The 247857-nt window shown below is 37.3% G+C and overlaps 29 protein-coding genes across 37 annotated transcripts; 12 read left to right on the top strand and 17 right to left on the bottom strand.

The window, feature by feature from the left end:
• Positions 1-11293: 11293 nt before the first annotated feature.
• On the bottom strand, positions 11294-31983 carry LOC102237625 (pleckstrin homology domain-containing family O member 1). Its single transcript, XM_014471202.2, has 10 exons — positions 31712-31983; positions 29823-29972; positions 21380-21520; positions 17554-17658; positions 17378-17479; positions 17003-17302; positions 15831-15928; positions 13480-13642; positions 13293-13405; positions 11294-12566 (listed from the first exon to the last, which is right to left on the bottom strand). Exons 1-10 carry the CDS (start codon positions 31736-31738, stop codon positions 11774-11776), a joined length of 1992 nt encoding a protein of 663 aa, XP_014326688.1. The 5' UTR covers positions 31739-31983; the 3' UTR covers positions 11294-11773.
• Positions 31984-33518: 1535 nt separating this feature from the next.
• On the bottom strand, positions 33519-37606 carry LOC102237881 (saxitoxin and tetrodotoxin-binding protein 1-like). Its single transcript, XM_023344559.1, has 6 exons — positions 37376-37606; positions 37151-37296; positions 35828-35913; positions 35067-35207; positions 33937-34056; positions 33519-33595 (listed from the first exon to the last, which is right to left on the bottom strand). The coding sequence occupies exons 1-6, from the start codon at positions 37493-37495 to the stop codon at positions 33558-33560; spliced, it is 651 nt and encodes a 216-aa protein (XP_023200327.1). The 5' UTR covers positions 37496-37606; the 3' UTR covers positions 33519-33557.
• Positions 37607-39673: 2067 nt separating this feature from the next.
• Positions 39674-52805, bottom strand: vps45 (vacuolar protein sorting 45 homolog). Of its 2 annotated transcripts, XM_023344771.1 has the most exons (16): positions 52540-52805; positions 51416-51550; positions 50590-50650; positions 50382-50461; positions 49549-49617; positions 48584-48625; positions 48129-48266; positions 46909-47019; positions 45884-46018; positions 45355-45468; positions 44295-44462; positions 43547-43705; positions 43337-43444; positions 43077-43198; positions 42751-42882; positions 39674-42038 (listed from the first exon to the last, which is right to left on the bottom strand). In XM_023344771.1, exons 1-16 carry the CDS (start codon positions 52630-52632, stop codon positions 41957-41959), a joined length of 1749 nt encoding a protein of 582 aa, XP_023200539.1. In that variant the 5' UTR covers positions 52633-52805; the 3' UTR covers positions 39674-41956. The 2 variants fall into 2 exon arrangements, with proteins under 2 accessions (XP_023200539.1, XP_005805541.1); XM_005805484.2 differs by lacking the exon at positions 48584-48625 and having other exon boundaries at positions 52540-52804.
• Positions 52806-54520: 1715 nt separating this feature from the next.
• Positions 54521-74086, top strand: pogz (pogo transposable element derived with ZNF domain). 4 transcript variants are annotated; one of them, XM_023344767.1, is made up of 26 exons: positions 54521-54877; positions 54956-55100; positions 56406-56537; positions 57465-57586; positions 57685-57745; positions 58807-59037; positions 59111-59275; positions 60551-60636; positions 60723-60878; positions 61204-61478; positions 61558-61715; positions 63012-63112; positions 63193-63339; positions 63416-63550; positions 64682-64756; positions 64834-64931; positions 66482-66622; positions 67698-67754; positions 67843-67958; positions 68277-68424; positions 68953-69118; positions 70213-70614; positions 71149-71451; positions 72209-72409; positions 72499-72629; positions 73376-74086. In XM_023344767.1, exons 3-26 carry the CDS (start codon positions 56420-56422, stop codon positions 73671-73673), a joined length of 3891 nt encoding a protein of 1296 aa, XP_023200535.1. In that variant the 5' UTR covers positions 54521-54877; positions 54956-55100; positions 56406-56419; the 3' UTR covers positions 73674-74086. The 4 variants fall into 4 exon arrangements, with proteins under 4 accessions (XP_023200535.1, XP_023200534.1, XP_023200537.1 ...); XM_023344766.1 differs by lacking the exon at positions 54956-55100; XM_023344769.1 differs by lacking the exon at positions 54521-54877 and having other exon boundaries at positions 55018-55100; positions 63419-63550.
• A 31003-nt stretch (positions 74087-105089) lies between these two features.
• Positions 105090-110439, top strand: LOC102233547 (cocaine- and amphetamine-regulated transcript protein-like). The gene is made up of 4 exons (XM_005813911.3): positions 105090-105184; positions 105263-105411; positions 108182-108265; positions 109805-110439. The coding sequence occupies exons 2-4, from the start codon at positions 105280-105282 to the stop codon at positions 109910-109912; spliced, it is 324 nt and encodes a 107-aa protein (XP_005813968.1). The 5' UTR covers positions 105090-105184; positions 105263-105279; the 3' UTR covers positions 109913-110439.
• Positions 110440-112546: 2107 nt separating this feature from the next.
• Positions 112547-115985, bottom strand: LOC102236113 (zinc finger protein 501-like). Its single transcript, XM_023344536.1, has 2 exons — positions 115636-115985; positions 112547-114941 (listed from the first exon to the last, which is right to left on the bottom strand). The coding sequence occupies exons 1-2, from the start codon at positions 115691-115693 to the stop codon at positions 113716-113718; spliced, it is 1284 nt and encodes a 427-aa protein (XP_023200304.1). The 5' UTR covers positions 115694-115985; the 3' UTR covers positions 112547-113715.
• Positions 115986-116278: 293 nt separating this feature from the next.
• Positions 116279-119393, top strand: LOC106700144 (zinc finger protein OZF-like). The gene is made up of 2 exons (XM_014474488.2): positions 116279-116654; positions 117957-119393. The coding sequence occupies exons 1-2, from the start codon at positions 116609-116611 to the stop codon at positions 119108-119110; spliced, it is 1200 nt and encodes a 399-aa protein (XP_014329974.1). The 5' UTR covers positions 116279-116608; the 3' UTR covers positions 119111-119393.
• Positions 119394-120463: 1070 nt separating this feature from the next.
• On the top strand, positions 120464-124257 carry LOC102235609 (gastrula zinc finger protein XlCGF52.1-like). Its single transcript, XM_023344729.1, has 2 exons — positions 120464-120840; positions 122699-124257. Exons 1-2 carry the CDS (start codon positions 120795-120797, stop codon positions 123865-123867), a joined length of 1215 nt encoding a protein of 404 aa, XP_023200497.1. The 5' UTR covers positions 120464-120794; the 3' UTR covers positions 123868-124257.
• Positions 124258-125444: 1187 nt separating this feature from the next.
• On the top strand, positions 125445-128675 carry LOC111610491 (zinc finger protein OZF-like). Its single transcript, XM_023344723.1, has 2 exons — positions 125445-125868; positions 126398-128675. The coding sequence occupies exons 1-2, from the start codon at positions 125823-125825 to the stop codon at positions 127627-127629; spliced, it is 1278 nt and encodes a 425-aa protein (XP_023200491.1). The 5' UTR covers positions 125445-125822; the 3' UTR covers positions 127630-128675.
• A 571-nt stretch (positions 128676-129246) lies between these two features.
• LOC102235099 (zinc finger protein 84-like) lies at positions 129247-133002 on the bottom strand. Its single transcript, XM_023344715.1, has 3 exons — positions 132685-133002; positions 131043-131954; positions 129247-130856 (listed from the first exon to the last, which is right to left on the bottom strand). The coding sequence occupies exons 1-3, from the start codon at positions 132707-132709 to the stop codon at positions 130174-130176; spliced, it is 1620 nt and encodes a 539-aa protein (XP_023200483.1). The 5' UTR covers positions 132710-133002; the 3' UTR covers positions 129247-130173.
• Positions 133003-133589: 587 nt separating this feature from the next.
• On the bottom strand, positions 133590-142202 carry LOC102234830 (zinc finger protein 225-like). Its single transcript, XM_014474487.2, has 4 exons — positions 141523-142202; positions 139065-140291; positions 136628-136711; positions 133590-135344 (listed from the first exon to the last, which is right to left on the bottom strand). The coding sequence occupies exons 2-4, from the start codon at positions 140275-140277 to the stop codon at positions 134059-134061; spliced, it is 2583 nt and encodes an 860-aa protein (XP_014329973.2). The 5' UTR covers positions 140278-140291; positions 141523-142202; the 3' UTR covers positions 133590-134058.
• Positions 142203-143161: 959 nt separating this feature from the next.
• LOC111610490 (zinc finger protein OZF-like) lies at positions 143162-146385 on the bottom strand. The gene is made up of 2 exons (XM_023344722.1): positions 145574-146385; positions 143162-144887 (listed from the first exon to the last, which is right to left on the bottom strand). The coding sequence occupies exons 1-2, from the start codon at positions 145590-145592 to the stop codon at positions 143626-143628; spliced, it is 1281 nt and encodes a 426-aa protein (XP_023200490.1). The 5' UTR covers positions 145593-146385; the 3' UTR covers positions 143162-143625.
• A 4-nt stretch (positions 146386-146389) lies between these two features.
• Positions 146390-157715, bottom strand: LOC102225421 (piggyBac transposable element-derived protein 2-like). 2 transcript variants are annotated; one of them, XM_023344713.1, is made up of 4 exons: positions 157319-157715; positions 155175-155506; positions 148320-153261; positions 146390-147565 (listed from the first exon to the last, which is right to left on the bottom strand). In XM_023344713.1, the coding sequence occupies exons 1-3, from the start codon at positions 157362-157364 to the stop codon at positions 151414-151416; spliced, it is 2226 nt and encodes a 741-aa protein (XP_023200481.1). In that variant the 5' UTR covers positions 157365-157715; the 3' UTR covers positions 146390-147565; positions 148320-151413. The 2 variants fall into 2 exon arrangements, with proteins under 2 accessions (XP_023200481.1, XP_023200482.1); XM_023344714.1 differs by having other exon boundaries at positions 157346-157715.
• A 374-nt stretch (positions 157716-158089) lies between these two features.
• LOC111610489 (zinc finger protein OZF-like) lies at positions 158090-162369 on the bottom strand. Its single transcript, XM_023344718.1, has 2 exons — positions 162093-162369; positions 158090-160469 (listed from the first exon to the last, which is right to left on the bottom strand). The coding sequence occupies exons 1-2, from the start codon at positions 162109-162111 to the stop codon at positions 159073-159075; spliced, it is 1416 nt and encodes a 471-aa protein (XP_023200486.1). The 5' UTR covers positions 162112-162369; the 3' UTR covers positions 158090-159072.
• Positions 162370-163351: 982 nt separating this feature from the next.
• Positions 163352-166589, bottom strand: LOC102234060 (gastrula zinc finger protein XlCGF8.2DB-like). Of its 2 annotated transcripts, none has more exons than XM_014474489.2 (3): positions 166497-166589; positions 166304-166406; positions 163352-164622 (listed from the first exon to the last, which is right to left on the bottom strand). In XM_014474489.2, exons 2-3 carry the CDS (start codon positions 166320-166322, stop codon positions 163475-163477), a joined length of 1167 nt encoding a protein of 388 aa, XP_014329975.1. In that variant the 5' UTR covers positions 166323-166406; positions 166497-166589; the 3' UTR covers positions 163352-163474. The 2 variants fall into 2 exon arrangements, with proteins under 2 accessions (XP_014329975.1, XP_023200492.1); XM_023344724.1 differs by having other exon boundaries at positions 166485-166574.
• A 459-nt stretch (positions 166590-167048) lies between these two features.
• LOC111610488 (zinc finger protein 845-like) lies at positions 167049-173530 on the bottom strand. Of its 2 annotated transcripts, XM_023344711.1 has the most exons (4): positions 173265-173530; positions 172121-172214; positions 171853-171944; positions 167049-171138 (listed from the first exon to the last, which is right to left on the bottom strand). In XM_023344711.1, the coding sequence occupies exons 1-4, from the start codon at positions 173455-173457 to the stop codon at positions 167759-167761; spliced, it is 3759 nt and encodes a 1252-aa protein (XP_023200479.1). In that variant the 5' UTR covers positions 173458-173530; the 3' UTR covers positions 167049-167758. The 2 variants fall into 2 exon arrangements, with proteins under 2 accessions (XP_023200479.1, XP_023200480.1); XM_023344712.1 differs by lacking the exon at positions 172121-172214 and having other exon boundaries at positions 173265-173342.
• A 3570-nt stretch (positions 173531-177100) lies between these two features.
• On the top strand, positions 177101-181920 carry LOC111610492. Its single transcript, XM_023344726.1, has 7 exons — positions 177101-177131; positions 177570-177606; positions 177789-178001; positions 178234-178300; positions 178702-178817; positions 179699-180058; positions 180216-181920. Exons 2-6 carry the CDS (start codon positions 177573-177575, stop codon positions 180052-180054), a joined length of 786 nt encoding a protein of 261 aa, XP_023200494.1. The 5' UTR covers positions 177101-177131; positions 177570-177572; the 3' UTR covers positions 180055-180058; positions 180216-181920.
• A 5873-nt stretch (positions 181921-187793) lies between these two features.
• LOC102216594 (gastrula zinc finger protein XlCGF8.2DB-like) lies at positions 187794-190692 on the bottom strand. The gene is made up of 2 exons (XM_023344725.1): positions 190307-190692; positions 187794-189144 (listed from the first exon to the last, which is right to left on the bottom strand). Exons 1-2 carry the CDS (start codon positions 190350-190352, stop codon positions 188174-188176), a joined length of 1017 nt encoding a protein of 338 aa, XP_023200493.1. The 5' UTR covers positions 190353-190692; the 3' UTR covers positions 187794-188173.
• A 500-nt stretch (positions 190693-191192) lies between these two features.
• On the bottom strand, positions 191193-193996 carry LOC102216852 (gastrula zinc finger protein XlCGF52.1-like). Of its 2 annotated transcripts, none has more exons than XM_023344720.1 (2): positions 193584-193996; positions 191193-192947 (listed from the first exon to the last, which is right to left on the bottom strand). In XM_023344720.1, the coding sequence occupies exons 1-2, from the start codon at positions 193681-193683 to the stop codon at positions 191725-191727; spliced, it is 1323 nt and encodes a 440-aa protein (XP_023200488.1). In that variant the 5' UTR covers positions 193684-193996; the 3' UTR covers positions 191193-191724. The 2 variants fall into 2 exon arrangements, with proteins under 2 accessions (XP_023200488.1, XP_023200489.1); XM_023344721.1 differs by having other exon boundaries at positions 193611-193996.
• A 1218-nt stretch (positions 193997-195214) lies between these two features.
• Positions 195215-198540, bottom strand: LOC102217105 (gastrula zinc finger protein XlCGF8.2DB-like). The gene is made up of 2 exons (XM_005805515.3): positions 198209-198540; positions 195215-196756 (listed from the first exon to the last, which is right to left on the bottom strand). Exons 1-2 carry the CDS (start codon positions 198288-198290, stop codon positions 195663-195665), a joined length of 1176 nt encoding a protein of 391 aa, XP_005805572.3. The 5' UTR covers positions 198291-198540; the 3' UTR covers positions 195215-195662.
• Positions 198541-199128: 588 nt separating this feature from the next.
• On the bottom strand, positions 199129-202913 carry LOC102217360 (gastrula zinc finger protein XlCGF57.1-like). The gene is made up of 3 exons (XM_023344717.1): positions 202880-202913; positions 202525-202753; positions 199129-201572 (listed from the first exon to the last, which is right to left on the bottom strand). The coding sequence occupies exons 2-3, from the start codon at positions 202631-202633 to the stop codon at positions 200086-200088; spliced, it is 1596 nt and encodes a 531-aa protein (XP_023200485.1). The 5' UTR covers positions 202634-202753; positions 202880-202913; the 3' UTR covers positions 199129-200085.
• A 449-nt stretch (positions 202914-203362) lies between these two features.
• LOC102217614 (zinc finger protein 184-like) lies at positions 203363-207844 on the top strand. Its single transcript, XM_005805517.2, has 2 exons — positions 203363-203469; positions 204847-207844. The coding sequence occupies exons 1-2, from the start codon at positions 203424-203426 to the stop codon at positions 206721-206723; spliced, it is 1923 nt and encodes a 640-aa protein (XP_005805574.2). The 5' UTR covers positions 203363-203423; the 3' UTR covers positions 206724-207844.
• Positions 207845-208354: 510 nt separating this feature from the next.
• Positions 208355-211685, bottom strand: LOC102217864 (gastrula zinc finger protein XlCGF57.1-like). Its single transcript, XM_005805518.3, has 2 exons — positions 211440-211685; positions 208355-210402 (listed from the first exon to the last, which is right to left on the bottom strand). The coding sequence occupies exons 1-2, from the start codon at positions 211612-211614 to the stop codon at positions 209147-209149; spliced, it is 1431 nt and encodes a 476-aa protein (XP_005805575.1). The 5' UTR covers positions 211615-211685; the 3' UTR covers positions 208355-209146.
• A 749-nt stretch (positions 211686-212434) lies between these two features.
• dnai2 (dynein axonemal intermediate chain 2) lies at positions 212435-219945 on the top strand. The gene is made up of 12 exons (XM_005805486.3): positions 212435-212788; positions 213848-214009; positions 214170-214288; positions 215085-215227; positions 215974-216087; positions 216156-216295; positions 216931-217053; positions 217836-218059; positions 218679-218814; positions 218894-219040; positions 219236-219463; positions 219544-219945. Exons 1-12 carry the CDS (start codon positions 212606-212608, stop codon positions 219814-219816), a joined length of 1992 nt encoding a protein of 663 aa, XP_005805543.1. The 5' UTR covers positions 212435-212605; the 3' UTR covers positions 219817-219945.
• A 633-nt stretch (positions 219946-220578) lies between these two features.
• LOC111610566 (zinc finger protein 536-like) lies at positions 220579-223735 on the top strand. The gene is made up of 2 exons (XM_023345142.1): positions 220579-221072; positions 222387-223735. Exons 1-2 carry the CDS (start codon positions 220880-220882, stop codon positions 223076-223078), a joined length of 885 nt encoding a protein of 294 aa, XP_023200910.1. The 5' UTR covers positions 220579-220879; the 3' UTR covers positions 223079-223735.
• Positions 223736-223798: 63 nt separating this feature from the next.
• LOC102218114 (RNA/RNP complex-1-interacting phosphatase-like) lies at positions 223799-226615 on the bottom strand. The gene is given in 3 exon segments (XM_023345141.1): positions 223799-224182; positions 224184-224940; positions 226536-226615. Coding segments are annotated over 3 exon segments (894 nt in total). The 5' UTR covers positions 226561-226615; the 3' UTR covers positions 223799-224070.
• On the top strand, positions 226583-231347 carry LOC111610565 (gastrula zinc finger protein XlCGF57.1-like). Its single transcript, XM_023345140.1, has 2 exons — positions 226583-226931; positions 227690-231347. The coding sequence occupies exons 1-2, from the start codon at positions 226595-226597 to the stop codon at positions 229264-229266; spliced, it is 1914 nt and encodes a 637-aa protein (XP_023200908.1). The 5' UTR covers positions 226583-226594; the 3' UTR covers positions 229267-231347.
• A 915-nt stretch (positions 231348-232262) lies between these two features.
• Positions 232263-237484, top strand: LOC111610398 (zinc finger protein 879-like). The gene is made up of 2 exons (XM_023344494.1): positions 232263-232746; positions 233864-237484. The coding sequence occupies exons 1-2, from the start codon at positions 232341-232343 to the stop codon at positions 235444-235446; spliced, it is 1989 nt and encodes a 662-aa protein (XP_023200262.1). The 5' UTR covers positions 232263-232340; the 3' UTR covers positions 235447-237484.
• Positions 237485-238781: 1297 nt separating this feature from the next.
• Positions 238782-243640, top strand: LOC102218376 (gastrula zinc finger protein XlCGF58.1-like). Its single transcript, XM_023344622.1, has 2 exons — positions 238782-239149; positions 241002-243640. The coding sequence occupies exons 1-2, from the start codon at positions 238837-238839 to the stop codon at positions 242942-242944; spliced, it is 2256 nt and encodes a 751-aa protein (XP_023200390.1). The 5' UTR covers positions 238782-238836; the 3' UTR covers positions 242945-243640.
• Positions 243641-247857: the final 4217 nt, after the last annotated feature.

Here is a 247857-nt window from a genome sequence, read left to right as displayed (position 1 = left end):
TGTTTGACTTTCTGTCTGTCTGTCATTTTGTTATTTTTATGATCTATGGCAGATCAGCATTAACAGTGTTCATTAAAATCTATTTATTTTGACTTCAGGGTTTGTTTGCCTCCTCTTTTATTATTATTCTATGTTTTAATTTCCTTAAATGAGGAATATTTCAGTCAGGAAGCAACAGAAAGGAGACGCCATCTGTTGGACCTGTTGAGGTAAAAACATTTTGATAAACATTTGTAGCCTATTTTCCACATGTAGTCTGAAATCTGGGTAAAATAAATATATTTTCCTGCCTTTGAGCCGTTAATCCACACGAACACTTCGTTTAATATCACTGAAAATGATTATTTTCTAAAAAGAAAACTTCGATCAGAGTGTAGATTTGAGAAAACTTCGTATTTGTGTTTACAGTCGGTGACAAATGCGCCGATTTATCCACATATTTGCTTTGACGTGATTCCTGATCAACATTGTGTTTTATTGACTTTATATTCTATTACGCAATTTAAAACTAGTTCAGCTATTTATCCACACAGACGAACCTACTGGCGCCATGTTTAATTTCTAACAGGAAGTCCCGGATGTTTTGAAGCAATCTGATTGGCTGCTTTGCGCTACACTGCCCCCTATGGGTTTGGCAGGTTTATGACAACAATCAGTGACGGATCAGATTTATTTAGATGAAAACTTCTGAAACTGATGTTGGTATTATATTTTTAAACGATGTGGCGGACATATTTGTGTTATAAAGACGTGTGAACAAGGCCTTAGATTGCTAAGTTAAAGATCTAATAAAAAAATATTCTAACATAAAATCAGCTGATTGTTGGTAGTAATATGATTACAACTATTGTTTAGAAAATCCTAATTGGAATAAAAATAAATACGTTTATCCAGACCTAAATTTGAAATTTTGCCCAAAAACCCTCTTTCATAATGTTTTGTTTTTGGTTCATCACTCCCAGATTAGCGTTAGCTGTGATCAGAAGAGAAAGGACTGAACCAGTGATCCAAAGTTCACTTTTCAGATGAAAGTAATTCATGCATAAGGAGCCCCAACCAATCATTCAGTGCATATACATGTAAAATACATCAACCTACTTGTCAGTAAGGGAACATTTCTGCTAAAAACACAAAATATTACTAATTATTTTTGTCTATTTTCTAATCTAAATACATCAGTACACTGGAAATAAAACAAAACTAACTTACAAGCAACTTTTTTAGCAAGATATATAAGACAGTTTTAAGTAAATATCTTCCTAATATTTGTTAAATCTAAAAAAGATATTTATATAAAAAGCTTCACCAGCAGATTATTTCACTTAAAACTGGACATTTTTCATATCTTACAAGTGAAATAGTCTCCAGTACTTTTTGAAATCAATATTAAGGGATTATTGACTCAAAATAAGGTCCTATATCTCACTTAAAAGTTACTTAGAACTTATTTTTGTCTTATTTAAAATGTACTAACAACAAAATTATGTTGTAAGATTTTGTGGGTTTTTGTGTAAGTTTGGATTTAGATATGATACATAGTCATTAACATTAAAGAAAGAAAATGAAAATACATAACTTTGGTTGTCATGAATTTATTAAATACAGTAGTTTCACCTTCTGAGTCAAATTGTTGAATTTAATGAACATTTGTTATTTCTGTAGATTTTGTTCATCATTTATCCAGCAGGGGGCGGTCTTCTCTTCCTTCCTGTGTCTTCCTGCTGAGCTTTAAATTATAAATGACTTCAGCATTTTAGAAATAATATTCCAGCTGAGTGTTGGAGCTAAATAAAAGGATAATTTCACAGCTTTGTTTCTGTTAGATCTTTTATTTCCACTCTGATTGATCCTGTTGCTGTTTTTCAGGACGTTTGCGTCTCTGTTTGATTTGAGAGACATTTGATCTGCAGAAGCTGCTTGAAATCAGCCACATTAAAGCAGGAGAAGGGAGCGAGGGAAGGAAACAAGGAGGTGGGATCAGGATGCTAATAGTTGTGACCTCCGATGCCCAGCCTCCATTTTTATTCTCCTCTTCCATTTGATCCACTTTGTGAAATTTAAACAGCTCAAACAGATAAACTGTCTATTGATGGAGGCAGCAGCTGTGAACACACACACACACACACACAAGCTAACACACACACTGACACACACACACACGTCTCCTCTGGGAGCTTCCTGTCTGAGAAAACACTTCAAATAAATCAATTAATAGCATGATAAATTAAAACAGACTCAATAATTTCCATGATTGTTTGGTGTTTTGGTCTCAATCTTCTCCTCTTTTTGAAGAACAATTTTGTTTACAGATTTCATAATTTATTTTATTTGTTGCTTTGTTTATTTATTCAAAATGTCTTCCAGTTACAGTGGTAAACATTTGTTATAAATTAAAGTTTATTGATCTTTGAGAGTTTTTATTCATGCCATAACTCATGTTTGTTGGTTGGTTAATTTTCTGGTTGGATTGCTGGTTGGTTGGTTCTTTGATTGACTGACTGACTGACTGACTAGTTAGTTAGCTGGTTGATTGGTTAGTTAGTTATGGACTGATTGGTTGGTTGGTTTTCTGGTTGAGTTGCTGCTTGATTGGTAAGTGATTGGTTGATTCTTTGGTTGATTAGTTAGTTGTGGATTGGTTGGTTGGTTGTTTTCTGAATTACATGCTGATTGTTCGATTGGTTGCTTAGTTAGTGAGTTAGTTGACTGCCTGAGTTAGTTGTGTTGGTTGGGTTTGGGCAGTATTATAGGGAATCAGATATTTACCTCATTGTTTCTGGATGACATGAAGTTTTTCACATTAAAATGATCATAAAATTAGAAGTGATTTATTTCTCTGTAAATGAGGAGAATATTTGCCTCTCTGGGCATCTATGCAGTACAAAGGGAACATTCAAACAACAGAATGCATGTTTACTTAGCGTTGTGTCATTGTGCCAAAGTACTTCCTTATTACTACACTGAGTTAAATATTAAATACCATAACCCAGAAAAAAATGGTTTGAAGATCACTGGTAGATATTCCAGAATAAATACAAAAAAACCCTCTTTCTACATCCCTATAATATAATCTAATGTGTTTGCAATAACCAGGCTGGAGAGATCATTACATTCTACATTTCTGTTTCTCGGAAAGCGTCCCACAGATCAATATGAAGCACATTTATCAGCTCCGGGTTGCGTTTCCTCAGAGGAGTCAGTCAGTCTGTAGCGCAGCTTTTCTGATGAAATATGAATCAGTCCCTGTTGGCAGGGTTCATGTTCAGATGCTAACGTGTTAGCAGAGACTCATGGGTCAGATTTAAGATAAAAAACGCCTTTCTCACTGACTCTGTGTGCTTTAGGCTTCACCTCCAAATGAGAAAAGTTATCACTTAAAAATTCAGAATATCTAAGTTCTGTCGAATTGTAGGTTGTGACATGATGATGCGTTTTAGCTCCTCTGAAATATTTAAACTCTTTGACCTAAAAGCTTCTGCTGGTCATGGTCTTTTAATGAGACATGGATACATGCAGATACGACACAAATTCACGTTTCCTCCACGTCAGCTGGTAATTTTGTGTGATTGGGTGAGTTATTAGCTTAGTGATGTTTCCACTGTCACGTTCTGAGAGCAAAAGTGATCATCACATCATGAAACAGCATATTAGGTAACAGTTACTGTCCAGGATGACATAGAAGTCAAAGTAATGCACTCCAGTGTGTGTCTGCGTGTGTGTGTGTGTGTATAATAAACAGGAAGTATTTTTAGTTCTGTTGCTACGTCGGCAGCCGGATGGCAAGCTGCAGCTGAACTTAATGATGTCAGCCTGGCAGTCGCAGCCCAGGGCCTCGAAGCTCCACAGCATCCAGGATCATGTTGAAGCTGCAGATCAAGTGTTGCACCAAATCCCGCCCCAAAGACACAACTTGATTTAAAATAAAGAAGATAACGAAAGCTCTGGCATCCTTAGGGCTTTATATCTGTTTTTTGCAGATGATGTGATTCTTTTGGCTGATGATTTTCTGCTTTAGTGTGGAAAATGGCAGATTGGGAAAAATTTTTAAAATGTTGTTTCGTATCCTGAGTTGGTTAGTAACTAGTAACATTTACTCAATTACTTTTACTTGAGTAACTTTTTTTGAAAAAAAACAAAAAACTTTTAGGAGTATTTTTACTATGCTATACCTTTTAGTCTTACTTAAGTAATTTTATTAAAAAACACCTCTGCTGTTTCTTGAGTAAAATTTCTGGATTTTCTTAATGAAAAATAAACGTTTTAACCAAAAGTTCACCAAACGCACATTTAGCTCACAGTGAGAGACTGTTATTAAGGAAAGAAGACAAGAGATGGATGGATGGATGGATGGATGGATGGATGGATGGATGGATGGATGGATGGATGGATGGATGGATGGATGGATGGATGGATGGATGGATGGATGGATGGATGGATGGATGGATGGATGGATGGAAAAGCATCAGATTATTGGTAACCAGTTCAATGTTACCAATTGAATGTAAGTACATGTAACATGTAGTTACATGTACTGGAGTAATGGAAGCCTGATGACGTCATGAATTGGAACCGGAAGTGTTTTAATGCGCAGTTCGGCTGAATAAAGGAGGTCGGAGTTTCCCATCCCCCTCCGTAATCCTCACTGCTTTAACAGAACAAGCTGTAACACTGACCTGGAACACCGACTGGCTGTGTGTGTGTGTGTGTGTGTGTGTGTGTGTGTGTGTGTGTGTGTGTGTGTGTGTGTGTGTGTGTGGGTGTGTGTGTGTGTGTGTGTGTGTGTGCGTGCGTGTGTCTGTGTGAGTGGGGATGTGTGTGTGGAGGTGTGTGTGTGTGTGTGGAGGTGTGTGTGTTAATAAAACATGTAAAACACCGCCGTGCATCCGTGCCGAGTCACACAGATTCGGTGTGAATTATTTACTCCGCTCTGATGCGAACATGAACGGTCCGCCATGTCTATCGGTAAATAAACCTGCCATTAAAGAACAAATATGGAAACCAATACATGCGCAAAGTATTGGCACCTGTACTGCCGTTTGAAGAGTTACACTGTAAAAAATTAACAGCCTGTCATAGAGAGAGAAAAAATACAGGAATTAATTTTTCAAATTAATATTTTCACCAGGTTATTCATACATTTACCAATGTCAGATTTCCAAGCTAAATATTTAATTCACAAGCTAAATATTGAGTTTGCAAAATAAATATTTAGTTTTCAAATTAAATAATTAATTACAGACAAAATTTTTAAGTTTGAAATTTAGTAAAATATTTTTGCTAGTTATTGCTAACTAAGTATTTAGGTTGCTAGCTTAACAATTAGCTTGTAACTAAATATTCAGGCTCAAGCAAAAAATATTTAGCTAATATGCAAATTACCTTTCTGGTAAGCAGAAGTGGAATATCAAAATAAAAGCTTGATTTTGTGGAGCTGCTGGCAGAACTGAAACAGTTAAACTTTCACTGTGTAACTTTACAAATAGCACCAAGCTAAACATTTCACTGTTTTCTGGTATTCAAATAATTTTGGTGCTATTTATCGATTAAAGAGCTAATCTAAATTTGATTGGTCTAATCGATCAACTAAAGATTAATGGATAAGCGGCAATTTTCTTAAAGAACTGAGTTATATTGCACAAAGAGAAAAACAGAACCACATGAAATGCATTTTTCATCCCACATCTGATTCTGTTTGGACTGTTTCTCTTTTTCTGGTATTACCTCCGCCATCTTTGTTTCTGTATCAACTGGATATGCTTAAGGATGACCAGCGACGCCCTCTGCTGGTTGGCAGCCAAACTACAACACTAAAAGAAGGACTAAATAATTGAAACTAATTTTAATCTAATAAACAATTAATCATAAGCTCATTAATTCTTTGTACATTTAATTCAAACACTGACTAAATTGAAGCTAAACATAATAAGAAAACAGATTTCCTCTGGTTTCTAGAGAAACGTACAGCGGTGTGGTCTGACAGTTTTAAGGTTGTAATCTCTACAGGCGACTTTATCGATTTTGTTCAGTAAAACCAAACATAACAACTTATATCTATTCTTTCTCATGCATTAAATTCCTTCATTTTGCAAAAACCAAATGCAGAAAATCCTAAACTGACACTCCAGTGGCGTTGACTATCCTTACTTTACACAGCAGTGTGTCCTCTGTGTTCGTTAATCTTGATTATTCGTTAGAATAATTACTAAATTAATCTTTAGTAGCAGCTCTCCTGTAATAATTTTCAACTCGCACATCTTCAGAGTTATTGAAAAAAAACATTAATTTTCTATAATGTTGTTTTAACATAGAAGTAATTTTCATGTTTTTTTCAGGAAGGATGAGATATTTATAGGGGTATTTAAAAATAATGAAGCCCCTCATTCTGCTGCAGATCTGGGTTAAATCCCCATGAAGTGCTGTGAATCTGTCCAAAACGCCCGCTAAGCGTTTTATCTACAGTTCATTGGTCCTGGGCGTTTTGTCCCAGTCACGCCGTCGATGCTTCCTGAGAGTCTGTTCCTTTAAGGTGGGCCTGGTTTTCTCGTTCTGCGTATTTCCTGCGGCGACACACGAATGCAGCGCCCATAATGGCAGCAGATTAGTCATCAGGAAATGCTCATGCATGCATACATGATCACCAACACACACACACACACACACACACACGTAGCGATGTTGGTGTGTGTTGTAGATGGAGGTGGAGCTGCGTAATGGAGCGATGCTCTTTGTCCTGCCCTACATCTGCTCATCCATCCACGCAGCTCAGTGACCCATTCTGGGTGTTTGTGTTGATGATGAGATGAGAAGTCACATAATGAGGATTCAACAACCTCATGGGCACAAAAAGATGACAATTTCATGCAACGTCTTAGAAATATAAAGGCACCGTCAGTGTTTTTTTTCTATGATCAAATTTTTTACAGTCTGTGATAGCTAAATGCTTTTTAATTATTAATAATTTCAGGCTGCACAGGAATAATTAATGTTGTGCACTTATGTTTGAATTAGCATCATGGTATTTTTGCTATAATTCAGATCCAGCAGTTTTCTAAAAGTTAAAACCAAAGCTGCAGTAACTTAACAGTTTGAGTAACTTTTATAAAATATCTTATTTGTTAAAACTGTCACCATGTCGTGACAGTTTGAGATAAATAACCTGTAGAAACTTCTCTCACCCTCCTCCTCCCTGAGCTGCTATTATGGGCGGCTCCTGCCCAAAAACAACCAATCAGAGCCCGGAGGAGGGTCTTAGTGCTGCCAATCTACTCATGTACTCTAATAAATGTGCAAATAGCTACAAAACAACTTACCATTACAGAAAAACTGTTTATCCATTGTCATCGGTGGCTATGCTAACTAGCTTTAGCATTCACAACATGGTATGCTAGCTGCACAGTAACAAAGAGTCTTATGAAAAAACTCAACAGTTAAACTCTTACATTTAGGTAAGAATATAATGTTGAAAACACATAACGACTCTGTCCTTAATATACAAGAACATCTTTGAACTATTTTGTAAAGAGATTAGAAATAAATATTTTTATGCAACTATTTTTAATGCAAGAAAAAAGTAGTTCATCTGAATTTTGGCATCATTTAATTAAATGTCAAAGTCTTTTTTATTTTATTTCACAACTTTGCAGTTGCATTGTGTATTTGGAGCTGCAAGTTCATACAAGTTAATGCAAAATGCATATACATACATCACCATCCACATAATAGTCCAACAACCTTGTTTTTTTATATTGTTATTTAAACAAGAAATAAAAATCATCAGCTGATAAGGTGAGATGAATCGACCTGCTTTGAGTCAGTTTGACTCAGAAGTTTTCTATAAACCCGTCATGGTGTTGAAACTAACCTAAAGCAAAACAAAGCAGGGAAGCTGCTCACCTTACCAGCAGTTTAGCTTATTATAGTTTGCATTAGCAGTAGTTGCACAGAAAATCAGCAGTGATTTTGTTTTGGTGCTCCCACAATGCATAAAAAACATGAACAGATATATCTGAAGTCAAGTAAAATCAGCAAACCACGCAGGAACTCATATTTCTATATAAACAGTGATTACAGCATTGGATTCTGCCTAGAAAATGCTTTTTTTTCAATGTGCATAAACATATAAATAAATTACAAATGAATGCAGTTGTTTCACGTCCCCTCAAAATCTCACAGTACAGATAACTCACAATGTGATTTAGCTCTGTCAGCATCAGTGCTTTTTTATCCATGCTCTCAGTATTTATGACAAATGTGCAAAAACTCACAAACTGGAGAAAAGTTTTTTCAAACATTGCAACACTGCAAACTTAAATAAGAAAGTTATATCTTACAAAATTTGACTTTTTACAGAGACAATATTCAACCTTAACAGAACGTTAGCAGCTCTTAACATCCTTCATGTTCCCAATGAAAACTGAACTTTTAAAGTTGTGGCATTTATTCTGCTGTAAATTTGTAAAATGTACGTTCAGATTTTAATTGACTTATCGATTGTATCATTAAATAATCAAGAAGTGATCAGGAATAGTAGTTATTTAGCCAAATTGTATATTAGCTGACATTTTTCAATTCGTCCTTTAAGATAAGTGTTCGATCAATGTTGTAACAGCTAAATAAAATTAATGTGAAGCGGCCCTCACGTGATTAATGGCCGTTAGCTAGCAAGCTAGCTAAAGTTTCAACCGAACGGATGATTTGAGCTAGCTAGCTAACCGTTGCTAATGTTGTCTGTTTTTGGTGCCGTCTACATGCATCAATAAAAAACATACATGTATTTTTTTGTTTCTGATTCGTGAACTGGCTTTAATGCAACATTTCATGTGCGAAAATGATATTTTAGTGCAGCTATAACCATGTTTTATGAGTTGTTTTTTGACGTTGTAGCCCAGTTTACTGACCGACACTTTCTTCTCTGCTTTGGTGTATTTCTGCGGTGGCGTCACAGCGCCACACACAGGCCTGGAGTAGTTACTACAGCATTTTGTGTTATATTCAGAGTCTTTGTGTGGATGAAGAAACATCTGGAAACAACAGCGTAGACAACAACCGTTTTTCGAAACATCAACAAATATAAAGATTGTTTTCATGTCGCCAAGGCCTCTACGTTTTTGAAAATTTCCGTGGGTGGTTTATAGACGGGTTAACTTCAACTGCATCATAAAAATTACAAATGAAGTATGAAAATACCTTATTATTCAGAAGGAAAAAATTGAGAACTAGTAGACAACCCAGTTTTCCATCCCTAAACAAGTGTTATTAAATATCAATAGTGTAACATTTAAAATTGCGACATAATAGTTCAAGCATCATAGTTAGTTTTCAGTAGTAATGAGTTGCATAATCATAAGATTTTTGAATTTTCTTGAAAGTATCTTTATGATACAAGATTTCGTGTCTACTCGGTTGATTTTTTCTTGATATCGAAATCTAATGGATGATCTTTTATATAACAGAAGCACATTTGTTAATGTTCTGATGGGAAATAATTTAAAGGAACAAATTAATTATTTTAAAAAATCTAACATTATGTGAGGATTTAATAAAAAGTCAACTATCAGCCTCAAATATTCAGCAAGTGTGCAAATAAAATCCTGATTTCAATCATACAGTAAAAGCTGGTTGCAGCAATATTGTTACAAAGAAGTTCAGTTCATAGTGCAGAGTTTATAATATCTGAGCTGGTCTGCGGCTTTTTTTCAGCCTGAAATTACAAACAAATAATAATACAAAAATCAATTATTGCTTCTTTTCTTCTTTTTTTTTTGCTCATCTTTTACAACTTCAAACTCCCTGATTTTGGATGTAGCTTGAAAAGACTGAGATTATGTGAAAATCAATAATAAGCTGGAAGGAAACTTCAGCAGATCTGCTGCTCATTAAAGGAGACCTATTATACATTTTTATACTTCCATTTGGCTTTCTGCTAAAAAACACCAAGCGCTTAAAAAAAACCACCAAGCCATTTTCTGGTAAGAAGTTAATGTCTTTTGGTATTTGGCAAAAGAGCCGTTTCAAAAATCTCTCTGTTGTTGAGCCACATTCCATGGGCACTGCGCCGTTACCTAGCAACCACAGCCGAGTTCCGTCCATCACCTAGCAACCCAAGTGGAGCTCCAGGACGATTGGTTAGCTGGTTTTAGCTATAAAACTATCCTAAACTGTTCAAGTAAGCATAATAGGTCACCTTTAAGCTACAACTAAATCGGGCGATCAAGTGATTTCAAAGACGTTTTTTGAAAGAAATGCTACAAAGAAGATTCAGTGATATATCAGCAAACAAGCAGGTTAAAGTTTTAAATCAGTGCAGAAATCGGAAGTTCATTTTGTTTCTTTAAAAAAAAGTCATTTTGTGCTCTTCATTGACTGTCATAAAAAGGTTTGACATCTTGGTTTTAAAATGAACGGAGAGGATTTTCTCTTCAGAGACAAAGGAAGCTGTGCAGCAGCGTGAGAGAAGGTGAAGAGGAGCTCCTCTCCATTAAAGCTGCATTAATTAAAATTAAATGTGGAGCTCTCGCCACAGATGGAGGTCTCCTGACAGCAGAGAGGGGGTTTCTGCTTGGTGACGACGGAGCGCCAGACAGGATTAAAGTCAATAAATCCCCTGGAACGAAACGTATCCCTGGTTTTTAAATAATCCATTTATCGTCACGTGCATCTTGTTGCCTTAATCAATGAAAATTTGGAAATGTTTTGGGAAATACGATCAACAATGTAAAAATTGTGTAAACGTTGTTAGTTTTTTGTGCATACAGTGCAAACACAGAAAATCTTACCAAGTATTTTTGGTGCAGTTTCTAGAGCAAATATCTTCTTACACTTGAAATAAGACAAAACTAAATTACAAGTAACTTTTCAGCAAGAAATAGTAGCTTTTTTATGTAAATAATTCCATAATATTGATAGAAAAGTTCTAGTTCAACTGACAGATTATTTTTACTGATAATGTAGGAAAATGTCTTGTTATAAGTTAAATAATCTGTGGAATTTGTACTTTTTTTGTTAATTTTAAGGGGGACATATTTTTTTTACTTAAATTTGGATATTTACTGTTTCTAAAAACAGCCAAAGTGCTTAAAAAATAGTGATTTCTGGTGACTGGAAAATTAGTAATTTCAAAAAACATCCAAATGTAACCTCACAAATCAGTGATCACTGCCCGTTGCTTAGCAACTCAATCTGAGGTCCAGGATGTTTAGTCTGCTGTTTTTATTGCTCTATGTGCTGTACAATGGCTGCTGGAATAGACAAGTGTTTTGTTCTTGACTTACCATCCAGAAACCACTTGCTGCGTTCTTGTTGGTTGTGCAGGAGGCTCTACTTCTGCTTTTCAAAGTTGTATGGTTGCGTATCTGTTTGCAGCCATTTTAAAGTGAGAATGTAAACACTGATTTGGGGGCGTGGCCAGCAGCAGCTTATTGGGATTTAAAGTGACAAAATTCCCTGAAACAACTGAAAGGAACTCTAAATAGGCTAAACTTACCAGTCTGAAATCTAATTATCTGATAATTATGTTATGCAAAACATGTAATGAACTTTTTGTATAACCCATAGATCTATCCTATTCTGTTCAAAGAAGCATAGTAGGTCAACTATAAGGAATTATTTACTTAAAACAAGCCTCTATTTCTAGCAGAATTGTTACATTTAAGTTAGTTTTGTCTTATTTCAAGAGCACTAAGGTTTTTGCAAAAAATAGACCAAACAATTTGGTGAGATTTAGTTTTTTTGCAGTGTAAGCATGCAGAGCAGCGCTGCTGGATGTTTGTGCTCGTCATGGCGTCTCGGACTCCTCCTCGTCCTCCGGTGACGTCGGGGAGGTCGGAGTGTCATCCTCCTCTCCGGCTGCGGTTGCTGCGGTCGCCGCGGGCTGTAAAGCCGCCGCCGCCGCCATCGTCATCTTCTCGTAGGTCCTCCTGCGCTGCCGCCTCAGCGTCTGGCTTTGCAGCTCCTTCACCTCCTGCAGGACCTCCTGCGCCTCTTTCCAGGACGACACTGCCTCCTCCAGCAGCCGCTCGGCCTCGGCGCGCCGCCTCTCCACCTCCTGATCCTCTCCGGGCTGATCCGAAGCCGGAGGGGAAAGGTGGAGTTTGTCGGGGGTTTTGGGCAGGGTGGAGTCGAAGGATCTGTGCAGACCTGGGGAGTTTTGGTTCTGCTGGTTCTCCTTAATGATGCCCAGATGAGGGGAGTCAGTTTCGCTGCCTTGCAACGAACCGGATCCCTCCGCCTGACAGGAGTTGGATCTATTCAAACATGGCGGTGTCTCGGGAGTCTTCTGTGGAGGAGAATGATCCTTTCTGTTGGAGCTGGAACCCAATGACCCCTTCAGTTTTGGAGCGTCGGAGCTCTTTGATCGAGGAGAGCCACTCGGCTCCTTCAGGCGAGGGGATTCGGCAACTTTAGCTGCAGGAGAGTGAGACCCTCTGGAGCGAGGCGAGTCGGCAGCTTTGGAGCGGTTCTTCTTGGCTTTGGATCGAGGAGACTCTCTTCCTCTGAGGCGAGGCGAGTCTTTGCCCCGGAGGCGAGGCGAGTCGCTGCTCCTGCTCCTCGGAGACCCCGACGATCTACTGATGGCGAGAGGAAACTGTCAGCTAGGACTGAAATGATTAATCAGATTCATCGATTTTTTTAAAATAATCGTCAACTAATTTAATCATCAATTAATCATTAACTACACTATGCAGACTCAAAAAAGTTAGATGTTGGAAAAAAAACAACCTATTCAGAGTAATAATTTAACCAAGCTGGACAAAATATATAAACAGTTTGCGTTAATTGGATTAATCATGATAAATTGATTATTGAAATAATTGTCAACTAACTTAGTAATCAATTGATTGTAAACTAGAGTATGCAGACTCAAAAAAGGACATTTGCTGGAAGAAACACCAACAAACTCAGAGCAGTCATTTAACCAAACTGTACAAAATATTTGCCAGTAAAATAAAAACACCTTTGTCTATAAATATGTTTTGCCCAAAACTCCCGAAGTGGCATTTTGTTATATTCACCTGGTTAAAATTCACTAAAGATTGAATTTTAGGCAATAAAACATTTATTTTCCTAATTTAAAAAGTAACTGAATTGTTTATTTGCATAATGTAATGTATTTCTAATATTGTATAGAAAAGGCACAAGTGTTTAAATGAAAAATTTGTAGAATATACCAATTTGTTTATTTGATTAATCATCAGAATAAATGATTAGTCGATTAATCATCAGAATAAATGATTAATCGATTAATCGTCAAAATAAAATAATCTTTAGTTGTAACAGAATGTGATGAGATCAACCTGGAGTGTGGAGAGTCTGAGCCCTTGAGGTGGTGAAGCCGAGGGGAGTTGATCCCCTTCAGGTACGTTGAGCTGCCGCCTCGTTCTCTCTCCGCTTTGGCCTTCTGCAGCTCCTATAAACGGCGACATTTACCATCATTTTCACAGCTTACAGTTGGAGGGACAGAGGTTCCTGAGGAAGTCCGACCTGCAGCCTCATTTCCTCCAGCAGCTCCTGGGCTCTCTGCATCCTCTGGGCGATGAGGCTCTGCAGCTGGCCGACAGGCTGGGCGGAAGAGCCGCTGCCCGCCTCCTCTTCGGTCGGACAGCGACGAAGAGCCGAACGAAACTCTGACCGAATCATTGCTGGTCTGGAAAAACAGATTGAGTATTAAATCATTTTCAAGTTCATTTTATTATCAGCCTCTGTGCGTTCAGAGCACCAGAATCCCATCAGTTCACATTCAATTTATGATAAGTCTACTTTTCTGGTCATTAGATTGAAATGTACACTTCAAAAACAAAATTTTACCAAGTATTTTTGGTGTAGTTTCTAGTGAAAATATCTGGAATAGACTGGAAATAAGACAAAACTAATTTACAAAAAACCTTTTCATCAAGATATAGGAGCTCGTTTTAAGGCTATAATTCCTTCATACCGCTAAAACAGCGCAATCAACTGGCACTGTACCGTTACCTAGCAACCCCAGCCAAGCCCAGCCGGTAACCTAGCAACAACGTTCTAGTTCCACAGGCAGTTCACTTATAACAAAACATTTTTCCCATGTTTTAAGTAAAATAATCTGTCTGTTCATTACAACTAGTACATTTTCATCAATATTAAGGAATTATTTACATAAAACAAGCTCCAATATGTTACTGAAAAGTTTATTTTAAGTAAATTTGATCTTTTTTCAAGGTATTTACACTAGAAATTACACTAAAAATACTCGGGAAGATTTTGTGCTTTTGCAATAAAAACAAACCTCAGTAAAGACTTTCTGCTGTAACTTCATTAAAAATGGTGATTCTGTTCTAACTTAGGAAAGGTGAAAAACTTTCTGTGGCAATCTGATAAATAACAATAAAATTAAGAGTAAGTACACAAGCCAATAAGATAAATCCCATCAATGCATCCAGTAGCTCTAACTACAGGAACATCCAGGTTAAGTCAACAGACCAACCATGAACAAGCAGGTCAGAGTCACTGACTCACTAACATGGTTCTGACAGTAAACCAGAATAACTGGTGAAAATCCCAATACAGTGAACCCTGTTTCTCACTGGGGTTGTTTTCTGAAAAGAAGCCTGATAGGCGAAATCCGTGAAGTAGTTACCTTTATTTTTTTACAATTATTATACAGAATAATTAAATACTCTACATTGAAACCAAAGAACAAAACCTGTTTTCAGGCCTAAGCGTTTCTTAACAAATATAACGCTTTCTTACAAATAACTACAGTAAAATAATCATTTTGATCATCAATACAAAGTACAGTAGGACACATTGTATTTCACTGTTCCTCTGACTGTGACGCTGCGGCCTGACTCCGCTCTCTACTGGCTTTTTCTCCTGAAGCCTGTGGTGCAGGTGAGTTTTTTCGAGAGAAGAACGTAGTTATCGATAGTTGTTGTTGTCGCTCTTTTTTCTTCTGGGCAAAAATATTTGCCAAAATTTGCCAAGCTGTATATTTAAATACCGTAATGTTATTGGCACACAGGTAGAGAAGAAGCGCGGAGACTGTTTAGCCAATCAGGACTCAGAACACAATGCACTGTGAAAAAAAACTGCACAAAAAAACCTGCGAGGGCGTGAAAGGTGAACCGCGTTACAGCGAGGGTTCACTGTACATGCAAAATGAGAATATGCAAAATCCAAACAGAGGCGCCTCAGTTGGGATTCAAATAGGAAAGAGGCAGAAATGCATCTCTCTCTTATTTACAACCAACACAAGTCCAGAGTTAAAAGCACAAGAATCAAATTTGTGCTCACAGTTTTTGATGCTTTGACAAGCCATGATTTTTTACTAGTGGACACATTTTCAGATTCAGTGCTCATATTTCACAGTTCCTGCACAAGTTAAATTGTCTGATTGTCCAAAAACACAGGATTTGTTAAAGTGCCCGTAAAATTTAATTGATAGTCTCTAATATCCTTCCTGATAGCATAACAATTAATATATTTAGATGTAAAAGAAAAAAAATCAGCGTGACTGTAATTTATTAAATCTGACATATTTGGAACAGAAGAGGATTAGGACGACTGAGATTAAAGCCAGACTTCAAAAATTGAAGTCAGAATTCTGAGATTAAAGTCAGAATTTCACCTTTAATCTTAGAATTTTTCAGAGGTTCAGCTTGTCCTCCAGATTACGGTGCAGATGAAGGATTGATTTTAAAACCTGCCATTTCTCTAGGTTACTGTAAAAGTGGATCAAATGAAATTACCAGAATATTTGTTCCAGAGCCTCTCCCCAGTCAAAAGAACCACTTCAAGATGATAATCTAGTAATTTCCAGCCAGATTAAGAGGTTAATCTGTGGTCTGTGGATGTTTCACCTGGAGGACAGGACTTCATCCATGGAGGCGCAGCGACTCCGCCCCTGCATGCTGAACCTCTTCCCTGGCTGCGGCGTTCGAGACTGGGCCTGAAGGACCTGAAGGGGCAAAGGTCAGATGAGCAGTTTGTGGCCTAACGGGTTCACAGATAATGATCCACTGACCATAAAATCGCACAAATAGGAATAAAAACAATAAATTAGCTCAATGGAAACATACCAATTAAAAAAAAAAATCTTGTTTTTCCAGGTGAGATGGTTCATGCTGGTTTGAAACGTCTATTTTCTGTTTTTTACATCCATGCGTAGCAAATCAACCTGCTAGCCTGGTTGATTTGCTCCAAACAACATGCATGAATATTGATAATTGTCTATGTTTTTTGTTTTAAATATCTGAAATCCTGCCAAGCTGGTGATTCATCCACAGATTTCACTCCACAGCGTTGTTTTTTATTTTTAACTAGTTATGAAACACAGTGGAGAAGAAACCTGAAACTGCTACTGTGTCAGTTACTCAGCAGGTCGTTGCTAGGTAACCAAAGAATGAGTGAGTTGCTAGGTAACCAAAGAGTGAGAGAGTTGATTCCACACTGCAAAAACACAAAATCTTACCAGGAAAAAGTTCCAGTTCCATTAGAAGATTATTTCACTTATAACCTGGAAAATGTCTTGTTATGCCAATAAGACTAGAACTTTTTCATCAATATTAAGGAATTATTTACTTAAAACAACCTCATGTATCTTGCTGACAAGTTACTTGTACGTTAGTTTTGTCTTATTTCAGGTGTATTAAGATATTTGCTCTAGAAACTTAACAAAAATTACTTTGTAAGATTTTGTGTTTTTGCAGTGCACCAACATTGCTTGGCTGGTCATGAGAGATTAAGTGGCTAATGTCTTCTCTGTGCCTACATCTCCCAGAATGCTGTGCAGTTCTGGATCAGAGCTCAGTGAATATTCTACATATAGAATATTGAGAATTCTATCTGATGTGTTATTTATTGATATTGATCACATATTTATTGCGATATATATTGCTATTTATTTATCATCCAGGCCTTCTAAAAACAAGTAGATGGAACCAAATCAAACTCACATTTTCTTTTTACCACATTTTCAGAGTTTGCTCAAAAACCTCATGACAGTTGGATGGAAACATAGTGAGTGTCTCACCTGGACTTGCTGGTTCTTTTGGACTTTCGAGGCGTCCAGGTGAGGCTGTTTGCCCCAGGAGCGCTCGCTGCCTCTCGGTAGGCTCCCTGTCTTCACTTTGGGCTCTTTAGTCGTCACCCGCAGCTTCGAGACGTCGGTTCCCGCCCGCTGACGACCCCCGACCCCGCCTCCAGAGTCATCTTTCTGCAGGTCAACCCGGAAGCTGTCCTCCCAGGATTCGTCGTCGTCATATTCGAGGCAGAAACCGTCCTCCTCGGCAACCAGGTCAAGGGTCAGCATGCCGTGGGAGGAGGTGGAGGCCTGAGGTTTCAGAGACGATCTCATGAAAAGTGGTAATCCAGAATAACAGGAAGGAGGAATGGGGGATGTTTGTACCACGGCCATGAGGTGTCCTCTGGTCGGCAGCCGGCGGCTGTGAGGGATCTTCGCCCGATCTCTGGTCAGATGATCCAGAGCACTGTCCTCCTCAATGGTCACCTGAAAGCCCATTGGAAAGACATCAACATTTCCACCTCAAGCCCTTATAAACCTGCAAAGAAACCAGGTCAGACCTCATCGAGAACTCTGTTCTTAGCCTTGATTACAGCCACGTTCAGCGTGTTGATCCAGGACTCCTTCTCCTCCGGACTCACAGCCAGAAACACCAGGTTAGGAACCTGAAAAAGACGACATTTAATCTTTTCTGACCAATATTTTAAAGGTGACCTGCACATAGTTCCCACCAGTCTGAACTGGAAGCATTCCACACCATCTTAGTAGGCGAGAACAATGCATAGTGGACCAACAGCTTTGAGACCAACAAACAGAAAACACTCTTCACCAATGTACAAGAGAAAGGTACATGAACAAAATGGCTGCTGTCAGGATCAACCCGTATGAGAAGAAGGAAAATATTTCAGACGATGTGGACAAGCTGCCTCCGATCTCAAACTATGATATAGTTAATAACTGCTTAGTGAACAGGAAGAGTTTGTACGACATGGAGGAGATTCACAACCTGAAATCTATGAACTCACAATCAATATTTAAACGGATTTATAAAGAACGTACGAACTCTTCATGTGAATATCAAGGTTCTGGTGACTGGCAGAGTAAATACATGTAGTAACAAACACGTAGGCTACATGTCCGTCTTAGCTAGTAGATTAAAGCTACATTAGCTAAGCTAATTTTGTTAGCTCAACTGTATGTACTACAGTAAATATCACTGACATTTATCTCAGTATTTACACACAGTTGGGTAGACTACTCAAGTAGTTATATTTTTAATAAGTTACACAGGAATGAGGCGAGATCTGGTTCTAAGTTTGTGGCTTATTTATTGTTGTCATAGCAACTCCATAGCAACAACCTGCCGCGACACCAGTCAGTTACAAAGTTTACACAAGTGGGACATCATGAAAACTATGTGTTATGTTAGCAGACAAAACATTTTCATTACATTTTTTCCACAAAATCATTCTTAGATAATGAGATTTTGAGTTCCTTTCAGAAAGTTTAAATCCACTTTAAACTTTCAAACAAGTGATAAATCTAGTGACTTTTCTCTGTGTTGTCAGCTGGGATATAAAAATACAATCATGTTTTCTGTGAGATCTTTAAAGCTTGGGAAATAGTTTTACAACCAAAACTCTGCTTTAAATTTCCCTACAGCTTTCCCCTTGGTTGAGTTTTATTTAAGTAAATGGGGATGATTGTGAACGCAGACTTCATTAAAAACAACAAAATAAAAACTAAGTATGCGTTTCCTCCCAGTCTATCTAAATGTATTCCTTCATATTGGTCTATCATTTAGGAAAATACCTGAAAATTTAAAAATTAGAAAATTTTAAGTGGTGTTAATACTGCTACATCCAGTTTTCCAGAAGGTTTTTTCCTGCAGTTCATCAAAAATGCTGCAAATATTTAGATAATAAAAATATCAAATGCTGAGTTAAAACTACACACATCCATGTTTACTTATGGTTAGCTGTTTTAATAATAAACAAGTTAAAACTTTGACATTTAGCGACTTTTTAGAAAACCTTCCAGAATCTTAATCTTTAACGAAAGCGGACATAATCTACCACACACGAGAAAGCCGTTTCAGTCACGATTTCTCTTCCTCAGAGTTTGCACGACTGTAAGAAAGAGTAAGCAGGAAGACTGGCATGTGAAAGTGTTTCAGGGATTATTCTGCTGTAACTCGCAGACTAATGGGATTCTGCAGATTAAGCTTTTTCAGGGGGTAAAGAAAAACCATCAGGGCTCGGCCAGTCAGAGCCTCTCAGGGCGTGTGGGAGAAAATAAACGTTTAGATCCACCAATCCTGACGGAGGAAATGCTCCAATGGGGCGTCTTCGTTGGACAGTTGGGACGGCATAATCTCCGGAAGCAGAGGACAGACGGAGACAAGCAGAGACACATGGAAAGGACTAACCGTAGGAAGTTCAGAGAGGATAAATGCAGTCTAACCGCCCATAAAATAGTTGATGTAACATTCTCACATATCTCTCTGTGGACAGGTCTTTCCGGTTCCTGACCAGATTGTGCAACTAAAACATTGTGAAACTGGACAGAAAGTGGAGGACAAGGGTGGAAGAAAAACAACACAGGCCTAGTGACCAGGAAACAATAAAAACAAATTAAGAGCAGAAACAGGAAGTAAATTATTCTGCAATTCAGCAGCCATTATGTGCAGGTTAATGGGAATCTGTTGGTCCTGAAATCAGGATTTCTGATCATGTTTGGTGCTTTTCATGCAAAGAAGAAAGAAATCAAAACATTCCAGGAAACTTAAAGTTACCTAAAATAAAATTAACATAAAAAACCAAAATAAAAACTTTCAAAGCTGCTTGGTAAATACTGGAGACATCAGGAAGTGACAGATGAACATATATCCGGTCATACATAAGGAACAAAAACCCATCTTCCAATCATTTCAGCTGGAGTTTAAAGTCAAAGTAAACCCTGTGGATTTCCCTCATAAGCCTTTTCAATAGATAATCTGAGCAGAAGAAACCGGTCGGCTAAAACCGGACGATTACAGCTGTGCAGCGTTGACATGGCGACATCATGAGATCTGCATGTAAGCCTCCTCTCTGCTCTGAATTATGGTCTGGTGGATTTGGGTCTGCATGACCTCATCAAAGCTACATCTGAAAAAAAACTTTTCTCACACGGAAAAACAAAAACTAATCGATTTGGTGTTCGGTTAAATATCCGTTCATTGTTAGAATGGAGTTAATGAAATTCCATAAGTTAATTTTTCAGCTATTTACTGAGATCCACCTGAATGAATATAACCGAAGCAGCACATTGAGTTCTGACTTTCATTATTAGAAATGTTATTAATGGGTTTTCTGCACTGTAAAAAAAAAGCATTTCTTATTTACGGTAAAATACCAGCAGCTGTGGTTTCCAGAATTTTACCGTATAAATACTAATTTTACCATATTTATGTGTAAATTAGAGAATTTGTTTTACAGTGTAGGTTTAAGTAAAATTTGAAGAGTGGATTTACACTATAAAAACACAATTTTTTACCAAATATTTTCAGTCTACAGTAGTTTCTGGTGCAAATGTCTTGAAATAAAATAAAACTAACTTACAAGTAAGCAAAATATAGGAGCCTACTTTCAGGCTCTATCAACCTTGATGAAAAAATACTAGTTCTTTTAATATAGAAATATTGATACTAGATATATGGAAAAATGTTTTATAACTAAAATAATCTGCCAGTGAACTGAATACTTCTTTAAAATAAATATTTAGGAATTAAAACAAGCTTCTATATCTTTCTTAAAAGTTGTTTTTGAAATAGTTTTAAATTACTTCAAGTGTACTACAATATTTGCACTTTATTCTAGAACAAAAATACTTGGTAATATTTTGTTTCTGCAGTGTGTTAAGCTGTGCTAATTAATGTCGGGGCCTCCGAAGCAGGTTGATCAGTGGCTCTCATTAAATCCAAGCCAAAACCCCCTTCATGTTTTTTGGAGACCACTTCAAAGTAGGAAGTGGACTATAACAGAGAGCATTCTGGGTAAATACAACCAAAACAATTGCAAGAGTTCAGCGCTAACGGACGAAATGACTCGTAGTTTTTTACCAAGAGACAAAAGAGAAATCCTGACGCCACTCCATTTTTGTTTACACTTTGTGAAGAAAGTTGTTACGCCCAGTGTCTTCTTTAGATGTTTTTGTCTCATTTCCTTCAGTGGTTCTTGGTGCAGCGCCCCCACAGGTGAGGAGGGGAACAGGTTTTTCAAACGTTATTGTTTGTTTAACACAGTGCAGTGTGAAAGTGAACCACAGCAGCTGAAAATGTAACAAATGTTGCAGATTTTGTCCCCAATGAGTCTTTCAGACTATCAGGTGGCTGCAGGCAGAACTCACTGTGTTTCCTCGCTGCTTGCAGCGCAGCAACGTGAAGCGACTGTGGTTCTTCTTGCTTCGACTCTTCGCCTTCCTCAGCTCCTCTGAACGCTCGTAATCAGCCAGGTCAAACACTTCCTGGGCTTTACGCTCGTCTTTAACCTGCAAACACCAACACAGAAAAAAATCACTCAGATTACATCACAACTGTTTATAATCCAGATGCTTGGCAGCAGCTTTCTGCTGGGGCAGCACAATCTGTGATTGAAGGAACCATGTAAAGTTTAAAATTCAGAGCGAGACACTGAGTGGTGATGAGACTTTCACTAAAAAATAAACACTCAAAAATTTAGCTAAACCTAAGGACTGGACGAAAAATCAACTATATTGATTAATCAAAGTTTTGGTTTTAGAAGATTACATTCATTTTTGTCACGTGCAGTCGTTGGGTTTCCATAGTTCAGAGTGACATCAGCGCCTCCAAGGCCACCATCTTGTTTGATGAGCGTTTTTTTCAGTTTCAATTCAGTTTTTATTTAGACTTTGAAACCAGGTCAACTCTATGACAAAATATAAGGGTGAGGGTAGGGTTCTTTTTTTTATTTAGAAAAATAAAACTTACAATGTTTCAAGAATACAGTCATAATATTAAAGCTGCAGTAAATAGCTTTTACAAAATGTGTTTTTTCCATATTTGTTCAAACTGTCGCCATGTTGTGACAGTTTGATATGAAACCAATAATCAGTGAAAAGATCAATTTCCTGATTGGTTGTCTTCTATTAAAAGCAACCAATCAGAGCCAGGAGGAGGGTCTTAGCGCTGTCAATCAAGCTCATGTACTGAATCTGCAAACCGTAGATCTTTGAAGAGCATAAGTGCAGCCTCATGCACAGCCAACAAGAATCCAGCAAGTGGTTACTCAGGGTAAGTCAACAACTATACACTGGTCTTTTCCAGTAGCCATTGTACAGCACATAGAACGGTAAAACCAGCTCACCAAACATGCTGGAGCCCAGTTTGGGTTGCTAGGTAACGGCGCAGCATCCGTTAAATGTGACTCAATAAATTGGACATTTATAAAACGGTTCATTCCAGACACCAAAAAACATTAACTTATTACCAAAAAATGTCTGGGTGTATTTTTTAAACACTTGGGTTGTTTTTTTTGAAACAGCAGAAATCCAAATGGAAGTACAAACATTTGAATTTTGTGAACGTCCCCTTAAAAAAAGGTAAAAAATCGCCAATATGTGGTGTTTTAAAGCATTTCTCCCTGATTTAGAAATGCTTAACAAACTCGTCCACATCTGTCTCTGCTGCTCGTTTAGCACAGAGTCAATGACACAGAAATAAGCTTGTGTTTGTACCACAGATTGTACCATCTGGTTCCACCCAGCTGCTCACCGATTTCATGAAGAAACCTGAAACCAAAGGACCGATCCAAACCTCCACCTTGTGGCTCCGCTATTGTTGGACCTTTTATACAGTTTGGGAGATTTTTTTTTTTTATTATTGTGTTTAATCTAATGATGTTCTTTAAAATATAGGTGGTTATTTGACCCATGACCCAATCTTCTATAATGTTTAATAATAATATATAATATTGAAAACAGCTTTTTAAAACTGAATTATTGATCATTTTACACAAATAAGAGCAGCTGTTTTCATTCCAGTTCGTATTTTTCACATTCAGGTCGAACATCTGGCTCATTAGCTTGAAGATTTTGACTCGTTTCGTTCAGATAAATAAATATGATACCATCTGTTCCAGGTGTAAAGAAGAAAATCTTTGCTGCATTAAGTCAATGGTGGGACACAGCGTTTATTAGAATAAATATGGATGTTTTACAGTGTTATTTTTGTTAAATTTATTTATTAAATTTATATGCGCAGACGATGAATCTGTTGATTTAACAAAAAATGAGTCAGGAAAAGGGAACTTTATCTAACCGAACCACTGTTTATTTTTACATTTCTTTGTTTTTTTAACTTTGTTTATTTTTATTTTTCCAATGCTATATTTAAAAAACATTAACTATTTTTACCTGTTATACCCTGAGCTAGTCACTGCACAATCCGTACCATCAGCTAATTCACATATGTGCTAGTAGAAGTACTTCCAGGGAGAGTATTTTTATCAATTTTTTTTTATTTTTATATTTCAGTGTAATCATAAAAATAGTATATGATTTAAAGAGAATAACAAGAAATGAAGATAAAAACGGTTTACCCGCATTTTGCTGAAAAAAAGTGAAGTAAACGTAAAGAGAGTAATAACCAATAAGGCTAAAGGTTGTGATTATTATAAAAGCAAATGTTATTTTGTCGCAAAAATATCTTACAGTCCTGCAAGTCCTGATAATATTTGAACTAAATTATGAGTGTTATTATTCATTAAGAGAATTATAAAACTGTGTAGAAAAATAGGTCCTCTCATAACATAAATAAATATGTTACACTTTGTCACGTTTTAAGAATAATCCATAATTATTTATTCAAATGAACCAGATAATGCTGTGACAGAGAGAATATAAATATTAAATAAGAAGAATCCCAGGATTTAGGTTACAAATTAGCAACCCCAGCCCGTTACCTAGCAACCCTGGCCCGTTACCTAGCAACCCCTAGCGGAACTCCTGTGTTTGGTCAGTTGCTGCTCACAATATCACATTCATGAAGCCAAAGGTCAAACTCCAACGGGATGCTTCCTCCAAGAACTTCTTAATGATGAGTCAAATATCAAGAAAGCTGCGCGTACGGAGACGATTCTGGAGATGTTCCAGATTCATGACCCATCTGCTTGACAACCTCTATGAGTAACTGGCCTTTTGTTTGATTTATTGCTGGCTAATAAACATGTTTTATATGTCTTACAATTTTCACAAAAAAAAAAACAATGGCTGAACAATGAAGCTTCATTGATTCATAAATGGGTTAGTTGGTGCCATTTACCCATTTTTTCTACATTTGTTACGTTTGGGCGATTACATAACAGCCCAATGATCGGGAGACAGAACAACGAGATTCAGTTGCATCACGTTTTTATCACACTGGTGACGCCACGTTAAGCATTTGGTTCCAGTTTGAGTCCAAATGGGAACTCTCCCCTAACCATAAAACCGCGAACCGCTCAGTGGAAATGAGGAAATACAGAACGTCTATAAAACTCAGTTCTTCTTTCTCTGTCCAGCAGGTCTCACAAGAATAAATAAGAAAGAATCAAATCAAACATCGTAGTTCCAGTCGTCGCGTGGATGCAGCATGATGCTCATAACATAGCAGCATGCTGCATGATGCTCATGCATCAGTCGCTGATTTGCACTTGCAGCTGAAACGAGTCGTGGAGAACATGGCTGCATCTTTAATCGATTAGAGACGGGGTTTTCTACCACAGCTGGTGTTAGAACCAAAGGCTGCAAAACAAAAGACGGCATAAAAAAATTCTGAAAATTAAATTAGAAAAAATAAAAATATATAATCAGAAAGACATAAAATGCAATAAATGAAGAAGAAAAGTTAAATTCAAGTAAAATAGACAAAGTAAATATATGAGAGCAGTTCTGTCACAATAAGCAATAAATCAGTTAATTGCATATAAATTAAATGAGCCTAATAATTTCTATTTGTGTGATTTACTGTTGTTTTCTCTTTTGTTCTCTTTCTACTAAAAACTGGATGGTAAAAGTCTCCAGTCTGGTGATTTTATCTCAACTAGCCACTTTTTTTAAAGGATAATTTTATTTACATAGACTTTATAATTAATTGTATTTGTTATTTCAGTTGCTTAGTTTATTTATTTGGAATATGTAAAATGCCTTCCAGTTCCAGTGTTAAATATTCATTAGAATTGAAAGTTTATTGATCTTTGAGAATCTCACATTATTGAATGATTATCATTATATTACACAACAATATTATTGTTTATTTCAGCATCGTCTGGGACTTTTAATCACCCAGAAACATAACTACTGTGACATATATGAGAAACACTTTGTTTCCCTTTTAACAAAAATAGAGAAAATCTTATTTAATCATTAATTTCAGGATATTTTTTTGCTCCAAACAAAACAATCTAAAAAAGCCTAAAGCAGCTTTTTTTAGTGGCTTAAAATAATAAATATATATCTCTATATGTTTGTGCTTTAGTATCATAATGTTAGAAGTATGTTTAGTTTGTCTGGGATGATGAATGTTAATGAAATATTGGCAATATTCCATTTAAATGTGATATGGATTAATTTAAAACGAGTTTGTTGAACTTGAGACGTTTTATGAGCTAATAGTAATACAAGACTGTAATACAAATGAATAAAAGTCGCTTCATAAACACTCAGAAACCTTTAAATGTATAAAATTGTTCCATATTTTGATCATAATAAGGATAATTTAACATTCCTCTGTCATATGGTGTGTTTAATGGCTGCAGGGTTTGTGGAAGTCACATGTTGAGCAGCCATCAATACCATGATCAATACTACAATCTATACTATTTACATGGAGCCTGAGCCTCAGCACCGCCGACATGGAGACGTTTCAGAAAATACGAGACAAAAAAAGGAGCTTTGGGTGGCCGGACGATCAATTATCTACATTTTTCATGAGAAATATCTGCATGAAGGAGGAATGTCTTCTCTGCTTTAGTTTCAGAGTAAAACTGCTACTTTTAAAAATAGAAATCCAACACACACACACACACACACACACACACACACACAGCGCCTCTGGCTGCAGTAGTTAGCGGACCCGGGTCATTCTGAGACACAGAAACAGGACGAATCCCCGAGACTCACAGTGAAATAAATATGTAATTACAGGAAACACACACAGGCTTTTTTCATCGCTTCACAGCAGATTGCAGTGATTTACAGATTCTCACTTAAGCCTCAGACTTGTTTTCTTCTCACCCTTGAGCGCGTCGTTACCCAGAAATCTAATGATTTATGATGTAAATAATAAGATCAAACTCCCCGCAGCATGAGCTAGCAGCACTAACTGGGTTAGGGTGAGTCATTATGACGCCGCTCGGTTCGTTCGGCCGACCTCGGCGGCAGCAACAATAACAGGAACACGAGTTTCTGCAGCTAAAATAGAGCCGAACAGAACGAACAGAACCTCTCTCAGCAGAAACACGCACTTCATTCCTGACTCTGCATCCGCATGGAGCTGGAAATGTCTATTTTTAAAGAAGCGTGAATGGGAAGCTGGCGAACGGATTCTGGTTTTATGAAAGATGTTTTCAGTACTTTAGTTATTTCTGCAGAGTTTGTGTTTGTAACCAGTTTGTGATTTTCTTCTTTCTGGTTTTATCTTACTCTCTGTAATCTTTCCACTTCTTTGTCCCCTTAAATCAGGTTTTAACAGTTTCTGCTTTTAGTTGAGGGTTGATCAGGCCTGTCGCAATTAACCAATAAATCAATAAGTCACATGATAAATCAAAACAAGCTCAATAATTTCCCTTTGCCTTATTTATCAATTTTCTCTATTTTCTCTATTTCTACCAAAACCTGGATGACTAAACTCTTCACTGTTGTGTTTTGGTCTCAGATAAACTTTTTTTCAAGAACAATTTGTTTGCAGAGACTTTATGATTAATTTAATTTGTTGTTTCTGTTGTTTTATTTATTTATTTTGGATTTTTAAAATGTCCTCCTGTTCCAGTGTTCAATCATTTAACTCTTAAAGTTGCTCTTAAAGGGCCGGTTGAGCCAGAATCTATTGATCTATAATCTATAAAACCCACTAAAATATCTGCTAAAATATCAATAAACATCTGTTTGTTTCAGCATTCGATAAGTGTTTCTTAAAATTAAATAACATTAAACATATTTTCACGCTGATCAGGCCATCCAGGATTTTGTCCTTTTCTTTTGCAATCAGAATCACAGATTTTGTGTTGCTGAATTAGAAATATTTCTAAGGAATTTTTTATTATATTTGCACTAAATGATGCCAAATGTGACTTTTTATTAATCGCCGTATCAATCACAGACTATAACTTGATATTAAGTAATGCTAAGTCACTTAAACTAAATGTTTTTGACCAATTTTGAGAAATAATTCAAGTACAATCAGACAAAAATGTGGGGATCTGCTGATTTTGTGAATTTTGCATATTTGTAAAGAACTGAAAGGACTTATTGATGTCGTTTGGAGTCTAGAGGGCCACATAAAAAGCTACAGCGGGCCATTTTTGGCCCCTGGGCCTGTAGTTTGACACGTGATATTAATCATTTAAAGTGAGTATAAACTAATGAATGGTCGGTACAAACAGCTCCTTCTTATGCAGGGAAAAAACAAAACAACAAAAACAAATTGACCAACTGTTGAAGCCATTTTTATTGTTCAAACTATTCGCCGACAGACGGCCTCCACCGTCTCAGACCCGCCTGCCTGCCTGCCTGCACTCTGTGGAGATAAAACCAGCTGAGATGCAAAACTCAGAAGAAAGTGTTTGAGAAAGTCTGACTCAGCGTCCTGTGTGTGGAGCTGCATAAAGGACAGTTACGTAATGCTGGAGCAAAAACAGAATCGGTGTGAACACTCAGCACTTAGGATCCAAACTGCCTCACTGACAGGAAGGCTCATCTGATTCCCGACACGAACAAACGGCCTGCAGTCAAACCACGCAGCATTAAAGGGGACCAGTTATGTTAAATTCCCATTGTTCAGGTTTTTGAATTTTCATTTGGGTCTCGACTGCTTCTAAAAACAACCCAAGAGCTTAAAAAAAGCCCGGCACAGCCAGTTTTTGGGAACAAGTTTAAGACTTTTGGTGTCTGGAAAAAGAGCCATTTCAAAAACCTCTGGAACGTAACATTACAAATGTTACGTTCCATTACCGTTACCTAGCAACCCCAGCCAAGCCCAGCCCGTTACCTAGCAACCCAGCTGGAGTTCCAGCATGTTTGGTCAGCTGGTTTTTCTGCTGTACAATGGCTGCTGGAAAAGACAAGTGATTTGTTGTTGATTTACCACTTGCTGCATTCTTGTTGGTTGTGAAGGAGGCTTTACTTCTGCTTTTCAAAGATGTGTCGTTGTAAAATTGTGCTTCTGTTTGCAGCCATTTTCATGTGAAAGTGTAAATGTTGAGTTGGAGGCGTGGCCACCAGCAACTTATTTAGATTTAAAGAGACAAGAAGCCCTAAAACAGCTCAAAATAGGCAGAACTGACCAAACTAAAATCTCACTAATTAGGAATGATTTTGTGAAAAAAATGTAATTAATGTTTTGTACAGTCTGTAGATTTATCCTAACCTGTTAAAGGAAGCATAATATGTCACCGTTAACATTAATAAATTTGTCTACCACAGAGCAACAAAAAGATTCAAACTGATGTGAAGCAGTTTCTCTAAAGAGGATGTTGGATTTTCATAGAACAGGAACTTGATGACGGCGGTTCATGTGAAACGTTTCAGAGCCGACCGGCCATCGTCTGAGCTGGAGGTAAACACAGATTACAGCACATTGTTCCTCCCTCGACTCAATAAAACATCCATTTTACATCAACTGACTTTATGAAACATCTAAACAAACAAAGTCACATCCTCACTTTACTGGAAACCTGGAGATTCTTAGATTTATCAAGATTTAAATCAACATCACAAATGTTTGACCCGTGTAATTTACCCAGGATGCAAATATTCATCAACTATATCCATATTTTATTGGACTGTTTAACTAGTAGCTGTTGCCATAAGTCAAGTTATTTAGCACAGTCCAAAAATTATAGTCCTTTCAAATCTCTTAACTGTTTTAATTACTTTCCTGGTTGTCTTTATTCTTGATTTTGGTGTATCAGTGTTGTTTTATGGATGTTTTTAATCTATTCTCAGCTGCTTCTAAAAACAAGCACTTACCGGGCTTTATGCTGTTACCTAGCAAACTCAGCCAAGCCCAGCCCGTTACCTAGCAACCCAAGTGGAACTCCAGCACATTTGGTGGTCATCTGGTTTAAGCGCAGTATGCGCTCTACGATGGCTGCTGGGAAAAATGCAGCCATTTTCACATAAGAATGTAAACGCTGAGTGGGGGGCGTGGCCAGCAGCAGCTCATTTGGATTTAAAGTGACAGCGCCCTAAAACAGCTCATTCTGAAAGGAGCTCAAAACAGAAGACTGAAATCTCTTAATCTAAAAATTATTTTGTGAAAAAACTGTAACGAACGTGTTTGGACCACTGACCATCCCAACCTGTTCAGGGATCGGTCGCCGTTAGAGGAACACAAACTCTGGGAGACAGAGTTTCTTTTTCACTCTCCAACATCTGATTCCTGAGTCAGTCGCTGCTGCTAATCTCCGCTGCCGCTCCAGGACACAAACCGTCTCCGTCTCTCTCTGACACTAACCCACAGTGATGTCGCTGACACCAAACAGCTGCTGAAGCTCCAGGCCCAGAACACATCAGGCAAAACGACTCCCAGTCCTCCCAGTGCCGTCCCATTGTTTCCGTTTCGCTTGTTCCTCACCTCCTTGTCTGAGATGTAGAGGTGGTCTCCTTTCAGCACCAGGTACCGGCTCCGCCACAGCTCCCTGAAAATCCCTCGACCGCAGAACTTCCTGATCCAACCCGCCTTCTCCGGCTGCTGGACGGCGAGCGGACCGGAGTCCTGGAAGCCCTGAAACAGAAGAAGAAGAAGATAAAAAGAAAACAGCAACAAAACAAGAGAAACCACGAGTTCACAGCCAACATGTCACCAACAAATTAAATAATTATAGAAAGAAGGAAGGCTGATCAGATTAATCGATTATCAAATTAAGAGTCAGGAATAAAGTGCGTGTTTCTGCTGAGAGAGGTTCTGTTAGTTCTGTTCGGCTCTAACAAAGTTAGCTTCACCCGGTTCAAATTCTGTAAAATTAAATCTATTAATCCAATTATTAGTCAGTTAATCCAAAATATAATCAACAGATCAATCCTAAATTGTATTGATACGTTAAGCAGAAAGGGTTGAAGTATTTTTATTTCACAAATGATCAGGTGTTCAACCAAGGAATGCTGTGTTATTGTATTTTAGGCAACAAAATTTAATTATTTGTTTATTTGTATCTTTTAATGTATTTCTAATATTGTATAGAAAGGTTTAAATTTAAAATCAGCAGAATGTGGCAATTTTGTATCCAGTTAATTGACGAATCATCATACTAATCGATAGATTATTTGATAACCAAAATAACTGAGTTGCAGCCCTAGAAATAACTAATTAGTGTTATTAATGTGATTATTGCATAAACGAGAAAAAGAAGGAGCATAAAAGGAAAAACAATATTTTAATTTCACAAACAAACGAAAAAAGGATTAACATTAACTCATAAGAAGATCAATTAATCTTATTTTTAGGTTTAAAAATGAGGAATGGCTGGAAAAACCAGATGAAAGCAGATAAAAAATTAGAGAAAAAAACAAAGTTAAAAGGTAAAGCTTTGATCTGAGAGTCTGAGAGTAGAAGAGGAGGAATAACGTGTGACTGATGGAGGAGTGCAAATCTTCACGATGATCGTGTTTGTCATGATCTCACTGCTCTCCGTCAGTCTGACCTACTTTAATTGCATAACAGCCCGACTCCGACAGAAGTAAGAGGAAAAAGAAAGCTGAGCGAAGAGCTGCAGAGAGAAAGAGACGAAATAAAACCAACCAGGAGGAGAGAAGCAACAGGACCTGACGGGGAAAAACTTTCAAAGGGGAAAATTCAAAGAAACAACAAAAACAGACATGAAAGTTGAGCTCAAAGTGGTTTGGGATGTTTTATCCTCTGATCTGACAATAACAGGTTTCAGGATTCCAGTTATTTATCTGGAGGGAAAGAAGAAGAAGAAGAACATTTTGAACATTTATCCCCCAATTTTTGACTCCATCTTTAAATTAGTTTAGTAAAAAGAAAAAATAAATTTCCTCCTCAGAATGTGTGTGAAGCGTTAATCTGAGGATCCCAAAACCTAAATGATGGTGAAATGTCATGAAATACGCACTCAAGATTTAAATGTTTAACAAAACCTGGGTGAAAACATAAAAACAAAAAAGGTTGAATAAAATATAATTAAACTTAATTTATTTACACAATAGATGAATAATAAAAATGTTACAAAATATGTTTATTCATTAATTCATCAATGAGATGTAGATTAAGTTAAAGTTATTGACGGAAACGTGGCAGTGATTAGAAATTTCAATGGAGCAGCGTGATGAATATTGATAAATAACGAACCTGATCAGAAATCTGAGGGATTTATTTTCACATTTATACTCTGCTTTCTGCCAAATTAAACATTTAAACAGCTTAATCCCGGATGAATGTTTAAAACTGACTCCAAAGCTAAAAAAAAATAAAATAAAATAAAGAATAAAACGTGTCTGACTGACCCGTCTGCTTTGGTTGCTTTTCTTCATCCTCCCTCCTCTTCACTCCCGGGGGGAACCGCTCGGTCGGAGCGCTGGGGAAGAAGGAGGAGGTTCGGTCCGGCCCGGAGGGAGCTGCAGCCCGGACTCTGGTCGCTCCGGTCCCCGGTGAGGTCCTGGTGTCGGTGCCGCCGCGTCCACTCGGGTCCACGCCGGCTGTGTCTCCTCCTCAGAGCCGCGGCTGTTGTCTGAACACAGGCTGCATCTTTTCCTCCTGCGCGTGCGCGGACCGCTTTGAAGCTGATGCTCTTTGGCTTCGAGCACGCGCGCTCTGCGCACGGCGGGTTTCTTTTCAGCGAATTAAAAAGGAGCGCGACAGCGACACCCAGCGGCACCAGAGGGGAACAACAGAAGAAACACGCCTGAAAATGTTTATTTGATCGAAAACTTAAGCAGCAAAAGAGCGAGAAATAAATAAATAAATAAAATAATAATATATTTCATTTTTAAAATATAAAAATATGAATTATAATTTCTGCCGATATTTTATGTCAGGTTATGGCACAAATTGATTTAATTAAAAGTTTTACAGTGCTTTGCAAAAGTTGTATTTCGTTGAGATCTTATTTTATAGACGAACACAAAGCAGATATTCATTGTTTGACGGCTTATCAGGGCCATTGTAGATAGAAAAAAAGAGTATATCTCTGAAAAAAAAAACCTCAGAAATGTTCATATTAATCTCTGAAATTTTTAAGAAAAAATTGGAAATTTCTGAATCTGAAAAGTTGAAAATCTGCTGGAAAAAATTTTATTTTTTAAAAATGTATTTTAGAATCTTTCTAGAAAAAAAACGTTGAAATTTCTGAGTTTGAAAAATCTAAATTTTGCATAATAATAATAGTAATAATAATAACTGGACATTTTGAGATTGAGCTCAGGAACTTTCTAGAAAAAACCTTTTCTGAGTTTGGAAAGTCAAAAATTTGCCAGAAAACAAGCAACAAAATTTGAGAGTAATCTTAAAAATATTCTAGGAAAAAAAATGTAAACATTTCGAGATTTTCCGGGCTCATTAGCCTCCCTGTCTGTCATCATGGCTGCAGGCTCCATCGAGCTTTGGCCCAAACTCACATTTTGCAAATTCTTATAGCAAAACTTCCGTCATATCAGATGTTGAGCGTCTGTGATCGTTGGTTTTAAAAGTCGATCCACAGATTCCCGTTTAAACGGCCGAGGCAGACGGAACCGGGATTCGGACCTGCGACCCACAAAAGTTACAAAACAAACTCCGACCACCATCGCCATTATGCCTCGTTATTTTCTGTCTTTTTTGATGACGTGTAAAACGATTTGGATTGCTAAATTGTTTGAATGTTGCTATAAATCGTCTAGCCTAGCCTAGCATAACGTAGCCTAGCATAGCGTGGCCTAGGCTAGCACAGCCTAGCTTGTTATAGCACTAAAGCACAGCGTTAACTATTTTATATAAAATACTATAAAACTATAAAATAAAAACTATATATACTATAAAATCACATCCAATAGGTGAAAGGAAAACATTTCTATGTCTGATGACTCATAACCTCAGGGATTTAATTTATCTTATTTTCTCTTAATTTTGACTAAACTACAAACATTTTAGCTGTTTGTTCTCAGTAAGGATGCATAGTGATTTTTTACATTTTAGCACATTTTCTTACTTCTTTACTTGTTTTGTTATAGTAACTTATGTTTACTACTTTTGCCAGAGTGAATTAGCATAGATTTCCGTCAGCACTCTGCAACTAATCGAGACACCTGAGAATGAATGAAACAACTTTAGTCATCATCATATTAAATATATCTTTATTAAACCCTACATGTTGTGTCAGGCTTCTGTTTCTTCCTTCTTTTCCAGGCAAAAATCTGCAGAGAAACAAAGCACATTTTCTTAAAAATAATCTGCTTTATGACCCAAATAATGGCTGAAATGGAGGTTAAATTTACAGAATATAGAGTTTCATGTCTGTGAATGAATATGCGTGTTGCTTGTTTTTGTAATTTAATATAAAAGAAAACAGAGTTTAATATGTTCTAGGATCCTGATAATTTGGGGTTTATTTGGAGAATATTCTGTCACCAGTTACATAAAACAACGTCACAAATGTTTGGCTGTTATTTGGTTTCTATAGCAACTAAAACATGAGATTTAAAGTCTGTTGCCCAGTTTTACAACGTCAGACAGTTTGTTTAGTCATTTTCCTGACCTGCCTTCCCGTCGTAGCGGAAACTCGTCCTGACGTTGAACTTCAGGCACTCGGCCATCCTCCTGTGTTCGCTCTCAGCAGCTTTCAGCTCCTCAGCATCCAGGTGTTTCCCCTCACTTCCTGTTTCACAAAAAATGACAGGAAGTCAGCATCCTCTCTGCAGACAGAGAATAAACACTTTGTATAGAAGATATTGCAATGTTCTGCTTTGTTTAGTTTTTTAATTAAAAATATTGTTTGTTTTGTTGTGGTTTTCTAACAGTGAGCTTTAAATCCTGGGTTTGACAATAAGGAGCCTGGAAGGAGCAATGCGGATCACGGCGTATTAGGACGGTGGTAGATAGAATAAAAAAAGAGAAATTTTACCATAAATTCTGAAATTTTTTTGGCACATTTTTTGGGGAAAAGTATTTCAGAATTTCTTTGCCAAAAAATCCCCCAATATTTTCTAAGATTATTTCTAGACAAAACAAGGACATTTCTGAGCTCCAAAAATTCCAAAAAATAAAAAATTTACGATTTAAAATGGTTGTAATTGACTTGCGTCTCTAACTTACGGTAAATACCAGCAGCTAAGGTTGCCAGAGTTTTACCATGTTGACATAATTTTACCATTAATACAGAGAAATTCTGGCAACCACAGATAAAATATGGATTTTACCGTATTTATAAACAATTCTGGCAACCTGCTGCTATGAAGTAGAAATTCTTTTTTTTTTTTTTTTTTTACAGTGTGGGGCATATCAGTATGATTGGATTGGACTCAATTTTTACTTGTTTATCAATTGCCTTATTACATTTGTCGTAATTTGTGCAATATAAGTGAACTAAATAAATTTTATTTATTTATTTTTTAGCATTTTTTTATTTACGTTTACACACTTCAAAAAACATTCCAGGCATAAGTAATTAAACGGACAAAAAAAAAAACAAGAGATTCCCATTTTATTGGTTTCCAAAACTTTCTATAAACTATATGCTGTAATCTGATTATATTAGTTCTAACAGAGCAAACACATCATGCCTTCAAACAACTGATAATTTTGTCTTGTTTCTATTCAGTATGGAGTTTTTGCAGATCAGATCAGTTTTAATCTCGTGTCAAAATGAATGTTCCGTGTTTTCCTGACTGTAAATGAGCAGCATCCTCCCCGGCGTTCCCTCAAACACTCCGTGGTGGACGACAAGCAGGCAGTTCGGACAGGCCTGGTGGACGTCCGCTCGACCTTTATCATCGTATGGCGTCACCACACCACCAAACTCCCGCTCGCCTTCAAGGAATCAACAACAATAAAATCCCATCAACCGTTCCCTCTCTGTGCCGATCAGATTTCTCCTGATTTCCTTTAAAGATTCAATATGTAACTCAGCGGTGTCCAAACATTTAGTCCTGGGGGCCAAAACTGGAAAATTTTAACTACTGGCAAACCACAAGATTCATTAAATTTAAAAGGCAAATTTCATTTATTGCAATTTTTTTGTTTGTTTCACCTGCTTAAAAATAAATTTAACATAACATAAAAATGGGTTTGGACTGTTGCCTTATTAGGAGAAAAACAGAACATTTCCAAATTTTGTGTTATAAATTGTTTTTACCATTTTTTACTTGTATTCTGGGGCCAAACACAATAATTTTAAGGGCTACAAATGGCCCCCGAGCCACACCTTTGACACCCTTGATGTAACTTTTATTAAAATTTTGCAAATTTTTGCATATTTATTGAAACTGGCACTATGTCGTGACAGTTTAATACGAGACTGATAATCTGTGAAAAGACTGAGTGTTTATAAAACTGTTTTCTATCAAATTACTGCAGTCATCATTGAGATACTAACTTAAAAGAGAAAACTGAGATAATAAGTATAAAATTAGATCTTGTCTAACACTCACCATCAGCATCCAGAAGGAGCGTATGGTTGGATGTCTCAGGATCTGGGACAGACAGGTTCCCACGGAAGATGAGACAGTTTCCAGCTCTGGAAAAACAGAACAAAATTACGTTTGAGCCAAATAACCGAACCTTAGAAAGTTACAGAAAGCAGATTGTAGAAACCCGGGATCTGGACGTTCGATAAGCTCTGGATGGTAAGAAAAGAATGTTTGAATTAATATGAGTTATAACATTTACTTTCCCTTTGGTATCAATAAAGTATTTTTGAATTTTAATTTGGATTTACTGGGCCTGGGTTCCTAGGTAACAGGCGGGGCTCTACTGGGGTTGCTAGGTAACGGTGCTGCGCCTTCTGATTTCTGACGTTACATTCAAAAGGTTTTTGAAACAGCTCAATTTCCAGACACCAGAAAACAATAACTTACTGCCAAAAACGTCTGGGTGTGTTTTGTAAGTGCTTGGGTTGTTTTTTAGAAGCTGTAAAAACCCAAATGGAAGAACAAAAAAAAATCGTTAAAAATGTCCCCGATAAGTTAATATGACATGCAACGTGGGCCCCACTAGCTGTGTTTCCATTAACCATATGCAAGCTGACATTTTGAAAATAAATTTGCTAAATGGAAAGAAACTAATTTAAAAGAACTCTGTTTTTTTTTCTAAAAGGTTTTGGAGCTGTGATGAAAATTGCTAAAAAAAAAAAAAAGTCAGACATTTTGAGATTAATCTCAGAAAATTTCCTGGTTTTTTCCTAGAAAATTCAAAAATTGTTCAACTGTTGAAACTCAGAAACTTCATTGTTTTTTCTAGAAAAGATTGATCCAAAAATTTCTGATTTTTTTTTTGTCTGAGCTTTTTCTTCTTTTTTCTATTCCTAAAGGCCGTCATATATAATCTCTACACTGCAAAAACACAAAATCTCACCAAGTATTTTTGGCCTAGTTTTTAGTACAAACATCTTAATACACTTGAAATAAGACAAAACCCTAAAAGTTACATTTTGGCAAAAATTATGAGCTTGTTTAAAGTAAATAAATCCTTAATATTGATGAAAAACACAAATAATCTATTGACAGATTATTTCACTTAACGAGACAAACTGTCTTAAGTGAAATAATCTGTCCATGGAATCAGTTTCTTTCTTAAGGCAACAAGCTCCTACATTGTGCTGAAAAGTTACTTGTAAGCTTGTTTTGTCTTATTTTGAGTGTACTAAGAAGTTTGCAGTAGAAACTCAACTGAAAATACTTGGTAGGGTTTTGTGTTTTTACAGTGTAAAAAAGACAAAAAGTTACCCGGTCCAGTTGAGCCCGGATTAAACTCACACGACGTTCCGCTCAACAAACAGGAAGCTCTCTTTGTTTTCTTTGGGCTTCAGCTCCATGATGGAGCTGTTGGCGTTCTTCATCAGCTCCTCGCCTGCTGGATAATCGGCTATCGCCTGAACCAGAACCCACCGGGCCTCTGACAACTGGGACCAGAACAAATAACCAATCAGGAACTCTGCTAAGACGTCTGATGGGTCAAGGCGTTCTGGTTTGTGATCTCACCTTGTGTAAGTCCTGTCGTTGCAGCTTTGGTGGCAGGTTGCATTCTTCAGCAGCGCTGCAGCTGAGCAGCATCAGAACCAGCATCAGAACCAGCAGAGGTCCAGTGGCGTGAAGCTTCATGGTTCAGGAAACCGGAAAGAACTGACTGCCTGAGAGCCGTCTGGTTATAAAGCTGGAACTACAGCAAGTTCAACACGAGTGTTTGCTCTTTGTTTAAGAGAAGCAGGCAAACACTCTGACCCGCTCACTCCCAGCGGTCACAGAACCGATCAATTAACCCGCTCACTCCCAGCAGTCACAGAACCGATCAATTAACCCGCTCACTCCCAGCGGTCACAGAACCGATCAATTGACCCGCTCACTCCCAGCGGTCACAGAACCGATCAATTGACCCGCTCACTCCCAGCGGTCACAGAACTGATCAATTGACCCGCTCACTCCCACCGGTCACAGAACCGGTCAATTGACCCGCTCACTTCTACCGATCACAGAACCGATCAATTGACCCGCTCACTTCTACCGATCACAGAACCGATCAATTGATCCGCTCACTCCCACCGGTGACAGAACCGATCAATACATTCTTTTACTGCCGATATAGGTGGATACTTCTATGTCACTGCTGCATCATTGAACTCCAGGAAAACATTTTGGTTCCAGTCCTTCAGATTTTTATTTTTATTATAGCTTTCCTCATTCTACACTGTAAAAAATAATTTACTGATTCAACTTGACTCTTGGTTCCTTGTTGCTGTGACTCAGATAAGTTGCATGAACTTTAATTGTTAAATTCAAAATACTTAATTTCTATTGTTACAACATTTCATTAACTGTTTTTACCAGTTACATTAAACTAAAAATGATTAGTTAAAATACACTTTTTAAAAAGTTGCCCCTACTTATTTTATTGAGTTTCTACATTGTAAAATCAAGGTTTTATTTTTATAACTGAACTAATTTCTGAGTCGGATTTGTAATGTTAATTTTTTTCACTTAATTTTTTAAAAAACCTTAAAATGTGAATTTTATGAATTATGTTTGGGATCTAAATGAAAAACACAAAGTTTTTATTGAATTTTATTCAAGTCAGGAAAATTGTCTAAATTATTGTAATAAATATAGTTAATAATTTCTTTTAACATTTTACCCATTTTTTAATCTTGTTAGCATTTCACTTAATTTTGTTATTTTTTGAACACTTTTATGTGTTCCTAAAGTTTTTTCTATCTTTTGTTTATTCTTATATACTGGATTAAATATACAGCTGTCTTGAACTTTCCTGTGATTTTATATAGTTTTTTTTTTTCATTTCTTTGGGTTATTTTGTTAATTATTTAAAGTATTTAAAACAGTTTCCAATATAACCAGTTGTAATACTTTTAATCTTGTAATTATTGCATCTAAACTGACAGGAAATCTCTTCATTCTTTATTTCACATTTCGTCCATTTAATTCAGTTGCTTAATTTTCACTCAGTCCCTTCACCTTTGACCTCCTTTCAGTCATTTTCCGGTGGATTCCTGAACTTTAGTGCTTCTTATCTAAACTCCAAGGTTCACATCGCATGGTAAATATGTGAATAGATCGATATTTTTTGTTTTTAAATCATTTAGGACGGTATTCTTACTACTCAAAGTAAACTTAAATGGCTTATTAACAGGAAGATGAGAAATGGACATACGGTTACTGAACATTATTTTCCCTGACGGATTTATAGCGACTAAACAAATTTAAACCAGGTCAGAACCTGTTGTTGAAACCGTAAATAAATTGTTTAGGATCCTTTAACAGCCACATGGGGTAAAATTAAAGCTTTACATCTTTATTTTTTGTAACACCCTCTATTTTCTAAATTAACACAATTATTTATGGGTTATACTAGATTTAAACATAAGGAAATATAGTACATATATTTTAAAATATATTGAAGAATGTATTCAGATATTTGGGACATATTCTTAAAGGGATCAAATATAATAATTACATTGTTCTTACAGTGTATATTTAAATATATAATCTAACATCTCTTACTATTGTTGAAAAAATTAATCAAGTTTGTAAATATAAATGTAAAAAAATTACTTAAAAAATATATTTTCTGATTTTAGAAAAACAAAATACTTTACAGCAGAGAAGGCAAATGAACTTTTTTTTGCATAATACCTCAATCACATAAATTAATACTAATAATTATTAATAATAATAAATATTTGATATGTGGTGGAAACAACAAAGAGTTTCCTGGTTGCAATACACCTCATCCAACTTTAAAACCAAATTAAACCAAAGTTAAACAAATATATTTTAAAATACATTTTAATATATTCACCAGTATTACACATATTTCAATTCATTTCTGTGTGATACAGATTCAGATCCCAAACACAGTTTCAACTCTGTTTTTTCTTTTTAATAGTAATCCTTTCAAATTCACATTCAGTCAGAAACATGTAAAGGGAAAAATTAAAGGATGTAACAAGAGAATCACTGCATGACAGAAGCAAAATAATGTTCCTTAAACCAAACAGATGAAAAACTGCACTTTAAATCGAGGACAGAAAGCACCAAGAACCCTAATTAAACAACCATTGCTTTGAAAATTTTGATAAGACTATATCAGTTGATTATATCCTAATTAAATTTGAAGATAATTTCAGTTTTCTGGTCTGTTACAGTACACAATGTCAAGTCCTGGCAGCTAAGATACAGCACAAACTGTAGAGCGAGTGCTTGAGTTACTTTAGAAACAAAAACCTCTGCTCTGGAAAAGAAAGAGGTTAGAGCAAACATTTTTATTTTTATTTTAACCTTGATGCTAAGAAAAATATTTCAGATGTAGGTAGAATATTGACACTATTACTTTTGATATGCTAGTTAGCATTAGCACAGCAGCACAGGTAGCAAAGAGTTTGAAAGCCCACAAGCATTTCCTCAGAGGTTGCAGCACTGTTTAGATACTAATAAAATATTATCAGCAGTAGACCATAGAAGATAGAAAAATAAACATGTTGTTTATGAATAAGCTTGGGTTAGCAGCATGGAAGCAAAGCTATCTGCTACACAAAGCTAAAAACAATAGCCGTTTAAAACTATAGCTAGCTATTGCCTCATGAGTTCTAGGATTCTTAATATGTTTACAAAATAAATCATAGCTTCATAGTTTTGACTCTGTTACAGAACAAATAAAGAAAAATGTTTTATTTTTTGTGTTTTATGTGAAAATGAAACTGAATCGTCACATGTTATGAAAGCAGAGCTAGTTGCTACAGGAAGTAAGTCTCATTTACACAGTTGAAATGTTTAAGCAGTTTGTCTTTAGGTTATTAAGATCCTTAAAGAAATATCTATAGCAAAAGTCCTGCTGTTAAAGAAATAAATAGTATATCTGAAATGAAATCTTAATGAGCTGGTATGTTTTACAAATAAGCTAGCATTAGGACTGCAGCACCGCTAGCTAACTACAAAGCTCTCAGAAGCCATTTCCTCAGACATTGTAGGATTGTTAAGATCCTAATAAAAATATTATAAATTGCAGAGCTACTACAAAAGACAAGTAATAATAATAAAAATACATGCAGTTAATATGTAATGTAGAGCTAGCACTGAGCTATCTGCTGCAGGAAGCTAAAAAAGTAGCAGTTACGAATGAGCAACCGCCTGGTATGTTGGAAATTTTTTTAGATATTTGTAGATTTGTAGCTTTCATCATGCAACAACAGGCCACAAAATAAAAAATAAACATAAAATTTAATTTTCAAAAGGTGTTACAGCAGTCAAGCTAGTGCCTACAAGAAATAAGAAAAAGAGCGTTTTTAAAGTTTTCAGTTGGAAATTGCTGAGATGCTCATAAAATGGTCCTAGAAATAAAGAGAAGAGTCAAAACAAAAAATAACCAATCTGAAACTGAATCTTTACATGCTGTTACTGCTACAAGCTAAGTGTTAGAATTGCAGCACAGCTTGTTGCAACAGGAAGTCAGAAAAGTAGCAGTTGAAGGCTCATGAAAAGTTGCCTTTCCTGTGGCAACACTTTAGAAAGACAATCAGTGTGTGTTCAGTAGTTAGCCTTTGAGAATGTTGCTGTAATACCAGGGGTTAACAAACGCAAATACAAAAGTTCTTGCTTTGTGTTTATTAGTTTTCCAACAGCATCATAAACTTTTAAAGGTTATTATTTTTAAAGCTTAGACTGCAGCAAGAATTAAGAGGCCTCTCTGCATCCTTTTCTTTTCCCGGGTCATATATTTTAACCTACATTTATTAAAGTCAATGTTATTATTCATGAATTTATTCACTTTCAATGAGCTGAATCAAGACTCTGACAATGAGATGGATATTCAACCATGACCAGAGTGTACAGTTACAGACCTGAAAACAAGACCGTTTCCAAATGCTACATTTTTCCTGATTGAGTAGCTGTTAATTTGCCTGTAATGGGTGTTTGTTAAACACAAACCCGTTGGTATTTGAAAAGGACATCCAGGCAATTCACAGATCTCTGGAAGCTCCTCTAACTACAGATGTAAACAAGCAGAGGGAGAGATGAAGTTTATTATACAAGAGTCAGAACGAGAGTTAGTGTTCATCGCCTGGTGGAGTGGCGTCCACTTCCCTGTGCTCTGTCGCCGCTGTGACCCGTCGCCAGGATCACCTCTTCAAGGAAACTGGAGAAAAAAAGAAAAATGTATTTTTTTAAAAGCTAAAATTAAACTGAATATGTATGAATGTGTAATTTATGTGCTCACTGTAACTCCAAATAAAAATAAAAATCTGTTTATATGTAGCAACGTTTTATTTGAACAATATTATAGGTCAAAATCGGTTGATTTATTTGCCAAGTTAAATTTCTTTTTCTCCTGCTGCTCTTGGCAGTTGGTGGTTACCATAGCAACCAGTAACTGACAGCTCCGCCCCCTTTTTTTTCTGTTGCCGTGTAACTGTGAGGCAGAATCTGTTGAATTAACATTAACTAACTTATTTATTTGAATAAACACAGTGAATCTGACTGTGTCTGTTGTAAAGTCAATCTGCTGGACCTGAGATGATCAAAGAACAGTTTCATATATATAATAACAGTAAAATGATCTAAGCTGAGATCCAGATTCAGACATTTTTAGCACTGAAAATATTTCACCTTTCTTCGGGCCAAAACAACTGAAACAAAATGTCCTCCAAAAATTTTCCTGTCCAATAAACTATATATCTAAAATGGCAAAATCAAAAGGTTGTCTGTTTATACTTCTTTATAACTACACTTAGATATGGAGTTCCACAAGGATGAGTCCTTGAGTCCTCTTTTGTTTGACTTTTTTTATATGTAGTGAAGTGAATCTAACTAATAATAAAAATAAAAATCAGAGTTTGAGAATTCGACACCTCTTAGTGTTGTGGATGGCGCTTCCTCCCAGCACAATCCGAACCCCCGGAGTGTTACGATTCAGGTTGTAAACAGTCAAAGCTTCTTCATACGTTGCTCCACCGATCAGGAACACCATAATGTCCTGAGGCCTGAAACATGTTTTCAAAACGTGACTTTCTGGAGAAAAATATCTGTGTATCTGTTGAATTTTATAAAGGTGTATTTTCATTCCCCTGCTCTAAACTCTTACAGATGTAAAAAAAAAAAAAAAAAAAGAAAAATTAAATAAGTGAATTTCTATCTTTGAGAGTAATTTCTGTAAGGATTCCCACAGGTGTGTTACCTGTCTCTCAGGCTGCTGGCTCCCAGGTACGGGAACTGACTGTCTTTGAGTCGACCTTTAATCAGCTGATCCAGAGTGTCGTGCAGCAGAGGCTGATGCTGTGTATACACGTTCTCTACGCCCTGAGAAATTCATCAAAATACACAATAAAATGCTGTTTTTTCTGTGAAACCTGCAGTAAGGTACATGCTTCCTCAGGCTTATCTGATTAAGTAAGTAATATTTAAACAAATATTAAGATCAGATGTGTTTTTTTTTACCTTTAGTCCTTTGAAGAACTGTTTGGTGATGGCGACAGCATCCGTCGGTGTGATGAGGTCACTCCCTCTGATTCTCTTCCCACCGTACTCCACAACCGACTGAACCATCTGTAGCAGGAAAGCACATCGTAAAGCTTCAATCTGCCATCCAGAGGCCAAAATCAGTAAATACATGCCTACGTAAAACTAAAACCAAAAGGCTGTGATTACCCTGCGGTAGCGTTCAGAAACTCCCTTCCTGCTCAGCTCCTCCATCAGCGACGGGAGGATGCTGCTGCTGTGGCGCTCATACCTCAAAGCGTAGAGCATGACGAGACGGACGGCGTCCAGCTCCGAGACCCGAGGATTCTGCAGCAGCCGCCGAACGCTCTGACAGAAAAGATGTCTTAAAGGTGACCTACACTTCTAAAAACATGTTCGTTGCATCTTCTGCACACAATCATTCTTAGATAATAAGACTTTAGTCTGATCAGTTCTGCCTATTTCAAGATCCCTTTGGAATGAGCTGTTTTAGAAAAGCATTAGTAAAGCCTCCTGCACAGCCAACGAGAAAACAGGAAGTGTTTTCTGAATGGCAAAACAGTTCAATACAAAAATACTTTATTGATCCCAAAGGGAAAGTAAATAAGGTTACGCATCATAACAAAAACAGCAAAGTGTAAAAAGAATTGGCAAAAATCAGTACAGATACAGTGAATCCAAAACAAGAAGGAACGGTTGTCCAAAAACAGAAAAAAAAACTCAATAAACAACAGAGCTACTACAACCAGGCTTATTGCCAGACACCAAAAAACATTAACTTATTGTCAAAAAATCTTAAAAAAAAACTTTAAAGAGCTTGAGTTGTTTTTAGAAACAGTTGAGATCAAAATGTTCCAAATGTGAATTATGCATTTAATCTTCTGCTGTTCTTTAGGTTTCTGATTAAAGACTGAGGTGAGATGATGAAGAGCGTTACCTGCTGAGCGTTAGAGTGGTCATTCTGACAGGCCAGCTCCTGCTCCACCTCCGACACCTCCATCAGCTGCCGCTCAGACACCAGCCGGGACAGCTCCCCCACCACCGTGACGTGCTTCGACACGGTTCCCGACATCTTCTTAAACTGAGGGTAGTTGTCCACAAACGCCTGGAGGGATGAAAAAAATCATTCGTAGATGATGAGATTTCAGTCAGGTTAGATTTGTCTAAATTTTATCTCCTCTCAGAATGAGCTGTTTTAAGGCCTCTTGTCACTTTAAATCCTAACAAGCTGCTGGCCACGCCCCCAACTCAGTGTTTACACTCACAACTGAAAATGGCTGCAAACAGATGGGCAATTATACAACTGTACAGCTTTGAAAAGCAGAAGTAGAGCCTCCTGCACATCCAACAAGAATGCAGCAAGTCAACAACAAAACACTTGTCTTTTCCAGCAGCCATTGTACAGCACATACAGCAGGAAAACCAGCTGGCCAAATGTAAACAGATTATAGAAGCCTGGGAACTTGAGGCTCTGGATGGTCAAGAATTTTTAATTAATATGAGTTACAACAACATTTAATTTCCCTTTGGCATCAATAAAGTATTTTTGAATTTTAAGTTACCGGAGCCCAGCTTGGGTTGCTAGGTAATGGGTTGGGCTCTACTGGGGTTGCTAGGTAACGGCGCAGCAAGTGCTGATTTGTGGTGTTACATTCTAAATGTTTTTGAAACGGCTCAATTTCCAGACACCAAAAAACATTAATTTGTTGCCAAAAACTGGCTGGGAGTTTTTAGAAAATTTGCTAGAAAAAAGTCTGAGATTTTGAGATTAATTTCAGAAATTTTCTAGAAAAAAAACAGAGAAATTTTTCAGTACGAAAAATTGAAAATGTTTAACTTTTGAAACTCGGTGGAAATTTAATCTTCCTTTCTGTTTGTTTGTTTTCTATCTACATTAGCCCCAAAAAAAAAATAAAAAAATTGGATTAAATTGTTTTATTTTAGTTTTTTCAACTCAATAAATCAACACCAATAAATTCAACTCAATAAATCCCAACCTTCATGTCAGAAATGGACTCCAGCTTCTGTTGGTCTTTGGGTTTCTTTTTCTGGAAATCTTCCATCAGGTTCTTTATGTTGGTGCCGATCTCCCCGAAATTCAGGTACAAGTTCTGAAAACAGAAACATGGAACAGAACAAAGTTATTTGAAAATTTTACATGATGTTTAATAATAAGGATCTCTAGTTAAACCATTAAAACCCGACAGAGACTCAGTAGGAATATCTTCCCAACTCAAAGAATTTAAAGGGAAGTGACAAATATTATTATTACTTTACTCTCTTTTTTTCTTAGCCTGGACCTAATACTCCATCGTATAAGAGAAACCTAAATGACAATACAGGTGTAGAAGTTGCCTTTAAACAACCGATAAACACAATAAACAACAGAAACTCTCAGATTTTTAGTCACACTGTGTTACTTTTGTTTTGTAAGCCAGATTTAAATTTAATCAGCTTGTTGGTGTGAGAACTCAGAAATAGTTGAGCGTAAACAGGAAGCCATCATGTTTTTGTTTCAGGACTCACGTTGGCATAAAACTCGTCGTTCTCGGCAGACAGCACCACTTCCCTCAGGTCTTTGCTGATCCCCGGGACTCTGGACAGGTCGATCCGGTTGTTGTTCAGACCCAGCAGCTCGTGGACCATCGCCTGGTACGTCCACTGTGACACACCGACCGCGTCTCGTCAGCAGGGGGAACATTTCACACAAAAACAAACATCCCAGCAGCACAGTTCATCGCCACTATTTCTATTTTCTCAAAGTAACGAGGGGATTCAACACATTTATACATACAAGAGTTAATAAAATCATGTAAATTTTAAAAAAGAACCTTAAAAAATTCAATAATAAATCATAAAATAATATTGAGTTGGTGGAATTTATACTTTAAGTGAAGATTGTTGGATTGTTTTTAATCTATCTTCGACACAGTTGAAATTTTGTGTTTTAAAGTTTCTCATTTTGTCCTTTTTTAATGTTTGTAAAATGTTAAAATTGTTGAGGTGGTGGATTTTAATTTTATGTTTTGATTTTGTTTGTCTTAAGGTATTTCTCTTTTGTAACATGTGTAAAAGTTTAATTTTATTATAATGTTTGTGGTGTGGATACCAGGAAGAAAACTCTCTACTATGATAAGAGACTAAAGAGGATCCTTAATTGAACAAATAAATAATTACTTTGTAATTGTTTACAAGTTCAAAGTAAACCCAAATGTAAATTATTTCAAAAAAATACTTAACTGCTATCTTGATCACTTTCCAAATCAAAAATATCCCATAATGAACAAAAACTTTCCAAAATGATGTCATAAAAAAATCCGCTTTTACAGACATTTTTATTTAGATTTCATATTTACAGTAATAATTAAGAGTTAAACTTGTTGTTAACTGGGTTTCATTTAATTTCAAAGATGGGATTCAGAAACAGAATAAAGTAAAAATCCTCTAAAATTAAAAACCCTTGTTTCTTGAGACAAGTTTAAAAAAAACCCTTAAATATAATTAAATAAAAGCTAATTATTATAAGGAACATATATCTGTGTTCTGGTCACCTGGTTGAGCAGCGGTGTGATGGCGTCGTCGCTGCGGTCGAGGATCAGCAGCAGAGGAGGAACTTCAGTCTTCCTGAAGTCAAACAGCTCGTATTCCTTCGTGATGATTTGCTGAAAGCAGACAAACAAAATTTAATGATCCAAAATACGTTAAGCTCACAATTTCAATAAAAAAGACAAAGAGCAGAGTGTACTTTCTATGTTCTTCAAAATCCATGAGAAAACAAAAAAAACTTGCTTATTTTAAGTCCTTAATATTGATTAAAAAGTACTAGATCCACTGGTAGATTACTTCACTTATTTCAGAATCAAGGGGGCTAAAGCCGTTACCCAGCAACCACAGCCACGCCCAGTCCGTCACCTAGCAACCAGTTCTAGTTCCACTGGCAGACTATTTCACTTATGATATTTTTCTCATGTTATAAGCCAAATAATCGCCCAGTATCAATATTAAAGAATTATTGACTTAAAACCAGCTACTATTTTACTGAAAAGTTACTTGTAAGTTAGTTTTGTTGTGTTTCAAGTACACTAAAATATTTTCACGAGAAACTGAACCAAAAATACTTTGGTCTAGATTTTGTGTTCATGCAGTGTGTCATATTTAATTGCTTGTAAATTTGTTAATAACCTGCACAAGATGATATAGAGTAAAAAAGAAAAAATGTAAAATGTTTCTTTGCTTTATTTTTCACTGAATAAACTTTTGGTTCTCTGTTATCAATACAAAATTAAAATCAAAAGGTAAAGTGCATATTTTTTTAACCAAATCAACATTAAAGGCCTTTATTTGGTTGTGAATTAGTTCTTTTAGATGAATGAAAAGGAAAGAAATCTGGAAACTAAAACATATGTATACCAGACTTTTTGTTTTCTGTACATTTACAAACTTTTAAGTTAAAAAAATCTAGTTCCACACTTTCAATGGGCAATTTGTTCAACTGTGGTTGTTTTAAAATGTGCTAAATAAAGTCAACATTTTGTAGAAATCAGTTTTCACTTTGACATTAAAGAGTTTTTTTGTCAGAAAATGCTAATTTTGTTTATCACGGCTGATTTATAAAAACAATAAACAGTAAAACAATCCAAGAGGGTGAATAAGTTTTATAGGCACTGTAATTATGACTAATTACAAGCAAAGTTAAATGTTGTACAGGTGGAATAGGAGAAAAAAAAGGGAAAATGTAACATGGAACGTAAAACGCTGTTGTGGTGGAAACCTTGACGCTTTCTGCGAGGCGTTTGGCCATGTCAGAGGACAGCTGGTAGCGGATCATTGGACATTTCTTCAGAGCGAGCAGGACAGAGGTCAAACCCTGCGTGCAGCGCGACAACATGGAGGGTTCCCAGGTCCGACCCTGAAACACAAACAGGTTCTCAGAGAAGCGCCGGACTGTAACGACACCAACCAACAGAGAGACGCCCATCAATCAGAACCGATCTGTTTCACCCAGTTTATTAAACAAATCCAATGTTAGAACCATTTTCACTGTCAAGAAGAATCAACCACCACCAGCAGGCACTTTGATGACCTTTCTCCTGAGGTTCATAAAAATCAGATGAAGGTTTGATTCAAACTGCTGCTGCTAGCATAGAGCTAGCAAAGAGCTAGCAGCAGCAGTTTGTTGGTTCTCATCAAAACGTTTTTAAATCAGAATCAGCAGCTCTCACCTACCGGGAAACGGTTTCGGCCAGATAAAACCTGATCGGTGCATCTCTGGTCGAGAAACAAAGATGGCGAATGTGAACATGACGAACAACTTTCAAATAAATGGATGGACTCACACTTTCCAATAATTTAATTAAAGTATAAAACTTCCAGGGAAGATTATTCTGAAGAGCTTTGGGATAAAAAGAAATGCCACATTTTGAAGATTTTTCTTATAACTGTCTATTCCTTTTTAGATTAAAAATACACTAAAAGATGCAAATATTTCAATTCCTATTTTAAATAGAAAAATAAAGATTTCATTGTCTCAAATGCAGTAATTGCATTCCTCTGATGAGCATTTGGTCATTTGTAGCAAAGGATGCATCTGCAGCTAAAGAAATACTTTTAACATCAACATGAAATTTTATTTTTACAGAATTAAAACCAGGTAAAGCTAAAACTGAATACTTCAATTAATGATTAATTGATTACTAAATTAGTTGACGATTATTTCAAATACCGATTAACCACAATCACAATATATCAGTCCTAAAAAATTCTAAAAACTCTTTGTACTCTCAGAAATCCATCTTTGTTCATCTTAACTGCCTCACACCGACCCAAAAAGACAACATGAATTTTAATTGCTAAATGATCCAGTTTTTATGTCATGGGCAACATGGACACAAACTGTGATCCAACAGGAGTTCTGACCGCCGTCTATCTGAACCAGAACTAACGTTTCAGGTAAAATAAAAACGTCTTTTCTATTTGATCGCTTGAACTTGTGGCACTAAATGCTCCACGGTTCAGGGATTTCAATCCCAACAAAAAATAAAAACATTTGCTCATGCTTTCAAAACAAAAAAAACAGATTAATAAATGACTAATATTGTTTAAGTTTTACCTAATAAATGCTACATTTTTTCTCTTTGTTTTGCTTTTACTTGTCTATTTACATAAAATATAAGAGCTTCCATCTTTCTTACCCTTGAAACTCCCTGCAGGTTGAGAGAAAACAGGTGAGGATTCACAGCGATGAAATCTCCATAAAACTCCTGCAGAAAAACACAAACACACACTCAGTAATTTGGCTTTTATTGCTCAAAAACAGCATTTTCAGATGTTTATTTCATTCTGTTTTGCACACAAAAATAAAATGATTCCACAAACCAAATTTCCACATGAGAACATGTTAAAAAATTTTTGTATGCACCAAGAAAAGAAAAACATACATGGAAGAGAGCTGCTGTGAAACAGATGGTAAGATTAGATATCACAAGAAAAGATTATCTTTTTCTTATAAACCGTCTTAGCAAAACCACTCAGGAGTTCATGTAGAAAAATTGTTTTAATGTCAAATAGTGCAAAAATAAAAATACATAATCTAATAAAGAAGTAAGAAATTTAAGCTGTCATGGCAGAAAATGGAACAAAAGAGAAACAAATGAAATACAACAAGATAAAAAAACAATACTGTGTAAAAGTATAAATACATCAATATATTTATACAAAAAAACCCAGATGCGTGTATATAAATATACATACACACACAATTATATAAATATTATGAGACCATGAGGAAAAGAAACCAAACACTAAATTATTACAATTTCTGAAGACAACTACAGTCCAGAGTTAATTTAGAAACTGTTTATTTCTGAAAAATATTTTCATTTTTAAATATTTTTAGCAAACTACAAACTCGATAGACCATTTATAAAATCTCATTTATAGTCTGCAGCTGCAGCATCTTTTATGTCTGTGGGTAAGATGTAAGTTTATAAACATTAGAGTAAAGCTAACATATTTCAGCTCTCACCTGGACTTCAGCCACCACTTCCTGTTCATCTGCCTCAGCCAGAGCTTTGATCTCACTCTTACTGATCACATTACTGAAGTCTGAAACGGACACAACCACAAACCTTAAAGGAACAGCAGCTTTGATTTACAGGAAACTAGTAAAACAAGCATCTTTGTCTCATCATAATCAGCCTAAACCGTCTCAGTAAAACCGTCGGCTGACGTACAGATGAAGTAAACGCTGTACTTTGGTCTTCTTAGCTCCTGGATTAGATGCTGCACGTTCTCCTGCAGCAAAAACAAAAACTAATGTTAATCTCCCTTTTTTCATTTAATGTTGCAGTATACAGCTGTTATGTTTTCTACATTTTTGTTGAAACTGCCACTTTGTCTTTACAGTATGGTATGAGATGATGAGCTCCTCTTCCAGTTCTAACTAGTAACAACCAATCAGAGCCAGAAGGCGGGTCTTATTGCTGTCAATCAAGCCCATGTGCGCGCCACAGATCATCTGTGTCATATTGCACTGTCACAATAACAAATTTTACTGGATGATAAATTGCTCCAGTAGTTATTGTGATAAATGATAATATTGCTGTTTTGAGACCATTTTCAAATAATATAATGCAAAAACAAATTCTCAAAAATCAATTAACTTTAATTCCTAATGAATATTTAACACTGGAACTGGAAGACACTTTAAATATTTATAATAAAAAACAAAACAACAAATAAAATGAATTATGAAGTCTCTGTAAACAAAATTATTCTTCAAAAAAAGGGGTAGAGGTGATGAAAACACCAGATTTAAGAATTTTATCATCCAGTTTTTGGTAGAAAGAGAAAAGAAAGATAAAAACAATAAATCATACAAATGGAAATTATTGAGTTTGTTTTAAATTATCAATTGATTAATTGATTTATTACTTATTATGACAGGTCTAACTGTCATGTAGTGAAAGTTTAATAAAAACATATTATTTATAAAAGTTAGATAATGCAGCTTTAAAGAGTGTTTGCTCAGATTGGTGGAAACGTCTCCGGTTTTCGTACCTTGGTTGGACGAAGGAAGCAGATGGCCTTCAGGTGCTTCATGCTGTCTCTGCTCTGAGAGTCGATCCGTTCGAACAGGTAAACCTCCTTCTGCAGGATTTCAGACTGGGTGTAAACCACACTCACTATGCTGGTCTGGAAACACACAAACATGTTTTACTCTGATGCAGCCAGAATAAACAAGGTGGACAAACAAGGGCTGAAATGATTAATCAGATTACTTGTCAGCTAATTTTATAATTGATTAATTCTTAATTTGGGTATACAGACTCATAAAAAAGGCCATTTCCTGAAATAATAGAAACATATTCAGAGAAGATATTAGGCCAAAACTGCGCAAAAAATAAATACATTTTGCATTTAAGATAAAAATGACCTTTGTCTGTAAATATGTTTGACCCAAAACTCCTCAAGTGGCATTTTTAACTTCACCTTGTTCAAATTCTGTATTAAGACAATCTCCTATTGAACACCTTTTGCTATCAAATTACTAATCAGTCAACAGATCAGCACTACACTGTACTGATGTTAAGTCAAGCAGAAAAGGATGAGGTTCTCACATGTTGATATTAGAGGTTTTTTAATCTAAATTTCCTATAAATGATCAAGCAATCACTAAAAGAAAAATATGTTTTTGCATTTTCTGTTCATTTGCATGAAACAAGATAAAATGAGGGAAAGTTCAATGGGATGTGAAAGCTTTCCAAAGCACTATAAACAAATCATTTGGGAAAAGCACTTTTTAAATTGATTTTTGAAAAAGATTAAACTATCAGAAATTAAATCTAGACAGATGATGGATGATAGATGAAGGAATCTCAGATAACACTATAAACATCCACAGCTGAGCTAAGTGCTAAATATTGTAAGATACTTTCTACACCTCAATGCACTCTTTGACATCCAAAATAAAAAAAAACATTCACACACAAACCTAAAAACACTAAAAAAGATCAACAGGATCACCACACAGAACCAGAACCGATGCTATATAATTGCTTCACTGCAACACTAGGACTCTAGATTTACACAGTAATCCTGCAGGTACACACAGTAACAACAGATACCGGACTGTTTTAGTCCCCAAAGCTCAGACGGTACCACATCAGCCAGCAGGTTCTCACCGTCTCCTTATCCATGAGCAGAACCTTCATCCCGGGCCCGCTGTTCTCGATCATTTTGGAGATGTACTGCTTCACCGCGAGCGTCACGTTCATGATGGCGACGCTGAGACACAACTGCGACAAAAACAAACAAACAAACAAACAAAGTCTAAACCGGCGGTAAAATGCCAGCAGCGCCCGCTATGGAAGCTCTGTATGCCTGTTTTTGTTGTTGTGAAGATCTATCAGCTGAGCTCTTGAGCTCCGAGGACCGATGCAATCTTCTTCCGGGTCTCTGACGTCATTACGTACTACGTATCTCATTGTTGACAGATACGGCAGTGATGGAAAACGCGGACGAAAGTTATTGAACGAAAGTAAAGCACGACTTTCTTTGGGAAAACTTGTGATAAAAACTCAACTGAATATAAAACTTATTTTAAATTATTATTTATTGATCATTTATTATTTTTTTATCATTATTTTTCTCAATTTTATTTTATATATATTTATTTAGTCAATCAGAATTTGATTTGCTAGTTTTACACCAGATATGTTAAAACTTACATATTCCAGAAAACGTTTTTGTCTCATCAGTCCACTGAGTATTTTTCTTGGGGACCAGATAAAGATGTTTTTTGGACATTTTGGTCTTGCCATTGGAACTCCCTCATGGTTGCCATTTTTGCCCAGTTTCTTCCTCAAACTTGAATCCCAAACACTTATTTAAGTGATGTTTATGTTCTGGGGTCTTTCATGACCTCCTAGACGAGTCGGTGATTAATCTACTGATGGAGTAACTTTGGCAGGTCACTCCTGGAAAAGCATATCACTGTTTTATGCTTGTTTTCATTTTTATTAATGACTTTCACTTGGTTTGCTAGAGTCTCAAAGCATCAGAAATGTCCTTGTAATCCTGTAAGCTTACATGTTGTTTCCATGTTATATGTAACATCCAACATTGTGCATAAAGACCATGATTACTCTTATAATTTCAAATGTTTTTTCCATTAATAAAAAGTCTCTGCTTTTAACAAGTGTGTAGCGATCTAACAGTGGATTCTTTGTCTCCATGTGTCAATCAAACAAGACTGCAAATGTTTTGTTTCAGAGAAATTATAAGTGTTGGAAGTGAGAGAACATTTGAATGCAGATGTTTCCATTTAATTTGACCAGTGTAAATGTTTTTAATGAATTAGCTTATTTTGCTAGCAGTTCCTGTGGGATGGGGAGGTAATTTTAACCATCTTATATACTGCTTGTGTGTTCAGCTGCTTTAATGGCTACTTAAATTAAATTATTTACACAACAAATGAACATAGAATTTGTAGGCCATTATCATATTGAACATAGCAGCTGTTTAAAACAGAAATTTAAAATATGTTTTATTAAACCCATAAGCAGTACTGTTTAATTTAAGTAATTATTGGTTAAACAGCTCAGCTGTATTCTGAAATTTATAAATAATCACTGCTATATTGGATTGTAAGGACTATGGGAGAAAATTGCATCTAATGCAACAAAGAAATCTCTGGATGTAGTATTTGTTACAAAACGTTAGCACATGCTAATTCCTGAAAGCATGCGTGTTATGGAGGATGCTTTCTATTTCTAGAAACATAAATACTTTAACTTTTGTATATTTATAAAGAAAACGATTTAACTGCGTTCTGAACATTCCAAAAAATGTAATATAATCGGAAAATGACAGGATCTTTCGGGTTATCGGTTACTCCCTTGCAAGAACCAGATGCCTGCTATCCAGTTAGCATGCATAGCATGCATGAAGCTCTCGCCAACTACTACCGTAAATTGTTGATCTGCAATGTGTTTGATTATTGTCTAATAAATGTTCTGCTTTCTGAAAAATTACATATAACGCAATCAGGGAATCGCTTAATGTAATACTGTAATTTTTACAATTTTATGAGAAGGTGCATGCTAATCCCTGCTAGCATGCATAGCATACATTAAACCTTCATACACACCATTGAAGGAATGAACTGAGCAAGAGTTTATTGAATACTGAATAGTTTTATATCGATGAGAACATAGTGAGGGGAAAAACTGAACTTTTCAAACTAATTTTCAGTCTTTCAGAATATTTGGGTTTCTGTATTCCTACAGATATATATCACTCCGCCTCGTCTGAACGTAGTAAAAGCACAGAGGGCGGAGGGATACGGCTGCGCTCTCACAACACACAACCAGCCTCAAACGTGTTCTTGGTGCTAAATGCTAACAGCAGAAATTCTCTGTAGTTCATATATTCAGTCTTCATTTTTTAAAATCTAGACGTTTAGTGGTTTCAATTTTAATGGAATAAACAAATAGTTATCATACTAAAAGCAAAGAGAAGGTAAGTGCACGCGAAATATTCTTGTTAAACGTATATCACACAGAGTTTATGAAGTGAAAGACTTAGCTGTTCGGCTAGCTTTTAGCTTCGTTAGCTCAACCCCGAACTGGCTCAGGAAGGTGGGGGCAAGATCCTGCATGCAGGGAGAGCCCTACGCGTCTGCTGCAAAACACAACATTGCCAGTGATTTTCAAAACCGCACGTCAGGATTATTAGACTGAAAGTAAGTGTAAAGTCATTAACTTTAGCAGTTAGCACGCTTTATGGTTGTTAATGTCGAGGTAGCGTCTTTTGTACTGTTTTTGAACGGTACATTAGTCGGTTAGCTCATCTAGCTAACTGAAAAGCTAAGTCTTAAAGAGGTAGTACATCAGTATAACATCTCAGTAATATTAATTTTAAACAGCATTAGATGCGATCATTTAATAGAGTATGCAAATTTAAATGAACGATAAAAAGTTACAAATGGACAACAGTGTTTGAAGTAGCATTAGTAGCATGGAGCTAACACTCCTCGTACCGTACGCACGGTAGGTGTGAAATTATTTTTTCTGGTTTACATTTGAGGTGAAAATTATTTAAGTTTGGCGATTCAGTAGTTGAATAGTACATATAGAATCTGTTTTGTTTCTGATCACTCACATATTCTTGTTTTCTCCTCACCGTGTTAACGTGTAATTCGGTTAAGATTTGATTTATACGGTATTTATTTTGTGTGTGTTGATTTCAAATAACAGATTTATATAGCTGACATAATATAATTTTTTTTCTTTTTTACTGCTGACTAATTATTTAGAATTTTAAAAAGTATCAAGAAATCCTAAATAAAACAAAGAGTTCAGATTTTGTCCCGTTGTTACTAAATATATTTATACTTTTTGACTCAGATTCTTTTAGATACTGGAGTTTTACGGCGCTGGGTTTGTACTCACTACAGAGTCATTGAAGATGCTGTTTGACATCTGATGACTTCTTTTAATGCTTTTAGATTATTCAGGGTGTTGTGCAAATGTCTCTCCAGTAAATAATTTTGTTTGCTTATAACTATTATAAATTAAAATTTATCAAGACGATAGATCAAATATTATCAATAAAACTTGATAATAATGGATGTTTGTATTTAGAGTTCGTTCACCTAAAAGAAAGCGGAATAAAGAATCTTAAAATTGCTAAGCTGACATTTTTGAACTACACTTCAAACCTCCAAATAATGGTGTGTTGCTAATTTAGATGAATTAAAAGGTTAAATTAGCTCTAAAGTTTGTCACAGAGTTCTGCAAATAATCCATTTATATTGGTTGTGTGAAATCAGGGAAACAAATAAAACTTGCAGGACTGGATTACTGCTTTGTTTAATCTATTTATACCTTTATATTGTCTTTTAATCTAAAAACTAAAAATCAGAACATTGAATAATTTAATTTGTATGTTTGGAGTTTCTGAGGTGCCTGATATTCCAGTATTTTACACAGTTGCTATTTATTTCGCCTGGAGCCTAAAATAAATGTGGGTGTTGTTTTGTTTGCAGGTGAGGAGTGGAAGATGATGGAGGTGGAGACTGCGGCAGGAAGTGATGACGATCATCTGATGGAGTCTGAAGATCAGCTGGAAAACTTCTCTCCAGTGAAGCTAAAAGAAAAGAAGGAGCAAATGGTTAAAGGTCAGAGTTCAGAGAGTCATCATAAAACAACATATTGTTCAAAGTTTCTAACAGTGACACCAATAATTGTAGGACTGGATGGAGATTTGTTGTCTCTTTTTTTCTGTGGAAAGTCAAATTTTTTTCTAAGAATTTAAAAATTTGTGGTGCAGGAAATGTAATATTACTACCTGTAATAAATCTGCAGTCTGTAGCTTTTATTAAAAAAATAGTTTTTTCATTTTATTTTTTAAAACTGTGACTATGTTGTGACAGTTTAATATGAGGCAGATAATCTGTGAAAAGATTAATCTCCTCCACCTCCTCCCTGAGTTACTACAGTCATCTGAAGAAACACATCGCTCCCGGACAGAAATAACCAATCAGAGTCAGAAGGAGGGTCTTAGTGCTGTCAATCAATCACATGTACTCTCTGCTGAATGTGCTAATGTTGGACAAACAACTTACAGTTACAGGAAAACCGTTTATCCGCTGTCAATGCTAAACAGCGTTAGCATCACGACAGGCTATGTTGTGGTGAAGCAGCAACAGAGCAAATAAGGTGGGAGGGTGAGCATGAGAGTGATTGACAGCGCTGAAACCCTCCTCCAGGCTCTAATTGGTTGTGTCTAACTGAGTAGTATATTCCTGCAGTTTGTACTGGGAGCACTGGGAGAAAGCAGAGATTTTTTCACAGATAATTTACCTTATATTAAACTGTCACACCATGGTGACAGTTTCAACAAATATGTAAAAAAAAAAAAAACCTTTTAATTTATTTTTTAAATAAAAACTACAAACTGTGCAGCTTTAGGAAGTTGTTTTTTCTAACGGTTGTGCCAATAATTGTAGGACTGGATGTAGATTTGGCTTTATTTCTAGGAATTGTAAAATTTGTGGTGCAGAAAATACGTTGTTAATCTTTAATAAGTCTGGTCTCGTTGGCAGCAGTGTGTGCTTCCTCCACTGCGGCGAATCATGAGTGGGAGAAAAGCCCTGAACCAGTGAGGATCATCCACATCCCAGCCCAACCAGTCACCACAACCTCCGCTCCCATCAAGACCGTGAAGGTAATGAGATATTTGCATAATTGCGTCACTGACACCGACTCGATGTTGAACTGTTGTTCAGTTGTAAGTTGCTGTAATGACCCAGTTCATGTCTTCAGCCTGCAAGATCGACTTTGGGCTTCACGGTCAATGGTCGGCCGATCCACCTGCCGCCTGGAGGTCAGTCTGACCGGGTCACACTGGTTCAGGGTTTTACATTATTCCATTACAGTTTAGTTTTATTTCGTTTTGACTTTTTGTTTGTCTAGTTCAGTTAGTTTTATTTAGTCTTTAAAAGTGTGTTTCCTAGTTTTTATTAGTTAAATATTGTTTACTTCCGTTTGTGTAAGTTTTAGTTGTAGTTGTTAACTTTTTATTTCTGTGGTTAATTTTTAAGTGCAGAATTAAAAAGTTATGATTATGTATGCAATGATTGGATAATAAATACTCAACAGAAAATACTATAACCAGCTTTAAATGTAGACAATGCTCCCTGACCTACTTTTCTTTGTTTTCCTACATCATTGACTTTTAAACATAGAAATATACAAATTAACAGTTCATTCACATCAGCCTTGTTTAGTCCACTTTAATTAAACTCTAATTTGTTTATCTAGAAAGTTTGAAACTCTGATGTGGACCAAAAAAGTCAACCTGGACCCATTGAATCAATTAATTATTTTCAGGAAATCAAATAAACATTTTATTTTCTGAAATGCAACAACAGAGCATCCCTTTAGTGAACACTTGATTATTTGTAGCAAAGTATGTATCTGCAGCTAACAAGATACATCTAACATCAACATATGTAAAGCTCTGTTCTCCAAAAACAGGAAGAGGACAAGTAATTCTGGGTAATTACAACCAAAACAAACACTCAAATCTAGTGTTACCAGGAGAAATGGCTCATGGTCTTTTACCAAAAAGAAAAGGGGAATCCTACAACCACTAAAATCTGATGCAACTCAATTGTTTTTGTTTACATTTTTTGAAGAAGGAAGTTGCACTCATGTCTTCTTCTGAGGTTTTCATGTAATTTCCTTCAGTGGTATGCACAGGTGAGGAGGGGGACAGGTTAATCAATTTGTTTGGTTTGTTTGACGCACTGCAGGAGCTGAAAATGTAACAAATGTTGAAATTTTGATTCCCAATCAAACCAAATCCACCAGACTAGCAGAAAACACAGTTAGTAGTGCAGCTCACCTCCTTTATTCACTAGAACTGTTCTGTCTGTCCTGCAGGTGGCGGTGCAGAGCTGAAGCTTCACTCTCACCCTGGAGGCTCAGCCAGCGGCTTCACTTCGATCCAGATCCCCGTCACTCTGACCCTCAGCAGTCCTCTGGGGACTCGCTGCATTTCCACCTCAGCCTCCCTGACGGCCTCCTCTTCCTCCACCTCCTCATCCTCCTCCGCTCCTCCTGCTGCTGCTGCTTCGTCTCTCTCAGCGCTTGAACCCATCCCCATCATCACAGGTTCTCACCTCAGCCACGTCTGGACTCACCTGGCTGTGTTTGACATTTGACCTGACTGTCTTCTCTGGTGCAGGTATTGTCTCGGGTGAGGCGGCCCAGAAGGTTCTGAATGACCACAGCGTGAGGCTCAACTCCAGCTCTAAGAAGACAAAAAAAGCTCCGCCGGCTACTGGAGCCCCGAGACCCAAGAAACCCCGACCCAGCAGGATCGCAGCGCCCGACAAGCTGCTGCGAAAAGGTTCGACTCCGCCTCATCCGGAGCTTGTTTCAGAACTTCTACTGTTTTCTACTTCTGCGTTGATCATCTGCTCCTGTCACTCAGATTTATCAGTGGCTTATTGAACTGTTAGCGAGAGAAATCAGCACTAACATCGGTATCGGCCTATGTCAGTCATTTTTTAACATATTTGCATCGGTTCAATATTTATTTTCACCGTTTGCTGTTTGTTTCTGCTGCTGCAGTGTTCATGTCAGGCTGCAGATAACGACGATTAATTTAGCTATCAGTTAGTATATTGATTATTCTGATGATTAATTAGATAGAAAAATTGGCACATTCTGCATATTTCTCATATAAACCTTTTTTATACAGTATTGAAAATACAAATAATTCAATTAATCTTTAAATCGGAATAGAAACATTTAATTATCTAAAATGTAACAACGTATAATTCCTTAAGTGAACTCTTGATTATTTGTTGCAGAGGATGCATCTGCAACAAAAAAATACTTCCAACATCAACATTTCTAAAGCTCTGCCCTTTCTGCTTCACTTATCAATACAGTGTAGCGATGATTTATTTGATTAACCAATCAATCAATAATTGGACAGCAAAAGGTGCTTAATAGGAGATTTTTTTTTACAGAATCTGAACCAGGTGAAGCTAAAAACACCACTTAAGGAAAACACATTGATGGACTAAGATGTTTTTTTATTATCTTAAATGAAAAATGTAAATATTTTTGTACAGTTTTTGTTTAATTACTGCTCTGAATATGTTTTTCTTTCAGCAAATGACCTTTCTTTGGAGTATTAGAGTTAACAACTAATTCATTACTAAATTAGTTTACCATTATTTCAATAATCAATTAATCACAAATAATCAATTATTATTTATTTATTTGCATCTTTTAACATATTTCTAATATTGTATATAAAAGGCTTAAGTAGCTAAGTGAAAAATTAGTAGAATGGGCCAAATTTTTTTTATCAGATTAATCGTCAGAATAATTGATTAATAAAATAATCATTAGTTCCGAAGCTCTGTCTCCTTTGAAGCTCTGTCTCTGTCTCCTCCTCTGTCACGTGTTTGACTCATTTTTATTATTATATCCTTTATTTTTCCAGCTACATTGTATTGTTGAAATGACTTGATATTAGATTTTTCCAATCCAATAAACATTACATGTGGCTGTAAAGGTCACTTTCAAGTTAGTTTTGTCTCATTTCAAGTGTTTGAACCAGAAACTAAACAATATTAAAAAAAATATTTTTGTTATTTTCTCTCCTCAGGTGAGATTGGTGCTGCCACTCCGCCCGACTGTCAGATCTGTAAATCTCAGTACAAACTCATCACCGAGCTGCGAGGCTTCATGTGTGTAAGTAACGACGTTATCACACTCTACACGTCATTCTACCTGCCCCGATCTAACCGACGGCATTCCTCCTCTTCCTGCTGCTGCAGATGTGCAACCGTGCAATCGCTGAAGCTCTGATCAATCTGAGAAGGCAGAGGATCAAACGCCGCAGGAGGGAGAGAGAACGAAGAAAAGCCTGGAAGCTCAGCAAAGCGCCTCCGGCTTTCCACAGAGACTCTCCGGTGCAACCAGTTCTGTCTCCTGTGAGTTTAAACTTCAATCCCAGTTTAAATCCCTTCTGACTTCTGAACCAACATGACTGGACATGACTAATTAGAATTTAAAGTTTATTGATCTTTGAGAATGTGTTCTTGCATTATTATACAATTACCAGAATAATACTTGAAAATTGTCTCAAAACAACAATATAATAATTTATTGAAATCACTTCTGGGACTATTCATTATCTAGCAAAATTTGTTATTGTTACAGGTGTGTGTTATTTTGGATAGAAAAAGAGAAAAACGATAAATCATGACCTCGTTTTAATTTATCCAGCGATAACTTTCTTCGTTTTGTCTCCTGAAGATTAAAGCCATCACTCCTCCGCGGAGGATTCCTAAATATTCTGGAGACGTCCAGTCGGAGGAGCTCAGCAGTCCCACATCTCCAACCCTCAGCCCCCCAACGCTGGAGAAGTTCCTACCAGCAGATTATCCTCCCAGTAAACTGGTGATAATGGTGGAGGACTTCTTCTATGGTCGCGCCCCTGGATGCAGCACGGATAAAGACAGCCTGGACGAGAAGTTTGGCGGGGTTTTCCACTGCATCCACTGCTCAGCCATTCTCAGCAACAACATCCAGTGAGACTTTTCACTTTGAGTCGATTCGGTTTCGCTGAATAAAACGCTAATTCTCGTTGCTTTGCTGTTTGTGTTGCAGGTTGATGGACCACATGCAGCAACACGTCTCCATGTTGTCTCAGGAAGATGGACATGTTGACAGTGTGTCCACCTGCCCCCACTGTTTCCGTCATTATCCGTCTCCGTTCAGCTTGGAGAGCCACATAAAAGACGTTCACACCCAGAGCGACTCAGCAGGTCTGCTATTATAACTACAGATATTTATATATATTTTTCTGCTCTATTGTTCTGACATGCATTTATATTTGACTCATATTTATTCATATTCTTCAAAGTTATTGTAGATAGTTTTGGAGTAGCTGTGTTGTCATCGAGTCTTTTCTTTTTCAGACTTGTTGAAGTTTTCTGATGTGTTTCTATTGTTAGCTCATGTTTGCTTCACGTGTTTGACTCATTTTTATTATTATATCCTTTATTTTTCCAGCTACATTGTATTGTTGAAATGACTTGATATTATATTATTCCAATCCAATAAACATTACATGTGGCTGTAAAGGTCACTTTCAAGTTAGTTTTGTCTCATTTCAAGTGTTTGAACCAGAAACTAAACAAAAATACTTAAAGATTTAAGCAGATTTTGTGTTTTTGCAGTGAACCAATCAAATCAGAACTCAGTCAATCGGAAAACTGGCAGCTCAGACTGTTGACCAACCAAAGTTGTTGTGTTTTTAAAAGATTTTTTATGAACACTTTTAGGTTAAAATGTGTCCAAAAGGAACTGATAAGTCTGGAAATTTGAACATGTTAAGTGTTATTTTTACCTTAAATGTGTTTGAACCTTGATAAAACATAGCTCAATTTGCCACAGCTTGTAGAGAAAAATGATTTCCAGAGTCGCTAAGAAAACATGGGTAAACAAAATCCACCTTCTCCAGGTACCTTGGTTGGTTTACACTGCAAAAACACAAAGTCTTAAAAAGTATTTCTGTCTAGTTTCTAGTGAAAATATCTTAATAGACTTGAAGTAAGACAAAAATAATTTACAAGCAACTTTTCAGCAAGATATAGGTGATCATTCTCAATATTAATGAAAAAGTATTAGTTCCACTGGCAGATTGCAACATTGGAAAAATGTCTTGTTATTAGTGAATTAATCTACTAGTGGAACTCTAACTGGGTTGCTAGGTAACGGGCTGGGGTTGCTAGGTAACGGCTTATTGGCAGTTGATCCAATGGAACTAGTTCTTTTCTTTTATTAATATTAATGGATTATTGTCTTTAAAAAAAACTCCTATTTCTTTCTGAAAAGTTAGTTCTAAGTTAGTTTTGTCTTATTTCAAGTGTACTAATATATTTTCTCTAGAAACTAGCCAAAAAAACTTTGTAAAATTTTGTTTCTTAATTGCAGTAATAAGGAGCAGATCTCGAAAATCCAAAATAAGCTGTCGGGTTGCAAGAACGGTTTCCTAACCTGCTGTTGTTCTTGAGAAGAACATCTATTGACTCTTTGTGATGATTTGTTTCCTGCTGCAGTGATATGTAAGATCTGTGAGCTGGCGTTCGACAACGAACCCACCCTCCTCTGTCACATGAAGAGCACCCACAAACCAGGAGAGATGCCCTACGCCTGCCAGGTGTTTTTCTGCTCAGACTCCTCTTCATCTGCCTCCTCTTCATCTGCCAGGTAAATCTGATCTCTGCTTTGTGTCTGCAGGTGTGTGAGTTTCGTTCGTCCTTCTACTCCGAGGCCTGGTCTCACTTCAGAGAGGTTCACTGTGACACCAGGGAGCTGCTGTGTCAGTACTGCCTCAGAGTTCTGCACAGCAACAGCTGCTACCAGCAGCACGTTGCCCGCCATCAGGTACACCGCTGCACTGCAGCTGATTAACGCTGTGCAACCTGGAGAACGGATTAAATAATCCTGCGTTTGTCTACAGAAGAAACAGACACTCAGCTGTGATAAGTGTCGCCTTCACTTCCTGTACGTTAGAGAGCGCGCCGAGCACAAAGCGCTGCATCATAAAACTCACGTCACTCCGCCCCAGCTGAGCGGACTCAAACCTGGAACCAAGGTAGGCCTCATGTCTGCACAGTCTGCTCTGAATCGGTCAAATCAACATTCAAAACGAGAGAACAAAATTCAATTAAAATTCAAAAATACCTTTTTAATCCCAAAGAGAAATAAAATAAATAAATGAATGGCTGTGAGTCTGGGTTTCCCTGTGTCATCAGTTGCCTCTGAAGCACCTTGACAGAAAACTGTCAGCTCTAGAGTAATTTTAACAAGATTTAATTTAAATAAAAACCTCATATTTACATTTTTCTCAACTAAAAACATTTAAGTTCTTTCCATAAATTGGTTTGCAAATGAATTTTTTGCACTAATGGTGACCTGTTATGCTTCCTTGAACATTTTAGCATATCTCTATGACCAATAGAAAACATTGCAGTTTTTGCACAAAATGATTCTTAGATAATGAGATTTCAGTCTGCTCAGTTCTGCCTATTTTGAGCTCCTTTCAGAATATTAGGGCCTCTGTCACTTTAAATTTTAATAAGCTGCTGCTGGCTGCGCCTCCCCCAGTCAATGTTTACACTCATACCTGAAAATTGCTGCAAACAGATACAAATTATGCATCTGACGCATCTTTGAAAAGCATTAGTGGAGCCTCCTGCACAACCAACAACAATTCAGCAAGTGGTTAACAGCGCATACAGCAGTAAAACCAGCTGACCAAACGTCAGTCCATTATCAGTTCAGGTGACATGTGAGCCCACTGATCCGTCCATCCGTTTGTCCTTTCGTACATTTATCAATACATATCGGTTCCTTCAACTGCAAAGTCATCAAAGTTTTAAGCTTCCAATTTAAATTCAGCTGTAGAAATATCTCAAATAAATTGGCAATAAAAGTTTTGTGTTGGTACTTTAAAAATAGGCCATAAAAATTGTAGAAATCTTGATGATAATCTGGAAAAGTTTGGAAAACATTTGGATCCCACTGGATGATTTGGCACAGCTGAACTAAAACATTTTACAGCCTAAATGTGTCACACTGAGAGTCTGACGGAGCAGCAAGTTTAATGTTTATGATTTTCGCTAAAAATTCTCTAAATTGAGTTTGCATTTTGTTAGTTTTAAGGTTGTTGAATATTTCTTCTTGAATTAAACTTTGTACCATGACCTTTCTGCTCTTCCTGTAGGTAACAGTCAGGATGTATTCTATAATTGGATCTGAGAGGAAGGAGGAACTGGACAAAGTTTATATTCCCTCAAAGGTTAGATATTTATTCAAAGGCCATCCATCACATGCAGCAGTTTTTCTGCCATCTTTACTTTAATTTTTGTTTTTCAGGTGGTCGATGTGGCTCCTCCCCTCCTCGCACTGGAAGGCACCAAACAGAGGCCGGTTGAGCCTTTGGGTTCGCTTCTGTCTGGTTTGAGCGCCGACAGGTAGGATTATGAACCTCCATCTCTTCTTTAAGACAAAGTAAAAACAAATCAAACAACAGAAAATCTGGATTCAACAATGTAAAATAAATTGAATTGTAATTTGTTTTACCAAAATAACAACTCAGAGTTGCATCTTGATTTATTTTCCTGAAGGAAACTTTTATTGATTTGTCCTCATTTGGTTTTAATCTGATTTAGTTTTTAGCCACTGTGACATTGTATTTCTCCTAACAACATAGAGACTAAAATGGGCCTGGAAATGATTTAGAAACATTAAAGTAATCAAAACATAACATTTCCTTTAATCCTGTAAAGAGTTCCTTGTAGTTATTAGCGTTTGTTTTTTGTAGCTTTAATTTTAAGGCCTTAAACTGCATTTTGTGAATAAAATAAGCCTTGAATTGATGCATCCATGCATCTTTTGATTATTATAAAACAGTCAAAAAGCGGGAAGTTGTTTAAAGGAGCCAATCGTCTTCCTTCTATCAGTATTTTTTTAAATCACACGACTCTTTTGACTCATTCCCGTGTGAAGTCCAACATCTTCCCGGGTCCACAGAGTGTTGTTGTCTTTAAAATCCCCCAGCAGCTGCAACGTTTACATTTCTCAACTTAATGATGAACTGCTCCCAACGTAAACAACACAAACCTGTGATTAATAACTGTGGAAGGTTCTTGTTGGGTTTATAAACACTGTTTTAATTTACATCCCTGCAGAACAAGATGAAATACACAAAGTTTGATTTGTGTTTTATTGTTTTTATTCCACACACTGAAGCGCAGATGTTGGAATTGTATATATAGTTTTCTATTTTAAGGTCTCCCAGCTCCTAAAGCTTATGTCAACAACTGAGAAATTAAGTTTGTTTTAATGTCCACATGGATCACTTGAATGGAATAAAAACTTAATGCAACAGAATAAACCTTTGTTTTTTTTCCTCCACTGGTTTCACAAACCCAGCCAGTGTTTTGAAGACTCAATTCTTACAACGGATTCGGTCTCCTCTGTTTACCTGCTTGTCTCTGTCAAACAAAAGAAGAAGGGATTTTTCTTGGGAGTGTTTTTGCAGAAAGAATAAATATCTTTTTTTTCTTTTCAGGTGATAAAATGATCAAATTAAGTCCAGAATCTTTAAAAATCAGTTTAGTGTTCCTTTCATGTAGCAGCAAACTGAAATCGGATACCTGCTTGGGCGGGCGGCCATGTTTTTTCCCCAACTGTTACACTGTAAGCACAGAGGAGGTGCCTTACCGTTTGCTTGGTGGAAAAGGACAATAAGCTATAAAAGCATGTTCAAAAAGCAACTGAAAAATAGTTTTGTTTTTTTAAGCAGTTTTGCCACCCCCCTGTCACAGTGGCGCCTTGGACAAACAGCCATATTAGTAATTAACTACTGAATTTGTCAATATTGATGCTGAAATCTGCTGTAATATAAAATTATTTAGTTTGAACGTTTGAAGTGAACATTTGAATACATTGAGCTGAAATAGATTAATTTAGAACCAGACTGAAGCGAAACTCAGAATCGTCTTTTTTGTCTCTGTTTCAGCGAATTTGACCCGTCTCAGCGCTGCGTCGAGTGCCTGAAGACGGTACTAGACCTGGAGATCCATTTCCCAACACGAGTTCACTGCTCCTTCTGCAAGTTCGCCACATGTTGCTCCAACTCCTACGCCAACCACATGATCAAGTATGTGTGCACTTCACCTCTGACCCCATCCAGCATTCATTCTTCAGAGGACAAACGCTCGAATCCTTTCACAAGTCGACACCTGAGGTGTTAGTGCAACGTTTGAGGCGTAATTTGGTCAAACGAGCAATAAAGGGACAAAACTCTTCTGCACTTATTTTGTCAGATTTTCTCTACACTGCAAAAAACACAAAAGCTTTTTTGCAGCTTTTGTGTAACTTTGCACAAAAGCTGGTTTCTTGTTTTGTGGTGAACGATTATTATAATAGTCACCAACTAATTTAGTAAGTGATTTACCATTAAAAAAGACAATTTGCTGAAAAAGTAACCCTCAAATATATAAACTTTGTATTTAAGATGAAAATATCTTTGTAAATAAGTGCTATTTACAAAGATAAAATGCTATGCTATTGCATTTTGGCAATTGAATTTATTTTCTTATTTAAAAAAGGAATTGTTTATTTGCATTGTTTAATGGATTTTTAATATTATTAGGTGGTTAAATGAAAAATCTGCAGAATGTGAAAGTTTTTGATCTGATTAATTGTCAAAATAATTGGTAGAACAATCAATTACTAAAATAATTTAGTTGAGTCCCTTGTGGGAATATTTTAGTACACTTAAAATAAGACAAAACTAACTTACCAGCAATTTTTCAGAAAGAAACAGAAGGTAGTTTTAAGTAAATAAATCCTTAATATGGATGAAAACATACTAGTTTCACTACAGATAATTTCCCTTACTTCACAACTAACTGGCATTGTGCTGTTACCTAGCAGCCCCAGCCAAGCCCAGACCGTCACCTAGCAACCAGTTCTAGTTCCGCTGGCAGATTATTTCACTTATAACAAAACATTTTTGCCAAGTTGTAAGTGAAATCATTTGCCAGTGGAACTTTTTCATCAATATGAAGGAATTGATAATGTAAAACAAGCTCCTGTATCTTGGTAAAAAGTTGTATGCAAGTTTATTTTCTCATTTAAACTAGCCAAAAATACGTGGTAAGATTTTTTTTTTTAATTTCAGAGTAAATGTGTTATTTTGTTGACTTATTCTGCATGTTTTTTTTCTCCAGTAATCACACCACATGGAAAGACCCTCAGTTCCCAGCCGTCTTCCAGTTGAACCCAAGGTGAGCGATGAGAATCTGACCCGTATAAATGAGCCTCACCTGACTGAGGGTGCAGTCCTGTTAAATTCCCTGGTTGTTTTCATTTCAGGTTGCCCCAAGCTTTAAAATGTGATTCTTGTACGTTTTCCACCTTCAATGGGGACGCGATGGCCAATCACGTGACGCAGAAACCGGATCATGTTTGCATCATGTTAACAGACGAAGGTATAACAAAAAATCACTTGGCTTCACTTTGCTCCTGTTATTTCCAACTTATTTAACTAAAACATAATTTGTTTATTTTTGTGCACTCATTGCATAGAAATGCATACGTGTGTGTTATTTGTGTTGTTTTGGACATTTGATGTCAATAGGACAACATTTACTGAAATTTTGACATTTTTAAAACATATTTTACTTGAGGTACATTGTATGACCACCAGATGGCGCCACAGCTGAACATTTCTGTGTTGTTCCATCTTGGTGGCATTTTTGTAGTGACAACCCAACTTTAATTTAGACGTTTTACTTTTTTCCACACAGAGAGAAGTTCGAAACAACCTGAGAATCAAACGTCTGAGAATCAAACATCGACGTCTGGGAATAAAACATCGACGTCTGATTCCCGGACGTCGACGTACGGGAATCAAACGTCTGTGAATCAAACGTCCAGGAATAAAGTGTCTGAGAGGTAAACACACAACACTGAACAAAACCTCACAATTAGACAATATATTGTAATTCTATTAATAATATTGATCTAATTTTAGGCTTTATTTGGATTTGTTAATGTCCAATTTGTGAAAACAAAGAAAGATCAAATTTGAAGGCAAAATAACATTTATTTCATGAGACATTATTATGAAATTTCTTTCTTTCATTGCTTTCATGTGATTTTACCTATAATCATTAAAGTTAACTGAAATAATTGCTTTAAATGTACCAACCTGAGTGTTATTGTTTGTTGTACCTAATTTTGCAGTAGGTACAATAAACAAAGGTAACTTTTCTCACTTGGTCTTTACATTCAGTAATGAATTTCCCTGTTGCACTTTTGACTTGATTTTCTGAAATAAATGCGCCGCCTGATTATTTGTTTTCTACCAAACTGAGACAAAGAAAACAAAATAATTTGATCAATCCTTTGGGCTACAATTCTATGAACAGTTTCTTTTTTTATCTTTATTTGAATCCTTTTTTAATCTCGTTTTTGTTTTAGCACCCCTGTCAGTAAGAACCTCAGAAATCGTAATGGCGTCTTCGTCCCGATTCAACTCGTCCAAAATGGACAGACGTCCCCTCAGCTGTCCGTCAAGGCTCTCAGCGACGCTTCCTCTCCGCCTTTCAGACCCGCCATGACCATCAAGATCATGGGGGTTGGAAAGGTGAGACGAAATCCTGCAGTGAAGCTGAGGACCGAATAATTACATTTATTTAATTTCTCTTTGGAAAAATTTTACCAAGTATTTTGGCCTAGTTTCTTGTGTAAATATCTGGGTACTCTTGAAATAAGACAAACCTAACTTACATGTAACTTCGGTAAGATAAAATAGCTTGTTTTAAGTCAATAATTCCTTAATATTTATGAAAAAAAAAGACTAATTCCACAATCAACTGGCACTGAGCCGTTACCTAGCAACGCCAGCCAAGCCCAGCTCGTCACCTAGCAACCCAGTTCTAGTTCCACTGGTGGATTATTTCACTATTAACAAGCTATATTTCCCATGTTATAAATGAAATAATCTGCCAGTGGAACTAGAGCTGCAACGAGCCGCTATTAGTATCTGTATCAGTCCCAATATTTTAAAATATTCTAAATTGGTGACTTTGTGCCTGATTCATAATGGCAGATTTATTCTCAGCTATGTCATTCTATATTATTTATTTTACATTATATTTAGAATTTCTATCTGTACTTTCCTGAATCATTTGAAGGAAAGTTTGTTGCAGTTTGTTTTTACAAGGCAGTCAGCCTGTTGTTTTTGCTGGTTTCAGTTTCTTTATTATTTATTCTACATTGGCTGTTACACTCCTAATTTCATTGACTGAACAAATTAAAGTTGTTTTTAACACATTTGACCAAGCTTGTGAAGCTACAGCTGTATTTAATTGTGTTGTACTGGTGCTGAGTTATCAAATATATTTGTGATTTAGTATATTTATGCCTGTGTTTTAGAAAATAAATGTTTTAAGTCAATTCAGCACTGCTTCACTATATTGGATAATTATCGGCTCAGGAACCTCAGATATCTGCGTTGGTATTAGAATGAAAAAGTGGATTGGTGCACACCTGAGTGGAACTAGTATTTTATCATCAATATTAAGGAATTATTAACTTAAAACGAGTTCCTTTATCTTGCTGAATAGTTACTTGTTTTGTCTTGTTTCAAGTGTATTAAGATGTCTACAGCCATAGCTAGACTAAAATATTGTAGTATTTTGTGTTAATGTGGTGTATTTTGTCATTCCTCCTCTCCAGAGGGTAGGTCCTCTGTCCCACGACCAGCTCTGCGTCGTCCTCTCCTCTTTGTGTCACGGTATAAACGAGACCGCTCGCCTTACCAACGTGTCCCCCACCACGATCCGGTCCTGGATCGCGTTGCAGCAGCGCGGCCTGGCGCAGAGGAGGTGGGGCTGGAAGACGGACAAGATGGCGGAGTGGGTCTTGAACCGCAGGGAGCAGCAGCTGAGCGTGACGGAGACGGTTCTGCTGCTGACGGCCCGGGCCACGCTGGGCGAGAGCACCCAGGTGGAGGACTGCTACAGCTGGACCATAGACTTCATGCTGAGGCACGACCTGGGCCTGCAGACCACCAACAACAACCGGCTGAAGAGCATCCGGGAGAACAGCAGCAGCTTCATCCAGTCCATCTACTCACAGGTCGGTAGAAAACCTGGAAAGTCCGCTTAACGTTATTTAAACCAGAACTTCTCAAATAACAGGATCTATTATTGTTTTTATTCATGCTGGACTGGAAGACCAGCCTCCAGCCACTAGGTGACAGCAGTGTTCAAATGATTATCATTAAATCATAAAATTACGACTTTATTCTCGTATTAAAAACAAAACAAAAATTATTTCATCATTGTAAGCAAGTAACTGTAGCTCACTGAAAAAGACCAGGAAATATATGAAGCCTATTTAGTGATGAACATTTACAGTTTTAAAAAGGTTTAAGTCTAAAAGCTAGAGATGCACTGATCTACGTCTTTCACCTCCGATATCGATATCTGAGGTTTAGTATCGGCCGATACTCCATTTATTACTCTGTTCTGATAATCGGATCACAGAAAACTAGTCCCAGCGGTTTGTACCCTTAAATTATTAAGTATTATTTCAGTTTGGGTGGACGGTGTGAAAACATTCCTGATGCCCATTGGGTCATGACTGACTAGGTTTTTAAATGTTCTCCAGGTCCAGAAGGGGGCGCTGCCTCTCCACTGCTGGGGCTGCATGGACGAGCTTCCCGTCTTCATCAACTCGGACCTGTTCTCCAAGCAGCTGGCGTCCGCCTTCCAGCTGTTCGGGTCGCCTGAGGACAAGCCCGTCTTTGACGTCGTCCTGTCCGCGCTGTCGGACGGCCACCTCCTGCCCCCCCTGCTGTTCTTCAGAGGAACTGCGTCCAGCGTCCCGGACGGTTTCCCCGACAACGTTCTGCTGGAGGCCCGGGAAGGCGGGTTCAGGGACGAGGAGCGCCTGCGGATCTGGGTCGATAAGGTCAGCGGCTCCATGGCAACGGGAAAGTGTTTGGCGTTAGACGTCGATTTAAAAAAAATAATAAAATTTATAGAAATAGTAAATATTTATCTACATCAGATCATTTTATCTCTTCATTTATCATTTGACCGTCTCTGTTTAGTTACTGCTGTCCGTCTATCAGTCCGTTTCCTTCCTTAATTCATTCATCTGTCAGTCTGTCCATCCATTTCCATCAGTGACCTTTCATTCATCTATCATCAGTGTTTACATCCTTCTTCACTTTCATCCATTCTTCCTTTTGTCATTCTTCCTTCCTCCCTTTTTCCTTACATCAAAATGTTCCTTCCTTCTCTTCTCTTTTCTTTTCTTTCTTTCCTTCATCCTCCCTTTCTTTCATCAAACCTTTCCTTTTTTAGTCCTTCATCCTTCCTTCCTCATTTCTGAATTTGTCAGCTTTTCTTTTTTTATTTCTTCCTTTCTTTTTTCTTCCTTCCTTCCTTCCTCCCTCTCTCCCTCCCTCCCTCCCTCCCTCCCTCCCTCCCTCCCTCCCTCCCTCCCTCAGTGTGTATTTCTTTCCTCTGTCTATTCCTTCCTTCCACATATCAAACTCATCCATTCATCTCTCCAACCATTCGTCTCTCATTACTCTGTGATTTTTTTGTCTTTGTATTTAAACTTGACCGTCCGTTGCCATAGAAACCAGGTCGTTTTCCTCCGGGTTAGTCTTGATCTTTAACCGGTCTGTGTTTGGTGCCGTCCCTCCTCTCCGCTGCAGGTGTGGCGCCCTTACGTGACCTCCAGATCCGGCGACAGGTCTCTGCTGGTGATGGACGTCCACCGCGGTCACCTCAGCGATGCGTTCAGGGACCGTCTGTCCGCCGTCAACACCCACATCGCCTTCATCCCCTCAGGATGCAGCTGCCGCCTCCAGCCGCTCGAGATCTGCGTGACGCAGGTGCTGCGGGATTTTCTGCAGGTACGCGGCAGTGGAGGCGGAGCTTCTTTCCTTCCTTCCTGTCTCAGTGTATGGATCTGTGATGTTCTGATTGGCGGTTCTGTCTCCAGGCCCGGTGGTCCCAGCTAGTCGCTGATGGAGGTCTGGATGGGCTTGGACTGGACCAGCTGGCTCTGACGTTGGCCTGCTGGCTCAGTGAAGTCTGCTCCACTCTGAACGCCCAGACCGACGTCCTGCGCAGGTGAGAACACCTAATGATGACATCACAGTTATTTAAAGGCCATTTTAAACGTCTTTATTTGGATTTTATGGGATTGACCAAAAGACGCCTAAAAGACGATGCGTGATTGTATTTTTCGGATACAAATAAATATCTGATAAGTGTGGCATGCGTTTGAATTTGATAACCGATAACAAATATTACTGGACGATAAATTATCTCATAAGTTACTGCGATAAACAATAATATTGTTGTTTTTGGACTATTCTCACCAATAGTCGCAGTAATTACATTTAGTCATATTTTCAAATGTATTTATTGATACTCTCAATGAATAAACAGTGAAGAAAATAGTAAAAATAACAATATGGACAGTTTTAAAAAACTATTAATTGGAATTTATTATGAAAACAATTCATCAAATTAATTTTTATCATGAGGAAATTTATTATAATAAATTATAAGTGACATGACAAATACCCATACCTATTAGGAATACATTTAAAGATGCAAATAATCACATAATTAAATACCTTTTTTTAAATAAGAAAAACATTTGTAGCCTAAAATGCAACAGGAAAAAATTCAAATGTATGCCACACTTTTCAGATTTTTAAGAGATTTTAAAACTTTTTGTTTTTACTTTATCACTTAAAATACATGTAAGTGTAATATTTTCACAAAATGTGAACAAATTTAAAAGTGTGAAAACTTTTACAGAACCCTGACATTTTACTCACGACCTCACTTCTTCGACCTCCTTCAAGGTCGTTCACGTTAGCATGTAGCCTGCAGCACCTGGAGAACCAGGGAGAGGCGGCGAGGATGATCACAGCTCTGACCGAAGTGCTGACCCAGCCGCTCGACTCTGGATCACCAGAAACCAGACCAAAACAAGAGCGTTTACTGGAACGGACGCCGCCGCTGCTGGTGATCAAGGAGGAGAAGACAAACGGTTGGGATGAAGAGGAGAAGCAGGCGGAGGTCGGCAGCCTGTCCGCCCTGCGGCAGGTGTTCAACAGTGAGAGCGACGCTGAATCGTTTCACGGCTTCGCCGACGTCTGATTCTGCACCACACATCCTATAAACAAACTGCTGCACCCGGAGCCTCTGATACGTTTTAGAGACACTAATAAATGCTACTGATACAAAGCTAATCGAAGGAAAACAGGAAATACTGTGTGTTTTTAAGGTGGAAAAAACTTTATAGATCATTGATGACATTGAAATGTAAAAAACCAGTAATGATCAGAAACATAATAAATCATGAAAAAGAACCCAATATTTATTCTGAAACTCAGAATGGAAACATGAGTCTTTTCACTGCATAATTATTAACAATGTAAAGTTGTAACTCTGCCGGGATTGTTTCTCACTGCTGCTTTGTAAAAGAAATCTTGTTTTTGTTACTTTTTTACTGTGACATGAATTATGTGATGTTTTTTCTAGTAAAATAAAGGAAGTTATGTCCAAATTGATGTCACTGACTCAATAAATCGTTCAGAAATGAATGAGAATTTATATAAGGTGTCAGTGAAAACTTAAAAAGTCTTAATCTTATGTATTTAATATTAAGTTCTTTAACCGTATTACATTTTGTCGTGACAGGACTATTTAATCTCGTGTAATCTGTAGGGATTTTTTCTCCCTGGACTCTTCTGTCAGGCAAGCTGTTGAATCGCGCGCATGCGTAGAAGCATGCATTGCGTTCTGCGAGTCGAAGCGGTTGAGCTAGCAGCTAGCTACGATTAGCTAGCTGCTAGCTAGCTATCTTTTGCTTTTACTGTGGGCAAATGTATCGCCAATTGGCTGGACGACGTTAGCCATTGTATTATTTCTGTTGATAAACCCGCAAGAAAGACATTTATTATGTGCAAAGCACAAAGATGTGACCAAGGGCCACAAACAAACCTCAGAAATGTCACTTTTGATCTCCTTGAGTGGCTAAAGCTCCCCAGAAAATAGTCGCCGTTGCTTCTACGATTAGCACTGGCGTAAGAACGACATAAACTCTTAAATCGGAGGTTTAGTGGATTTTAAACTCAGTAGTCAAGCACTATTTTTTTTTCATTTCAAGAAAGTCGTTAATATGGAGGGAGATACAGAGAAGAAGGAAGAAAGGAAAGAGAAGTCAAAAGATGCAGCTATGATGGCGACAGACTTCAATTAAGTAAGAATGTGACAAGATCTAAAGTGTATGAATATATGTGGTTAAATGGTTTTAAACTTGAGCTTTGAGTTGGTGAAACATATAGAAACCTTGTATAATCTTTAGTTTTACACACTCAGTTGTACACTGAGGTTAATTTAAATGAACTCAAATCCGTTAGATTTTTGTTGTGAAAGCGTCCATCATCCCTATTGGTGCTTAAATATAGAACCATGAGAACAGAACCCGTTTCCCAGCATGTCCACCAGCACCAGCGCTTCGCACCCCTTCACCCCCAAGGACGGCTCTGATCAGCGGGGGGATGCAGGATTTCAGGACCTTGACTGTCCTCTGTGTAAATTTAGATTTAGGACAAAGACCAGACCTTGTAAATCCCACTCGGGCCGAACCCACGGGTCCAAAAAAAAAAAAGCTTCTAACATGGTCAGAATGTGCAGAGCTGTGCAAAAATCTCAAACCAGCTCTCCTTTCTTTAAGATTTCCTCTCAATGATCCACATTTTCTGCTAACTTTTTAAAGTGTTCTTCATTAATAGCTCTTGAGACTTTATTATCTTTCTTATTTGGGTTTTCAAACACAAAATCTTACCCAGTGTTTTTAGTCTAGTTTAAGAAACACTCCAATGGGTATTGCAGCTCCCCTCACCGTCCTCTACAGGGCAATAAAATGAGCAAACTGTTTAAAAACTATATTCTCTTACTTTAGCTCAAATCCTAATGTTGGTTTTTCAGATTTATTATTTCACCATTGATACATTTTGTTTTTTATTCAGTCAACTTTTTTTGTTTTGTTTTTTCAGCTTTTCTTGGGAGACAAAAACAGAAAACATGTCAAATGTCATCGTGAACTCTGACCTCTAACCGGCACATCTGGAAACTGTGTATTTATCAGAAGGCCGATTAGCATTCATTAGCATCTGTTAGCCTCCCTCTGAGCAGCATTAGCATGTTAAACTGTTGCCCAGCGTGCAGTCTGAGGTTAAAGGAGTCCAGCAGGAGGATCAGAGCAGAAAAATCAACCGTTTCAGAGTCGATTACAGCAGCTTTGATGTTCTGACTCAGTTTACCCTGAGCTGCTCCTCACTAGTTTACATGTCAGCCGCAGCAAAATGTCGATCAAACATCTGAGCTACATGTAGAGTTGCTCCATGCTTTAATCTGATCATCGCTGCTGCCTGATCAAAGATAAAACCTTTTTAATCTGGGATAATTACGGAGGAAATGTCTGCACAACTCATCTGTCTGTTTGAGCTGGAAAAAAGGGAAAAATTAAAACACTGGGTTGTTCTCTCTGCTGCTGCGTCGTCTGAGCAAGCCTCTCTGTGCTGTGAGTGACAAATAAGAAGCCTGAATTTAATCTGAGTTAATCCAGCTCTCATTCCAGATTACAGTCTGAACTGATTGGAGCTTTAGAGGGGGAGCAGCGAGAGACGGAGACAAGCAGGAATTTAATGGGATTCTCACAATATGACACTAACTACTGGTGAGGAACCATTAAATATGTTGATAAATATGGAGGTTAATGGTCTACTCAAAATAAACCCAAATCATCACTCCTACACCACCGTGCTTTATTGTTAGTGTGATCCAGAAATTGTGTTGTTCATTCAGGTCAGACTATGTGTACCTAAACCTAAAACTTGAGCCTGTTCTTTAAGTAACAAATAACTTCTCACCAAGAAATAGGAGCTGGTTTTAAGCTAATAATTGCTTAATGTTGATTTTTTAAAGTACTAGTTCCACTGGCAGATTATTTCACTTACAACAAGACATTTTCCCTTATTATAAGTGGAATAATCTTCCAATGGGACTAGAACTGGTTGCTAGGCGACGGGCTGGGCTTGGCGTGGGTTGCTAGGTAACGACTCAGTGTGAAACTAGCACTTTTTTCATAAATATTAATGAATTATTGACTTAAAACAAGCTCCTATATCTTGCTGAAAAGTTACTTGTAAGTTAGTTTTGTGTTTTTTCAAGTGTACTCTAGAAAATAGACCAAAAACACAAAGGATTTTGTGTTTTTGCAGTGTTTGGACATCATAACCGTTAGGGACACTACGTTGGCTGTTTCAAATGCCAGGAAACCACAATGTCTTAATATTTCAGAAAATTTTAACATGTATTCTGATCATTTCTAATAAATTTATGATAATCGCTGAAAACTGAGTTTTCTGATAAATCCTGGCAGTTAATGATATTTTTGTGCCCAAACTTGACAGGAGAAAATGTTTGCATTTAACAGTTACTTCTTAATCAAAATTAAGGAATTATTTATGCAATACCATCTCTTATATCTTGATTAAAAGTTACTTGTAAGTTAGTTATTTGCTATTTTAAGTGCACTGAGATATGTAGATGGAGGAAACTCTAGTCACGAATTAAAAAGGATAAAGTTGAGTCTTTTTTAATACTTTGAACTGGTGCAGAACCAGTTGGACCAGTTGCTCTGACGTGTTTGTAACCAGTGGGCTGAAACAGGATGGAGACCCAACAGTTGTACATGCTTTCCCACTGAGCAAACATTCAGATGTCCTCAAGTGGACAGCGGTGACATCATTAGTGAGGTCACCCTGTGGTGGATTTCCCTGAGAACCGACCTGAGTCCATTGTTCAGCATCCAGCTGTGAGCGACGAAACAATGAGCTTTTATTACGCTTTGAAAGGCCACACAGCAGATTTTGTGAGCAGGGTTATTTTATCTCAGCTATAACCGGCCGGATCAGTTTAACGACTCAGAAGCTGCTGGTGTCTCAGCCTGACTGAACCTGCGGCGTTCCTGCGTCGGCGCTGGAGCGTTGTGCTGCTGTGTGTTTGGAGTGGAGCGGCTGCAGCTTTGAGTTTTCCTGCCCCGCCTAGACAATGCGATGAGGTGGAGGGGGTGGCAAGACCAGACAGGAAAAATCTAATCAGATAAAAAACCTCCGGAGTAGCGCGGGAATTCAGCCCGAAGTTCTCTGGATCTGATGCTGCTGCAGGAGCTCAGGAGAAACTATCCGCTTTCAGGCTCAGAAATAACAGCTAACATGTTTTCTGTACTCCAGCTCCCTGCAACAGGCCAAAAACATGACGGTCAAAGGTGACCTTGAACAGGATAGCTTAGGTCAAAACTCTTTCATTACATTCTTTGCACAGAATCTTTCTAGATCATGAGACTTTAGTTTGGTCAATTCTGCCTAATTTGAGCTCCTTTCAGAATCAGGGTTATGATAATTTTGGGTTTTTCATTATAATTTAGTTTAATTTCATTGTGACTTTTTGTTTGTCTGATTCATTCAGTTTTAAGTAGTATGTAGTGTTTGGTAGTTTTTATTAGTAATTATTAATTAGTTACAGTAGCAGTTTTAGCTTTTTCATACTTTGGTTAATTTTTATATGCAGAAATATTGTGATTTTGTAAACATCAATTAGGTAATGAACACTAAACATAAGAGACCATTTTCAAGAAATGATTTCAGTTATTGTTGAATAACCAACTGACTGTGGTGTTTTCTCCAAACCGGTGTTTTCTTCCGCCATTTTACTGACTAGCATAAGGATAATTATGGACGACCGTACTTCGACCACAGTGTGGAGAAAAAAGAAAAAAAAAATTTCAGATCAGTTTGAATGGCTAATACATAGATTCATAAAAACAGAAACGAAGGATATTAAATCTATAATTTCAGCATGTTTTACATAGTTACATTTTTCCCCATTAATTACTGATTTTATTTCAGTTAATTAACAATGACATTTTTAAAGTATTTTTTAATTGAATTGAATTGAAAACAAGCTGACCGGCAAACGTGTTGGAACTTTGCTGTGGTTGCTAGGTGACGGGCAGAGCTCCACTGTGGTTGCTAGGTAACGGGCTGGGCTGCTGAATTTGTGACGCTACATTTTAAGGCTTTTGAAACGGCTCTTTTTCCAGACACCAAGAAACATTAACTTATTGCCAGAAAACAACTGGCTGGTTTTTTAAGCGCAGTAGAAACCATAACAGAAGTACAAAAATGTGAATTTTGTATATTACGTCCCTTTCAAATTAATGTGATGTCAGAATTGGGCATCAACACCCGCTGTGTCAATGTAACCGGGTGTGTTTCACATTGATCATGTTGTTGCGCAACTTGACATTTTGAAAATAAATTAGCTTAATTTTGAAAAACTCACTTTTTGACAAAAACATTTGGCGGTAGCATGAGGCAGTTTGGGGTTTTTTTCTGTATGAAAATTGGTTTATTTCGCAAAACATCAATGTGAAACATTTTCCACATGAATCAGATGATCAACCACCGGATGTTGCAACAGGCGGAAACCGCAAAGAGGAAGATGATTTATCGTGTGAACAAACTTATTCATGTGTGATTTTAATTACGTTTCTTACTTAATGGGAACTCAGCAGTTGCAACCTTGTGCTTTTTTTTTTACGTCATTAGTGGAATATAAAGAAAATCTTGTGCACATTTGTAATGTAAACACAGCTACTGTTTATCGAGAAGTCCTGCATCAAACCTGCAATCTATATGAGCCGCAATCCAACCTGTAGACTATTAATCTCAGGCCCATGTGGGCCCCATATGTGAATGCTGTTCTGCAGGATGAAAGATCTAGAACTGTATTTCTAGCCTGTCTGAATAAATTATGTTCCTCAGAAACTCATTTTGCAGCCTGAAATATTACATGTGTTGCCTTTGATGGTCAGCAGTTGTCTAAGCTGAACATCAAGGCGCTAATTTCGGTGGTGAAAGGCTCTAAATGAGGCTGAATATTGATCAAGGGAACGCTGTGCAGCTGCAGCCCGTTTGCATAATCTCAGATCTTCTCATTTTAAATGAGCCGAAGGTGTAGCGTTACAACTAATCCCTCTTTTTAAGATTTATACGACACTTTTTAATGGAAAACTAATGTTGTTCTGCACACATGTGGGTTTCATTGTGACATTCACTTTTCTTGTACTAGCTTGTACTTTCCCCCCCATATGCCTCGGATCCCTGCAGCAAAGGTGGTGAGTGCATGTTTTGCATGACTCACACAGACACAATAGCTGGAGGTAAATACACCAGTTTGAGGTTAAACTGGGATTTTCCTCTGACTTTAAGTAAACTTAGGAGGAAACTGATTCCTTATAAGGGAACATCAGAAAACAGAGTGTTTTATCTCTTTGTTTCTGCAGATCTTGGTGGGTGAAGGTCTCTTTTCTTCATTTTTGGCAGGCTGGGGATAAACTTGGCAGGAAAACCGTTGCAGCCCGATCCCCTCCTCATCCTCTCCTCCCCCTCTGTGCCTCTCTCTCCTCCCCCTTTTCTCTAGATGTGATCATGTTCATTCAGAGCTCAGGCGCTCAGATCATCACACCTCTCCGTCCTTTTGTCTTCTGGTTGTCCGCCTCTCTGTCCCTCCATGTGAACGATGTCCAGTCTCAGGTTTCTGTCCGTCCATGGAGGCTCTGTGCTGCTGCTGCTGCTGCTGACGGCTGGTGAGTCTTTTAACTGTCTGAATGTTGCAGCTGTTCGACTTCCTGTTCAGCTGAACTTATTTCACTCCTGAACTGTAATCTGACATGTTAGACCCCCTCTTCTCCTCCTCTTCCTCCTGCTGAAGCCACCAGAGGTCTTCCTCTTTGTTAGGATGACAGATGCATGTTTACTTTAGACTTTGTGTTTTTTTTACACCATTTAATTAAATCCATGTCAATCCAAGGATGTTTGCAAGAAATGAACATTTGGGTTGAATAAAATCTGTTTAGTAAGCAACCTGTTCATGCAAAAAGAAACTGACTAATCTGCTCACTCTATTAATATTTTTCCTTAAGTGATAAGTAGCAACACTTAGTTTCTAGTGCAAATCTCTTAGTGTTCTTGAAATAAGACTAAACTAACTTTTACGCAGTAGGATCTAGTTTAAAGTAAATTATTTCACTAATAAGACATTATCCAATGCTATAAATGAAATGATTAACTTTTTCATACATTTTAAAGAATTATTGACTAACAACAGGCTCCTATGTTTTCCTTAAAAGTTGCATGTAAATTAGTTTTTGTCTCATTTCAAGAATGCTAAGATATTTGCACTAGAAACTAGACCAAAAGGACTTGGCAAGATTTTTGTTTTTGTAGTGAAAATACAAAAGAAAAGCTGTAAAATTCACAAATGTAACATTTTTTCACTGCAACAACATGAATTCTTACCAAGTAATTTTAGTAAAGCTGATAGAACAAATATCTTAGTTCACTTGAAGTAAGACAAAATAACTTACATGTAACTTTTCAGCAAGAAATGCAAGTTTGTTTAAAGGGGATAATTTCTTAATACTAATTTTAAAAAATGCACTAGTTCCACTGACAGGTTATTTAACTTATAACAGGATTTTTTCCCATATTAAAAATGAAATTATCTGCCAGTGAATAAACACTTTTTCAGGATTATTTAAATTTTTAAAGTAAAATAAGCTCCTATATCTCACTGAAAAGTTACTTGTAAACTAGTTTTGTCTTACTTCAAGTGTATTAAAATAATAGGATTAGAAACTAAACCAAAAATACTTGGTAAGATTTTGGGTTTTTGCAGTGCACTACTTTCACTGCCTGATTGAAGTTGCAGATTTCACACCAGCGTCTCAGACTGGATGGTTGTGGGAGAAATGTTGAAGTGTTTGCTCTCCTCACAGGCTTATTTGCTTCCACTTATAATCTAATTAACCAAAGTTAACTTTTGGTGACTTGAGTTTAAGTGGAGGAAATCAGATTACATCCTCAATATTGACCAAATGTGAAGCAACAAGAGTTAAAAAAAAATTATTAAAAATTATTAAAAATAAGAACATCAGTCTGTGTTATAAACAATAAAAGGGAAATAAGATGATAGTTGTGAAGGTTGCAAACATCTAACTGAAGACACAGGCTGAGTTTAGGTGGAGATTTAACATGCTAATAATTCTGCTTTTGTTTTCTATTTATTTTTTATTTGCAGATAATTTATATGTCAACTTTTGTTAACTGCTTGGAAACAGTTCATTAGTGCAGGTGTAGCAAAAACAAGATGTTTATCATGATTGTTAAGGCTGTTTTACTCGTTCAGATTAGTCACCCAGGATGGTTGTGCGTGAACTTGGGAGAAGTTTTCTAACTAGATGAAGATGGTCACAGTAATCTAACGACTACTGAAGTGATCAAACTAAACTTTATCACTGCTGTTATAAATATTAAATCAATTATCTCAGCAACACCAACATTTAATTGAATAATTACTGCAGTGTGTACACCTTAATGACTTCAACATGTCATAAACAAACAGCTCATAAACTATTTAATAAGTTTTGAATAAGTACTTGAAAGGGCTACTTTTCACCTGTATGTAGCAGCTAGCGCTAACACTTTTTGTTTGTAAATAAGAATAAAAAGTAAAAAATAATTTTCAAACTTGTTATTTTTTAATTCAGATGTAACCATTTTATTTTTGTTTTCCTCTACAGGCCTGCAGGGAGTAACAGGTTTTGTAATGTCCAACAATTAGCAGCTAGCTTTACTGCTATTTTAATGCTAACTTGTAATAAAAAGCTTATAAGAGGTTTAAACTTTGCTTTTATCCGTTTCCTCTGTTATACTCTCTCGGAGGATAATTTATGTTCTCCTCTATAACAGTTGGAGAGAACATTTTTGTTAGCATCTAGAAATTAATGTGCTGCAATGCCATGTTAGCTTGTACACAAACTGGAACAACTATAGATTAGCTGTAAGATTCATTTTAAATTTCTTTTCTCTTTTTATGACAACACAGAAAGCATAAATAATGCATTATATTTAAATAAATTGTGATTTTTTAAGCAGTTGCTTTTGCTAACATCCAGTAGATACTAACTGGTTTATATTGCTAGTGATAGCTTTGTTTAAACAGTAGCAAGTGTTTTGTTAGCAGCTACCAAAAAGCAAGCAGCTTTTAAAAGTGGCAACTTTGTATTGTGAGGATTTTTACCCCTCTTTGTGGCAATGGGGGCAGTTCTCGCTAATACCATTTTACCCTCTTGTTTTTTGAACTGCTGTTTTGTGAGATGCTTGGAAACAGTTCATTAGCATGTAGCTTTTAGAAGCTAACTTTGTATTTATTTTAATGCTAACTTCACAGATACTAATAAGAAAACTAAGGCTAATTTTAGATTATTAAATGTTTCATTTTAGCCTTCTTTAGATCAAAATGGGTTTTCACTTAAGTCAACTTTGAATTAATGTCCGTTCTGGCTAACAACATTTTTGCTAGCAGTTAGCAGGCACATGTGGTGCTCCATTAAATTTAGTTTTAACTCAGATCATATTAGCATCTCCAAAGAGTTGTTGGGGACAGGAAAGACCTCTGACAGCAGTCAGTTTTGCAGCTGTTCTGAAGAGGTCTCTGACTGAAGACTGTTGTTGTATGACTACCACATGACAGTCCTGACATGCTAACAGCTTAATTTCCAGGCAGGAGATATGATATTTTCCAGTAACATGTCCTGGACGGCATCGTTGCCACTGCTAATCCACCTCATTTGCTTTTGCTGCTCCCCTTTAACCGTCTGGCTGGTCATGGGGTTAGAAAACCAGGCAGAGACCTTGGAGTCGTTATATGATCCTTGTTTATTATGATGGATTTAGCGTCTTAGTTAAGTTAAGCTTTTGAGATGCTAATCATCTGCTCCTCGTTGCAAAAACAATACCTTGTTGCCACGGTGACGCATCATAATAACTGTTTAAGAGGAAAAAAACAGGGGAAAAGATGCAATAGTGCAACAGAAAGAGCAGCATGTTACGCAAACTGGAACAAACTTGGTTTTATGTTTACTTCTTTGTGTTTTTCTCTGCCTTTTTTGACAATGGAAAAACTGGTGATGAAATATCCAACATATAAAGTTTTGTTCCCAAATGATTTTTAATTGAAACTTCCTGTAGCTAAATGTGCTACAGCTGGTGCTTACACAGACATGAACAACAAGTGCAAACTTGATTACATTTTGTTGTTTATCCTCCTTTATAAAACGCTGTCAAAATTGTTTACTATTTCCATTTTTCACCTGCCTGTGTAAAGTTGCTGTGGCGTTTAGTTGCTGTACTCCTCAGGGACCACAGCGGGGCGCTCATGCTCACCCTGAGAGCGTTGGAGTGAGTGAATCCAACATGTGCTCAGCCAGATTTAAGTAACAAAGGCTTCATCGTCTATTGGTCAGAGCAGCATTTTTTAAATTTATTCATTCATGCTTCTTCTCAACGGCAACAATCCATCAAATTGCTCTGATGTCCAAATGTGGCTTAATAAGCCGCTTCCTCCCACATGGTTGACCCCTCTCCTCCTCAGGGGCCAGAGAAATTGCAGTCGTCATGGTTACGGGATCAGCGGTGACTGTGCGGGACAGATACGAACAGCTGTCCGCCTAACGTCTGCTTTTTAAGCGGAGCAGAAAGATCCGACGGTCCTTAAAGTGCACACGTTCAGCTTGAGTTTCATTTAATTTCAACCAAGCTGAAGGTGCGTGGGCGTCAGAGAGTTTGTGTTGTGCAGCTGGTTTTGGTAAAGTTTCTCTCAGGATCATGTGACTTTGCCAACAAACACCCCCACACTCTTACAGACCCCCTGCAGGCTTTTATTTTCCTGACTTCCTGTCAACCTCCTCCCCCTTTTTTCCTCTCAGCTAAATTCAGTCTCCAATCATCTTCCTTAATCATCGTCCTCGCTTGGTTTATGACTTCCCATTTGGTTTACCATCCAATCCTGTTTCTTTCTCTGTTCCTCCTCCTCTTTGTCATCTGATTCTTCTCTCTTTTCTCTTGTATTGTTTAGTTTAATTCCCAAAGAGGACTCGTCCCCACCAGGGGCGGTCCTAGCATGTCGGGCACCCTGGGCGAACAACATTCAGCGCCCCCTTCCTGCTTTTTCAATCCACCAAAATTCATCATTTAAATTTCTATTTGCCAACACAAACACACTTAAAATTTCTTTTAATATCTTGTTTGAAAAACGTGGAAGTGTGATACAGCGTCAAAAGTGTAAGAAAACATACCTTACATGAAATTTGTAAATACTAGTTATTGGCGATAGCAGTGGTATTAATATCAATTCAAATTTTCATATCGGTTCATTCCTATTTAATAGGTTATAAAATAGTTTTTAAGAAGTATCCTTATACAATAGATTGATTACAGCAGACTAACATAACTTTCCCAACTAATGTGAATTAATTAAAGGGGACGGATTATGTAAAATTTACATTTTGTGAATTTTTGTAGTACCATTTGAGCCTCAACTGCTTCTTAAACAGACAAGTGTTTAAATAAAACCACACAGACAGATTTTGGCAATCAGTTAATGTTTTTTGGTGTCAAAAGTTTTGGAATGTAACAAATCAACAGGCACTGCCCCGTTACCTAGCAACCACAGCAAAGCCCAGCCCGTCACCTAGCAACCCAAGTGGAGCTCCAGCATGTGTGGAGTTGGGGGGGGGGGGCGTGGAAAGCAGCAGCTTATTTGGATTTAAAGTGACACGAGGCCCTAAAACAGCTCAAAATAGGCAGAACTGACCAAACTCAAATCTCATTATTTAAGAATAATTGTGTGCAAAAAATGTAATGAACATGTTTTGTATAGAATAGAATAGAATACAATAGAATATACTTTATTGATCCCTTAGTATAGGCCATAAACCTATACTAACCTGCTCAAGGAAGCATAATAGATCAACTTTAAGGGGTTGTTGTACTGACATAGCAAAAAACTAAGACGAAAACAAACAAAACTACATATATCTCATCAAGCAACACCTCCATTGCCATTATTGTTTTCATAAGTAATAGTTTTACTTTATTATCTTGTAGTTTACTTTGACAAGAATTTAAATATTTAAAACTGCAATATTTTATTCTGAAATCCAAATTTGTCATCCTAAAAGCAAACAACAAAGTTCCTGCCGCCCAAGACGAGAAGCCGCCCTGGGCAGCTGCCCATGTTGCCCATATTAGTATTGATCCCAGCCCTGTTGATTGACAGCTGATGTCATACGGCGTGTTTCTGTGTGTGTGGGTCAGCTGGTTTTCATTTCCTCGGCTCTGATGAAGCTGTGTGACTGACAGGCGGTCAGAGACGACACACTTCCTTTTTAATCATTATTAGCAGCCCATCAGTCAGCCGTGTGTTTTGATATCCCAGTGGGGACTTTAAAACAACCAAACACGTCCCACTTTGCCAGGTCAGACCGAGGTTTACGAGCTGGGGTTGCTTCATGTCAGCGCTGCTGACAACCAGTGATGGTTGGTTTAGAAAGTCTCACAGAAACAGTAACACAGCAGGAGTCCTGTTAGAGTCCATCCAACACAAAAACCAAAATATTCACTCCAAACTACGTCATCCAGCGGGATGTTTCTGATTGTTTCTGTTCAGGATAATTTGGGGAGATAGCATCTTTGATTCCATGTAAAAGAGCAGGTGGGAAATGTTGGCCGACAACAAACCAGATCAGATTTGACGGATTAAGGATGGCAGATTACGGACGTTTGACCTCATTTGCTGAGTCGCTCTTGTACGTTTGTGAGCTTCAGTTTGGGTTTCAGGCTCCATATTTAAAAAGAAGCTTGACTACGCTCTGTGTTTGGTCATTTTGTTAAATTTGTATGTGTTTTTTACATATTGCCACTGTGAAATATTGATTTATTTTAACAATTTTTAAATCATTTCATTAAATTATCCTGGAAAATATATTTAATTTGTCCCTCCAGGATGTTGCAGTGGTTTTTTTTTTTGTGATTGCTGCGGCATAAATTGCTGATTTTGTTGCACCTTTCAAAAAGTTGTGGTCAAAGTTGCTCTTTTCTTTGCAATGACAAGGTCTCACAAAAAAGGTAAAAACACAGCAAAGGTTTTAGAAGATAATTCATATTAATGTTGCTGGAAGTGAAAAACAAACCTTTTATAGATTAACAAAGTAGGAAATAATTGTCCCAAGATGTTAAATTACTGCAAACATTGAGGCAAACCTCGTATTAGTATCTGTTTTATCAAAATATTACCCGTCATTTGTAATATTTTTACTTTTATGCTTTTAATTGGGGAGAAAAAGCTAATTTTGGCCGCTGAGGATTTTCATATAGGGAATTTTGGCCGTTGGTGCAAAAACGTTTGGACACCACTGCTCTGAGGGGAAAAGTTGGGGAAAAGTTCACTCAAATGATGAGTGAATTTACATTAATAGTTGCATCATCTTTAGGAACTTCCTGTAGAGTGTAATGCTTCAGTCAGGGGTATAAAATGCGGAGTAAGCTGAATAAATACTAAATGTGTTTAACCTTCATGTTTAAAAACAGCTGACGGGTGTTATGTCCGTGTTATGGTTGAGTCAGTGAGCATCCTGGGAAAAACTTTGCTCTTTTATCCGGAACAACTGCAGCCAAAATATCTTCTCTGTAAAGAGTTCGCTCTGTTCAGCCTTGAGGGAAAAGGTGAGCCGCTCAGATTAGAAGTGGTGCGAGAAAAGAACCAGCCAAGGTAATTTAGGCATCTGGTGGGGATGCCTTCCAGATGTCCTCCATAGGAGGAGGCCCGGAGCGCCAGGAGAGATCATATCTCATGGCCAGCTTGGGAACGTCAAAATCCCCCCCACAGAGCTGGAAGAAAAGGCCTGGAGGAGGGAGTTCATGGATCAATGCTCCATTCCCCACTGAGCCCCAGAGATAAGGGCAGGAAGATGGATGAGAGGATTGAGAGCGTGTTGTTGGAAAGGTGGGACATTCCTGATGCTCATTCCAGTCCTCATTCAGGGACAGAGCTTCAAAGGGCTGAGGCTTTACGCTCTGGGGTCCGAGTCCTCTGCGCGTGTTTGTGTTGTACAGGAGGAAACAGGAAAGAGATGGAAGAAAAGGCAGCAGGAAGCAGAGTCAGGACTCACCTGCAGAGCCTGCAGCTGTTTTTACGCTTGAGTCAGATGGTAAAAGTAGCAGAAGAGTCAGAGGATGAACAGGCGTCAGTGTAGCAAACAGCAAAACATCCTGGATGATCATCAGATCATCTGCATAGAACAGAACAAGGGAGTCAAATTCTTTTGCACTGAAGTTGAAAATGAGCTTTTTCCCTCCAATCAAAAATATGAAAACAATATTTATTCACACAACAATAAATAAAATAAGTTACATTTAAATGAAACCAACATTAGTATGACATTTTCTTTTAATGTCTACATTTATTATACATTTGAGTCAATTACATTCTATTTTATTGGTCTATGAAATTCTTTGTATTGTATATTTTACATTTTATATAAACTTGTTCTAGAAATATCATCCTAAAACTATGTTTTTGTTGTTTTCCAGACACCAAAAGACATTAATTTATTTCCATAAAACGACTGAATGGATTTCTGAGCTCTTGGCCTTTTTTTTTAATATAAGCAGTAGAGACCAAAATGGAAGTACGAAAACGTGCAAAATGTGAATTTTTGCCCTTTAAGGTTAATCACCGGCTGACTAATAAACTGACCCTTCAAATGCACCTTTTAAAACTGTCACAATGAATCACACACGTAAATGTTTCCACATCTGATGCAGTTCCTGAACCTTTATTTTCACCATTAAAAGAGCCATCAGCAACAAAATGTTTTGTTTATTCACATTAATGGACAGTAAAATCCAGATAAAAGCCGAATAAATCCTGTTTGTCAGGAGGGGGAACACTTTTAACTGCCTCTCTGAGGCCTTATCAGTCACTACCGTGGGCTTAATTTACTAGAGTTATGATGTGAAGCTCCGACGAAGAGAGGAATCTTTTTCCCAGGAACGTCTCTGAGGGTCTCTGGAGCGGCTGATGGATGTGAGGGAGGATGAGGAGGGTCCTGAGGGAGCAGCTTTCCCATCAGACTCAAGCTGAAGGGTTTTCTCATCACTGTCCCTCTCTGTGTGTTCACTCCTAAAACATCTCTGTTAATGATCTGTGGGTGATCTGTGGTTTTTCACCCACCTGCTCCAGTGCGTTTCCACTGGAGAATCAGCGCCACCTGCTGTTCATCTGCTCTAATGCAACCAGCAACAGTGGGAGGAAACGGGCTTTAATTTATGTTTACTGGGCTTTTGGTGGCCAAACAACACAAACTAATCCATAACTGAGACATGGAAGAGAAAATAATGCTTCGCCTTCATACTCTGGAGAACCGCCTTCCACTGGACTTACATCTGCTAGCATTTTGATCTGATGATGCTGAAACCACAGTTTTTAATTGCTATGATTCCTTCCAAATGTCATGCAAATTGTGAGAAAACTTTTAAAATGTTATAAAAAAGAGAAAAAGTGAAGTTTAGGCATGTTTACATCTACTAGGCCTGTCACAATGACATTGTTACAGAAGTTATTGCGATAATCGATAATATTGTTTGGAACCATTTTCAAGTACTATAATGGTATTGGCATAAATAATTCAACAACTCAAAGATCAATAAACTTTAAATTCTAATGAACATTTGAAACTGACACTGGAAGACATTTTAAATATCCAAACTAAATAAACAAAACAGAAACAATAAATAAAATAGATTATGAACAAAATTTTCCTTAAAGATTCAGCTGGTTGAGACCAAAACAGCAGACTGAAGATTTTTATCATCCAATTTTTTGGTAGGAGAGAGAGAAAGGAGCAAAATGTTAAATCACTCAGAAGGAGATTATTGAGTTTGTTTTAATTGATCATGTGATTAATTATTATGGCAGATCAACCATGACTGGTTTCAACCAGGCAACCCAAAACTTAACTTCATCAAATGTTGATGCTACGCATGTCTGTACCAACCTGGACCACACATTAGAAAACAGAGAGAGGCTTTCAGGACTGTTTCTGTCAGGAAAGTTTTAACTCTGTATCTTCATTTAACTAGAACTCATTAACCTGTGAGAAGCTCATCAAACCTGAGATATAATTAAATGTTTGTAAACTTCTTAATGAGGGCTGGACAATAAATCAATAGCAATAGATATCGCAACGGATCAATAATACGTCTGTATTCAGTTAAGCTCGGTTGGTGGAATCAACTCATTCATTCTGTGGTTACCTAGCAACTCTCGCACCCTTTGGTTACCTAGCAACGACCTGTTGAGTAACTTTCACAGTAGTTTATAACTACTGCTCATAACTGCTTAAGAATAACAAAACAGCGGCGTGGAGTGAAAACTGGATAAAACTGGGAAGGTAGCGCCACCAGTTTGGAAATACTTCAGATATTTAAAGCAAAAAACTAAACAATTATTGATATTCACTGATATGAAATGTTTATATCAAGATACGTTTTTCTGCCATATTCAGCCCTAATCTGAATTTGAGGGTTTTCAAGAAGATTTTCTCCTTCAATTATAAAAATCGTTGGTAGTCGTAGGACAAGAAAGGTTTAGTCTGATGTGATATCAATGAGAAAATGGTGCAGTTGTTCAAAACATCAGCTTTAAACTGTTTTATCTACTCAGTTGTGGGCCAGAACAATGTGCGCTTAAGTTGAAAATGCCACTGTTTCACTTTTTCTCTGTTTGAAATTTTAGAAAGAGAGAAATGAGTGAAGGGCATAGGAGGAGAAAAAGGCTGCATGAAATGTGTGCAAGAAGGATTTTTAGAAAATCTGCCAAAGCAGATTGGTTACATGTGTGGCTTTGGAAAATCTCTGGGTGACACAAAACTAATTTAGTTTAGCCTCAGTTGAAGCAAAAGCAAATGAAAACTAAAGGAGTTAAAACCAAGAATCACTCGGTCTGTTTATCTGGGCTGTTTGGTCTAGCGGGATTTCTTTTTACCCGTCTCTCTCAGCAAACAGCAGTAACTCTGTTTTACAATAAAATGGAAACATGCACAGAGTTTATGTGAAGCCAAAGAATTCACAAACTCCCCACAGACTCTGCTGCAGGCTGCTGGAAAATAGCTTATACACATGCACATATAGAAAACAAAAAAAACAAGAGAAAACATTAATAGATCATCTCTGGTGGTAAAAGTTCATCTATAAATGCTTAAACAAGTTCTTTATCCAAAAATGTCAAGAGATAAATGCAACAGATAAATGGATGGATGGATGGATGGATGGATGGATGGATGGATGGATGAATAAACATGAATGTAGATTAGTTGATTGGATGAATGTTTTATTAGTTAATAATTTTAATATTGAGATAATTGTTCCACTAACTATGAGACAGAAAGTAGAGATTTAATGTTGACCTCTGAGTTTGTTGACCTCTGACCCCGTTACAGAACGCTGATGGCAGCAGCAGCCTGTTTAACGTTTTAATGTGTTTCCAGTTTGTGAGGCTGAGTACTACAGCGACTCCACGACGCCTTCAGAGTACGACTCCGACTACAACTCCACCATCGAATACAGCTTCTTCAGTGAGTCCCGCACTCTCAACCGTGTGGTTTCTCCATCTCAAATTGCTTCAACGGACTGATTTTAGGACGTAAATAGCAGCTCAGGTGGAGAAATGAAACCCCTGCTAATGGCTGTTCTCCTCCCAGGTAACAGCAGCGTGGAGGAGCTAGAAAAGTTCATCGGTGGGATGATAGAGGTCGACAACGACGAGGAGGAGGAAGTAGAAGAAGAAGAAGAAGTGTCTTTCACTACAGCAGCTACACCCAGGGAAACCACAGAGAGGAGCAAGAAGGAGCGAGGCGGGTCAAGAGGGGGCGATCTTGGTAGCAGCGCCTCTCTTCCTGTTTGTCTGGTAAGAAATCAGTCTGAGTTTTGTTTGGTTCCACTTAAATGTTTTTAAATCACCAAATGTACGTTAATGCACTGGTGTAAAACTAACAACATTTCAGAAAAATATCGTCATCCTATAAACTCGACTACCAGCAAACCAACATAAAAACCATGTAGTCTGGCTAAAAAACCCTCAGAAAAATATTCTGCATATAAAATATTAAAGTAAATTTGTTCACTTTAATGGAAACTGATCTTCTGAACTTTCTGAAGATGCTGATTCTGATTCAGACCTCAGTCTCCACTCGAGCTTTTTGTTTCCTCTCAATAGTTTTTCTTTATTTTCTTGAATCCAGCAGCAAAGACAAACACGAAGCTCAGCAGCAGACGATCCGGATCAAAGCTGCGATCCGTCTGATGTTATTCTTTAAAGTGCTGATTCAGCAGCCGCGTGCAGGTGGCTTCTGTTAACACGGAGAGTCCATCTGCTTTCTGTGAGAGTGGATCCGATCTCTGGCAGCATCAACAAACACAACACTCCTCTGGACTGGCCAAACAAATACAGCCGAGTGGGTTCAGCCCGACACGGAGGATCGGGGCTGAAAAGAACAAGCAGGATGAAGGAGATGGAAACGTTGCTGTTTGTTTTAAGTATAAGTGACCCTGATTGAGTCCGAAGTTCTTCTGGGTTGAATCAGTGTGGGGTTCGGTGTCGTCTCAGGGGAAACGGTTCTCATTGTTCAGCTTAAGAACCGGCATAAACATCTACAGGCTGTCGTCTGCACCACAGAGGCAGAAAAATGGAGTTCAGGGACAGTTTTTAAAACCTCAGACGCGACAATTTAATTATACTTTTCCTCTCAACAAAAGACAGAGTTTTGTCTCGTCTAAGTGGTTTTACCTCCTGCAGCCTGTAAATCTGGACTGAAGCAATCATAGAACCATTTCAGTTTTGTATATAGAAGCTGATGAAGACTCAATATAAACCCAGTGTTGATGGGGGTTAAGAATGTGTTTACATACTTTAAAGACATTTCTCACTGCTGCATTTAACTCACAGTTTGAGACATTCCTGAGGCGGCCAGCAGGGGGCAGACTGTGAACATACTGCTGACATTAAAAGTGACATATTACTCTTCCTTATACAGGTCAGGATATACAAAACATGTTCATTACATCTTTTAATGTCTGATCATTAAAAGATGGTCAGTTATTAACTGATTATTTGGTCATTCATGATTATTTTGAGCTCATTCAGAATGAGATGTTTTTAGGGCGTCTTGTCACTTTAAATCAATATACGTTTCTGTTGGCCACGCCCCCCAACTCCACGTTTACACTGGGACAGGAAGTGGAATTGGTAGAGCTTCTTGCAACCAACAGGAATGCAGAAAGAGTTTTCTGGAAGGAAAGTCAACAACAAAGCACTTGTGTTTTCCACCAGCTTTTGAACAAATCACAGAAAAGTAACCAAACGTGCTGGAACTTTGGTAGGGTTGCTAGGCGACGGGCTGGGCTCGTCTGGGGTTGCTAGGCGACGGCGTAGTCACAAACTTTCGAATGTGACTAAACATTCAGAAGGTTCTTGAAACGGCTCACTTTCTAGCCACCAAAAAACATAAACCTGTTGCCAAAAACCTACTAGGTGTTTTTTTAATCGCTTGAACTGATTTTAGAAGCAGTGGAAACACAAATGGGAATACAAAAATGGGCAAAAAGTGACATTTTTACTATAGGTTCTCAGTTAAGTCAGAAAATCTGCAAGTGATGCTCTATTATCCTAATTTAGGGACTCTATACCCACATTTTACTGTTACTGTATTTGTTGGGCTAAGTTTCCACCTCATGATTGTTTTTGGGTTTTGCTGATGATGCGTTTACTGTCTGCAGGAACTCAGGAAGCTGCTCTGGACGTCGATGATCCTCGTGGTTCTGAACTTACAGCAGCTGTGACACAAACTGACGGAGGAAACATAAACGTCCAGGTGAAACACAAACATGAGACGGACACAAAAAGCATTGTGCATAAGTTTTTAAACACCTTTGGTATTTTTAAACAGTTTGATCTGAAACCGGAAAACTTACAGACGTTTTCATCAACTTTCTCCAGTTTAACTTTTTAAATCCTTTTGTATCCAGTGCTGTAATGAATTACAGGAAAACCAAAGAATAAATGTAAAGGAACAGAAACCCCTAAGACAAGGCCTGTATCCCAGATCGTATCTTAAATGTGATTTGTTTGGGGACAATAACTCAGGAATCATCTTACTAGAGTTAAAACATAAAATTTTTCCAATGTTTTTTTCAAATAAAGAAATTGTGGCAAATTTATGAGCTACTTTTCACTCACATTTCAACATGATGAGAACAAAAGAAATTAGGAAATTTAATACTGTTGTAAATAAGATCGCATCCTCAAAGTTTTGCTGAATCGTGTTTTTCTGTTTTCATAAGTAGCTGTATTTACATTCTGGTTTTCATCTATTTTTTCCACAACAGAATAAGAAACATGAATTTCAGATTTAAATGGCTCATGACAGACTTTATTTATAGATCATAATTTACCTCTGGAGCTCCAGGATGAATTCATTATGAAGAGCAAATGTGTTCCCACAGTTTTTCTACTTTGTTTCAAAAACTTTTCCAGTCTCCCAGAGGGAAATGCTCTCCCACTCAACATGAAGCAACCCGGAGAGAAGCAGACACTTTAATTCCACAAACATTTCTCTGGAAACAATTAGTTCAAACATCAAAACACATAATTTAGCCTTTTAAATGACATTTTCAGCACCAATGGTTAACCTACAAGCTGTATCATATACCTCCCATCATCCACAGGAACTCAGCATTAATTAAAAAATAAACATTTGAACATCAATATCTGCATGAAGCTAAGTCACTGAACCAGAGGAGGTCGTCTTTCTCTGCTGGGTTGGACCGATAACAAAAAGTCATTTTATAGAGGAAAAGTCTAAATGACTAAATGTTTCTCTGCATCTAATTAGTTCATGATGGAGTTACCATTTTGAGCAGACAGATTCCCTTTTTGAACAAAAAACGATGCTTTTCTCGACATTTAGAGAAAAAAACTATCAGATTCAAGCTGCTGCATGAAATGAGACTCAAACAAAAGTTTGTCTGCAGCCACGAGAAACGAGACATGTGGCTGATGTTCGATTCAACTCATTATCTCACCTTCCAGCTCAGGTCCTACATCATAAAACGCTGTTATTATGCTGTGATTTATGCTATTAGCTCAAAAGCTAATTAGTTTTTAAGCTAATAACAAAAATGAACTTTTAAAATATGTATTTTTTTGTTATTAGCTTAAAAACGAATTAGTTTTTAATTAGTGAAATTTTTGTTATTGGCTTAAAAACTAAGTAGCTTGTAAGCTAATAACAAAAATCGCCTCCAAATTATCCGTGGAAACGTAGCCTATCTGTGAATTTTTGCACCTTGGGAAGCTAAACTATGTAGATGCAGTACTACTTGATACAATCCAGGAGTTTTTTCTTGGTTCTGATTAGCTGTACCCCAAAATGTGAAGATAAGTAGATGTTAGCGTTTGTGGTAGTGCTAAGACGGTTTCACTGAGCGCATTAAGGCATATTTAATTCATTAAAATCTGCAGTTATAGTGGTTTTAAAGGGAATCTCCGGTATTTCAGGTTTAAGAGGCTGTAACTCTAAAACCCTGTAAATACTGGGGTCCACTCAAAATACAGCATGCAAGTAAGACAAGCTAAATATTTCCAGACTAAACAAAATTCAGATCTGGCGATCCTCAAGGCTCAGACATCGGTCCGCTAATGTTTAAGATAAATACGGTAACTCGAGCAAGCTAGCGACAGCCATGACCTCAATTGAGTATTTTTGACAAACTAGTGAACCATATTAGCTTAAGTTTGTGGAAAATACTCAGTGCATGACTCCTTAAGTTCATGTATTTTCCCATTTATACGTTTGTCTAAATGAGGTTGAGCTGCTGTGAACTTGGCTGAAGCTCCAGCTGACGGTTTTCTGATGGACTGTTTGTCTCTTCCAGGTCTTGGCGGGTCTGCTGAATCACCTGAAGCGCAGCGGGTTGGGTCCGTTTGAAGTCGGCGGAGGCTGAGCCGCCCTGACTGGTCCAAACATGGCTGCCCTTCGCTCTGATTGGACGCCTGCCAAGCCAGACTCTGAACTCGACTCCAAACAGACTGAACTGCGTCACACCCTGAATCCTTTCAAAGGGAATCCGCCTCATTTTGGGAGCGCAACATTTCCTCTTTGAGGGGACATTTTGAAATTTATTATGGAAATATTTAAAGTATGGATGTCTGCCAGAATTTGCTGCGTTAACTTCCTCTAGAAATGAAATTATAACCAAACAAAATGTCTATTTTTAAGTGAAAACATCTGGAATTTATTTTTAATATAATACCAAATGGAGAACCATTGAGATTATTTTCCTCTAAAATACTTTATTTTACAGTTTTCCATCCAGTTTAACCCCAAACACCACAGTTTCATGATTAAGAACCCAAAGTTATATTTTAATATGCCCCACAAAAATATAAACACTTACAATAAAAGCCTTTGTTGTGGTAAAATGTTCCCATCAAACTGTTTCAAGTGTTAAAAAAGCAAAATGCTCTAGAAAAGGTGCAGCAGAAATGTTCTCAGTAATTTCACAAATACGGAAACAAGGTCACTTATATAAAAAAAACAGAAAATATCCAAAGAGCTTTTTTAATTGCATCTTAATGTGAATTTTTGTTATGATGTCTTAATTCAGGAGCCAAATGCATCAGACCATAAATACGAGCACAGTAGCAAGAACGTCTGTAGTCGCTGTTTTCCCCTCTCATTATGAAGCTTTGCACACCTGCACAGGTCTGATCTCTAACCTTTCATCTAAATAAAGATTTTCACTTTGTTTGCACTGCAAAAAAATAAAAATAAATAAATACATTTACTTTTTAATGAGAGTAAAAAGTAAATGTATTTCTGCAGAATGTGAAATAAAGACACTTGTTTTTTTAATAAAAGTGAGTCGTTTCGTTTGAAGGAGAACCACAGCGCCCTCTACAGTCACTGGAATTATTATTATTGGTTTTAATTTAAATGCTTCAGCTGCTGCTGTGACTGTAAATATCAGTCAGATTAAACAAGAAGCTGCTTTCTTTACTTATTCAGAAAGATTAATGCATGAAAATGTCTCGTATTTTTCATTTTTATTTTCTGCCTGATCAAGTTAATAAGATAAAATCTAAAAACTATTTTTCATTACATTTATTTTATATGGATTATCAATGGGATACATTTTTTTTTGCATATGTCCAAGCAGGAGAAATAATAATCAAAGATTTTCTTTTAAAAAGTGGATAAATCTTACAACCTAAAGCAGGGAAATCGGGTTCAGGCTGTTTAGTATGGCTGCAGTTACTTACAGCTTCCATAAATAAAGGCGTCTTATCTTTTCCACTTCATCATTTTGGGTTTAAAATGTTCTGGGAGGTTTTAGATGAATGGTGTGGGCAATCCACACCGTCTCGAAGCACCTCGTTCCTGTTTTTAACTCCAAATTGTGACCAAGGGAAGTAAAACTGAGTAAACGTTGTGGATTAATCTGGCCAAGGTCGCTGCATGACCTCGTTCTGGAGGCTGACGCAGCGATGAGTGACGGCGCCAGAGAAAATATCCAGGATGCCACTTTTATATGTATGTATATATGAAACCGTCATCATGTGAAAAAAATAGTCCAACATCTGGATATCAGAAGTTTCTGAACATGATTTAGGTTTCAGCTTTAAGTAAAAATATAAACTATATCCCATAGTTAACAGACTTTCTTCATTTCCTGCGGGTAAATTGTGACTTTTAATTTGTACGGTTTTTTTTTCTTTACACTTTTCGTCACTTAAATACCTCTGTATATTCCACCATATTCTGCTCAAGACATTACGGCTAACTATTTTGGTATTAACATCTTCTACGGTTTAAATAATAGTCATCTTTTTGTGATGAGACACTGGCTCACTAACGCTCAGGGTTCCCAACCCTCCTTCCCACCAGGGGCGCCAGCAGGATGTTAACTATTGCTGCACCGAACCCACAAGAGCAGAACCACACAAAACCAGCACAAACCTAAACCACACAAATACAGGACTCATTCGAGTAAAGTGAACGGCAACAGCAGACCTTTTTAAAAACCATTTTTATTCAAATTATGCTAAATAAGAAAGACATGAAAGCAAAGCCAATCCTTGTGATCCACGGGAGGAGTAGGATGGAGGTTCCCAGGTTCTGGTGGTGTGTCAGACGTCCAGAGGAGGAGAAGGTGAAGCAACAATGGTTGATTAATTTCTCCTCTTTTTGGCAGAGTTTTGACTAGATTTAACCTTTTAGCCCTCAGTCTTAGCATGATGCTCAGGAAGAGAGCAGCAGATGTCGCAGTCGGCCAGCCGTGTGACCCGTCAGATCTTCAGTTTGCGAAACCACAAGAAAGCTGTTAAACCGGCGACCACACCAGAACCGCGCACACAGTAAAAAGCTCAGGCGTGATCCAAACGACCACACTTTATTTGGCGCCAAGCCGCCAAATAAAAAAAAATCTGACCAATAACCTTTGGGCTTTGGCGTGCCCTTTGACCCCCACAAACTCACACAGATGTGCGTTACGTACAAGATGTTTTGACACAAAAGATCTTTCTTTCTACACAATTTCTATAGTATAGAAGGTTAGATAATGAAAACAAATCCAAAACCTGTTGTCTGAAGGAACTTCTACACAATAAAAATTAACCCAAAGTTTCAGGCGGAGGCGGAGCTTCATCCTGGAAGGCGGGGCTAGGTCCACCCAGGTGTTATTCACAGCTGGGTGGTTGCCATGGAGATTAAATGATTTCTCAAACATGCGTCAAAGAATCAAAGCAACATGTTTCTGATGAATGAATTAAAAAATAACATGATGTAAAGTTTAAAAAAGTAAATTTGACATAATATTGGCCCTTTGAACAAACATGAAGACATTTTTATAAAACTGGATGTGAGCTGGGTTCAATTATTGCTGATCAGATGGTTTTCTATCAACTGAATCAGAAAACTCAGTAAATAAACTTTTTCTATTTAAATCACGTTTTGACATTTTAAACTGATCGTGACTCCCTGCCTGCTTGGAGCCCTGCTGCTTCTCACGCTGACGGTTTATTTCTGGTCTCTGGTACGTTGAAATGTTTGATCGTGATCTGAGGCGTCTTCTAACAAGGAAAAGTCCATCACTGTCAAAATCTGGCAGCAAATGTTGCTTAAAAAGAGAGCAGGAAGTGATGGACGCCTCAGGGCCGAGCGGATATTTCAGTCCAGCAGAAATTTGCACGACAAGAAAAAAAAAAAGAAAACATACTGTACCTCGAAAATGTCAGATTTTAATCTGGATTTAATGAGTTTTACAGAACCTGTTTACATTCAGGAGGGAAACATATGAATGAGCCTTCAGCTCGTTACTAACAAAAATAAAGATTTTATTTCCTAAATTGACGTTAAGGTGCAGTTTTGACCTCCAGACTCAGAAATAAACCATCCAGCAGCTCTGACCAGAGGATGAAAGGTCCGTTTGAAGCTTTTGGTCGTCTCTGACCTTCAGTGAAACTCGGCCGTCAGCAGATTAAACATCAGCTTCATTTCCAGACGCAGAAAACGAACCCAAAGTTCCAGCAGCGATGACGGATCGAGACGACAGGCGTGATGGCAGCAGCGAACTGACACGTCATCGCAGAGGAAAACAATTCAGATTTTACGTCAACGAGGAGAAATATTTAAAATTCTGCATGAAATTAAAGTCAGCCTTTAATAAAATGAGCCTGTTTCTGTCAGACAATAAAACACCTGATGCAAAAATGAAACAAAAAATGAAACAATAGAAGCAGAGCTTTATAAAGTAAAAGTAAAAGAGAAAGTGAGTAAATTATAATAAAAATTACTTAATATAAGATTAAATTAAGCCACAGAAACAGAATATAAAATAAAATTAACTCACATTTTTAAATAAAATTAAAATGAAGTAGAGGACAAAATAACATTTTATAAAATTAAAGCAGATGACTCAATGGCTAAAATTTAAGAAAGTTACATAAAAATAAGAAGCAGAAGATAAAATAAAAATAATTAAAGCAGACAAAATTACAGTGATAATATAAGATAAAATAAAAAAGTTAAATGAAATAAAACCTTACAATATGAGCATCAAATTAAATTCAATTAAACAAGCACAGATAATCAGAAATCACAATGACAAAAGTTAAATAAAATAAATTAAAATGAAATGGAATATAACTAAACAACATTGTTTATGTATGTAAAGGTCTCTTTTGTAAATAAGACAGTGAGTTTAAACACATTTCATTGTCCTTTATATTACCATATAAATAAAGGATTGATAATAAAATGAGTTAAATAAAATGAAATAAAAAGACTCACAGTAGAAGAACGTGATCTGGTCTAATGAGACCAACAAAGACCTTTTTGAACAAAACGTAAACACTCTGTGTGAAAAAATAATTACTCTAAATTTCTATAGACAATAATCTAGCACCAGCGGGGGAAATTACTTGTGTTTTTTTTTTAAACAAAGACAAAAAGCGCTAAAGTCTGACGCTACTCCATTTTTGTTTACATTTTGTGAAGAATCAGTGTCATTTTTGAGACGTTTCCTTCAGTGGTTCTGGGTGCAGCGCCCCCACAGGCGAGGAGGGGAACAGGTTTTCCAATTAGTTTTGATCATTTGATGCAGAGTGAAAGCGAACCACAGCAGCTAAAATTGTAACAAATGTCGCCATTTTGTTCCCAAACTGAACCGAATCTACCGGAAAACACAAAGATGTTGGAGTCAGTTATAAACGAGTCAATACTGGAAGAAATCCTGCAAAAAAAACTAAATCTGGGGCAAAGGTCGAAAAGTATTGACCTGCTTTTTATCGATCTTCAGTGATTGGATATTGATTTGATGTTGAATTGGACGAGTTTGTCTTGTGAAGCATCTTCAGGTGACATTTGGGGGAAATTGTTGGTCTGAGTTGTAATTAGACTGAAACAAACAAACCTGGACGAAGACCCAGTTCATCACATAGATGTTCCCAATAAGCCACTGGAAACCACCTTGTTCCTCCTACTGGATATTTTTCCATTCATTAATAAATGCTTTGCTGAAGGCAAAATAATGACCTGAGCACATCAGAGCTATAGTTATTACAGTTAACTAAAACTAATAAGAAAAATTAATAATTAAAAACGAATTAATAATAAATGAGAAAACAACTGAATAGAACTGTAATTAATGGGGAAAAACTATAATATCTGTTTATAAAACTAACTGAAACATACGTAACTTATAGATATAATATCCTTTTTGTGTTTATTAAATATTTATAGCCTTTCAGACTGAAGCGAAATGTATCTTTTCTCCACATAAGCAGTTTACGTCAGCTGCAGGCAAATTACGGCACTCCATAATCCTGGCGCTGATTACGTTAAAATGGCGACGGCAAAAGTTGTTTTATAAAAATTAAATCCATTTTGAAAAGTTTGTTAATTATTTAAAAACTAAAATTACTACCACAATTAATCAAAACTGAACTTAATACTTCACTAATAAAAACTAGAAAGCCCACTTAAAGCTAAATAAAGAAAATAAAACTAAACTAATAAAAAGTTAAAATCTATTATAACCCTGATCAAATCTTGAGATTATAAACCCAACTCCACATGTAGTGACATAATCTGAGTCGTTCTTATTAAGACTAATTGGTTTTAGATCTCAAATGGCTCGTAAAGTTCTCGTTTTATTTATTTTTTAGTAAATCCAGTGCTGCTGCGGTTTGTTGGGTTTCTTCTGCAGCTGCGGCTCATTTTTCTTCTGAAGGCGACACAAGCTGCAGCTGGAGGTCGCAGCGTCCTCTGAATAATCAGCGCGTTGGTGACGTCAACTTCAGCCTCCGCTGTCAGGCGCAGATTTATCTCCGGCTGCTGGTTTTATACTAATTCAGATGAAAAAACTGAACAAAAACAAACAGAAAAACAAACTTTGTCACAGTTTCTCTATACCTGATGTGGATCCACGGCTGGATAAGAAGTGAATATTCTCAAAATACAAATAAATAACCGAATCTAGAGAATTAATTTTGAAGAAAATACTTCCCTACATTCATTATTTCTTAGTTTCTGTTGGCAGTAATTCTCATTAGCCAACAGTGGACGAAATAAAACATTGAAACTTATTTTTCATCTTGAGTTTCTGTTTCCATGGAATCAACCCTGATCTCACAATCCAACATGGCTGCAGTGATAAATCAGCCACAGTTATTTAAACAAAACATAATAGCATTAAGTAATAGCGTGCTTTATGCTATTTAGTACGGAAGAAGAATAGTGCCTCTAAAGAATTTAATTCTGACATCAATCTCAGATTTATTTGGAAAATGTCAGGACTGAGATTAAAACGAAAATTAAAAATGACTATAGTGAATTAAAAAAGTCAGAATTTTGACTTTTTTCTCATGATTATTATTTTTGTTTATTTACTATTAAGTAATTTTAATCTCAAAATTCTTACTTCGCTCTTGCGATACTGACTTTTCCCCAGAATCTTGAGGGAAAAAAAGACAAAAAATTTTAGATTAAATTCAGAAAAATTATTTAAAATTTTTTTTTAAATAATTTCATTGTGAAAAAAAGTAACAATTTTGAGACTAAAGTCAATATTCTGAGGAAAAAAATGCACAAAGCAAATTTTGAAATTAAATTTGGGACTTTGTGGAGAAATAAAAGAATTCTGAAATTAAAGTCAAAATTTTGTGAGGAAAAAAAGTAAAAACTCAGAAATTAAAGTTAGAATTCTGAGGAAAAATGTATATATATATATATATATATATATATATATATATTTATATAATGAAGCCTAGGCGCAAATTCAAACTGGAAGACTCTTTTATCCCCACCGGGACCCGTTAATTGAAGCAACCTGCCCACAATCGTCGACCTATCAACGCCGGACCAAGCCACGTCACGTCCAATCATCGACCAAGTCCCAGCTGATAAGGACCTTCATTCATGGCGTCCTTCGCTCTCCAGCCGAGCTCAACCCACCACCACCCCTTCTCCTCCATTCGCCCGGTCCTGAGGCCCGCACCCTCCTTCAACCTCCACCACCAGTGCCGGGCCCCGGGGGATGACGTTCCTAACAGCATCGGGGATGCTCATCTGAAGCCTATCGCTAACGCTGCGATAACCGTTATCCCCAGCCGGGGCCCGAGCGCCAAAGACTCTAAATTCTGTTTGTCAATAAACTCTTCTAATTGTCTTCTCATCTCCGTCTGAGTCTCTCCAGATTGAACTGAGATTGTTGATTAAAATAGAATTAATTTTTTTTAGCAAACTAATTCTTCACCGTGATTTAGAGTTAAAACTCACACCAACATTTCAGTGTTAATCCGTATAAATAATCTCGTCTTCCGGTCATTTTTGATTCATTAGCTGCAGAATCAAACCAAAATAATCTGTACATCTTTAAACTGAAATCCTAAAAAACTTACATGACATGAGAAACTTTTCATTGTGAGTCTTTTATACAAAATAGAGCAAATCAAACTTTTACTTTGAGTTTTCTAACATTTCCCAGATTGTTGTTCAAATCTTTTGCTTTTTTCTCAGGCTCATAACATTTTGTTGGGTTTCCTCACTAAATCTGTTTAGTTTGTTCAATCTGCTGACAGTCATCCAGTTTTCTGTCACTTTTAAAACATTTATCTTTGAAAGTGAAAGTCACAAATCGCTGCTCCAGAAATGCAGATTCAAGATGTTATTTCCCATTTAATCTAGAGTGAACTCCCCGTGTTCAATGCTGTTATTGTTGCCTTAAACTGAATGGTTTTGGTTCGTCTTTCTCTGGACTCGCCGTCGGATGTGGAGCGACTGAGATAGGAGCTGCTATGACATTTAGCCGTTAATGAAAGCCGAGATGAAAGCAGAGACCGGAGCAGTCGAGCTGCAGGTCGCAGCACGATGCAAATCAGACGAAGGAAAGGGCACAAAGCTTTTCCTCCTGCGTCATTATTAAGCTCAGAGCTGACCCGAGGGCAGCCGGATCGAACCAGCTGCTATTAGCAGGGCTGCAGGATGCGACTTTATCGATACGCAGCATTCGGATGATTAACAGAAACTCCTGAGGCTGCTGACCTTTGACCTGCTGCCTTTGTTTAATGAGCAGGTGGAGACAGAGGGATTTCTCTGGTTGTTTCCAGGTATTAGACCGATCCCTCAGAGGATTACTACAGCTTTTAATTCATCTTTTCAACCCTTTTCACAAACAAAAAATCTTATTTGTGTTTAATTGTGGTCTAGAAACATTTAAAGTGACAAAATAACGTCAATAATTATTGACGTCATTTCACCAGCAGTTGGCTGGTGAAATGACCAGTTCAGAGCTGGTGAAATGACACGTAAAACAGCAAAGCATAAAAAACAACTACAAGAGGCAAAGCATTGTGATGAACAAATAGATCGAGAAAATAAAAGATATAAAACTGATCGCCACGGACAGAAAATAAACAAAAGATTACAAATAAAAGCAACACTAGCAGCAAAAAACATAAATTATAATTAACTAATTTATAATAACAGAAACCAAGTAGGAACAGAAATAAGACAGATTAATTCTCACCCAAAAAAAAGAAGACAAAATAATCAAAAACTAAAATAAATAGTCATAGAAAGCTTCTGGATGAGTTTCTAGTAAAAATATCTTAATAAACTTTAAATAAGACAAAATTAAACAACTTTTCAGTAAAATAAGAGCTTGTTTAAAGTAAATAACTCCTTAGTATTAATAAAGAATTTTGTTCCACTGGCAAGGGGTGTTGAGCCTGTTACCTAGCAACCCCAGCCACGCCCAGCCTGTTACCTAGCAACCCAGTTCTAGTTCCACTGGCAGATTATTTCACTTATAAAAAGACATTTTTCCCATGTTATAAATTAAATAAACTGCCTGTGGAACTAGCATTTGTTTTTATCAATAACTACCAAATTATTCACTTAAAACAAGCTTTTATATTTTGTTGAAAAATCACTTGCAGGTTAATTTTGACTTAAAGTGAAGTAAGATATTTACACAAGAAACTAGGCAGAAATACTTGGTAATATTTTGTGTTTTTGCAGCGTATGATTGAACTTTTCAGCAACAAACACTTAGATTTTTTTTAAAAAGCCCGGTGAAGGAACTATGATGCTGTGGGCTTGTTTTTGGAGAACAGTGAAAGCTTTAAAATACCAGAACATTCTCAATAAAACTCAGGTGGCCTCCACATCATATGAACAAATCAACACAGAAATGTTTCAGCTGAGCCATTTCTGCTGGTTCTCGTCATCAGCTGACCTTTGACCTCCACATATACATCAGATCAAGATGTTTAATAGTAACTCAGAAAAGCTGCAGACCATCAATCACAGGACAACACAGGGTCACGGTTTATCTGATGAGCCGAATACATGAATAATCTGAGTGAGGAGCAGCAGAGGAGGAAGAGGAAGAGGAGGAAGAGGAGGAGGAAGAGGAAGAAGAGGAGGAGGAAGAGGCGGTATAAATAAAGGAGCGGGAGAAGCTGGAGCTCACGCAGAAATCTTGAAGACAAAACACCGTATAACCACAGCGGAGCCGCAGACGAAGAAATCAAACATTTTTCTCATCAGATTTTAATTATTTTCCACATTTAAAGTAAATTCCTGCCTTATTTAAAAGTTTGGTAGTTTGGTAGTTTGAAGGTTTTCATTTCAGTTTTTGATTTTTTTTTAGGTGTTCTAACTCTGGAGATGGAGAGCCTGCGAGCGGTCGTCTACCTGTCCATCTTCCTCTCAGTGATGTCATCCGTTTGTCAGGGTGAAAGGTCAACTGAGGGTCAGCTGCCGTCGGCACCGGATGAGCCGACCTTTGGATTTGAACTGGTGAGTGTTTCGCTCAGGAGGTTTTATAAACGTTGGGAAAATGTGCATCAAAGTTGAATAAAGTTGTTTTAGTAGAAAAAGTCAAATTCACTGATACATATTTTTAATATAATAAAATATAAGTAAATATTGAAAGCTCCAGTTTATTGTAGCAAAGCTTTTTAAAGTAAATAATCAAGCTGCATGTGATATTTGTTGCAACATCTACATAAATATAGCATTTATGAAAACATTCAAACTTATTCTGAGTAAAATTATGTTAAAATTATTGCTTATTTATTATATTTAAATATTGAAACACATAAAATAATGTATGTTTAAGTTCAAACTACATAAGAATCTGTAAAAAGTTTCTAAATAATCAGCTGTCATATGTACAAGTTAAAATATATGAAAGAGAAAATGGAGGATTCTGTTGCTCCATTGAAAAATTGAGGTAAATATAAATAAAATGAATATAATTAAAGTAAATAACTGTGACAAAATTGTGAAACAGTGACTTTCGATAAAATAAGTAAACATGGTATATATAAATAGTCAATAATAAATAAATATTTGTATGAACTTAGTGACAGAATTTGAAATCGGTGCTAAATATTTGATTATTTCAGGATATCAGGAGGTTTAGACTAAAAATACAATTAACTTATTTTATGTTCAATAAGCTAAACTGAATTAAAGATCATAAAGATTCAGACCAAGATTTAAAACTGATGGTTTATTAGTTTCAGAAATATTTATTCCATCCTGATGATAAGGCCAGGAAATGTTATTAAACGGTCATGGTGGTGCGTTCGGATGACGCAGGAAAACTCAGAGACACTGAGAGGAAAACAAAATCCCATTATGGTTTGGTCTATTTTATTCTGGTTATCATTTATAGGGAAAATGCGTCTTTCTGTGGTTTGTTTTATATAAACTGTTCACTATTTCACTCACACATTTTCTTTATTTGTTTATGTTACATTTTCTAAACCTACTGAAAATAACTTCAGGTAGATAAAACAAAAGTTAGATAAATTAACTATACTTTTTGTGTTAGTTTGACAAAATACATATACTTTCAGTTATATTAATTTTCTTTAGTTTTTTTTTTTTTTTTTGCTCAACTTAAACAAATTGTTTTATTTTACTACAATTTGCTATCAAGTCTCTTAAATCAACTAATATTCTTCAAGCTCCATTAACTAAATTCAAATATCAACTGATTCTACAGAAATGGATTCATTAGGTTTAATGCATATTTATCTTCTTTATTTAACACCATAGAAGAAGAATATCAATTGACAAACAAGAACAAACTTTCACTTTTAAAGTGCGTTATATTTGGAAAAGTTAAACCTTAGCAAGATCAAAGAAATATTAAACCCAAAGGGATGGAAATGGTAGATTTAATGTTTGTATAATAAAATAAAATCTTTCATCAAACTGTTCATGATTTATTCTTGAGTTTTAGCCATTACAACCAGCCTCTTGTAGTTTGAGTTATTAGTTAGCTCGCTAGCAGTTACCTCAAATTGTTGCTAGATGGTTATAAGCTAACAGTTTATTAAGCAAACTGTCGGCTCCAGCAGTTAGCAGGGAGTCAGTTATTAGTTTAAAACACCTGCTAACTAGCTAAGTTTCCATTTTTAAGTCATGGAGGTGGTAGTTAGCTTAGGTAACTGCTTAATAAATTAGCTGCTAACAAGCTAACAAACTGTCAACTTTAGCTTGAGATAACTGCTAATTCTGGTGATTTGTCAGTTGGCTCAATAGTAGCTAAACTAACTTGTAATTCAAGAATATAACTGTTTGCATGCTAAGTGTTAGCAGTTGGCTTGAGCTAAATAACTTGGACAGGAAGAATTACAATCAATCAATCAATCAATCAATCAATCAATCAATCAATCAATCAATCAATCGATCAATCAATTAAATTTATTCATATAGCACATTTCAGCAACCTGGCAGTTCAAAGTGCTTTACATCATAAAAAGACAATTTTCTGTCAGGATTTGGCCTAAAGTAACCTCTAATTTAAACACGTAACTGTGAGTTTGTTAGCAGTTAATCATTTCTGAAACAAACTCTAGCAGTTGGCTAAGTGTTAGCAGTTAAATTGAGCTAACTGCTAGCACTGGCATACTGGTTAGCATAGGCTAAATGTTAAGCTGTTAACAGTTCTGGCAAATAAATGCTAAGTAATAGTTACAATTTTAACATGTAAGTTTCCAGCAGTTAAGCTAACTACCAACTCCAGCTCTTAGAAAATGAAAATGAGATAGGTAGCAGTTAACTACTACTACTAATACTACTACTACTACTACTACTACTACTACTACTACTACTACTAACTGTAGTATTTAATTACACACCTTAAAACTAGCACAATTTTTGTGTTACTAAGTTGGAAAATAAATATAAATTGTCCAAAAGAAACATAATATAAAGAAATATAACAAAATAAAGCAGAAATTCTCATCTAATCTTACAGTTTTTGACAATAAATGACTGTAAAAGCCTCCATTAGCAAAATTATCCTGCCGACAGACTCACTCTGAGCTGCCATGTGGTCAGAAACCGCCAGGCTGCAGGTGTGAACGACTTATTTGTGTGAACGTCTTATTTGTGTGAACGTCTTATTTGTGTGAACGTCTTATTTGTGTGAACGTCTTATTTGTGTGAACGTCTTATTTGTGTGAACGACTTATTTGTGTGAACGTCTTATTTGTGTGAACGTCTTATTTGTGTCGCTGACAGCGTGTTTGTGTCTCGTTTGCGTGAGCAGGCTGAAGCTCTGCAGGGTCTCCTGGACGAAGCTGACAGCAGAGTCGGCCTCTCCGTGGAGAAGAAGGCCAGCGTCATCCCCAGGGTGAGAACATGACTGACGGCTTTCAAACCTCACACGGCAGCTGCTGCCACCAACATTAGCATCACTGAGCACGACTGTTGGTTCATTTTACAACCAAGACTTTGTTTGACGTTACTTTCTGAGGCGAAAAATCTGATTTTATTCATCAGAATATTGATCACATTTATTGGTGCAGCACATTTCAGCATCCAGTTGGTTCAAAGTTCATGAATACACAAATACAAAAAGTCACAAAAAACACAGATTTGAGAACAAATATTACATTTACATGAAAAACATGAGTACATATCATATTGTTGGCCAATATAGTAAAAAAGTCTCAAAACAATTCAGATTTTTTATAAACTTAAAAGGCTTGATGACTTTGCCTAAAAGAATAATTTCCCCTTTAGTTTTGGTCTGTTGGTCTAATTAATGTTTAAAAGGAAATCCAGTGAATTGTCGAATTAATTTTTTCTTCTAACAATTTCTGCAATCTGTTTGCAGCAAACACTAAAAACACAGGAAATCATGGTGATTCAATTAACTCAATAAAATGTCAACTTAGTTTTAAAAATGCTAGTAAATATAAGAGTAAACCTGAAAGCAAATAAAGAAGATAAATCCTAAATCATTAGGTAAAAACAGGATAAATCTGTAGCATTTTTAATATTTTTATGTAATTCTTGTTGAAAATAGTGAGTAGTTGATATTTTTATTTATTGAATCGTATTTTAATGTCTCTGCCTCAGATTAAAAATCCTCAGATTAAAAGGAGTAATTTGTTACTGGAACAAGTTGCCTTCTGTAATTAAGTTAATTGTTGATTAATTTTAAAAACAACCTTAAATAAATAATAAAATAAAACTGAATTGATGTAATGAGGAAATTTAGTGAAGATTGTTATTCACAACATTAATTTGGTTTAACAAAGTGAATTTTGTGTTTTCAGGTATTTTGTTATAATTTCTGTAAAATAATAAAATTACTGAGGCGGCTGATTTGAATTTTGTGATTTGGTTTAGTTTTCGTGTCTCTTATGGTATTTCATTATGTTTTTTTGTAAAAATATAAATTTATTGCATAAGGAAGCATCGCCTCCACTGTGGTTCAGACTAATGAGGATCAATAAATAAATAAAATTAAATTAAATTGAAATAAATTAAATGAGATTAGATTAAACTACATTAGAATAAAATAAAACCAAATTTAATTAAAGTAAATTCAATCAAATTAAAATAAATTTAAATAAGTTCAACTAGATTAGATTAAATTAAAATACAACTATAATAAACAATATTAAATAAAATTAAACTAAATTAAACTAAATTAAATCAGATTAGATTAAATTAGATTAAATCAGATTAAATTAAATAAAATTAAAATAAATTGAAATAAATGAAACTAGATTACATTAAATTAAAATACAACTATAATAAACAAAATTAAATAAAATTAAACTAAATTAAATCAGATTAGATTAAATTAAATCAGATTAGATTAAATTAGATTAAATCAGATTAAATCAGATTGAATTAATCCTGCTGTGTGTCCTGTCAGTGTGATGTGGGCGAGCGCTGTGCGATGAAACACGGACCTCGGATCGGCCGGCTCTGCGACTGCCTGAGAGGAACGGCCTGCAACACCTTCTTCCTGCGCTGCTACTGATCGTCACTTTTACCCTGTGAGGAGGTGAAATCTAATCGTTAATCTATAATCGGGTCAAACAGAACCAGTCCTCACAGATAGAAGTACGCGCCGACACTCTCTCCTGTTTGTCTCAATGTTTTTGTTTTAAAGTTTCTGTCTGTAATTCAGATTCATTTGTTTTTGTTAGTAAAGATTTTTCACAAAGCTGCGTTATGGAAATGATTTTATGATTTTCTTATGAAATTTGTCAAACAAACTTTTGTCGTCAGATAAATTTTAAATATTTCTGTAACACATAAATGTGGATTATTGTATTCATTCTTAAAGCTGTAAACATTTAGTTCAGGTTGTTTGTCTTTCTGTTTGTTGTCAATTATTTTTAAAGTATCTGAAATTCAATGTTTACTTTAAGTATATTGTGTGTTTTCTGGTATATAAAGTTATTTGAAACAGATGTTATAGATATTCTTTATCTGCCTATTTGTATATTTTTGTCTGTGAATCTTTATCTTTTTTGCAATTAAATAAATGGTGGTGTACCACAGAGCTCAGTACAAAGACCTCTGCTTTTCTTCACCATTTTGTGTCGCATTAAAATGTAATTTAAATTTACATGCAGATGAAGCTCTGCTGGATGGTTGTTTATTGGTGTTAGGAAACAATACTGAAGAAAAAGAAAACACAAATGGATTCTGTATTTAAACTCCTTATTTATTCCACTAAAGTTAAGAGAAAAAGAAACATAAAACAAATTTAACTCGTAAGGAACTGCAAATGTAACCATATGGCAGCTTTGAATAAGAAAAATATACATCATTACCCTTTATAAACATGGCTGAGATCCAGACAATGTGGTTTTTACAATATTAACAAAAAACGTGTTTGAAAAAAATTATTAAATCCAACAAGTTAGTGAAGCACAACTTTCATGTTTCAATACGTAACACAACACCCAATAATAAAGCAGTGATAAAATCTTCTGTTTATTTTTGCATTCAATAATCCATATTTATTTAGGAAGATTGTCATGGATCAACAGATTGAGACCAACAGAATGGTGCAACACGCAGACATTTCTTTACCCAGTGGGTCTGCAACGAGACAAAATGGTGGATTGTAAGTTCTGCTCCGGATCTGAGCAGCTTTGTTACTTTACTTCATGTAGCAGGTCAAACAAATTTTGTACATTAACTCTTTCTCGTAAAAACACCTAGAGAGTAAAAAATGTTTTTTTTAAACATTTTGAGGTTTCCGTTGACCTTTTCCTGAGTGATATTTCAAAATCAATAATGGAAGTGTAATCAGCTTCTCTTCTCCCAAAAGCATTAGCTTGAAATTACAAGTTCTGTTGTGTGAAAACTAACAGTGATTTGTAGAGTTTGATTAAAACATCCACTGGAAAAGTGGATGTAGAAAACATGTAGAAAAGTGAGACTTTCAGCTGCTTCCATTCATTCCGCTTCACAAATTGGGGACAACAGGAGAGAAATCTGAAGCTTCTGTTAAGAACATTTAATTTTCCTTTCTAGTAAGACATTTACTATTGTGCTAAAGAAATCCAACTATGGTTGACTTTTCTCACTGCAAAACACAAAATCTTACCAAAGTATTTTTGATCTAGTTTCTTGTGCAAATATTTTAGTGCACTTGAAATAAGACAAAACTGACTCACAAGCAACTTTTCAGCAATATATAACTCCTTAGTATTGATGAAAAAGTTCTAGTTTCATTGGCAGATTATTCCACTTACAACAAAACATTTTCTCACATTACAAGTGAAATAATCTGCCAATAAAACTAGAACTTTTTTTATATAGATATTTTTGCTGAAAAGTTACTTGTAAGTTAGTCGTATTTCAAATGTACTAAGAGATTTTTGCTAGATCAAAATACTTGGTAAAATTTTTAGTCTTTACTTGCTTTGTAATTTTCCTCTTTGTGCATGTTTGTGTTTTTTGCTTCCTGTCTAGTGAGAAATATTCACCTCCAGCTGAGTTTCCATTACCTGAATCGTCCAATCACAGCGGGCCAGGTCTGACTAAGGAAACCTTTAACATGTCGTTCAGGCGGGCGTAGATTTATCAGCCAGAATCAGGAACAGGATGGCATTTAGCTCCCAGCTTCCAGCCCTCAAAGATAAGATGGAGTAATTACTGGATCCAGCACCTGCAGCGCCGCTAGAGCTGCAATAGGAAGCAGGCCGATGCTGACACACATTCACACATTCAGGGCATTTCAAAGGTTTTCACACCCATTGTTATTACTGCAAATGTCAATGTATTGTAATTTTTATTTGATAAACCAACACAAAGTTAGCATAATTTTAAAAATATTTCAATGTATTTGGTTATTTTAATGAAATAATCCAAAGAGTACCTAGCATCTGGTTTAGCTCCACTGAGTCAAAGTTTTCACTACATTCCCTTAATATGTTTTTTTTTTTACCAGCTTCCACATCAAGAAACGAAAGTTTTGCGGATTCATGTTTGCAGACTAGATCCAGCTCAGTCAGATTAATAGACGTCTCCTAACATTAGATTTAAAGCACTACTTGTTTCAGGACTGGACTTTGACTGGGCCAAAGGAGGTCGGTTCTCAGTCTTTAATCGTTTGCGGCTTCTAACCGGATTTCCTGCAGTACTGTACAACATCCTTTTGATATAAACTGAATAGCATCCAGATGTTTTCACGTATTTTTTTTCTTTTTAGAAATTGTATCAGCTGGATCCGTGACTACAGGCGGAAATTGGCACTTAGGGCTGTAACCTGCTGCAGTGGTTAATACTGTCCCTGTTTTAAATAAAATAAATCATAAATCTGTACTTAGCTCTAGTCATCTTCCTGCTGATGAAAAGCTCCCCAACAGCATGATGATCCCACCACCATTTTCCACCACATGGATCTTAGTTTTCAGAGAAGTAGCCGTAGTTTTCCTCCATACATACTGTTGATTGCAGGTAAAAGAAAAGTTCTGGTAAAAAAAGACCAGAACACCTTAATCTTTCACCTTTGTTGTGCTCTCTACATGCTTTGAGGCAGCTTACAAAGGTGACTTCTTGTGGTGGTTTTCGTCATTGATTTACCTCCTTAAAAAAGACTTAAAAGTAGCTTAAAAACATTACATTAACTCAAATGTTCGCAATATAAAGCTCCGGTTTATTTCACATTAGAAATGCGTTCCACAGTTTTGTTCTTGGCACAAACATGAAGTAAAACTGATGAATTTGGAACGATGCGATGCTTCAACAAATAGCACATCAGTGATTTCACACAGAGAAGGCAATGATCTGGTGCAATTCAATGCACTGAATCATCGGGGCCCAACAAAGCTCATGATTTAGTACAGCTTATTGAATCATGTTTTAGTCTAAAATAACTTTTTATTCTAATTTGATAAATTAGGATGAAGCTAAGCTATGAATTGAAACTGAATGAGAAAAACTTTCACAAGAAGGAATTGCATCCTAATTCCTGTATGTTTAATGTCCAGTTTGAGGGAACATCTGTCATCTTCCAGTTCTACAGAGTCCAGCTAACAATTTAATTATGTGATAAGGGTGTTAAAAAAAGTACCTTAGCTGAAGGACTGGAGTTTCATATCCCTGATCGAGATTTAATTTTTTTAAAACTCACTACGTCCAAATACCAAAAAAGTTGAATTTTTTTATGAACATCAATAAATCCATGCCACTTTAATAAAGTCCCCACAGCCAGTGGTTTTGCTTCTTTCTACAATGTTAAAGCAAAATTTTTTAGGTTTTTTACTTTTTAAATAGTCTCATCTCCTGCTTCGAACACATTTAAGGTAATTTTTTTAGTAATCAGACAGCAGAGCACAACGGTTCCTGTCCTTCATGAATTCTCATGTGAGAATTTAAATATAAGGTTTTGCTGAATCCTTGACCACAAACGGAACAACTAAAGGCTTTTTCTCCGCTGTGAACTCGTGTGTGGTTCACAAAATCCTGTTTCCTCCTAAAAGCTGCTGCACAGACAGAGCAGTTGAAAGGTTTTTCTCCTGTGTGGATTCTTGTGTGCTCCATCAGAGCGTTCTTCCATTTAAAAGCAGCCTTGCACACGGTGCAGGTGTAAGGTTTCTCCCCTGTGTGACTCCTCATATGACGATTCAAACCCGCGTTGTGTCGATAACTCTGACTGCAGATGGAGCAGATGAAAGGTTTCTCACCCGTGTGGGTTCTCATGTGCTGCTTTAGAGTATATTTTCTTTTGAAGGATGCATCACACAGGGTGCAGCCGTAGGGTCTCTCTCCCGTATGAATTCTCATGTGTTCCACATAGGAATTCTTCCATGTGAATGTTGCGTTACAGACGGCACAGCTGAAGGGTTTTTCCCCTGTGTGGATCCTTGTGTGCTCCAGGAAAGTGTTTTTCCATCTGAAGGTGGCCTTACAGAAGGAGCAGGTGTATGGTTTTTCCCCTGTGTGGCTCCTCATGTGGCGGCTCAGTCCCACACTGTGTCGGTAGCTTTGGCCACAGATGGAGCAGCTAAATGGTTTCTCACCTGTGTGGGTTCTCAGGTGTTGCACTAAAGTATACTTTCTTTTAAAAGTTGCATCACAAAAAGAGCAGCTGAAGGGTCTTCCTCCTGTGTGGACTTTTCTGTGTCTCAACAGACGTTCCCTGCGGCTGAACGCTTTCCCGCAATCACTGCAAGTGTGTAGTTTATACTCGATGTCACAGAATATATCACCTGATTTTAAACTTGGCTGTGGTTCACCACTCTCCTCCCAGTTTCCATCGCTGACATCCGTCTCTGAAGAACCAGAACTTTTTTCTTCATGATCTGATTCTGAACATTCATCTGGTTCTGGTCCCATAAAGTCTCCATTCTCTTCAGTCAGGGTTTGATGAAGTTTTGTAGACTCAGATTTCTCTTCATCCTCTTCACTCTTGACGGTATTAAATTGGAACTCAAAAATCTCAGCTTCCTCCTGCTCTTCTTTAATCTGTGGGTGGTTCTGGTCATCCTGGTCCAGTTTGGGACTGTGTACCTGCTCCTCTTTGATTACTTTCAGCTGCTGGACATCTGCAGGAAACAAAACAGATCACAAAAGCGCCTCAGCGTTAAGTATATACACCTGGTCTAAATACAACTTATTTAACACTCACTGTGGTACCAAGCAACAAAATAGGAAAAGCACATATTGAATACATCTAGAACAGAAGTGAACATAAAATAAATGTAAACCTCCTGAATTGAAACGGGATCTTTTTTATGCTTGTGCCTTACTAAAATATTCACATTTTATTCCATCCAGCCAATCAATGTATTTATTTGGAATCATACAGTCAGACAGTTCTGTCTTTTTCCTTTCATTTTTTGCAAATAAGGAAAACAGGGCGGGGGAAACAGAAAAATCAGTGCATTGAATGCACTGATTTCTGTTGGTTTATTTGTTAAAAATCATAATAACTACACTAAAGTTAGACATTGTCAGCTGACAAACTGGAAAAGTTAAAGACATAAATACTTTTGGACGGCAGTGCATGTATACAAAATTATATTTTTGCCAATTGCTCCCACATTAGATATCTGAATGATTCATTATCCCATTTATGTTAAATTCCCACATTTTTAATACACTGATATGTTTAATGTTTCTTCTGAAAACAAACATAAATAAAAACTCAAGTTTATGCCACTACCTCCCATATTATGTTCATAAATAATATCCAAACTGAAAGTGATTTAACTTCAATTTAAAAAAAACTATGATTACCGTTAGCTTTGGTTGATTCAACGGAGGGTTTTAATCTCAGGTCCTCCAGCGATGACATTTTAGCTGCTACTTCAGACACAAACACAGCCAGCCTGCTCCCGTCAATCCGTTTCTCTCCTTCGGTTATTTATCTTCATCATCCTGACTGCTTCAAGCTAACAGATGGTCAAGCTAACGTCGGCAGCTAAGCAGCCTAACTGACGCTAAATCAGGGGGAAAAAATATTTTAAAAACAATATGAGTAAAACGTGACAATCAAAACACGATGATATACTGTAGGTATCTACTCAGTGGGAACACAACGATAACTAAGGGATAATAGAGCGACCGTCAATTCACTGCTTAGAGTGAACCACTTCCGGTGATGCACCACTATACATCCTGGTGGCCTTCAAACTAAAAGCCTCAAATCCACAGACCTATTCATTAAATTAGATTATTTAAAAATGAATTTATTTCAGGAAGTCCAGGAAGAAAATTATATAGATTTATTAGACAAAATCACAACAACATTTAATTTCCCTTTGGGATTTTCTACAATTTGAACACGGTGTAGATCCTGTCATATGTTCTCCGGGACGATAGGTGGCGGTGTGCATCCTAAAGTGGTTTGTGATCCGCTATTAAACACAAACAAGAACCAGCGGATACAACTTCCTGCTAGCAGTGGAATCCATGTAAACCTCTTCTGTATTGTTAGGTTTTCACATTACTGAGTTGATTTAACCATCCTTATGTGTTGTAAACATGCCGTGCAAACTACAACGCTTCTTGCAGTTTTCTCTTAGTTTTGAAAGGCCGTTTATTCCCGGAAACAACAGCAGCTTCAGGTATTAGCTTAGCCTGTTAGCTGGAACCAAAACAGTCACACAGAGGAAGAGAGAGCCGCTTTGGAGGACAGACTGGAAATCTGGTGGAGTTAACGGGGAGAAAGGTTTCTGCCGTGTTGGTGTGAAAACATCAGAAAACAAAGATGGAGGAACGGACACGCGGAGAGCAGACGGACTCTCGGTTTCAAGGTAACAGGCAGAAAGTGATAAAATAACAATAAACAAGCCTCGTTGCTGTTTTCATTACGTTGTTTTCTAACGCACTAAATGTTGTCATTGTACGATTTTTTGTGCATTTTTTTGTTGTTGCATTTTTCTGTTGTAGCCCATCATTTTCAAGACTTGACATGTTATGCATTTAAAAATTATATATTTTATTCTGGCGTTAAAACTAAACCCACACTAAACCAAACCAGGATGTGATTGGATAATTCTCTATTTGTTTTCTTATTTATTCCTCTCTTAATTTTTCAAAATCATGAAACTAATGTGAAGTTTATAATGATTTCTCAGAGGAAAAAACTGTTACCTTAACTTGTTGAGATCAAGTATTTGTTTTAATTCAGCTACATGGGAAAAGTTTCTAGCATGAATCAGCTGCAAAGGCCTCGCTACAAAATGTTGATAAAAGTTAAAGAGTTGCAGCTTCATTTCATTCCCCTTTAGCAACATTAAAATGTTGAAATGATGGCAACATCGAGTATGTAGGTTAAAAATGTAATTGCTCTTTTTAAAGCTTAAATTCTGAGTTAATTTATGTCCCTCCATTTACATTGAAGTCTGAAAAGATGTGATTACAAAACCACAAAAAAAAAATTCAAACATTGATCCGAAATCTTTACAAGATGATTTGAGATGACTGGTACATTATAGGATGAAAACTAAAGTTCACCCCAAAATACACAACCTGGCCAACATTTGATGTAATTTGCATCAGCGCATGCAAAGTTGAGCCAGACTAAAATAAAAGAAAAAATGTGCAGGGATTGTCTTTTAAAATGAAGAAGCTCTTGTATTTGAGTGTGGGTTTAGTTTTAATATTTAAATTCAAATTGTAATTCCTATAAACAAGTCTGACTCGGTCTTTATTTCTCAATTAAACACACACCACTAAACTTTTGTAAATAAAACCTGTTTTTCATTTTTTTGGAATGACCTATAATTTCAGAGTGACCTGAGTTTGTTGTTTTGCTTCTTATTGCTGCAGAATCTGCTTACAGTGATGCCCTGCTGGAGAGTTAAGTGATTGAGCTAATGTAGGAAAGGAAAGATGTTTAGGTTTATGCACAGAATTAAGACTTTATGCATGTTTGACCTCAGCTTTTCATGCAGACTTGTCCAGGATGAAGTGCAAGATATGAAATCCCTATAACTGGTTGAGGCGATGACCCCAAAACTAGAAAAGGTTCTTACGGTGGAAGCACAGCCTGTGCTCTTCATATGATACTTCAGATGAGAGCCGTGTGCTTTAACCTGTTTGTTTTCCTGTAGACATCCAGCAACTGATGCTGACAAAAGAGGAACTTCCTGCTGAGGAGGAGAACTGGACTCCCTCACCAGACCAGAACCAGAACAGCCCTGAAATTAAAGAGGAACAGGAAGAGACGAAGATTCTAGAGTTCATATTCAACCCCGTCTCTGTGAAGAGCGAGAATGAGGAGGAGAAACCTCATCTCTCAGAGCTTCCTGACTGTCACACTGAGGAAATCAGAAATTCGCCAGAACCAGACGAATGTTTAGAATCAGATGATAAAGACAAAACTTCAGGTTCTTCAGAAACAGATGTCAGTGATGGAAACTGGGAGGAGAGCGATAAAGCTAAGCCAGGATTGGACCCTGTTATAAATATATTATCTGTCACTGATATTGTGTATGACACAGGTAAGAAGCTACACAGCTGCACTGAATGCGGTAAAACTTTTAACCAAAAGTCAGATGTTTTGAGGCACAGCAGAATTCACACAGGAGAAAAACCTTTCATTTGCTCCATCTGCAACGCAACTTTTTCTTGGAAGCACGTCTTGGCTCAACACATGAGAACGCACAGTGGAGAAAAACCCTTCAGCTGCTCCATCTGTGGTCAGCGGTTTGGAAGGAAGATACATGTCACATCTCATATGAGAAGTCATACTACAGAAAAACCTTTCACCTGCTCCATTTGTGGACAAAAGTTCAGCCGGAGAGAAAGTGTGACGCGGCACATGAGACGTCACACCGAAGAAAAACCTTTCAGCTGCTCTGTTTGTGGGCAAGAGTTTGGCAGGAAGGAAAGTCTGACCTATCACATGACTCATCACACTGAAGAAAAACCATACAGCTGCTCCGTCTGTAACAAAGCTTTTACTTTGAAAATAACTTTAATGGAGCACACGAGAATCCATTCAGAGGAAAGACGATTCAGCTGTTCTGTCTGTGGTGCAGCTTTTAAAAGAAAATATACTTTAGCAGAACACACAAAAATCCACACTGGAGAGAGACCTTACAGTTGCTCTGTTTGTGGGCGAAGTTTTGTTCAACTTATTAGTCTAACTCGTCATATGAGAGGTCACACGGGAGAAAAACCTTACTGCTGCTCCACCTGCAACAAGACGTTCAAATGGAAACAGACTTTTCTGACACACATAAAAATACACTGTGGTGAATAATTTTCATCCTGTGAACAGACTCTAAATATCCACGAAGGTTAGACAAAGTCTGGTCATGTTTTCTGTGGCAGATGAGCTCACGTTGAATCTGCCGTGTTTAATATTGAAATACCACAGAAAAAATCATGTCATTTATATCAAAAGAACAGACAAAAAATAAACTAATTAAAACTTTTCCATGTGTGCCAGTCAGTTAAGTTTGGTGAGTATTTATATATGTATTAATTTTAATTAAAATTAAGTTAATTTTAATTAAATAAAAAAAAAATGTATCAATTTTTGATCTGCCCAACTGTTAAAAGTTTGTGTAACTAAAATTTGTTTTTATTTTGAATTCAAATCATACATGTTTGTTGTAGATTTTAATTATTGTAATTTATTTTGCTTCATTCTGACATTATTTAAGCATTCAACTTTGGTACCTGAAGCATCTACAATACTCCTGCCCAACCCCTTAACTGCAGACCAATCGCATTATCTGTAGCAGCAATAGCCTCGCCGTCTGAGTTTGACAATTTCATGTGAAATTAATACATGATGTGATGCAACAAATCTATGTAAAAATATAAATAGAACAGATTCCTGTTTAATTGCAGGTTGTTTTTGTCCTAAACTGAAAGAGTTGGAAGTTTGTAATGAAATAATGTTTTTAGCATATTTAAAATGTTCCCTTTTTTAGATGAATCCTTACTCCCACAGACCAGGATCAGCTCTGAACAGACCTGCTGACCAGCCATTCATTTGATTCGGGTGTGTTGGAGCAGGGAAGCACCTGAACGTTGCAGGATGGTATTTCTCGAGGACTGGATTTGAGCTCCCCTGATCTAGATATTCTTAAAGGCTTTGTGGTACAGATTATGAAACATATTAAGATTATTAAACCAACATATATATCTTAACATAGCGCAGGGAAAACTTTCAATGTTTTCAACAAAAATAAAGTTCTCCAAGGATGACGATAGATTAACTTTGGTTGTTTGGCCACTAGATGGCAGCGTAACTCAATCTAATAAACAAAGCTGGCACGTTACTGTCTCCAAAACCTATTAGGGAGCTTTGTGATATTTTCAGTCAAAATAGAGTTTAAAGAATAACAGAACAACTATGTATTTTAAGCATTTCATGAATTAATTTCCATCCAACCATACAGTGGTATTGGTGTTCTTTCACTTAGTATGAACCTCAAATGTAATTTACTTAAAATCTCTTTGAATATTGTGATTAAATAATTTAATTTTTATGTGTAGAATTGTAGCCTAATGTTAAATGTACAGACACTGAAGCGCCTTTTACAGGTTTCATCTGGCGGGATACATATCGAGCTTTTATTTTGAAGGCTAATATGACCCGCTCGCTACCGGAAGTTATTGTCTCCTAGCAGCAGTTGCTAGTGAGCGATAAAAGTATTGTTTCCTTTACCCATTTTACGTTTTCATGTGTTGTCAACCTTTTAGAGTCTTTCAAACATGCTTTGAAAACCACAGGGGGTTTAATCGTCTGTGAGGAGTAAATATTTTTGTTGTTTGTCTTGGTTTCCTCGGAGTGTTAGCATCTTCCGTTAGCTGGAAACAGACAGTCAGCGATTCAGAGACGCTTTGGTGGAGAACAGACCGTTTCTGGTGGAGTGTGAGGAGGGGAAGGGTTCTGCTGTGGCCGGATGAAACCCAAAAAATGAAGCGAAACAATGGAGGAACCGACACACAGAGAGCAGATGGACTCCGACTCTCATGGTAATTAATTTGGCTTTTCTAAAGCTCTATTATTGTGTTGATATTTAGTCAAAAAAAATAAACCCAACTGAAAACAGGAGGTAGAAGTAAAACGAGGCAAATTTGCAGCAATACTTCTCAATTTACACAAATTAAATTATAAAGAACTATTCAGGATAAAATCTTTTGTATAAAATTGCGTTTAAAAGCAAACATGTTGTTTATAAATCTTTGTTGAGGTTAAATGGAGTTGAAATCTTTATTTTTTATACCTGGACTGAGTTTTCTAAATTGTACAACTATTGCTGTAGCTGGAAAAGCAGATTGTTTGAAGAAATAAAAAATAACATAAACTAAAGCAACTGAAGAGAATAATCCCTTAGTTGTTTCTCAGTTTCAGCAGTAAAGTTATCGAACAGAAATACACCAACACAAAATAATTAACTGATCTGTAGACAAAAATTACAAATGGAAGAACTGTATTGTAGGAAATGTTAATCCTAAAATGTACAACTATACTAAAATAAAGTATACCTGTACAAATTGAACATATATGTGTTTAAAATAATAATAATAATAATAATAATAATAATAATAATAATGCTTTAGATACAAGAAGACTGTAGTTTTAACCAGTTTGGAAGCTGCGCCTGTTTTAATAAAATGTATATAATTTTGTGTAATATATGTATAGGCTACTATAAATAAATGTTTTTTATATTCCACATAAATAATATTTATCAACATAAAGAAATAAATGCAGTTGGTCACTTTGTTATTTTGGTTTATCAGACTCCATAATAAACCCCAATAGAAATTAGAATAAAAATATGGATGGAGAGTGTGGTGGGAAACCTACATTTTCATTAACATAAGCAACATAAAATGAAATAATTCATAAATATGATGTGCTAGGGAGGTCTAATGATTGAAATGCATGCACTTAATTTGCAGGGAAGAATTTGGGATTTAAATAATTACTTATTAAAGCAATTAGAAATATTTCTTACAAAACGGTTTGGTATTCCACTGGTATTTTACTTCCAAATACATTATTTCAAATTTCTCCTTTTGACGTTTCCTTAAAGATGACAAAACATATAGAGGATTTTCACTTCTCACCATAAAAATGTTATAAATTTTCTTTTACGTAATCAGTGGGGATGGAATAAAATTTGATGTGTGACGGAAATTGTAGTGGAAAATTATTCTAAGTTATTATTCTGCTGATCATGTCATGAAATGCTTGTGAACTCTCACCAAAAGAACTATTTGGGTTACATGTACAAGGCTGGGAGCTGCATCAGAACCAGACTGTCTCTCCTCTTGTTTTAGATCCGTTGTCCTTGGTATAAAACTCATGTGTTGTCTCTGCCTGGCAGAACTTTTCACCCAGACCTGCTTCATTATTGATTGTCTTACAAGTTCTCTGTATTGTATTGTATTCATACAATATATGAATAAACCTGATTGAGTGATTTCACCTGAGCAGTGTTTGGTAAATAGCTTTTTTCCACAACAATTGTCATGCAATTTTTATTATTATAGACAAATTAACTACATTATATGTGAGTTTTTGCATTTTTATACATTTTTCCCATTGCTTGTGAAAATACCTGATGGCATGAAATAAGTATATGGGTATTATGGGATTGTTTACAGGTTTAAAATGGAAATAGGAAGAAAAATGTAGCAGTGAAATGGTAAAGGGGTGAACCTGACCCAAAGTCAGCCACAACTAATTTCTCCTGAAAGACTCTAAACCAAAGACAGAAGTAAAATAAAAGCAAAAATTGTACTACAGTGGAAACACACCAAAGAGGACTGATTTGATTTTTAATATGGGAACTGTTTTTTAAGCTGTGTGTGTTTCCTGCAGACATCCAGCAGGTCACGGTGGTTAAAGAAGAGCTTCCTCTTGAGGAGGAGAACTGCAGTCCCAGACCAGACCAGGAGGACCAGAAGTCTCCACAGATTAAAGAGGAGCAGGAGGAGAATGAGATCACAGAGTTCATATTTGATCCTGTATCTATAAAAAATGAAGACGATGAAGAGAAACCTCAGCTCTCAGAGCTTTATCACGACCAGATGGAAGTCGGAAACAGAGAAGATACAGGAGCAGAACCAGATGAATGTTTGGAAACTGACGAGGAAGACAAAGCATCGGGTTCTTCAGAGACGGACGTCAGTGATGGGAACTGGGAGGAGAGCAGCGAAGCTGAATCCGGTTCAGACTCTCTGAGAAACAACAAATCTCCTGTAAGTGATGGAAACTGTGAGAGAGATGACAAGCTTCACATCTGTGGTGAATGTAGTAAAGCATTCAAACGCAGATCATGTTTGGTACGACACAACAGAATCCACACAGGAGAGAAACCCTTCAGCTGTTCCATCTGTAGCAAATTGTTCACATGGAAACGAGGCTTGGTTATACATATGAGAACGCACAGTGGAGAAAAACCTTTCAGCTGCTCGGTCTGTGGTCAAAGGTTCTCAAGAAAGGAATCTGTGACCTCTCACATGAGATGTCACTCATCAGAAAAACCTTTCAGCTGTTCCATTTGTGGGAAAAAGTTCAACAGGAAGGAAAATGTTCTTCGGCACATGAGATGCCACACTGAAGAAAAGCCGTTCAGTTGTTCCATCTGTGGACAAAAGTTTGCCAGGAAGGAAAGTTTAAGCTATCACATGACGCATCACACTACGGAGAAACCCTACAGCTGTTCTGTCTGTAAAAAAGCTTTTACTCTGAAAGTAACTTTGATGGAACATACAAGATTTCACACAGAGGACAGACCATTCAGCTGCTCTGTCTGTAAAACTGCTTTTAAAAGAAAAGCCTATCTGACAGAGCACCAAAAAATTCACACTGGAGAGAAACCTTTCAGCTGTTCAGTCTGCAGCCGAAGCTTTCGTCAGTCAAACAGCCTGAAGCGCCACATGAGAAGTCACACAGAAGAAAAACCTTTCAGCTGCCCCATCTGTCAGGCAACATTCAAATGGAAAAGTGCTTGTGTAAAACACGTAAAAAATCACACAGGTGAATAACCAGTGAAGTAGAGATGCAGCGTCTTGCAAATGTATTCATACCCATTAAAATTTCCCACATTTTCTAATGCTACAACAACAAACAGCAGTCCAGGGTTTTCATTAAACCAACAAAAAGTAGTGAATAATGGTGTGGTGGGAGGAGAATGATTGTTTTTCAATATCATTTTATCAGTTATTGCAATCGGTTGATGGTATTCATTGCTACTATGGGTGGAACAAGCAGTGATTAGGTTTTTATTAAATCTGTAGCAGATGATGTTTGGAAGATGGATGGACAAAACTGTGGGCGTGGGATGAAGGTGCATCGCTCAGTAAATCTGAATGTTATTTAAAAAGTTAATTTCAGTGACTTAACTTTAAATGAAACACATTATATAAATTAATTACACACAAACAGATGTTTTTAAACTTTTATTTCTTAATTAGAATGATTTTTAACTTTAAACCAAAGGAAATGCAGCATTTCAGATTAAAATACTATATTAAATTAACAAAAAACACTTTTAAAACAGAAATGTTATAACAAATTATGTTTATCTTCGGATTAAAGGTTGTTTTCAAAGCATACTTTAATCTGACAGACAAGCCTCATAGTAAATAGGCAGTTTTATGGCTGATTACCAATTTTAGCTGATGCCAATTTCTGTTGTCTGTAAAGTAGCTAAATGTAGCAACAAAATCTCTAACTGCGCACGGTTAGCTTTTTGATTCAGTGGTGTTGTTGCAGGAATGTAGCCAAAAATTTGCAGGACAGCAAAACACAAAGGCTAGAGTTGTAAAGGCTTTAAATTGTTGTAATGTTTCAAAGTGTCCCAGTGAAAATTCAGACATAAGGTTAACTGAGAATGTGTGATGAGAGTTGAGATTCTCTGTCCAATCTTACAGAGATGAGCTTTATTGTTTAACCATAAAGACTCATTTTTACTTTACATAAAATGCAAGAAAAAACTGATGTTTGTGGTTTCAAAGTGACAAAAATGTGAAAAATTCAGGGGTGTGAATATTTTTTATGCAAAGTGTAACAGTTTGCCCTGTTTGGATTTTGTTGTGACTCTTTAATTGATGTGTAGAATTAAATAAACTCTGCTGCATGTCTGATGCCCATGAGTGATTTATGTCTTTAAAATGATTTAATATAAACACATTTAATACATTTTAGATCAAAATGCAGCAATTCATACAACTGTACAGTGCAGCAATTTTAGTTTACAGCTCTAGAGATGCATATGTTGAAATCTCTGTAAAGTAATATTAGGGAGTTTAATAAAAGTGAAGCACTACTTGAACAAGCTGTGGCATCATAAAAAAAATGCTCTTTTTCTGTGGAGAGATTTTTTGCATGTGATTGTCTACAGTAAAACAAGTTTGGTGGCAGAGAGAACACAGTAAATTCACCAGAGATCGAGAAACCTAATGCGAAATAAAGGAAGATTAAAGTGGATTAAATCATCATATTTATAGTTTTCATTTTTCAGTGACTTAACAATTATCAATATGAAATAAAAAATATTTTCTTCCTGATTAAAAAATAAGTGAGAGAAACGGATATTTAATAGATTCACTTCGCGCTTTTATTTTGAAACGACCTCAGCACAAACGGAAGTTGCTTTCTGCTAGCAGTAACAATAAAGGCTGTGCGAACAAAAACAGCATATCGGTTTATTTAATGTAAATTCCCACGATGTGTTGCGCTTCGTTTTATTTGATAAACACGCCTTAAAAGCCGACGATGAGGTTTATCCTGTTGGAAGTTATCATTTTATCTGAATTTCCTTCCGGAAGCAGCCGGAGTGTTAGCTTAGCTTGTTAGCTGGAAGCAAACCGCCAGGACCGAGTCAGAGATACAGTTTGGTGAACAGATTCCTTATGATGGAGGTTAATGGGAGAAAAGGTTCTGCTGTGGTTGTGTGAAAACCTCACCAGTTAAGAACGTTAAAGAAAAGACAACAGAGATGGAGGAAGCAGCACTGAGTGACCAGAAAGAATCTAATTTTAAAGGTAATTATTATTTTATGTAGTTCTATAAAAGTATATTGTTACAAAGATCAATTGTAGTTTCATTACAAATATAAAAATATGTGTATTAATTGTATATGCATAAATTAAAGTGTGGGTAGTAATTAGTTACATGTACTTGAGTAGCTTTGAAACAGAATACTTTTAAAGCCCCACACTTTTTGCTTCTGCTTGAGTATTTTAATAACCAAATAGATGGATTTACACGGATTTATATCCAATTATTCAAAAGTGTTATTCTGTTTTTCTGTTAATCAAATGTTAACAATTTGAACAATGTGTAAATTTAGGTATGATGCAAATTAGTTCCATTAGGCACTTAAGGAATGAAACAGATGTTTTAATCTCAATATGTTATTTTATTGATGTTATTTCTCCATCAAGACTTTAAAATGAAACAGCCATTGCTTTTTCGTTTGAAGCTGTAAAGTTGGATTAATTGTGTAATTAAATGTATACGATTGACATTAAGACAGTTTTTTGTCTTTGCTCTCACTTCTTTTCCCTGTAGACGTCCAGCAGCTGGTGGTGATCAAAGAGGAACTTCCTGCTGAGAACTGGAGTGAAAGTCCAGACCAGGAGGACCAGAAGCCTCCCCAGATCAAAGAGGAACAGGAGGAGAATGAGATCATTAAGTTTATATTTGATCCTGTATCTACGAAGAGTGAGAATGATGAGGAGAAACCTCAGCTCTCAGAACATCTTCACAACAAACCCACAGAGAACTCTGTTGGACCAGAACTAGATGAATGTTTTGAATCAGACAGTAAATATAAAACTTCTGGTTCAGAGACGGATGTCAGTGATGGGGACTGGGATAACAAGAAATCTCAGTCAGGTTTGAACTCTATGAGAAAAAGGAAAGTCTCTGAAGTTAATATGATATGTGATGGGGGAGAAAAGTTGCACAGCTGCGCTGAGTGTAAAAAAACATTTAATAGCAGATCATATTTAATAAGACACAACAGAATCCACACAGGAGAGAAACCGTTCAGCTGCTCCATCTGCAACAAAGCTTTCACATGGAAACATGGATTAGTCCAGCACATGAGCCTGCACAGTGAAGAGAAACCTTTTAGCTGCTCTGTCTGTGGTCAGATGTTCAAAAGAAAGGAAGACGTCACCTCCCATATGAGGCGGCACTCTGCAGAAAAGCCTTTCAGCTGCTCTGTTTGTGGGAAAACATTCAAAAGGAAGGAAAGCGTAACTTACCACATCAGACGTCACACTGAAAAAAAACCCTACAGCTGCTCTTTCTGTGACAAATCCTTTACTTTGGAAGTAACTTTAATGGAACACATCAGGATCCACACAGAGGAGAAACCTTTTAGATGTTCCATCTGTAATGCAGCTTTTAAAAGGAGGTACACGTTAACAGAACACACCAGAACCCACACGAAGGAGAGGCCGTACAGCTGCTCCATCTGCAGCCGAAGCTTTGCTCACAGGTCATATCTAACCGTCCACATGAGAGATCACGCAGAAGAGAAACCTTACACCTGCTCTGTCTGTAATGCAGCTTTTAAGAGGAGGTACACCTTAACAGAACACACAAGGACCCACACCAGAGAGAGACCTTACAGCTGCTTGGACTGTGGCAGGAGCTTCATGCACTGTGTGAGTCTGAGGCGCCACATGAGAAGTCACTCAAGAGAAAAACCTCTTAGTTGCTCCATCTGTAAGGAAACGTTCAAATGGGAAAAAACTTTCCTGAGACACAAAAAAATCCACACACAGAAATAAATTTTCAGCTGCACAGACGGGTCGATCTGTTGATGTGTTAACTGGAAATTTGTGCCTTGTCTGTCTGAGTAAAAATAATTTACAATTTATTCTGCAATTTGAGAAACCCATAAGTCACACAAACACAGTTACTAGATGTTTTCATTTTTTTAAAGAAAAGAGTAACTGTGCTGCATGTTTGCTCACAGTGATTGGTTCAGAAGCTGCAGCAGCTTGTTGGTGTCAATCTAAGGTGATTAGTGGTTCCTACAAAACAGTGAAAAAGATTTAGCTCTTCAGGATATTATCAAAAAGTTATTTTCAAGATGCTCAAATAAACTTAAATCCCAGTTACTAACCCTGTAAGTAACTAACGCCTAAAGCTAAAATTGAGTTGCTTTTTATCCTGCTTCCTGTTTTCCTTTTCTGTTTGTTTGTAGCTAAGCATCTCAGGTAGAACTGTGTTTTGTTACCGTAGCAACCTCGAGAGGTGAATGACCTAATTAAAAGTACATAGCCTTATCAGCAGTTACAATAAATAAAAGTAACTTAATCACATGATTCATATGATGTGGAAGAAAAGTGTTTCCACTGCAGTTTTGTGAAATACATAAATTTTGATACGTCCGAAAATCACTTAATCTAAAACTTTATTGAAAAATGTGTTTTTTCCAAAATTGGCGTGTTTCCATTAAGTACATTTATTTTTGCATAATTGCAATTTCATAGTTAATGGAAAAGCAACTATTGACAGTCAGCTGGAAAACTGTCCATTCATGGATTTTTGTTAATATTTTTTTTATTTGAAATATTCTAAATTGGAGAAGCTGATTTTTGAGGGGTTTATTAGCGCTAAGTATTAATCATCACCATTCATAAATATAAACATTTATGCATCACTCTTTACTTTTTTAATTGTTTTACTGAAAAACTTTAACTTTTTGGTGATTATTCTAAATGAAATGCACCTGAACATTTTTCCAGTTCTGCTCATTGGATAAACATAAATCATGGTGATCCAGTGTAACTTTAACTGGACTCTTGATGACACTTAAGACATGACAATAAAAACATCTGAACACCTTTTTCTGATGTGAGAATTATTTAAACTATATGAAAAATACACACCATTACATCCCTGCTAACTAGATAAGTTTTTTTTTTTTGCTGTTTTGTTTTATATCTAGACACATATTTGATTGAAAACATGCTAAAGTTATTGCTTCAGCAGTGGTTTTTAACTATTCTCATTATCTGTTTTTTAATTTGTAATTGATGCATGCACACACACCCAACGGAGAATTTAGAGAAATCAAAGACAACCTGCAAACCCCCTGGAGAAAGACCTTGGACTGGGAATTGAACCGACGACCTTCTTGCTGTAAGGCTTCAGTGCCACCAGCTGCACCACTGTGTAAGTGGACAGACTTACTTAAAAAGTGCCAAAGATATATTCTTTAGATCCTTTTCATATTTGGTTGTAAACAAAATAAAGTAAAACATAAAACAAGCAATTTCTCAACCTGAGGAAACAAAAAATGTTCAAGTCAGGACCCCACTATCATAAGTAAAGATATATACCAATAAATTAGGAAACCATTGAAAAGTTAATTTTTTATTCACAAAGTGAAACATCATTTAGATTAATTACACATCGACTGATGTTTCCAAGTCTTTATGAAAGAGGATTACAGCCACTCAAAAATACATTTTTTCCCTCAGAATTCTGACATCCTCTGACACATAAAAACAAAATCACCTAAATCTGACATTTTCCTCCAGAAAGTTGGAATTTATTTCGACACAACTTACTTTTCTGAAGTCAGAATTCTAAAAACGTAAGAATTTTAAGAAAAAACGTCAGAATTCTAAGGAAAAAAGTACAAGTATTATAATTATAAGTCAAAATTTCCAATAAATAGATTTCTAAGAACAACTAAACGTTCTAAGAAAGTCAGAAATATAGAGAAAAAAAGTCCAAATTAATAAGTAAAAATTCTTAGAAAAGTCGCAATTCTGAGAAAAAAGTCAAACTTCTAAGGAAGAAAAGTGAATTTTGTGGAAAAAGCTGAGAAAAGTCTCATTTCACCGACCTTAATCCTCTTCCATATTTATTTCTAATTATGTTGATTTTCTTCATACATCCCATGAAAACAAATATTTAACATGACATTATTACATCACACCAATGCAAGAAAAAGAAAACATTTTAATCCAGAGTGATGGTCATTTTGAAGAAAGATTTTCATTTTTTAACATGATTACTGTAGTGCAACAGTTGTAAACATTTGTGCAATTGTACAGCTAACCAACACAATAATTGCAATAGAGGATATTTTCATAAATACTGATTCAGTTTCTGCTGTTATGAAACCAAGAGTGAATCTGGGTTTGCAGTTTTTATTCCTAATAAATTAATTTATTGTTGATAAATCAGAATCCTTGTGATAACTGCTCATCTCTGCCTCTTGTGTTTTTACAAACTGAACTGAAATTGTTTCTTCTTTGAGCATGCACTGCATGCAACCATGTGAACCTTTGACCCCGGACTGTACAACCCAACAGTTATTTACCTGTGTGAGTTTTTGTGTGTTCCACAAGATCTTGTTTATCCCTAAACTTGGCCTTACAAAGCAAACATTGGAGAAGTTTTTCTGCGCTGTGACAACTCATGTGGCAGGTGAGACTGGACTTACGGCCAAAGCTTTGCTCACAAAGGGAGCAGCTGTACGGTTTCTCGCCAGTGTGTGTCCTCATGTGCTCTGCTAGCGTGAATTTTCTTCTAAACGCTGCGTTACAAACTGAACATTTGAAGGGTCGCTCTCCTGTATGGACTCGGTTGTGTCTCGACAGATCTGCCCGGTGGTTAAAAGTTTTACTGCACTCGGAGCAGCTGTGGAGCTTCTTTCTGCTCTCGCAGGCAGTTTTGCTAACTGGGCTGTTCTGCAGAGAGTCTAAACCCGACTCCTTGTCGAAGGATGACTGTAAATGCTGATCTAGACTCGGCTCCAGGCTCTCAGAGTATCTGCTCTCCTCAGCTTGGCTGGGAAGAATTTGTGACGACAGAGATTTGTTTTGAACATCTCTGCTCTTCATCGGGACAGCAGGTAATCTGAGTTGTGTAATCTCAGCCTCCTCATCTTCCTCCTTAATCTGTGGAGGGTTAGGCTGTTCCTGTACCAGTTTGGGACTAGAGCTGCTCTCCTGATGCAAAGGCTCCACTTTAATTACCAACAGCTGCTGGACACCTTCAGAAACAAGGAAAAGAAAAGAGAAGAAAATTAAAGAAAGAGTTTATTTTTAATTTTTACAACACATTTATTTTTTCAATGAATATACACTGACATATGAATTTATTGTAAGAAGAAGGAAAGAAAGAATGCCAGAAAGAACGAGTGAAAAGAAGGGAAAAAAAGAAAGAGAGACAGAAAAACCTGCATGGATCTTGGTGTGCTTCACAACGTCCTGGTTCCTCCTGAATGCAGCCTTACAGACGGTGCAGCTGAATGGTTTCTCTCCTGTGTGAATCCTGGTGTGCTCCATCAAGGCGTTCTTCAGTTTGAAAGCAGCCTTACAGATGGGACAACTGTAGGGTTTCTGTCCTGTGTGACACCTCATGTGACGGGTGAGGCTGATGCCATGACTGAAGCTCTGGCCACACATTGAGCATTGGTACGGTTTCTGTCCGGTGTGGCTCCTAGTGTGCTCCACCAGCGTGTATTTCCGCTTGAAAGTGGTCTTGCAGATAGAGCAGCTGAACGGCCTTTCATCCGTGTGGATTCTCCCGTGCTCCATCAGATTTCGTTTTGAAGTGAAAGCTTTGTTGCAGATGGAGCAGCTGTGAGGTTTTTCTTTAGTGTGGTAGGTCATGTGATACGTCAGACTCTCCTTTCGGCTGAACTTTTGTTCACAAACCGAGCAGCTAAAAGGTTTTTCCTCGGTGTGACACCTCATGTGGCGAGTTACGCTTTCCCTCCTGCTGAACTTCTGGTCACAGAAAGAGCAACTGAAGGGTTTTTCTTCAGAGTGGATTCTGCTGTGTCTTACCAGACATGGTCGGCTGTTGAAGGTTTTCCCACATTCAGAGCAGCTGTAGAACTTTTTCGCACTCATATCACCTAATGAAGACCCATTGCTCTCTCTGCAGTTTTTCTCTGAAGCCTCTGGAGGTTCAGATGAGAGCGATTCTGGTCCCACAAGGTTTCTGTTCTCAGTCTGGATGAGATGAAGCTCCAAAGGCTGAGAAAAGTCTTCCTCATCCTCATTTTTGACAGGATTGAATACAAACTCTGTGACCTCAGCCTCATCCTGTTCCTGTTTAATCTCTGGGTCATCCTGCTGGACGTCTGTGGGAAACACAAACAATGAGAGGTTGAAGGAAACAGACCTAAAGGCGCAGAAATCAGTTTGTAGATATTTGGCAAAAATATATACTCATTATTTTACATATGAAAAAAATACACATGAACAATGGATGGATGGATAAATAAATGGATGGATGTCATTCCAGTGACACATTGTTGCTGTTACATGCAGTCATCATATGAATGAATGTCATATTAAGTTATTTTATGTTGAATTTTAAAAACAATAATTGGATGCATAATCTTAACTTTATAACTGTGCCTTATTATTTGTCTTATATTGTAAATTTGTCCTTACTTATTTTTATTTTTTCTTTCTTTACATTTGTGTGAAAACACATGTATCTTATTTTGACTGGCTGCTGTGCACCTGAATGTCGCCACTGGTGGGACAATAAAAGATATTTACATTAGAAAAAAGGAAACCTGCTGGCATCAAAGCCTGTCAATGTGCTTATTGATGCAGTTTGGGGAGTGAAGCTGGGTGAATGTGGCTCTTTAAAACCGCTTTTAGTGTTCAGTATGATTACAAAAGCACTCAATAAATTCAATCCGATGCCAGATTTTTAAAATGCTGAAGCTCTTTTTTATTATCATTTTTAACTACATGAATCACCTGGCGATCATTTCAAAAATCCAAAAGTATTGTTAGTTAAGTTAGTGTTATTTTCTAGTATTTCCAGTCAAAGAGAGACATGTGTAATAGTATTACCGTCACTGCGCGTCGGTTCCTCCATTTCTGTTAACTGTCTTTTCTCCGACGCTGAGACTTTCTGAGACCTTTTCTCTCCCTAACCTCCATCAGAAAAATAATCTGTTCTTCATCAATGTGTGTGACTCACTGTTTCCAGCTAGCAGGCTAGGCTAGGCTAACTCTACGCGCTTCTGCTGCTTCCGGGAGAAAAAAAATCTGATAAAACAAAACATCACGACGAGGATAAAAACAACATAAACTCATTATTAGTATATTTTCGGACACGCAAAATGGTTGTTCAACACCGATTCGCAAGACTTGCTGAATGAGCTCCAATTTGTTTACATCACTTCCGGTAGTGATTGAGTCCTTCTAAATAAAAGCTTGTGCGTCAACGGTTACATTTACGGTTAGAATAATATGTGCTCTGATTACGCTGTGTCAGATTAAAAGTACCTTTCCAAAATAACTTATAAACGGGTATGCACTTTTAATTTAGCCAACATTTATCTGTTAAAAAGTTTGTTATGACATATAATTATAATTTTAAGTGTTGTATTTTTATTTGCTGTAAGTGCCTCCAGAAAATTTACATGGGTTGGACAGATGGGCCAATGAATATTTTAGGATGGCACACTGACACACTTGTATAAACGAATCCAATAATAACAATAAAGAAAAAATAATACATAATAACACACACATATATATATGCATGAGAAACATCTCTGAATGTTTTCTTAGCTTGGAAACTGCCATTCCTGTTGGCACAAGGCCGGAAAGCTGTTGAATTTTAATCCAGTAAAGAAAGTTCACCCTGTGATCTTCAGCCCTTTATTACTGGAACTTATAGAAATATTTTGACTGTGCCTTGAAGACTTCAAATCTGAACATGTTTTATGTTCTTAAAATCAAACACGAGATTCAGAACACAAATGTTTATTGTAGGCTATGTATTTAATGCATACAACTAAGTCACACATGACATATATAGTAGACGTGGTTTTCCTTTCTGCATTACTGATTTTTACTAACAAGAATTAATGAGTTTGAACCCAGGAAGATCTCCAAACATCTCAGCAGATTTTCTTTAGCTACAGAACAGTGAGAACAATTCAGTTGCTTTAAATGGTGCCAATTCACAACAATTTTAAGAGTTACATTCAGTCCAGAACAATGTAATTCATTGCAATACAACTACATTTTTATAACTAGATTTGTATACAAAAAGTTTTTACAATTGAACAGCTTCTCTTTATATTTACTTTCAATGTTGTCCTACAGAGTTTAGGTTCTTTGAAAAGCTGTTTTGCCAACAGACCAGCTGGAAGGTGTTCTTCGTTTTTCTCATCTCCAATGTCAGAGACCGACTGACGCTTTGCAGCTGAGAGGTTAAATCGCTGGATGGATCTTTGTGTGATTCACGAAGGAATGTCTCCACCTGAACGTGGCCTGACAGGTGGAGCAGCTGTACGGTTTCTCCCCTGTGTGACACCTCATGTGGCGAGACAGGCTTATATAGCGGACGTAGCTTTTACTGCACAGTGAGCAGCTGTAAGGTTTCTCTCCAGTGTGGGTTCTGATGTGTTCCTCTAAAGTGAGTTTCCGTTTGAATGTTGCTTTACAGGTAGGACAGCTGAACGGTTTTTCTTCTGCATGACCTCTTATATGAACAACTAGATAAGACCGGTACCTGAAGCTTTGGTTGCAGATCGAGCACTTATGGGGTCTCTCTCCAGTGTGCGTTCTGATGTGGTCTTTCAAGGTGTGTGCTCTCTTAAAAGATGTGTTACAGATGGAACAAGTGTAAGGTTTTTCCCCTGAGTGAACCTTTGTGTGTTCCATCAAATTCTTCTTAGAAGAAAAAGTTTTGTCACAGTCTGAGCAGCTAAAAGGTTTTTCTCCACTGTGAGATTTCATGTGTCTCACTAATCCATTTTTCCATCTAAAAGCTCTGCTGCAGATGGAGCAGCTGAAGGGTTTCACTCCTGTGTGGATTCTCTGGTGTTCTGATAAATATCGTCTGCGAGTGAAGGTTTTACTACATTCAGAGCAGCTGAAACGACCAGAGGACTCACTATTGGTCACTAATTGTGTTTGAACACTCTCCTCCCAGTGTCCATCACTGACGTCGGTCTCTGAATCAGAAGTTTTGTCTTCAGGATCTGATTCTAAACATTCATCTGTTTCCACGGACTCTCTGTTCTCCTCGGTTTTGCCATGATGAAGCTGAGCTTTCTCTTCATCATCTTCACTCTCCAGAGGACCAGGGCTGAAACCTCTTTCACCAACGAGAACTTTTTTAATTTTCCCAGATCCAAAACCTGCCTGAGTTTCACTGATCTCCTCCCCGTTTTCATCACTGACCTCCATCTCTGAGGAATCTGAAGACAAACCCACATTTTTATCTTCAACATCTGATTCTACATATTGGTCTGGTTCTGCTCCAACAGAGTCTCTGTTCCCCTCAGTTTGGCTGTGATGAAGCTCTAAGAGCGGAGGTTTCTCTTCATCTTCACTCTTCGCAGTGAGAGGATTGAATATAAACTTTATAATCTCATTCTCTTCCTGCTCCTCTTTAATCTGCAGAGGCTTCTTTTCCTCCTGATCCAGTCTGGGACTCCAGATCTCCTCCTCAGCAGAAAGCTCCTCTTTGATCACCACCACCTTCTGGACATCTGCAAGAAACAAAACAAGTTACAGGAAACGGCCCTCAACCTCTGATTCCACAACTAATCTAGTTTTGAAGTTCTGAAGAGGAGCTTTTTTCCATCATGGTTAATTATGTTACTGATCAAACCACCAATATGTCACCTTTGGTTTCAATGCAGCATGATACCTGCAATATTTTATTATTAGAATCCTGGTCACTTCTTGCAAAGGTAAATGCAGTTAAAGCTGCAGAATGTAACTTTTATAAAAAAAACTTTTTTTTAACATATTTGTTGAAACTATCAGTGACGACACTATAGCATGAGACAGATAATCTTTGAAAAATTTGTCTTTGCTTTCTCCCTGTGCTAACTAGAAACAACCAATCAGAACCAGGAGGAGGGTCTTAGTGCTGTCAATCAACACCTGTGTGGTGCTGCTAATCTCCCTCTCCCTTGCACTCTGCTGAAGCTAGATATGGATGACAGTAGAATCTGTCATGCATATTAAGGCTAGTTAGCATAGCCACCGATGATGGCAGATAAATGGTTTTCCTGAAACTGTCAGTTGTTTCTCCACCAGTAGTAGATTGAGCACCAAGTACCTGAGCTTGATTGACAGGACTAAGCCCCTCCTCCTGATATTGATTGGTTGTTTTTGGTCAGGAGTTCTGGATTTCTTCAGATGGCAATAGATGCTCAGGAAGCAATTGATTATCTATCTCATGTTATATTGTCACAACATTGTGATAAATATGTAAAAAAAACAAAAAAAACAATAAACATTACGTGCTGCAGCTTTAATTACCTTTTCTTACACTAATAAAATAGATTAGTTGTATTATGTTTCATTTGTTTATTCAGAAGCAGTTAGGCTTAAAAATGTTGAAAGGTTGTTCATTATTTTACATTAAATACTCCTGTCATTTATCTTTTGGGAGACTTCTGGGTCATTCCAAAATTAAATCTGCCAAGATTATTAGCACATTTCTTTTATAATAGGCTCCAAATAAATCACTGATCGTGATTTTTAAAAAGTCAATGTAAAAATGTGTGATTGTTTTTTTTCTAGTCATAGTGATGTTTTAAAGTGGGATCTAAAACTGATTTAGTCATCTTTACCGCCCCACCAGACTGGATGCACACATTCGTAAATCAATGTCTTATTACGTTATCTTATTTATGCATCCAGATGCAGGTTATGACGTCACTCTGAGCGATCCGAAACGGTGGAAAATCATCTTTTCTATTTGTACTGTTTTCATTGGTGGCATGCAAACATTTAAAGAGCCGCAGAAGAAGATAATCACCATCACAGTCAGAGTCCATCTGCTCACTCTGTGTCGTTTCCTCCATCTCTGTTAGTCGTATTTTCTCCAAAGCTGCGGTTTTCACTCAATCACAGCAGAAACTATTATCTCCGTAAACTCCTTCAGAAACAGTCTGTTCATCCGTCTCTGACTCGCTGCGCTCTGTAATACTATCTGTGTAAAGCTAACAGGCTAAGCTAACACTCGATGTTTCCGTTATTTCCGGGAGGAAAATTCAGCTCAAACAAAACTTCGCAAAGAAGATGAAAAAATAAATAACGCAAACAAGGCATAGTTAGGATATTCCGACGATTGGCCCAACCCCGATTCACTAGAGACGCTAAATAAGCTGCACATTGTTTACATAGCTTCTGCCACTTCCGGTAGTGACTTCGTGCTTCAAAATAAAGGTAGCTACGAATTACATATAAACGCGAACCTATGATATACTGTAGATTTATGCCAGAGTATAAAATTTTGGGTCAGTTTAAGGAGAATGTAATGAGACAAAGTAAACATTCTCTACAGTCTTATTCAATAAATTATAACATACGATTATATGAGGCTCATTTGTCAAATTAAAATGTCATTTTGAAAATATATACGCAAAGGAATTGGTTTCCTAATTAAGATTTTAAGGTATGTGTCTAAATATTAAATAAATTGTGTTAGTAAAATAAATTAACTTTTCAATAATCTAATTTATTTATGGATCTGAAGCCTGTGTGGACCAGAGGATCAGAAGTGTCTAATTAGTGTGACATCTATAATACAGATTGAGGTCAAAGTACAACAATGTTGGCCAGTTTAAAAAGAATGAGACATGGCGGACCTAGTCATAATAAAGACTTAAAATATGAACATGACACTTTATCCTATATTATCCCATCCTGAATACTTTTGCCCACAAGTCTCCAACCCTTAGTCCACTTTAGTTGCTTAAGTGCTTTATCTTCTCTACAAATACCGCAATTTTACATTTTAGTTATAAATATACAGTATATATATAAACTTTCCAAACACAAGAAGTACTTCCAAGTGGATGTAATGTAAGCCTGCAACCACAAGGTGGCGGTAAAGCACCAGTTTTTGTTTCTATTGACCTTTAGTAGAAAATGTTTTCACTTAAACCTATTTTATTTTTCATGGTATCCTCAGGTTTTGTTACTGATATATCTTTTTGACTTATTTGATTGTTATTTACTGTTTTTTAAATTGACTGAAGTTATATCTGTGTTGCAGATTTACTTAAACAAATGCAACTATATTGACACTAAGTATGAAACTGTCAGCTCAATTTCAGATGGAGGCAAATTTAAATTACTTTTTCATGTCTACACTGGGTATGTTTTAACAATAAAACATTCATAAACACCGCCTCATAGAGAAGATGCTCTATTCACAACTTAATCAATCAAGTTTATTTGCAGAGCGCATTGCAGCAGCACAGCAGTTCTGTCATAAAAACATAATAAACACATCATACAGCCAACAGTTTTGAAAACCAAAAAACAGACATAACATTTTTTCAAGTGCCATCGTTAGAATAATCCATCTCTCTGTTTTAATCTTGATTTAAAGGAAGGCAGTGTTTCGGCTGCTTCGTAGTTTCCTGGAAGTTTGTTCCAGATCTGCGGTGCATAGAAGCTAAATTCTAGTTACTCAGCTGCAGTTTTTGAGTCTTTTCCTCCTCAGTTTTTGGACTAAATGAACGAGTTTAGCCTGCCATCCCTCTGACTATTAGGATTTTATTCTCTCATCTGCCACTTAATACTTTAAATAACAGAAGTAAGTTTCTGTTGAACTGACCTATAGAGAAAAAACATAAATTTTTGTTTAAAAAAATAAATAATCGTACAAGTTGCTGAGTTTTAAATTTTCTATTTAATTGACTCATGTTGGCCCATTTTTATGCAGCCAACATGATAATGGTTTTACCTTATTGTTAAGGTACAAACATTTTTATGTTTTTACCTTAACAATAAGGTAAAATTGTTACATTTCTGTGTTTTGAGGTAGACAAAAAATGGTGGAAAGGTGGATAATGTTTGCTGAATCTTAAAGAAGGTCCATGGAGTCCAAAACAGTTTGGAAAATTAAGTAAAACCATAACTTAAACTCTTCTGTGAGCTTCTAGCTCCAATTAAAATCGACAGAGAAGTGAAAGAGTTAAATAAGCAACTTTGAACAACAGCAATGTCAACTTTGATAGAAGAAAAACGTAAAATAAAACAGGCTCATGATGAATAAACCACTCAACTAGTATCAACATCATCATGGTTTAAAAGGTAAGTTGCCATTGGCTTATCGGCACCGCACACATGACTATCAAATGCCCCAACAATAAAAATACAATATTTCAACAGATTAAAGAGCCCTGATTGTGTTTTGGGAGGCTCAGATGGGCCAAAACGCCCTGAGCAGGTAAAAGGTTAAATCACTGGATGGATCTTTGCGTGGGCCACGAACGCTTGTCTCCACCTGAACGTGGCCTGACAGGTGGAGCAGCTGTATGGTTTCTCTCCTGTGTGACACCTCATGTGGCGAGACAGGCTTATATAGCGGACATAGCTGTTACTGCACAGCGAGCAGCTGTAAGGTTTCTCTCCAGTGTGGGTTCTGATGTGTTCCTCTAAAGTGAGTTTCCGTTTGAATGTTGCTTTACAGGTGGAACAGCTGAACGGTTTTTCTTCTTTGTGATTTCTCACGTGAACGATTAGGTAGGACCGGTACCTGAAGCTTTGGTTGCAGATCGAGCATTTGTAAGGTTTCTCTCCAGTGTGGGTTGTTTTGTGTTCCTTTAAGGTGTGTGATCTCTTAAAAGATGCATTACAGACAGAGCAGGTGTAAGGTTTTTCCCCTGAGTGAACCCTGGTGTGTTCCATCAAATTCTTCTTAGAAGAAAAAGTTTTGTCACAGTCTGAGCAGCTAAAAGGTTTTTCTCCACTGTGGGATTTCATGTGTCGCACTAACCCATTTTTCCATCTAAAAGCTCTGCTGCAGACGGAGCAGCTGAAGGGTTTCACTCCTGTGTGGATTCTCTGGTGTTCTGATAAATACTGTCTCCGAGTGAAGGTTTTACTACATTCAGAGCAGCTGAAACGTCCACAGGACTCCCTATTGGTAGTGGAGTTTAAACCTGACTGGGCTTCACTGCTCTCCTCCCAGTTTCCATCACTGACGTCCGTCTCTGAAGACTCTGAAGAAGATTCAGAAGTTTCATCTTCAACATCTGATTTTGAACATTCATTTGGTTCTACAGAGTTTCTGTTCTTCACAGTTTGACTGTGATTTTCATCATCTTTAGTCTTTCCAGAAGCACCAAGCGTTTTATTTGGCCCAGACCCCAAACCTGACTGAGCTTCACCGCTCTCCTCCCAGTTTCCATCACTTATGTCCGTCTCTGAGGAATCTCTGTCTTTGTCGTCAGACTTCAAACATTCATCTGGTTTCACAGAGTCTCCGTTTTTCTCATTTTGGTTGTGATGAAGCTCTGAGAACTGAGGTTTCTCATCATCTTCTTCACTCTTCACGGGAACAGGACTGAATGTTGTCTGAGTGATCTCATTCTCCTCCTGCTCCTCTTTAATCTGTGGAGGTTTTTGGTCCTCCTGGTCCTGACTCCAGTTCTCCTCCTCTTTAGTCTCCATCAGCTGCTGGACGTCTGCAGAAAACACATAATGGATTCAGTACCGAAAAATTGTACTTCAGTAAGAGTAGCACTACTTCACCCCATTTGTACTCAAGTAAAACTTAGACATCAGAGAAGTCACTAAAGTAACTGTAAAAAACTATTTCATAAAAAGGAAACTTGGATATTAAGTAACTGACCATAACATCTGTTTAAATATTTGAAAATAATTTCATAGTTATGTGCAAATTCTGATATTTACAGAATAAAATGGAAAAAAAAAATCCAATAACATAATTGCAAAGAAAAATGCAAAAGGTATAAATTCAAATTCAAAAATACTTTATGGATCCCAAAAGGAAATTAAATGTTGCTGTAACTCAAATTAATTTAAATTCATACAAGAGTTATTGTAGATAGTGGTGGCTGTTGGCAGGAGAGATCTCTTGTAGAGGTCTGTGTTGCAGCAAATCTGAAGAAGCCTCTGACTGAAGGTACCGTTTCTCTAATCAAATCTTTTCAATATAAACTACTTGAACTAATACTTCCGATAAGTAATGTATATATGTTAAATATTTCCATTGATAGTATAAAGTTTTTAGTTTATATTAAAAATAACGATGGAAAAACAAAGCTTGTGTACAAACAGGAGGTCTCACTTCAACAAACAAAATATCAGTTTCCTATCTGCTGCATTATTGGTTAAAATGTTTATCTGTCATTAAGTTAAGTTACTTACAGTGAGTAAAGTATTCAGACAATTTCACTCAAGTGAGAGTAGTGATACTTCACAATAATACTACCCAAATAAAAGTAAAAAGTATGGTGTAGTAAAACTACACCAAAAAGAGTTTATTCATTTATTTATTACAAAATGTTACTCAAATAAATGTAATTGAGCAAATGTAATTATTTACCTTTGATTATGTTGCATCACAAACACATTCACTGTAGCTGATCTAATTTTGAAGATCTTAAGGAACTTTCACATTATTGCACAACCAAATTAAGGAAGTTGTAATATTTTCCTTTTGCCGCGCTTAACAACTCGGGAAACCGGACTAACCTGTGTGCACAGTTTTTAAAATCTACATTTTATAACGATTATTTTATCTATGCAACCAATTCCAGATCGGGACTTTACAGTGAGCGTTACTTTATTTCAGTTTTAAAGGTAACTGGTGTTTTTTTTTTGTTTTGTTGAGGAGTAAACCAGTCATTGGCGGCATGTAAACATTTAAAGAACGGCAAAGAAGAAAATCACCTTCACACTTAAAGTCCGTCTCCTCACTCTGGGTCGGTTCCTCCGTATCTTCTGTGTTTTCTCCAAAGTCGAGACCTTCTAAGGTTTTCACACAATCGAAGTTAAAACTTTTCTTAAACTACTTCAGAAAAAAATACGTCCGTTTCCGGCTAACATGCTAAGCTAACGCTCGACGCTTCCAGTACTTCTGGGAGGAAAATGAACAGCAAAAATCTCTCATATCGGCGGTGAAAAAGTTTTAATACTATGAAATGTTTATATTATACTCGACAGACTACTAAAGTGTAATTTTCACTTATTAAAAGAGGGGAAACGAAACGTTGATGACGGAGGCCATGTTGCTAGGAGGCAATCACTTCCGTTGGATTTCAGGTCGTACTGGACTTCAAAATAAAAGCTTGATCTGAATTAGAAATTAAAACTAACTTTCCATTTCACGTAATGTTACACGGACCACCTATAATTATACGCAGACATATCAGTTGAAGCCGAGTCTAGCGGGAATCAACATATAACATATAGAAAGGAGCGTTTTTGACCCCAACTGTTTCTTTGATAAAGGGTGATAAATATGACCCGTTTCAATTCAATTAAAAAATGCTTTTTTCATCCAAAAGAAAAATTAAATACTGCATTAACTCTTATTATCCAAGCATCTTCAGAGAGTTGTGGATGGTTGTGGATGGTGATGCTTTTGGCAGAAAGGATCTCTGGTAGCTGTCAGGCTTGCAGCAAATCTGAAGAAGCCTCTGACTGAATAAGAGTTTCATGACGGTCATGATGTGTCAACAGCTCCATTTCTCCACTGAGGAGACGATATTCCACAGTAGCATGTTCTGGATGACACCATCTGTTGTTGTCAAGTTGTGCTAATCCACTTTGTTTGCTTTTGTCACTTTTCTTTAAATGTCTGTCTGATTAGATGTTGAAGTTCTGATCCTTGCTCATTATGACTGATGGGAGAGACGGCTTGAACTTCCTCTTCTTCTCTCTGTGGTCCTCTGCATCCATAAAGCATCCTTTCTACTCCTCGTGAATTATTGTTTTGATAATCGTCTAATTTCATTAGATGCAGCCACATTCACATAGCACAAATTCTCAACAAATGTTATCTTAATGCATTTAAAAAGCCCAAAAGGTCCAGTTCATATCTACTTATACAGGATCAATTTTATCCAACTGTAATTTTTAAAGAAACGTCTATTGAACAAACATTATTGGATTTCTTTTCAATATATTTAAAAACCTAAAATCCTAATTAGTAAAGGCACCATGTACAAAATGTCCACAACTTTTTTAAATAGCCTGAAACTAAAGTTAGCTTTATTTAAAAAACTAAAATGATTATATACGGAGGAATCCCAAACAAAAAAAATGATGATAGTGTGGAGACATATGACGTCACAGCGCCATCTTGAGGCCAAGAGGGTGAATAATTGATCATGCAGAGATTTCTCTTAAATACATTTTCCAATAGTTTAGTAATGAAACATTTGTTATAATGATTTGTGTAGCTGATGGAACTGTTAAATTTTACACATGAACACTATAATTAGAGTTTGACTTTAGAAGCAATGTGTTAGCATTAAGTTTAAATGAATAAAAACAGAAAACAAGAACTTGTAAAAAAATCATAATGTATTTTTCTTTTAATAGATTAAATTTAAAATATACTTCAACGAGTCACAATGCAAGGCTGAGTTTATAAATTGCTTTTCTTGCTCCAGTGCAGTTGCAGCTTTTCCCCCTCTTTTCTTTCACTTCACAAAGTAACATGAAATGAGATTGCTGTTATTTTTTTAAATAAAATATTTTGTTTTGCTAATGCATACTTCACAACTTTGCCCCATTTCTCATAATTTTTACACATAAAAAAACAAATACAAAGACACTTAAATTTAGCATTTGAAAAAAAATTGCTCAGTTGTCAATGATTCACTGCATCAAGAATCTTCATTCTTTCCAGGACATAATTTTCCAGAAGCAGCAAAGAATCAGGTGGATTCATGAGAGATTAACTTTGAATCACTTCCATCCAGTCCACTGAATCAGTTTATAACATTTTGTTAGAGGAGTTTGTCTGTCCCACTGCTTCACTCCACTTCAACCACAGTCTGTGGAGCTGAGAGGTTGCTCACCTGTGTGTGTTTTTGTGTGTTTTACAAACGCACTTTTCCACATGTATGATGCCTTACAGACGGAGCAGCTGTACGGTTTTTCTCCTGTGTGACGTCTCATGTGACATGTTAGACTTAAACAGTGAGCGAAGCTCTTACCACACACTGAGCAGGTGTAAGGTTTCTCTCCAGTGTGGGTTCTTGTGTGTTCCACTAAAGTGCGTTTCCTTTTGAAAGCCGCCTTACAGACCGAGCAGCTGTAAGGTTTTTCTTCTGTATGACCTCTAATGTGAAAAGTTAGATGTGACCTACAACTAAAGCTTCGGCCGCAGACCGAGCAGCTGAAAGGCTTCTCCCCAGTGTGTGTTCTTGTGTGTTCTACTAAAGTGTTTTTACTCTTAAAACCTGCATTACACATGGAACATATGTAAGGTCTTTCTTCTGCATGTATTTTTGTGTGCTTTTGTAAATTTCCCTTAGAAGTAAAAGCTTTGCTACAGACAGGACAGCTGTAAGGCTTCTCTCCAGTGTGGATTCTTATATGTTCGATTAAATTGTTCTTCCTTTTAAAAGCTGCGTTACAGATAGGACATCTGCAAGGTCTATGCTGAGTGTGGACTTTTGTATGTTCTTTTAAATTAGCTTTGGAAGTAAAAGCTTTGGTACAAACAAAGCAGCTGAAAGGTTTTTCTTCACTGTGTGTCCTCATGTGTAGAGTCAAAGACTGTTTCCATGTAAAGGTTTTGTCACAGATAGAGCAGCTGTAGGGTTTTTCTCCAGTGTGGATTCTTTTGTGTTCTAACAAATATCGTCTGCGACTGAACGTTTTACTGCACTCAGAGCAGCGATGTAACTTTTTACCTTTCTCACAAACTGAATCTGTGTTATTAGTTCCAGACCCCAAACCATACTGAGCTTCACTGCTCTCCTCCCAGTTTCCATCACTGACATCCGTCTCTGAGGACTCTGAAGAAGAATCAGAAGTTTTATCTTCAACGTCTGATTCTAAATGTTGATCTGGTTCTGGTCCAACAAAGTCTTCGCTTTCCTCAGTTTGGTTATGATGAAGCTCTGGAAGTTGAATTTGAGGTTTCTCTTCATCATCTTCACTCTTCACAGGATTGAATAGAAACTCAGTGATGTCATCCTCCTCCTGTTCCTCTTTAATCTGTGGAGGCTTCTGGTCCTCCTGGTCTGGTCTGGGACTCCAGTTCTTCTCCTCTTTGATCACCATCAGATCCTGGACGTCTGCAAAAGACACATCTCTCTCAAAATAAATGTCATAGTAATAATGTAATGTAAAATTATATGTAAAAATGCATCAAAATGCAGGCATGAACTATTCTGATAACATGTAAAACTCGATCATCCAGGTGTTCACTTGTGACCTACAACTATTGTAAAAGATCAACAACCAGAATCACAAAGAACCAGGGTTTTATCATCACACATTGGAGATGTGATACAGCGAGCCACACGCACTACATGGAGACCGAAGATAAAACGGGCAGGAAAATTAGCTCCAATTGTTGGTGCATTGATTCTTATATCACTGCAGCTGTGCATGATGTGTACCAACAAAAAGGTGCTTGATTTTTATGTCATAAACTGATGGGTGGATAATATGACAAACTTCCAGAAAACTGTAAAACCCTGAGTTCCTTTAAATGGAGGCTGAAACATGTTTACAGTTGCCTTTCATTATCTATTTATAACACTTTCATCTTTATTCAAACCTCTCTTTACTTAGCTGTAGTTATGTCACTGTAATGTACTTATTTTTATGTTTTAATCATTTAAAGCACTTTGAGTCGTCTTGTTGCTGAAATGTTCTCCACAAATTAACATGTTTTGTCTTGTGTGGCTTTTAGTAAAATGTTAAAACGGGAACAGACGAAGGTAATCACAGTCAAACTGATAGTCCACCTACTCACCATAAACTGCTTCCTCCATCTCTGTCAGTTGTCTTCTGAGATGTTTTTTTATTTTATAAAAACACAACAGAAACGTTTCTCTCCATAATCATAACAATCAGTCTGTTCTCCATCAAACTTCCTCTGACTCGCTGTTTTCCTATCTGCTTCCAGCTAACAAGCTAAGCTAAAACTACCGGTAGGAAATTCAGATAAAACAAAAAAAGGAAAATAAAACTTTACAGTTGATGTAAAATCACCTCGGCTTTAAGGATACATTTAAATATTCTCGTAAAAACGAATGAGGTTACATTTTACACTGGAAAAGGAAACAAGATTCGTTCGCCTAGCTTCTGCTGCTAGGAGACAACTACTTCCGCTGTTCGTCGGATGATGTTGGCCTTCAGAATAAAAGCTCGATCTGAACCGCACTTGAAAGATACGCAGGAGCTGTTAGATTAAAGATACCTCTCGAAAATAACCTTTAAGGAAGTATAAAACAATCAACTTAATAAACCCACATTTCTGTCTTAAAATGTTTTCATTGTTCTAAAAATTATAAAAGAAATGAAGGTTGAAAACATTTTATGTTTATTTTTTCTATACAATGTGTTTTTTCTGTGAATTAAAGTACTGAAATAAATGAAACATGAAAAATAAACTACTGAATAAAAAAAACTAATCCACAGCAGCTTCGAATGACCCTGTATTATAAACATTTAATTTACTTTTTGGGAGCAATTATTGTCCAACTCTAAATTAATTATGTTTTTATTCTAGACCAATGTTATTATACCCAAAGTCATCAAAATTAAGACAAAAAAAGAAAGAAAGGAGTAAAAAAAAAAAAAAGTCTTCTCACAAAAAATTTATGGACTTCATTGGGTCCTTTAAAAAAAACAACAAATAATTAAGAGAAACTCAAGTTGAGCTGTTTCAATTTATAAATAGCAGTTGCCAGATTAGAGGTTTTTATCTTCCTTAACCTTCCAGGAGTGATTTTTTTAAAAAGCCATTTGCTTTCTGTCTGGGGTTAATGAAGTATTTTTGAATTGAAGAGACTCCGTTGTTGTATCGCAGTGTCATAAGGAGGATGCTCAGGGCTGACCATTATGTTCTTGATTTTACTTTAAAAATTTCCTTATACTGGGTCCAATTGAGTGAAGATTAAATTCAAACCAAGACAATCAAATCATGTCATCATATTTAGTTCCTATTACAATAAATGTTTTACAGTTACACAGCTTCTCTTCAGCTGAAGGTCCAGTGTTTTCCTGGGAGTAAAGAAACATTTTAGACAGAGAAGCTGAAAAGTGGACAGCTTATTCTTCAAATCAGTCTAGCTGAGTCTTTGACTGCAGTCCGTGCAACTGGACGGTTTTCATCCATATGAATTCTTGCATGGTTCTTGAATGTTCTTCCATATGAACGTCGCTGTACAGACGGAGCAGCTCTACGGTTTTTCTCCTGTGTGACGTCTGAGGTGACATTTTAGGCTCGTAAGGTAAGCAAAGGTCTTTCCACAGACCAAGCAGCTGTAAGGCTTGTTTCCGGTATTACCACACATTTGAGCAGATAGATGTGACCTGCATTTGACTGAGCAGCTGAAAGGCCTTTCGCTAACGTGAGTTATTGTGTGTTCTACTAAAATGTTTTTAGTTTTAAAACCTGCATTACATACAGAACATGTGCAAAGTTTTTCCTCTGCATGTATTTTTGTGTGTTTTTGTAAATAACTTTTTAAAGTAACAGCTTTGCTACAAACTGATTTTAAACATTGATCTGGTTCTGGTCCTACAAGGTCTCGGTTTTTCTCAGTTTGGCTGTGATGAAGCTCTGGGATCCAAGGTTTCTCTTCATCATCTTCACTTTTCACAGGAACTGGATTGAATTTTAACTCGGTGATGTCATTCTCCTCCTGCTCCTCTTTAATCTGTGGAGGCTTCTGGTCCTCCTGGTCTGGTTTGGGACTCCAGTTCTCCTCCTCTTTGATCCCCACCAGCTGCTGGAAGTCTACAGGAAACAAACAGAGAACCTACAGAAAATGGCTCTCATATCAAATGTAGGGCCTCAGGGTGGGGAAAAGACTATTTATGACGATGTATTGAGATGCAGACATTGAATATTCTAACTCAAAAGTTAAAACTTGATTTTTTTAATGTTCACTTGTGACATAACTTTGAGGAATAGAGAAGTTTGAACTTGTAAACATTGCTCCTGCACAGCTTGTGAGAATCATATTAAATCAGAAAATTCTTCAACATCCATGCTGCACTAATACTTCATTTTACCATGTATTTAAACTTTTATTTACTCAGTTTTTTAATGTTTTCATCATGCAAAGAACGTGGAATTGTGTTGTTGATGAAATGTGCTCCACAAATCAACTATATTCTAGTCTCTCTAAATCACTAGAACCAGAACCGGAGAAGCAACACTCAGTTTTTTATGCTCTATAAATGTGGAACAAACTTCCAGAAAACTGAAACCCTGGATTAATTTAAATCAAGGCTAACAACACAATTTGCTTCAAATGCAATTAATTGTTCTATTTATGACACTAATATGAATTTTAGTCTTTATTATTCCACTCTAATGTGCTCTTTTTTATGTTTTCATAATGTAAAGCACTTACTAACAATGATTCAGGTGTTTGTGGAACATTTTTCAGCAAATGTAATGAAATGTGCTCCACAAACACCTGAATCATTGTTAGTAAACGGTGCAGCAGAAGATAATCACCACCGAACCGAGTCCATCTACTCACCATGTGCTGGTTCCTCCATTTGTTAATCGTTTTCTCTCCGACGCTGAGACCTTCTGAGATTTTCACAAAATAAAACTAGAAACGTTTCTCTCTTTATAAATCACCAAACTTTCTCTGACTCGCTGCATTCCCGTTTCCTTCCAGCTAACAGGCTAGGCTAAACCTACGAGGAGGAAATAGATAAAACTAAAGAAAAACTTCACAACTAATATAAATTCAAGGTGGATTTAATGATGCGTTTTAATATAATCGGGAAGCCAACACAAGAAAATTGTACAAAAATAATGAAAGGAATCAAAACTCGCTGCTAGGAGACAACTACTTCCGCTATTCGTCGGGTCACGGAGGCATTCAAAATAAAAGCTTTTTTTCTTTATTTTTATTGGCGGATGGAAAGAAACATTTATTAAGCAATACCGCCACCTACTGGTACGGAATGTGGCTTAACATGTCTATTTTATGAATTTAAAGCATCTTAAAGCTACTCAGGAGCCGTATTTAAAGTTTTATTCAATAAATGAGATTGTGTGTTCCTATGAGGTTACCAATGACCCCACCATAAAATAAGTACATTTAATTTATTTAGCCATTTTCATACAAAAAGCAGAAGTCTACACAAAAAGGCAGTTAAAATCATAAAGCTATTTTTAAAATCCTTAAAACAAAGTAATACAGCAATACAAGAAAAGGAAACTAGAAAGTAAAAAATTCACAGTTTACTTAAAACCAGCCAATTGGTTTGACAAAAGTTCAAGTTGAGTTGTTTCAATTTTAAGACGGTAATTACCAGATTTACTTTGAAATCTGGATAAACATTTGTCAATAAATTATTTTCAAAAGGAAATAAGCCTTAATTTGATGGCATAAACACAAGTCAAATGTTTTGTCAAATGTGCCAAATTAATCAACATAAACATTGAATGACCTATATCTGCTGCATTTACGAACACAAATAACATCAAAGTCAAGTCATATCCGAAAAGAAAAAAAAAACTAAAAAATGTCTAAATCTAAGCTACAGATGGTCTCTATTCTCTCTACAAAGCGAACAAAAATATTTTGGAGTGGGGATGAGAGTAATTTTTAAACTTCTGTAAAAACCCTGTTCCGACTTTGTTCTTTCTATTGTATCAATAAAGATTTATTTTTTTAAATACTGTATGTGAAAAGCAACAGGGAAAACAACTTTTGCACTTGAATTAAAGATGATTCAATTTATTCCCGGAATTAGCGGACTACCGAGGAACGCAAGAACGTTGCTGCAACATAAACAATTTAAAACCACGTCGGAAGACCAACTGAAGTTTGAGGCTAGGAGACAACTACTTCCGTTATTCGTCACATTGGGCTTCAAAATAAAAGCTTGATTAGAACCGCACTTTAAGCTTACACAAGAATTGCATTTATCTATATTCAAGATGAAAGTGAAATATATATTATTTACTACGATAAAATGACAAAAATGGTCACGCACAGTGACTAAGTCAGTATTGAAAATATTAACGTGTCATATTACTCATTACAAAAACAAGGGGTTGGTTTAGTAGCACATTACCAAGTAATGCATGACTAACATCACTGCAGCTTTTCACACAAAATGAAATAGAAGTGACAAAGTAACAGGGTAATTAGACACATCACAGAAAGCGACGCCATGGAAATGAACAAAAGCAAAATTAAGATAACTACTGAATAGACTATATGTGCTGCCTTTACGACCATAAATAACACAGTGCTCAAATAACATCAGAATTTTATTTTTTAAATGTCTAAATGTAGACTACGTTATATACTCCCTGCGCTTGATCTTTTATCTTTTTCTCAGAGTTATAATCTTTCCATACCAGAGGAGACCATCATCCTGCTGATGGTCTCTGATGTCTCCTCTCTGCTCTTTCTACTGTGGCAATAAAGACTTATTTTAAAATATGTGGAAGCCAACAGTGTACAACAGAGTTTTAGACCCACTCTAAGCAAAAACAAAATTACAAAAACAAACTAGTGTGAGAAGAAATTCAGAGAATAGTTATAATGTAGCATCCAGCCAATCGTGAGGCCTGAACTGATGGTTAAATTATTTATTGAAATCATTCATCTACCAACACAAAGGCTAGAAAAGAACAAGTAATCGTTTCTCTGTCTCTTGTTATGAATAACTCATTACATTAGTAGAATTATTTCCATTAACACAGGAATCACAGATTTTTCTTTAAAAATCTCAAATTGTTCAAACTAAAATCAAAGTTACTGACATTGTTCCTTATCGACAAACAAAAATTTAGTTTCCTTTTATCCTTTTTCAGTTTTGCGGTTAACCTTTTCCGTTACCATGGCTACCTTAACAAGAACTTTTTTTTAAAAGTTCCTTTAACAACCACACCAAGAAAAAAACCTGTGAAAATTTATTTCTTTGCATTTCTTTTACCCTAAGGTGACTCACATACACAATCAATATTTTTTTCCAATTGTGGTTTTTAAAATATTGATCTCTACCAAACAGTTGAGATGTCACTTAATGGTTTAAGTACACGACATAATAAAAATACCAAGTACAGTAGATAAATTAAAATAAAATGCTAATTTATAAAGAAATAAACAACAAAAAATGTCTGGGGCATTGGATACAGTTTATTTCTGTCAAAATGCCACAAAACACTGGTTTTAATTTCAACCAAGGAAAATATTGCGTCGAACAAGGAAATATTGCATTTTTAATTTTCCCATCTTGACTGTATCTGTATTAAAGTGCAACAGCACGAAATTCTCACATTCAATCCACTTCTGATTATAGGCAACAGTGCAAAATATTCATTTTTACATTCAAAAAGGAAAAGAAAATACTGCAGAACAATAGAAACATTTGTTGCTTTTATATCTCAGCACACCTTTTCTGTTTTGGTGCAACATCATGTATTTTGGGACACAAGTCTCACGTATCTGGAGGATTGACTGAACTAGTGTTACTTGTTTTCATTTAAACTTTGAAAAAAAATGGCAAACACAGAAAAACATTACCAAACATATTAACACATCACATTTCCAAACTCATCTATGTGTTTGCAGAACAGCATTCTTTTTGTGCATTAGATGCACTTTACCTCTGGTGATAAAACTTAAAGCATTCCTGGTTTGCATTCAAACACAGGAAGACATTACATTTCTCACATTTCCACCTGGACACTCCCTTTGGACACAGATTGCATCTCCCTCGCTTTTCACAGTGAAGAGGCCAGTGTCCCACGTTGTCATAGCGCACATCTGTTTGTGGTTTTGGTCGTGATGGTCTTGGGATGTAGCCTGTCTTCTCAGGTGGTGGAGAGCTGCAAGATGGTCGGCCAACTTTGGATGCTGGCTTATTGAACTGATTCAAACTGTGGGCAACTGCGAGGCGGAACCGTTTGAGAGACATGGGTTTCTCATTCAGGAGGCTGCTGTCCCTTTTGTAGAGTAGCCAGGAATTTGCAATGCAGAGGTCCAGGATGTATCCAAACAGGGGAAAATACCATCTCCTTGACTTGGCCGGGGTCTTGTACAGGTGTACTAGCATGTCAGACAGATCGATTCCTCCCATATGCTCATTGTAGGCAGAGATGAGTGATGGGCACGGGATGGTGATCTTTGCGCGGGACTCTTTGCTCCAGCGTTTCACTGTTGAAAAGGGCATGATCCCACAGGCATTACTAAGCAAGTTGACACATTTGTTATCGAACCACTTCACTGCAAGAACCCCTTCAGCAGCCCTAAAGTCACAGGCCCCACGCCCCCTTTTAATCAGGTCTTTGTCTGTCATCAATGGAGCTCCACCAGTGCGGTTTGGTCGTACGGTGCCGATGCACTTGACACCAAGGGCAGTGTGCAGGTACTGAACCAAGTTGAAACTTGTAAAGAAGTGGTCACAAAAGACAACAGACATCTGGGGCTCTTTTATGGTTTTGCAGAGCGTTGTCACCACTTTTGCTCCCAGAGGCAGGGCCTGCTCCTCTTCACTGAGAGCAACATTGAAGAACGTGGATGCCCCTTGATAAAGCAGCAGGTCGTGGATGATGCCGGATGAACTTCCTCTACAGAATAATTTAAAGCCCCACTTGTCTGGCTTGTTGGCGATGTACTGGCGGAGGGTACCAGCTCTTGTGCCTTTATATGCTACCATGACCTCATCGACACTGTGCTTGTGAGTGGATGGTATCAGGAGACACTGCTCACGAAGCATTTCAAAAAGGGGACGGATTTTGTAAAATCTGTCCCGACTCTCACTGCACTGCTGATTATCATTGAAATGAATGTATCGCCGTAACAGCTGGAATCTCCTCCTTGGCATGATGTCAGTGATCAGGTCGAAGCGTGATTCATGGTGCCAGTAGTCCTCCAGTGACGGGAAATTGAAAACACCCATAAAAAGAAGGATCGCTAGGAAATGCTCTATCTCTTCAGGGCTAGTCTTGATTGGATCCCCCAACTCTTGAGCAGAGTACAAATTGGTGTGATGTGCGATATGTTCAATCATCTCATCAGTGAAGAGCATTTTGAAATACTGGAAGGGTGAGGGCACAGCTTCAGGGGGTTCAAATTTTGAATTAAGAACCTGGAACTCATCAATGTCTTCCTGCTTCCAGATTCTTTTTGTGCTTTTGTTGGGGCCTGGGGTGGAACTTGGGTCGGCGTTGTCATTTGGCTGCTCCAAGGGAACAGTTTTTAGAGTGCGTTTCCCTTTCCTGCTCTTTTTACGAGGTGGCTGTGTAGAAGATCTGCTTTTTGAGGGAGCCTCCTCTTCATCCAGGGATTCAAAAGAGCTGTCTCCAGTATCATCTGCTTGTGTGGGCTGATAATCAGGATCTTCTACTTGGTCATCATCGCTCAGATCACCATCAGATTCTTGAGGATTTTCTGGTACAAGGGCGAGAAGAGTGCGTGGCCTCGCACCATAGAAGGATTTAGCGTCCATCTAGTGGTGGTTGAAAAGTTAAAATTAGTTAGTAGTTGTGAAAATTATGATTTCCCCACATTTATTCTAAAATGTTACCATATTTGCTAATATCAACTCAGAAAGTCACAAAAATTATTTTGTAAGATAATGTTATAATTATTCTTAGTGTATAACATTGTAATAACACTTATTGTTTCATATTTACACCAATAGATGAAAATGACTTGATTTTATAGCAAAAAATTAAATGTTAACTACATTAGCTTAATTTGCTACATTTACCATAAAGTGACAAATCAACCGTTTGGTCAAGCATATTTTAAAAAAATGATTAGACCTTTAATTTAGCTTTTTAGGTGGTATCAAGTAACATAATTCTGTTTAGTAAGGTCTATAACACTATTATATGCCAGAAAACTATTTCTACCTTTCAAAGTTTTACCACAACCAGTCGATACTTGTGACAGATTTTTGTTTCTGACTTCCTGGTTGGAGAGGGGAAGAAGAATACTATTTAAAGAAACAGTGCCATCTAGTGGATTTCTTTAGCATATTGTACCTCAACCAAGCAGCAGAGATGGCTCAATCAGGTTAAGCTAAGTTAGGCACTCCTCATATTGAGATATAGAGACCCAAAACGTGCTAAACCATATGGTTGAGTGGGCAGTTAAATTAAGGTAAAACCTAATTTTCAATAGGAACCTGGGCAAAATTACCAAAATAAAAGCACATAACCTTAATAGTAGTTACAATGAACACTCAGTTACAACAAACTTCACTCAGCTAGCCTTTACACATATTCTTGTGTGGTTCCTGAATGTGTGTCTCCACTTGAATGTTGCCTTACAGACAGAACAGCTGTAAGGTTTCTCTCCAGTGTGGGTTCTCATGTGGTTCCTGAATGTGTGTCTCCACTTGAATGTTGCCTTACAGACAGAACAGCTGTAAGGTTTCTCTCCAGTGTGGATTCTTGTGTGCAACACTAAACTGTTTTTGAACAGAAACTCAGCTTTACAGACAGAGCAACTGTGTCGTTTTTCTCCTTTATGACGGCTCATGTGAGTAGACAGATAGGACTTACACTTGAAGCGTTGGCCACAGAGCGAGCAGCAATGAGGGGATTCGTTTGAGTGGGTTTTTGTGTGCTCTCCTAAATGCCTTTTAGTTTTGAATCCTGCATTACACACAGAACATATGTAAGGTCTTTTCTCTGTGTGCATGATTTGGTGTTTTTGTAAGTTTCCCTGAGTATTAAAAGCTCTGCTACAGATGGAGCAGCTGTAAGGTTTCTCTCCAGTGTGGTTTCTTGTGTGGCTCACTAAACCGCGTTTCCTGTAGAAAGCCGCCTTACAAACAGAACAGCTGAAAGGTTTTTCTCCAGTATGGAGTCTTGTATGTTCCACTAAACTGCTTTTCCTTGCAAAAGCCACATTACACACAGAGCAACTGAAAGGTTTCTCTCCAGTATGGGTTTTTGTGTGCTCCACTAAACTGTTTTTCCTCAGGAAAGCCACCTTACAGACAGAGCAACTGAAAGGTTTTTCTCCAGTGTGGGTCATTGTGTGCATCTCAAAACTATATTTTCTGTGGAAAGCTGCCTTACAGACAGAACAGCAATAAGGTTTTTCTTCGGAGTGACAGCTCATGTGAGCAGCTAGATTTGACCTGTACTTGAAACTTTGGCTGCAGACTGAGCAGGGGTAAGGCCTTTCCCTACTGTGTGTTATTTTGTGTTTATTTAGTTTTCCTTTTGAAAGAAAGCTTTTGTCACAGACAGAGCAACTAAATGGTTTTTCTCCAGTGTGGATCCTGTTGTGTTCTAACAAATGCTGTCTACAGATGAACGTTTTATTACACTCAGAGCAGCGATGTAATTCTTTGCCTTTCTCACAAACTGGACCTGTGTTATTGGTTCCAGAGCCCAAACCTGCCTGAGCTTCACTGCTCTCCTCCCAGTTTCCATCACTGACGTCCGTCTCTGAGGACTCTGAAGAAGAATCAGAAGTTTCATCTTCACCATCTGATTCTAATTGTTGATCTGGTTCTGGTCCAACAAAGTCTCTGTTTTCCTTGGTTTGGTTGTGATGAAGCTCTGGGAGCTGAGGTTTCTCTTCCTCATCTTCACTTTTCACAGGAACCGGATTAAATATTAACTCAGTGATCTTTTTCCCCTCCTGTTCCTCTTTAACCTGTGGAGGCTTCTGGTCCTCCTGGTCTGACTTCCACTTCTCCTCCTCTTTAATCACTATCAGCTGATGTACATCTGCAAGAAACAAAAAAACAGACAAGTTATAGGAAATGGCTCTTATATAAATTATTATATTAACATATGGCTTAAGGGTGGAGCAAGAAACATATTTAAAGATGCTTAAATAGGCAGACATGGACTATTCTAATTTGATTAACAAGATGTAAAGCTAAATTATCCTGATGTTCCCTGGTGACAATATTCAGGGGAACACAGAAGGTCGAACTCTATGTGAATGAAGCACCAGAGAAGTTTCATGTGAGCATCAGATGCCATGAGATAATCACTTCAACAAAACAATTTGCTGCTAACTGAAAGATATCTGCATTTGTTTCCACAGCAGGAGAGCAGCCTGGAGCTGAGAAGAAGATTGTAGCTGCAGCTGGTATTCCTGCCAGCGCCACTATTAGGAAAATCTCCTGTAGCTTCACTAAGCTTCCCTAAAATTCCCTAACTGAACTACTATGCTGTGTCTGGGCAGGGGTAAATTAGGCTGCGGTAAACAATTTAAGTGTTTATTGTGCATTTTATTGAGCTTTTGCATTGTTGATGTTTAAAACTGTTCCAAATGAAGCTCATGCTATTAATGATTCAAACTCCATTCCAATAAGTCGTTTAATCAGCAATACTTTGGTTACATGAGCTCTTTCCTTCACCGTCTTACCACTAAGCAACCTAAAATATTCCTAAAAACAAGCTAAGTGTCTTGTTTTCTCAATGGCTAAACACTAATGAAGCTAAGGTAGCTATTGAAGCTACAGCTAGCTCAGTGAACACGCATTCTGAAATAGCTTCACTCTCTTCATGCCATGATAAACCATAGTGAACCACTGGCACTCAAGCAGTGCCAGTGGTAATATTAACTTTGCAGATGATACACAGCTCTATATCATGACTTATAAATCACTGAAGCGTGGGTATGGAATAACTTTTCTCATCTATGCAGAAACAAAATGTTGTCCTTGTGACAATGACAATAAAGATTTATCTTATCTATCTAAATGGAAGTAATTATATTTGGATCTAAAGAGGGACGACCAAGAGTCAACCTGCAGCTTTAAGGTCTGACATCTGGGTGTAACGATGGACCTGAACTTTGAGAAAAGCATGAAGACAATTACAAAGTCAGCCTGAAGAACATTTCTAAGATTTAAAGACTAATATAAAAATGAGATCTAGAGAAACTCATCCATGTATTTGTCTTTAGTCGCATTAAATGCTACCACAGCGTTTTCACAGATCTAATGTCAGACAGCTGGAGCTCATCCAGAGCGCTGCTGCTGTTGTTCTGACTAAAACCAGAAAGATAGAGCACATCACCCCAGTTCTACACTGGCTCCCTCTAGCTCAGAGAATAGACTTTAAAATACGTTTGCTAGTGTATAAAACACAGAATAGGTTAGCACTAAAATACATTAAATATCTGCTGATGTTGTCGTAGCAACCTTCCAAGACCTCTCAGGTCTTCTGGTTCTGCTTTGCATCCCCAGAACCAGAAACAAACATGGAGAAGCAGCATTCAGCTTCTATTATGGAACAAGCATACAAAAATGTAAGACTAATGAAACCCTGAGCTTCTTTTAAACTTAGGCTAAAAACCTATTTGTTTTCAGTTGTTTTCGACTGATTTATTTAACACTCGTACTTAATTTTAGTATGTGTTACATATTTTCTTTGCTTTCCTTTTTAACGCCACTCCTTTTTATGTTTTCATCATTTAAATCTCTTTAAATTGTCTTGTAGTTGAAATATGCTCCACAAATAGATGCCCTGTCTGTATCGTTGTTAGTAAAATGTTAACGAACGGAAGTAGCAGAAGATAATCACCATCAATCTGCAAGGCCCTCTGCTCACCATATGCTGCTTCCTCCATCTTTGCTAGTTATCTTCTTCCCAACGTCGAGATCGTCTGAGGTTTTCACAAAATCACAACAGGATCTTTTCTGTCCTTAAACGTCAGAAACAGCCTGTTCTCCATGAAACCGCCTCTGACTCCGTTTCCTATTTCCGTCTAGCTAACAGGCTTAGCTGTCGGGGGAAAAAGAAAAGTAAGAATAATGTAAAAAATAAAAATAAACAAAAGTCAAAAATAAAACTGTCAAACACAATTTAAAGAAAACCCCGTGGCTCCGCTGAAAAACCGATAGAATAGGCACATTGGAAGGACAAAGGGAAACAAAACTTTGTTCGCTTAGCTTTTGCTGCTACCAGAGAACTACTTCCGCTATTCGTCGGGTCACATTGGCCTTCAAAATAAAAGCTCGACTTGAGCGGGACTTTAAAGCTACAAAGGAAAAGCATGTAATTATATTCAATACATTTTAATATGCGTCGCCATGAGGCAAATTTTTTTTAGATTAAAAGTATTGTTTTTTAATGCTCTGATTTAATATATTCATCTTAAATACCATGTTTTAATGAGCTGTAAGTAAAAAATAATTTTAAAAAATTACATTAACAACAGCTTGAAAACATTAAGTCATCTATGCAATGTGTTTCATTCTGTGAGGCTAGTCAAGTAAACTTCTTAGTAATATTCAAAGTACTAAGTGACCAATGACAACACAATAAAGTAGGCAAATTTAATTTATTTAGCAATTCCCGTACATAAGTAGGCTACCTACAGCCTAACAAGGATGTTTTAGGACTGTGTAAGAAAACCAGAGTACCCAGAGAGAACCCACACAGACAGGGAGATCTAAACACCTGGATTCAAATCAAGGTACCAACAACCCCAACATGAAGTAAGCATTTAATTTATTCAGCCCTTTTCTTACAGAAGCAGAAGTTGACACAGAATGTAAATACTTTAATTTAAAAACTTACTAAACTAGCCACACTCGATTAAACTAAGTTAAAAATGAAATAATGGTGAAAAGTAAAACTACTAAAATGTAAAACAAAATTATACAAGTAAAAGTAGAGGCAATTAAATCTGCTGCACAGTGCAGCGGATACTGACGCAGCGTGACATCGACTCATCTTCCCTCTATAATTCAAAGATTTCTTTAGCATAATTATAAATAAGGCTGTAATCCATACAGTGGATGCACAGACAGTAGACAGTATATTTATTATATCCAGGGCAGACCTCCCTTCGCCAGCGAAGTAGAAGAGGAAGCTGCACATAGTCTTCCTGATGTCGGCGGGATGCTAAACAGAACCACTGTGAGATTAATAGTTCTTATACAGGTTTTTGTTTCCTGTAGTCCAGTCCTTGATGGCTGGAGGGCCAAAAACATCTGTTGTTGTGTAACAGTCTCATGAAGAGCATGCTGTGGGTTGTCTGTAATTTTCTTGTTTTTATAAAGAATCCTTCTTGAACGGGGTCTGATTGGGTCAAGATTCAATTCAAACCAATCAACTTTATCCCGAGACAATAGTGTAATATTTAGTTCCATAAACAACATATGATGTTACTACAGTTACATTATGCAGCTTCTCTTTAGCTTAAGTTCCAGTGTTGTCCTGTGAGGTTTATTTCCTTTAAAGAGATGTTGAGACAGATGAGCTTAAATGTGAACACTTCATTCTCCAAATCCAATATCAAAGACTGGCTGAAGCTTTAACCTCAGTCTGTGTTACTGATCTGTGTGCAGTCTTACATGATTCTTGAATGTGTTTTTCCACTTGAATGTTTTCTTACAAACAGAGCAGCTGTAAGGTTTCTCCCCAGTATGAACTCTTTCATGCTGCACTAACGTGTGTTTCCTCAGGAAAACAGCCATGCAGACAGAGCAGCTGTAAGGTTTCTCTCCAGTGTGGGTTCTTGTGTGTTCCTTTAAATTGCGTTTTCTCATGAAAGCCATCTTACAGACAGTGCAACTGTAAGGTCTTACACCAGTATGACCGACCATGTGAGAGGATAAATAGGACCTGCACTTGAAGCTTCGGCCGCAGACTGAGCAGCTGAAAGGCCGTTCCCCAGAGTGGATCCTTGTGTGTTCCACTAAATTTTTTTTAGTTTTGAAACCTGCTTTACACACAGAACATATGTAAGATCGTTCCTCTGCATGTATGATTTTGTGTTTTTGTAAGCATCCCCGAGAGATAAAAGTTTTGCTGCAGACGGAGCAGCTGAAAGATTTTTCTTCACTGTGCGTCTTCATGTGGTGCGTCAAAGATATTTTCCTTCTAAAACTTCTGTCGCAGATGGAGCAACTGAAAGGTTTTTTTCCAGAATGTGCCATTGTGTGGTTCACTAAGCGTTGTCTTGTTGGGAAAGCCTCCTTACAAACAGAGCAGCTGTAAGGTTTTTCCCCAGTGTGGATTCTGGTATGTTCCACTAAACTTTGTCTTCTTTGGAAAGCTGCCTTACAAACAGAACAGCTGTAAGGTTTTTCTCCAGTATGACCAATCATGTGGGAAGACAGATGTGACTTATACTTGAAACTTTGGCTGCAGACCGAGCAGCTGAAAGGCCTTTCGCTTGAGTGTGTTATAGTGTGTCTTTTCAGGGTTTTTTTTAAACTAAAGCTTTTGTCACAGATGGAGCAACTAAACGGTTTTTCTCCAGTGTGGGTTCTGTTGTGTTCTATCAAATATTGTCTACAGCTGTATGTTTTATTACACTCAGAGCAGCGATGTAACTTTTTACCTTTCTCACAAACTAGATCTGTGTTATTGGATCCAGATCCCAAACCTGACTGAGCTTCACTGCTCTCCTCCCAGTTTCCATCACTGACATCCATCTCTGAGGACTCTGAACAAGAATCAAAAGTTTCTTCTTCTGACTGTAAATATTGATCTGGTTCTGGATCCACAGTGTCTTCATAATCCTTGGTTTGGCTGTGATGAAGCTCTGGCAGCCGAGGTTTCTCTTCATCATCTTCACTTTTCGCAGGAACTGGATTGAATATTAACTTAACGATCTCCTTCTCCTCCTGTTCCTCTTTAATCTGTGGAGGCTTCTGGTCCTCCTGATCCAGGATGGGACTCAATGTCTCCTCCTTCTTTATCACCAGCAGCTGCTGAACGTCTGCAGGAAACACAAGAACAGAATGTCACAGTAATGTAGGGCGATGGTCACCAACTTTTTTGTAGCCTGAAATTCCTGAACTTGAAATTTTAAATTAATGGCACATGTCATTAACATATTTGATCACACTTTATTTACATCTTCATTATTATTTAGATTTTTCACAGCTTCTTGCATTGCTAGTCATTGAACCACATCATCTACTTGATACTTGATTCACTGACTGCTTGTATAAAGTTGTTTGTTTTGAGGCTGTGACTTTGTGGGTCTTTTGCATCATTTCCTGATGGAATATCCGGATGTGTTGGTGTTTCAGACTCTAGATTTGATCAAATTTTTCCATACCGAGTTATTCTAATGGATAAACACCTTATAAAATATATTGTCTACTGTCACACATTACCTTTTGGGAAATATTTGTGTTTCACAGTTTTTCTTGTTGTGGTACAGGCTCGCTAGCTTAGTTAGCTTAGCATCAAAACCAGCAGGTAGCCAAGGCTTCTTTACCAGCGTATAGCCAACAAGAACAGACCCAGAAAGCAAAAGATGTTAATTTAATGTTGAATTATGGTCAAAAATTTTGATTTTCAGTTAAGGTCGATTGCTGACGGTGGATCAACCATCAATCACCTAATTCTAGACAATTAACTGATGTTGGAAAGATGTCGTTGAATCAATGTGGTTTGTGGTCGAATTCTAATGATTGAAATTTAATTAAAACCACTTGTTTGTTTGTTTGTTTGTATCGTCCACACGGCCGTTACTCTCAATTTTTAGATCACATCTCAGATTTTTTTTTTTAAATGTACTTAGTGTTAAATACTGATAAGGTCAATATTCGGTGAGATTTTAACATTTCCGTTTTACAGTTCTGTTCGAGTATTCAAAGTGATTGCCTAAATATTAATGCAATCTTAGACTCAATTGCCTTTATTAAAAGTGTCTATAGCCCTAACTACTAATGTAGTCATACTTATACCTTGTGCTTATATAGCTTTGTGTGAAAAAAATAACAGTACCTCCCCAAAACACTGTATTTTCTGACAATTAAAAACATTGAGCTTGTTTTAACGGAGTAAACCAAACTTGAGAAAAATTTTCACTACAGATCTTTAAAAGGCAACGTTGAAACAACCTTTATGGAGTATATTCCATGTTTAATTTCCTCAGAGAAACACAGCAGAGGGCAGCAATTTAACAAACTGATCCCTTCACAAACTTATGCTCTTGCTCATAGTATTACTTCCTCACTGCCATAGGACATTGTGGCCCCCTTAAAAAACAGAAGGTGATTATCGACAGAAGATTTGCTCCTCTGATCTGGAGAAAACTTACAGAAAATTGCAAAACTGCTGAAACACTGAGTTAATTTAAATCAAGTTGTTGTTTTTTTTAGTATTCTATTTATAATATTGATGCTTAATTTTAGTCTGTATTCTAACTTCTCTTTAGTTCCCTTTATTACGCCACTGTAATGTGCTCTTATGTTTTCATCATTAAAGAAATTTGAATTGTCTTACTTATGAAATGTGCTTCACAAACTAATATCCCTCCCCTGTCTGGTTGCTAGTTAAATATTAAAGAACAGATAATCACAATAAAACTGAGAGTCTGTCTTCTCACCATGTGCTGGATCCTCCATCTCTGGTAGTTGTCTTCTCTTTAACGCTGAGACCTTCTGCGGTTTTTATAAAATAAAAACATAAACGCGTCTCTCCTCAGACATCAGAACCAGTCGGTTCTACATCAACCCGACTCTGACTCGCTGTTTTCCTGCCTGATTCTGGCTAACGAGCTAAGCTAAAACTAACGGGAGGAAATCCAGTAACAAAATACTCAGAGAGACGACTGAACGGAGACATGTTAGCTTCAAAAATGAACTAAACTTTGTGTTCGCCTAGCTTTTGCTGCTAGGCGACAACTACTTCCGCTATTCGTCGGGTCACATTGAATTTCAAAATAAAAGCTCGATCTTAACCGCTCATTAAAGCTAAACTGTAGCAGCAGTTACATTTGTACTCAGTAAATTAAAATATGCATTCAGATGATGCTCATTTGTTAGATATTTTTTGGAAATAACCTTTAAGCAAGAATAAAACATTTTTTTATTCAGCCCACATTTCTGCTCTAAAATGTTTTTATTGGTCTGGTGAAATAATCTCATCTTAAATTTTGGATTAGCTGTAAACTGTAAGAAATAAAGGCTTGAAAAGAAATCTGTCTTAAATTCATCTATGTAATGAATTTAAAGTCAATCATTTGAATTTCTCTCTTAAACCGCAACCCACTTCCACCATTATTATTATTATAGTCAGTTCTGATTACAGACGCTAATGTGATTCATTCTTTGAATTAAGTTACTCAAACACACTTCAGAAATATTCTAATTTACTGAATGTGTGTTGATGCAACTAATAAACCAATATATGTAAATGAGAGGAATCAGCATCATCAAAACCAGCAGGCAGTTTCTTTTTAAAATTAACAGCGCAAATTTTAAGCTGTTACCAGAGAACATATTTCTATTTCATTGTGACAGAATGTCTGTTTTCTCATCCTGGTGACAAATATTTTGCTCAGGATTCACCCATCCTTTTTCTGTTACCCCTGACATACGGGGGCCTCCAGTCACTCCAGTGGAAACTGGAAGAGAAGTTCACTCTGGAGAGGTTAGCAGATCATTACAGCACAGCAAACACAAAAACTTTCTACTAAGGGCAACTTAAAGAAATCAATTAACCTAACGTGAATGTTTTTGGACTGTTAGAGGGAACCGTAGTACTGTACTCAGAGAGAACCCACACAGACAGGAAGAACATGCAAAATAAACATCTCGCCAGGTTTCAAAACCAGGAGCAAATTTACTTTATTTAGAAGTTTTTATACATAGAGCAGAAATACAAAAAAAATGTCAGAAAGAATGTGTCTGAAAATACATAACATTGCCCTTTTAAAGTAATTGTGAAACTGGCTGAAGATTTGACCACAGTCTGTACAATTGGTAGTTATTCATCCTTATGGTATCTTGAGTGTTTCTTTAATGTGTTTCTCCACTTGAACTTCTTCTTACAGACCGAACAGCTGAAAGGTTTCTCTCCAGAATGGATTCTTGTGTGTTCTACTAAAGTGTGTTTCTTCAAGAAAGCTCTCTTACAAACAGAGCAGATGTAAGGTTTCTCATCACCATGGATTCGTTTATGTTCCATTAAACCACGTCTCCTCTTGAAAGCTGCCTCACAGACAGAGCAGGTGTGAGGTTTTTCTTCAGAATGACTTTTCATGTGAGCAGTTAGATATGACGTACGGCGGAAGCTTCGGCTGCAGAGCGAACAGCTGAACGGTTTCTCCTCTTTGTGGATTTTTGTGTGTCCTCGTAATGCGTTTTTACTTTTAAAATCTGCACTACAGACAGAACATGTGTAAGGTCTTTTCTTTGTGTGAATTATCATGTGTTGTTTTAAGTTTCCCTCAAAAGCAAATGTTTTGCTACAGATGGAGCAGCTGTGGGGTTTCTCTCCAGTGTGGATTATCAAATGTTGTCTTAAATTGTTCTTCCTTTTAAAAGCTGCATTACAGATAGAACATTTGAAAGGTCTATCCTGAGAGTGAACTTTTGTGTGATCTATTAAATTAGTTTTTGAAGGAAAAGATTTGTTACAAACTGAGCAGTGGTAAAGATTGTCTCCAGTATGGATTCTTCTGTGTTCTAACAAATTGCCTCTGTGGACAAATATTTTCCTACACTGAGAGCAGTGGTATAACTTTTTACCTTTCTCACAAACTGGATCTGTGTTATTGGTTCCAGACCCCAAACCTGACTGAGCTTCACTGCTCTTGTCCCAGTTTCCATCACTGATGTCCGTCTCAGAGGTCTCTGACGAAGAATCAGAAGTATCTTCAGTACCGGATTCTAAATTTTGATCTGGTTTTGGTCCAACAAGTTTTCTGTTTTCCTTGGTTTGGCTGTGATGAAGCTCTGGAAGCTGAGGTTTCTCTTCATCATCTTCACTTTTCACAGGAAATGGATTGAATATAAACTTGGTGATCTCACTCTCCTCCTGTTCTTCTTTAATCTGTGGAGGTTTCTGGTCCTCCTGGTCTGGTCTCGGACTCCACTTCTCCTCCTTTTTGATCTCCAACAACTGCTGGGCGTCTGCAGGAAACACAAAGTCAGTGTTTGTGAAACTGGCAGTGTCACACGCTGTGTTTCCATTACTCATATAATTTATCAGGTTAAATTTGGTTAATGGAAAAACTCCAATTTCAAAAAAGCTAATTTTTCAATCAAATGTCTTTCTTTTTTTTTGGATGAGATGATTATTTTGCTAAACTGCAATGGAAACACTTTACGTCACACGATCAACAACTGAATGTTGCCACTGGCACAAACCACAGAGAAGATAACAGGAAGTAGATGAAGGATTATGACACAGGATGTTTTTTAATCAGATCATGTGAAGAAACTTGTTCACGTCTGATTTTAAATTGCGTTTCTTATTTAACGGAAACACAGCTGTTGTGAAATGGGGTTTTTTTTCACATCAGCGAAACATTAAAGTTTTGCATGTAATTATTCTACTGCTAATTCCCAAATTCTTCACATTTTTTCCATCTAATTTAAATGCTTTGTGTGTTCCCTACTCTTTTTTCACAATGGTGCTGACTTACTTCTGGACAGGTCTGGTTTCATTGTCATTATCTGTTAGGAGACTAAGTGAACACCACGCTACTGTTGCTTACAGGACTTTGAGAAAAACTATAAGAAAGTTTTTCTCAAACTTTCTTTGATTCTGATGTGAGTTTCTTTTTTGAGTTAAGCTTTACAGTAACTTCCTACAGTTTGAACTGTCAATTGATTTTGGTATTTATTGCTAATCAAAGTGTTTTGAGGTCACAGACATCCTTAGTGTATGTATACAAATCTGCTCTGAAGTCTTAAGGAAACTTATAAATAAATGTTAATATTTATCTAACACATTGATACCTTTAAGTAGCTTGAATATGACACTAAATTAAAATTCACTTAAAGCTACAGCATGTAACTTTCTCAAGAAATATTTTTTACATACTTGATCAAATTCTCATCATGTCAGTAAAGTTTACTTTATAAGACAGATAATCTGTGAAAAAATTTAGCTTCTCTGGCTTTCCAAGAGGAGGGTCTTTGCGCTGTCAATCATCCTCATGCACACTTGCTCCCTGCTATGCTGCAGCTGATTCACAACAACTGATTCTGCCATGACTGTTCAGGCTAGTTAGCATGGCCACCGATGAAGGTGGATAAACTTGTAGTTTTTCTGGAACCGTAAGTTGTTTCTCTGCCATTAGTACATTTAGTAGTGCATATATGAGGATGATTGACAGCGCTAAGACCCTCCTACTGGCTCTGGTTCCTTGTTTTGACGGAGAGCGGTGCATTTCTTCAGATGGCAATCGTAGCACTGGGGGCAGGAAGAGATGGATCATTTCACAGATTATCTGTCTCATGACAACATGCTGACAGTTTAAACAAATATGTACTAAACATATTTTTTTAAGTTACATGCAGCTTTAAGGGCTAAACACAGTGGGCCTGACTTACATTAATAACTATTGTTTATTTATTAAGTCATTATGATACAAATGTAAATTTTAGACTTTGTTGAAACTTTCCTTTCCTTTAGTATGCCACTGCATTTTTTAATGTTTTCATCACGTAGAGTACTTTGAGTGGTCTTGTTGCTGAAATGTGCTCAACAAATCAACTTGCTTTGCCCTGCATCGTTGTTGGTTGCGTTTTTAAAAACGTTGAAACAGAAGATAATGACCGTCAAACCGAGAGTCCATCTACTCACTGTGTACCGGTTCCGCCATCTCTGAGTTTCTTTCCTCCAACGCTGAAGTCTTGAACTCGCTGCTTTCCAGTCGGCATCCAGCTAACAGGCTAAGCTAACACACCTGGGAGGAAATTAAGGAAAAACTTGAGTAAAACAGAACTTCATAATTAACGTTAAATCTCAATGGCTTTAAGGATACATATATAAATACCCGGAAAGCTGACTGAACACGAACATTTCACACTGAATAAGGAAACGAAAGTTTTTGTCCACCTATCGTTTGCTGCTAGTAGACAACTACTTCCGCTACTCATCGGATATTAGCCTCCAGAATAAAAGTTCATTTTGAGCCGCAATTTTTTAGCTACGTAGGAGTTGCATCCACAGTGATATAAATTAGAATATGCGTTCCTATCCGACTCATTTCTTAGATTAGAGTTACTTTTTGAAAATAACAGCCTTTAAGCAAGTGCTAAACATAGTTTTTATTAAGTCTACATTTCTGTATTGAAATGTTTTTCAGTGTAATGTAAATATTCTCATTTTAAATATTGCTTTCATGAGCTTCAAGCAAAAATCAGTATAAATAACAGAATATAGAGAGAAAATAACCTGCCATGAATGCTTCTGGACTGTGGGAGGAAACCAGAGTACCCAGAGAGAACCAGACAGGGAGAACTAAATACCTGACCAATATTCAAATCCAGAAACTTCTTCCTGCAAGGGACCAATGTCATCAAAACACCATCATGAAGTTTGCACTTTCCATTTATTTAGCCAATTTCACACATAATGCAGAAGCTTACACAAATTCTAGTTAGAAACATAAAACTGAGTGCATTGCACAGTTCAAAATACAGCAATACAAGCATAAAAATAAAACTAGAGTAAAAAGACCCTCACAGCAGCATATTGAAGAAAAACAATAAGTTTGATCAAAATCAAGTTAAATTCAAAGATAGTTACTAGATTTAGGTTTGTCATCTTCTTCATTGAAAACTCCCTCCACTTAGCAGAACTGTTGTGATGAAACAAGTTTTGGACATATTTAACACGTCTTCCTTCCACTAAACAGATATCAGTTTCCTGTGACTCTATAAACTGATCACACATTGGCCGAATCACTTTTAAAGAAAAGTAATTTTAAACATAAATACAGGCTTAAACTAGTGTTTTTCTACATTATGCATTACATAATATTAGTAAGACCCATGTCAAACTCATCTGTAATTTTAATATAGTAGTAAAAGTGGTGAGTCAGAAAAAAAGTAAATGAGATACTTCCTGCCCAGAGCCATCAGTATGTACAAGTCTTTCATGAAAATTGTGAAATATGAGTTACATTTACTTTCCCTCTGGGATTAGTAAAATAAATCTCAACTGAAGACACCTCATTATTGTACAATACTCTTGTAAAGAAGGTGCTCTGCTTGTGATTATCTTGATTTTAACTGGACCTAATTATGTTGAATTTCATGCAAACCCAGGTTCACTGCTCTCCTCCCAGTTCTCATCACTGCCATCTTTCTCTGAGGACATTAAAGAATCAAAAGTTTTCTCTTTGTGAATTTTTGAGTGTTTTTTTAAATTAGCTTTCGAAATAAAAGTTTCGTCACTAGTAGAGCATCTGAAAGGTTTTTCTTCACTGTGCTTCTCCAGGTGTCGTGTCAAAGATCGTCTCCATGTAAAGGTTTGGTCACAGACAGAGCAGCTGTAACGTTTCTCTCCAGTGTGGATTCTCATATGATCTATTAAATTGCTCTTCCTTTTAAAAGCCGAGTTACAAGTCTGACATTTGAAAGGCCTATGAAGAGTGTGGACTTTTGAGTGATCGTTACAGTTTCCTTTAGAAGTAAAAGTTTTAGCACAAACGGAGCAGCTGAAAGGTTTCTCTTCACTATGCATCCTCATGTGCAGTGTCAAAGATGTTTTCCATGTAAAGGTTTCGTCACAGACAGAGCAACTAAATGGTTTTTCTCCAGTGTGGATTCTGTTGTGTTCTACCAAATACAGTAAACAGCTGAACATTTTCCTACACTTAGAGCAGCGGTACAACTTTTTACCTTTCTTATAAACTGGATCTGTCTTATTCTTCCCAGACCCCAAAGCTGACTGAGGTTCACTGCTCTCCCCCAAGTTTTCACCACTGCCATTTTTCTCTGACGACTTTAAAGAATCAAAAGTTTTCTCTTTGTGTATTTTTGAGTGCTTTTTTAAATTAGCTGGTGAAATAAAGGTTTCATCACAAACAGAGCATCTGAAATGTTTTTCTTCACTGTGTTTCTTCAGGTGTCGGGTCAAACAATTTCTCCATGTAAAGGTTTGGTCACAGACAGAACAGCTGTAACGTTTCTCCCCAGTGTGTTTTCTCATATGTTCTATTAAATTGCTCTTCCTTTTAAAAGTTGCATAACAGGCCAGACATTTGAAAGGCCTATGCAGAGTGTGGACTTTTGCGTGATTTTTAAAGTTTGCTTTAGAACCAAAAGTTTTACTACAAACAGAGCAGCTGAAAGGTTTCTCTTCACTTTGTTTCTCTTCACTATGCGTCCTCATGTGCAGTGTTAAAGATAGTTTCCGTGTAAATGTTTCGTCACAAACAGAGCACCTGAAAGGTTTTTCTTCACTGTGCTTCTTCATGTGCAGTGTCAAAGATGGCTTCCACGTAAAGGTTTTGTCACAGTTGGAGCAACTAAATGGTTTTTCTCCCGTGTGGATTCTGTTGTGTTTTAACAAATATTGTCTACAGCTAAATGTTTTACCGCACTCAGAGCAGCGATGTAACTTTTTACCTTTCTTATAAACTGGATCTGTCTTATTCTTCCCAGACCCCAAAGCTGACTGAGGCTCACTGCTCTCCTCCAAGTTTTCACCACTGCCATCTTTCTCTGACGATTTTAAAGAATCAAAAGTTTTCTCTTTGTGTATTTTTGAGTGCTTTTTTAAATATGCTTTTGAAATAAAGGTTTCATCACAAACAGAGCATCTGAAATGTTTTTCTTCGCTGTGCTTCTTCATGTGTTGTGTCAAAGATCGTTTCCATGTAAAGGTTTGGTCACAGACAGAACAGCTGTAACGTTTCTCTTCAGTGTGGATTCTCATATGTTCTATTAAATTGCTCTTCCTTTTAAAAGTTGCATAACAGGCCAGACATTTGAAAGGCCTATGCAGAGTGTGGACTTTTTCATGATCTTTACAGTTTCCTTTAGAAGTAAAAGTTTTACCACAAACAGAGCAGCTGAATGGTTTTTCATCATTGTGCGTCTTCATGTGCAGTGTCAAAGATGATTTCTGTGTAAATGTTTCATCACAAGCAGAGCAGCTGAAAGGTTTTTCTTCACTGTGCTTCTTCATGTGTTGTGTCAGAGATCGTCTCCATGTAAAGGTTTGGTCACAGACAGAGCAGCTGTAACGTTTCTCTCCAGTGTGGATCCTCATATGTTCTATTAAATTGCTTTTCCATTTAAAAGCTGCATTACAAGCCGGACATTTGAAAGGCCTTTGCAGAGTGTGGACTTTTGCGTGATTTTTAAAGTTTCCTTTGGAACCAAACGTTTTACAACAAACAGAGCAGCTGAAAGGTTTCTCTTCACTATGCATCCTTATGTGCAGCGTCAAAGATAGTTTCCGTGTAAATGTTTTGTCACAAACAGAGCATCTGAAAGGTTTTCCTTCACTGTGCTTCTTCATGTGCAGTGTCAAAGATGGTTTCCAGGTAAAGGTTTTGTCACAGTTGGAGCAACTAAATGGTTTTTCTCCCGTGTGGATTCTGTTGTGTTTTAACAAATATTGTCTACAGCTAAATGTTTTACTGCACTCAGAGCAGCAATGTAACTTTTTACCTTTCTTATAAACTGGATCTGTCTTATTCTTCCCAGACCCCAAAGCTGACTGAGGTTCACTGCTCTCCTCCAAGTTTTCACCACTGCCATCTTTCTCTGATGACTTTAAAAACTCAAAAGTTTTCTCTTTGTGTATTTTTGAGTGCTTTTTTAAAATAGCTTTCGAAATAAAAGTTTCATCACAAACAGAGCATCTGAAATGTTTTTCTTCGCTGTGCTTCTTCATGTGTTGTGTCAAAGATCGTCTCCATGTAAAGGTTTGGTCACAGACAGAACAGCTGTAACGTTTCTCTCCAGTGTGGATTCTCATATGTTCTATTAAATTGTTTTTCCATTTAAAAGCTGCATTACAAGCCGGACATTTGAAAGGCCTTTGCAGAGTGTGGACTTTTGCGTGATTTTTAAAGTTTGCTTTAGAAGCCAAAGTTTTACCACAAACAGGGCAGCTGAAAGTTTTTTCCTTATTGTGCGTCCTCATGTGTAGAGTCAAAGAAGGTTTCCACATAAAGGTTTCATCACAGACAGAGCAAATAAACAGTTTTTCTCCACTGTGGATCCTGTTGTGTTCTAACAAATGCTGTCTACAGCTAAATATTTTACTACACTCAGAGCAGCGATGTAACTTTTTGTCTTTCTCACAAACTGGACCTGTGTTATTGGTTCCAGACCCCAAACCTGACTGAGCTTCACTGCTCTCCTCCCAGTTTCCATCACTGACATCCGTCTCTGAGGACTCTGAACAAGAATCAGAAGTTTTATCTCCGCCATCTGATTCTAAATATTGTTCTGGTTCAGAAAAGTCTCTGTTTTCCTTGGTTTGGCTGTGATGAAGCTCTGAGAGCTGAGGTTTCTCTTCATCATCTTCACTTTTCACAGGAACTGGATCAAATATAAACTCAGTGATCTTTTTCTCCTCCTGCTCCTCTTTAATCTCTGAAAACTTCTGGTCCTCCTGGTCTGATTTGGGACTCCAGTTCTCCTCCTCTTTCATCCCCATCAGCTGCTGGACGTCTGCGGGAAACAGAAACAGACAAGTTACAGAACAGAGTTCTCGTATGAAATGTCATAGTAATGAACCAAACATGGAGAAGCAGCATTCAGCTTCTACGCACCACAAATCTGGAACAAACTTCCATAAAACTGCAAAACAGCCGAAATACTTAGTTCCTTTAAATCTAGACTAAAAACCCACCTGGTTAAAGTCACTTTTGAAACATAATCTTGAAACACTAATCAATAATCTGATGTGTAATGATGACAAAATGTAATGCTGTCTGTGTGTTCTATGACTTTGTGTTTTTGTGTCTTTATTATGTAAAGCACTTTGAAATGCCTTGTTGCTGAAAGGTGATATACCAAAAAGAAAAAACATTTTTAACCTTCAGATTCCTGAACTTTGTCCTGAACCAAGGCAATATCTACCAGTTAACACACTGAACAAGAAAAACAAAAACAGATTTATTCTATGCAAATTTTTAAATATTCCACCTAATATAATTACTAAGTTGATGAGTTCACTAAAAGGTAAAGTAATTAGAAAACTGGACCACAGTATGAGACTAGAGAGGCAAGAGTAGCAGTAGTGAAAACAAAAGCTACTGGCAGTTTACAACTTTTACTAAACAGTCTGTTAATTCTTATCCTTTTTCAGAAAATAAATTTTGTTTAAAAGTTGTAATGGGATCACTAACAATCAGTTGGTAATAAGACAAAATGTATTTGTACCGGGACCATGCTCTATGTTGGTGTCACTGCCAAAGCTGGGTGGATCTGGTGACTTGTGCACCGTGTCATCTCTCCCCCTTTTCCTCTGGTTCCTAAAATAAAGAAAAGTGAAGTAAGATTTCATATGGATAAACATTTTAACTACATCTACATTTTCTACAGAGCAATATTTCAAAGCTTGTACCAATGCACATTAAATACCATAGCAATGGAGCAAAGTTAAAAAACAACAAAATAAGAATAAGAAGTCCAAACTAATTATCTTTACTTTTTCATCTTTGCTCCAGGTCTCTGAATTTGTTTAGTGGACATAAATACAGAAGGCACAAAATCAGGATTTTGCGAGTCCAGTGACGCCTCCCCTGTAAATAAAACACACAAGTTTGTTTATTAGCAACCAGCCAACATTATATGTCCAAATTTAATGGCACTTAGGCTTTCCATCCAATTGCTCAACTTATGATTCATTTGCTCCACTGCGACATCAAGTAGATGAAACATGATGATGATGATGATAATTTGATGTATGAACCTTTAAACTGAATAGATAAATGATTCTTAATCTGTTTTTATTGAAACAATGCTGGATAGAAAGGAAAACTGGAATAAAATAGATGACAGGGTTGTTATATGAATGGGTTTTTGTTACTTTAATCATGTTTATGTTACAGGAAACAAAATGTTACTATTGGCTTTTAAATAATAACCTTTTTTTTTTATTGTGCTTGGCTTCATGCGGTTTCTCCGATGTGAGATTATTCCATCTGCTATAGAAAATTAGCTTTCATAGAGCGCAGATGTTGTCAGGAAAGAATCAACAGATTTACTGAAGTTGGGATAAAACATTTTCTGTCCTTCCCAATATTCCAAGGGATTCTCTGGTCCCCAAATGTTACTGTATGTTTGTGTTCAAAAATGACCTTGGTGAGCTTGATCCACCATGTAGCAGCGTTTTATAATGCATCAGGAAAGATGAGGCATTCTTCATAGCCTTAAAAAAAACTCTCATCCTCACAAATTGTGCTTTAGAACAACAGAAACTAAAACACAGGATCTGCTGTGTTTATTATAAGTGATCATTTGTGTTTACTACGGGCAAATCTTTGATTTAGCAATTAAAATGTCGCCAGATGTGGGAAAATTGGGTTCATTGCAACACAAAAAGGGGGGAGAGGCTTAAGTATATTGCAAACATACACGCAAAAATATCCTAAGACAATAAAATGTGACGAGGGTAACACTAAATATCTGCCCCTTCAATTCACAATAAAATTGATGAACCAGTTCCTCAATTATTATTATTTTTTTCCGGATTACTCGACGCAGCACCAGTAGATTGTGACGCTTTACAAACAGCTGTTGAGAGCAACCGGAGTTTCTAGTGAATTAAAAGTATATTCCCATAACCTTACCTGATATAAAATGGGCACCACAGACCCGAGCTTTCTTCATAGTTTTCTCGGTCCAATCCACCCGATTGATAGCCTGAAGCCACAGCCGCCTCCGGTGGCTCTGAAGCGGCCGGTTTCCCCCCGGGATGCGGTAGAATTTAACCCCGTCCTGCGAGTACCGGTTCGAACAGCCGTAAACGCAACAACCCGACATTTTGAGTCCGGTGGTGGTAATTTTCAGCGTTAGATACTTCTGTTGTGTTTGAAAACTACCGGGGATGTACTTCCGTTGCTCCACGATGCGCGCGCAACTTCTTGCTAACGCACGGTGGAAATACGTCACTATGACCTTCAAAATAAAAGCACGGTCTGAACCGCACTTTAAAATATAGAATATAATAGAAATATTGTCGCCACAGTCGGGAAATTAAGTTGTAAGTGTCGGGGCGTGTAGGTTCACACAAACATAAAAATAAAAACATAAAAAAACCAACAAACAAAATTAAGAATAGCTTATTACTAACTTAAACATAATATGCAGCTATCAAAAGCGGAGTACTCCAAGGATTATGCCAATATAAGGCAATTTTTAAAATTAACAACAGTAAGCAAGCACTAAACATGCTTATTATTAAGCCCACATTTGTGTAATAACATTTCTAGAGCTTTTATAATAATATTCTCAAATTAAATGTTATGTTTTCAGGAGCTGTAAGCAGAAAATCATCACAATTAATAGAAATAAAAGCTTGAAAACATTGGACTGTTTAGTTCATCAATATGTTTCATTCTGTGAATTAGATAAGAAAGAAAGATTAGATACAGGTCTGTAATGTATTTAGTCATCTTGATCAAGAGAAGGTTTCTTACAGGTTTAATTACAGCTTCCTTAAAAGCCTGTGGTACATATGTTTACTAAGAATAAATTAATCTGATTTATTCAAAGGTAACTTCTTTAAGAAGTGGTAGGGTGTATTTTCCAGACACATTTGCATTTTATTTCAGAATCAAGTAATTATGTTACCTTCAGTTGCTATAAAAATGCTGCATATATAAAATTAAATTTGACTTTGCAATTGTGGCCTCTGTTTGTGAAAGAGGCCACAAACACAATTGGGCCTCCGTCTCTTTAAGAAGCTCCTACTCTTTCCGACACGCCACCTTCAGGAAGTAATCACAACAATGCTCCTCCATTATGCTGTATACAACTTAAGAGTGTTGGACAGAGATCATATGATGAGCTCAGCAGAGTGAGGTTCCATCAGGTGTTTGCTAACTGCCGCTAGTCTGGAGGAGCTGAGTGGGGAAGGAGCAGAGAAAGAGTGCTCTGTGGTGCTTGGATTTACCACATGGGTCAACACCGAGGCTTTGAATAACTGGAAACCAGTTCCTCTAATCCTCCAGGTAACGAGCCAGATGAGATGCAGGTGTGTAGAAATTCACCTGCAGAATATCAGGCCTGCAGCTTTCTGCTACGCCCCCTGGTGGAGATCTAAAGTATTGATGCTGGGAGAAGAGTAGCCACACACGCCCCCCCAGGCTTCGGTCCCCACAAACAGCAGTGGGTCCCCACAACGTATTATATGTCAGGAAAATGGTCCCCACAAGGTATTAGAAACAAATGCACAGGCACCCACACGCACCCACCCACACACACACACACACACACACACACACACACACACACACACACACACACACACACACACACACACACACACACACACACACACACACACACACACACACACACACACACCGGATTCCTGACAGCTTACTAAATATTCATTCAAGTTTTACAACACTTTCATTCCTTGAGAAGCCAACTAAACTTTGCATTTTAAATTTTTATTACTTTCAGCTTCTAGATTTTGCTTATAAACAAAGTGAGTCAGCGCATTTTTCCTTACACAGTGTTCACTCATAGATCCACTGATACATAAAAGTTAATATTAAACTAATACAGACCGGCCAGTCAGTCAAATATTTGATAAACAAACTTTTTAGACACAGACATCATTGTACCTTAGTTTGAATGTGATGATAATATGAATATATTCAAACTATTGGATGAAACTGATGGAGAAATGATTCTTCACTGCAATGAAGAATTTTGGTTGCTGTATTGACAGAAAAAATAAAATATTTTTATGCTCTTTTATTTATGGACATGATTAATTAAATTATTTTTGTTAAAACGTAAATTATTTACAGGTTATTGTTGAACAGAGAAAAAAGAAATGAAAATGTTCTCCTGGTTTTCATGCCTTCATCAGATCATTTCCTGGTCAATATGTAAATATATTGGTGCGGCTGTTTGATGAATGCCATTGATAACCATGAAAGTGAAACAAGCAACTGTTAATAAAGTTTTCTGCAGCTGTTTGTAGTTTTCATGGATTCCATTTGCTTCAAAACTTCAAACTGCACTCTAAATTAAATTATAAGTACATAACTTATTTTGTTGTCAACACTGAAAAGAATAATCCAGTTCATCAATGTTGTGAAATAATTTTGAGTTATAAGATCTGATGGCCTGCAGAAATAAAAGAAAAACACAAAATGGAGTTTGTCTGTTAAATAATTGTTTGTGTTTTTGTGCCTGGGTTCTCAGCCTTGTTTGCTTGTCTTGTTTTCCATATTTGCCAAAGAAAGTTAACTTTGATTCCAGCCTGATGTCAGTTTTACTTTCATTTTTTCTTACTGTTTAAGTTATTTTCAGGTTTGCTATTTTATTCCTTTTAGGATCTCCACAATATGGAAAAACATTTGATGCAAAAAATATCTTTGCACAAAAGTACTTACTCCTAACAATGTTTTCTTCAGTAGATCCGTTTCTAATGGTCCTATGTACATCAACTTCACACCAGATATTAGTAAAAATCCAAAGAAATACAGGAAACAAATTATTACACACAAGATGTGTGTAATAAGTTGGAATTAAATGGAAATTAAAATCTTACACAAAAGGAAGTTGCAAAATGGCAGAAAGTCCAGAAATCTTTCTATATACATTTATATACCCAAGTGTTTAGAAATCTTTCCATTATCTGTACAAATGATTATCAGCTAATATGTCGCTAACTGATGGCCAATAAAGCACCCGACGTTAATCTGAATGGAAATCATGAAACTGCAGATTTAGATTTAAAATTACTTTAATTCATCCAGTAAGTTTGTTTCTTAAATGGTGCAGCCGTCTCTGAACTGGGCAGCAATAAAACATTTGATCTTTTAACAATTCTTCAGATTATTTATTCTGACATGTGAGCAGAGAAATCGCCATGGTAACAAGCCTGGTCGTTTCTAACAGTCAGAGTTATGAACAAGTTTTATATAAAAGTAAGAAATTTCAAGACTCATCTAGACAATTTACTTTTAAGTTTTTGTTTTTTTTAAAATTACAGTTGGTGTCACCATTACCTTTTGACTGAAGAACTAAACTACAAAGAATTGCAAAACAAATGTAAATATTATGGAAATAAAAATAAAATATTCTGAAAATACCTGATAAGCTGTAAAACGCAGCACCAAAATCTCTCACAAGCTTGGATTCTAAAATAATATAATTCTACCTTCATCTCTCTGTAAAAGTGTATAATTTTGTTTTGCTTCATATCCTAAAAAAAACCTAAACTTCAGTTGAATATGGATTTAAATTTGACTTCTGGAAACAAGGGATTCTAAAGGGACAAACAAGGAAGAGAAAATTACAAAAATACAGGGGTGTGAAAAGGTGTTTTCCTGATCCTGATTTTATTTTTTGTCGTCTAGCAGCGTCCAGGTGTGGGCGTGTTTGGAGGAGGAGGAAAAGCAGCTTCATAAAATCCAAACTCCTGCTTGTCGTTTTCACATTTTGGACATAAACAGCAACTTCTCTTCAGAAAGGTAAATTTATGAGAAACCAAAGAATTAGCTAAATTATTTATGTGTTTGCATTAATCCTTTATGTAGAAAACATTCCTTTGTTTTCAATAAGGCAGTAGTTTTTATGTTTTATTAAACTAAATTCAACATTTTATTTGTAACAATAGTTTTGCTGTAATTTAAATTCTACCAATACAGGAACAAACAAGATAAATAGTTTTGAAGATTCCTCAACGTTCAAATAAGACTTGATAAGTTCAGAGTTCAGGATATACTGTGAGGATATTTGACTACCAGAGGAACCTGATACAGACAGTGATGTCATGAAGTTTGACAGTGTGAAATCTATGGCTCATAGCTATGAAAACCTTTTCTTCATAAGTAATTTTACTTCTTTACTTTAGTTTTAGAAAGAATGTTTCCCATGTTAGTCTTAATCTCATCTTTTATATCTTACAGACGATGAAGCATCAAGTCTTTCTCTCACTGCTGCTACGTAAGTGTTCAAATAATCCAATGTTGAACATGAATTTATATTATTTTTACTAACTAATGTATGCGTCCATTTTCTGTAGAATCTCAGTTTCTCCATTTGCCTACTGGAAATTGAAAAATGAAAAAGATATTGTAAATTAAACATTTTGTTTGCTGTATCTGGTTGTTTTCTGTTGTTTCCAGAAGCCCTGCTGATCTGTGCAGCTGCAGATGATGATTTTGAGCATACAAGCAACTGCACTCTTAATGGAAGCCCCACGATTTTGACAATTACCTGCAAGGAAAAGACTTGGAAGCTTCAGTGCAGGGAAGATGGTGGATATTTGAATATGTCCTTCAGTTGTTTAGATAAACCTAAAAAAACAGGTCCATTTCAGTTTAAAGTCTCCAATCAAGGTTTGTTCCTTCAGTGTCCTGCAACATTTTCTTTGCTGATATTTTTGAGCTACTAAATAGGAAAATTACTCTATAATGTATAACCAACAGTTCCATGCAGCGTCCTGAGCATAACAGAAATTGCATGTTTATGAGAAATAAAGTCTGCATACACACTTCAAAGAAATAGATTCATGAAGTTTTTGAAAGTGCAGATACGTCCTTAACAACTTTCTGTGATTTTAATTTCCAGGAAAGTATTGCTTCGACAAAGATTGCCAAAAAATTAAATATGGACAGTCTACCTGCGATAACAACGAGTAAGTTCTGTATCTGTGGTCTCTCAGCTGTGGCCCGGGGCCCATTTGTGGCCCACAGAACGATTTGTATCCCAAGTGCATTTGGTTTACCAGCCCAGGAGGTTAATGCAAATACAATCTAAAAAATGATAATTGGGATCTTATTTTCACTGAGACGATGCCTTCTAAAAGAGATGGAGACAAACTAAAATGTTATTAAGCTGCAAAACACAAATTGCTCATCTTTTATTAAACATGTTTTTGCATTTAAAAAAAATCGAATTTTAGATAAAATTTGTGCCTGGCATTACTTTTATTTTTATAGTTTTGGCCACTGTGGCAAAAATGTTTGGACATCTCTGTTTAATGTAAACTAATATTTACACAATTGTTTTTTATCTTGGTCTATTTTTCTTCCACAGTAAGATCTCCATCTCTGCACTAACTGATCGATCATATAACATACAGCTAAAGCTACCTCATTCCGTACAACGTTCTGACTGTAAATTTGACCTTTGGAGTGCTGATAATCAAACAGGTAAGTATTTTAAAGTGATAAAATTGTCCTGCAACTCTGACATTAGTAGCTTTTGAAAAACAAAGCGATCCAATAGTAGGTAAGTTAAGTGAGATGTTTCTAAAATACATTCTGTCATTTTACATCTTGGTTCACATTTTTAAGTTACATTAGCAACCCAACTGTGGAAAAAGATAAAATAAATACTTTGTTTTGTTTGACACCCTGAAAGTTACACAATATTTTATTTCATAATCTATTTTCCATTTTCACCACATAAAATTATTCTGATCACAAAGCTTAGACGGAAATTAATTTTGAAAAAACTCCAAAATATGTTGCCAATATATTGTGGAGTTTTTCCATGCACAGCAACATATATTTTTAAAAATGGGTAAACAGTTCTCTAAGGAATGGTTGTCCAGCTCAAGTTCTTACAGTTTAGCTGAGCTTCTGCTCCAACACAGTTGATTCAAATAGTCTAACTTCCTCAGCATATCAGAAAGTTCTGCAGAGGTTCTGCAAATGAACAATCATTTAATCCTTCCCCCATTCCTCACCCACTCAGCTCCTCCAGACTAGCGGCAGCAGCAATTAGCAAACACCTGGTGGAACTGGAAATCTGCTGAGCTCATCGTATGACCTGCTTCTCAGAACGGCTGTTAAAGGCTTAATGGAGGAGTACTGCTGTGATGACACGCAGAAGGCAGAGTGTCAGGATTAGATTCTCTGGGATTTTCCCCCCTTTGACTCAGATTATCTCTGGTAGATTTTCTACCTAGCCAATCAGCAGAGCCCAGACGCTCTGGACAAAGATTACCAATGAAATCATTGACTACTTATGTCTCCATGTAACAAAAGTGATTAAGATATATGAATAATCTTTTTGTCTGTTTTTAAAGGAATATTTCTGACCAACAAAACTTGGATTGAAGCTTTACAATTCTGCAAAACATTAGATTCCACTTTGGTTGAAATCACCAACCAAACACTGCGGGATGCAGTGATTAAGATCATGAAAGATAAAGCAGCAGAACTGAAGAATGGTGTCTGGGTCGGCCTGGAGAGATCCATCTTTGGAACCAATTCAGGGTGGATCTGGACATCAAAGGGGGAAAAAATTGGCAGAGATCTTAACATCAGCTTTCCTGATGACCCTCTGAACAACCACTGTGGAAAGGTTGTCTTGGTCCAGGATGAAGTGAAGGTGGATGATGAAGACTGCCACGAGAGTTTGCCTTTCATCTGCCAAGCTTAACTGGGTTTGTAACCTGATAATCTGATCTTTGTCATTTTTATTTTTAATTCTGGTTTAATGTGATTTGACAAAGATTGTTTTGACAAGTTGTGCAAAATTATGAAATTTAATGTTCAAAACTGTTTGAAAATAACTGTAAAATGTTAATTTTCTCATCTCAGGTTCATTATAAACACATCAAGAGGCCATGAAAACTTCTCTGAAGATCTTCTGATTACTTTGGAGGATTTTTAATCTCTGCTGATGCTTCAGATTATGCCTTTGTAACTATTACTTATGAGACATGTAGTTCTGTTTCTGACCGTCTTTCTATAGGTCAATAAGGATCATAACTGTCGCTATTCATTAATGCATTTTAAGGTGATTTAGTTTGACTTCTTCACTTCTAATTTTGATTTATATAAATCATTTAAATGTATTTATTTCTAGTTTTGTTGCTGAACCTTAAAGAAATAAGATTAAAAACCAATTGCTGTCACCGGTAAAGTCCTCTAATTGTGGCTGGGATTACAAAGTCTTGGATTAGGATAATCTGAGTGAATTTTGACTCATGCAAACTATCATACCACATGTAAATAACTGGTTATCATTGAGTTCTGACAAACAGCACCTGAATCAACATACAGTTCTCACTGCAGCAGCCAAGAATAACTAAAGGTTACCAAAAATGTTTAGATTTGTCCTTTCTTAGACAAATCTAAAAGTTTTATCAAGCAAGTTACAAATATGCAGCGTATGTCTCTTAAGTACAGACACTTAAGAGAGGAAATATTGGTGGAAACGATGCAAAAGCAGCTCAGGGTGTCTGTTATTTATAAATAACAGCAAAATAATAAAAAAGCAAGCAGGACAAAAGTTCTAACTAATGTTTGTTCATGTTTGTACAGAGCCAGATATCTGGGAAACTAATACATTACGACTAAATGTGAAAATCTGAGAAAACTCCATATTTGTGTTTGGTGTCAGAAAGGGGGAATAAAGATTTAGGGTCTTTGCAGTCAAATAATGAACCAACATAACATACTTTCTTTGACACAATTCCCAATTGACATTGTTTTAAGTTTAAAAGTCTATTTAAAACTAGTTTTGTCCACACCTGGCGCCATGTTTAATTCATAACAGGAAGTCATGGTTGTCTTGAAGCAATCTGATTGGCTGACAGGTTTTAGCTTAGCGCTACACTGCCCCCTATGGGTTTGGCATGTTGTGGGCTCATACGGATGGAAACTTTTCTGAAACTGATTCCATGTGTACGATATTTTTAAATGATGTGGCAGAGATATTGGTTTTTAAAAAGACTTGGCTATGAGTGAACAAGGCCTTATCAAAATGTAAACATATTTATGCTGCTGTCAAGGTGCAGGGATTTCAACTTTACAATCCAGATGTTACAAAACTTTATGAAAAGATACTGGAGTGGCACAAAAAATACAGCTTGTACATGTAACAGTAAATATTTGTCAACTCTTTCTAAAATTTTATTTTACATTGTAAACATGATTTTACTGTCTTAAATCTATGAATAAATAAAAAAGCCTATTGATATTAGCGTCGTCTCACATTTCATGAAGAAAATACTCAGCTTTGACCTCAGATTATTGACATGCTTAATGTCAAACTACTTCAAAGTTTCAGTAGTTTATCTCTTCATTTTAGAAACTACCAATATGTCATTGTTTGCTCATCAACTGAGTCTCTGGTGTTTTGAAAAACTGGGAGGAAATGGGCGAAACAAAAAGTTCTGACCTCAAAACATTGAAAAACAGCCAAACTAAAGTGAGTGTGCAGGAAAATAAAGATACGAGAAGAAACAAAATTCACAATAGTGAACAAGCTCTGCCTAAAAACAAACTACAATCTTACCAGCAGTTTAGTTAACAATGCTCATACAAACGTATCAACCTGGCATTTACAATCGGTGCAAAAGTAGCCACATTTACTGATTCTGTAAATTAAAAAGCACCTCAGATAGATCATCTCCTAAACATTTATCTCTTGAAAAACCTCATGGATGATCACATTTAAAAAAAATTATTTTAGTGGACAAAGAGAATATTCTGTCAGGTTTTTGAGGAGAGAGGAACTGATTAACATGACAGAACAAATGTTTCGATCAAAACCGTTATAATAGTATCACAATGGCATTACAATAATAATACATCTACAGTAAATTGTGCAGCTAAACTAGTGGTGTTGGATACAAAGAGGTGGATTTAGATAATCTGAGTAAATGAGAGCTCTGTTATCCCGAGCAAACAAACGTACCGCCTGGAAATAAATGATTGAGTTCTGACAGCATCAATGCAAAGTTCTCAATGCTGCATCCAGTAATAGCCAAAGGCAACACAGTCAATCAAGTTCATTGAAAAAATTACACACAACTTGAAATTACATTCAATCTAGCAATAAAAATAATAAAACAACAGATTCATTATGCTGCAATCAGGAAGGTAAAAAAATTATTGTCCAGTTTTTCATTGCAGCTGCAGCAGTGCAACGTGTTCCCTCGATCTAAATGCGTCTCCGATTCCACCTGTGCACATCCAGGCACTTCGCTGCAGTTCACTGACGATAAAAAATTAATTATTTTGTTGACGACCTTTATTTCATGACAATAATGAAACAATGACAAAAATGACATGGTTCTTTGATGACCAAGACATGATGAGATGGATATTAAATTTCCCTTTGGGATCAATAAAGTATTTTTGAATTTGAATGTCTGAATTTATGTGTTGAAACGAAACTAGACAAAAATGTTAGTGGCTGGTGTGTCTGAAATCCAGAACGTTTGATATTTCTGCCTTCTGTGATTGTCAGTCATGAACTAAAACATATCAGTAATTCTGATAAATTCTGTTGGATCCGGACATTTTCATCAATGACTGAAATCCCCGGAGATGCAACAGACAGAATGTGACGAGTGGACAGGAAAATAGGATAATTGGTCTGTATGTTATGCTAACAGCACTTAGCACTCATTAACAATTCATTGGTGGAAGTGAGACTGTTGCGCGACACAAATAATTATCCAGTCGGAAGACATGGCGCTAAACAATGAAACATAATTTAATGAAGCTACAAAGCAGATAATTTGTCTTGAGGAATTTTAATAATCAAGAATCTTGAATCATTCGATGAATCTTTACAGCCCTACTTTGAATAGACCCTTAAGGTGCTTGTGAAAGTGGCTGAAACTTCAACTGCAGTTTGTGTAACTGGAGGGTTATTCAGGCATATGGATTCTTTTATGCTTCACGAATGTGGTTTTCCACTTGAACGTTGCCTTACAGACCAAGCAGCTGTAAGGTTTCTCTTCAGAGTGGGTTTTTGTGTGTTCTACTAAAGTGTGTCTTCTCTTGAAAGCTCTCTTACAAACAGAGCAGATGTAAGGTTTCTCTTCAGAGTGGGTTTTTGTGTGTTCTACTAAAGTGTATCTTCTCAGGAAAGCTTTCTTACAAACAGAGCAGCTGTAAGGTTTCTCTCCAGTGTGGGTTCTTGTGTGTTCTACTAAAATGTGTCTCCTCTGGAAAGCCGCCTTACAGACGGAGCAGCTGTAAGGTTTCTCTCCAGTGTGGATTCTCATATGTCGCACTAAATCCTTCTTACATTTAAAAGCTGCGTTACAGACAGAACATCTGAAAGGTCTATGCTGAGTGTGAACTGCCATGTGTTTTTTTAAATAAACTTTTGTCAAAAAACCATTGCTACAGACGGAGCAGCTGAAAGGTTTCTCTTCACTGTGTGTCTTCACGTGTTGTGACAAAACGTGATTCCATGTAAAGGTTTTGTCACAGATGGAACAACTGAAAGGTCTTTCTCCGCTGTGCTTCTTTATGTGTTGGGTCAAAGATTGTTTCCACGTAAAGCTTTTGTCACAGATGGAGCAACTGAAGGGTTTTTCTCCAGTGTGGATTCTTTTGTGTTCAAACAAATATGGTCTTCGGCTGAACGTCTTCCCACACTCGGAGCAGCAGTGTAACTTTTTACCTTTCTTGCCAACTGGATCGGTGTTTTTCTTCCCAGACCCCAAACCTGACTGAGCTTCACTGCTCTCCTCCCAGTTTCCATCACCGTCATCCGTCTCTAAAAACTCTGAAGAAGAATGAGAAGTTTCATCTTCATCATGTGATTCTAAACTTTCATCTGGATCGGGTTTTACAGTCTCCATGTTCTTCTCAGTCTGGTTGTGATGCAGTTCTGGCAGCTGAGGTTTCTCTTCCTCATCTTCATTCTTCACAGGAACAGGACTAAATTGTATCTCTGTGATCTTTTTCTCCTCCTGCTCCTCTTTAATCTGTGGAGGCTTCTGGTCCTCCTGGTCCAGGCTTGGACTCCACGCCTCCTCCTCTTTGATCCCCATCAGCTGCTGGACGTCTGCAGGAAACACAAAGTCTTGCTGTAGGAAACATTTCTAAGATCATTTATAGATATGTTGAGTCTATAGAGTTTATTATAATAACTAGAGATCCACCAATCCAGTATTATGTGCATCGGTCGCGATATAGAAAAAAATTCTAGATCAGGTTCTAGATTGGTGACAATGTGACTGATTTGTGCTGTGAGCGACGTCTTGCTTTATTATTTATTTTACATTATATTTAGAATTCCTAATTGAACTTTCTGAACCATTTGAAAGGTTTTATGTTGTTTATTTTTACGCTTGAAGTAAATTCATCAGTTTCAGTTTCTATTACTTCTTCTATTTACACTGGCTGCTTTCCTCCTAATTGCACTGAGTCGATATATTAAAGTTGTGTTGTTTCTTTAACAAGCTTGGTCAGACATGCTTGACCAAGCTTGTGATGCTATTGAAATGTGCTGTACTGGTGCCGAGTCCTGAAACAAATTTGTAATCCATTACATTCATGTCTGTGATTTAAAAAATAGAAACATTTTAAGCCAATTCAGCACTGTTTTTCTTTTACATTGACCAATGTAAAACCTCAGATATTGGCATCTGAAGCAAAAAAAGTGGATCGTTGCATCCCTAGCAATAACTCTCACACCAACAGTACAGATTCCCTGAAAGCAAATGACCATAAGTGTATTTAATTTTTAAAAACTGTACAACTATCAGGATGTCTAAATAACGAATTTTAATTGCCTGATTTTGTGTATTGAATATTGTAATTTCTGTCATTATGAGATCAGTGACCAGCTGATACTTAAATGTGAAGCCGATATATTAAAACAATCTTATCTACATCTGCAAAGGTCTGAAAATGAGCTGCTGTCTCCTTTCTCTGCTCTGACAGACCGACACGTCCACCAGGCAACGTCTACATGGCTGTTATGGATTCTGTCTTTTCCTTTATCTCTTTTATCTGTTTACACACATGCTGCAGCTTACATAACCATGTTTGTGTATGACTGCTGCCAGTCATACACAAACAGACAGAAACTGATTAAACTACCCCTTAGGGAGGGTGCAGATTGCAGAGAAGAATAAAAAGCTAAACTCGCTACAATCTTTGCCTCACTTGGTTCCAGCTACATGTGGCCCCAGCGCCGGACGGTGAATGTAACTCTGTGTCTGATCCATTTGTATGACTTGAAACATTTCGTTATTTTTTGGCATTAAAGCCTGTTTACCCTGCATTAAACCCAAATCTCATTATTTCTCTAGGTAATTTACACTCAGGGGTTCTGGTCGGGTTCTGAAGCTGGTTAGCGAACCTGGGTGAAACACAGAGACAAAAATGAATGAACTCCAACATGTTGCTAACATTTACCTCACTATTGCCAACATGCAACTTCTTTGCTATAAAAAAGCACAAACACAAACCCCTGAGTCAGCAGGTCACAGGTCAGGGTTTTAAAAGGTCAGTGATCAGCAAAAAACTAATCAGTTAATCTCTACTTTTAATAATCTGTAGATCAATTGATTGCTGTTATCAGTGTAACAATTATTACTACAAACAAAATTACCTCAGTAATTTTCATGTGCATGTTTTCCAGAGAATCACTAGCTGTTATTCAGATGGAGAGGTTTTGATTTTAGTTTGCACTTTTCGCTCATAAACGTTTTGACAGATTTGCTAATTATTTTCTATCTGAGCCTAATGAATAACATTTTCTGAAGGACATATTTGTTCACAGAAGCATTATAATCTATTTCATTTAATGTTTTGGTAAATTATTCTGGATATTTAAAATGTCTTCCTGTTCAACCGTTGGTTGTTCTTTAAAAAGATCAACTAACACATGTGCTTGCATTATTATGTCATTACATCTCTTGAAAACGACTGAAGGCTGAAATTAAATCAAATCCATTTGGTTTAAGGGTGTACATATTTCTCTCACAAAATGCTAGTTTTCAAACTTGTACAGAATTTATGTCACATTAAGGTGCAGAAAAACTTTTAACTCGTGGTTTTATGCATATCTTGGTATTTTAACAGATTCGTGTTTTTTTTAAACGGATGTAAAAGATGATAATTACCAGTAAACTGGGAAGCCATCTTTGCTGTGCTCCTCAGTGGTTGATGTGCTTCCAGCTGGTAGGTTAAACTAACAGCAAACACTCGGAGCTTCGGTTGATCCAAGAGGAAAATTCAGCAAAAACAAAATGAAAACCCTGAAAAACTTACAAACAATGTAAGACGAAAATGAGGCTTAAAGATACTTTTACAAGATTCAAGATTCAAGATACAAGACTCAAAACGGAAGTTTGACTTTCTTCTTCTGGATTTGTATTTGCGGTTTGCAGGAAAGGTATAGAATGCATTACCGCCACCTACTGGAATGGAAGAAACACGAACATTTTCGCAACAACAATGGAAATATTCACAGACAACGAGAGGCGCATGAACCTCATATACAAATAAAATGTCAGATCAAACATGATTTTCAGTTTTAATTTAAAAAACAGAGAAAGAGATTACCCTCCAACCCCCAAGGAAATACTTTTTACATTTAAATAAAAACATTTTAAAATAATTCTGATAGTCATTGCCACAAATGTAACCTTACCAATATGGATACTTTTTTAGTATCTAAAAGTGTTGCCAATTGTATTTTAGTCAAATTCTTTATCTTAGTGGTTAATAATACTTATGTTTTATACTCCATTAAGTCATAAGAGTCACTTGGAATAGCTTGATTGGACTCTGAAATGTCTCAAGATATATTGATTGATTTTATTTAAATCAATCAAATAAAGCACATTAATGAATGTAAAATGTTGTTATAAATATACTGGATTTATCTAAAAGCTGATTTCCATCAGTCCCATTTTTAATGACTGCTATTAAAATATGTCAATATCTGTATTGCTGTCCAGATTCTTGTCCTCTGAAGGCAAAGCTAACCAGATAATAGAGCAGTCAGATAAGTGTAACTAGTCATTTTATATGGAGGCTCCTTTATCAGTCACTCTGGAACCAGAGAACTCAGAGTTCACAGACTCAAGAGTTAGTTGAATCCGAGTTTCCTGGAAAGTTGCAACCTTGTTTAATGCATGGAGTTATGGCGCCACCTGGAGGCCAAACGACTGAAGAAAAGTCTTCATAACTAAGGAATGTCTTGCCTGCAAACGTTTTTGCTGAGCTAAAAGTTGCCTCGTCACTTCAACGTTTTTGGATTTTTTCCAATACATTTTTATTTCATACAAAAAGATAATTAAAATTATTTTATTAACATCCTAAAAAACTGATGGGGATTGCATCAGACATCATCGCAACAAAAATATCTAGAAGTCCACAAACAATTATGAGGATTCATCAAGAAAAAACACCACTTTCCACCAATCGTCTGCTGACAGAGATCAATTTAATTTGGCACCAGTTCACAAATGTAAGGCACTATGAAACACAAAAGGTCCAGTTCATATCCGGGTAAAAGGAGTTCAACCTCATCACAACATTCAATACAACTTATTCCAATACAGTGGAAAACGGCTTTTGTTAGGGACCAAAACCGCTTCTGAATATTGGAGACGTCCTCTAAAAACATGCTTACTTGTCTATTTTGAACACAAAATATACCTTAATGTGCATCACTTGATAAGTAATTCAGTCATTATTGAGGTGCGTTGAAAAAAGTTCCTCGAGGCCTGGAACTGAGGACTGGTGTGCAGTTTTCTTATCTCTTAAGTTTTGACCAGAGTCTTGGCAGCTTACTCATCAGTATGGATTTTTATATGATGTGTGAATGTATTTTTCCACTTGAATGTCGCCTTACAAATGGAGCAGCTGTAAGGTCTCTCTCCTGTGTGACTTCTCATATGACATGTTAGACTTACACAGTGGGCAAAGTTCTTCCCACAGACCGAGCAGCTGTAAGGCTTCTCTCCAGTATGAGTTTTTACATGTGCCAATAAGGTGTTTTTCCTTTTGAAAGCTGCTGTACAGAGAGAACAGCTGTAAGGTTTTTCTTCAGAGTGACACTTCATGTGAACAGTTAAATACGACCTGAAACCAAAGCTTCGGCCGCAAACGGAGCAACTGAACGGCTTCTCCCCAGTGTGGATTCTTGTGTGTTCAATTAATGCATTTTTACTTTTAAGAGCTGTACCACAAACAGAACATTTGAATGGTCTTTCCCCTGTGTGGACCTTTGAGTGTTTTTGCAAGTTTCCTTTTGAGGAAAAGGTTTTGTTACAAATGGAGCAGCTGAAAGGATTTTCTCCGGTGTGTATTCTGTGGTGTCCTAACAAACCTTGCCTGCTTCTGAATGTTTTTCCGCAGTCGGGACAGATGTGTAACTTTTTACTTTTGCCACATTTTCTATCACCATCAGGAACGGCATCTTTTTTCACAGTGTCTAAATCTGACTGAGCTTCACTTTCCTCCCAGTTTCCATCACTGACGTCCGTCTCTGAAGAACAATTTGAAGTTTTGTCATCATCTGATTCCTCAGAGTCTCTGTTCTCCTCAGTCTGACTGGGAAGAAGTTCTGACAGCTGAGGTATCTCTTCCTCATCTTCACTCTTCACATGAACAGGACTGAAAGTTAACTCTGTGATCTCATTCTCCTCCTCTTCCTCTTTAATCTGAGAAGGCTTCTGGTCCTCCTGGTCTGGTCTGGGACTCCAGTCCTCCTCCTCAACAACCAGCTCCTCTTTGATCACCAACACTTGCTGGACATCTGCAGGAAACTCAAACAAGTTACTGTCAAAATCTGACAATAGACTAAAAACAAAGTTAACTCTGTGATCTCATTCTCAAATAAAAAACTACAGCTATTAAAGGTCCATAATGAAGGTCAGACAAACATTTACTGAAGATTTTGTAGCCACATGTACCGCTTCAGAAAAATGCAACTGAATTTGGGGAAAAATAAAACTGATTTTATAGGAAATAGGCATAATGTGGCAGTTTGTCTTAATGTTTTACTCTATCATCCAGCATTCTGTTACTTTTAAAGCATAAAAATAAACATGGTGCGTGTAAAAAAAGCCTTAAGTGATAACTTGGGAACTAAAATGCACGTTGTATGTTTGCCACTGTTTTAACACAACTTTTTCCATTTGTTTACATAAACTTCAAGAACATAATGGGTGCTAGTCATTTTGCTCCTTTGTTAGACATTTTTAAGGCCTAAAATTAAGATAAAATATTATTTTTATGACAAAAGGAGCACTGCCCAGCAATCTTAACAGGGCAACTATGTTTTAAACCTACACTAGGCCAGCTACAATCATTATGTCTGTTAAATTAACCTCAACAAATCAACCAGAGAATATTAGATAATGTAATTTATTTTTCATCTAAAAGAGAGCCGAACAGCAAAAATTACAATATTCTGTAAAATAAACTACTGCTAAATCTAGCATGTATTGGTGCTATAACTTTTTTGCGTTTATGCATAAAGTAAATTAACAAATCATGTAAAAAGAAAAAAATACCATAACTGTCAAGATTCATTTTATTTTAGAAGCTGTAGAAGCAATTCTTGCCTGTAATAAAACCAGATTATACATTATTATCTCAATTTCTTTAAGATAATAATGTTATAATGCTATCAATGTATAATAACTTATAATGTGTTGTAATATCGTAAATATTATACTCAAACTGGTTACTGTCTAGAAAAATTGTGAAGCATTTTGCTTAAATTTGGTTGTATGTAAATAAATTAGTGATTCTAGGACAATGTTCACAAACTCGCTCGCCATATTTTTTTCCGGTTTTGTTTCCATTTGAATTTAATTAACGTTAGTTTGTGTTTGAATGTGTGAAATAACTATTGCAAACAAAGGTATTGATCCTAAAATGTTACATTTGTGGAAAGATGTAAACATAATCACCATAAAGCTGAGAGTCCGTCTGCTCACCATCTGGCGGCTCCTCCATCGTCCTTTCCTTTCTCCTGAACTTCCTATGTTTTCATACAATCGCAGAAGAATATTTTATCTCCTTAAAGTCCGTCAGAAACAGTTTTTTCTTCATCAAAGTGTCTCTGACTCGCTGTGCTGCTGTCTGTCTCCAGCTAACCAGCTAAGCTAACACCGCTACTTCCGGGAGGAAATTTAGCTAAAAATAATTTTAAAAAACACGAAAAACACAACAGAGATTAATAATGAGCTTTAACGGAAGCTATTACACTCGCAGGACATTCTCAACGAAGTAACTTCATACACCGAAGGGAAAATGGAAACTAATCTTGCCGGAGTAGCTTCTGTTGACAGTCGAAGGTCACTTCCGACTGTTAGTTTTCGGGCCGGTTTGGCCTTCATAATAAAAGCTCGCAATAAATCTCAACATTACTGAGGAAGTCGTGACTTATTTGAAGAGATCAGACGACAAAGTGATGGTAAATAGTAAACAGGTTGAAATCATTGACTTTTTACAACATTTGAAATTTTAAAGAAAGTCTGTGTTCAAACTTTTTACCTTTTAAAACAAGCAAAGTTCTTTGGACATTTTCTATTAAGGCAACTTGGCTAATGCTTTAACAAATTATTACTTCTGTAGATGATAAAAACACATGAAAAAACTTAACCAAGCAAGTTGGAAAAGGAATAGACTTTGTTTATAATACAGTGTCAGTATAAATAAGTCAATAAAGTCAAATCTGAAAATGGCAGGAAGTAAGAAACTCATTATAATCATAATAGCTGTCTTTTAGAAAGTGATTGAAATTCTTAATAGCTTTCATTTGCATGTTCCAACAACCACATTCTATGTTAAACCAAAACACGAAAACATCTCACTCTGTAAGCAACAAAAACACGGGTCGACATTCATCTTCACATTTATTAAAAATCTGGAAAATGTTTCAACATTTAGTTTCCCTGTGATAAACCAAACAAATATTTTGTTACATCACAATCAGAATCAACTATATGCAACAACACAAACTAAGAACTGACTTTGGCTTCGCTTTGCTCTTAATAAAGGCAATTAAAATATTAATATAAAACACTGATTTAAACCTGTTTAACATGAAATTGATCAACTTCTGGAATCTGTAACATTAATCTTGATACTCTGGAACCAAGATGCTGCTCAGTTACAGTGGTGTTTGGGGTCGCTGTCTTGGTAAAACATCAATTTTAAATCAAGTCAAGTTTATTTGTACGTCACATTTCAGCAACAAGGTGGTACAAAACTCTTCACATGATAATTTCTGGGGGGAGATTCCCCTAAGGTATATGGAAATAACATTTCAAGTATTTTAATGTATTGAAGCTGAACATGAACAGTCCAATTCTCACAGACTTCATTATTGAGCTGCATGGATTTTTGAGTGTTTTAAAAAAGTTTTTTTCCATTTGAAAGTGGCCTTACAGACAGAACAGCTGTAAGGTTTTTCTCCTGTGTGACTTCTCATGTGAACAGTTAGATATGACTTGGAACTGAGACTCTGGCCGCAGACCCGACAGCTGCAAGGCTTTTTTCCCGTGTGGATTTTTATGTGTTCTGACAATGTTCTCTTTTTTTTAAAAGCAGCGTCACAGACAGAACATTTGAAAGGTCTGTTCTCTGAGTGGATCTTAGCGTGTTCTTTCAATGTTCTCCTGGAAGGAAAGTTCCTTTGACAGATGGGGCAGTTGAATGGTTTCTCTTTTGTATGAGACCTCATATGTCGGATTTCGCTTTCTTTCCACTTGAACATTTTTCCGCATACTGAGCAACTGTAAGCCTTCTCTCCAGTGTGAGTTTTTACATGTGCCAATAAAGTATTTTTCCTTTTGAAACTAGCTGCACATAGAGAACAGCTGTAAGGTTTTTCTTCAGAGTGACACTTCATGTGAACTTTTAGATAGGAGCTGAAACCAAAGCTTCGGCCGCAGACGGAGCAACTGAACGGCTTCTCCCCAGTGTGGATTCTTGTGTGTTCAATTAGTGAGTTTTTCCTTTTAAGAGCCACGCCACAGACAGAACATTTGAATGGTCTTTCCCCTGTGTGGACCTTTGAGTGTTTTTGCAAGTTTCCTTTTGAGGAAAAGGTTTTGTTACAAATGGAGCAGCTGAAAGGATTTTCTCCGGTGTGTATTCTGTGGTGTCCTAACAAACCTTGCCTGCTTCTGAATGTTTTTCCGCAGTCGGGACAGATGTGTAACTTTTTACTTTTGTCACATTTTCTATCACCAACAGGAACGGCATCTTTTTTCACATAGTCTAAATCTGACTGAGCTTCACTTTCCTCCCAGTTTCCATCACTGACGTCCGTCTCTGAAGAACAATTTGAAGTTTTGTCATCATCTGATTCCTCAGAGTCTCTGTTCTCCTCAGTCTTACTGGGAAGAAGTTCTGACAGCTGAGGTATCTCTTCCTCATCTTCACTCTTCACATGAACAGGACTGAAAGTTAACTCTGTGATCTCATTCTCCTCCTCTTCCTCTTTAATCTGAGGAGGCTTCTGGTCCTCCTGGTCTGGTCTGGGACTCCAGTCCTCCTCCTCAACAACCAGCTCCTCTTTGATCACCAACACTTGCTGGACATCTGCAGGAAACACAAACAAATACAAGTAATATCAGTTTTCATATAAAGTGAAACCTGTGTTTATTATCAAACTTTGACAGTAAAAACTACAAATCAATGTACTAAACTATTTGGGGAAAATCTGACCACAGCACTGCACCAACAGAAAAACATGCTACAAGCACAATTATCAAAAAGTCTTATCATTGTTAAGGTAGCCTTTTAAAAAACATTCGGCGTCACACATACATTTACAAATAAATAGAGAACAAATCATGTTAAGAGAAAGAATTACCACAGGAATCATATATTCTGCAAGCAATAGAAAATAAAACCAGACGTTACATTATTATCTTAATTTATTTGAGAAACTGCAGTAAGCGTGTTCTGTTAAAAGTTATTATACAGCAAGAGTTTCAAATGATTCCTGAATAGAAAAATTATGAAGCATTTTGCTTGAACTTGGTTGCATGTAAATAGTGAGTGATTGACAATGCTCAGAAACTTGTTTGTTATATTGCTTTTCCCCGTTTGTTTTGTTTACATTTCTTACATTTAATAAGTGTTAGTTTGTGTTTGAATGCATTATATTATAATTGGAAAGAAATATATTGTTCCTAAAATGCTAAAGTTAAGGAAAGATGTAAACATAATCACCATAAAGCTGAGAGTCTGTCTGCTCACCATCTGGTGGCTCCTCCATCGTCCTTTCCTTTCTCCTGCACTCTGGACTTCCTATGTTTTCATACAATCGCATAAGAATATTTTATCTCCTTAAAGTCCGTCAGAAACAGTTTATTCTCTATCAAAGTGTCTCTGACTCGCTGTGCTGCTGTCTGTCTCCAGCTAACGGGCTAAGCTAACACTCGGACCCAGTGCTACTTCCGGAAAAAAATTCAGCTAAAACCATTTAAACCAAACACTAAAAACATAATCGAAGCTATTAATAACAACTTTAATAGAAAAGCTATTATACTAGTATGGCCTTCTCCACGAAGTGACTTAACATACCGAAGGGGAAAAAAAGGAAACTAAACTTGCTCACGTAGCTTCTGATAGTGGAAAGTCACTTCCGGTCGTTTGTTTTCGGGTCGAATTGACCTTCAGAATAAAAGCTCGGGTAACCGGTGTATACTAATGCTCCTGGACATGCGTCATCGTTATATGCTCTGCGTTGTGTTATATTGAAGAAAATACCCGCACCACAGTATTTGCTGGCAGAGGCCTGAACAAATGGAAATAAAAATGCTCTGTAACAAGCAGCTCTTCCACACACAAGAATCCTCCTGTAAACAGATAAGCACATGGAGAAACTCCATAACTGTAGCATAGCATCTGCTGTAAACTAGGGGGAAATGTACTTGTGACGTCAGCTAAATGACTCCTCTTTGTGTTTTAACATATATAAACACTCACAACTGCGTGTGGTCACATTTACATAAAACGTGAGCCAACGAAGAACAAGGAAACTTTACCTCTTCTCAGGTAAAGAGCACTGACGTCATAACAATGCGCTCTTTTAAAGTGACAGTACAGGTCTTAGAGCTAATAATGCGTTATAGAAAACTCTTTAAACATAAACAAAAATGAGGATTATATAGTGTTAATCAGAATTTGGTGAAATTTCAAACATTCTAGTAATAAATAAAAGCATCTTTTCTCGAGATGTTACACTCAAATCACAGCATACAGAGGAATTACATTATTTACTTTAGAGTATTAGAAGACAAAATGATACTAAGCAGGTTGAAATCATTAATTAACATATTTAGGCGTCACTTTAACAATAATTGAATTTGGGAAGGAAGCCCAAAAAATTCTGTATCCAAATTTTTTTCTTATCTTCTAAAAAAAGGAAAGTTCTTTGGACATGTTCTATCTAGGTAACTTTGTTAGCTCTTTGACACATGTTGCCTCTGTACATCATAAAAACTTATTTTAAAAACTTAACCAAGCAAGTCGGATCTGTTATTGGTCTATTCCTACAATGTTGTTAAAAAACAAGTCAATAAGGTCAAACCTGAAAATGGCAGGAAATAAGAAACTCATAAGTTGATCAATTTGCCTGAAAAGGTCCTATGTGCTTGCATATGAGATACTTCTAAACACATTGTTTAAAGTGATTAAAACTCTTATACTGCTTTTAATTCCAAGCACTCAAACCACTGGGAAAACGGCATGCTCTAAACTAAACCACAACATGAAGAAACCGTCTCAGTCCACACAGGAAGAGAGATAAACATCAGTCAATATTTTTCTTCACATTTATTGTAAAATCTGGACGTTTTACAATATTTAACTTCTCTGTGATAAAACCAAGCAAATATTTAGTTACATTATAATAATAATCAGCTTTATTCAACAACTTTACACACCAACAAATATCTGACTTTGGCTCGACTTTGCTCTCAATAAAGACATTAAAAATATTAATACAAAATACTGATCACTGATTTGAATTTGTGTAACACAAAATTGATCAACTTCTGGAATCTGTAACATGTGGAACCACTTACTGGTGTGTTTGGGGTTGTCGTTTTGCTAAAACACCAATTTTAAATCAAGTCAAGTTTATTTAAATAGGAAATTTCAGCAACAAGTCAGTTCAAAGTGCTTCACATGATCATTTTTTGGGGAGGAAATTTCCTCTAAGGTTTACGGAAATAACACTTCTTCAATTATTTTGATGTATTAAAGCTGCTACCAACATGAACACTACCATTCTGAAGGATTTCATTATTGACCTGAATGGACCCTTGAGTGTCTTACAAAGGTTTTTTTCCATTTGAAAGTGGCCTTACAGACAGAACAGCTGTAAGGTTTCTCTCCTGTGTGACTTCTCATGTGAACAGTTAGGTATGACTTGGAACTGAGGCTTTGGCCGCAGATCCGACAGCTGCAAGGCTTTTCTCCTGTATGGATTCTTGCGTGTTCTGACAATGTTCTCTTTTTTTTAAAAGCAGCGTCACAGACAGAACATTTGAAGGGTCTGTTCTCTGAGTGGATCTTAGTGTGTTCTTTCAAGGTTCTCCTGGATTGGAAGTTCCTGCGACAGACGGAGCAGCTGAAAGGTTTATCTTTCGAATGACATCTCTTATGTCGGGTTTCACTTTCCTTCCTTTTGAACTTTTGTCCGCAGATGGAGCAGCTGAAAGGTTTGTCCTCGCTGTGACACGTCATGTGCCGATTTACGCTCTCCTTCCTGCTGAAGGCTTGCAGACAAACAGAGCAGCTAAAAGGTTTCTCGTCACTGTGACACCTCATGTGGTAAGTTAAAGTTTCTTTCTTTCTAAATGTCTGACCACAAACAACACAGCTGAACGGTTTTTCTCCACTGTGTGTCCTCAGGTGTTGCACTAACACATGTTTCCATGTAAAAGAGGCATTGCAGATGGAGCAGCTGAAAGGTTTCTCTCCTGTGTGAACTCTGTTGTGCCTCAACAAATCAGACTTTTGGTTAAATGCTTTCCCACATTCACTGCAGCTATGGAGCTGCTTGCCTTTTTCACTTACAGGAAATTTATTGTTCCCTAAAGAGTCTAAATGAGATGGAGTTTCACCGCTCTCCTCCCAGTTTCCATCGCTGACGTCTGTCTCAGAAGAATCTGCATGACCTAATTCTGAACCTCTGTCTCTCTTCTTCTCAGATTGGCAGTGAAGCTGAGGTTTCTCTTCATCGTCTTCACTCTTCACAGGATTGAATATAAACTCTGTAATCTCATTCTCCTCCTGTTCCTGTTTGATCTGTGAGTGTTTCTGATCCAGGTTGTGACTCCAGTTCTCCTCCTCAGCAGGAAGCTCCTCTTTTAAAACCAACACCTTCTGCACATCTGCAGGAAACAGAAACACAGGAAAGTTACAGGAAGCTCACAAATAAAACAAAAATACAAAGGAAGATCAAATCCAGATTACAGCAAGCTTTACAGCCATAACAATAAACGCAACAAGGAGGTGGATTATTGACGTTTTGAAGACATATGAGCTCCAGAGACAAAGGGAACTTAATTAAATAAGTTGGTAGGTTGACGCCAGCATGATATCAAAAGAAGTATTGTAACTAATCGGTACAAAAGCTGTCTAGTATATATAGTTGTAACATTCCAATGCAACAATAATCAAGTATACAGGACCAAGCAGAAGATCTGAACTGGCCATCTCAGGCTCCTGCAAAGGAAACCAACAATTTATAGAAACTGAATGTTTTTTTCATGAAGTTTTACCATCTGATTACAAACCCATCCAGACTCATCCAGTTTTCTTTAACTACCAGAAATGACCTCAAGCTGCTGTTCATGCTGAGTACAATACATAATAAGAAGAACTAAGATATGTAAACTTTCAATCAGGATCAAGTGGGTAGTTTCTGTTGTTGTTTTTATAGTTAAAAGGGCAAAAACTACTGTTAAAATTAAATAAAAGGAATTTGTATTATCATTAATAATTTTACTTAAAATTGGCCATAAATTTGGATTAAATTCATGAACAGCTTAAAGCGTGAGGCTGTATTTAGTTTATTTTGTGGTAGTTTTGATTGTCTTATTTCGTCACTTGCAAAGGAAAATATTGTTTTTGTTCTTTGTGACTCTTATAAATTAAACCAGGGGTCCTGCAGCCTTTACAACCCAAAGAGCCATTTTTACCCTCAGCCCAGCTAGATAAAACACATTTAGAGCCAAAAATGTCACACAGACTTTTGAAAAAAGACTGCTTTTGTTAGGAATATATTCTATTGTAAATTTGTTATTTTAAAAATCCACAAATTTATTTATATTTTTACATTTTTAAACTAAAGAAATATTTTTGCAATAAGAGGATGGATACATTTTCTGCAATGGGATGTTATTTGTGGAAAATTATATATTAAAAGGAAGAAAAAAGAAAATCAAAATTTCCAGCCTGAGCAGAAAATGGATCTAAAAACATATAGACCCTTAAAGTAGCGTCAACACAATGACGCTACTTTAAGTGTCATTCTGTTGTGAAAATTCAATTATTACATGAAAAAAAGGAAATACTGCAAGAACTTGCATTTTTTATTATATCTATAGCTTTTTTTTTAAAGCATTACTTCTTTATAATCCTGGCTATGGTTAAATAGATCCTGCTGTGACTCAGACTGTCGCTAATTTCTGTCTGTCTCACTATTTATAAACCCACTTTCAGTATAAAACCACTTTCAGCTTTTTGAAAACAAGCATCGACATTTTGTCCACTTCTGTCTTGTGTTTTTGCAGGTTATTTCCTGAATGCTAAACATTTACAGAACTGAAGAGCTAAATTACCATCCAGCTGAGAGTCCATCCGCTCACTGTGTGTCGGTTCCTCCATCTCTGTTAGCTCACGTTTCTCCAAGGCTTTGAACATCCGAGGTTTTCACTCGACTCCATCAGAAACACTGTCTGTCTGCTGCAAGCTAACAAGCTAAGCTAACACTCTGAGCTTCTGTTGCTTTCGGGAGAAAATTTAACTAAACAAAGTTGTCAAAGATAATTAAAACCATTGCGACTTTCAAAATGTGTGTATAAGTGACGGGGTAAGGCAACATTAACCAGGATATTTCCCCAACACTGTCAGGAGGAAACTAAACGTTGTTCGGATAGTTTCTGCTGCTAGGAGACAAACACTTCCGGTATAAGAGGGCTCTAATGGCCTTCAGAATAAAAGCTCGAAATAAATGGTACTTGAACGCTTCAAAGTCAAGTTTTTTTTCCATGCAGGTTCTCCAAATGACCAACGCCAGTGTGTCCAAGAAACAAAATGTATTTTAGTTTTTAGATTTAATAAGTTTTCTTTAATGAGACATTTATTTTTTTATAGAAAATCCATTCATAACAAATATTTCTAACACTATTTGTACCCTTCTTTCTTGAAATGTTATTCATATGTTGCACCAGGGAAAAACCGCTGAAGCTAGCATTTTAAAATTACTTTTACATTTTTAAAATATTGCTAAATTTTGTAGTCCACAGTGAAGGATCTAAGGAGCTGCAGGCTTTCTAGCTAAAGGCTAATAAATGGACTGGCTCCCAGGTTGGACACAAACCACACAAAACTATCAAACTTAAATGGTTTTAAAATAAGGTATATATTTAAAAACAAACAACAGAGATAAGAAAAGCTTAGCAAACAACTATTTATTATGAAATTATCAAAACTGTTTAAATCAATTACTGATTTAAAAGTATATAAATAACAGGTTAAAACAGCACAGATTTAGGATACATCAAATTAATCTAAATGAAACTCTTTAAAATGAATAAAAATAATAATCTTCCATCAGATCAACTGTTTTTTTCATTCAGAGATGACCCGTGGGGTGAAGAGATTCTGCCTTCAAAGGCAGCAGCCATAACTACAAACATCATTGAATGTTCAAATGTTGTGCATGAATCTGAAGGAAGGATAATTATACTTAGTCTTAGGATAATTATACTTAGTAATTATACTTAATTATACTTAGAAACAAGTTTCCATGTAAAAATCCCATGGAAGTCACGACTTGTGTGTAATTTAATGAATCCAGCTGTTCACTGAAGGCCTCATAAGTTTGTTTGAGAAGATTTATGAACAAACAAGAACATAAAACCAAAAAACACAGCTACAGGTCAGGGAGGAAGCTGTCAATACATTTTAAGAAAGTTGGAGTTAAAAAACACAATAATACTGTTTTAACATCCCATTCAAGAGTAAGGCACAATTAGAAACTTATCAAGACGTGATCCATCCGCCTAAACTCTGAGTCCAGGCAGGAGGAGCTTTAATCTGAGACACAGCCGAGAGAAAACAGAGAAGTCGTTTTCACAAACCTGTTAAAGTCATGCTGCTGATAGTAATTTGATGCTAATGTGTTAAAAATATTTTCTTTTTCTTTTTTTTAACAACCAATAGAGTATAACTTCACAAGATGCTCAACATTCCTCAATTTAACGTTTTATTTTTCACGTCAGATTTCTCTTAAAATTACTACTTAATTTTCATATTATTATGAGTTTATTCTAATATCAATACAATGTAATTCTGATATTGTTCTGTTATTTCAAATGTAAAAAAAATTCTTAGCATGGTCCTATTGCTCCTTCATGCTGCAAAAACTTTCTGTTAGAGGCCATGATGAGAAATTTTGATGAAACTTCATTAATCTGTAGCTTGAAAGCCAACATCAGCTCAGCTTGCTGCGTAAGCTTGAACATCGTTTCTGATGCGTTTTGGACCAGGACAGCTGGCTGAACTTCTTGTTGCAGCCCTTGCAGCTGTACGGTTTTTCTCTGGTGTGAACCCTCATGTGCAGCTTCAAGCCATCCTTCCTTTTGAAGGTGGCCTTGCACACGGAGCAGCTGAACGGTCTCTCCTCTGAGTGGGTTCTCATGTGCTGGATTAAGGCATTCTTCCTGATAAAAGCCACTGCGCAAATGGAGCAGCTGAAAGATCTCTCACTGTCATGAAATCTCATGTGCCGAGCCAAGCGAACAGCTTTGTCGAAGCTTTGGCCGCACAACTCACAGGTAGCCTTGCTGTGAATTTTTGTGTGGTTCACAAAATCCTGTTTTCTCCTGAAGGCTTCCTGACAGACAGAGCAGCTGAACGGTTTCTCCCCTGTGTGAATTCTTATGTGCTCCACTAAAGTTTGCTTTAGCTGAAAGCGGGCCTCACAGACAGAGCACTTGTAAGGTTTTTCTCCTGTGTGACGCCTCATGTGCCGATTCAGGCTCTCCCTGACGCTGAAGTTTTGGCTGCAGACAGAGCAGCTGAACGGTTTCTCTCCACTGTGGGTTTTTAAGTGTCGCTTCAAACTGTCTTTTCTTCTAAAAGTTGTTGGACAATAAGGGCAGCTGTGTGGTTTCTGTCCGCTGTGGATTTTTGAGTGCACCACCAGCGTTCTTTCACTTGAAAAAGGTGCCTTGCAGACAGAGCAGCTGAAAGGTTTCTCTCCACTATGAGTCCTTGTATGCTCAGCTAATTCACGCTTGCACACAAAAGAACAGTCACAGATGGAGCAGCTGTAAGGTTTTCTTCCAGTGTGTCTCCTCATGTGCTGAGTTAACCATCCCTTCCTCCTGAAGTTCTGACCACAGATGGAGCAGCTGAAAGGTTTGTCGTCACTGTGAGTTTCCACATGTTTCATTAAGGCATGTTTCAATATAAAAGCTTGCCGGCAAGAAGAGCAGCTGAAAGGTTTTTCTCCTGTGTGGATTCTCTGGTGTCTTAATAAATAAATCTGGAGGCTGAACTTTTCGCCACATTCTGCGCAGGTGTGCAATTCACCGTTTCCTGAATTACCATCCACTGAATCTTTATTACTTACAACAGAGTTTGTATCCAATAAGTCGCTGCTTTCCTCCCAGTTTCCATCACTGACATCGGTTTCTGAGGAATCTGAAGTGTTGTCTTCATTGTCTGATTCTACACACTGATCTGGTTCTGGTCCAACAGAAGCTCTGTCCTCTTCGGTCTTGCAGTGAGGAAGCTCTGAGAGCTGGGGTTTCTCTTCATCATCTTCATTCTTCACAAGGACAGGACTGAAAGTTAACTCTGTAATCTCATTCTCCTCCTGTTCCTCTTTAATCTCTGGAGGCTTCTGCTCCTCCTGGTCTGTTTTGAGACTCCACTTCTCCTCAGAAACTACTTCCTGTTTGACCTGGTGGACGCCTGCAGGAAAACAGAAACACACCCTGGGTTATTTTTCTACAGAGATGATCCAGACACTATCTGCTGTACAAGAAATGCATGAAACCAAAGAACTCACACATTTCTTGCTTATAACACAACAATCAACAGCAAAAACATCACTGCACTTTCTGAGTATTTCTGTCACAACAAATTTTGCTGGACAATAAATTGTCTCAAAAGTTATTATGATAAATGATAATATAGTAGACACACAGCCTTAAAATGGAGAACTATAATCTGGTAGTAAAGGAACATTGGTAACACTTTGTTTGACGGGGTGTGAATAAGACTGAGTCTTCCTTATGACAATTTGACATTAACCAAGAAATCATGATCTGACATAAATTTGTTATAAAAGTATTACTGATTAAAATTTTGCTTTAATAACATAAAGCTACATAGTTTTTAAAGTTTAATCAGTAATACCTTTATAACAAATTTATGTCAGATCATGGTTTCTTGGTTAATACCAAGTTGTCATAACAAAGACATTTTGAATAATGTCAACTTTGTATTAAAAGTGTCATGATTTACTGAATGACACTTTATGACAACAGTCATAAATATTCATGAAGACTTACTCATGTTCATGACAGGTGTTATGACAGTCTTATTAACAACCCGTCAAATAAAGTGTTACTGAAAACATTTTCGGTTTAGATTGCAAAATCCTAACTGTACTGTGGGAAAAGGACTTTGTTACTGTATGTGGGGAGGATGAGTGGATACAAATTGGTTCACTTACTGGGAAATATATAAGAGAATGTAAAGGTAAACTTACCCAATATAATGTCATTCAAAAACATTACTGTGCACCTGTTAGACTGAATAGAATGGGTCTGGTTTTAAAGATGACCCACTATTTGCTGTCCTTGAAGTCGATATCAGACATTAAACGATTAAAAACAAAGAGAAAAAGCAGAGACTTTACCAGAAAGTCGGGGAGATTCCCCAGATTTTCTTCCAGTCGGTCTTTCCGCTGCTGGTTCTGGTTGCTCGGTGTCTAACTTCATCATCCTCTGGAGCTCAGACATCTTCATACAATCAGAGAAACTTCTCCATAAAGTCCATCATGAACACAGCCTGATCACCGCCAAAGCGTCGCTGTGACAACGTCCCGTCCTGTCGTTCAGTATGCTAAGCTAACATTAGCTTAGCTGCTGCCAGGAAAAAAACAAAAAAGAAAATACCGTTAAAACAATGAAGGACTTACATTTAGACACATTAATTGGTCAAACTAACTCCCTCTAAATGGGATATACGTGGAGAAACTGGGAATACAGTACAGCAGCAGCTGCTGACAACGACGGACTCACTTCCGTTATTCTTTGTTTTCTCTAGTGCGAGTTCAAAATAAGAGCTCAGATTTGGATACAGTAAACCCGCACGACGAACGATATTCTCGTAATTTTGGTTGGTTTTAGTTTGTGCTAAACTTTAGTGGTTATGTAATGTATCAAGTTACAGCTGAAACTACATATTTCATACAGACTCTTAAAAAAGACATTGTTTTTATGACTTTATTCATTATTATGACCTATTTCATTAAATAAAACATTAAAAACTTCTCTGTTGCCACGCAGAAACAGAATTATCGAGGATAAGCTCAACCACCATGATTTGTATTACATCTAAATAATTTTTTTATGGTTTATATTATTATTAATAATTTGAACAAAACCTGATCAAAATAAAAAAGGATTGCCGTAGTTTGAGTTTTATTTTGAAAATCATTACCGGAAAGTAGTTTTCAACCGTTCCGCATTTGTTTATGTTGGTAGGTTAAAGTCGTTCGGAGTGAAATTTGGCCGTTTTAACCATTTTTAAAGAATGGATCTATATCAACAAAGACCATCTACTGGATCGGGACACACAGGTTCGGTTCCGTTTTTCTCTTTGTTTTACATTCATCAGTTTGTTCTGAAGTTTATATCTAAAATCGATGCTAAGATAAAGGTAGCCAAGCTATTCTTAGAACACAACCTCGCACCTGATATCGTTTTAATTATACTTATGCATTAACATTTTAAAAGTTTTATCGGTAATGCGCTGTATTTTATGCTTATTGTGTATTGTAATGATTATATTATAAAATAGCATCGATCTTGTGGGAATCTGAAGATCCCTTTAACAGTTTGTGCTACTTTGTGTTATTTGCTAAAAGTGATTGAAAATTATGGTATGAGAACCCAAAGAGTAAAACATTTACCTCATTGTCATTGACAAAAACTCAACTAAGACAACAGTTTCTGTAACTGGTTGTGTAATAGTGTTGGTACCTAAATCTAATCGAGTGTTGTTGTGCAATTACTGCACATAAAGTAACTATGCACACAAATGTTACTTCTGATACATGCGGACTCAGTCTGCTGATGTTTTTTGTTGCTATTTTCATTTATTTTTAGGCTCACAAGTACTTGTGAACTGACAATTTTGGCCCACATGATAAATGTGGGCCTCTGATTTAGAGAGACTAATTAACCAGACAGTAAGGTTTTGGACTGTTTGTGGGAGGAAGCTGGAGTTCCCAGCAGGGAACCCACAGACTCACAAGGAGAACATGCAAACTCCATGCATAAGGATTGGAACACAATCCTTCTTCCTGCAAGGCAACAAGGCTGCTATCGGCACCACCCTGCAGCCCACAACTGTTATTTATGTGGAATAAATAAATCGGAAAAAAAGTTCACGAACTGGTGTCACAAAAGTCTCTTTAGATGTTTTTCTGTCAGCGTTTGCCTGTTTTTTATTATCTTAGATCCATTTTGTGTTCTACTAATACATTTTTAAACATGGCAAGAAAGTTTCGCTGATATAGTGAGTGAACTGTAATAGATTGTAACTTAAATTACTGCCAAATATCACAAACTCATCCCATTAATGATCAACATTTATTCAATTTGGCCCTAAATTTGACAGACCATGTCTATTTTTAAAACCTGCCTGAAACATTATTGTTTCACTGGCCTTCAACCCAATGGAGACTTAATTTTACTTAATAATTTGTCTGTTTAACTGCATCATTTTATTGTGTTTTGATTTGAGCTTTTAATTAATTATTTTGTGTTTAGCTTTGTCACTTTATTTTTATGCTTTCTTTTGTCTTATTTCCTTATGACTGATGTTCAGCACATTGTTTCAGCTGTGGCTGTTAAAGCACTTTATAAACATTAAACCTTGAGAGGCTTAATGTAGTAGGTTGTTCATGTATAGACACTAATTCAAACATAAATTTGTTGTTTCTGTTTTTTAGCTACCCTGCAGGTGTTTGAAGTAAAGACTCCACCGAATCAGCAGATTAATAGCTCTGGACTGGACCAGGAGGACAAGCTTTATAAAGATAAGAAAAACAGTCTGCATCCTCCTCAAAGACTAACTGAAGCTAATGTTTTTAAACATACAAGTGAAAACTATATGGAGAACATTACAAACTGCCACTCCGCACAGCTGAGTTTAAATAGCCAAATAAAAGAAGGGGCGAGTGATTCGGAAAGTCATTCTGACACAAAACGGCTTAGCTGCTTTTTCTGTGCAGCAGAATTCACAACAGGAGGCCTGCTGACGATACACACCTCAGATCATACAGGAGAGAAGCTGCTGACCTGCATTATCTGCAAGAAAACCGTCAGTTCAGAGTCGGAGCTTGTTAATCATGAGTGCGACTCTCTTGAGCATCCTCATAAACAAACCGAGGAACAGATTCCAACCAACAAGCTGCTCTGCTGCTCTCAGTGTGGCGACGGATTCTCCACGAGCGAACACCTCGACCTGCACCTCAGGCATCATTCCAGAGGAAAACTGTTCAGTTGTTCGGTCTGTAACACCAGCTGCAGCGACAAAGACTCGCTGATTCAGCACATGAGGCTCCACACCAGACAAACCCAGTTCACCTGCCACGTCTGCGGGAAGGACTTCGCCTGGAGGAGGCACCTCACCAAACACATGGAGGTGCACAGGAAAAGGAAGAAGGTGTTCCGCTGCAGAGTGTGTAGCGCTGAGTTTTGTACCTATTATCTGCTGTCTAAACACAAGACTATTCATCAGACATCAGAGCTTCCTCAGGAACAGACCGAGGAGGCGGCTGAGGGTGATGACATTGGCACAAGAGACCCGGTGAACACAGATTCTGATCTGCAAAAAGAGACCAACATGGAGGTTTCAGCGTCTTTTAAAACTGAAAATGACTTGTGGACAGACTCAAGTCAACTTCTGCCAAATTTCAACCTCAATGGACCCAATAACGTCTCTGAGACTTACAGGATCACAAAGATACAGAAGAAGGTGAAGGAGGAGGATTTGCGGCGTCCGCAGATTAAAGAAGAAGAAGAGGAAACGGAGATCGGCAGGTTCACTTTCAGTCCTGTGCCGATGAAGAACGAAGAAGACGAAGAGAAGCCTCAGTTCTTACAGCTTCATCCCACAGAGGAGCATAAAGACTGTGTGGAAGAAGGGGAACCAGGTAAGACGGAAAAAACCTCAGAGTTTTCTGACCCCGACACGGACGACAGTGAATGTTGGAGACCGAAAACAAAACTTGGGTCGGGTTCAAATTCAGAAAGCGATTCTGACAGAAATCCTTCCAGCTGCTCCAATAACAAACCGTCGGAGTCTTTGCAACCCGAGAGCGACGACAGCGTCGACAGCGACTTCTGGAAGGACTACAAGAAGCCACAGTTGAGTTCAAACCCGCAGAAACAAGAGCCTTTGGAGAAAGGAGTGAAATACGTGACGGACGTAAAACCATACAGCTGCCCTCAGTGTGCCAAAGCCTTCCGCTATAGCTCCTACCTGAAGATCCACATGAAGCAACACACAGAGAGGTACTTCTGTTCCATCTGTGGACACAAATCCACCTCCAGCTCGAACCTCAAGGTTCACATAAGAACTCACACTGGAGAGAAGCCGTTCAGCTGCTCGATTTGTGGGAAAAAATACACAAACAAGGCAAGCATGCTGTCTCACATGTCCATCCATGATGCAGAAAGGAAGTACAACTGCGACACGTGTAAGAAAAGCTTTGCCTGGTTCACGGAGCTCAAATACCATCAGTGTGTTGGTGAGTCGTCAGGGGAACAAACACACGAGGAGGACACGAGCATCAACCTGAAACGATACACACTATACAGCTGAAGTGCCTCATCTGCAGACGTTGCTTCAATGACTATTTTTTTCGGTTTGAAAAATTGTATGTCAGTTATTTCCTGAAGCTTCTTGAAACAGTGAGGTTTTTACTGAAAAATATTCTCAGAAATGGTTAATTTCTTAAGGAAGAGCTCAGTAGTGCCACCTTCTGATAAAAAAAATAAATGAAGTTCAAGTTAAAGTGTCTTCTTGCATCCTATGGAGCTGGTTTAGTACCAGAAGCAGATTTACAGGGAAATCTGATTCTACAACTGAACACCATTTTTACTGAAGAATTTACAAATGTATTTATTTAATAGTCTTCAGCTATGCTGTATCTAAAGTTTTTTGAGGTTTGCAAAAATCCAGAGACTAGGTCTGGTCTTTTATTTTCAAACCTAAGAATGAGTTTGATTCAAGAGAAATCAATGCTTTCTATCCCTCAACTGTTTTATACATTTATCTCAGTATGATGAGTTTTCAAATTCATCATATTAAGATAAATTTTCATAAAGAGCATCTTAGAATAAGAAATGCTGTCTAACTAAAGTTGATATATGACCAAATAAGCTGCAGCTCCACTTGTGTCAGGAATAAAACTCTAATGAAATAGTATTTTTATTTGTTTAAACTTTTTTTTACTATTGTTTTTATTTATTTGTGTTTGTTTTATCTGAAATCCTGAAAGTTTGGGATAAAAATCACCAAAGCAAATCTATTCTGAGAATCTCTTCATAAAGCTGTTGCAGAAGCAGGGATCATTGGGTTTTCTGTCAGGCTGCCTGAAATAATCAGGTTTCCTGAAGTGTTTGTCAGGCTGTGTGGTTTAGAAATGTGCTGATTAATGCAACAGGTTGAGTCAGATTTTCTGTCTCAGGGCTAGAATTTGTATTTTAATTTAAATCATTAATATTCCAATGAAATGAGTCCAAACTGCTGCCTTTCCAGATGAAAGGTTGTAGTGGGTCTGTTGTTAAATAAAACGACACGGACGATGCTAAGGTTGCTTTTTGTTATTTTTGTTTAATTTATTTGCAGATTTACATTTTATGTTGTAGTAATGAGGATATTGTGGATAACTGGCCATAGCGGAGTAAATTTCCACCAAAAGAAATGTAAGAGATTAACAGTTTCAATAAAAAAAAAAACTTGAATACTCTTTGATGTCAAAAAGTCAAGAATTTACTGGAAAAAAAGGAACCTCAGATAATAAACTTAGTTGTTTTTTCACATATCAGAAATTAAAATAAAAATGTATAATTTTATTTGGCAGAAAATTACTCCTCCAATCTGTAATGGCCCTAATGTTAAGTAACATTTTTACCTGACTTCTTCTTTGGTCAAATCATTTTCCTAGCTTTGTTTTTTAGTTGCACCAACACAAAGACTATTTGCACATAGATTTTCAACAGGCATTCAATTTTATATCACAGTTTTGCAGGTTAAATTATTTTTTTTTTAAATCACTGTTCATGAAGGTAATAGAGACCTGTAAATGATCAATTAATCTAGTAAACATGAAGTTCTTTATTTGAAGCAGAACTGTGATTAAAGATTATTATAATTGTGAAACTCAGATAAATTAACATCTGTTGATCAACATTTGAAAAAAAAAACCCTTACATTTCAAGTGAAGCTACCAGGATCTGATCAGGCAAGTGTTTATTTATTCTCATGTCACAAATTAGTTCAGGACATATTTGTATGGACCCCACATGATCGTTTTACAATCTGATACAGTTTTAACATCAGTCGTTACCTTTTATCTTTAAGCCAATCCTGGATGAGCCGTCAATGTGCTTTTGGAGTAATTTTGTTAGGCTGACCACTGCTGGGAAGAATGGAAGTGGGATCCCAGACTAGACGTCAATGACTGTTTCTAATCTTTTCTTGAATCTATTTAGATCAGGACATGATGTGTTGGGTCCACTCCATTCTGCTTCAGTGCCTCGAAAACATCTACACACAATTCTTCCAGTTAGATGTTCTTCAAGTCAGGAGCCTGGAGCTTTGATTATGTCTGTATCTGCAAAAGAGAAGCATAAATGCTGCTGCTATTGGATCTGATGCATGCCTTGGGCTCGTTTGAGTTTAGTTCAATCCTCTTCTTGCATGGGGTTCAGAAAAAATGAAGCGGATTGCACTGCTTCATGATTTGCATCCATATTTATTTTATTTAAAATGCACCAATTATTTTTAATACCCATCACAGTTCAAGGTTTTTAGCATTTCCTAGACTTATTTGCAGTTAAAGAACTGAAGACAATGAGTCGAGTATCATAGTAGAAAAAAGGTTATTTGGGTTAAATAGGATAATATTCTACAGGATTAGAAATTAGAGAAAATATTATCACACATATTCAATAAAGTATGAGGTTTAATAGCTGCAAATAAGATGCATCCGATTTTATGTAAAGTTTGTCATCTAGAACTCATTTCTGGTCTTGATGGACTTCCAGATGTTTAGTCAGACCTCCTTTCTGTCTGTATCTTCTCCCACACACCGGACAGCTGAAGGGCTTTTCTCCTGTATGAATCCGCATGTGAACTTTTAGGTTCCCACTTTCAATAAAACCTTTCCCACACACAGTGCACTCATAGGGTTTCTCACCCGTGTGGATCTTCACATGTTTCTGCAAGCAGCCGTTCCACGAGAAACACTTCCAGCAGATGGGGCACTTATAGGGCTTTTCCCCCGTGTGACATCTCATGTGAGCCTTCAGTTGACCCTTAAAGCCAAATCTTTTCCCACACACAGAGCAATTGAGAGGTTTCTTACAGGTAGAACATCCTGTACAGTTTACATGGGCTTTACCACATCCACTTTCATCAACTTTGAGATTAGGTCCCGCTTTTAAATTCTCTTGAGGGGCTAATTCTTGTCCTTTCGCAAAGTTTCTGTTCGCCCCTGCCTGGCTGTGATGATTAAGCTGCTGTGAGTGATGAAGACTGCATTTGATTATGCTGTCACCTTTGTGAACAGCCATGTGCATGTTCAGATTCCCTCGTTGTGCATAGCTCTTTCCACAAATGGTGCAGCTGAAGGGTTTCTCTCCTGTGTGAATTCTCATGTGGACCTTAAGGTTGCCGCTCTCGCTGAACCTTCTTCCGCACACCGAGCACCTGAAAGGTTTCTCCCCTGTGTGGATTCTCATATGCTTCTGGAGACGTCCTCTCCATGAGAAGCACTTCCTGCAAACTGGACACCGGAAAGGTCTGTCTCCTGTGTGGCATCTGATGTGCAGCTTCAGATAGCTCAGGGACCCGAATCTTTTCCCACATTCAGAGCATTGGAACGAGTTCAGAACATTAGACCCAATGTTGTTCAGAGGATTTTCATGATCCTGGATTACATCACACTCCTCATCTCCAGGGTCAGTTTTTGGTGCCATCAAGTCTGGATTAGTGTAACCAATACCAGTCTCAGGTTCTCCACTGTCGTCTTCCTCCAGAATGATTACGATTTCTTCAGTCTGGCTGTCATGAAGCTCAGAAGACTGAGCTTCCACCTCCTGTTCTTCTGTCTTCACATGGACAGAACCACTAAACATGTTGGTGGCTTCAACTTCCTCTTGTTCCTTTTTAAACTGGAGGCTCTTTGGTTCCTCCTGGTCGACTGTGGAGCTTTTCTCCAGCTGCTGCTGCTCAGAGTGAAGCTTCATCAACATCTGCTGGACATCTGAACGACCTAAAGCACAGAAACACAAAGAAGGGAGGGATTTTTGCTAATAGTTACTAACATCAGCAGCTCCAGCATTGAACATAGTTCAATTTCGGTGTTTCAGAAGTGTTTTCTCCAGTAAGTAATAAAAATATATTTTCTTGCTATTGTGAAGAGTTCTGCACTACAATTTAACAACAGTAATATTTTATGTTGCCAGTTTTAGTTAATTAAAACCTTGTTTTCTTGCTAGTTGTAATTTAATTGTAAGCACAACTGGTTATAACTGATCTATGTTAGTATGTTGACAAACATTATTATGTAGAAAACATAATGTTTGAATTATTAAAAAAATAGAGGAATACACTTTTTAACATCTTATTAAGCCAATTCAGAATAACATGAATTGTTTGACCTCCAGCTATTTATTTGTTCTTATTTATTTGCACCATAATTACATTTCTTTTTGGGTTGATATATGTGGTTGAAATGAACATCAGAATGATAAAAACGGAAAATGAGGGATTTGGAGAACAATAAAACAGATTTCATTTGGCTTTCTGTCAACATTTCCTCCTGTCTCTCTCTTATAAATGTCAGATTTCTAGAGTAAATATCTAAAAATTATCCATTTAATTTTTTTTTCCATCAGAGCTGTGAAATGTGAAAAATTTAAGGAACATGACTTTTTTTTCTTTTTTTTTGCCGAGTTCCGTCTTAAATTGTGCCATCCGTAATATTAATTTGTAGACATTTAACATTGCTGTCTTTTACTCTTGAGTAATTTCTTGGATGGCTACTTTTTGCTTTAACTTAAGTAAAAATACGTTGAAGTAAAGGTACTCTTACTTGTGTACAATTTTTGGGTACTCTATATACCGACCTCTATCTATATCACATTCTTGCTGCAGAAAAAAAAAACCAACATAAAATCATGCAACACTTCTTAATCATAACAAAACGTCAGATTTTTGTTTTCTGACTAAATGTAAAGCATTTTATTCCTTCAGACGTTGTAGTTGCTGTTAAGAGTTTGTAAATGAGAATTTAGTGTCGATGCAAACCTGCTTTGCGATGCTTCATTTCAGCCGTTAAAATCACATCCAGAAAGTCTCGATGGCGTCGCTCCGTCTCCTCTTCGTACTCCAGGATCGTCTCCTCCAGATGTCCCAGGATTTCCTCCACGGCCGCGGACAGCCGCTGGCTGACGAAGACCTTCAGACTCTGGAGTCTGGACATCTTTACAGCTGAAGACTTTGGCGTTTTTTGGGCTGTTTTAGACCAGAGAACCAAACCAAATCATCCTTCTGCTTAATTTGAGTAAACAAAAGATCGGTTTCCGGGTGGGTTTTCAAAATAAAAGCCCCAATTCGCGACCTCCGTGTTTTGTTTACAACTGCCTGTCATTTAAATCCATCGTGATTTTTTAAAATTTATTTTATTTTTCCAGGTATTGGTCCAGGTAAATTTTGAATCGAAGACGTCTTTGTCTAAATTTATGCAAAATATTTACTTCTAAATCTGGGTTTTGCATTGACTTGCCACTGACTCGTGTTGTAAAAAATAGATTTCGTTTTAGAGATTTGAACATGCTTACAACATTTTGAATGAGTACTCTTGATTGTGACATCTTTGTGACAGTTAATACATCAGAGCAGAACATTTTTCTCCGTATTGAAACTCAAACTAACCAGGGTTGTGCTTTTTAAGATGTAAAATTAGTCATTTTAAATTTGGATTATTTTGTTTGGAATTGTTATAATACATATTGCCGTGTTTTTGAGTCCTTTCCTGCTACTTAAGAGATTGGAAAATTAAACGTCTATATCATATTAGAGATTCAAACAAATAATAACGAGACAAAGAGTTATAATTTGGACTTTTAAAATCAATTAAAAGCTTAATGTCAACTTTTTACCATTATTATTATTATTTTTACAATTATAATTACCGCATACCATATTTTCAATTTAATAGGGTAAAACCGAATAATAATTGGTGAAATTAACTACATTATTTATTTTTGAAAACTAGCCGTTAAAAGAAGTTGTTGCCATGGCGGCGTTGCTAGGATACGACAAGCCGCTCCGCCGCCATTGTCTTTTTTTCCCTTTCAGTTAGAGTTCGTCTTCGGTTCTTTGGACAAAGTTTTTAGCCCGGTTTGCTCTGAGTCCGTCCTCCTGCTTCTCGGCGCTCGTCCCCGGCGGCTGCGCGGCGAATCCCGCCAGCCATGGAGATCACCTACGTTTACACGAAGTTCCGCCGGGAGTTTGGCCGTCCGGGTCTGTTCTCCGACCGGGCTGAGACGGTGATGGTGGACATCCAGCCGAATCCGAACCTGATCTCCAACTTTGTCGTAAAGACCCCCAGAGACCAGGCCACGCAGGCCTGCGTGGACATGTGTGAGCACCCGGTCGGTTTGCCTTTTAAATTCATTTTTAAATAACGGTTTTTGGCAACACTTTCTGACCGTTTCATAGTAAATCACCTATTTGACATTATTACTTAATTATGTGGGGTTGTTATTATTATTATAAGAGATTTAGGAGAAGGGAAAATAAATCATTGTAAATGTCAAATCAGCAAATTAGGTGAAACCTACAAAATAAATGCAAAACTATAAAGTGCAGAATCTGAACACATGTTCAGCTTTTTAGTAGCTAGATGGAGCAATCAGGTGGTTCTGCTTGTGATGCTGTGATATCTTTGGCTCTTTTCATGAGCAGAAAGTTAACATTAATAGGGGAAAATATTTTTTTTAGTGTTTAGCTGCTTTTTTATTTATGTTGTCGAAATAACTGTAGATTCTGGGTGAACCAAACCAGGTGTGTGAAATCTTAGCCCCTCCATATAGCAACAGAAATATGCAAACAATTGAAAAATTATCAAAGTTTTTCTAAAATCATTTAAGATAAATTAAAAAAAATAATTAAACATCTAATAAAATAATTTAATATAGTGTATAAACATGCTTTCTATGCCATATTTTCATTTGATTAGTAATTAGAAACTACTTATTTAAGTTAGTTGAAACCCTATTAAAGATGGGAACATTTTATACATAAATGAATATAAATTTTTATGCGTATTGCAGGTTTACAGTAAATTAATATTCTTTTTATACTTTTAGATCTTGGACTGTTGCTTTATAGACCAACCTCTAACATTGAACCTTATTTTGTCGTGTTAATTTATGAACTTTAAACGAGACAAGTTAATAAACGTTTTTCACATTACAGTAACATGATGCAACATCTCTGAGAAACATGTTGTCTTTGCCATCTGCTTAAGCGACATGTAAGTGGATAAAAGTCTAATTTTAGCATATTCTGGTGGACTTAATAAAATTATTCCTAGCTGTGAAAGTATGTAAAGTGTTTTGAGGAAACAGTGAAACTCTCTGACGTTTTTAAGTTTTAAGCAACTAAAGATTAAGCCGTGTTAATCTGGGTAAAATGTTTGCTGTTTTCAGGTAAACACTGAGCGCTTTGAGTCCACCAATTGTGGCGTGAACCACATGGAGGGTGCGTGGCCAAAAGACATCAACCCGAGGGACCTGGAACAAACCGTCCGCTTCAAGAAGAAGATTGAAAAAGAGGAAAACTACGTCAACAGCCTCGTGCACCTGGGCTACGTAAGATCAGCTTTGGTCCAATCAGCAACTGAAAGTCACCTCTGCTTTCATTTATTTGATTTTAAGTCTTTCCATTCAGGTGAAGACCGTGTAAAGACAGAAAATGTTGTTTTATCGATTTACCTAATTGCTGTCCCTCTGCTGTCACCATGACAACCAGGTGATGGACCACTGCATCAGGCAGAACAACACCATAGACATCTATCAGGAGCACTTCAAGGAAGACACGATGGAGAAAGTACCGGAGTTACCGACAGCGAAGACCATGTGCGTCTTCAGGTAAATCTGACCAAGCATCAGCGCAGGGCTCAAACTAACCATTGTTTTAGTTATTGATGAATCTATCGATTACTCTGACGATTAATAGGAAAAATTTCCACATTATGCAGATTTTTTTATATAACCACTTCAGCCTTTTTAAATTGTATTAAAAATACATTAAATGCTGCAAATAAACAAGACATTCAGTTCAATTTTTAATAAGAAAATAAACATTTTCTTGCATAAAGTGCAATAGCAGCATTCCTTTAGTGAACGCTTGTACCAAAGGATTCAATTCATTTCAAAAACACTTTATTGTTCCTGAAGGGAAATTAAATGTTGGTGTAATTCATTGAATTTTTTCTGCAGCTGAAAAATATTTCTAACATGTTAAAGCTTAAACCTTTCTGCTTGACTTAACATCAATAATGTGTAGGGATGATCTGGTGATTATTTTTGGATTAACTGATTATTAATTGGATATCAATAGGTGTTTAATAAGAGATTTATTTACAGAATTTGAACCTGGTGAAGATAAAATTGCCACTTGAGGAGTTCTTAGAAGGAAAAAGGGATTTTTTTTTTACCTTGAATGGAAAATTTATATATTTTTTTGTACAATTTTGGCTTAATATCAACTCAGTGTGTTGTTCAGAAAATGATCCTTTTTAGAGTCTGTATACGACAGTTATCAATATCGTATTAAATTAGTTGATTATTTCAATAATCGGTTCATCACCATTAATTTGATTAATAGTTTCAGTCCTACGTCAGACTGATTCAGACTTTGTTCCATGCTTCACGTCTCCCTCAGAGATCCTAACAAGGTGAAGCGTACCATCACCGGCCTGTCGTGGCATCCCGATGGTGGCAGGAAGTTGGCGGCGGCGTACTGCAGCCTGGACTTCCAAAAAAGCCCCCCAGACATGAGCTTCGACTCCTACATCTGGGACCTCGGTGGGTCGAACTTCAGTCACAGAGGCCTGGTGAAGTTTCCTGTGGTTTTTCTCAACACAATATAACCAAAAACCTCCAGTGGTAGTGGCAGCATCATGCTGTGGGGATGCTCTTCTTCAGCTGGGATATTGAAGGTGGTTATAGATGATGGAAAGGTGGAATAATTGGTTCCTAAAATAATCATTAGTTGCAGCCCTAAGGAGAAGTTTGTTTCTGATTTAACTTCAGACAGTGGGTAAAAAATTAATTTAGTGTATGTAAACTTCTAGTTTCAGATGTAGATGTTTCCATCTAGTCTGACAGAGGGCAGGATATTAAAACAAACGTGCAGAAATTAAGAATCCAGGTGTGTAAATCTGGTGGAGACATGACTGAGAGGAGCTGAGAATTCAGATTATCTTTAGTGTCATTAAACACAACATCAGAGATGCATACTAGGTCAAAAACAGAAACCAGCTGGATAAACTATAGAACAAAATAATATAAAATAGAATAAGAACCAGATTAAAAATGGGAAAGGCTGTATAAATATGAGTGAATATAAAAATATAATATAATATAAAAAAATACATACCATTAGACCAAAGAATTGTATTTAAAAAATCAACTTTGCGTTATTTTGCTTTCACTTCACAGCTCCGAGCTCCTCTTGGTCTGTCAAAAAATAAAGCTTTGATATTTGCAGTTCTAAGGTAGAAACGTATTTCCACCTCAACCTCAGATTTGTTGGATATTTTGTCTTCCAGAGAACCCAAACTACCCTGAGATGGCTCTGAAACCAGAATCTCCACTGGTTTGTCTGGACTACAACCCGAAGGACCCCCACACTCTGGTGGGGGGCAGCTACAGCGGGCAGATTGGTGCGTTCACATTCAGGATTCAAATCATTCCCAGGGTGGAGATTTATCTGTGGGTGTGTTTGTTTTAGCCTTCTGGGACACCCGGAGAGGAAGTCAGCCTGTGGAGTATTCTTCTTTGGAGCACAACCACAGAGACCCGGTTTACAAGATCATCTGGCTGCAGTCCAAGACGGGGACGGACGCCTTCTCCGCCTCCACCGACGGACAGGTGGAACAATCCCACACAGATGAAATTATGTCTTATAGGTGGATTAATATGGGACTGAATCGATTGATCGATTATTTAAATGATTGTTAATTAATTTACTAATTGTTAACTGTGGTATGCACTCAAGAAAAGGTCATCTGCTGAAAGAACAACCCAGATATTAAGATATTAAGCCAAAACTGTACAGAAAAATATATAAGTTTTGCAACAAAAGAAACTTTGTCTTTTAATAAATTAATTCAAAACTCTTCAAGTAGCATAGATTTAGCTTCATCTGATTTAAATTCTGTAAAATAAAATCCATTGAGCTCCTTTTACCATCGAATTATTCATTGGTTAATCCAGAGGTAAGCTCTACAGCGCATTGATAAGTCAGGCTGAGCTTTTCACCTGTTGATGTTAGAAATATTTTTTAACTGCAGGTTCAACCTTTGCTACTTATTTTCAAACTTCTTATCTGATTCAAAATAACTGATGACTAAAATGATCGTTAGTTATTGCTTTAGATCAATGACGGCTGGACGAGACCGAACCGGACCGGTCAGTGAATGATGGAGGGACATTTGATGGATTAATGGAGATGTCCTAGTTAAAGTAATGAGCCTTTGAGAGGACGGTTTATCTTCTCTTGTCAGATTCTGTGGTGGGACGTTCGTAAGCTGAGCGAGCCAACAGAGCGTCTGGTTCTGGACCCGAGCCGGGAGGGGAATCTGGACCGGGCTTTGGGTGCCATCTCTCTGGAGTTTGAGCCCACCATGGTGACTGTTTGTTTCTGTTACTTTGTTTTTGTTCTGAAACTGCAGTTTTAACATTTATCCATTCAGAATTAGAACATTATTAAATTAGATTTAATGATTTCAGCATTGATGAATTAAAACATTTTAAATTGTTTAAAATTTAACGTCAACAGGAACTGCCACGTTCCAAATAATAGTCCTCATAGTTTAATTGTTGTTACCATAGCTACAATCTGATGCAATGAGTTCAATCTTTGTATTTGAGGTCAGTTTAGCCAATAATGCATCTCAGCAAATAATAACCAATTATCGCAGATTGTTTTTAAGCTCAGCCAGTTAAACATGGCCGCCTCTCCCAGATTCCTCCAAATCTGTGTAGGAACGCAGTTAGTTCCTGTTTAAAATATGTTCTTAACAGGAAGAAACATCTTCAGCTTGAGGCCGGCCTTGAGTTACTTTCATCAATAATTGTGTCTCTTATAATTTTAGGACATTATTATTTGTCAACAACCTGACTATCTTACCTTTTTTATTTTGTTTTTATCACATAAAGCACATTAAACCGTCTTGTTTCTGAAATGTGCTTTTCAAATAACCTGGACTTGACTACCTTACCTTTATTTTCTCCCCTTTCATCTATTAAAATAATAGTAATAATAATACATCCACCTCTGCACAAGCAATCAATCGATGTTTAGAGCTTAAGTTACAAAAAACAAGACTTACTTATTTTTAGTGCTTTTTTATGTAAGTCTGCTGGAAGCTAAATGTCAACATCCTGATCATGTTGATGTTTCCCTCAGCCAACGAAGTTCATGGTGGGCACAGAGCAAGGCATGGTGGTCTCCTGCAACAGGAAGGCGAAGACTCCGGCCGAGAAGATCGTCTGCACCTACGAGGGCCACCACGGACCCATCTACGCCATTCAGAGGAATCCTTTCTTCCCCAAAAACTTCCTGACTGTTGGGGACTGGACGGCCCGCATCTGGTCAGAGGACATCAAGGAGTCGTCCATCATGTGGACCAAGTAGGAATCCTCAGTGAAACTATTTCATCAATATTAAGGAATTATTTTTAATCATTTCTTAAAAGGTTCTTGTAAGTTAGTTTTGTCTCATTTCCAGTTTGCTAAGATATTTGCACTAGAAACCACATCAAAAATATCTGGTAAGATTTTGTGTTTTTACAGTGTAGTCTCGGACGGTGCCAGTCTGATACAGAGAAACAGCTGGTTTGACGTAAAAGATTTCTTTTTTTAAATTAAAACTCTATTTCATAACTCTGCACCAAGCTTGGTCAAACCTGTAAAAACAATTCTTTAATTTGCTCAATCAGTGCAGTTAGGAGAATAACAGCCAATGTAAAATAAATAATAAAGGAACTGAAAGAATAAACTGCATCTCAGTTTAAATCTTCTGTCAAATGGCTCAGAAAGTACAATTATTCTAGATATAATGTGAAATAAATAATAAACATGACGCCACTCAGAGCACAAAGCACAGAATTAGACAGAATAGATCAGGCACATTGTCACTGATCCAGATTTTTTTCCAATATCGTGACAGATACAGATATTAATATCTGTTCGGTGCATCTCTACTAAATACCAGTCTTCAGTTTTATTCCTCTGGGTTTTTGCGCTCCAGGTACCAAATGTCCTACCTGATGGACGCCTGCTGGAGTCCAGTGAGACCATCTGTCTTCTTCACTGTGAAGATGGAGGGTGTGCTGGACATCTGGGACCTCCTGTTCAAACAGAGTGAGCCCACGCTGAGCGTCAAGGTGCTCCGATCCCACCAGAACTCCCAGCAGCGTCTCCTCTGCTGAGTCAGAATCACCGTGACGCTTGCTCTGTCTCCAGGTTAGTGACAAACCGCTGTACAGCCTCCGTATCCAGGACAACGGCCAGGTGCTGGCGTGCGGCTCCCACAGCGGCGAAGCCGCGCTGCTGCAAATCTCCTCTGGACTGTCCATCCTGCAGAAGAACGAGAAGAGTCTAATGGCTGCTGTAAGAAAAACAAAGCATTTCCTGATCAGAGATTTCACTTAGTAACAAGATAAACTAGTAAATGTAGTGCCATGTAAAAATATTCTAAAACAACTCCTGCGTTTTTTAAAGAAAGCATTTAAGATTTTGTTTCACACTGGAATAAACTTTATCCACCAGCATTCTCTGAAAACATTTTCCTGTGTTATTCTGCAGATGTTTGAGAGAGAGACGAAGCGAGAGAAGATCCTGGAGGCCCGTCAGAGGGAGATCCGTCTGAAGGAGAGAAGTCGCTCCGAACAGAGCAGAGAGGACGAGGCGGGGCGGGAGGACGGAGACGACGACCCCGAGGAGCTCCTCGCCAAGGTTGAGAGCGACTTCTACAGCCTGGTGGAAACAGAGATGAGGAAGAGGGAGAAAGAGAGGAGAGCGGCAGCACCACAGGTGAGGAGAGACGGAGGATCCTTGGTTATTATTCTTATTGGTCACATCTGTTTTATAATCTGTTTCACTCTTTCCTCCAGGAGGAAGAGGCCTGCGATGAAAATGAAACGAAGGATGAAGCAGAAGATGAAGGGAAGAATGAAGAAGATAAAGTAAAGAATGAAGAAGATATAGGGAAGACTGAGGCAGAAAATGAAGTGAAGACTGAGGCAGAAAGTGAAGTGAAAATTGAGGCAGAAAGTGAAGTGAAGATTGAGGCAGAAAATGAAGTGAAGATTGAGGAGGAAAATGAAGTGAAGAATGAGGAGGAAAATGAAGAGAAGAATGAGGCAGAAGATGGTCAAACTGAGTAATCCTTATGAATGAAAACATGTCCTGCCTCAAACTCTTCACCTTCGTTCCAGTTTAATGTTTTTCCATTCACTTGTTATTTGCATCTTAGTTTTCACATTCTGGTATCATTAAACTGAGTGCAGTTCATCTGTGTTTGTGTGATCTGTTCATACACCATGGAGCACTTCATAAAAACTGGGTTCCTCAACAGTCTGGAAAGGTTTTACAAAGACAAGCAACAAAAATCAGGCTGAGGAAAAAACAATCAGTCTCTTGTGTTTGTAGATTTTAGACTTTAAAACTGATCACTGTAGAAATAGGAACTTCATTTCTGTACTTTAAAGACTGGCAACAAAAAAAAAACAGGACTAAACCACTGAAATCAAATACTGAAACATTTTCTATTTTCAAATTGTACAGACTTTTATTTTCTACATATATATTTTTATTTAAAGTCTATATATAAAATGTTTTTAATGTTTTAAGCTTTAATGGGTGGATAGATATTTGTGGTTAAAGTTAAGGAAAATGTATTATAATTAATTTCAGTTTTTTAATCCTGATGGTTTAATTTATTTTGGCACTTGTTAAAATACATTTTAAATCATGAAAATACCAAACCAGGTAAGTCAGAGCATACGATGGAGAAAATAAACAAATCTAATTTTAGATTTACTACTTTCACAATGATGTAAAAATAATGCTTATTATACTGATCTGTAATCAGAAACAGAAATATAGATACTTTATTGATCTCACAAGAGAAAACATTTTGTCACAGCAGCTTTTACAACACGAACAGCGCAGTTTATAACATAAATCACGATGTATCAGAAAACATGTTATAATAGTGCCGAAAGACTCCACTCGGGTTTATTTCAGGTCAAATTGTTTTAGTAAAACCAAAAGAGGGCAGAAAAGTGATTAAAATAAATCCAAGCAGCCGCAGAAGCGAAGAAGAAGAATTCCGGAAGTCCTTCTGTTGTTTACTTCCGTAGCGCTTGTTAGCAGCAGCCGGTCATTCGGAGCGGCTTTTCTCCAGAATAGCCCTGTTACTCCAACCTTTTCCCCCCGGAAGGCGACATGTCTCGGTCCCAGAAGTTGCGTCTGTTCGTCACTCAGCGCCTGAACGCGGCGGTCGAGGAGATTTTGGCGGCTTTTGAGGAAACCATCGTGAAGTACGAAGAGGAAGCCGCCCTCAGCCAGCAGGTGATCTCCCGCCAACACGCGCTGCTCTGCGCCCTGGACAAGACCGTGATGGAGGCACCGGCCGCAGGTGAGCCTCCACCTGTCAGTCCACAGGGGATTCTGGGACATGAAACCTTCTGCGATGCAGACAGACTTCCACCAGCAGGGGGAGCTCAAGTTGTCCAGTAAAATGGCTGTTAGTACTCCTCAGTACCTTTGAAAGACACTAAATTGAGGCGGGTGTTTGAATTTATACTTTTTAAAAAGGAATGAAAGTTTTTTTAGGAACTTATAATAAAATTTATTTAAATTGTTCTTTATTTATCACAAAAGGAAATTAGATGTTGTCGAATCCCATGTCATTCTAGCATCTTCACATACAGTAGATGCTGTGGGCAGTAGCAGTCAGTCTTGCAACAAATTTGAAGAAGCCTCTGACTGAAGCTTAATTTCTGGGCAGCTAAGACGATATTCCACAGTAACATGTCCCGGATGACAGCATCGGTTGTTGGGAAACACTTCTGATCCACCTGCCGCTCCTCTTTAGAAAACCAGGCAGAAAACCAGGCAGAAAGATGTTGGCGACTCCATTTCTTTTTTCAGTACTACTGCTTTGTATTTTAATTTGAGAACAGTTTTTGGCTTCTCTATCCACCTCTGTATGTAGAGCGTCTGCACCAGGAAAGTTAAAACAGAAATATTGTGAAGTGCATCAGAAATCTGAAATTCGGAGTTCTTTTCAACTTCTGTCAAATGCTAAAACCAAGCAGCTGAACGCTCACACACAGAGACTGACAAGCACACATTTAACACACCATGAAGGACAATTTTTATAAGGTTGAAACGATTAATGGTGATTAATCGGGTATTGAAATAATCCCCAACTAATCTTGTAATCAATTAATCATTAACTGTCATATACAGACTCTTAAAAAAGGTCATTTGCTAAAAATGAAAACTCAACATACTGTAAAAATACAAATTTGCAATCCAATTATTGATTTCTTAATCCAAATATTAATCAACAGATCATCCCTACATTGTATTAAGTCAAACATGAAACTTTGAGCTTTTCACACGTTGTTAGAATATTTTTTTATTTGCAGATTCTTTGCTACAAATGATCAAGAGTTCAATAAATGAATGAAATGTTATTGCATTTTAAGCAATAAATTGCTTATTTTCTCATTTAAAAAAAGACTAAAATGTTTATTTTTTAATATTTTACAAACTAGGCTTAAGTGAAAAATCTGCAGAATGTGTCAACTTTTTATGCGATTGATCATCAGAATAATCGATAATCGATAACTGCAGTAGTTTTTAGTTGCAGTCCTAGTTTTGCATGGATGTGCTCTGTCTGAACTCAAAGTGAATCTCATATTTACTTTTATTTTTTTCCCAGATGTCTTCACACAGCAGCTGCTGGATCCCAGAGACGACCTGCTCCTGACCCGTCTGGACCAGAACCTGCTTCTTGAGCCTTCCTGCCATGTTGAGGTCAAACCCGAGGAGACTCTCCCCCCTCTGGACGCGGCGGAGATCATCGAGTTCACCTACAGCTCCCGGCCGTCCGCGAGGCTACGCGACGGCGTCCACCCTGTGGCTGACCTGGACCCGGAGGTCCCGGTTGTGTTGTCGTCGGAAACCGAAGACAGCGACGACTACAGCAAAGGCTCGTCCGACCCCGGATCAGCCCCTCGGGAACAGCCGAGTCGCCACGGCGACGGGTTCAGCTGCCAGGCCTGCAGTCGCGCCTTCAGCGCCCGCAGGTTTCTGTTCAGGCACGTCAGAGGCCACCTGCAGGACCCCACGCCGGTCTGCGGTCTGTGCGGGGAGCAGTTTGAGGTCCCTCGCGGACTCAAGCTTCACCTCCAAACCCACAGCAGGAAGAAGGTTCTGAAGAACCGAAGCAGAACCCAGAGAAGAGCCAGGCGGCTCCTCCAGCAGGTCTCTGACGTCAAAGAGCCGGAAGCCCAGAAAGAGGAGAACCCAAACCTGACTGGACTGAAGAAGAGGAACCGGGGTCGGCCTCGGAGCGACAACCAAGACCCAGACAGTCAGAAAGTTCTGAAAAAAAGGAAGAGGAAACTCTAAACCTCTAATCCCGGCTTTTAATCCAGTTTATTCCACACATATCGACTGCAGCTTGGTTTTCACTTTAACTTCTGGATTTTCTACTCTGATCTTTGGTTTATTAGGTTTTCTACTTTTAAAAAGTACTTTTTTTTCTGGAAAAAAGTTCCAGAGAAATTCTGACTTTTTCCAAAATTCTGTCTTTAATCTTGTGAGAAAAGTCTTTTTTTTTTTATCATTGGCCCTAATCCTCCTTCAAACAGCATCTGTGGTTGATGGAAAAGTTTGACCATAAAGAGAAGAAGAAAAACCTAAAAGCTTCAGGTCTTAAACATGAAAATGTTTCTGATTAAAGACGATAAACAGAGATGAGATGGAAGGACGGCGACTTGCTTTTCTGAACTTCTCCTCTTAAAATTAATTTAAGAGGAGTTTCCATTCAGAACCAGAGATCATGAACATAACTCTGAAACACAGAGTTATGTGTTTTATCAGTTATGTCTCAGATGAGATCAGTTTTAATTAATTGTTTGATGCAGAAATTTGGTTCCACATTAAAAACTTTAGTACCAGTTGAAGTGGCTCAAAGATTATTGAATTTAAACCTTCCTCAATCTGAGAAATCCAGTTAAAACGTTTATTGTAATTAGAGAAAACATGTTTTTTCATGTGCCAAACTTTATTAAAAATTCAATTCATAAAAATAAAAATTTTAAACAGTTATTTTTTCTTCTAAAACAGATTTTTTTGTATAATAACGAGTTAGAATCATTAATATTGACGATCAGATCAGTTGTGATGCTGCAGTAAATAAGTGCAGCTGTCAATAATGGGAATAAATAATAACTAATCATCCGATCTAAACCATAACTCTGATCCAGAATCAGAGTTATGTTCATTTTTATCTGCAGGAATCGTTTATCAGCTTTTAAATTTATTTTTGTGTTTCTGGTGCAGGAAATAAATAATCACCCAGAAACTGTAAAAGAAGATAAAGTTTGTTTAAGCTAAGTCTAAGAGGCGGGGTCGCGACCCTGCGCTGACCTATGAGCAGGCTTCTTGTTCCTGTTCTTGGAGCGAAGTCGGGCTCTGTGTTTGGTTTGTTTCTGGCTCGTCTGTTTCTCACTGATTTTCTGCATTTTCACCAGAAGCCTTGACATGCTGTGCCGCGGTGTTGCTCTCCACCTTCTCCTTGTGCTTTATGAGCATAGCTGGTTATTTGCCCACGGCGAGCCCCATGATCGGGTTTCTCTCCGGCTCGTCGATGCCTCTGTTGCTCCTCTTGGCGGCGCGCTGAAGGTCTTTAATGTAGTTCTTCCTCTCCATGTGGTGACATCTGCTGGAGTTGAAGAGCTCCAGAGCTGCCGCGGCGTCCAACCCGTCCACATCGATCAGGTACCTGCAGATCAGGTAGCCGGTGCGGTTCAGCCCGTGGGTGCAGTGGACTCCGATTAGCCTGTTGTTGTCCTGGTTCTGCCTCAGGAAGTGCCTCACCACGCGCTTGAAGCTCAGGATGACTCCGTCGTTTGGAACGTGGTGACCCTCGGTGGGGATCTTGATGTATGCGCAGCACTGCGGGATGTCTGACACTGAGTAGTACCTGGTCGTAAAGGTGAGGTCGATGATCAGACCGAGCTCCTGGTTTTGCTGTCGCACCGAGTCCAGCAGGTCCCACATATCAAAGGACTGGCAGGCGGGAAGTTGGCAGTTCAGGGCGGCCTTTAGAGGAACCTTGAAGGGAATAAACCTGGTTCCTGGGATCCTCGATCCAACGGGACAGTAGTCCAGCCACCCATCAGGAACGCCCGTCTTCTTATTCCTCTTCTTCCGCTGCTGCTGCTGAGACATCGCTACGCCTCGGAGGGTTCTGTTCCCAGTTGACACTTTAAGACATGAAACACAGAAAGATCCACAAAGCTGCAATATCAGTCTTAATGTCAGTATTTATAAAAAAAAATATTCTTTTAGATATTTGTTGAAACTGTCACAATGTTGTGACAGTGTGAAACAGATAATCTGTGATAGAGTTCCTCTGCCTTCTCCCAGTGCTACAGGGTGGCCCAAAGTCGGTCCTGGAGGGCCGGCATCCTGCATGTTTTAGTTCTTTCCCTGGTTTAACGCACCTGGATCTAATGATGGCTCATTAGAAGGCCTAAGAAGAACAATGACATGCTGAAAAGGTTGTTGGTTCTACCAGGGAGAGAACTAAAACGTGCATGTCGGCCCTCGAGGACCGACTTTGGGCACCCCTGGTTACTAGAAACAACCTCTTTAAATAATATGCCGAATTTACCAGAGGATATTCTTAAGTATAAAAAAAGTAAGGTGATGTTTGTAGATGTATGTCGCTCTTCACATGATTAAATTAAAACAAAACAATATTTTTCTAAGAAAGTTTGGATCAGGTTTTGAACAATGAAGCTGAAGTTGGTTTCTGATTCCAGCTTCCGAATCGGAAAATGGTTAAAGGTTAAAGGGCGATTACACCTAATTTTTCACCACCTTCAGAATATTTAATCTGCTGTAGCTTAAAAAACTACAAAACCTTGACACTTCAAACCTGGACTGGATTATTCTGCTCTAATAGCAGAATATTACCCATCAGTCATCAACGACTTGTAGCCCTGACATTCCACAACATGAAGGTCCTGGAGAGACTCCTGTCAGCCCACCTGAATAAGCAGACAAGGAAATATCAAGACCCCCTGCAGTTTGCTTATTGCAGTGGAGTTGGAGTTGATGATGCCATTATACACTGATTCAGCAAACCCCCTGTCACAAGACTGTCTTGGGAAGGCAGAGTATCTTCAGTCAGAGGCTTCTTCAGATTTAGTGCAACACAGACTGCTGCAGAAGATCTTTCCTTCCAACAGCCATCAGCATCTACAATAACTCTTTGAAGCTTCAATGAGTTACATTGATATTTGATTTCCCTTTGGGATTAATAAAGTGTTTTTGAATTAGAATTGAATTTGAAAAAAGAAAACTGCATGCAACAAGTGTGAATAGTAATCTGAATTTTAGTAAAGTTTCTCAAATTAAAAAAAGGTTTCACAAATCCCATACATTGTTTTATATATCCTGCTATTGGAGCAGAATAATCCAGTCCAGGTTTGAAGAGTGTAGGAGTTTTAGCTTGGGAATTAGAGCAGTTCTAGTTTGATCCAAATGCAACAAAGGGTCTGAAATCGGCCTTTGTTGAAGTTTCACAAATCACAAACATGGTTTTAAATATTCTGATATTAGTTGAGAATAATCTATTCCAGGTTTGAAGTGTCAATGTTTTGTAGTTTTTTAAACTAAAGTAGATTAGAGAAGGTGGTGAAAAATTAGGTGGAGTCGCCCTTTAGGCATTTCCCGAATCTCAAACCAACTTTAGCTTCGTGTTTAAACTCAAATAACAACCAAAAAATAAAAACCGTATTTAGACAAAAGATAAAATGTTAAAATGAATCGCTGAACTTACATAACAACGTACTATTTCGGTAGATACGCCAACTCATCAGTCAGTTGAACTGTTTCCTTGTTGCCCTCGAGATGACGTCACGCCCGCGCCGGAAGTTCTTCGTTCTGTTTTCATGTCGCCCTTTTGTTGTGTTTAAAAACTTCTTAAAAATGTCCAAAAAGCGGCCAGAGAGCGGCAGCCTGAGGGCCTGTGTGGAGCAGCAGCTGGCGGCCGCAGCCTCGGGGGTCCTCGGCCTGCTGGAGGAGCGCGGCCAGGCGGAGCTGGAGGAGCTGCGGGCGCTGCTGATGAAGCGGATCGCAGCGGCCGTGGACTCCATCCTCACCGCGTTCGAAGCGAGCAGAGCGGCAGAAAGAGGGACTCTGGAGCCGGGAGAGAGGCGGAGAGGAGGCCGCGGAGAGCAGCCAGAAGGTCCGTGAGCTCACCTGTAGTGAATTACAACCAGAAAAATCATATTAAACTCATAAAAACATGATCCACCTACTACAAGTGGAGCTTTCAGCCAAAATATTATCAGATTGATTTAAGGTTTTATCCCTGGATGCGGGCAATATAGGAGTAATAAGCCACCAGATAATAATAACGTTCATTGTCATTATAAAAACACGTAAGATAGAAGCAATTATATTGTTTAAGGTTAGATATCTCTAATCATGCCAGTTTTTCTAATATATTTTTGGCTTCTTTATTTTTGTATGTAGCCTAAGTTCATGCGTTTTTGTTTGTTTACTCATGGGGTTTTTTACTGCTTATTATGTGATCATAAAATTCAGTTTTTTGTGCAGTAAAGTGGAAAATCAGTCACCCGACACTAATAAAGCACAAGTATTAATATAATTTAATGTTTTCACATTTTTGTCACATTTATAATCACAGTGTGTTTCATTTGTGTGTTACATGATGATTTCATTTTTCCCAAGTTATAAGTGAAACAATCTGCCAGTGGAACTAATACTATTTCATCAATTTTAATGAATTATTTTTAAATCAAGCTCTTATATCTTTCTGAAAAGTTACCTGTGAGTTACTTTTGTCTTATTTTAAGTTTACTAAGATATTTACAATAGAAACTGAACCGACATGCAAGATAAGGTTTTGTGTTTTTATTATTGTCAGTTGCAGCTAGTATTATCAGCAGCAAATTAATTTGTTGTTTATTTTCTTTGCAGAACTGTGTCTGTCTGTTGGTGTTAGGAATCAGCCTTTCCAAAGACCATCTGGTTCCACTTCCAGACTCGACCAGCAGGCGGCTTTTCCAGACGATGATACGGCAGCTGAGGAGGAAGAGGATGATGCAGTTGCAGCAGAAGAAACATCTCCCAGCTGCAAAGTTTGTGGGAAATCCTTTGACACAAAAGGCTTTTTGATCAAACATGTGGAGAAACATGCCAAGGAAGAGGCGAGTCGGTGCGGTGTGTGTGGGGAACATTTGGAGTCCAGCGCCGACCTGAAACGGCATCTTCAGACGCATCGCGACAGCTGCAGGACCTGCGACTTCTGCGGCAAAAAGTTCCCCTCGATCCGAGCTAAGGAGACGCACGCGCGGCTGCACACCGGTGAGAAACCGTTCAGCTGCCGCCACTGTGGCAAAGGCTTCAGCCAGAAGGGCAACATGATGACTCACCTACAAACCCATGTAGAAGAAAAGCTCTCTGAAGACTCCGTCCACAGCATTTCACCAGAGCAAGACATGAAGACCGACAGTGAACAGACGGCGTTCACCTGCAAAGTCTGTGGAGCAGACTTCCTAACGACCTCTGACCTCAGGAGACACGCTCGGAGCCACAACCAGCCGACCGACAAGAGCAAACGCAGAAAGCCGAGTCTGACTCCTTCTCATTCCTGCAAGGTCTGTGGGAACGCTTTCCACAATAAAGGGAACTTACTGCGACACACAGAGACACATTTAAATCACCCCGACCTCCTGTGTGGCGTCTGTGGAGAGCGGGCCGAGTCGTCCGAGAGCTTGCAGCTCCACATCCAGAGTCACAGAGAAATGAACAAGACCTGCGACATCTGCGGAGACAACTTCAGGGACATGGAGATCCACATGAGGACGCACTCCGGGCAAAAACCTTTCAGGTGTAAAGATTGCTGCAAGGATTTCCCCAGGAAGAGCTCCCTGGAGAGACACCTGAAGCTACACGCCGGCGAGAGGCCTTACATCTGCGAGTTTTGCGGGAAGACTTTCATCGAAAGCACCGTCCTCAAGCGGCACATCAAGAGCCACACCGGCGGGAAGCCCCGGATTTACACCTGCGAAACCTGTGACAAGAAGTTCACCATGAGCCAACATCTGGACGTGCACAAGAGGATCCACACGGGGGAGAAGCCGTTCCCCTGCAAGGTCTGCGGTAAGACCTTCAGGCAGATCGGCAACCTGGACTCCCACATGAGGATCCACACGGGCGAGAAGCCATTTATCTGCAGCCTCTGCGGGAAAACCTTCCGCCAGAAAATCTCGCTGGAGACGCACGAGCGTTTCCACAAGAAGGACAAGGCGTTTGTCTGCCAGGTGTGCAGGAAGGGCTTCGTGCAGAAGATCGACCTGAAGAGGCACATGCTGACGCACACTGGTGAGAAACCCTTCAGCTGCCACGCCTGCGGAAAGAGCTACCAGGAGAAGCGCTCGCTGGAGTCGCACATGAAGGTCCATGCGGGGGAGCAGGCCGCCAAGGACCCAGTTGTGATGTCACACATAAAGCAGCAGGAGGCGGAGGTCCAACCTCAGTTCACTCAGCTGTGATCTGCTGCTGTTTGTACATAAACGACTCAGCTCCTTCCTGTCTGATATAGGAAAAATGGCCCAAAACAGGAAGTCTGCTCTAACATTAAGAGACAGAGCTTCCTGTTTCTGATGCTTTCTGTAAAGGTCAGCTCCATCCAGCTCACTGTCACTAAGTTAGAGTCTGAAAGCAGAAACTCTGAGTAAAAACACATTTATAACAGCTGAATTTAATCTTTTCTGGATGTGATCCCCGTTTCAAGGCAAACTAATTAATTAATTAATTAGTTTATTTCTTCCGATTAATCATTTCAGACCAAACTAGAACTGTCATAGTTGTTTCAAATAATTTAAACCTGCTTTTAAAGATTCACAAACTGTTTAGAAAAACTTTAAAACATTCCTTTTCTAATTTTCCTGAAGTTATTTCAATATTCTGCAGATCTTTAATGCTCACTTTATTCAAAGATTTTATGTTCGACTTTGTTTTTAGATTAGTTGCATCTATTTGAAAAGTCCAAGTTCCATGTTTTGTTCGTGTCAATACACAGAAACCGCTAGCAGTAACGCTAACCACAATTATTGCTAATAAAAAATATGAAAGGCAATTTGAAAAATACATTTTAGGTAGTATTTTTGTCTTTGTTTTAAAACCTCAATCAAAGCCTGTTTGATTGCAGAGCTGTGTAACTGTCTCTCTCACACAGTGTGATGTCACCTCTCATTCTGATTTAAAAGGTTAATGATTAGTCACAGCAGAAATGCTTTTTATTGCTCCTGTTTAGTAAATAATTGTACATTTCTGACAGCAAATTGGAGCCATTTCCACTCTTATCACTGCTATTATTTATTCTGAATGAATTTTGTACAAAAGTCCCCAGAAGGAGTTCAGTTCTGTGCTTTAATGTGTGCAAAAAACAAAAGTGAGCTACAAATAGCTATTTTAAGGTGATCTGCTGTACATATTTCACATTTGGGTTTAATTTGTACAATTAACTTCGTTCCTGAACTTGGAGGATTTAACTGGTTTTTAGAGTTTCTGTAAAGCAAAGAGCCGACTTGTGTCATCTGCACTTTCATAATAAACATTTTTTATGGTAATTTATCCAGAAATAGGGAAAAAAAGATCAGAACATTTTGAATAGAAAACTAGCAAAAATAACTACACTATTCCTGTAATATTAAGTAACTCTTAGCTGTTGACTGGAGTTATTTATAAATTAATTGAAAGCTTTATTAAAGCTGACAGAATAATTATTGCTACTAATTTTGTTGACATCAAAACATTAAAAAATAAATCCTGAAAACAATTTTCAAAATACAGAGAAAACTTTAGATATCACCTAAAGTGATTAATTTTTTAATTATATTACTATTGTAACTTCATTAACAGTTATTATTACTTGACTCCATTCCTAAAAATACCCAAAAAGAACCGTTTCTCTTACAACATATGATACAAACTATTTTAACATTTTTATTTTTATCTATTTTAATCTTATTTAATCTTTGTGCTTTAAAAAGCATATTTTATACAAATTTCATATTTCAAAATTTATTATTTCCTGGACACAAATTTAAAGAATTTTTTAAAATCAGTTTCTTTAAACAGTTTGGGCCTCAAACCAAAACAATCAGCGGTGAAAAGATCAAGACAAAATATTTTCTAGAGCTTATAAAAATCTCCTGAATTGCTTATTATTGTACAGGAACCTTGTAAAATAATTTAAACTTGATTCTTTTTTCCCCCTTTTTTGTTATGAAAAGAAATGAGGATCAAAAACGTGACTATTGCTCACTTATAAACGTATCTTTGCTATAAACACAATTTAAACTTGTAAAATAGTTTAATGCATTAAAATTGTTTTTGTGTTTTCCCTGCATTGTTTTGACTGAGTAGTAGCTTTTAGTGTTTTTATTTTTCTGCAAATTTAATGTATTTTTCTCTTTTTGTTTGACTTTAAGAGGAAACTTTTATTTTGCAGAACTTTTATTTGAAGTTGTATAATGATGTGGTGATGCTGGATTGTCTTTTATCCTGAGTTACTTCTGCTAAAACTGTGTGAAATTTCAAAAAAATAAAAACGGTTTGGTAAAATTTTGATGGCGATTGTAATTATTGGCTTCATGTTGATATTTTCTTGCAACAAATGGTTAGTAGAAATGCTGAGTCAAATCAAGATGAAGAAAAACGTCAATAACTGGGGAATCAGATCGATCGATCACTGAAACATGGAGACAGAAAGCAGACACTGCTCATCCAGCAGGGGTCGCTGTTACACCATAACAGTAAATGTAAGCTTTGCGTTTTCGTGTTTATTTACATTATAGACAAACGCAAACACTGCGCTCCCACCTCTTAGTTTATGTTTTGTTACATATTACATTGTATTTTTAAACGCATATAAAACTGTAAACAATACATTCATGTGTGTTTACAGCTTTTTTTGTTTGTACTTTTGGAAATAGTGGATAAATATCGTTTGATTACCTTAACCAAAAGTGTCAAAAAGGGTGGTTATTATGAAAATTTACATTTGTGAATATGAAACTTGCCAAATATAATAAGACTAATTGCCAGTACTCTGCCTGGATGTGCAATATTTCCATGAAAACCAAAGATGTATTGTCAACATTACCAATTATAAATGTATTACATTGTTTCCAACATGTAATCTCAATCTCGTTGTAATCTGTTGATGACAATGACAAATAAATCTTATCTTATCTTATGTTCTTGTGATACATTTCCAGACTAAATCACTTACAGTTGGGGGCTATTGTTTGTGTTTATTATATTTTATTATGTATCAATTAGTAGGATAAATTTAGAGTAAGAGTTTAAAGGAGACATCTCTCATTTTGTTGCTTATAAAACGTTTTTTCCTACATAAAAACAGCTGAAAGTGGATTTTTAAGTTAGTTAATAAAGGTATTTACAGATTCTTCCTGACCAGCAGAGGTCGCCGTTTCCTCTTTATGCCTCGCGTTCACTAAACGGAAGCGTTTTCCACAGATTTCCTTAAAAAATTGTGTTTACATGCTCCCATCCTCTCTCGTGTTTTAGTGGCTTTGGGAGGCTAATCTGCGGCAGAATGAGCGCCATTCAGCTGCTGCGGATGTCGGTGCACCAGCGGATCAGCGCCGCCGCTGAGGACGTCCTACAGCAGCTGGAAAACGGGGAGAAAGCGGCTAAACTCCGGACGCAGAGAGCAGTGATAACCGCGCGGCTAACGGCTACCGCGGAGGAAATCTTCGGACTGTTTAAGGAAACTTTAGCGGGGTACGAGGAGAGACTGCGGCAGTCCGAGCAGGAGATATGCCTCCAGAGAAAGCAGCTGGACGCTCTGCTGAAACCTGAAGTCAGGCTACAAAGGTCGGAGCAAATGGAGGCTTTTAAAGCCGCAGGAGCCGCTGCGGCCAGCGCTTACTCATCCAGTTCCGGTCAACTTCACAGTAAAAGCCCTGCAGATCAGAGTGAAGAGGAAGTTGAAGACACAGGTGCGATGAAGACGCCTGAAATAAAAATTAGTACCAACAGAATGTTCTCAACTAACAGTGGCACTTATTCAACATATTGTTACTCAAGTGAAAGTACAAAATCGCTGTCTAAGAAGTTACTCCAGAATTAGAAAAACTTTACTTAAAAAGGCCACTTGAGTAATCATAACATCTGATTTAATAGTTTAAAAATGTTGTCATCAAACAGCCAAAAATATACGGTTGTGTGCAAATTCTGGTATTTCACATATTGAAATGAAGAACAAATATACAAATAAATAGGTTTTAAGAAGACATTTTTTCCCAAATATCTTTTTTTTCAATATAAAACTACTGAAACTACTACTAAAAATACCCTGAAACTCAGAAATTTGTAAGTTTTTTCCTAGAAAAGCTCAAAGATTAAGCTCAAAATTTCAGATTTTTTTCTAACGCATTTTTGACTTTTGGAGCTTAGAAATCTACTTATTTTTTCTAGAGAATTTCTGAAATTAATCTAATAATTTTTGAGTTTTTGTTTTTTGGCAGAAATTTATTCCTCTTTTTTTTTCCATCTACGATGGCATTAATACGCCATCCTTCTTCCAAAAAAGTGTTTACGAGCCGTTTACTTTCTCCCAACTAACTGCCGAAGTTCTTGTTGACATGGTAACCGGAAAAAAATACGTCAAAGATAGCTTGTTGCTAAGAGCGCACACTCTCTCATATTTCTACAAATGCAATATAACAAAGCACATTTTTAACACAGATGTCCCACTCTGACTAAATTTCAAACCCTAAATTTTTACCGATTTCTAGCATGAATTTGTTGAATTATTGTTTATTGATGTAACTTGTTAAGATTGCTGTGACACACAGTTACAGTCATACTTACTTAAAAAAGATGCAATGAATAGTTATTTTCACATTTATTGACATCGCAATAGTGTCTCAAAATATTGTGATAAAACTTTAAGTCCATATTGTCCACCCCTACATGAAATAAAGTCATTTTGGGGAGAATGTCTGAAACATTTGGATTCTAGAAAAGGTCAGAAAAACACTCAAGTTTTTAGAGCTGTGTTTTTTTTAAAGTCTGTTAATCTCTTGAGTCTAAACATGAAGCTTTTGTTTCTAGGCCTTCTGAAGATAGTGACGCTGGACGACTCTAACCTGCCAGCCCAGTTCGACTCAGCGGACCTGAATCCGCTCGATTCTGAGAACGTCAGCGATGCTTCCTGCCCGTCGTCGCCAATCTCCTCTTCTCCATCCTACCACCTGGCGGCCTCTACGTGCACCGACGATGACGACGACTGGACGGAGAGTCAGTCTCTCAGGTCAGAGGGCAAAAGGAAAAAGAAGAGAGGTCGGCCTTGCAGATCCGTCGAGAAAATGGAAGGAAGTCCGCCTCTCGGATCTTCTGGGAAGAAGAAACGAGGACGACCTCTCGGATCTTTGGGCAAAAAGAAGAGAGAACTTCTTGGTCTTGAACCTTTAATCATTGTGAAAAAGCGAAAGCGCACTCCTCCTACAGAGCGTTTCAGCTGCCATGTCTGCGAACGCCTCTGTCCGGGGAAAGGCTTCCTGCTGCAGCATGCGCTGCGTGTCTGCGGCAGCAATCCGGACCGGCGCTGTGGCTTCTGCGGCGAGCTTTCAGACTCTGCTGATGGCCTGATGGCTCACCTGCAGGCTCACCAGCAGAACACAAAGAAGTGCTCCGTCTGCGAGAAGACGTTCACTTCCATCAGGGCTCAGGAGCTGCACTTCCGCATCCACACGGGGGAGAAGCCGCATGAATGCCCTGAATGCGGCAGAATGTTCCGGCAGAAAAGCAACCTGATGTCTCACATGCTGGTTCACGCGGCAGAAAAACCGTTCAAATGTAAAGAGTGCCCACGCGCCTTCTGCCACATGACGTCGCTGGAGCGCCACATGGAGGAGCACAACAACGCACTCATCCTCTCCTGCAGCATCTGCAGTCAGGAGTTCAGCAAGCGGAAGGACCTGCGGAAACACATGGCGATCAATCACGAGGACAGCGTCCCTAAAGCGAATAAAAGCCGCACATCTGTGTTGACCAACTGCAAGGTGTGCGGCGAAGCTTTCGACCGGAAGATCCTGCTAGTCAGGCATGCTGGGACTCACGCGCAGGAGCCCAATTGCTGCTGCGGCGTTTGTGGGAATCTGTGCGACTCCATCGACAGCCTCAATGCTCACCTGCGCTTCCACCGGGTTGCCGCCAGGACCTGCGAAACCTGCGGGAAATCCTTCCCCGGCCGATCGGCGCTGCTGATGCACCTGAGGATTCACACCGGGGAGAAACCCTTCAGTTGTAGCTTCTGCGACAAGGCCTTCAACCAGATCGGCAATCTGAAGATGCACTTGAAGATCCACACGGGCGAGCGCGCTTTCTCCTGCAGCATCTGCGGGAAGGGCTTCACCCAGAAGAACAGCCTGGACACGCACATCCGCTTCCACAACAAGGAGAGGCGCTTCCTGTGCCAGGTGTGCGGGAAGGGCTTCATGCAGGACGTGGACCTGAAGAGGCACATCCTTGTCCACACCGGGGAGAAGCCGTACGAGTGCAGGGTCTGCGGGAAGAGCTTCCAGGCCAGGCGCTCGCTCAACGGTCACCTAAAGGTTCATGAAGCTGGCGGGATGGCGGGCGTCACCGAGAACCAGAGGATGGACAGCTTCTTCTCCGGACCCTTCCAGCTGTAGATCAGAAACTAAACCTAGGGCTGAACAAAGCGGCTTAAAAATTAAATCTCTGATATGATCAGACCCAATCTGATTTCAAATTTTATAAAACTTTTTTTCTCTTTTTCTCTAAAAACCAATTTACAAATATCAGAAAACATTTTCAAAAAGGGGTCTTTTCTTTGATAATACCTTCTGTGAGTTTTATGAAGGAGAATTAGGGCAAGGCTACGAGAATTTTAGCTTAGTTGCAAAAAGGTGCAGTTTTACCAGATAAAACATCTGAATATTAAGAGAAAAGCGTAATTTTAATAAGAAAAAAGCTTTGATAAAGCTATCAAGATTTGTTGTGACCAGTTCAGTCCATGTGGTTCTTTTTCCGAAATGGACTGAGTTGTTTGCTCATCATTTCAAAGTCCTGCTACTGATTAAAAAAATTTATATTACCATTAAATATTATCTGTAAAACCTATCCTAAAGAATAATTTTACTAGATGCTCAATATTCCTCATTTAATTTTTTTTTGTGTTATTTTTCATGTTGGAGTTCTCATAAAGTTACAACTTTATCCTCGTGATTCAAAAACCAGACTTAGCCTGATGCTAACACTCTGTTGTAGAGTTGACCTGAATTCAAAACATTTTATCTTTCAAATCCCAAAAATTCAATCAACATCCAACTTGCTGTCTTTTATTCTTCTTCTGAAAACAGATTTCTGGATTTCTTTGTGGTCTCATCTCTTGATCTGGACATAAACAGTAATTAATTTTTCTAACTACAAACTTATAAAAGCAGGAAAAATGCTGTAGATTCTTAAAAACAGTTTGCAGGTTTGAGCCCAGCAGGAAATGGAGGAATTAATAGATAATCCCCTAAAAGAGACAATAGAAATAAAAGCAAGATTTTTAAAATTATTTGTAATTTTGTTTTAATGCAAAGAAAGGTGAAAAAATATGAAAAATTGGAAATTGGACTTGGTATAATTTTTAAAAATGTTTTTAAGTCAGTCTTTTTGCCACTGCACACAATGAAGAGCTGCAGCAGAAATTAAAATCTTACACTAAACATGAAGCAAAAGGAGTTTTTCAACTCAAGACTGAAACTGAGCTGCTAAATAATAATCAATAATCTGTTGAATCTGATTTTTTAGTGTAAACATGGAATAAATTGATGATCAGATCCTGAAGTGGAAAAATAATTCAAAAAGCAAATCCCAATTTCACTGTGAGTTTAATAATTTAAATCATTAATTTGAGCTTAGCGTTAGCATCTCAGCATTCCTGTAACTGTTACTTTACTTTCACTGTAACGATAAACTGACTCAAACGAGGTCGAGAGAATAAAGAAATGGACGCAGAAATTAGAAAAGTTAAACGTTTTCTAAATATTTTATCTTTGCTCTTAGTAGAAATATTTGATTGCAAAGTCAAAATAAACTGATAAGCATTGATTTAAGTACATTTATCCTGCCAAATTCTAATTTATTGGGATTATACGGGACTACAAATTGGTGGAGGGATAAATTAACCCTGAGAAGATATTAGGATATCTGTTAAATCTCAAGATAACAAATGAGGTTCATATAGTCAAACCATCTCAATGTAGCTCACAGTTGGATCACCTGGATAGAAAAACCAGGATCAGTTCTGAATCTGCAGGAACTGGTGTGAAAGTAAAACTGTTCTCTGGTTGGTTCAGTTTTTTTTTTTTTACTTTAATGTAAAACCAGTTTGGAGCATCAAGAGCTTCCAGTAGAAGCTGCAAGCATGAGACTGATTTTATTAGTCTTCTGTTTGACATTTTGTCCCACAGTTGATGCATTTTTTTTTTTTACAATTTCAGACAAGATGTAAATATTTCTGTTTTATTAGTCAAATGTTACAATTTGGTGATTTTGTTCATCTCTCCTAATTATAATCGCCTTAGGTTTTAGGTTGAGATTGGATGAATTGGACCTTTGGTGCTAATTATTATACCTACACTGTAAAAACAAACTCTTATTAGGTATTTTTGGCCTAGTTTCTAGTGAAAACATCTTACTACATTTGAAACAAGACAAAACTAAATTACTAATAATTTTTCAGCAAGATAAAGGAATGTGTTTTAAGTAAATAATTCCTTAATTTTATTTTAAAAAGTAGTTATTTCACTTAATACAAGACATTTTTCCATGTTAGAAGTGAAATAATCTCCCAGTGTAATTTGTATGTTTTCATTAATATAAAGTAACTATTAACTTAATATTAATATTAAGAAACTGAACCAAAAATACTTGGTAAGATTTAGTGTTTTTACAGTGTGGAAGCTGAAACAAATAAAAAACTGACTAGATATTAATTTCTACTTAAATAAATCATTTTCTTTTCTAAATAATCAAAATACTGAGCATTGATCTTAATCTGTGATGCAGCTTTTGCTTTTTTTAATGAAGGTTTTATAACAGAAGCAGTTGAAAGTGTTTGTTTTTCGTTTCTTGGCATGCAGTCTCTGTTTTTTCTAAAGACTCAATGCTGAAGGATTCTTCGTGAATTCAGCAGAATGTTCCTCTGAACCTGGTTTAACCAAAAACCGACGTTTAAAGCCGTCACAGGTCGTGTGATATGTTGATTATTTGTTAAAGTTTTTTTACATGTTGTTGGACATTAAAAGTTACTCTGGGCCCATTTTGAGCCTCATCATCCTGACCGGTCATCAGACAGTAGGAAACTCAAAAATCCTGTCTTGTTTTCAACCAGTGAATGCAACTAAATGCTACCAGTTTGTGGTAGCAACACTCTTCAGTGTGGACAGTGTTACTGAGAGAGGAAAACTGTTTGGTTTTATGTTTTCCCTTAATAAACGGTCATCAATCATTTGAAAACTACTTATGGTTTTCTTCTATTTACTATTCATTTTTGTCTAAAATTAAGGTTTATTTCTTTTTTATTTAACCTTGAACCAGGTTTAGAACAAATTCTCATTACTGACATCTACCTATTCAGAAAGCATTAAAACATCATACAACAGAATATTGTAGAGCAGAAAACAGAAGAATATCATAAAACTAAGAGATTTTTAAAAATAAGAATACAAACATATTTTAAGCATCTTTGAGAACCCTTTGTAAAGCACTATGTAAGTCTGATGTCGTTTCATATTCATACTGACTAAATGTACTATAATACGTAAAAAATGGGTAAAAAAATCAATGGAAAGCAAAGTATATATTTTTATATTTAATTACTCTTGTTCATTTTTAACTGTAGTGAACGTTGAATGAACCAGGCCCACAGAAATAATTGGACATGTTGTGCTCCTCCGGTCCTGCAGGGGGCGCTACGTCTCTCTGCTTCCTCTCAATGACCCGGATAGATCAACACAATCTGGACTGTTTTCCTTCCTGCAGTCCGGTGGACGGAGCTCTGCATCGGGATGTCTCTGTCTGTGTGTCCCCAGAGCTGCGGGCTCCGGCCACTGACCGACTCGGTGTCGGAGCTGCTCTCCAAAGTCGGCGAGGAGATCCTGGCTACGCTGGAGAGGCGCGCCGGGGAAGCCGGGTCGTTCAGAGGCTCGGGCCGCTTGGTGCGGCTCCTGCGGCCGCTTCTCACGGACGGGATGGCGGCAGCCGCGGAGCTGATTGTTCAGCTTCTGGAGCGGGAGGTGGAGGAGTTCCGGCGGCAACTGGAGCGGCAGAGCCGGCTGCTGGAGGCCGCACTGAGCCCGGTGGTTCTGCTGAAGCGGACGGGTGAGAACCGCTAGCTTGAAGCTACAGCCCAGGTCGACTGTTGCTAGGCAACCAGAGTCCAATCAGAATCAGCCTGCTGATCATTTACAAGAGAAGCAATTCAAATTGATGTAGAAATTTTGGGTATATTACTAATTATTATACATATTATCAATTTTATTATAATTAAAAATATTTCACTTGCTATTTTTTGTTTGTTTTTTAATCCCCTGAAAGAGACATTTTCTTTTAATCCCGGACTATTCACAAAAAGCAACAACAACAAAAAAAATTGTCATGGGGCCCAAGTTTCCTGGGCCCCTGCATCAACCATCAAGTTTAGAGTTTAAAATGGTTTTATAAAGGTCCCCCAGTGTACTGCTTTTCCCCTTTATATTTCAGTTAAATATAAAAGTTAAAAAAACATTTTTTAGTACTGCACTGCTCTATTTAATGCTAATTAGCTATATTGACCCGTCTTTGAAAAAAAACCCATTTAATTAAATGGAATGGAAAATGTTTGGTCTTAATCTTACAGTGAGAGGAAAGGGTCATTTGTCTTTTTATTCATATATCTGATTTCATATGTTTAGTTTTCTTCTCGTCATTCATTTTTTCTGGGAAATCTGTTGTTTCAACAAGGTTAAAAATATTCCCAGATTTGGTGATACCATCAGTACGTTATTTCATTCTGATCAGCAGAGTGATTTGACTATCATAAGAAAATCAGAACTTAAATTTTACTGTACAAAGTAAATAAATTGGAGCTTTATATTACAACTTAATTAACTTATTTGCTCCACCGATAACTCTCTGCAGCATTGCCTTCTGGCCCAGATTGTGGCATAAATGTTTTTTATTACTGATGGCTGACTGATACTGATTTCCTGTTTTCTTCGAGGTCCGAGCCCCAGAGTCTCATTATGTTTCCAAGAACTACGACCCATATAGGCTCAGATGAGTAGAGTGTATCTTAATTCAGCAATTAAATGAAACTAACATTAAACGCACAACAAAAATGAGCTGCAGTTTCCGTACTTTAGGTAGTTCTGAATCGAACAGAAGATGACTCCCTGAGCTAATTTAGCTTTCTCTAAACAAAGTGACAGATTAAGAGGGAATATTTCAGTTTTTCTGCATTTAGTGAACAAAATAAGATTTTTCAGCACATAACCTTTTAGTCAAGTGGAAATTGGTTGATTTTGATTATTTTTGACTTGAATTACATTTTAAATTATATTTCGTCATTGCTTTCATGAATGTCTGTCTTCTAATGCCTTTAATAAATACAACATTTTTACCATCCATTTTTTAATGTAAACAGTAAATAAACTGGGCCTTGTGAAAGTATGTGCACCCCTTTAACCGTTTTTGTTTTGTCACATTACTACTAGGCCTGTGACAATAACAAATTTCACTGGATGGTAAATTGTCCCAGAAGTTATTGCGATAATAATGTTGTCTTGAGGCCATTTTCAGGTGATAAAACAGTATTAAAATGCAAGAACACATTTTCAAAGATCAATAAACCTTACATTCTAATGAACATTTAAAAAATGTTAAATAAACAAAATAAATAAACAAAGCAACAAATAAAATTATTTAGTTTCTGTAAACAAAACAAAAAGTTGAGACGAAAGCACCAGACTGAAGATTTCTGTTATCCAGGTTTTGGTTTTGAAAGAGAAAAATAATAAATCACACAAATAAAATTGATCAGGCTTATTTTTTTATGCAATGAATTGATGTATTGCTTGCGACAGGCCCAATTACTACTATTAAGGACATTATTGTGTTTTATTTGGTATTTATGTGAAAAACTAACAAAAGTTGAAATATTTGTATGAACTAAAGATGTTTTCTTCTCTGTCAGTCTCAATCGGCTCCTCCGCCAAAGAGATGACCACAGATAATGAAAACCTCCCGCTGCATTCAGACGCAGTAACTGCTGCCTCCTCTGACATTTCTGCTGCTGAAACTGATGAAGAACAGATTGAAAACTCCTCAGATAAGAAAGAGACAAACACAGCAGATAAAAGAGACGAATCTGTAAGTAATCAATGTTTAATCTGTGGGAAAACTTTCCGTCACAAAGTAAATCTCATCAGACACTCGGAAATTCATGCAGACTCACCTGAAAATCTCTGTGGAGTCTGTGGAAAACACCTGGAGGCTTCAGGAGATTTATCCGACCACCTCGCATCCCACAGGGAAACCGTTTGCATGAGCAGGTTCTGTGAGATTTGTGGGAAGACATTTCAGAACATGGAAACTCACGTACGGAGCCACACTGGGGTAAAACCGTACAGCTGTGACTTCTGCAGCAAGAGCTTCCCACGGGCCAACGCACTGAAGAGGCACAAAAAGATCCACAGCAGAGACGAACCGAGCGCCTGTCAGATCTGTGGAAAGACATTTGCTGAGAACCAGATGCTTCTAGAGCATCTGAAGACACATGAAGATCACCGCAAAGGGGAGGATGATAGTTCAGAGATGGCTAAACTGGAAGTAAACGTAGAACCACTCCCTGATGATTCACTCTGCTGCAAAGTTTGTGGAGATTCCTTTCACAGTCGAGGCCTCTTAAGAAAACACGCAGTGACACACAGCAGCGACTCCAGATGTGTGTGTGGAGTGTGTGGGGAGCAGCTGGATTCATCAGACGTTCTGCAGACTCACTTGGAGTCTCACATGGAGGCTGGTGGGACATGCAGCGTCTGCGGGAAGAGTTTCCAGAACATGGAGACGCACATGCGAATCCACACAGGGCTGAAGCCATACCAATGCCCCGTCTGTGGCAAACGCTTCCCCCGATCTGGAGCTCTGAGGCGACACAGGAAGACCCACAGCGCCAAGCGTCCACTAGACAGAGAACAGGAAGTCCAGAATACAGAAGGTCAAAAAGCAGAGATGTCAGGTAGTCCGTCATCCTGCTGCAAAGTCTGTGGGGAGAGTTTTCAGAGCAAAGGCAATCTAAGAAAACATGCCAAGAGCCACGCTTCAGAGTCTGTCTGTGGGGTGTGCGGTGAGGATCTGCTACCGTCTGAAACGCTGGCCGATCACTTGCAGGGCCACAAAGACAAAGGGAAAGTCTGCCACATCTGTGGCAACACCTTTCAACACATAGAGATCCATATGCAAACCCACACGGGCATCAAACCATACTCCTGCAGCATCTGCGGGAAGTGCTTTCCTCGACCCGGTGCTCTGAGGAGACATAAGAGGATCCACAGTGGGGAGAGGCCGTACATCTGCGAATTTTGCGGGAAGACGTTCATCGAGCGCACCTCTCTGACGGCGCACATCAGGAGCCACAACACCAACCGAACCGTCAGCCGCGTCTCCTGCGATACCTGCGGGAAGAGTCTCGCCTCTGTCCAAATCCTAGAAGTTCACCGGAGGATCCACACTGGCGAGAAGCCATTCCCCTGCCGCATCTGTGGGAAAGCCTTCCGGCAGATGGGAGGGCTTAACGTCCACATGCTAACACACACGGGAGAGAAGCCATTCAGCTGTACTCTCTGTGGCAAAAGCTTCTCCACCAAAGGATACCTGGAAACCCACATCCGCTTCCACAGGAAGGAGCTGGCCTTCGGGTGCCACCTGTGCTGGAAGGCCTTTGTCACCAAAAATGACTTGAAGAAGCATCTGTTGACCCACACTGGAGAGAAACCCTTCAGCTGCCAGGTATGCGGGAAAAGTTACCAGGAGAAACGCTCTCGAGACATTCACATGAAGGTGCACCAGGTGGTCCATAACAGCAGGAAGTCAACCAGAGGGCAGGAGGGTCTCCAGACAGACTTCATCCAGCTGTAGAGAGTCAGATTAGTTCAAACTCATAAATAACAAATTATAATAAGACCTTATTACCTGTTGAACAGTAATCACATAAGAGACAAGACTGTTTAAGTTTAAACCAGAACAAATGAAAGAACTGGAGAACTAGACTTACAAATAATAAATTTTTAGCCTTTTGAATACAAAGATCTTATTTTCAGATTATTCCTTTAACATTTACAGAAAAACAAACAAAATTCATTCATATGGAGAATTTTTTTTTTGATTTTCTGAGTTTATTTGAATGAAATTTGAGCATTTCAGTCATGACAGACTTGATCTTTTACTGAGTTTTTACTGAGTTTGACATTTTAGTTGTTTTCATACATTATCTTGAAGGCCCTTAAATGTGTTTTCATTAATTTAAACAGTCTTTATTTTCAAAGATCTGCTATAATTTAGTTTTTACCAAAGAGAGAAAGTTGTAAATGAGGTTCGACAAAATTTCTTGGTATTTTTAGTAGGAAAGTTGAGAGCACCATTTTCTGCATCGAAATATTGTTGAATATATAAATAATTAAACAGCTGGAGACGTGTAGCATCACATGTGTTGTTTATGTTTGTACAACCAATAAAGAGTTGTGCAAAACATTATTACTAATTTCTACATATTTGACTGCAGTCTGCTTTTTATTTCAAGACATTTTATCTCAAAATAAAGACATGAGAAACATGTATTTGCTGTTTTTAATGGATTAAAGTTGAATCTGTACACATGACCAGTAAGTTTTTCTCATTTCGTAATTTTAACTATTGATAAAATATTACACTTGTAAATGTATAGAAATTATTGAAACTGCTTTGGATTACATTATAGATATCTTTTTTAATTTGATCATTTCTTAATTTGAACATAAATCCATATCTATATAATAATCCATTAAAAAAATTATTTTCAAAGCACATTGTAATTTTTTTTACATGTTAGATTATCGCTTTTAAAAAAATTTTAAAATAATTGTTGAATTAATGTAAAATAATTTAAAGTATTAGTTGTTCATGTGTTAAATTAGTATAAATTTGATAAGAACATTTTAATAACAGTCATTTGAGACATAAATTAGACTTGAAAAATGGATTTGTAAGCATCTTTGCTACCAATTTAAGCGGCTCTGTGATGGTTTTACTTTAACTGTTGCTGAGTGTGAAGATCTGGAAGCTTCTGGACTTGAAGAGCTCAGTAAAAAATAAAAACAGAGATGTAACAAAGTTTTTCCACCAGATGTCACTACAGCTTTTAAGCTTGAACTGTTGAAATGGGACCTTTAAAACAGAGGAAGATTCAAACCTTTGAGCCACATATAACCTGCACTTCTTCCTTATTGTCTAATCATATAAACTATTACATTTAAGTTTACATACAATAAATCTATTATTAGTTCTGTGACCAAAGGTGAAGATGGCCTATAGTGGACTTTAACATTTACTTTATCCACAGTGAACTGGGAACAGATGAACAAACATTTCAGCTTTAATTTGAGAGATTCATCCTCCTCTTTCTTTATTATCACTGGCTTACTTCTCTTTTAGAAAATGGACAAACTTTAACTTTTAAACTGGATCATTTACAGCCAGTAATTTACTGATTCTGACTGGATTAAATTGGAAGATTTAGAATCTAATCCTGACTTGAAAGCTCTGATCTGTAGTGATAAATAATTGAATATATTTGAAGAACACGCATAAAACTTTGAGATACTACAGGTAAAATAAGTTTAGAAAATAGTAAATTTAGGTCTAATCTCTCTAGTGACATTAAATTCACACTTGCTGTTTGTAACAACCAAATAATCTACACAATATGAATAAATTAGTTGATAAATTCTGAACACATTAAGAAACAAATGTGCAACGAGGCTTAGATACCATCTGTTTTTAGAAAGCATGCATGTGTACAAATAAACTGGTTTAACATTAACTGGCGGCCAATAAAAAGCTTTTTTATAACTGAAGTGTTGCACAGAGTTATATAACGATCGCTGTCTGAGCCATAATCCAAACGTGAAAGGACGATTCTGTCACTAAAACCCAGCTGCTGCTGCCAAGGAACCTTTAAAAAAACTGGAAAAAACAAAGTAAAACAAAAAATAATACATAAAACCACAACGGCCTCCATTCACACTCCCTCACAAGACTCCACTGCTGAAGAAAAAGCATCTGCAGGCTTGATTAAAGTTTGTTGTGGAAGATTTGGATAACAAGTGAAATACTGAGAATGTATAATCTGGTCAGATTATACCAAGGGTGAGTTATAAATATAATTAAATGTAATTAAACCCCTTATATAATTAAAACTATATATATATATATATATATATATATATATATATATATATATATATATATATATATATATATATATATATATTCCTATCTAGTGATAGAATCAAAGCAAAACTGGACATATTTTATAGCAAAATGTGCAGATTTCTAAAAGACATCTGAGACATCTTTAAGGCGTCGTTACTTCATTTTCTCCACACAGTATTTTAATATATTTTTACCAATACATTCAGTTTTATTTTCCCTTCTGGAAATTGTCAAATGTAATTTCCATATTTTACCCATAACTTCATTTTGGACAGATTTTGTTTGATTTCTTTGTTATTTACAACATTTTCTTTCTGGATATATGAAAAATGTCGCTGGTTTGAACCGATATGTTCAATATTCTGTCTGTCTAAATTAAATTAGGTGTATTATGACAAATTTTGATATCATCGTGGAAAAGGGTGGAGCTGCCATGTGGGAGAATGGAACAAGAATCAGGCTTGAAATGGAGAAAAAAACCGGAAGAATCCAGTTATGAACAATGAAAAACCAGGAGCTAAAATACTGCGGCAGCATTGGAAAGTGACAAAAGAACCAGAAACGCTAATCAGAGGAAACGAGATAGAACTGAGGAGAGGATAAAGCAGGGAAACTGAGGGAGGAGACTAATTAACACAGAGGAAGTTAAACTAAGACTGGAGGCTTTAGAAACCAAAAAGCCTGACAACAATCTAAGGAAAATAGATTCAAACACAGAAGAGAAGAAGAAACAATGAAGCTAAACACAAAGGAATGAACTAATACGGCAACACGTTGACAACAATAATAACCACAGAAATTAACTGTATATGGCAAGACCCATTGAACATAAATAACCCAAAATCAAATAATCAAACACAAGAAAAAGACTCAAAAACTAAAGGAATGTAACAGGAGTGATGGTTGCTTTCTAGGAAGACAGTTGTTGTTTCATATCCTCGATCAGCTGCGGGTTTCTTTTTTATGTTTGGGATTTATACAGGTTTGCTTTTCCCCTATAGTCCAAAAACATGAATGTTGGGAAACCTGGAGTCTAAGGGTGCATTCACATCACACCAGTTTAATCTGCTTTAATAGAACTCAAATTCATTTGCCTAGAAAGTTCAGTTAATGTGAACTCTGACCTGGACCAAAAAAGTGAACTCAGGTCCCTCTAGGTCGTTGATGTGAACTATGGGACGGTATGAATGTATATGTGAAGGCCTATCAGACCGATCCAAAAGCAGGGCATTCTGGGTAAATACAACCAGAACAAAGATGAGAGTTTAGCACTAGCAGGAGAAATGGATGGTGGTATTTTACCAAAGACAACAGAGGAATCCTACAACCGCTAAAATCTGACCAACGTCCATTTTTATTTACATTTCTTGAAGATGGAAGTTGCTCTCAGTGTCGTTTCCTTCAATGGTTTGTGGTGCAGCGACACCACAGGCGAGGAGGGGAACAGCAGCTGAAAATGGAACAAATGTTGCAACTTTGGACCCAAATCGAACTAAACTCACAGTTCTGGGTGTCTATCCAAAGTGAACCAAATATTTTGCTTACTGAACACAAGAAATGTGGACCAGCAGAAACTAAAAGGACATGGACAGTTAATTAATTACTCTGAGAAACAACCACTTTAATACACACAAGTCTGTGTGTGTATGTGTCTGTTTTTGTTGTTGCTTCTTTGTCAAAGCAGATTGACTTCTGTTTGAACAGACTTGTGAGGAATTCCAGGTATTTAGACTCATTAATAACCATTGACGTCTCTTGTCACTCTCACCTGACTCACCTGTGGATCGCTGCGGCCAGTGGGCTGTTTACTTACCCGCCTATAATCTGCGACGGTGTTTTCACATCAATCAGTGAGAGCGTGCTCGTCAAACCGCCTGGGGAGGAATGTAAGGTCTGCACTGTGTGTTGATGGCTGGTTTTGCAGAAGAGCTCCAGTGTCAATTTAAAGATGTTTTGTCCAGTTTAGCATTTACTTCAGTAACGATGCAGCATGTTCCACACTGATGGGATAACCATAAAAGTGACAATAAAATCTATATATGACTTCTTTTTGTACAGCTCTGACTGCATGGCACAGCAAATACTGCTCTTGAAAAGCATTTCCATGTGTTATTTTACAACACCAGACCCATAAAGAAGTGATTTCCATTACTAAGCTGCACAGAAAAAATGCATTTAATGACATTGTAAAATGTATTGATATTTCTTGACAGTCATTCAGTCTGATGGAATATTAGTGTCATTGTAGATAGCAAAATAGAGGAGAAATTTTGAGATTAATCTCGAAAATTTAAAACAAAAGACTTTTACATTTCTGAGTTTAAAAGTAAAAAGAAAAATTGACCTGAAAATCAAAAAAATTCCAAAAGTTGAAAATTTGCTAGAAGAAAAAAAAAAAGTGAGATTAATTTCAGAAATTTTCTAGAAAAAGAAATTACTATTTTTTTTATTTATTTCAAAAGGCAAAAAAAATTGACATGAAAATCAGAAAAATTCCAAAAGTTGAATATTTCAAAAATTGAGTTCAATCTCAGACATTTTCGAGAAACAACTTTTATATTTCTGAGTTTAAAAGTAAAAAG

Source organism: Xiphophorus maculatus, chromosome 13 (assembly GCF_002775205.1).
Source record: "Xiphophorus maculatus strain JP 163 A chromosome 13, X_maculatus-5.0-male, whole genome shotgun sequence".
Classification (NCBI taxonomy): domain Eukaryota; kingdom Metazoa; phylum Chordata; class Actinopteri; order Cyprinodontiformes; family Poeciliidae; genus Xiphophorus; species Xiphophorus maculatus.
This window is presented reverse-complemented; position numbering and strand designations above follow the sequence as displayed.

What these genes read in the sequence shown, in the direction of transcription:
- LOC102237625 (XM_014471202.2), bottom strand. Translation starts at nt 31,738, where the DNA reads ATGAAGAAAAGCAACCAAAGCAGACGG. An exon ending in AGAACAGAGTTCTCGATGAG is followed by an intron (nt 17,480 to 17,553) that starts GTCTGACCTGGT and finishes ATGGGCTTTCAG; the next exon opens with GTGACCATTGAGGAGGACAG. An exon ending in TCAGACTCTCCACACTCCAG is followed by an intron (nt 12,567 to 13,292) that starts GTTGATCTCATC and finishes TCTCGCCATCAG; the next exon opens with TAGATCGTCGGGGTCTCCGA.
- LOC102237881 (XM_023344559.1), bottom strand. Translation starts at nt 37,495, where the DNA reads ATGAAGCTTCACGCCACTGGACCTCTGCTGGTTCTGATGCTGGTTCTG. An exon ending in GAGGATGCTGCTCATTTACA is followed by an intron (nt 34,057 to 35,066) that starts GTCAGGAAAACA and finishes TTTGTGAAACAG; the next exon opens with GAAGTGAGGGGAAACACCTG. An exon ending in CCGCTACGACGGGAAGGCAG is followed by an intron (nt 33,596 to 33,936) that starts GTCAGGAAAATG and finishes GTTTCTCTGCAG; the next exon opens with ATTTTTGCCTGGAAAAGAAG.
- vps45 (XM_023344771.1), bottom strand. Translation starts at nt 52,632, where the DNA reads ATGAACGTGACGCTCGCGGTGAAGCAGTACATCTCCAAAATGATCGAG. An exon ending in AGTTCTTCAAAGGACTAAAG is followed by an intron (nt 43,199 to 43,336) that starts GTAAAAAAAAAC and finishes TGAATTTCTCAG; the next exon opens with GGCGTAGAGAACGTGTATAC. An exon ending in GCCATCCACAACACTAAGAG is followed by an intron (nt 42,039 to 42,750) that starts GTGTCGAATTCT and finishes TTTTTTCTCCAG; the next exon opens with TTTCCTTGAAGAGGTGATCC.
- pogz (XM_023344766.1), top strand. Translation starts at nt 56,420, where the DNA reads ATGATGGAGGTGGAGACTGCGGCAGGAAGTGATGACGATCATCTGATG. An exon ending in AGCACGTTGCCCGCCATCAG is followed by an intron (nt 63,340 to 63,415) that starts GTACACCGCTGC and finishes GTTTGTCTACAG; the next exon opens with AAGAAACAGACACTCAGCTG. An exon ending in GACTCAAACCTGGAACCAAG is followed by an intron (nt 63,551 to 64,681) that starts GTAGGCCTCATG and finishes CTCTTCCTGTAG; the next exon opens with GTAACAGTCAGGATGTATTC.
- LOC102233547 (XM_005813911.3), top strand. Translation starts at nt 105,280, where the DNA reads ATGGAGAGCCTGCGAGCGGTCGTCTACCTGTCCATCTTCCTCTCAGTG. An exon ending in CGACCTTTGGATTTGAACTG is followed by an intron (nt 105,412 to 108,181) that starts GTGAGTGTTTCG and finishes TTGCGTGAGCAG; the next exon opens with GCTGAAGCTCTGCAGGGTCT. An exon ending in AGGCCAGCGTCATCCCCAGG is followed by an intron (nt 108,266 to 109,804) that starts GTGAGAACATGA and finishes GTGTCCTGTCAG; the next exon opens with TGTGATGTGGGCGAGCGCTG.
- LOC102236113 (XM_023344536.1), bottom strand. Translation starts at nt 115,693, where the DNA reads ATGTCATCGCTGGAGGACCTGAGATTAAAACCCTCCGTTGAATCAACC. An exon ending in TGAATCAACCAAAGCTAACG is followed by an intron (nt 114,942 to 115,635) that starts GTAATCATAGTT and finishes TGTTTCCTGCAG; the next exon opens with ATGTCCAGCAGCTGAAAGTA.
- LOC106700144 (XM_014474488.2), top strand. Translation starts at nt 116,609, where the DNA reads ATGGAGGAACGGACACGCGGAGAGCAGACGGACTCTCGGTTTCAAG. An exon ending in GACGGACTCTCGGTTTCAAG is followed by an intron (nt 116,655 to 117,956) that starts GTAACAGGCAGA and finishes GTTTTCCTGTAG; the next exon opens with ACATCCAGCAACTGATGCTG.
- LOC102235609 (XM_023344729.1), top strand. Translation starts at nt 120,795, where the DNA reads ATGGAGGAACCGACACACAGAGAGCAGATGGACTCCGACTCTCATG. An exon ending in GATGGACTCCGACTCTCATG is followed by an intron (nt 120,841 to 122,698) that starts GTAATTAATTTG and finishes TGTTTCCTGCAG; the next exon opens with ACATCCAGCAGGTCACGGTG.
- LOC111610491 (XM_023344723.1), top strand. Translation starts at nt 125,823, where the DNA reads ATGGAGGAAGCAGCACTGAGTGACCAGAAAGAATCTAATTTTAAAG. An exon ending in GAAAGAATCTAATTTTAAAG is followed by an intron (nt 125,869 to 126,397) that starts GTAATTATTATT and finishes TTTTCCCTGTAG; the next exon opens with ACGTCCAGCAGCTGGTGGTG.
- LOC102235099 (XM_023344715.1), bottom strand. Translation starts at nt 132,709, where the DNA reads ATGGAGGAACCGACGCGCAGTGACG. An exon ending in GGAACCGACGCGCAGTGACG is followed by an intron (nt 131,955 to 132,684) that starts GTAATACTATTA and finishes TGTTTCCCACAG; the next exon opens with ACGTCCAGCAGGATGACCCA. An exon ending in GCACACCAAGATCCATGCAG is followed by an intron (nt 130,857 to 131,042) that starts GTTTTTCTGTCT and finishes TTGTTTCTGAAG; the next exon opens with GTGTCCAGCAGCTGTTGGTA.
- LOC102234830 (XM_014474487.2), bottom strand. Translation starts at nt 140,277, where the DNA reads ATGGAGACTAAAGAGGAGGAGAACTGGAGTCAGGACCAGGAGGACCAA. An exon ending in CGCAAAGATCCATCCAGTGA is followed by an intron (nt 136,712 to 139,064) that starts TTTAACCTTTTA and finishes GCTGTGATTGAG; the next exon opens with TGAAAACCGCAGCTTTGGAG. An exon ending in GATGGACTCTGACTGTGATG is followed by an intron (nt 135,345 to 136,627) that starts GTGATTATCTTC and finishes TGTTTCTTGCAG; the next exon opens with ATGTCCAGAAGGTGGTGGTG.
- LOC102225421 (XM_023344713.1), bottom strand. Translation starts at nt 157,364, where the DNA reads ATGGAGGAAGCAGCATATGGTGAGCAGAGGGCCTTGCAGATTGATG. An exon ending in GAGGGCCTTGCAGATTGATG is followed by an intron (nt 155,507 to 157,318) that starts GTGATTATCTTC and finishes TGTTTCTTGCAG; the next exon opens with ATGTACATCAGCTGATAGTG. An exon ending in AGGAGAGCAGTGAAGCTCAG is followed by an intron (nt 153,262 to 155,174) that starts GCAGGTTTGGGC and finishes AACCACCACTAG; the next exon opens with ATGGACGCTAAATCCTTCTA.
- LOC111610488 (XM_023344711.1), bottom strand. Translation starts at nt 173,457, where the DNA reads ATGTCGGGTTGTTGCGTTTACGGCTGTTCGAACCGGTACTCGCAGGAC. An exon ending in TGGTGCCCATTTTATATCAG is followed by an intron (nt 172,215 to 173,264) that starts GTAAGGTTATGG and finishes TTTTATTTACAG; the next exon opens with GGGAGGCGTCACTGGACTCG. An exon ending in CAACATAGAGCATGGTCCCG is followed by an intron (nt 171,139 to 171,852) that starts GTACAAATACAT and finishes TGTTTCCCGCAG; the next exon opens with ACGTCCAGCAGCTGATGGGG.
- LOC111610492 (XM_023344726.1), top strand. Translation starts at nt 177,573, where the DNA reads ATGAAGCATCAAGTCTTTCTCTCACTGCTGCTAC. An exon ending in CTTTCTCTCACTGCTGCTAC is followed by an intron (nt 177,607 to 177,788) that starts GTAAGTGTTCAA and finishes TGTTGTTTCCAG; the next exon opens with AAGCCCTGCTGATCTGTGCA. An exon ending in GAGTGCTGATAATCAAACAG is followed by an intron (nt 178,818 to 179,698) that starts GTAAGTATTTTA and finishes CTGTTTTTAAAG; the next exon opens with GAATATTTCTGACCAACAAA.
- LOC102216594 (XM_023344725.1), bottom strand. Translation starts at nt 190,352, where the DNA reads ATGGAGGAGCCGCCAGATGGTGAGCAGACGGACTCTCAGCTTTATG. An exon ending in GACGGACTCTCAGCTTTATG is followed by an intron (nt 189,145 to 190,306) that starts GTGATTATGTTT and finishes AGTTTCCTGCAG; the next exon opens with ATGTCCAGCAAGTGTTGGTG.
- LOC102216852 (XM_023344720.1), bottom strand. Translation starts at nt 193,683, where the DNA reads ATGCGATTGTATGAAAACATAGGAAGTCCAGAGTGCAGGAGAAAGGAA. An exon ending in GACAGACTCTCAGCTTTATG is followed by an intron (nt 192,948 to 193,583) that starts GTGATTATGTTT and finishes TGTTTCCTGCAG; the next exon opens with ATGTCCAGCAAGTGTTGGTG.
- LOC102217105 (XM_005805515.3), bottom strand. Translation starts at nt 198,290, where the DNA reads ATGTTCAAAGCCTTGGAGAAACGTGAGCTAACAGAGATGGAGGAACCG. An exon ending in GATGGACTCTCAGCTGGATG is followed by an intron (nt 196,757 to 198,208) that starts GTAATTTAGCTC and finishes TGTTTCCTGCAG; the next exon opens with ATGTGCAGAAGGTGTTGGTT.
- LOC102217360 (XM_023344717.1), bottom strand. Translation starts at nt 202,633, where the DNA reads ATGAAGATGTCTGAGCTCCAGAGGATGATGAAGTTAGACACCGAGCAA. An exon ending in GGAATCTCCCCGACTTTCTG is followed by an intron (nt 201,573 to 202,524) that starts GTAAAGTCTCTG and finishes GTTTTCCTGCAG; the next exon opens with GCGTCCACCAGGTCAAACAG.
- LOC102217614 (XM_005805517.2), top strand. Translation starts at nt 203,424, where the DNA reads ATGGATCTATATCAACAAAGACCATCTACTGGATCGGGACACACAG. An exon ending in TACTGGATCGGGACACACAG is followed by an intron (nt 203,470 to 204,846) that starts GTTCGGTTCCGT and finishes TCTGTTTTTTAG; the next exon opens with CTACCCTGCAGGTGTTTGAA.
- LOC102217864 (XM_005805518.3), bottom strand. Translation starts at nt 211,614, where the DNA reads ATGTCCAGACTCCAGAGTCTGAAGGTCTTCGTCAGCCAGCGGCTGTCC. An exon ending in AATGAAGCATCGCAAAGCAG is followed by an intron (nt 210,403 to 211,439) that starts GTTTGCATCGAC and finishes TCTGTGCTTTAG; the next exon opens with GTCGTTCAGATGTCCAGCAG.
- dnai2 (XM_005805486.3), top strand. Translation starts at nt 212,606, where the DNA reads ATGGAGATCACCTACGTTTACACGAAGTTCCGCCGGGAGTTTGGCCGT. An exon ending in GCCTCGTGCACCTGGGCTAC is followed by an intron (nt 214,010 to 214,169) that starts GTAAGATCAGCT and finishes CATGACAACCAG; the next exon opens with GTGATGGACCACTGCATCAG. An exon ending in AAGACCATGTGCGTCTTCAG is followed by an intron (nt 214,289 to 215,084) that starts GTAAATCTGACC and finishes CGTCTCCCTCAG; the next exon opens with AGATCCTAACAAGGTGAAGC.
- LOC111610566 (XM_023345142.1), top strand. Translation starts at nt 220,880, where the DNA reads ATGTCTCGGTCCCAGAAGTTGCGTCTGTTCGTCACTCAGCGCCTGAAC. An exon ending in GATGGAGGCACCGGCCGCAG is followed by an intron (nt 221,073 to 222,386) that starts GTGAGCCTCCAC and finishes TTTTTTTCCCAG; the next exon opens with ATGTCTTCACACAGCAGCTG.
- LOC111610565 (XM_023345140.1), top strand. Translation starts at nt 226,595, where the DNA reads ATGACGTCACGCCCGCGCCGGAAGTTCTTCGTTCTGTTTTCATGTCGC. An exon ending in CCGCGGAGAGCAGCCAGAAG is followed by an intron (nt 226,932 to 227,689) that starts GTCCGTGAGCTC and finishes TTTTCTTTGCAG; the next exon opens with AACTGTGTCTGTCTGTTGGT.
- LOC111610398 (XM_023344494.1), top strand. Translation starts at nt 232,341, where the DNA reads ATGAGCGCCATTCAGCTGCTGCGGATGTCGGTGCACCAGCGGATCAGC. An exon ending in AGAGGAAGTTGAAGACACAG is followed by an intron (nt 232,747 to 233,863) that starts GTGCGATGAAGA and finishes TTTTGTTTCTAG; the next exon opens with GCCTTCTGAAGATAGTGACG.
- LOC102218376 (XM_023344622.1), top strand. Translation starts at nt 238,837, where the DNA reads ATGTCTCTGTCTGTGTGTCCCCAGAGCTGCGGGCTCCGGCCACTGACC. An exon ending in GGTTCTGCTGAAGCGGACGG is followed by an intron (nt 239,150 to 241,001) that starts GTGAGAACCGCT and finishes CTTCTCTGTCAG; the next exon opens with TCTCAATCGGCTCCTCCGCC.